The 288,358-nt window shown below is 40.7% G+C and overlaps 1 protein-coding gene across 1 annotated transcript; it reads left to right on the forward strand.

Annotated features, from left to right (window-relative positions):
- Window positions 1–15,763: 15,763 nt before the first annotated feature.
- LOC149238907 (uncharacterized) lies at window positions 15,764–228,117 on the forward strand. The gene is made up of 9 exons (XM_089373226.1): window positions 15,764–15,983; window positions 27,610–27,753; window positions 112,349–112,437; window positions 112,591–112,729; window positions 226,744–226,818; window positions 226,910–227,031; window positions 227,119–227,194; window positions 227,356–227,415; window positions 227,555–228,117. The coding sequence occupies exons 1-9, from the start codon at window positions 15,927–15,929 to the stop codon at window positions 227,681–227,683; spliced, it is 891 nt and encodes a 296-aa protein (XP_089229352.1). The 5' UTR covers window positions 15,764–15,926; the 3' UTR covers window positions 227,684–228,117.
- The last annotated feature ends 60,241 nt before the right edge of the window (window positions 228,118–288,358 follow it).

Consider the following 288,358-nt stretch of genomic DNA (forward strand, 5'->3'; position numbering starts at 1 on the left):
ATTTTGCACAAAAGCAACTCGCGCTAATCCCTTAAATAGCGCGAGATACAGCCTCACAGTCGCGCCAGGCCTGTGAACTTTTCAAGTTTGCTTGTTTGGAAGCCTTCTGAGCTTGGATTTCTGTCTTGTCACATCTTTTTCAACTACTGGAGTGTGTCAGAGCTTTGTTTGACTGGTTCTTGACCTTCATCCTTCGGGTGTTTGCCTCTTTCCATCGATTTCATATCCCAGCCCTAGAGCATCTAGTGGCTTTGTACATCGAGCCTTCCGTGGGAGTTTTTGTTTCTTTGATTGTCCATTCGACTTCTTGGCTACTTTTTGCACTTGTCTAGTGGTTGTCAAAACTTTTTATGTGTGCTTCGAGCAATCTTCCTCTTTTTCGTTTGGATTTCGCTTGGCTTCGTTTGGGCTTAGATCACATAGCTCATTGAGGTTTTTGTGATTTTTCTTGGTTTGAAAGATTGTCTTGGTGTTTCAGGGACTTGATTGTGTTTTCATTTAGTGAAATTTATTTCTTTTACTCTTTGTTATTATCTCTCAAGATTTGTTTAGTGCATTTTGCCATCGAAAAGAAAACAAACAATCTCTTTTGCATTGCATTAGTTAATGGAAATTACAGTTCTTCATATGTTATTAGCAATTAGTCATTTAAAAAAAAAAAATCGTTTATTGCCATTAGCTGCATTATAGTCATTGTTGATTGTTTGATGATCATTTTGTTTGATTGAAAGATCTCAACTCTTCCGTAGTTAGCATTCATCGAATGAAATGATATATTTTGGCATATAGCTTGCATTTAGGGAATTGTGAGAGATTACATACGGTAGGACCTGGAAACTAAAACCTAATCAAAGATCAACCGTAAAATGAACTGAATGAATCTAAAAACGCATTGGAACTAAACGCATACATCTAGAGGTCTAGGCTAGAGACGTGTTCCGACGTCGTTAAACCTAGTCACTGTTGTTTCACATTAAGGTTGGGTGATTCCTCCTTTTGTGACTCAATAGTGTTCTAGCACGGATTTGTGCTCCCACGTACCATCGAGTATATGGGGAGACCCCACTAGGTTATCATCCTTTATCCACAGGAAGCCGTGTCTGCCGCCTTACAAGCCGTAATGCACTGAACACAACATTTGGGAAGATTGACTGCCGTACGAAGAGTCCTTGGTTTTCATATGATTGCCAAGGTGTATATGCAGTTTTACGGCTTTGTTTGGTAAACCCTTTGCCTAGTTTCTCCAGAGTAGTCACTTTTGATCCTTTTCGGACTCCCTAAAAGAAAAGGCTCACCTGAGCATTTGTCACTTCGGGCTCACTAAACATTCGAAGGCGACTAGAGTCACCTTTTCGTCCTTTTCTCGACTCTTAAAACATGAAAAGGTCAAGTTCGGTTCCTTTGTCTTAAAATTTATTCGGCCACGATTCACATTTACCCGGTTAGATCTTGTTTGCATTAGCTTGAGTAGGCTTATTTTTCGATGGCAACTTTTCCGGGGTTCACCAACCCAGGGATCCCCTCTGACGGAAAACCTGGTCATTTCGCTCCTTTTGGGAATGTTGGTGCTCCTTACATGGCAATGTTGTCCCTCCCAGGGTTAACTATTGGGTTGCCTGTTTGGTTGTTCCCAACCTCTTTGGTCCCTGCCGTCTCAACTTCTGGTCAATCCGTCCCTCCACCTGAACAACATCATGTTGATTCTAAGGTGGACCTCTCCCCTTCTTCGCCTGCTTCTACGTCCTCATCTTCTACTTCGCCTGGTGAAAGTCTCGATTCGAGTAACCAGGTGGCTAAGAAGAAGAAGAAGAAGACGAAGAAGAAGAAGTCTCCTAAGGGAGAGGCTAAAAGTGCCGCTACTCCTCCGAGTCCACCTCAAGTCGAGCCACCTTCTGCTCCTTCGCGGAAGGTCAAGTTTCCTTGTAGATTATGCAAAGATGACCACCTTCTTCGCGATTGTCTTGGCATTCCCAGGGTCTTAGAAGTATGGTCTCGCGATCCGGCCCGCCCCTCATCGTCCTCTGAAGTTCACGGCGATGCTACCCTATCAGCTGGAAATGGTAAGGGAAAAGGGAAGATTCGAATCCCCTGTAGACTTTGTGAAGGCAATCATCTCCTTCACCTTTGTCCGCTCATGGATAAAGCCTCTGTTGTCTTGGAAAGTCTTACAGCTCCCTCACCCCAACTTCCCGTTGGTTATCAACGTCTCTCTGCAGCCGCAGATCGTCCCCCTGCTGACCAAGAGATTGATTCACATTCTTCTCTTGTCTAGGCCCCTCTTCCTGAACCTGGCTGTGCCCAGCCTGTTCCAGACCAACCATTGGTCGGAAAGAGTTTCGACTCGAGTTCACCACCCGTCGACCACTCTATTTCGGAAGAGCATCACTCCCATGTTCTTCTCGTCTCCTCAGATTCTCCTGAGTCCTGAAATGACTCTCCTATCCCAGCTGCTCCCGAGAGTCCTGCTTCGGTTCTTTTAGAGCAGGGGGGCAATCATACGATTCCCCCACCAAGTAGTTCAGTCGTTTCCTTTGACTGGAGTCGTTTGACTACCTCCCGCCTTCCATCCCATGTGCCTTTCTGGGTCATGATACACGCCTATAATAAGGCGATACCTGGCACTGTTTTGGATGAGGGTGCATCTGTTAGTCTTATGCCTGCCACTACTTGGCAATCTTTGGGTTCCCCACAGCTTGTGCCAGTCGCACCGAATCTGACGGCTTTTAACGGAGGAACTAGTCAACCATTAGGGATCCTTGTAAAGTTCCCTATTACTTTGGGAGGCAAAACCGTCTATATAGACGTATCGGTTACCCAAGGTGCTTTAGATTTCAGTCTTCTCCTTGGTCGTGACTATGTATATGCCATGGGGGCCCTGGTCTCTTCACTTTTCCGTGTGGTTTGCTTTCCACACGATGGAAGGATAGTGACTATAGATCAATTATCATTCATTCGTCCCCGGGTGCCTCCTGCGCAATCGTCATCCCCTCCTGGCTTTCCTCCACCAGTTGCATCTGCCCCACCACAGATCAACTACGTGGCCACTTAGCCCGTGCCTATATCCAGTGATGCCGCCGTCGTGCATAATGTCCTGTGGGCATTGGACCCTGACTTCCAAGATGTTGGCCTTCCATCAGGAGTGGCATTCTTGGAAGAACCAACTTCTTATTCATTATGATGAAGTTCGGGTGGAGCATAGTTCCTTTCCGGTGTCAAGCTCCTTCAAAAATGAAACTAGGTTTGGTCGGAGCATAGTTCGTTGTCCTATGTCAAGCTCCTTAAAAAATGAAACTGGGTCTGGCCGAGTATAGTTCTTGATCTTGTGTCAAGCTCATTAAAAAATGAAATAAGGGTTATGAGGATAGTTCTTTTCCTAGGTCAACCTCATTTAAAAATGAAACATCTCCTCCTTTCCAAATCGAGTCTTTGATTAAGATCTCGTAAAATACAAGTCGAGTCTTTCATAGATCTCGAGAGTGAACCTTCATTCCATCCACTTTGTTGAATGCAATGAAGCTTGGGGGGCATGTACCTCATTTTGCGTTATTATGCTGGGGGCATACGAACTTATAACAAGCATAGTTTTTCGTTTCAAGCTTGTGTAAACATGAAACCGAATCCAAGCAGAGTTCTCCATGGTTCAAGCTTGTGTAAAAATGAACCCATACCCATTTTACATCTCGTGATTGCCGTTATTTCACTAAATTCTGTTAAATGAGCCTTGGTTGTTTCATTCCATTGCTACCATCTCTTTGGCTGATCATATGCTTTCACTTGGTTGTTTATCCTTTCTTGAGGAACTGCAGCGATGAGTGGTTTTATTAGCCAGCCTCTTGACCATTATATGTTTTGAGCAATTCCATCATTTCCGAAACCAGTTGCTAACCTTTATACCACTCATTCCTCCAGGACGAGTCTCCTTTTAAGCTCTTTTCTGACTCGTAAAAAAATGAAAAGATTGTCGAGTATTTTTCCCTTTTTGACTCGTTAAAGAGAATAAAAATGGAGGTCTACTTTTAGCTCTTTTCCGACCGTTTAAAGACGAAAAGATTGCCGAGTTATCCCTCTTGACTCGTTAAACGTAAATAAGAGGCGGTCGTCTTTAAACTCTTTTCCGACCGTGTAAAAACGAAAAGATCGTCGGACCCTTGTCGTTTCAAGTTCGTTAACGGTCATGAAGCGACGTGGTTTCGATCGCTTTTTTACTTTTTCAGGTCGAAATCACTACTCATGAAAAGTACTCCTCGATCGTAATGGTCAGGCGGTTCTTTCGAGCATTGTTTTATACTTTTTCGCGCTCGAGGGACACAACTTTACGAAAAAGGACACCCTTGGAGTTTTCTTTTCTGATGTCTTTTCAAACTCTCTAAACATGAAAAGGCGTCGAGTTCTTCCTTTGTCGGACTCGTCAAAACCTGATGACATTGGATTCCGTCGAAATGACGCCTCACAAGCATATGCTATCCCCGTCAAGCTTGTTAATAAAAATAACTGGGGTACTCGCCATAAATGGTGGGGGAAAATGGAACCATAATTATTGTCGTGTCGGCAGTATGTCACTCTTGAACATGGCACTTTATTTGCATTCGTGTTTGGGTGGGGACATCTCATCTCGTTTTTCACTTGCCTCCGTGGGTTTGGGTGATCCTATTTGACCTCTCATCTGCTGATTGCCTCGTCACCATGACCTTTGATCCATTGCTGTCAAATATTGCCAAGTCCACTGTCGTGCCGCCAATATGTTCAAGAGAAGTTGACCTCTGTAGAATAACAACCTCCCTCTGATATCTCGCATAATTATGATTCACCACATCATTCTTCCTCTGTCTCGTGTCGATGATGTGGGAAACACTATGGCCCACCTTCGATCAAGGTCACTTCCTGTCGACTTCAGCTCATTATCCAGGAAGCTGATCTAGAGACTCCCTTCCGGTGCCTTGGAGCCTGCATGCCTCAATGGCAGGTTCTTCGTGTTCGACGTGAGGTTTTCATCAATGACCTCCGATCAAATGATTCTACGAGTGTTCGACGCCAGCTCACTGATTCACACGCCGTAGATTGTACCTATAATACCTTGAGGGCCATTGTCATTATTGGTGGTACCTCTCGCGTTTGCTAACAATTTTCATTATTGACTGGTAATCAAACGATGTTCATGAATGTTCGACTTCAACTCATATATTCACATGCTTGAACTTGTACTTTTGTTCGGGTCGAGATGGAGCGCAATACCCTGGATTTTGTCTGTTGGAATCCAGGCTGCATTTTGTGGATTATTGTTACATGACTCATTCACTGGATGGCTGCGACCATCTTGAGTCTATTCATCAATCCTCACCGGATGGTTGCGCCCATACCGTGGATCTAGATTATTATGTACTCTGTTATGGATGGTTGCACCCATACCACATATATCATGTACTTGAGCTATCAGTTGTATCTCTCTATGCAGATTCTCCGGCGGTAGCTGCATGTGTTCTTGTAAAGCATTTCACCCCTCTCTCTCTCTCGGGCCTCATGCTTTAGGGGGCATCTGTTACACAGTAATTTGTCACCATTGGTCACCGTCCCTGTTACCCCTTTCCCGCACTTTGGAGGACTCATTCCGGGACCTGTGAGAAGTGACATAACTTGAAAACACTTGCATTATGTTCCCCTAAGTATGGACTTCATATGTCTTGAAGACATCTCCTGCAGAATATCCTTAAAAAGTCCCTTTTTTCCATTAGTGCGGATCCCCAGTGTATCACCCGCGCCAATGGGGGAAATTCTCTAAAGAGGGCGTGCCCGTTGGCACTTTGTCTCAGAGTCTTACCCGCGCCAACCAAGTTTGAGAAAGCTTTTTAACAAACGCACGCCCGAAAGTTTTTTCCTTTCGACTCATGAGGCTTTTCAAGGATAATGCCAATCTCATGGATGTCGAGATTCATCGTATCTCTATCCATAATAGCTTTTCGAGCATAATGCTTATCCCATGGATGTCTGGATTCATTGTATCTCTTCCTCCTCCTCCATCTATAAAAGCTTGTTCTGGTGCATTTGACAAGCTAGTTTTTGAGCATAGGGAGAATTATACTGTCAGAAGTATGAGAGATTGCTGTAAGAGTCTTCTTTGCATTCATAATCAAAGAGAGAGAGGCTTGTTCCCAATCCCGGCAAGCTTTGCAAGACATATGTAGCTGATCATCCAGCCAAAGGAGGATTTGACGTCAGAACTTTGGTTGTATTCTCCTTTGTTGATTATCAATAATAGATGACTATCATTATGGTTCCATTCTTGTTGTTCATTATGATGATGTTTGAGTTATATCTTTTCTGACCGATATATAATTGCATCTATTGGATTTTATGCTTGTATTCGTGTCGTTCTTTGCATGTGCAGGTGTCCATTCACGGAGATCGTGAGGATCGTGACCGGCCGGAGCAAAGGAATGGGAGTGTCAACTCTTCTACAACACTAGCATTGGAATCCAAGTAGGCTCTTATAATCCACCTTTAATTGCAATTAGGAACTTGTGTGATAGCATTGTTTGATTGTTGCTAGACCCATTTTGGGCTAGTGGGATCGCCTCTGTCCGCAGAGGGGATTTACCTCTCCAACAGGGAGCCAACCCATGCAAATTCAAGTAGAGCGTGCCCAGCTCAGAAGTCAGCGCGGGAGGAACAGGAAGTTGCTTCCAACTCGTCCAGGCGTCGTCTTTCTAGGTTGACACATCCCACAGAGTGTTGATATTTTGCTCAAAAGTCCAATGCTTTAGTTGTGACATGCCTCTCAGCGCAGCCAGCAGAGGTCTGCCCAGGATACTGTCCATCCACAATTGAATTCGTTTGCCATTGCCTAGGATCCAGTATGCATAGTTGCTTATCAGTGGGCCTATTCTGTTAATGAATAAACTGAGAGGAGTTATGAGTTCGTTTTTTGGCTGTTCCAGGCATCTGAGCCTCGTGCCTCTAAAATATTTTCTCCACAGAGCTACCTGAACCCAACCTGGATTAGGTGCTATGATTTTCCATATTATTTTGGCTCCCATGGCTAGATTTTGAGCTCTGAGGTCTTTGAAATTTAATCCTCCCTCATAAATTGGTTTGGTGACTATTTCCCAATTGACTAGGGAAATCCTCTTCTCGTTTTGCTTGCCTCCTTTCCAGAAGAAATGTCTGATTAGCTCCTCCATCTTTTTGATGATTCCCACAGGTGCTAGGAGGACTGAGAATTTAAATAATGGAAAACTGCTCAGCACTGCTTTAATGAGCACTGATTTTCCGGTGATATTGAGCCAAGAAGCTCCCCAAGCTTGCATTTTGGATTTGAATTTGTCTAGCTGTGGGTGCCAGTCCTTGCTCAGGGCCCTCCTGTGGAAAATTGGCAGCCCAAGATACTTAAATGAAGACCAGGAGACAGAGGCTGCGAATCCTAGGCATCTGGCTATTGAATTTGCAGTTGAAACAGGGGTATTCCAACAGTAAATGTTACATTTGCCCTTGTTTAAAATGCTGCCTGAAACCTTACTGTAATCATCCAGAACTTCTTTAAATTTTATAGCTGAGTGAAGAGAAGCAGCCCCCAGCAGTATTGTATCATCCGCAAAGAGGGCATGACTGATATTTTTTGCCCCTCTTGCAATGCACAGGCCAGCGATTTCATGCTCTTGTTGCTTTTTATCTAAGTTGAAACTGAGGACAGAGGCCTGAAGGACGAATAGGAGGGGTGAGAGGGGACACCCCTGCCTCAGTCCTCTAGAGGCTTTGAAAAACTCTGTCGCCCTACCATTCACCAGGGGGGCTATCCAAGGTTCTGAAATGCATGCTCTGACCCAATTGATGAAGTTTTGTCTGAACCCCAGTTTATGAAGCACATCAAACAAAAATTTATGCCTAACACGATCAAATGCATTTGCAAGATCTAATTTAATAGCCATACCTTTTTCCTTTCGATGAAGGCTGGAGTGGATTGCCTCTTGAACCAACACGAAGTTGTCTACCAGCTGTCTGCCCTGAATGAATCCTCCTTGACTGTCGGGGATGATTTTGGGTAGAATTATTTTCAACCTGTTAGCTATCACTTTGGTTATGACTTTGTACCCAATATTGCATAAGGAAATTGGGCGGAATCTGTTGAAAGAGTTTGCTCCTTTCTCTTTGGGAATGAGGGCAAGAAAGGTTGAATTTGTACCTCCTCCAATCTTCTGGCAGTCTTGGGACTTTTGAATCATTTTGAGGAACTCCTTCTCAATGATCTGCCAACAAGTTTGTAGAAATCTGGCCGTGAAACCATCCGGTCTCGGGGCTTTGTCGGGATCCATTGCGAAAAGGGCCTCCTTGACTTCCTTGTGTGTGATTTTGCTCTCAAGTATCTGATTCATTTTGGTGGTGATGAGGTTAGGGACAACATCTAACAGGCTGTCATTATGCTCAACTAATAGATCCTCCCTGTACAGCTTCCCAAAGTGCTCCGAGGCTGCCTTTTTTATGCATGTAAAATCCTTCAAGACATTGTCTTCTTCTTTTATTTCCGTGATGGAGTTTCTCCCTTTCCTGGCTTGGGCTTGTTTATGGAAAAAGGAGGAGTTTCTATCGCCTGATTTAAGCCAGAGACTTCTGGACTTGAGCCTCCAATATTCCTCTTCTACCAGGCAGGCCTTGTGGAAGCTTTGTTGGAGCCTGGCCTCCTTTTCCAACTCTTCTTTTGTAATTTCCGCTGCTTCAAGATGGAGGTGCTGGTTCTCTAGCTCGATTTGGATTTTTTTCCTTTGCGCAACAGGGTTGGGCAGGGTCTTGGCCCAATTTTTTAGCATGGCTTTGACTCTTCTGAGTTTTTCCTCCCACACGAAGAAGGCAGATCCCTTGACTGGGTCTTTCCAACAATCTCTAACCCTGTCCATAAAATCTGCCTCTTTAATCCAAAGAGAACTGAACCTGAATGGAATAGGCCCCAGGTCTTTGGGGGTCAGCAGTTCCAAGCTAATAGGCTTGTGGTCTGATATGCTGTTGTGAAGGATGCATGATCTAGTCTCTAATCCAAGGAGCAGGAAGGAACTTTGCACCAGAAATCTGTCCAGTCTTGCGGCTATGTGTCCCGGACCAACCCTCTTGTTTGACCACGTGTACTTGCCAATAGTTGGCTTGATGTCTATCAGGTCCCAATCTTGCATGAGATCTTCCACTGCTTCCCTTGCCGGATCTCTGACAATACTGCCTCCTCTTTTTTCTGACGAGAGAAGAGTGAGGTTGAGGTCTCCGGCTATGATTATGTTCTCCAAATTTTCTAGATCTGCCAAATTTTTGATGGCATCCCAACATAATTTTTTTTCACCTGCATTGTTAGGAGCATATACATTGACCAGACTAATAACTTCTTTAGATTCTAAATGCTGTAATTTTAACAAAATCCAATGAGTGTTTAGGGACTCAGAGATTAGAGAGAACTTATTTGGATTCCAGAGCGACCCAAGCCCTCCCGATGCTCCACGGGCAGAGGTTGCATGCGCTCCGTCTTTCTTCCAGAATTTTCTGCTTGCTTGGAGGAAGGCTGAGTCCTCCAGTTTAGTCTCCTGGATGAGAAGGATATCCGGGGCTTCCAGTCTTATTAGACTATTCATTGCTTCTTCCTTAGCTTTGGAGCCCATTCCCCTACAGTTCCAGGAGACTATCTTCATCATTTATTTTTGCTATGGAGAGCTCCTTTGGAGCTCTGGGTTTGGATCCTCTTCGTCTTCAGGGTTTTTGCTAGGAGTTTCTCTAGCATTGGCTGGCTGCCCTGAAGCTTGTCTTTGTATGTTTCTTGATCCCTTTTTTCCTTTGTTGACATTCGACCTCTTGTGTTGAAAAGTGTGCAACAAGAAATGCTTGTTGAGAATGCAACAAGATGATGGAGCTTAGTAAAAAGAGTCGCCTTCACTAAGTGGGTCCGCAGGCAAATTATGGCGCAAGTTCTATTTTTGATCACAGTGTGGATGATCACAGTGTGGATGATCATAGTGTGGGTGATCACAGTATGAGTGATCACAGTGTGGGTGACCACAATGTGAGTGATCACAGTGTGAGTGATCAAAGTCTATTTTTAGACTGGCTGTCAAAAATAGAAAAGTCAAATATTATTGTCTCATAATAATATTTGGACTATAAACTTGATCTTATTCTCTTGGGGCACTTCAGGATGAGCTACGGATGTGGTACATGCAGATCCCGGAAGGAAATACATGGTTACCTATGGGATGACTAATATTTGCATGCAGGACTTCAGTTAGAACTCAAGTGAGTTGAGTTTAGTGGATTGGAGGTGCAGTTGATGGAGTTGTGTTCAGTTTAACCTTGTTAAACTAGTTGTATTTAGTCTAACTAATCAATAGACTAGAGATGAGTTGGGTGAATTAGTTATTAATTAATTCACAAGTTATTAACTCATAATGCAACTATAGAATACATCAGTTAACTCAGTTGCATGTCAGTGCATGTTCAGTTCAGCAGGGATAGGTGTTAGAGGATCAGATTGCTATCAGTTGTGACTATAGCCGTGCATGATGATTTGCACAATCAGAGGGATTGAGTATGCCCATGAATTGGCCAATATCAAGAATTGTAGCCTGTGCTCACGTCCAACACAGTGTGAGTGATTATTTGCAGGTCAAATACGAGTTTGGTAAGCCATTCTCATCAATTCTTGAGTAGGTATTGAGCTGTGGAGGCAGGCAAGCAGCAGGGGAGATTTGGAGATCAGATCTGAGCTGTATTGTGTGTAGCATGTGGAGATAGTACTGAGTACTTGTGAAGAGTATTGTACTATGTATTGTTACATGATTCAATCACTATAATATACAGATAGTTGGGGTTTTTAGCAAGATGCTTTCCCTGGGAAAATATTGTGTTAATGAGTTTGATTGATGCTTCTATGTGTGCCTGTGAATGTTTCTGCTTCTGTAATTGATGATCAACGTAGAGGAGATTATGTATTATACATGTTCCGCTTATAATTGTATGATCAGGATAATCTCTGTGAATATGTGTTAAATTTTTCAAAATGTCTACATGGTATCAAACCTAGATGATTTGTAGAAAAGGTTTCTACATGGTATCAGAGCTGCTTGATTTGTAGAAGAGATTTTTACAGGATATCAAGCGAGGATTGATCATCAAATCTACTATTCAGAAAGTGTTTACAATTTATTTCTTCAGGCAGAGTCTGTAATCGGGCCAGGTAGCCTTTGGATTCATCCTTCTTTTGGAAGGTGAGATATCCGGTGAATGCCCATATAGTTGATCTCTGTACAAGAAATACTTTGTTCTCATGAATTCTAGATCAGAAGCGGTTGAGTTTTGAGTTGGTGGAATTCGAATTTAATTCCAAAGCAAGAGATAAAACTCAGAAACATTTAGTGTGAGAATGGAGACAGTATGCCCCAGTATCTCACGAAGTTCACCTAATTCCGGGATGAGCTGGGAAGTGTGGGGGTGACTGTCGGATGAGGATGGTGAGTCTAGCACTCCTTGACCTTCCTAAGAGTTGGCATAACTACCAGGACTCGGTGAATGGAAGGGAGAAACTGCCAAATTGGGAATGACTATGGTCGGATTTGATGCAGGAGGAGATTAGACGGAGCACCAGAGACAGTTCTTCATCTATGCATGATGAGGAGAACTGTGCCTTAGCGAGTAAGGTGAAGAAGGGGAAGGAGAAGGTTTCTCTTTCTGAATCTTGTTCTTCCAGTGATGGGAAGAAGGTTGACAAATCGAAAAGTGCGATGCTTTCATTGTCATGATGGAGACTTGGTGGTTGAGAGGGAGCATACATTACCTCTCAACATGCAGAGCCAGAAGAAGTCTCAGACGATTATGGAGGAGCCACGATTGGTGCAGCAGCTTTAGGAGGTTGTGGAGGATCCACAACAGGGGAAGCTGAGAGGAGATCGAGTAGAGAGATCTACTCATCCAGAGACCTCTAGTAGGGGGAAACTTCGAGCCAAGTGGGCTGAGGGATTGCATGCAGCCATACCTCCAGGTAGGAGGTGGGGTGATGTGGATTGATCGTCCCAAGGAGGAGGGGCAGGATCCTTGAGGTACCCAACCTCTTGGATGAGACCTTGCTACAGGAGCCCCAGATGTGTAGTAGCAGGAACTGATTGATTGGGTAGAGACAGATGCGGATGGAGCGGCAGAGAGAGCGACAATGCAGGGAATCCCATGACATCGCATAGCTAGCAGGTTGCAGCAATGCGAGAGGCACAAGTGTTTTGCACAGCGCTAGGTGGCACAGAGAGGTGTGCAATGGTGCGAGATGCATGGAGATGTTGCAGTAGCGCAGATGTCAGAGAGGGAGCACTTGTCAGCAGCAGGTAGAGCTTCAGCATCAGAGGATGTTTCTAGCCCAACAGGGAGGTCAGTTGGGAGATGCAGTGCAGATGCAATGCTGGGAGATAGAACCAACAACAGCACGGATGCAGTCAGAGATCAAAGTGACAGAGGCTAGAGCAGTCAGATACTGAAGAGCACAGAGATGCAGAGTTTTCAGTCAACAAAGGCAATAGCAGTCAGAGACTTTGATGACAGAGCAAGTGGATCGGCCAGATGTGTTGCATGGAGAACATTCCAGAGTTACAGGATCGGGTTTGAGAGGATGCCTTTCTTGTTGAGAGGGAGTGTTGAAAAGTGTGCAACAAAAAATGCTTGTTGAGAATGCAACAAGATGATGGAGCTTAGTGAAAAGAGTCGCCTTCACTAAGTGGGTCCACAAGCAAATTATGGCGCAAGTTCTATTTTTGATCATAGTGTGGATGATCACAGTGTGGATGATCATAGTGTGGGTGATCACAGTATGAGTGATCACAGTGTGGGTGACCACAGTGTGAGTGATCACAGTGTGAGTGATCAAAGTATATTTTTAGACTGGCTGTCAAAAATAGAAAAGTCAAATATTATTGTCTCATAATAATATTTGGACTATAAACTTGATCTTATTCTCTTGGAGCACTTCAGGATGAGCTACGAATGTGGTACATGCAGATCCCAGAAGGAAATACATGGTTACCTATGGGATGACTAATATTTGCATGCAGGACTTCAGTTAGAACTCAAGTGAGTTGAGTTTAGTGGACTGGAGGTGCAGTTGATGGAGTTGTGTTCAGTTTAACCTTGTTAAATTAGTTGTATTTAGTCTAACTAATCAATAGACTAGAGATGAGTTGGGTGAATTAGTTATTAATTAATTCACAAGTTATTAACTCATAATGCAACTATAGAATACATCAGTTAACTCAGTTGCATGTTAGTGCATGTTCAGTTCAGCAGGGACAGGTGTTAGAGGATCAGATTGCTATCAGTTGTGACTATAGCTGTGCATGATGATTTGCACAATCAGAGGGATTGAGTATGCCCATGAATTGGCCAATATCAAGAATTGTAGCCTGTGCTCACGTCCAACACAGTGTGAGTGATTATTTGCAGGTCAAATACGAGTTTGGTAAGCCATTCTCATCAATTCTTGAGCAGGTATTGAGCTGTGGAGGCAAGCAAGCAGCAGGGGAGATTTGGAGATCAGATCTGAGCTGTATTGTGTGTAGCATGTGGAGATAGTACTGAGTACTTGTGAAGAGTATTGTACTATGTATTGTTACATGATTCAATCACTATAATATACATATAGTTGGGGTTTTTAGGGAGATGCTTTCCCCGGGAAAATACTGTGTTAATGAGTTTGATTGATGCTTCTATGTGTGCCTGTGAATGTTTCTGCTTCTGTTATTGATGATCAACGTAGAGGAGATTATGTATTATACATGTTCCGCTTATAATTGTATGATCGGGATAATCTCTGTGAATATGTGTTAAATTTTTCAAAATTTCTACATCTTGTAGATCTTTTGGGGGTAGACTGTGAATCCCTTATTTCCCCTTCTTCCTCCGATTCCTTAGACTCTTGGGTTTCCTCCTCTTCTTCTGACATCTTCCCTTTGGATCTCTCTGGTACGCTTATGGATTTAGGCGGTGAGACTTCTTTCGGAATTTCTGTCTCTTGTGTGTTCATGATTTCAGATCCAAGGATCTCAAATTTATTCCCTTGGCTTTCCATGGGTGGATGCTGTGCAGGGCCCGTTTGGGGGGCTCTGGCATTAACATTTGCATTCTTCCTGAATGAAGGTTTGGGTCTTTTGGCCTGGTTCCATCCTTCTTCCTTCCCTTTTTCCTCTACCCCTTTGGACGGGCAATCTCTGGCGAAATGTCCGTAGACTTGACACTTCCGACATTTGAATGGCAGCTGTTCATAGTCCAACTTCTGGACATGCGTCCAAGGACCTACCCTTATTTTGATGGCTTCTGGTAATCCAACCTCCAGATCTACCTCCACACAAATTCTGGCGCAGTCATACTGATCTTTGCTGTTAGCCTTGTCTATGAATTTCCCAAGAGTGTTTCCGATATGCTTCAGAGATTCCCAGTTCCAACAGTGAACCGGTAGATTGGGGAGCCTTACCCACACCGGGACCGCAGAAGGCACATCCACCGCCGGATCGAAATCTGGCGTCCATTTATTTAAATACAGCCCTTGAGGGCCCATGAAGTAGGGGCCATTTCTGAAAATCAGATCCTTGTCTTCTTTTTCTGAGAATTCGAATAAGAAGTATCCCCTTCTGAGGAAGTAAGATGTAACCTTGTTTTTGATCAGCGGAGCCCAGTTTCTAGCAACCCAGTTCTCTGTTGATTTCGGGGAGGGCCAGAGACCTGTAAACTGACCAACCAGAGCGCGATCCGCCAGAGATAAAGCTACTTGAATTGGACCTTCAGGAGGAAGAGCGATCTCGGGGATGTCTTCTAGCCTTTTCACGAACTTAGCGGCTTCCACAACTTTCTTCTTAGGCAGAGAGGCCAACAAGGATCTGAAGGCCTCAACAGCGGAATGCGGAGAAGGGGAGGAAGGCCCCTGGGGGGATCCGGCTCCTCCATGAAGAGCTGCAGGACAAACCCTAGCCGACCGCAACCAGTAGCTAGAGCCTTCAGCGGACAAACCCTAGCCGACCGCAGCCAGAGGCAAGAGCCCTCGGCGGACCCATCCGCAGGGATCAGAGAAATGCAGGAGTGGTCACGCGCGTAGTCTTCTAGATCCGCCAGGTGCGAATCTCGCAAGTTGCAGGGCCGAGCGAGCGCATTATGTTCAGGTTATTAGACACAACCTTATTAACATTATTAATATTAATAAAGTTTATTAATTAATACATAAATTTAAATCTAATAATTGGATAAATATTACATTAATCAACATTATTTTAATTCCTTATTATATATAATAAAAGAGAACATAAATAATTCTATAATATTTTTATACCATTAATTAATATTCTCATTTACTAAAAATACTTTCACAAACTTAATAAATTAACTTTTATGATAAAATTACCACCTTTCACACAGTTAATTAAATTCCTTATTTAATAAAAAATTGCCTTTCGTACAATTAACTAATCTCTTACCATCCAAACTATATGAAATCATCAATATTAATAATAATAATAAAAAAATTAAAATTTACCATTTTAATTTGAATCAGATCTAAAAACGCTTGTGTGATTGATTTCATAGAATTCTATTCAACAATCAGAACACTTGCGTGATTACATTCTATTCAATTCTTGCGGGTACAGCTCTTAATAAATTAATTAATGCTTAACTTGTCCAATCAATCATCTAATATTTTCTGATTCACTCAATCCTCTATTTTATTCTCTCTTTGCCATACACCATATGTACACCATTATTTTTTTGCTCAAAATAATTGTCGATATAAATAAATATAAATATGGGCGTTGCGAAGAATTTTGGTTCTTAGTTGTGTTTTTGAGATGCATTGACATTGTCTCTCCGCTTCCTTCAATTATCGGTTGCAGTTGCGTTGGCTGCAGAGCAGATTTACGTGAAATCCACCTAGCCACCCAATTCAAATGATTTTTAATTTTCTGAGTGTTTTCTGCTGCGAGCAATTCAATTTGATATACCCGGTTCGATTCGATCTCACTACCACTGTTAGGATTTTATGATTTTAGGGCTCGAATTTACAATACCCATTTCTAATTTTCTGGAACACGATCAGATAGATCAGATTATGCTGAATACATGACACATGACTGAATTTCTTGCTATCATTGGGATTTTGTTTGATACATGGCATTACATTTCTGCAAACTATTTTAGTTTCAATGCAATTCTGGATGTCACCATGTGAAGCATTAGGGTATTATTATTATTATTCATGTTCTTGTAATTGTTGTGCTCAATGCCAGAAATCGTCATGTCTTCTCAGTTCTGACATCTTATTACATCGTTGTTCCCAAATGTTAGCGGTAGATGTAGGTGTTTTGCGGCAATCCTCTGAATTTTCACTTTCTTATACACATACATACATATATTGCGACCACAGTCAAAATTCGCTATTTTCGTGCACTTATAATGACACGAGAAAATTTAGAATATGGGGGAAAATCCATGCGTAGACTGCCGTAGAAATATCGAATGGAGAGGAAGTAGATGTAGTTTAACATAGCTATTGATACGATAAGAAGGCAGCATTTGGCATTGTATTGTAAGCACAGCTTTGGATTTCCGTTCCATTTCGTTCCAACAATTAGAAGTGATGAAGAATCTGAGATGGGCTTCTACTCACAGCAGATCATCTAAGTCGACTTTTCATTTTGAAGCGAATCAAATCGAGCCATCCAGAGTGCAGATACACCTGCTGCCATTCAGATTGGAACCTGGATGATAAACTAAGATGTTAGATACTGGTTCAAAGACAGCATATGGGGAATTCGTGTAGCTTCAAAGATTTGTGTCAATAGCTTTGATTATGATATGCTCCTTTTGGCTTTCTCTGCAAATATTTTGATTTGATTTACAAAGTTGCAAAATCACAAAACCCTTGACGCTCTAGCAAGGTGACTGTGTCATATTGTGATGCTTGCATTGATATCTTCTCCGGGTCTCCCATGTAGAAATTAAAATTTGAGTTCGCTGTAGTTCTTTGTGTTCTCTATGGTCGTTGTTTGCTATGCTTGAAGGGACATACTGTGAGTTAGAACATGACTTACCGTGTAATTTGGTGACCATACATCTATTCTCTGATCTGAAGAATACAGGCTAACACGGATTCATGGATCATGGTTAAACTTAGGTTGTTTTCGAGATGAGGTGAGAGGTGATGCCTATGATGTCGAATTGAAAAAGACTTGCAGCACATAAAGAGCTCTGACACTCTTGTATGTTAGCACTTTGCAGTGTGCACAGTCTGGCGTGATGTTCTGGAGATTAAAGTTAAGCACAACCTTGTTCTTTGAGGTTTCAACCCCAAAACACCTATACCAAGGGGAACCAATCTGTGTGGATATTAATGTATGGGTGCAATTATTTTCCAAAGTCTTGCAAGCTATAGTGACCAACATGTACAAGCGTCCAGAACACATGATTACATATCGATATCATGCATTCGGTTAAACTATGAGAAAGGGCCTTTTTGAACTATTGAGGCAAAATAAAGAACTGTGAAAAGCAATATAAGATTCTACTCTAAAGTAGTATGGTGGTTCTAAAACTTGCCTCTTTCTTTGAAGGGTTGGACTCAAATTTGTTGTAATGGAATTTTAAGAAATGGCGCAGTTGATGGAGTTGACGGTGTGGAAGTAACTCACTATTTGGAGATGCGGGTAACCGCAGCTAAACAATATGGGTCTGTTTTGATGGATATCTATCACATGCAATCTCGCTTCTAATTGTTGACAAAGATGCCTACTGTAATGGCAAAACCTGGATTTGTTAGGCAATCATATTGAGCCCAAGGACAATCCATACTTGCATGTGCACTATGTGCACGTACATACATATTGAACAGCTTTGTCGAGGAGCTCCACCTCTCTGAATAGCCATTATCACCTCCTTTTGCTTTGTAGCCAACCTAGCCCTTCTGGTCATACTTGGAACAGTGCTGGTCCCACTCAAGACTCATATGGGCCTTTGTAGTATCTGCACCATGTAATCCTGGCTCTACCTTCTGGTCCTAGCTGAACGGTCCTTGTGCCTCCTTTGTCTCGACTGCATGGCAGCACACAATTTTACTGCTGTTGTGTGCTACAGAGTATGCTTGTTGGCAGGATTTTGTGGTCCCTGTGAATGTGGTCCTGATTGTCAACTATAAAAATAAAATCCTTTTTATTTATTTTCCCCGTAGAAGATTAATGCCAGTGCTGTGATTGCTGCAGCTGCATGATAGTATTTTGGCTGATTTCTTCCATCACCTTGGCTCCATGGTGCAGAGTCACCCATTTTATCCCAACACAGGCAACTTTGGTTCTTGGCAATATCAGAGTGGTACTTCTTCACACAAGCTTCTGCTTCCTGGCTACATCATTATTACAGTGGGCTCTGGGTTGTGACATTACAGGGTTTCTGTTCCATACTCTATGATTTTCCTTGTTAGATCTTAGAATTGAATGATTATTGTTATTTTTCACTGAGAAAACTTGTGTGTTGTTATGAAATTGCCTTGTAGCTAGGGATTTCATTTACAGCACTAGTTTGTTTTTCAGTTGTATGAACTTATTGACATGACATAATGGGTCCATTATTAATTTATTTTCTTTAGCCCCATGTTTCCACCCACGGAGAGATTAGTTTGTTGTAATTTGTTGGACACCTAATTCTCTATGGGTTGTAGAATGTGAACATCCATGAGAGTCCAAGAGACCTTGGGATGTGGAACCCAACAATCACACGAATGTACTATAAATGTATATCATTGTCAAATAATAGATGTACTCTCTTGCTTATCTTTCCTATTTTGTCTCTGCCATGTGTGTGCTTAACATGGTATCAGAGCTCAGGTCTCTACGTTTAGGCATTCTGCATACACCTATGTAACTCCTCTTTGTTCGGGCTCTTCTACTCATCAGATCTTCCATTCTGGCTAAGCCTGGCAGCTTTGACGCTGATGCTTCCACTGGTCTGATAGTTTATCCATTGACTTGAACGTTTTCTGCGCTCTCCCCGCCGGTTGCCATACCCGATATATATGGTATCGTAACTGCGATATATATGGTAACACTGCTCTGGTTTAAAGGCCTCTCATTTTGAACGCTGCTCCAATACGACTCCACGACCATACCACTCCATTGGCTATACGCTGGCTATACGTTGGCACCAACCCACTTGGCTTGGCCCTCCGCCTTCCCTTGGCATATGTGAATCTGCTCCAGTATAACGCTGTCCAAACAGAGCCCAAGTCATTCCCACTATCACCTCTATTGTTGTCGCATTGAGAAATGGCTCTTGAATTGTTTCATACATACGACGGAGCATGTTAAAGCCTTCAATATTTCTCATCATCTCTCGCATGAGTTCAGGATTCCTTGCTGCATCCAAAGTCTGTCTAAGAGTGCCAGGATCATTGAGTATGTGCGCAAGGTCTGGGTTCCTGTCAATAATTTCCGGCATCTGTGGATTACTCATAATCAAGTTTCGCATCAAATCGGGGTTGTTCATAAGGTTCTGAATGGCATGCATATTCATCATTTCACCACATAGTTGAGGTAAATATCTTCTCATGTTGCTTGAAATAGCCACGATGCTGCCCATAGCAACTCGTTCAAATATCCACTCGATGCATAGTACTTCTTTGCTACGTTGATACTCTCATCATATAGCCCATGATATTGGTCCGCGAATGCAAATAACTGCTTTGCATGCTGTAACAAGGTAGAGGAATACGTTGCATTCGATATTGTGAAGGCAATAGAGGTTGTTGCCATTGCAACTGCAGTTTCACCAGCGAGATCAAGCACACCGTCCCCTTTGTCGCTGCCATACCATGCTTTTCAAGGAAGGCATCTTTATACTCAGAACAAAGTGCTGACTATATACTTGATCGAGAAAGATGGGCCGAGAGGGGGTTCTTCAACTTGTCGGTCCTGCCAAGCCTGGCTGCTCCTAACAAAATCGCCATGGCAGCCCTCCTCCAGAGACAATCGACAGGTATCACAGTGGAAGTGTAGTGCATAGACGGTGTCTGCCACGATGCAGTGACTGTGGATCGGAGAATAAAGAGCCACTTCGCCCTTTCAAATTCTTTAACAATTGCAGCCCGTATGTCAAGAAGATCTGGCAGTTACTCTCCACTTGTTCTCTTGAAAAGCTCAATCTAACTGAGCCGAGAGAGTTACTGTCTTGTGGATCCGGAGAATAAAGAGCCACTTATGTAACAATTGCAGCGAATGATGGACGAAGTTGCCAAGGAATTTATCTCTCGCTAAACGGAAGGAGCAAATCCCTGAGAGTTTTCAGTGTTTGCTGGCTGAGATTCAAGCCAGAAGTTCGTGGAATTCTGTGGGACAGTTGAGTGTGAGATCCAGTGAAGTTTCTGAGGGGTTTACAAGCTGTTTGAACCTCTATACTTCTGCTACAGTTCAGTGAAATAGGGCCTGAGAACCTAGGTGACAGTCGACGCAGATTTTAGCTGTAGCAGCACATTTCGTAAGGCATTCTGGTAAGAAATTGAAGCGCGAATTTCAAGGAGAATTTTTGCTGTGTAGTCTGGCACATAAATTGAGGCATTCTGAGAGGGATTGTGCACAAAAAACAAGGCTGAGTGAGGGAAGAATTTCTGGGTTAAAGTCTGCTCTTCTGGCACAGAATTTATAGCACTGTTGGGTGGTTTTCATACATAGAAAACAAGTCAATATCAGTCAGTGTATATGAGTGTGTGGAGGCTCAAAATTCAATGCATTTATCATTTTGAACTATGAGGGCATCTCAATTACAAGCACAATGATCTATGTTATTTATTTGTCACGGATTAAGTTTCCTATATATAATCACTCACCTTCTAGCATATCATGTCAAGGATATCAAACTGAAATGCAATTGAGAGGGGGACCTATGCAGGTGAGAAGCTAGTATATGTGGGAAAGCTCATTGGACCTTTTGCCGATCAAAAATTCACCAATTTGTATGTCAAGAATCTGGAAGATGATTGCATGTGTGAATCTGGAATGAAAAGATGTTTTGCAAGTAGGCTCTACAACTGAAAAAAATTCATTAGTAGAAGATTAACTCTTCTTTTGCACAGTGTGAGTAGTTTGAGAAGTGCGTGCATTAAAGCAGCGAGTCATTTGCTGCATCTGCTACGGTGACTTGGCGATATTGGCATCCTGCTACTCATCTAATAGTTGCAACTATTTATCATTTTATAGGCCAATTTGTAGTTGAAGATAACATCACTTCTCTGATTATATTGGTTTGAAATGGATCGAATAGATGATGTATTGAAACTACTGAATAATTTAATACATTCCACTGTTGATGAGATGGTTAAGATCAACAAAACCTCTCTTTCCAATATTAAAATTTGTCTCCAAAATGCACATGAGAATATTGAGTTTTTGCAGCTTGAATCTCAACTACAACAGGAAGAATTACAGTAGTGGAGTCATCATTTTGAACCTATTCAGAAGATTGAAACAGACTCCCATAAGCAGCAAGACAATAATGTTACAGTTGATTCAGATCTAGTGCCCAATAAAGCAGCAGAGTTACATGCAGATGCAGAAGTTCAATCTACACTTTCCAAGCCCCATCATTAGACCTTGGGAAGAACTTGTTCATAACAAGCACATAACAGGCTTTGGATATGACAAGGTGTCCTTTCATATTCCAGACTACTCCAAGCCAATCCAATTTCAGAGTGCTGGATTCCTTCATGACAGTTCACCTCTAGCTGTTCCAGATTCTGCTCCTCTTCCACAACAACAGATTGTGAAATGCCAACATTGTGACCGAGTTGGCCATCTGAAAGATCATTGTTTTGATCTTCATCCATGTAAGCATTGTCATAAAACCAGTCATTCTTCAAACAGATGCTTTAGAAACAAACCTCCTGCAAGAACAAAGATTCATCTTGGATGGATCGCTTCTTGGCAGTGGGCATCAAGAACCAAGAAGATATTCTAGTCATATGTCAGAACTTGTTCTAGAGTATTGAACAGTCTTGTAGTTGAGTTTTCTCCATCATCTCACCTTGTATCTGACAGGGGGGTAAATGATGGTCATCTACAAGCTTCAAAGCCACATCAAGCGAGCCTGAGCCACAACCTGCCATACCAGATTCAGAGTTGTAGCTAGAGACAAAGATGCCCTTGAGCATGCCTTTAGTCGGTGCTACCTCTTCAAAGAATTGGGGACACTTCCTCTAGCAGAAGACTTCAGCTTCTTGCCAGTTTTGGAAGAGTTCCAGGAATTGCATTAAGCATTCTAGAGTTGTTGGTCATCCTTAAACCATCACAGGTTGAGGTTCTCCCTTTTATGCGGGGTGAGACCTCCCTTTCATGGTTGAAGGTTTCCCTCTTCAAAACATCAGGAGCACTTCCTCTAGCAGAAGACGTGAGTTTCATGCTAGACTTGGAAGATTTCTGGGAATTGCACTAAGCGTTCCAGTGTTGGTCGTCATCCTAAAACCACCGCCCTTTATACCAACATTTCAGAGAGCACATTCAGCGTAGTGCTGCCATGTTTTTTGCACATTTTGTATTACAACTCTCTTCTTGGACTCATACATACCCCTTCGGATTAAGGGGGGAATGTTGGACACCTAATCCTTTATGGGTTGGTGTAGAATGTGAACAACCATGAGAGTCCAAGAGACCTTGGGATGTGGAATCCAACTGTCACAGAATGTACTATAAATGTATATCATTGTCAAATAATAGATGTACTCTCGTGCTTATCTTTTCTATTTTGTCTCTGCCATGTGTGTGCTTAACATAATTGAGCTTCTCCATTTTCTTGATTGCAGTAGACTTTAGGTTTAACCATGTGTTGAACACTTGGCAGCCCCTCTTGCTCTACAATCATTACTTATTAAGCTCATTTTTTTCATCAAGCGGATAAAACCCTCGAGATCGCAATTGCAGCAGATGTCAGAAAAATTGCCTTGGTGGGAGAATTGATGCATAGTTCTTCAAATGGAGTATAAGGCAAGGGAAACTTCAGAGATTGATGGTAGAGAAATTTTAGTAATAAATTATAGAAACATGTCATATTAGATGCGTTGAAAATATGATGTTATGAATCTAGTTATATTTGGTATATTGTTTGCAACAGATTAGATCTAGAGACCTGGGCATAGTCTTGTAGTTACAATCATACATAGTGTTACACCTTTGTTTGCATGAGGCCTACATCAGTGAATTGTTTCATTACTCTTGTGATTTCCATCACAAAGGTAGGTTATAGGATGATCTTTCGATGACCTACGAGTTGTGATTGCAGTTGATGGGATTATTGGTGATGTAATCATGGATGACTTGATGATGATGCTTTGTGTTGATGTTCGAGTAGCTTGGGAGGTACTCCAAGCCCTAGGGTTTTGGGTTTGGAGGGCAAAGTCCCACAAGAGTCACTTGTGGTCTTAGAACCCAAGGTTGGGGTTTTGCACCCATCGTGATTTGGGCCAAAACCATGAGCACATTTCGACATGTGATGGATGAGGATGATAGTTCTCGTCAAAGATGAATCCGACGTAATGAAAATCATCTAATTTCGAGGTGTAGAAATGGAGTTCTGAATTTTTGAAGTTAATGTATGTGGTTGTGGATTAATTAGGAAGAAAAGGGCAGGTCAGCTTGTGTCCAAATTAGACTTGTGGATACCACATGTAGCCCTCATGTTTGTGTATAAATATGAGGTGTGTGAGGATAATTTATACACATCCAAAAGTGCAACACATCACAAGTGATAGCTCGTTGAGGAGGAAAGGAGATCCTTGTCGTAGCCGCAACAAAACTAGGTGACCTGCGTAGGGAAGAAAGGTTGTTTTAGGCCCTCTTTGGTGACCGAGTTGCTGTGCTAGAAGGCTGAGGCACATGGATAGACATTCTACACTGTTTGAGGGTTGTTTGAGGTGGGTAGACCCTAAACAAGGCTGCTGCAGGCTAGTAAGGCCTTGTTGTAGCATGCCGCAAGAGATTGAAGGTTGGCTGAGGTATGGTTGAGGGCTAGGACAACCCAGATTTTGAGCAGTCCTCCTCAGCCCCTCAAGGAAGGGCAACCACATTAATTAAGTGCAATTATGGGCAGAGTTCAAGGTTGGAAATGGACTGTATTTTGTGCCCTAACCATGCCTAGATTGCTGTGTTGGAGCAAACCTCAAACAGTAAGCTCAAGGTATATATTTTAGTGCATTCTTGTAGGTGTTGGATCAATCTTGGATCGTTTCAAGAGCCAGCCTATGGGAGCCAAGTTGATGGCTTGATTTGGTGATCGAGAGCCTTTATAGGAGCATATCCTACAAAGAAGTGTTGGGTGCCATTGGTCTGGTGGAGGGCAGCGTGTTGGCTACCCAAAGTAGCCCTAGACAAGCAATCTTGAAGTGACGAAGACTGCTGAAGGTTGGGTGAAGTTTGATGCCTAATGTGTAGCACTTTGATGGACAAAAGTGACTACTAGATTGGCGGATTGGAGCTCATGGATTGGCCAACATAGAAGAGTAGTTTGGATTAGCCATGTACATGCAACAGAAGTGACGTGCAGCAGTGTTAGGTGGCAACCCTCTTGGAGTCTCTATGTGTTGTCCTTTGAAGGACTAAGGGGCAGCAAGAGAGCAGTATGAAAGTGAAGGACTGACAGGACAAGATACGACATAGAAGCTGCAACAAAGATTGTCATTGTATCTTGTATTCCGTAGTTTGTTGTATTATTTAGATTGGTTTAATATAATAAAGATTGGGTTGTACATTATTGTAAAATATTTGTTAAAAATTGTGTATACCTGTGCATATGTGATTTACAACTTTATATTTTCCATTGTGCAAAGTAGTTCTTATTGAGATTCTTGGTTTGGTAGCGTCAGAGATTCTAAGATTCTATCCTAGACCCAAGATCATGAAAATCAACATGGTATCAAAGCGTGTCTGAGCTACTTTGGAAGTCAGTGAATCAGAGTTGTGCACAACGAAGTACAACTTAAGAGGGAGTTGGTTACATTGTAGGTGACAATGTCGAAGTTGTAGGTTGTTATCCATTATGAGGACAGGTTGGAGGGGTTGTCCAACTATAGTCCATGGAAGGAAAGGATCAAGTGGGTATTGCAGGTCAATAGGATCTGGGAGTTCGCCGAGAAAGCCATCAAGAAGCCAACTGACCCAAAGGAGCTGGAAGTGCACGAAGATTTGGATACAAGGGCGAGATTGATCATTCTTGATGATGTGAAGGATCCCCTAATACCTCATTTGTCTTGGAAGAACACCGCACATGAGATGTGGATGGCTCTTCAAAATTTGTTCCAAAATAAGAACGAGAACCAGATATTGGCATTGGAGGATAAGTTGAAGTCCACCAAGATCATACAAGGTGAAGGAGTGACTTCGTATCTGACAAGATTGTCTCAGGTCAAAGATGAGCTTGCTGTCATCGGTGTGACTATTTTAGATTCAAATATGGTGAGGATTGGTTTGAAAGGGTTCACCGAGGAATGGAAGCCCTTCATCAAAGGGATTGTTGCCAGAGAGAAGTTGCCATACTGGAATAGGCTGTGGGACGAATTCATTCAGGAAGAGTTGCGAGACGAGGATCTTCATCCGAAGAAGAGGGCTTCAGAGGATGACATGGCACTTGTAGCACGAATGAAGGGTAAGCAGAAGGACTTGAGTAAATTCAAGTGTTTCAACTGTGGTGAGATGGGTCATTTTTCGTCGAGATGTCCAATGAAGAAGGGAGATGACGAGAAGAAGAAAGGAAAGCAGGTCATCGGTGTTGCCACTTTTGCTGAGATAGATGCTCTCACCAGGAGGTTGGAGGAGGAGGAATTTGCTATGATCTCTCATTTCTTGCAAGGTATTATCGATGAGGATGGATGGTACGTGGACAGTGGTGCGACAAAACATATGACAGGGTCACAAGAGGTTTTTGAGACTCTAGCTGAATGGGAGTTGAAGTTGCACATGGTGTTGGGCGACAAGAGTCAAAAGGAGATCCAAGGATCGGGAGTTGTGCCATTCAGGATGGAGACAGGACGAGTGATGCGAGTCCAAGATATACTGTTTGTACCAGGGCTCAGATATAGCGTGATATCTGTCTCAATGATCGAGAAGAAGGGGTCTGAGGTCTTGTTCCAGGATGGGAAGGCAAGATTTAGGCCTAGAGGCTCTAGCTCTGATGGGATTGTGCTTGGAGTTAGAGAGCATGGTCTATACGCGTTGATGGGTAAGCCTATGGATCATGGGAAGAAGAAGGAGTAGGTGCAGGTTCCAGAGAAGCAGGTATAGGTTCTCGAGAAGAAGGTTTAGGTTCGAGAGGCTCAGAGAGAGTCGAGTTCTAGCGGGAGATTGCAGATTCAGAGGGAGACTTTGCAGCCCAAGAAGAGCATGTGGTCAGTAGGGAGCAAGGGTGCTCCTATATGTGCCAAGAAGGAATCATGGAGAGAGTGGAAGACATTACAGAAGAAGAAGAAGTATGATGCTTCCAGTGATAGTGACACTTCCGGGAGAGGCGTAGTTCATGTTTCAGGGATTGCTGCAGTGGTGAGCGCAAAAAATATACAGGTCACTTTGAACCAGAGTTGTATTGATAAATGGCTTAAACCAACAAACCTGTTTACCTCGTACTTTGCAATTAGATAAAATTGGACTCAGCATCCAACTTAATGCACTCTAAATTCAACCAAGAATATTGAAACACCGCTTCATGTAATCAACAAAGTGATTTTTTTCTTAATGGACCTTGGCAGCCCTTTGAGGCATCTTTCATAATCAGATAGGGCACATGATTAGCAAAGTAATGAATTTTATCAAGCAAAGTATTAGAGGATGGAATGCTCTGTGAATTTTTGACTAGCAATAGCTCTCCATACTATATAGCTTTTAACCAATTTTTAAGGCATCCCTTAGTCCTAAGCTGTTCCACATTGTTTTTCTGCCTATACCACTGTTGCCTTTACACATCATTGCCACAAACTCATTGTAATCAGTGATCCCATCCTGTATAAGAACAAGCAATATCATATAAAACCCTATCTGAATATCCAGCACAAATGACTATTAATTGAACAGAATATTGGAACCAGCTGGTTAGGGCTGGTTTGTACTTGTTAGGTACCAAACCAGCCAATTTAGTACCTAACTGGTACAAAGTGGCCCTCTAGTCCAGTTTGATGCCCAGGTATGTTCGACTGGCCTATTTTTAAAACTATGGTATAATTACAATTGCACTGAAAGTGTGCCATCAGTTTCTTGTCTGCTACCTTAAGTCTTGTCATTCTTTTAAGTTTTGATCATTTGGCGATCCTCCAGCATTGAAACATGGTGGTCACATTTCAAACCATTTTCAAAATTATCTATGTCAGTGGTATTTGTGAATTTTAAAGATGGTCACCACAGTGGTATATAATTTTTTGTAAAATGACAAAAGATGGCTAAATGAATTTCACTGTTCTGTGATGCTAATTCTCATGTTGTGGACTTTGATGTTTTAGGAAGAGCTCATACACTACTCTTTCAGATGTCTGAGGAGTTGTACTTACTACTGCTGTTGGTATGGCTATTGTTACCTTGTAAAATGATTTCTAAATACAAATGTGTTTTTAACGTGTAGATCACTATGTTGAATACTGCAACCAATTTGGTGGAGTCAGAGGCTTATGAAGACCAATCAGATTCACTTTTAAGAAAGTATGCAATGGAACAGCCAATTCTGTGGTTCACATCTGTGATTGCTGGCATCGCTTTGTGTAAGATTGTATGTTTTTTGTGCCAATTATATGCACATTGTTCTTCTTTAAGTTAATTTCTCCTCTTCATACCTGTAATGGATGCTATTCTAACTCTTGTACCCATCTATTACATATTTGATTTTCCATCTTTTCTGAATTTTCTAAGCATGATTAATTCTTGTGATTTTCTTAGTTTGTATGCTGTGTCTCTTTTTGGAGGCCATCTGATTCCAATACATGACTGTAAAGTACATTGATGAAGATCGAGCCTTAACTTTTAGAGATGATGAAAGATGGATATCTACTTAATCAGGCAAATGGGGGCTCCATCCTTCCAGAACGTTCTACATAAAGAACAGTTAATGGCATAATTAAATGTAGGCAATAGTATAGTGGGAACGAAGCAGAGTTTTAGTGGTTCTTGGAATTTTAGTTATTGGGGTTGTCGTTCATTTTAAAAGCCTACAGAACCATTCCATTCTCTTGCACACGGATCACTACCATCCTTAATATCGGCTGTACATTATTTTGAATAGTTATATCCAACATGACATCCTTATGTTCAGTTACCTCCACACTGGAACCTTTCTTTGGTAGTGGAATTGTTATCCATTTTGGATGAGTGCCTGCATCATTGGTCCCATTTTCATGAGGTTTGTTTATTACGGGGACACTATATCCCATATTCATATAAATATGCACTACCATCTACAAATGGCGGACTAGTAAGCTAACTTTGAACATGATTGATATTTTTTTGCAATGTAAATTGATTGAAACATTTCTTTATCAGGTTCTTCTTTAAGTGATATTGGAACCATGTACAAGTATTTGCTTTTTTTTTTTTTCTTTTTTCTTTTTAAATAGTACTTTTATATTATACAGAAAACCAAACAGGTACAAAGGATAGTGGAAACAACTACCTTATTTGTTGAAAAATGCATTTTGCCTTGGTCAAATTGAGAAAATTCAAGTTTCCACATCAACATGCGACTTGGATGCAGTTAACTTGTGTGACATGGCTCTTGTTACTCAGTTAGCTCAGTAAATTTTAGTTATAGGGCTTGGAGTTCAGTTAAGCATATGTGATTGCTAATTTGTAATAATCAAGGTTAGTTATTTCAAGTTGTTTTCAGTTAAACTAGTTTTAGCTATTGGAGGAACTAGTGGAAGGTCAATTGCGCTGTGGAACAACAGTTTAACTTAGTGATCATCCAGTTAACTAATCAATCAGCCCAAAATAGCTAGCGCATGCAGAGAATTTGAGTTCCTTAGTTGTGGTGGAGATTCCAAGGTAGTGTGACATCAGTTGTAGACTAGTCTTGAGTGTACAAGTGTTGCATGCAGTGAGATGATCAACCTTGTGAATTGCACAAGCATTTTGGAGGAAATTCCTAATTAATAGGGGCCTAATTTCCTCAGGATTTGCGCAAGGAAATAGGGGCTCAAGTAGAGACAGAAATTGACTAAGTCTGGGTTAGAGCTTCCCAATGAGCAGAGAGATAGGTTATTCACTTGCAGGTTGAGCTCAAATTGAGCTAGCAATTGTAATGCATCTCTATTCATCAAATTAATGCAAGTAGACATAAGGGGGTTTTTAGGAGTTGGTTTCCCTTGAAAAACACTGTGTGCATGTGTGTTATTTCTTATTGCATGTCTGAGATTATTGTTCTAAATTGTGAATAGAATTTTGCAGAGCAGTAGGTAGGACTGTGTCTTGTGATTTAGATTAAAATTTCATGAGTAGTTGCAATTCTACACCATAATTTCTACATGGTATCAAAACAAGATTCACATTAGAACAAGAATTTCAAAGTTGTTTCTCAGGAGGTTCGAATTTGCAGTTCAGTATAGCAGGATGTCTTCAGAGTCAGGAAGATGACCTTTAACGGGTGAATGGCAGTTTGTACCGGTTGGGTACAAACTGATGCAAATATGTAAAACTGATACAAATCTGATTTGGGGTATTTTCTAGTACCTAACCGGTACAAATCGCCTACGAATTGGTGACTGAATGGCAATGAGATCAGAATTATGAGCTATTTGTCAAACAAAGATCTTGCATCCTTAACTGACAAATATCACTAGTTTGGGCAGCTAATTCAATCACATTTTGTCTTTTGGAAGGGTTCGAGAGTACCTATTTGACCATAAAAATTATACTTCATTAAAATTTTCAAATTGTATACAAAATTCAGGTATGAAAGTGATTGAGGACAAGCAATTTTCAATCCCTTGCAAAGATGCATGCTAGTGTGTAGCTCCCTGTGAAACTGATGCAAATCTGATTTGGAGTTTTTCCAGCAGTGTCTTACAAACATGCATCTCTAAAAGATGTGTAACTATTTCTGTTTTCCCACAATGGGGGGACCTGTCATTGCTTTGACTGGACTTTGCCAAATCTTGCTTTTGAGGGCAATCATTTATACACAACCAACCACATGAATGCTTTGAGTTTACAGGATATTTTGTGTGACCATGCATTATTGAGTCTAGTGACCTGGAAAAACTCGCTCTCTGGAGCCCCATCTTTTGATCAAATGGGTGCTACTTGACTCCTCCCATGCATCGGCATGTATAACTTCCTGTAGTGATAGTAAAAAATGAGTCTACCATATCGCCACACCCAATCCCTTCAAATAGCGTCTTGGATAAAACGTACCCATTTCATGTTGTCTAAGTCCTTCACAACAAAAAGTGATTGCGACTTGCTAATTATGATTATGTCTGAGGTCAGCAAAGCCTATGGAGCTATATCTCTCCAATCTGTTCATTTTCTTCTTTCTGTATTTCAAATATTTCACCAAACATGAAACCCCTTCTTGTTTAACCATTGGGCTTGGAACTGTCACCTGTGGAATGTTAAAAATGCATAGGCCTTGCACCCTCCAAATCCATAAAGGGTAGAAGTGGAGATCCCAAAAGCCCCGCTCCCTTGTAAAATCCAATGATAGTCTGCCACCTGTTTCCATGCTTCCCAAATTTGGTTTTGAAGAGACATGAGAGGAAACTGGATTGCTACCATAGTTAAACTGTTAAAATTGGCAACTAGGGCCAAGCTCCATATGGGTCATCTTTTTTTCCACTGGAAAAATCAGTAATTTTCATTATATTAAGAAAATTACATATAGTAGATGCCATGGCATATGCTGTAGTGTTCATACAAAATCCACCACGCAGGGTGATGTATCAGAGTTTTTACAAAATGATTTAGAAGCAATGCTGAGTCTGTCTGTGTAGTCTGTTCGAGATCACGAGGGATCTATTTGCATACATTATATAATATCCATATCTATATACAGTTTTCATCAAAAACAAAATTGCAATATTACTGTCGGCTACCGGGACTGTTGTCCCGCTGATCTCTCTGGTCTATGTATGGCCTATGATAAAACCTGTGCTCATCCGTCCCCTGCTGCTCCACAATTAGCCATTCGCCTTTGGGAAGTATCGTGGCCTCTTTGGATAATTTGTTAGCGTCGCTGTTATGTTCTCTGTAAATGTGTAGACAAGAGAAATGATTAAATGCAGCCTTGAGAGTATGTGCATCATATAATATATTGCTGAGAGTGTGTGTATGACAAATAGTGACATTATTGATCCAATTAACAACCGTCATTGAGTCCCCAATTATATTTATATTGGTGCACTGATGTGTCAATGAGAAATGTAATAGATTTCGAATGGCCAAGAGCTCTGCGAAATTGTTTGATCCTCTGCCAAATCCCATTTTTACAAGGTATCTGTGGTGTTCATTGATATGTAGAACAAATCCACCTCCACCTCCTGTTTGATTCGCAACCCCATCGAAGAAGGCCCACGGGGTCGATTTATCAATAGAGGGTTGAGCCTGTATCGTCCTGGTTCGAGGGGGAGGAGGGTCAGGTAAATCATGGTACACGGCAACGATGGTTGCTTTTGTACGGGGCCAACACACAGCCTGATCCTCAAAGATAACTCGGTTCCGTGCTAACCAGATGTGCCAGGTTGCCACGAGGGGGAGGTTTAGGAGCTTGGAACCCGGGTGGCAGTGATTCCAGGCAGTCCATGCACCCAAAATGTCATCACCATTCCAGTTCCCCGAAATGCCAAGTTGTGTGCAGATGTTGTTCCATAGAGTGTGAACTGCCGGGCAATGGAGGAATATGTGAGCCGAAGTCTCTGATGCCGCTTTGCAGAATGTACACCAGGAAGGTCCATAGATGGATCTGCGAGTAAGGTGTTCGGCCGTGGGAATGGTATCTTTGAGAACACACCAGAAAAATAATCTGGTGCGTGGAGGAGCATTCAGCTTCCAAATGTCGCGCCACCACGATGGCGATGGCTCCGGTTTTTTGTGAGAGATAAGTGTGCTGTACCCAAACTTAGGTGCATAGATACCATTGCCCGCCTTACACCAAATAAGTTCGTTAGATCCTTGTTTGATGCGGATATGGGAATCGGTCAATGCAAGAATGTATTCACTCCATTCCTGATGCCACTGCGGAGGAAGGTCAAGTTGCTGAGCCGATTTCCAAGCTTGAGTGAAAATGTCTGTGCGCAGCTGATTAGCAATATGAGCAAAATTCAGAATGTCTCGATCATGTAGGAATGAAATGAGATCTCGGTTGAGGATGTGTCTGCCCCCACTATTAATCCAAGGGTCTAGGCCGATCCTGCCCAACGATCCATCGTTAATTCTCCATACTAGATTATCCCGGATGAGGGGAAGGGAGTGTATCAGGGCCTTCCATATTGATGAGCATCCCTTCGCTGTCCAAGATGGTAGTTTAGCCCAATCCAGAATGTGCTGAGGCCAAATGTATTTGTGGTAGGATACTTGTGCCCATAGATTTTGGCTGGTTAATAGTGTCCATCCCATCTTAGCAGCAAGAGCCAATGCGAAATCAGGTAGGTCTTTGAGACCCCAGCCACCCCATTTTTTGGGCAGGGTGATTTTCTTCCAGCTAATCCATGCAAATATTCTTTTGTCCTGGTTGCCATTCCAAAGGTATCGATTGCACAGCTGCTTCAAACGGCCCAGAATGTTCCTCGGTATCCACGCAAGTGCCATCCAGAAGACCGGGGTGGCCTCTAGGACAGACTTAATGAGTACCAATCTGCCAGCCCTGGATAGGAATCTGAAGCTCTAGCCTGAGAGTCTTTTTTCCAATTTAGCGACCAACCACACCCAATCAGCAATTCTTTGACAAGTAGGCTTGAGTCTGAATCCCAAATATTTGAGTCCTCTATCCAGAGGGAGAGCAATATATGGAAAAACCTGAAGGGCTAGCTGGGATTCCTGTACCGTAGTACGAGAGCAAGTGATAGAGGATTTAGTTTGGTTTGGAAGCATACCTGTAGCAGCAGAAAAAAGAAGAAGGATCTTTGAAAAAGACCGAGAGTCTCGAATACTGCCATCAAGAAGGATAAGAACATCGTCCACGAAGAGCAGATGTGTGAGAAAACATAAATCGGATATGCGAAGGCCCCGGATATCACCAGCTCTCTTAGCAGAGTCTATGAGATGACTAAGGCCTTCCATGACCAGAAGGAAGAGCAGGGGAGAGAGGGGGCAGCCTTGTCTCAGTCCCCTTTCAGAATGAAAAAAGGGAGAGGCCGAACCATTTATGAGTATGCTGAATGTTGGGGATGATATGCAGGCCATGATCCAAGATATGTAGGGGTGAGGAAAACCCAAGTGGATTAGGATCATTTTGATATAGAGCCAGCTGACCTGATCGAATGCTTTTGAGAGGTCGATTTTGAGGAGGATGGCCTTAAGGTGCTTAGACCAAATAGAGTGTATAGCTTCTTGGGCCAGGCCTATGGCCTCATGAATCTGTCTAGATTCAAGGAAAGCAAATTGTTGTGGGGCAATGGACCTGGAGAGGATTGGTCTAAGACGATTAGCAATAGTCTTAGAGATGATTTTATAGAGGCAATTGCACAAAGAAATAGGCCTGTAGTCATCAAAGGATTCAGGGGTATCAGAATTTGGGATGAGAGCAATGAAGGTTGAATTGATGGCATGGTAGATGGATCCTGTAGCTCTGCTCTCCTCGACCACCCCCAGCAGGTCCTGCCCCAGGACCTCATAGAAGGCTAGATAAAATTCAATGGTCCATCCATCCGGGCCAGGGCTCTTGTCTTTTTTGAACCACTTCAGTACTCCTTCCAGCTCCTCTGCCGTAACCGGATCATTTAAAGCCTCCACATCCTCTTCCTCAACAAATCTCGGGAAGTGATTTGCCACATTGATGATATCAGGTAGATTAACATCACGGGGGCACTTGTATAGTTCCCTGAAGTGAGAGGTGCCCAGATGAGCGAGCTTGTTAAAAGTGTCTGCTATTTCGCCATCAGGTGTGGGGAGCTTCCAGATAGTATTAGATACTTTCCTGCTCTTAGCAAAGCTATGAAAGAACTTCGTGTTATCATCCCCCGCCTGTATCCATAATGCCCTACTCCTCAATCTTATGGATTCCTCTCTTTCTTTGAGGATTTTTGCTTTTTGATTCTCCAATTCAATCAGCCTGCATTTATCAGCTGCTGTAATGAACCCCAACCCCCTTTCGTCAGTGAGAGAGCATAATTCAGCTTCGATATGAGTAAGTTGAGCAATGTCTCGAGCTTGTTTCTCCTTTGCCCATACAATAGATAAATGTTTAATTTCCGAGAGGTTCCTGCAGAAACCTTTAGCGAGTGATTCTGATCCATTGATAGGGTGAGAGGACCAGTAATCAGATATCATCTTGACATAGGATGGGTCCTTCAGCCAGGTATGATTAAATTTGAAAGGTGCTTTGGGCTTCTTGAAGGGGCCCTGAATCTCCAGGTATATTGGAGAGTGATCTGACCAGCCCCCCGAGCCAACCCATTGTTTGTAATGTTGCAGTCTCTGAAGAAGAGTCTCCTTCATAAGAAATTTGTCAAGTCTGCGGGCTAGTGCAACGTCCCCCACCCGTCTGTTCCTCCATGTGGGAAGAATTTTCTGCATGGGAATATCCATAAAATTTGATTGCTCAAGCAAATTGGTCATGAAGTCTGTAATGGAGTCAATTTGAGCCGCCGATCCCCATGACTCCTTGAACCCTAGAGAGAAATTTAGGTCTCCTCCGATAACAACCCGGTCTTCACCCATAATGGTAAGTTGAAGAAGCTTCTGCCAGAACGATTCTCTCTGGGTGCAGGGGGCATAAACATTGACAATGCGAAGGTTCATGCCAAGGTCAGCTGAGAAAATGTCGAGCCCTAGAAATCCCGATCCCCCCCAAGTCGAGTCCACCTTAATAGAACGAGGGTTGATACCAATGGCCAGACCACCCGATCGGCCGACGGCATCAATGGCTGAGTAGGTCCAGCCAGGAGTCAAGGCTTGCATGGCTCTAGTAATCTGATCTGCGGAACAGAGGGTTTCTTGAAGCATAATGATATCGATAGGTTCAGATTCTATGAGCCGCTTCATGGCTAGTTTCTTGGAGGAACTAGCCAATCCTCTGCAATTGAAGGATAGGCACTTCATGGAGGAACACCTCTCGGGGTGTGTCCTGCTCTAAGGACCCCGTCAATTGTGGATTGCCGACCTGATACTACCTCTGCCCCAGCTTGTTTAATAGCCTTTGAAAGATGAGATTTCCTACCCCTGGTGGTCAAGGTCCCACCCTCTGGTACCGCTATTCCCAGGCCCGAATGACAGATGGGAGGCTCTTTGGCTTGAGACCTGGATCGGAGGAAATATGTATGGGGAGGGGAGGGTTCCGAGGTAGCAGGGGAGGGGCAAGCCAAAGGGGAGGAAGTGGTAATAATGGGTTCTGTGGTGCATATGAGGGGGGAGGATGATAATGCACAGTGAACCATGGAGGTCTGTAAGGTGGAACCACAATCATTCATCACATCAATAGAAGAAAATATGGGGGATGAAAGAGTTCCCGAGACCATACCAGCTTCTGCTGCCGAGCGAGCCCTGGTCCTTGGCGGAGAGGGATGCCGTAATCCCGGATCGACCGCAGGTGAAGTAGTTGCAGAGGGCAGTCCCGAAGAGGTAGGTCGAGAGGTAATAGGAGATGCCGCTCTGGTTGGAGCCGGAGTAACCTTCGGTGATTCTTCAACTTTCTTGATGAGTGGACAATCCTTTATGAGGTGCTTGACTTTGTGGCAACGCCTGCAACGGAAGGGGACTCCTTCATAGTCAAGGATCTGCACCCTGATACACCTTCCCCACTGAAGTGTGATCTGTTCTTCGAGTCCTTCACGGGTGTCTAAGTGAACCAATATACGCGCTAGGGTTTGGTTCCCAGATTCAACAAAAGTGCGATCGTAATCCAGATATGTCCCCAGGGCATTCCCGATCCTGATGAATACTTCTTCCGCCCAAAACTGCAGTGGGAGGCCAGGCAGGCGCACCCAAATCGGTCCGGCTCCGATCTGTTCTCGTTCTGGATCAAAGAGAGGGGTCCATCTCTTGAGGAGGACCGGGGCCATTTCGATATGCCAGAATCTGGCCAAAACCAGATTAGTGTGACTTTCCTTAGAGAAATGTAGGGAAAACCATCCTCTGGGGAGAACATGGACCTCAGGAAGGTCAAATAGCACACCGCCCCAGATTTCCTTCACCCATTGCTTAAGCCGTTTCGCCGAGTATGCCCTGCCCCGGACATGCCCTACCAGAACAGTGCTGGCCATGTCCAAGAGATCGCTGAGAGACTTAGATTCGTCGAACCTGATGGTGATGTCTTTTGCCGTAGCCTTTATGCACTTGGTCTTCTTTTTGCAGGTGCGAGGAGCCGACGGATGGTCGACCAAGGGGTTGGTTATACCATCCAGAGATGAGGGTTTAGCGGGCTTGATTTTGACAGCAGGAGTTTCGAAACAGCCGGAAGGACGGGCTCCCGAAGATGATGGATTGGATGCAGGGGGTACCGGCGGGGGAGGGGAGGGCGCCGAAAGGAGCGGATGGGCGAGCGGATCAAAAGAGGGCGAAGGGGGAGTGTGGGTCGCCAGAAAATGAAGAGAGCTCGGCGAGAGCGGGGGCACCTCAAATTGCGGAGAATCGATAGGGTTCCCGCCTGTAGTGGACTGTGGAGGACAATGAGCAGGCAGCGAGACGGAGGGTGGATACTGCGGCAGATCTGGTGCGGTCGATGATGAGGAAGGTGCGAACTGTGAGCGAGCAGCGAAACTGGGAATCCCAAATATAACCTTGTCCAGCGTAGGCTCCTCCGAGTAGTCCACCGCCTCTAGCTCCATATTGTCTGCCATAACTGTCTCCTGAACAGCGACCGAAAGCGACGGGTGGAGAATCCAATGGTGGAGCAGATGCGTAATTTCTCTGAGCAGTGACCGCGACGGTGATGCTGAGTGGTAGCTGTAAAAACCCTAGCCGCGTCGATGCTGCAGGCGATCACGGTGAAACCCTTTAGCTGAGGCCTTCACGTGTGCGCGCCATCCTCCATATGGGTCATCTTATTTATGGCAACTAATATTTTTCTTGTATTCCTCTCTCTGAGAGGTGTAGGTTTGATCTAAAGATATCCATTCCGACATGTATTTATGGAGATGTGAATTTATTTGTGTTATTTGACAATTTGTCAAGGTCGGCCAGCGAGCAAATAACCCCAGCTCAAACTCAACGTTGCATTATAAATAGAGGTGACCTCTAGTCATTTGTCACGCACATCTCTTGTGATCTCTCTCCACTCGTTTGGGTTTTGGTGGAAAGAGAGGTCTAGAGGGAGAGCCGTAGCCGCAGTCCTAAAGGAAGATGCCTTAACTGCTGTTCTAAACGAGATCAAGACACAATCATGAAGAAGCCCTAAATGCAGCAAGACAAGGTGCCCTAGCTGCAGTGAGGGAAGAGTTCTAGATGCAGAATGAAGGAGACCTAGCCACAGTCAAGTGATGCCCTAATCCGCTGTTAAAAGATGCCCTAAAACACAGCTAAAGGAGACCCTCATTCTTAGCTAAAAGGAAACCCTAAGCCATAGTAAAAGGCAGCCCTAGCTGCAGTCAAAAGGAAGCTTATATGCAGTCCACGAAGGCCCTAAATGAAGGCCCTAATCCGCAACAAAGGAAGGCTTCTATCCGTGCTAGAGTAAGGGCAGATCCGTAGCAATTGAGGAGCCTAATACACAGCCTAGAAGAGACTCTATTCTGTAGCAAGGAGACCCTTATATGCATCTCAGAAAGGAGACCTAGCCGTTGTAATAATAAAGCCCTAGCCACAGTCAATGAAGCCCTAGCCGCAGCAAGAGGAGCCCTCATCATAGTGTGTAGAAGTCTAGATGGACAACGTTGAAATCTTTGTATGTTGTTGGTGACAACCGGGCAAATAATTGAATTAAAGCACTGTTAGCAAGGCTGGAAGTTACAGTCATAAGGAGATGCATTGTGATGGAGAAGTCTGTCTTCAAGATAACATAGGGTAGAATTGGTTATGCGTTTGGGTGTTGCCAAGAGTAGACAACTAGGGTGAGATCTTTTGGAAGGAAACACTGCCATTTGAGTGTCATTTGGGCAGGGTGAAAGCTACAACTAGCTGCTTTGCTAGGTTGCCAGCCATAGCAAGCAGCTAAGGCTGTTCCAAGCAACATTGAGGTGTATATTGCTTGCAGGAGGCAACGTGGATAAAGGGAAGTCTCTCCTGGGTGGACGGTGGACCACAACCCTAGAAGACTTAGTTCGCTGATTAAGGGCTGCATATTGTAATCAGAATTGCAGGAGCAACAAGCAATTAGATGAATGTTGTAGCAGTGTTATGTGGAGGGCTACTAGATTGATGATCTACTCAAAGGATTTGCTTCAACACTCTTAGTGATTGGATTCAGGGCTGCATCTTTGTACAGTCATCATTAGCAGAATGATGGACTTTCTATTGCTGTCATAAATATTAGTTTTGTATATTTGTACTATCTCTCTCTCTAAACTATTGAAGAATATAAGAAGAATTGATCAGGCGTTTCCCCACATTAGGGTTTGTCCCTAGCTGGTGCCACATCTTGTGTCCTCTTGTCTTGGCTTGTCTTGTACTGTTTATGTTTATGTTCTATCTGTATTTTACTATCATGTTGATGTGATTGCTAATCTGGAAATTGATATTGGGCTTATAAGAAATTTGAAGTAAATAGCTCTTAAGCATGGAACATACCAAAAATTTAACATGGTATCACAGCTGAGGTGAAGACAAAACCCAAGCAAGAGTGAAAGAGCAATTGCCGAAGACAGTTGGACAAGGTCAAAGGCTCAATGTGTTCCTCATCCTGCTTCCTGGCTGAAGACAAGCTCCGTGAAAAGTCTAACTATCATAGATGGAAGATGTCTCTTGATCTAACATTGGAAGAACAAGAAGCGCTGGATTATGTGAAGGCTAAAATGATAAAATCCTTGAGCCTCCATCAAATGCACCAGCTGCTACAAAGAACAAGTACACTAAGGGTGAAGTCAAAGCGAAGAAGATTATCAGAGATTCCATTAACAAGCGTTTGGTGGCCTACATCTCTGATCTAAACACCTCCAAGGAGATCTACGACAGATTGGTAAGCATGTTCAAGGTTAGTGATGCAAATCAAATTTTGTTCCTCAAAAATAAGTTGAAGGATATTAAGAAGGGCAAGGACGAGGATATTCAATCCTACTTCTTAAGGATCACCGAGATCAAGAATGATATTCTATCAATTGGAGAAATCATATTTGACAGGGAAATTACTATCACTACCCTTGGAGGACTCCCACCTGAGTGGTATATATATTTTGAACCACTATTCTCAATAATGATCGAATTTCGGGATTTGAAGAATTGTGTCAAGATGCATTCGGGAAGAAACAAGAATGGTGGAGCAAGAAATGCCTTCTAATAGAGGCAACCCCATTGCTTTCTCCATTCATGCCAAAAGGAGAAATAATGCAGGACATCAAGGAAATGGTCGAACCTCCAAGAAAGCAAGGAAATCCAGGGATGAAGAATCAAATGTTGTTTCTGATAAGCAAAAGGAGTATTATCTTATTTCGGCCCTCTCCATTACCTCTCCTCCAAACTCTTTGGGAAATTGGCTTATTGATAGTGGTGCTTCAAGGCACTTCATTGGATATAAGGAAGCTCTCTAATCTGATAAACAAACTTGGAGATTATTCTTGGAGACAATGCCACCTATCCCATAAAGGGTGTAGGAAATGTTACTCTTCAATTGAGTCAGGGTAACACGATTCATTTACAAGAAGTTTTTTATGTACCTGATCTTAAGAAGAACCTGATGTCCATTTCAACAATGGAAGACAAAGGTTACAAGGTGGTATTCATCGATGGAAAGGTACATGTTTGGAAAACGAATTTTAAAGATGCTTTTACTCTCGGGTTCAGGGTTGGCTCTTTGTATCAAGTTGTAGGAAGTCCATTGGGGACCATGTCTTGTGATACATCTCTTCAATCTGAACTAAGGCACCAGAGGTTTGCCCATCTTCATTGTAAGGCCTTACCTGATGTGAGACAGATGGTGATAGGGATGCTTGAGTTCAAAGAAGAGCATGAAGGTATATGTTCGGGATGTACCGAGGGAAAGCTTACAAGGGGACCATTCCCCTCTAGTAATATGAAGACCACAGATGTAGAACAACCCGAGGGGCTTGAGGTTCATGATCAGGAATCTCATATATGCAAGTTGAAGAAATCTCTCTATGGTTCGAAGCAAGCACCCTGGGCTTGGTGTGAGAGGATTGACAACTATATGATGAAGCTGAGATTCACTAGGAGTGAAGCCGATCCAAACCTTTGCCTTAAGGTTGTGGATGATAGAACTCTCACACTGATGCTTCATATGGATGACCTCTTTTTGACAGATGCAGACCCTCTCATTTACAAACATAAGAGGGAGTTGGATTTCAAATTTGGAATGGTGGATTGCAAGCCTGTGACTACCCTGATGGAACTTAACTTTAAGAAGTTATGCGGTAGTGCTGTCGGACCTGATTTGGGAAATGCCTCTGAGTTTCGTCAACTCATAGTAGCATTGATGTTCTTGGTGAACTCCCGTCCGGATATATGTTTTGCAGTTAGCATGTTGAGCCAACATATGGCTGAGCCTCATCACTCACATTAGATTGGTGCCAAGAATCTTCTGAGATATCTTCGGGGAACAATCACTTATGGACTGAGACACACTGTCGAAGATGTGAGGCTGCATTGTTATTCTGATGCTGATTAGGCAGGCAATGTGATGGATTGCAAGAGCAGTTCTAGGTGTTGTTTCTCTTTGGGTTCTACTTCGATATCCTAGATGAACAGGAAGAAAAAGACGGATGCTTTGAGCACCGCTGAGGCTGGATACATAGCTGCGAGTATGGCCTCTTGTGAAGCTGTTTGGTTGTGGAAGCTCTTCAGTGAGCTATTTGGACATGTGCTGGATACCACCACGATCCTTTGCGACAACTAGAGTGGGATCCAATTATCAGAGAATCCCGTGTTTTATGATCGCTCCAAGCACATAGACATCAGGTACCACTTTATCCGGGATATGGTACTGCGAGGAGCAATAAGGCTCCATCAGATTGGGAGTGGTGTGCAGGGCGCCGATATTCTGACGAAGCCCCCGGGAAAGGTCAAATTCTTGAATTTCCAAGAACGATTAGGAGTTGTGGAGAGACCCTCTCCTGAGGGTCCTGTATGATATGGATATTGAGCTCTGGGAGCTCCGGGGGGCATGGGGTCCTTCTTGGAGCGATGAGCAACCATAGGGTGAGTGGTTCATCCTTTCCCTAGTGGTTTTCTATGTAGACAGGATGAGTGGTTCATCCTTCTCCTGCTAAGACACAATCATAGGGTGAGTGGTTGAACCTTACCCTAGTGATTTGTTGTGTACAGGGTGAGTGGTTCAACCTTCCCCTAGGATACTCCATGGCGACATGTAGGCAGGATGAGTGGTTCATCCTTCTCCTTCTGAGACATCCTACCCATGCAGTCTGGGATACTCTCTTTATTTGGAACTGATTTCGGATCAGTAAAAGTGGTATGAGACACTCTCTATTTGGGATTGACTTCGGGTCAGTAGAGAATGGTATGATACATTCTCGATCACTTCTTCTTCATAGTTCAGTAGAGCAAAGCAGAGTAGTGCAGGGCACTCCACTGATGGCAGAGATAGTACAAACTGGCAGATGGATTAGTAGATGGAGTTCTCCCTAGTTGAGAGGGAGGGTTAAAATTGGAAACTAGGGCCAAACTCCATGTGGGTCATCGTATTTATGGCAACTGATATTTTTCTTGGATTCCTCTCTCCGAGAGGTGTAGGATTGATCTAAAGATCATCCAATTCTGACATGTATTTATGGAGATGTGAATTTATTTGTGTTATTTGACAATTTGTCAAGGTCGACCAGCAAGCAGATAACCCCAGCTCAACCTCAACGTTGCATTATAAATAGAGGTGACCTCTAGTCATTTGTCACACACATCTCTTGCGATCTCTCTCCACTTGTTTGGGTTTTGGTGGAAAGAGAGGTCTAGAGGGAGAGCCCTAGCTGCAGTCCTAAAGGAAGATGCCCTAACTGCTGTTTTAAACGAGATCAAGGCACAGCCATGAAGAAGCCCTATACGCAACAAGACAAGGTGCCCTAGCCGTAGTGAGGGAAGAGTTCTAGACACAGATTGAAGGAGATCTAGCCACAGTCAAGTGATGCCCTAATCCGCTGTTAAAAGATGCCCTAAAATGCAACGAAAGGAGACCCCCATTCTCAGCTAAAAGGAAACCCTAAGCCGCAGTAAAAGGTAGCCCTAGCTGCAGTCAATAGGAGGCTTATTCGCAGTCCATGAAGGCCCTAATCCGCAGCAAAGGAAGGCTGCTATCCGTGCTAGAGTAAGGCCAGATTCGCAACAATTGAGGAGCCCTAATACGCAGCCTAGAAGAGGCCAGATTCGCAACAATTGAGGAGCCCTAATACACAGCCTAGAAGCGACACTATTCCGCAACAAGGACACCCTTATATGCACAGCTCAGAAAGGAGACCTAGTCGCTGTCATAATAAAGCCGTAGCCATAGTCAATGAAGCCCTAGTCGCAACAAGGCAAGAAGAGACCTAGCCGCAGCAAGAGGAGCCCTCATCATAACGTGTAGAAGTCTAGATGGACAACGTTGAAATCTTTGTATGCTATTGGTAACAACAATGCAAATAAGGCAACTTTAAGGCTTGAATTAAAGCGTTGTTAGCAAGGCTGGAAGTTACAGTCATAAGGAGATGCATTGCGATGAAGAAGTCTGTCCTCAAGACAGCGTAGGGCAAAATTGGTTATGTGTTTGGGTGTTGCCAAGAGTAGACAACTAGGCCGAGATCTTTTGGAAGGAAAAGTTGCCATTTGAGTGTCATTTGGGTAGGGTGAAAGCTACAACTAGCTGCTTTGCTAGGTTGCAAGCCATAACAAGCAACTAAGGCTGTTCCGAGGCAACATGGAGGTGTACATTGCTTGTAGGAGGCAACGTGGGTAAAGGAAAGTCTCTCCTAGGTTGACCACAACCCTAGAGGCTAGAAGACTTAGTTTGCTGATTAAGGGCTGCATATTGTACCCTAATCAAAATTGCAGGAGCAACAAGCAATCAGAGGAATGTTGTAGAAGTTTTATGTGGAGGGCTACTAGATTGATGATCTACTCAAAGGATTTGCTTCAACACTCTTAGTGATTGGATTCAGGGCTGCATCTTTGTACAATTATCATTAGCAGAATGATGGACTTTCTATCGCTGTCATAAATACCAATTTTGTATATTTGTACTATCTGTATCTCTCTGAACTATTGAAGAATATAAGAAGAATTGATCAAGGGTTTCCCCACATTGGGGATTGTCCCTGGCTGGTGCCACATCTTGTGTCCTCTTGTCTTGGCTTGTCTTCTACTGTTTATGTTTATGTTCTATCCGCGTTTTACTATCATGCTGATGTGATTGGTAATCTGGAAATTGATATTGGGCTTATAAGAAATTTGAAGTAAATAGCTCTTAAGCATAGAACATAACAAAAATTTAACTCACAATATTACCACACAATAGAATATTATAGAGCTGTGGCTCTTTGTCTCGAATTAAATTCAGTTGAACTGCTTGAGGATACTCCATTAAATAGGTCCAAACAACTCATGGAAAATCCTCTAGAAAGATCTTTAGAATTCTAATTATGGTATGCTAATTTACACAAGCATGACTAATTGTTCCTAATTTTAGACTCTACTAGAATACTAGAAACTATATGAAGAATGGGAGTAATTAATACATGTCAACGCACCCCCTTAATTACGACAACTACTTCCTGTTGGTCTATATCTCATTTAGAGTTACAACACTTAAATTTAGTGAAACAACTTGTTTTACTTTTGCATGCTAGTGTAGGTTGTTCTCAACTTTATGTTGTACAAGCTTTTTTTTCCTTTTGCTCCAAACTTTATATTCAATGTACTTTTTCTTCTTTAGCGTTAACTTTACTCTGTTCTTCTTCAATATTTCCTCATTTTTTGTGTTGTCTTCATCTAGTTTTTCCTCTGCATCTGCTTGTACCTCACCTATTGCTAATTGAATTATTTTGTCAACTTCTATAAGATAAAATCCAACTTCTTCATTTTCTTTCATCTCCTCTTCTACTACTGCAATAGATTCAACAACTCTGATCGTTGCCTTCATTTTTTCTATTCCTTCTATTGCTATTGCTATGGTACCTTTTCCATACCTACTTTCATCTCATTCATAATTCAGCTTTGGGAGCCACTCTTCAAGAAATGCTAATTTAGCTTCATAATCAAATTCATTATTCATTACTAGGTTCTTCTCATCTACTGCTGCAAAGGCAATTTCAATTTCATCATCTTCAACTTCAGTTTCATCTTGTTAATAATAGGTATGTTCTATGCTTAGAGCAATTTATTTCAATTTTCACAGTTGACTCAATATCTTTTCCAAATTAGCAATCACATCAACATTAAAGTAAAATGCAGATAGAACATAAACATAAATCACAGAAGACAAGCCAAGACAAGAGGACACAAGATGTGGCGCTAGCCAGGGACAAACCCCAATGTGGGGAAACCCTTGATCAATTCTTCTTATGTGTTCTTCAATAGTTCAGCAGAAAGAGAGAGAGATAGTACGTTTACAACAAAAGTCAACACTTTGACTTATCTAGATAAGAGCATAGATCATCTCTAAGAAGATGATACATGAGATCAGTTGAAGACATGTTGCTTCAACTGATTCTCCAAGGTGACTCCTTCACCTATAGTTGTGCTGCATTTCGTCATCATGCTACACCTCACTGTGCTGCACCATGCTGCACCCATCGTCACTATGATGCATCTCATCATGCTTCATTAATCATGACTGTACCCATCACTGTACTGCATTATGTGCCATTGCTGCACCACGTTGCCATACTGACCTATGTGCTGGCTGCATGTTGCTTGCTTATTGTCCTTAGCATGCTTGTTGTCCTTTGCATGCTTGCTGTTGTATGCTAGATGTCCTTTGCATGCTCACTGTAACATTGCATGCTTGGTGTATTTGCTGCTAAGTACCATACAATTGTCCCAATGTTAGTTAGTTGTCCCTTGCATGCTGCTCTCCTTCGCAGACAGATGCTTAGGCTGTTTTGGCAATTTCGGCTATTCCCAACAGTTCTAGCAGTTCCGACAATTTCGGCTATTCCCGGTAGTTCTGACAGTTCTTGACAGTTCCGACTTTCCCCAGCAGTTCCAGCTTCTGCCCTCTGCGTCAACTTTCCCCGCTATTCCGACAATTCCAGTTGTTCCCAACAGTTTTGGCTATTCCCGACAGTTGCGGAGGTTCCGACAGTTCCAACAATTCCAGCTATTCTCGGCAATTACGACAGTTCCTAGCAGTTCCTACAGTTCCGACAATTCCAGCTATTCCCAGTAGTTCCCACAGTTCCGGTTTTTCTCGGCAGTTCCTGACAGTTTTAACAGTGTCAGCTTTTCCCGGCAATTCCGACAATTCCTGACAATTTCGACAGTTCTGGCTTTTCTTGGCAGTTCCGAGAGTTCCAACAATTCCGATAGTTCCGACATTCCCTGGCAGTTACGGCAGTTCCCGACAGTTCTGGCAGTTCCTGCTATTCTCGGCAGTTCCTATAGTTCCGACAGTTCCGGCTTTTCCCGACAGTTTTGGTTTTGCCCTCTGGATTAGGGCAGCGTTATCCCTTAGGATCTCTCCTCCTGCTAAAACCCAAAGACAAGTAGAGAGGAAGAGATCCCAAGTGTGTTGAAATGACTTGAAGGCCACCTCTATTTATACTAAAACGTTGAGCATAAGTGGGGTTTATTTGGTTGCTGGCCGACCTTGACGAATTGTCCCATAACACAAATAAATTCATATCTCCATGAATACTTATCAGAGTCAGATGATCTTTAGATCCATCCTACACCTCTCGATGAGAGGGATCCAAGAAAAATATCAGCTTCCATTAATAAGATGACCCACTTGGAGTTTGGCCCTAGTTTCCAATTTTAACACTCCCTCTCAACTAGGGAGAACTCCATCTGCTGATCCATATGTCTGACTGTACTATCTCTGCCATCAGTACCCTGCACTACTCGGCTCCGCTGAGCTCTGCTGAACCATGAAGAAGAAGAATTGATCGAGAATGTCTCATACCATTCTCTATTGACACGAAGTCAGTTTCATCTGAAGAGAGTGTCACATCACTCTTACTGGCCCGAAGTCAGTTTTATTGATCCCAGATCAATATCACAAGATAGTGTGTCAAACCACTTATACTGATCCCAGATCAGTTTCATTGATCCTAGATCAATGGAGGTCATCCTAGCATAGGGAGTACAGTAGATACATCGATGCGTCCATCGATAGTACTACTATGGTCCCTAACCCCATTTCCCTGCTCATTGATCAGATGAGAGGTACTTCCCATGAGTCCCAGACTGCATGGGTAGGATGCCTCGACAGGAGAACAAATCATCCTGTCCGCAGGAGAACGAATCATCTTTCCCCAAAGTCGCCACGGGACAACTAATCATCCCAGCCCACAAGAGAACTATTCATCCTGTTTTACAGTTGCCATGGGAGAACTAATCATCCCGACCCACAGGAGAACTAATCATCCTGTTCCACAGTTGCCACGGGAGAACTAATCATCCCGACCCACAGGAGAACTAATCATCTTGTTCCAGAGTTGCCATGGGAGAACTAATCATCTTGTTCCACAGTTGCCATGGGAGAACTAATCATCCCGGCCCACAAGAGAACTAATCATCCTGTTCCACAGTTGCCACGAGAGAACTAATCATTCCGACCCACAGGAGAACTAATCATCCTGTTCCACAGTTGCCACGGGAGAACTAATCATGCAGTTTTATATTTCCGGCAGTGTATCTCAATCCATGAGAGATTGTGCCCTGAAGATATCTCAGAAGATTCTTGGCACCAATCCATGAGGCTCAACCAAATATGAGCTCACCATGCTAACTGCAAAACATATGTCCAGACGAAAGTTCACCAAAAACATCAACGCGACTGAGTTTATGAAACTCAGAGGCATTTCCCAAATCTGGTCCAACATCACTACCATATAACTTCTGAAAGTTAAGATCCTCGAGGTAGTCACATGTTTGCATTTTATCATTCCACATCTGGAATCCAACTCCCTCTTACTTCTGCAAATGAGAGGGTTTGCACCTGTCAGAAATAGGTCGTCCTCGTAAGGCGCTGGTATGAGAGGTCTATCATCCACAACCTTCAAAAAATGGTTTGTATCGACTTCACTCTTAGTGAATCTCAACTTCATCTGACAACTATCAATCCTCTCATAGTATGCCCGGGGAGTTTTGCTTCAGGCCATAGAGGGCTTTCTTCCACCTGCATACGTGAGATTCCTGATCATCAATCTCAAACCCCTTGGGTTGTTCCAAACCTGTGGACCTGCTACATGAGGGGACTGTTAGCTCTGCTACGCAGCACTGACTTTCTAATGCCAGAAAGAAGTCTGGTCTGTTTGGTTGTGTCCAAAAAGGGGCTTACATTGGTCACTTTTCCTTTTCTTCCCTCACCCCTCTCACCTTTAACCTTCCTCATTTCCTAAACGAACCTTCTAAATTCGACAAAATTCCCTTTGGCCTCAGCCCTAAGCGCAAAGCTAAACTAACCAATAAAACCTTATCCATATGCTTTGTGCACTTGTAACCCATTGCACCACATCCCCGCCGTTGATCAGCCTTCGCCAATTAAACGGCTCGCATCGCACCCGATAAAGGCGACCTGCTCGACCACTCTCCATTGTCAGATCATCTCCACCAGATCTGACGGCCTTCACACATATCACGAGGACAACTAGATCAAGCGATAGCGCGCGATGAGGGCGGTTTTTCTCTCTCATCAGCTGCTACGTGTCATTTATTAAGTGGAATCGCGTGGCCCCGGGCAATTACCACTTAGCGCCTGAAAGCTGTGTGATGAAAACTGTTATCGCCCAAGTAAACCACCCCCACCCGTTACCACCCGCGCAACTCCATTGCCCGATGACTGTCCAATCTGTCTGCTACAAATCCAATGGCCTTGACGCACCCCGCTCCTACCTCGGTCGATAGCCTTCGCCGAGCCATCTCTGCCATTCATCTTCCCGATTTGAGGATTATCTCTCTCTCTTATCCCAACTGTCCACCTACCCATGCGCCCTACGTCCCACAACCATTCTGTTGCTCGAAGAAGGAGATGACTAGCTCTGTCGGACTGGTTACAGTAAGATCCCCAACAACCACATTAAACAGAAAATATGGCCAAAGGGAGAAAAGGACATAGCACGGCTCTGTAACAGAATTTATCAGTCATGGACTTCACTGCTACGAGCATTCCAACCGCCTAAAGGACAGCACAACAGTTGTGCAGATCAGATTTACACAGTAAAGCAAGCAACCTCGTTCAAAGACTCCATCAGGCAACTAAATGCAGTTGGTGGTCAATTAAGACCCCTCCATACCTAAACGGCCAGGTGCCATTGTAATGTAAACTTATAAATATCCAGAAGAAAGATATAATCAGGGTTGGCATTTGATGTAAGGTTCAACTTCTGGAGACTGTATACACTGTCACTTGCAGCGTCTCATCTTCATTTTCAGCAAATACAAGCTTCTTTTGCTGTTAACTGCTCGCTGTCCATTTTCCTCTGTTCTAAGCTTGTACTTGATATGCTGTGTTTTTGATCTCTTGATGTTTAGCACTAGATAACTGTCATCTTATCTGTGTGTTAGAATATTGAATGCATCGTTGAATAGGTTGCTCAAGTTTCTTTCTATCTAATGTAGGAGAGCTGTCATCTTGTCTTTGCATTAATAAACTAGATTTGCAGGTTTCTGTACTAGTTGTAGCCGACCATCACATGGTCTTGTGTATCTGATGGTGTGGTTAGTATTCTCCATATTCACCTAATACCTAAAGTCTGAGCATTGGTGTTCTAAAGAAGTCACTGTCTGATTTCAATAAAAGATTCAATCGTATGTATAGGAAGATACCAGCTGAAGTGAAGCCTACCTCCACCTCTGCCAAAGTCACCTATGCTAATGCCTTTGACTTTGATTTCTGCTTGCTATTAAGAGAGAGGAGATGTGCTTCTCTAGCTGAAATGCAAGATGCAGCCTTGGAGGTGGAATCCAATATCATGGTTGCAGAGAAACTCAAAGGACATGTTGATAGAAGGAGGCAGAGAGGTGAGTCTTCCTCTTCTTCTTCATCTTTAGATCCCAAAATGGACAGAATGTCTAAAATGATAGAGTCATTGGCTGCTGAAATCTCCAAGCTGAAGGTTGAGCAGAGTTCTGGGAAAGCAAGGCTTCCTAATACATTTGCTCCTAGAAATCCAAATCCATATAGAAGAGCAAATGAACAATTGCAGATCATTCAGAGGGGCAAAGAGGCCAATGAAGAACAAAGGGTTAAGACTCCTTTCCAGAACGTAGTCATGGAGGAGGAGCAATTTGATGAAGAGGATGAGATTCACTGCATGGAAGACAAGGGCAATGCTGCTTTTTTGACATTAGCTTCCTACGAAGAGTCATTACTCAGGGACCAGACCAGTCAAGAGCGGGACAGAGTAGCTGTTCTGCAGACTGAAGACCAACAAAGATATAACTTGAGATCAAGGGCGAGTAATGTCAAAGAGAGTCCTGCCCAAAGAGTTGCAGTCCCCTCAAAGTAGCAGATCAACAAGCAGAAACGACCAGCAGCTGATCCCGTCATCCTCAAAACACCGGCTCAAGAGGTAAGAGGCCCTGACAAGTCCCCTTCCCCTTTCAGTTTTGAATCCGAAGTCCAGAGATTAAAAATATCTGTGCCTTTGACCGAACTTGTAAAGAGTGAGGTCTTTAAGAAGCCCATCCTTGATGCCCTTGAGCTGAAAGCCACATGAGCCTCCAATGACTATGTGAATTTACAAGATGACAAACCTGCAGTTGTGCTTAGCCCAATGACTGAGCCTGCTGTTGACAATTCCCCATCATTTTATGTCTTCCTGGCCATTCATGACAAGATCCTTCACAACTGTCTGTTGGATATAGGAGTCAGTCATAATCTAATGCCCAAAGCTGTTATGTACAAGCTAGGCCTTGATATTACCAGACCTTATCATGACTTGTTCTCCTTCGATTCGAGGAAGGTGAAATGTTTGGGGCTAATCAAAGACTTAGCCATCACCCTAACTCAGCTACCCATGAAAAGCATGATGATGGATATTGTGGTAGCAGATGTCCCCCCTAAGTTTGGTATGCTACTTTCCAGAGGTTGGATTAAGAGGTTGGGTGGGACATTGCAAAATGACTTGTCTTATGCCACCATCCCAGTTTTTGGAGGAGAAAGCAGAAGACTATACATGGAAGCCCAACTGGCCTATATCATTAGTGATGAGAAGAATTCCACTAATCATCTCATTTACGCTGTGGACATTGATTTTGGAGCATGTATCCTCCAAATTGAAGAATCCCAGAGGGCCTCGATGCAACTCAAGAAATCAGTATGCCAGGTCATGGAAGAGGAAGAGACACAGGCTTGGGATATGTTCTTCGATGGAGCCTGTTCAAAGGAAACTGCAGGAGCAGGAGTGGTGCTGGTGTCTCCAAAACAAGAAAGCACACATCTGTCTTTTAAGCTGACTTTTCAGGTCACCAACAATATAGCAGAGTATGAGGCTCTGATATTGGGCTTAAACGCTGCCAAAGACATGGGAATCAGAAACATAAAGGTGTTTGGAGATGCCGATCTCATCATTCAACGAGTGAACAAAACGTTCCAAGCAAGGCACCCAAGGCTGAAAGCGTATAGAGATGAGGTATGGAGACTCAAAGACTCTTTTGATAGCTTTTGTATCTCATATATTCCTAGAGTAAAAAATCAGCTTGCTGATTCCCTTGCTGTGTCTGCTAGCATGTTCATCCCTCCCATGCCCCCTAGATTGGCTTATGAAGTCTAGGTAAAATATAGACCATCCTTGCCTAATAATGTCCAGCACTGGAAAGTCTTTGAGGATGATGATGAAGTAAATAGGTTTCTGCAAGTCATTGATGAATTCTTTGAAATGCAAATTGATCAAGAGAATGAAACCTTGGAGGAATGTCCCCAGCCCCAGCTAAGGAACAGAATTGGCCAAGACAGCATTGTATAGTTGCCTAGCAATCATATACCTAAAGGGCTAGTGCCTCTAGAGAAGCTGTTTGACCATAATGATGTGCCTCATAAGATTGCCCAAAAAGAAAATTAGTCTGCAGTCCATAGGCATAACATAGGGAGTCTAGATCATCCAAAGTATATAAATCTGTCCACCCATTTGTCTGCTGCCCAAAGTTCTGAGTACTGCACCTTAATGAAGCAATTTGCTGATGTCTTTGCCTGGGAATACAGTGACCTTAAAACTTATGACAAAAATATCATCCAGCATAAGATCCCATTGGAGAAAGACACCATTCCTTTCAAACAGAAGCTAAGACCCATAAATCCTTTGCTCCTCCCCCTGATTGAAAAAGAAATCAAGAAGTTGTTGGCTGCCAAAATCATAGTTCCCCTGAGATATTCGAAGTGGGTAGCCAATTTGGTAGTGGTGAGGAAGAAAAATAGAGAAATCAGGCTGTGTGTTGATTTCAGGAACCTGAACAAATGTTCCAAAAAGGACAACTATCCCTTGCCAAAGATGGAACATTTGCTACAAAAAGTCTCAGGAGCTAAAGTTATGTCTTCCCTGGATGGATTTTCAGGGTATAACCAAGTTGCTGTACATCCAAATGACCAAGAAAAGACCGCTTTCACCACTCCTTGGGGCACTATTATGTACTCCAAGATGCCCTTTGGGCTGATGAATGTTGTGGCTACCTTTCAGAGAGCCATGGATATAATGTTTATAAGAGAGAAGGATAAGTTTGTCCTTGTCTACCTGGATAATATAATAGTATACTCCAGCAGCCATCAAGATCATTTGCAGCATTTGAAGAAAGTGTTTCTGAAGTGCAGAAGGTTTGGGATATCAGTGAATCCTAAGAAGTCACAATTTGCTTTAGAAGAGGGCAAGCTTCTAGGACACATCGTTTCTGTTGCAGGTGTCAAGATTGACCCAGAGAGAGTGAAAGAAATACAGACCTAGTGTGTTTCAAGATAAAAAAAGGACATGCAATCCTTTTCGGGCAAAACAAATTTTGTAAGGAGGTTTATTCTTGGTTTTGCAAAATTGGTAAAACACATCACCTCTATGCTAAAAAAGGGATCAGAGATCAAATGGATTGATGCAGCAAGAAGATCTTTTGAAGCTATCAAAAGAGCCATTATGGAAGCTCCCACTTTGATCAGCCTAGACTATAGCAAGGAGTTCCATATCTTCTCCTTTGCTTCTTGTGACACCCTTGCAACAATCTTATTGCAGAAAGATGATGAGGATTTAGAGCATCCAGTGGCATTTTTCAGCAAAACCTTAAGGGATGCTGAACTAAGGTATGATATTATCGAAAAGCAAGCTTATGCTGTTATCAAATCTTTAAAAGCTTTTCGAATCTACATTCTGCACTCCAAGGTAATTGCCTATGTGCCCTCTGCGTCAGTAAAGGATGTCTTAATGCAGCCAGATGTTGATGGAAGAAGGGCAAAATGGATTACAAAGCTTATTGAATGGTATGATAAAATAGCTCACTTTTTGTTGAAACTAGAGGTTCCTCTTGGTCTTAGCTCGAGCCAAGCTAGGATCGTTAAACTAAAAGCAGGCAAGTATTGTATTCATGAAAGCTTGCTTTATTGGAGGGACTCATCAGGAATCCTCTTAAGATGTCTAGACAAAGAACAACTTGTGGAGGTCATGCATCAATTTCGTTCCAGCATCTGTGGAGGAAAACCACAGCCTACAAGATCCTCAGAGCTGGGTATTATTGGCCCACTCTATTTTCTGATGTTTTTTCATTTGTAAAGTCTTGTGACAGGTGCTAGAGGTTTGAAGGAAAACAGCAGTTGAAATCCTTACCCTTGAAGCCAATACATGCCAGCGACCCTTTCCAGCAGTGGGGCTTGGACTTCATAGGGGAAATTAATCCACATTCTAGTGGCCAGCACAGATGGATCTTAGTAGCCACTGATTACTTCACTAAATGGATTGAAGCCATCCCTACTAAGAAAGCTGATCACCATGTTGTCATGAAGTTCTTGACAGAAAACATTTTCACCAAGTTTGGCTGTCCACACAAATTGGTTACAGACAATGCAACAGCCTTCAAGGCAAAAGAATTGGTGAACATGTGTGACTCAATGGGCATTAAACTAGTGCATTCCACCTCATATTACCCTCAAGGCAATGGTCTAGCAGAATCATCCAATAAGAGCCTGATAAGGATAATCAAAAAGTTGCTGGAAGACAACAAAAGGAACTGGGATTCCAAACTAAAGTTTGCATTGTGGGCTGACAGGGTGACCACCAAGAAATCCATAGGGAATTCTCCGTTCAAGCTGGTATATGGCACTGAGGCTGTATTCGCCATCCAGTTGACCCTCCTTGTGGCTAAGTTCTTGCAGGAAGAGCAGAATGGGGAAAATGGCTTGGCAAAGAGGATTAGTGACTTGGCTGAAGTGCATCAAATCAGAGATCAATTGATTGAGAAGTCTGCAGCACATCAAAAGAGAATCAAGGAAGCCTTTGACAGAAAGGAAAAGATAGACAATCTTCAAATTGGAGACTTAGTTCTTAAATGGGATGCATTGAAAGAAAAGAAAGGCAATCATGGAAAATTCGATGCTCTGTGGACAGGACCTTTTGTCATTGCTCAGGTCCAGGGGAACAACACTTTCATGCTGCAAAGTATGGAAGGAGAAACAGTTTTTGATGGCCCAGTTAATGGGCGGTTTTTGAAGGTTTATGTTGTTTAAGGCCTTTAGGCCCCAACATTGTAAATATGTTCTTTTACAGTTTTTAGTGTAGGCTCAGTTAGACTCCATGCCCAATGGAATACTGGGAGGTCTTGCTGATCTTGTTTCTATATGAAAGGCAGTGGTCTACGCTTCTTGAAACCTCACAGGGAGGATTTCATCCCCAGAAGGAGCCAGTGTTAGCTCTGCTACGCAGCGCTGACTTTCTAATGCCAGAAAGAAGTCTGGTCTGTTTGGTTGTGTTCAAAAAGGGGCTTACATTGGTCACTTTTCCCTTTCTTCCCTCACCCCTCACCTTTAACCTTCCTCATTTCCTAAATGAACCTTCTAAATCTGACAAAATTCCCTTTGGCCTCAGCCCTAAGTGCAAAGCTAAACTAACCAATAAAACTTATCCATGTGCCTTGCGCGCTCGTAACCCATCACGCTGCATCCCCGCCGTTGATCAGCCCCCGCCAATTAAACGGCTCGCATCACACTCGATAAAGGCAACCCACTCGACCACTCTCCACTGTCAGATCATCTCCACCAGATCTGACGGCCTTCGCACATATCGCGAGGACAACTAGATCGAGCGATAGTGCGTGATGAGGGCGGTTTTTCTCTCTCATCCGCTGCTACGTGTCGTTCATTAAGTGGAATCGCGCGACCCCGGGCAATTACCACTTAGCGCCTGAAAGTTGTGCGATGAAAACCATTACCGCCCAAGTAAACCACCCCCACCCGTTAGCGCCCGCGCAACTCCATCGCCCGATGACCGTCTAATCTGTCTGCTGCAGATCCAACGGCCCTGACGCACCCCGCTCCCACCTCTGCCGACAACCTTCGCTGAGCCATCTCTGCCATTCATCTTCCCGATCTGATGGTTATCTCTCTCGCTCATCCCAACTATCCACCTACCCATGCACCTTACGTCGCACGACCATTCTGTTTCCCGAAGAAGGAGATGACCAGCTTTGCCGGACTGGTTACAGTAATATTCCCAACAACCACATTAAACAGAAAATATGGCCAAAGGGAGAAAAGGACATAGCACGGCTTTGTAACAGAATTTATCAGTCATGGATTTCACTGCTGCGAGCATTCCAACCGCCTAAAGGACAACACAACAGTTGTGCAGATCAGATTTACACAGTAAAGCAAGCAACCTCGTTCAAAGACTCCATCAGGCAACTAAATGCAGTTGGTGGTCAATTAAGGCCCCTCCATACCTAAATGGCCAGGTGCCATTGTAATGTAAACTTATAAATATCCAGAAGAAAGATATAATCAGGGCTGGCATTTGATGTAAGGTTCAACTTCTAGAGACTGTAGACACTTTATCACTTGCAGCGTCTCATCTTCATTTTCATCAAATACAAGATTCTTTTGCTGTTAACTGCTCACTGTCCATTTTTCTCTGTTCTAAGCTTGTACTTGATATGCTATGTTCTTGATCTCTTGATGTTTAGCACTAGATAACTGTCATCTTATCTCTGTGTTAGAATATTGAATGCATCGCTGAATAGGTTGCTCAGGTTTCTTTCTATCTAATGCAGGAGAGCTGTCAACCTATCTTTGCATTAATAGACTAGATTTGCAAATTTCTGTACTAGTTGCAGCCGACCATCACATGGTCTTGTGTATCTACTGGTGTGGTTAATATTCTCCATATTCACCTAATATCTAAACTGTGAGCATTGGTGGTCTAAAGCCTTGTAGTCTGAGGGTGTTCATGCATGTCTGGAGTTAAACAGAGTAGAAGTGGTTATCTGGCTTTAACCAAACCATCATTCATTCCATTAAACCTTGCAACAATAGTTGAATTTATATGTTACCAGGCATCTTTGAGCTACAACCTAGGAGAGTTTCTTGGAATCCTAATAGTCCCCTTGTAAGATTTTCCTTCGGTACATCTCAGACATGTACTTTCATGCTCTTTTTGAATTCAGGCATCCTTGTCACTATTTGACTCATAGACCTCTGATGCTATGTGTCAATGGACATGGTCCCCAGTGGACTTCCTGCAACTTGATACAACCCTGAACTCAAAAACATCTTTGAAAATTCTATTTTCAAACACGTACCTTTCCATCGATGAGTGCCACCTCGTAACCTTTGAATTCCATTTTTGAGATGGACACCAGGTTCTTCTTGCGATTAGGTACATAAAAGAGATTCTTGTAAATGAATAGAGTTACCCTCATTCAATTGAGGGGTAACATTCCCTACACCCTTTCCGGGATAGGTGGCATTGACTCCATGTATAATCCCACAGATGTTTCTGTCTCTACCAAATTCGAGAGAGCACCCTTCTATCTGATGAGGTGCCTTGAAGCACTATGATCAATAAGCCAGATTCCCAAAGAATCTGAAGGAGAGGGCCAATACAAGATAACGGTTCTTTATCTTATCAGAAACAACATTTGATTCTTCATACCTAGGGTTCCTTGCTTTCTCTGAAGAGTCGGTCATTTCCTTGATGACATGCATTACATGTCATTCCTTTGATCATTGAAGATGTCCCTGGAATCATTATTATCATCATCAAGTGATGTGTCGATACCTCAGGCACTCCTTCGCATAATGGCCAAACTTATTACAACCAAGGCATATGCCTTTCCTTCCACCCTTAGATCCGAGCTTCCCATTGAAGTGATCTTTAGGTAGGCCATCAGAAACTTCTGCTCCGCCATTCTGATAATATTCTCTGCTTCGACTTCACCCTTGGTGAATTTGAAGAGGGATGAGGAATCCATTGATCCTTTTTTCCTTTCCCAACTGTCTTCAGTGATTGCTCTTTCACTCTTGCTTGGGCATTGTCTTCACCTCAGCTTTGATACCATGTTAATTTTAGGTATGTTCTATTAGAGCAATTTATTTCAATTTTCACAGTTAGCTCAATATCTTTTCTAGATTAGCAACCACATCAGCGTTAAAGTAAACTGTAGATAGAACATAAACATAAATCGCAGAAGACAAGCCAAGACAAGAGGACACAAGATGTGGTGCTAGCCAGGGACAAACTCCAATGTGGGGAAACCCTTGATCAATTCTTCTTATATGTTCTTCAATAGTTCAGTAGAGAGAGAAAGAGATAGTACGTTTACAACAGAAGTCAACACTTTGACTTATCTAGATAAGAGCATAGATCATCTCTAAGAAGATGATACATGAGATCGGTTGAAGACATGCTGCTTCAACTGATTCTCCAAGGTGACTCCTTCACCTATCGTTGTGCTGCATTTCGTCATCATGCTGCACCTCATCGTGTTGCACCATGCTGCACCCATCATTCTTATGATGCATCTCATCATGCTTCATTAATCGTGACTGTACCCATCACTATACTGCATTATGTGCCATTGCTGCACCATGTTGCCATACTGACCTATGTGCTGGCTGCATGTTGCTTGCTTGTTGTCCTTTGCATGCTTGCTGTTGTATGCTAGCTGTCCCTCGCATGCTAGCTGTAACATTGCATGCTTGGTGTATTTGCTGCTAAGTACCATACAACTGTCCCAATGTTAGTTAGTTGTCCCTTGCATGCTGCTCTCCTTCGGAGACAGATGCTTAGGCTGTCCGGCAATTTCGGCAATTTCGGCTGTTCCCAGTAGTTCCGACAATCACGACAGTTCCGGCAGTTCCGGCAGTTCCGACAGTTCCCGCAGTTCCGACAGTTCCGACTTTTCCCGACAGTTCTAGCTTTTGCCCTCTACGTCAACTTTCCTAGCTGTTCCGACAATTCCGGCTATTCCCGGCAGTTCCAACAGTTCCGACAATTCCAACTATTCCTGGCAGTGCTTATAGTATTTTTCAGTTACAATACCACGAGTCAATTCCATGGGTGAATGAATACCATGGGTGGATGTCACAATACCATGGGTCAATTCCATGGTTGAATGAATACCATGGGTGGATGTCACAATACCATGGGTGAATGAATACCATGGGTGGAGGTCACTTACAATACCATGGATGGATAAATACCATGGGTGGATGCCACTTACAATACCATGGGTAAATTCCATGGGTGGATGAATAACATGGGTGGATGAATACCATGGGTTGATGCCATTTTCCATTCGGATCAGAAAGAAAGAAAAAGAGGAAGTCTCAATGTATAAGGATGCAGTGACAAAATCTTTTACACCAAAACTTAGAAGAAGTCATGAAAGACTGTAGAAGTTGAATGATGAAAATGTGGAGCGCAGTTTGAGGTTGCTTGAATAAAAATATACAGGTACTGTAAGCTGTTATGGCATAAGTAAATCTGTTTTATCAAAAAGAACCAACAACTTCTTTACACATTTTCAAAAGAAGAAGAACATATAATGGTTAACAATGAAAGAAAGAACATATCATACTCAGTAGACAGTTGGAATCATCCAAAAAAATTCTTATTACTTCTCCAAGGAAATCTTGTACGTTACACAACCAAAATTCTCTCTTTGAGGCCAAAATTCGTAACCCCAAAACTGGTCCCTTCATGTCTTTTTAAAGAAATTTTACATCGAAGATAGTTACAAAAGTTGTTAACTATCAAAACTAATTCAAAACTGTCTCTAGCTTATTCGGTCCTTATGAGGACTATAAAAAATAAACTCAAAAACTAAACTATTTTAACTTTAAAATTACAAAATGTCATATTTCCTCAAAATTGAAAATAAGTGCATTGTTATCACTCAATAACTTGAGACACCTGTGTAGGCTTGTTTGATGAAGCTCCAGGTTCTGCAACTCGAACTTTTGGTGGGGACATCAATTTTGGCATTTCTTCCACACTGCTAAGTCAGGGGTTGAAGATTGTACTAGTTTGTTGTTAGGCCATTCTTAGATTTGTTATGCTTCTGTAGGGTTGGCTTCTCAAAAAACAAGCTTTTAATTAACCACGACAATTGAAAATCCCTTTGTAAATAGTTCAAAATTGTTGTTTCTTTTAGAATTGCAGTTCTTTCATAAGAAACATTAATTTTACTTATGGCCTCTACGAGCAAGGTTTCATATGTTTCCCAAGGGAGGAGATTTCCCTGTTGGTCCCAACATGAAGGTAACCTTGCTCGGACTCTTTTCAAAGTTGGAATTGAAAGTCAACATTGATTCCTTGACTTCTCCTAGTCTGCTCTCCGCATTCCTCCTGTATATGTTTTTCTATACCATTTTACTTATTTACGAGACAATGGATGTTTTGTCTACAATATCCATTACCCTTAGCTCCAAGAAGACTTGGCATTTAAAAAATTAATCATTCTTTTTGCTAGTTGTGCACTCTGCTGTGACTGAGATTTGTTAGTGAGGATAATAGATTCAAGATCTCTGACCATTGCTTTCTCCTTAGCCATGACTATCATATGATCCCAAACTACTTTGACTTGTTGAATGATGTCATTCTAGATGATCTCTCTTGCCTGAATAAGAGACATATTGCCCTTTAATTTCTCTTTCAATTCCTTTACTTCATCACAAGTTGATTGGTAGTTCTTGTGATGCTGGTTTGCATTTTCTCTGGCCATGTTCAATTGTCTCTCTTTATGCTTTAACTCCTCATTAATATCATCTAGGTTCTTTTGTATCTTCTTCAACTCATCCTTTGAAATTTTCAACTCTGTCATAGCTCTGGTAAGTTTCTTAGTGGGATCCTCAGAGTCTGTCTGCACTGCAATTGTGCAAACATGTTTATCTATCTTTTGTTGCAACTTTGCATTGATCTCTTTGAGAGATGCTATCTCCTTATTCCTTCCCCCAATTCACGAGTTAAAACCTTTTTTTTTTTTTTTTTTTTCTAGTTTGAGCAAACTCTGCAGCTAGACCCTGTTCTGTAGCAGACAACTTTAATTTTCTTCTTTATTTTTGAATCTTAGATTCTGCACTCTGAACTAATGCTTGAACAACTGCCTTATCCTCTAGGTTCACCCCAAGCTTAATGATCAATTTCTTAAATTCTTCATTTTGAATATGAAGGGCTTGAGAGTCAGCGCTTTCCAACTTTAGTTGATAAATTACCTTTCCCAATAAGGCCTTTGTTTTGCTTGCTGCCAATGATGTTTTATCGAGATCACTGTAAATTAATTCTCCATTCTGTCTGTGTAGGTTTATCTTATTAGGCAAAGGAATATCTTTTGTATTCATAGACGAGATGACTGTCTTGAAATCAACTCCAGAAGAGATTGATTGGGAAATAGGATGTGTGAAGGAGAATTTCAACTGATTTCTTTCCAAATCCATTGCTGAAAGGAGTTTGGTTTGATAACCAGGGATGGATTTGTTGATATAATGATGATCTGAGGTTGTCATTTATGTCAACCAAGCAGCACCAGGGGCTACCCTGATCTTGCAAGGGAATTTTGACTTGACTACTTACTCTATTCTGAGTCAAGGATCTTCTAGATGGATTCAAGATGTTTCTGTTGATATATGGCACGCCAAGGAATTCTTCACGGTTTGAGAGATATTCATGTTTTAAGTTAGTAACCCCAGTTAGTGGGCTAAAACCCTATGGGGTTGTGGCATGGCACTCATAATTGGTTTTGGTGATTGAATAGTCAATTATTAATAATTTTATAAGCTCCTAAAATCCCTCCAACATTCTCTATAGAAGCCCCTCTCAACTTTATAAAAAGAAATTTCATATATCCTCCAAATGTAGTGATCGTGGCATTTTCGCTATAACTTCATTTTTGCGAAGTCTTAGATTCTGAAATGAAAACCCATTTGATTCGTAATCCTGATGAACGTCGTGACCGAATTTCAGATCTTGGTTTGCTATATTTTCGGAGATATGGTATGTGGAAATTAGGGTTTTTGCAGGCTCTTGAATTTCATCTCAAAGAAGTGACCTTGGGAAAATCATCATAACTCTCTCTCTGAGAAGAGGATTGGAATTTTGTAAAAAGTGGCAGATAATGCATGGACTGTAGTTTTATGTTTATCAATTTTAGAGCTGAAGGAGGAAACAGTGACACATGGCACACCGTACAAGTTCGCTCTACTGAACTAGTCCATAATTAGGTCATTGTGAGAGATTGGGCATAACTTTGCCTTGAAGAGTCCAAATCGGGTCAGACCTGTGGCATTGGAAAGAAGACTCAGAGGGATACTACAAGACCAAAGATCACATATTGGGGATTTGAAATCACAGAGATACATCAGATTAAATATTGTGCTCCTAGAAGGCGAGAAAAACTAGATCAAGTGATGTCAAGGTGTGCAAAGGACCAAACTTTCTAGGGCAGCAAAGAGCAAGGTGTAGCAAAATGATGCAGCAGAGGTAAGCTACAGGTAAGTATCTTCTGTATATGCATGTTCATCTCTTAATTGCATTAGGTTTGTTGTATTCTACTTTGTTTTTTTGTTTAGCACTGACATATGCTCTGCAGGATGAGGTAAGTTTTACTATTATCATGTCATGGGTGTTTCCTTGAAGACTTTTTGCAGGTATTAGATATTCATCAAGAGAAGACTCAATGCATAATCTAATGTTCTGAAGAGTGAGAAAGGATAGCATGACAAGAGAATCAATCAAGGTGCAGAACAATAGCAAAAAGTTCACCATATGAAGTCTTCAAGTGGGAAGCACTGCATACAATAATTGTAAAAGTATCATTGTACAGAGTCATTGGAAAAGCATCTTTGTAAAAGTTGTACAATTGTTTGTCTACCAAGAGTTGAAGAGGCTATGTCGAGAGGTCTAGGATCATCATTAGGTGGTTGTGTCATAGTTGGGGTTATGGTCTAGTGTGTCTCTTCTTCTACATCATTCTATATCATTGTAAAGTGGACCATTTTCCCTGGTACGGGAGTCCATTCTTCTTTTATTCTTCTATAGGGTGGTAGGGTGGTGCTAGGCTACTGCATGAAGTCACCAATAGGTTCGAGCCTGTGAAGACTTTAGGGTGGTAGGTTGGTGCTAGGGTGAGTTGTAGTTCATTGGGTGTTGGGGCATCCGTTCAGTTGAATACTGAAGAATCTCGGGCGTTGGAGCATCCATCCAGTGGGAGCTGGAGAAAAATGCTTTTCTAGAATTCTAGGAAGTTGTTGCTTTCATTTTAGTTGGGGCTGAAGATTAAGTAATTTATTAGAAAAGCATTTGGTGGGTTTTGACCCGGAGGGGGTTATTACTGCATAAACGTTAATAATAATTGAAGATTAACTAATGCTCTGAAAAGTTTTAAAAGTGCTAATTGTAAGAAATACTGATTCACCCCTACCTCCTAGTATTTTCCAACAGGATTGAGCCACGAACTGTGTAATCATATTTGCTTTGATTTTCTTGTTCTTTTCTTTAACTTGCTCATAAGAATGCTTCAATGTACCCAAGGAACCATGTTCTTCTTCTTCAGGAATAGGAGATGAGTGTGAACATTTTATTCCTATCTGCAATTGTAATATCCCTAAGGAAAGTTTACAGTAATAAACAAAGCATGCATAGTAAAAATACATAGAAAAATTGCACAGAAATCGGACCACGAGATAGAGCCAAAAACTGTGCTGTGCTAAGCCATTTTATTATGAAAGCATGGGGTTACAATCTGATGTTTGGAAAGTGTGCACCTAGGCTTGCCCAAGGCAAGCTAGCAAAGCCCAAGTGAAGAAGACAAGTCCCCCAAAGCTGTTGGCTGATCTCTCTCTGGCTTTGCGTTCAGTTGCTTAGAAAATGAGTTGTTGGCTGTAAACAATAACTGTTAGGGCCTCCAGTGCTCATAAAATTATGGGAAATTAACCTTGGGTTCTCCACCAATAACCCACAAAAACCTGCGAAGGAATTGGCCAAATGTTGATCTTGGAATTTCGGCCCAATTTCCCCTAGCTCCTGCTGCTGCTGAGTGTGCCCAAAATCGCTGAAGTCTTCAATAATTCTCCTTCCCGGACTCCCCCACAAATATTAGCCCCAAACTCCCTTCTCTCCTCAAGTCATACATGTGATACGAACAAGGATAGCGCAGTCGCTACCTTGTTGTTGCTGGAACTCATTCACACTCCTCCTATGCTGCTCCCGGATCGATCTGAAAAAGGATGAGACTCCCTCCTTGGGCTAGCCCTCGAAGTCCACTGAAGCAAGGGGTGAGATTTCCGCCTGGAAACCTCTTGTGCTCAACAACACTTGCAAACTTGGCTTCAACTAAAGTGTGCTAGTCTAAGAGAACATAGATGATAAAGAATGCCAAAAGTGATTGCTGTGAAAAATCGATTACCCGATTCCTACTGTTGCAACTGATGTTAATTCTTCTAATTGTTAATTCTATTAACCCATTTACTTGCTGTGTGCTACGAAAAATATCGAATTAAATACACTGCAACATACAAAAATAAAATCTGCGGAAACTAAATACAACACAAGAGAGAAATGAGCATCGCCCACATCTACACAATTAGTTTTGGACAAAAGTCCCCCAAAAACCCCAATGTGGGAAAACCGGTGCAGAAGCTGAGTGTTTTATTATTAAACAATAGTAATTTTGAATACAATCTCTGGATGCCTTGCTGGCTATCCAATACAAAGAATATCACTGACAGAAGAATAGTGAGAAGTACCTCACAATATCACAGGCAATCCCGATTGATCTAGCCATAGAATTGCATGCCCCTTGCTGCCTCTGTATTGCCTCTGCACAGTCACTGCGTCAGCCCAGTGCCACAGTGTCTAGGGAGAACGACACTCCCTCTGCTGATCGATTTGCCTCCCAGGAACTTCGATTTCCACCTCCTAGTCTCACACCTCAGCTTCCGGCTTCAGAAATCGATTCCTCCAACAAAAATTCAGACCTTCTCAAGGCTCTGCGCTACCTTTGCGTCAGCCTACGTTGGCCAACTTAGCCTACGCTGGCCAGCTTAGCGTTTGTGCTGCCTCTCTTGGATCTCTCTCTGCCTCCTCTGCTAAGTATTTCCGGATTAGGAGAAATCTCCCACCGAAACTACCCCTGCCCCTTATTGCAAAAGATCACTTAGAGTTCTCTTCCTGGCAACTGCGGTGCTTCCGAAATTCGATCTTCTGATCTCCACTTGATGTGTTTTCCAAATACCCATCAAGCCTCTTCTTATAATCCTTCTGTTGAGAACCATCGACCTAGATTAGATCCTAATCAATGGCTCAGATCATTTTGGCTCGATCCTCGTCTTCTTCTAGAAGTTTCACCTACAGTTAGATTAATACCCTTTAATTATTTTAATTTCCGAAGTTTAGACTTAGGCACCCATTAAAAATAATTAATTATTTTAATAAAACTGTCTCCGAGTGGAATTTCCCAAAACGATATCTGGGTATTGTGGAATGCATGTGTCCAAGCCTCCCTGCAAAACTTGAGACTTAGAGCACATCTGATGCTACCAAAGATCAACAATTGCCTCCTCTTTTGTCAAAGTGCCTCCCAATTGCCTATGTGGGCCCAACTATCGACTTTCCCCCACCAATTTCCCTCCAACGAGTGTGTACTCCCTATGGGGCTGTATTTCTCCATGAGTGGCCCCCACTTACCACCAACAATTTGATTTTCTCCCCTTCTCCTAATGTTTGGGTCTCTTCTTAACACCAAAATTCAAGTGGGAACCGCAAACCCACTTTTCCTAAGTGCAAGTACGAACTAAGACAAAATTGAGAAAAATTAATATTTCCCTTAGCAATATTGCTAAGTGGGAATATCACAGTCCTCCCCGCCAAAACGTTGATGTCCTCAAGCATCTGCAATGAAGGTTACTGAAGTATCTGCTCTCCCTCCAAGTGGCATTCTCATCTGGCAGGTTCCTCCATCTGATAAAAATTCTTTGATAATACTGTTCCGTAAGTGCCTCTCATGGGTGTCCAGAATAGTCTTCGACTCTAGAACCAAGTGCCCCTCATCATCCATGGGTGGTAGCTCTGTAGCTGCAGTCACACGCTGACCCACTGCCTTTTCCAAGCAAGACACATGAAAAATGTTATGAACTCAACTCTCCAGGGGTATCTCTAGCTTGTATGCTACCTCCCCAACCCTCTTGGTGACTCTGTAGGGCCCATAGAAGCAAGGCTTGAGCTTCTTGGCCCCCTTCTATTTGAGTGTCGACTACCTGTACGGCTGAAGTCTCAAGAAGACCAAATTCCCAACCTCAAACTACCTCTCCACTCGACCTCTATTTGCATAGAGCTTCTGCTGGTTCTGCGTAGTCCGTAGGTTATCTTTGAGAGCTCGCAGGATATCTTGGCTCTCCTGAATCCAATCCTTGGCCCTAGGGGCCCTGCTCTCTCCAAACATCACATCAGCGAACAATAATGCATCGTAATCGTACAAAGCTCTAAATGGGTACATATCTATGGACATGTGGTATGTTGTGTTGTAGCAGTACGCGCCCAAATGCAACCATCGTATCCATGCACGTTGATGGCCCGTCACATAGTTGCGTAGGTAACCCTCCAACAATTTGTTGACTATCTCCATCAGCATCAGTTTGGGGGTGATAATTGGTACTCAGAGTGAGCTTTGTGCCCACTAGTCGAAAAAACCCTGCCAAAATCCCCCCATGAACCTGTTGTCCCAATAATTGACAATGGTCTTTGGGAGACCATGAAGTCGAAATGCCTCCTTCAAAAACAATTCGACTACCTGTGAGGCTGAAGACTGGGCTGAAATGGCGAAAAAGTGGGCAAACTTCATCAATCGGTCCATCACCACGTATATGTAGTCATTGCCTTGAAACGTGGGCAACTCGGTAATAAAATCCATCGACACACTCTCCCATGTCCCCTCAGGGATAGGAAGAGGTTGTATCAACCCAACAGGGTGTGTCTGCTCACCCTTGTTCCTTTGGCATGTGTCACACTCCCGGACATGCCTCAAAACATCATCCTTAAGGCCCCTCCATGCAAAATGCTCCTTGATGGCCTTGTATGTCTTAGTAAACCCCTGATGCCTTGCTAATGGTGAGTCATGGGCAATCTGCGTAATCTTCTCCATCAACTTGGAGCTGGGTACTAAATAAATCCGGTCCCGGAAGTAAATCACATCGTTCATCACCTTGTACTGGTCATCCGCCACTGCACCATCAAGGACCTCACATGCAAATCTGTCTTTGGAATACTCCACCAATAATTGCGCCCTCCAGTCTAGTGCAATGCTCATAAGTGAAATGGTAGTTGGCCTCTTGGACAATGCATCAGCTACCACGTTATGCTTTCCTTTGACATACTCAATGTCAAAGTCGTATGCCTGGAGCTTGCTCACCCACTTCTATTGCCTCTCCTGCCGCTGTTTCTGCTCCAAGAAGAATCTGAGACTGTTGTGATCTGTCTTGACTTGGAACCTATTTCCCACCAAGTACTGCTTGAACTTGGCTAGCGCATGCATGATGGCGAGCATCTCTTTGTCATAAATGGAATACAACCTCTCGTAGGGCAATAACTTCCTACTCTCAAAAGTTATAGGGTGTCCCCCCTGCATCAAAACTGCTCCTACACCCTCCCTTGATGCATTGCACTCAAGTACAAAGGGTTGTGTGAAATCTGGGAGTGCCAACATCGGGTAGCTGCTCATGACCTGCTTGAGGCGCTCAAAATCCTCCTGCACTCCATCTGTCCACTCAAATGCCCCTTTATTTGTCAAATTAGTGAGGGGAGCTGCCAACTGAGAAAAGCCCTTGACGAACTCCCTGTAGTAGGTGTAGATACCCACAAACCTCTCAACTCTGTCACATCCCGGGGCTTTGGCCAGTCCCGAATGGCCCTGATCTTCCCCTCATGGACTCTCACACGTCCTCTCCAATAATGTGCCTTAGATAGAGCATCTTTGTCAAACTAAACTCACACTTGGACAACTTAGTGTAGAACTGCTGCTCCTCCAAAACACGCAATACTATCTCTAAATGCTGCAAGTGTTCCTCCCAGGTCTGACTGTAGCTCAAAATATCATCGAAGAACACCAACACGAACTTTCGCAATTGCCCATGAAACAAGTGGTTCATGCAGGATTGGAAGGTGGCAGGTGCATTGGTTAGTCGAAAAAGCATAACCAAGAACTTGAAGTGCCCATGGCACCTGAAAGCTGTCTTAGGGACGTCTTGGTCCCTCATCCTGATTTGGTGGTACCTTGAATGCAAGTCTATCTTGGAGAAGAACGTCGTCCATCGGTTCATTTATGCGTGGGATAGGGTAACGATTCTTTAGGGTCTTCTTGTTGAGGGCTCGATAGTCGATGCACATACCTAAGGTGCCATCCTTCTTCTTGACCATGACAACCGATGAAGCAAAAGGGTTCGAGCTAGGCCTAATGTGCCCCAGTGGCAACAAATCGTGAATGGCCCTATCAATCTCATCCCTTTATGCCTTGGGATGTTTGTATGGGGTAGTAATCACGACTTGTACCCTCAGCTCCAACTCAATAGTATGCTCAAAGCCCCAATCAGGTGGTTGTCCGAGCGGTATGTCTCTAAACACCGTCGGGTACCTGTCCAAAATAGCCTGTATGTTTGGGTGTGGTGGCTTGGGCTGACTCCCAACCTCAAAAATCCTCAATTCCACAGCCCACTCAATGTCACCATGCCTCAAATTAGCCTCCATCCTGTGGGCCGAAACAGTCTATGGAGGGTAAGAGTGCATACCCCGCAACAAAACCAATTTGCCATCCGGCTCTGTGAATTGCATCTCCAACTTCCTCCAGTTGATAGTGACTCGACCAAGCGAATAGAGCCACTAGGCACCCATCAAGACATTGGTGTCCAACACATCCACCACAAAAAAGTGGTCTGTCACTGAATATTTCCCCATGGTTACTGTCAAGGCGGGAACATAGCACGTGCACTGCATGGTTCTATCTCTCGACACAAGGACCGAAAATCCCTCACACTCCTTGGTTGTGATGCTCCTCCTCTAAACCATTTGTGCATCAATGAAATTGTGGGTAGCCCCACTGTCTAACAAAAACTGAGACACACTGCCCTTGCATGGTGCCCCTGATCCTCAAGGTCAAAAACTTGGGTACCCCACGTAGAGATGCAAAGACCTCTCCTGTTGGTACGAAGGGAGCTCTCCTTGGTGGTGGCCCCCTCCCCACATGTGCTACACTGTCATCTCCACCCACCTCTAGCTCTACATCATCCTCCAGGTCACTGTCAGAAAAGACCTCAATGTAATGGGCCTTGCCTGCTGTGCATCTATATGGCCTGGTGCCCATGGTTCCTGACATGTGAAACACAACTTCCTCCTCTAGAGGTCTCTCCAGATCTCCTCATTCAACTGTCCTAGCCCTTGGTTGCCTCTTGGTGGTGAAGCCCTAGTGTCTCTTCCCCTCTGCTGGAAATCTTGTCTAGGTGGTAACGGTGCTCTAGCCCTGGGTAGAGCATGCTGCAGATCTCATCCCCTCCCCATTACGTCCTACAAGGTAGTGGGCTTGTTGGACCTCACTAATCCCTTAAATGGCTCTGCTAGCCCCTCTACAAACATGAAGACCCTCCTGGCCTCTGATAGATCAGGCACCATCACTGACAACCTCAAAAACTCTGAGATGTAGGCCTCAACGCTTCCCATCTGTTTGAGCCTTGTCATCTATCTAAAATGCTCCTCCGGGTCTCTCCTCTCGAAACGCTCCAACACCTTCATAGTGAAATCCTCGCAGGTTGCCACTTTGGCATGCCCCATCATGGTTAGCCCATGGAACCACTAGTCATGGGCTTCCCCTTCTAAATGCAAGGTGGCAATTTTAATTGCCTCTCCTTTTGTCATTTGATTGACCTGGAAGTAGACATCCAACTTCTCAACCCATGTTTTCGCTGAGCTCTTGGACGAACCATCGGAAGTTGGGAGGAACATTCTCCCATGGTGAACTATAAATCGGTACCATGAGTGTAGCTTCCTCCACCTTGTCCTTTTCCCCTGTTATTACCTTTCAGCTGACAAAAGTCCCTGAAGGTAATGGCCTCTCTAAAGTCAGACCCATAGGACTGATACTCCACAAAATAGTCCCCCATGGGCATCTCCTCTTGCCCTTGCAGCCCTCCAGCACCGGATGCTATAAATGTGGGAATAATGGACTTGGGTGGTGTGCTAGGAATGAGGGGTACGTTGGGGCCATGACCCCCTTGGTGATGCGAAGTACCAGAGCCCTTACCAATTTGGAATTCCCCTTGAATCCCTTTGCCCCTGTTGTTACTGCAATTTTGTTGTCTCAACTCAATACCTTTAGACAAATGTTGCACGACCTTGAGAAGATGTTGGGCAAAATCCTCCTCTTTCCTCCTACTGTCTCCCTCGTTATCCCCCATGTTTGGCCTTTCTACCCGCGGTTCAACTATCACTGGATCTGGGGTAATTTGTAGCTGCCTCTGTCTGCTCCTGTACCTCTGCCTCCGGTAAGTTACATTTTGTTGGTCTTTTGGTGTCATACGCTGATGCTGCTCCCACAAGCTGAGCCAAGACTATGAGCTCTGATAACACTGTAATATCCCTAGGGAAAATTTACAGTAATAAACAAAGCATGCATAGTAAACATACACAAAAAAATTGCACACAAATCAGACCACGGTATAGAGCCAAAAACTGTGATGTGCTGAGCCATTTTATTATGAAAGCATGGGGTTACAATCTGATGTTTGAAAGTGTTTTCCTGGGCCTGCCCAAGGCAAGCTAGCAAAGCCCAAGTGAAGAAGACAAGTCCCTCAAAGGTGTTGGCTGATCTCTCTCTGGCTCTGCACTGGATTGCCCAGAAAATGAGTCGCTGGTTGTAAACAATATCTACTAGGGCCTCCTCCGGTGCTCAGAAAATTTCGCGAAATTAACCTCGGGCTCTCCACCCATAACCCAGAAAAACCCATGAAGGAATTGGCCAAATGTTGACCTTGGAATTTCAGCTCAATTTCCCCTAGCTCCTCCTCTTGTTGGGTATTTCGATCCACATGTAAATTCTGCTACTGAGTGTCCCCAAAATGGCTGAAATCTTTAGCAATTCTCTTTCACGGACTCCCCCACAAATCTCTGCCTCAAACTCCCTTCTCTCCTCAAGTCCCACGTGTGTTACGAACAAGGACAACACAGTCCCTATGTTGTTGCTGCTGGAACTCCTCCACACTCCTACTACACTGCTCTCGGATCGATCTGAAAAGGATGAGACTCCCTCCTTGGGCTAGCACTCGAAGTCCACCAAAGCAAGGGGTGAGATTTCCGCCTGGAAACCTCTTGTGCTCAACAACACTTGCAGACTTGGCTTTAGCTCAAGCGTGCTAGTCTAAGAGAAAACTCAAATGATCAAGAATGCCCAAAAGTGATTGCCTCCTCCTCTTTTGTCAAAGTGCCTCCCAATTGCCCATGTGGGCCTAGCCATCGACTTTCCCCCACCAATTTCCCTCCAATGAGTGTGTACTTCCTATGGGGCTGTATTTCTCCATGAGTGGGCCCCACTTACCACCAACAATTCGATTTTCTCCCCTTCGCCTAATGTGGGACCCCCAAACCCACTTTTCATTAGTGTAAGTACGAATGAAGACAAAATTGAGCAAAATTAATATTTCTCTTAGCAAAATTGCTATGTGGGAATATCACAACATTTGGAATCCAACTTCGCTGGAAGGCCTCTCCATGAGATTTTCAAGTTCTGTTCCTTCTCTTTGTGTTCTTGGCTTTTTGCTACTGTGAAAGCTTTCCCCTTCAAGATCAATGACATATGTTGCCCCTCTTTTCAATCCCTTTTTAGTGGGGAGAGGAGTTTCAACTTCCATGCTTCTCTGTGTTTCAACCAAGCCACCATTTGCCAACTTCTTCAGTTTAGGCCTTGATTCATGTACATAAGGAGCATAAGAATTCTCTACTCTCCTCCTTGAGATGACCTGATGTGGATCATAGGACCATCTTTCTCCTTGTTGGAAATTCATTGCTTGTAATAAATTTTCAACCTCCTTAGCTGCTTGTCTATTATTAACCATGAATGGTCCAACAGTCTTGGGCAATTTGAATAAATATCTTTTTTCGGTTGGAACAAACTATATTTCATTTACATTTAGGCTTTTCCTGATGAACTCCAATGCAAATATCCTCATAGGCAGAAAGGAAGGAAGCCTATAAGGAAGAACCTTTGCTCCATACAATCTGATCTCTATATAATCTCCAAATAAGAACCGATCTCCAACCTTTAGATCTCTACTTAATTGCAAAAGAGACTGAGCCTTCGGCAAAATCCTTGGTGGGACAGAGTTATTGATGATTTTATACACAATTGACATGAAGAAGGCAATATAATAGGAGAACCCTTCATTGTTTGGTTGGCTTCTGACCTAACCAATCCAATTAACAACTGTTTGCTTCTTTTTATTGACATCCATAATATTCAGACCTGTTATCGCTCAAAATGTATAGGCACTGCGACAACGACTCAGGTCGGGGGCTATCACCTCAATCCCCAACTTCTCTGTTGAAGCTGTCTCCCAACAACAAGCTATGGGGGGTAGACCCAAAGGATGTGAAATGACGAAGGACAACTTGGGAACCAACTAGTTTGGGAGACAGTTGAGTGGCCTAGCACTTGTTTAGATTTAGCAAGATATTGAGGATTCGATTGGATTTATATACTTTGAAACCAGTGCCTTATGGAGTCAACACTCTTGCTTTGTGAATTTAGGACCAAGTACTGGATGGACAACTGCTGCTTTAATGCATAATCCTATATGAAATGCAATTCCTAAGACTTATGTGAAATGCAGAGATCTTGGTTAATTTTAATTAAATGCCTAATCTAAGTTTGACTTTCCCTTAACTATTTTGAAGCTGGGCTCCAAGGTAAGTTGTGGGAAGGAGGCCAATAGGAAGCAAGCAATGGTTTTATTAACGATACCTTCTATTAGGCTCTTATCACCCGATGCTGCTTGCGTTGCAGAGACTATGGCTCTGACGACTGCAAGGTCACCGTGTTAACTACCGAAGAGTTGCCTGGGCCCCTCAAGCTAGATGAGAAAGGTTCTCCTAGAAATCTATCAACCAAGCTTATGCTTGGAGGTAAGTTTTAATATGCACGACTAGCTTAGGATGCAAATGCAAGGTGAAATTAGGGGACAATTATTAAAGGAAGATTGTTAATGCTTTAGAGTACTTAGATGATGGTTTATCTTGAGTTATATCGCCAAGTACTTATTTAAGAATTTCGATAGACAATCTCGATCATAAGAATAAATGCCAACTTTGAAAGTGCCAACAAGATACAATAGATGACCGAAATGAAACTTACTTAACTTGATAATCGCAAGATGCACAATTTGCCCAAACACCACAATAGAGTACTTATCCAATCTCAATGTAAAATGCCAATGACAATTACTTGAAACTCCAAAACTAATTATCCAAGAGATGCCCAATATGCAATTAGATCTCAATCAATCAATTATTTAAGATCACAAAATACTCATTGATGTGCAATTAGAGTAAGTTACCTTCAATGCTACTTAGTTTAGAGAGGAACTAGATCCTAGCACAATTACCTTTCACAAAATCAATGGAACAAGAATATCTTTGAGACAATTAGAACGCTAGTTACCAATAATTCCTTAGATTTATCTATTTGACCAAATATGTGAAATAATTGTACTTTAAGAAGTGAGATTATGTGTGCACAAATTTAAATCATGGAACTCAAAAGATAATAAACATTAGGCTTCTCAAATAACTTTACCAATAACAGTAATTCCCAAGAAATATCTCACCAACCTTATTGATGATGCAATCAGTTCCTCTTCACAAATGACCTAAAAGTATCTAAATTTCAGAGATTATATTTAGGACAACAGTAAGCTTCAGTGATTATAAGAGCAACAAATAGATTTGTGACAACAACGAATGCTTACTGCAAACAGTTATATCAGTGCTCTAAAAATCTTATGACAGTCACCAAAATCTACGATAAAATTAATTAAGTAAATGCCCAGGTGTGTTTAAGAATTCTTCAGTGTAAGATGAGTTTAATGCCACTGCTATGCAAATTTTATTTGACTGAAGTAATAAGGTAAGGGTTAGAAGATGTGCACCAGGAAGCCCTAGGGCTTGAAGACACTTGCCAGATCAATAAACCAAATCACCCACCTCAAATCTGAATGCCAAATTTCTTGACTTAACTCAGTAAATGTTTCAAATTTATATCACAGTGACTAGAGGAAGGCAATATTCGTGAGGGCTTAAGACATCGTTATGGTATAGAGTGAAGGTTGAGGCTTTGAAGGGCCTAGTGGCTACGCCAAGGGAGGAGAGAAAGCCCTTTGGTAAATACTGGCTTGCATTAGGGTTTAAAAGCTACTACAGGCAACAAAAAAGGGTAATGAGGGCAGCGACAAGGTTAGGAGAGAGTCGAGAGGGAGAAAGGAGCTGTGGAAGAGGATTTTCAAGGCTGGGGAAACCTGAAAACAAATGCCGCAGGAAAAAAAGGGTTCGGATAAGGAAGGAGAGGAGGGTTTGGCGGAGAAATAGGAGGTTGCAGAGGAGATATAAGGTCATGGCAACAGGAGTAGAGGCTTTTGAGGCGACGGTAAGGCCGAAAAGGGAAGCTGTGAGGGATAGGAGGATGCCACAGGCAAAATGGGGGAGATTAGGCCATAACAATGAAGGCCGAGAGGAACAAAAGGAAGCAAAGGGCAGCGGTAGAGGGTTTAAGGAAGAGCGAAGAGATTAGAAAGGCCTTAAAGGCTTGAATTTTTGCCCAATGTGAGCTTCAAATCTTCATTTAACCATTTTTCACTGAATAATGCTTTATTATAGCCCCGCAAACAAACTTGAGATTAGATCTTGCCTTCCAGGGCCTAGATCTATCTCAAACCCCAACACTTTCTCTTGAATAGGCTTAGATCTCCATCTGCACAAGTGAAAAATAAAATACCCAAAACCCAATATATACAAAATTTGAAAATAAATCCCAAAAACCCCAAAAGTTAGAAAATCAAAATTTGTTTTACCAAAATTATTTCAGATCTATACAATTAGAATACATATCTATTGGATCTGAAGAGTATGAGTCTAACTTTGCTCTCAGATTAGTAGAAATAAGCTCTTCCCAGTCAGATCTATCTAATGAGCACAATATATAAAAGATAAATGAGTTTAAATGAGGCACTAGCCAAGAAACCGTGCAAGAAAATATTTGTTAGATAAGTCTTGGGATTCAATCAGGAAGGCTTTTCAGTTCTTATGCCTTGGGAGTTGGCTGGTCCAACCGAGGACTTCCCCTCACGCCCAAGTTTTTGAATATAAAATATCTCTGCACACTCAAAATCAAGTTGTCAGATCGATAGAGACATAAAATGACAATATAATCCTCAAGAATTAGAGATACTTGTTAATTCAATTGAATTAAAATGCTACCTTAGATCCAATAATCTATGCAAGATACCTGCGCAATAAGTTATTCCATGAAGGGTAATGATCGACAACTTTTAAAATATTATTCAACAGAACATTAGGAGCAGTGTTACCATAAGAAGTAGGAGGGAAACACCACCATCAATGAAAACCCCAAAGACACTTGCGTTATTATTATTCCAAAAAAATTACAAGAAAGCTTCGAAAGCTAGTACACGATTCACAGATCGGATGATTTGAGAAACAAATCACTGCTAATTTATAGATAAATTCTCCAAACTGCTAGTTGGCTTGATCCCCGTCAAAGTAATTTCGACCGTTTATAAAGATTTGATTATTTTTTAATTACCATCGTTGAAAATCTTTATTTTTTGAGGAATTTTCGAATTTATTTTTTAATTTATTTTTAATTAGCTCAAAATTAATAATTTTGAGCTAATTTCCTCAAAACATTGACATTGACTTAACCACCAAGGGCCAACGGTCCAAAATTTCTTGAAATTTTCAATATTCCCTTGGTGGGGGACCTCCAAAAATTAATTTCTCTAAGACCTGTTGACCACTAGAGTGGCACCTAATGATTATATGCAGACTCCACGCCCAAGGATGATTCAGAAGACAATTGTATCATCATATATCATCAGTCAACATAGTTTTTTTAACTCTACTTCTATCTTCTCATAATCTTTCATGTACCCAGATTCCACACCCTGTGGGGAATTGTAATAAGTGATACTAGTAATGATGAGATTTTGAGTCTGTAACAGGTCTAGGATGTTTGGACTCGAGCAACAAATGAGTACACCTTAGATTGTTTTTTATCTGGTTAATTATCCCTTTTTTTTCAGAGGCGGATAATTTTCTGGGGTTTTCACTCACTTTTGACCCCAAAGCCGGGGTGATGGTTTGAAGGTTGAACCCCTAACACATCTTAGTGTCTAAAGTCGATATATATTACCATACTAGATCACACAAAAAAATTCGTGGAATTTGGTTGGCTCTAGGTAGTCATTTTTATAATTTTTTGGATTTCCTGTAGGTCAAAAATTATAAATAAAATTGTATTTAAGTTGTAATAAGTGTAGTCTAAAGAAATTGTATGGGGTATGAGTAATCAAAATTATACCTCTCATCCTCAACTTACTATTATGACACACTTTGAAGGGTTAATAATGTGTTTTGGACCCTCAAAACCCACATTTCCTAAGTTTAGTGGAAATTGTGGCATTGAATTACGCTAGAATTAAATAAAATAGAGAGAAATAAATTGTTCCATGTGACAGAATGACGTGGAAATGACTTGGAAATTATCCTAAGTCAAAGAGTTGAATCAACGAACATGTGGAAGATGACTGAGCACACTGCATCATAAATACTCCGTTATTTCATAAAATCGAATTTCCTAGAGATAAAACATCAGTTGCACATGTGGAAAATCGAATTTATTAGAGGAGATCATGCACTGAAAGAATATTCTATGGTATATTTGGACTGAATATTAGGTGGGGCCTCATCTCACAGTCATCTTAGGTTCTTCTACTTTTAGCACTCCACTCTTGAGGATTACAAGTTTCACTTGGCCAGACTACGAGTTGCACATGGAGGAATCACGCAGTTCATGGAGGAATCACACAAAGCTATCTGGGGATCATCTACATATGTGGCATCACTTAGTTCGAGTTTGCATTTGTTGACTGGAGTTATCACGGTACTTGGATTCACTCATGGATGAGTTTACTATGCCATATATGGAATTTGATTTCCCTTGATGTGCACATATGGAATTCGATTTTGCTCTGATGTCTCTATCTTCTCCACATTGAACTTGACTTATCTTTCCTTGGGATTTGCTCCAAGTTCAGTTCTCACATGCATTTTTCCTTGGGATTTGCTCCCAACTCTCTATATAATGAGGCTATATGCTCTCATATTGTATCATGTAATAAGCTATTGGGCTTGAGGAAACTTTGCCATTTTGTACTTGCATACTTTCTTAATACAATCAAAACTTTGGGGCTATTTGGCTGGTGTTCTCTTGGCGTTATGAGGTGATGTCCTTTCATGCTACTGCTATTGTGTTTAATTTCTTTTGCATATTGAATTAATATTAGTTTATACTTGCCATCTTGCTTGGATTGATGTGTGCAAGCTATCTTGCACATATCATTGATTTAGAGTAGTATTCTAAGGATAAGCTTGCCAATTTAGTTTAGGAGGAATGCTTGGTTTATCTTATTCATTATATTGTTCTAATCTTGTGCAAATTAATACGTGTTCAAGTGTGTAGGAAAGATCTTTTGTATTGTGTGCAAGAATCATCTGGAAGTGGGAGAAATCTCAATTAGATCAACCCACTCCTAGAGTCACAACGATCCAAGACTCAACCATTTTTTTGCTTCAAGTTTCCCATCCAACAAAGAGCAAAAGAGAATTTTCCTACTCTATAGCCACTTGAACATCTATTTAAAATTCGAAATATTTCGTTGATTCTAGTTCTTTCAAAGTTATATCTCTTGTTCAAGAGTCATTTCTAAAGCTAGGCAAGTATGGGGGTTCACTCCCATTACTTGACCCGGTTCTTTGTAAATTAAATTCTAAGTTTAGTTTTGGTTTCTTTTTCCTAATTTTACATTGACAATTGTTTTTTGTTTGTTTGTGTTTTGCAACCCATAGGCTTGAGCATTGGGTAGCAAGAAGCTTGAGGAGAAGCTTTGGAAAACTACTCACTTGTGTGTATGCAGGACCCCTTTACGCTATCGAAACACTGATTTCTAGGGAGGCCATAAGCACTTGGGGGAGAGTTGCAAATTCATTGAGGCTGTGGGCCTTTTGAGCCTTGTGAATCTCTTTTGGAGAGATTTTCCCATCTTCAAGTTTTTTGTTGTTATATTTTTGGGGAGAGAGTCTAGCTTTGTTAGAGTCCCATCTTTGTAAAGATCTCTTTCGTATTGTGGGCTGCCCTATTAGAGACATTTTTACCCACTTTAAGCACTAATAAAAGATAAGAAAAAATTGTTGGAGGGAGCTTGGGATTTTTCTCATGGCATCCCCCTTCCTCATTTAGAGGAGATATCACGTGGGTGGCATAATCTTGCTTCTAGTTTTTCTTAGCTTTCTAATTTTTAATTTCATATTGTGCATGCTCAAAATCAACACATTTCACTCCACATGCAAATTTTTACTATTTTCGTATTTAAATTCTCACATGCATACACTTCCAAATTGTAAACTTGGGAAAATCTCATTTTATGTGTAAAAACTTCATACTTTGGCAAGTTTTAATTGTTTCATAATTTCTTCAAGTATATGCTTCACCACTTGATCAATTTATGTTATATGTCATGAAAACTATTGGAGCACTATCATTTATTTGAAACAATTGTAGCTTAAAGAAATCTATTCCATTTTACTTCCTTATTTTCCATTCAATGGTGCAAACACATATGAGCTTATTTACATTCTAGCATCTCAAGTTTTGCAAACTATTTCTCTTTTGCATGAAGCATTAATTTAATTTGAGGAATTAACACAATTTGCACTTCATCTAGGCATTTTAGCATAGGAAGACCCCAAGTCTGACTAAAACTTACCTCCAACTTAAGTTGGTTGAATAAACTTTTAGGGGCCATCTACTTCTATTGACTCTTCATTGCGAGATCCAAATATTTGGGCGAGGATGAGGTCTGAAGACTAGAGTTCAATTGTAACTTTGCCTTGGCATTAATCAAATAAAATGAACCAAGAACAACATTCCATCACATTTGCTTTGGTTTAAAGTCTCACATGCAAATCTTATTTCAAGAGGCACTTTGGATGCAGGCATTGTAATCTCTTTAAATTTTGCAACAAGTTTAATTTTCTTGTACTTGGAAATTGACTCATCTTTTGGTTTAATTGCATATTGTCATGAATGGTTGATTTCACTTTCAAGTGTTATTATTTTGGGTTGCAAATTTAATTGCATGTTGTCATCTTGGTCTAACATTTGAGTTCTTTTTGTATCCTTTTGAGCAAGATAGTTTTCATGCTTTGATTTGTGGACTTATTCATCCTGAAAGCATTTATAATATCTTGTGCTAACAATTTATTGCTTCACTTTTCAGGTTTATTTTGGCTTTTCATTTGAAAGCATTTCAATTCATTTTAAGCAGAATACAATTTCATTTCTTAAAGAGCAAATACTTGGAAGGCACTGGTTGTTTATTTATTTCATGCTTATCTTATGATGGTTTTTGCTCATAGCAGTTTTTGCTTATAAATCTTAAAGAGATAATCTATTTAATTCTAACAATTCTCCTAGAAACTCACATTCTTTTTAACTTAACTTTTCATTAAGGACCATCCCCCTTAGCTAACCTAGGAGATAGCTCAAACGGAGAGAGTCGAGATTAATTTGACAACCCCTTCTCTGAGTTCCCTGCCACCAACCACACCTTGTGGGGTTGAAGGCTTTTCTCACTAACTTGTAGGTAGGTATAGGCGGCAGGGTCAACGAGACCCACCATTTTTTTTCTTTGGAGAATTTATTTTCCCTAAGATTTTAATTTTTACTCTAATTAATTAAATTTCTGGCCTAGGATTTTAATTTATTTTGCCAAATAATTAATTAATTGACACAAGAGTGGATTAATAATTTTTTCCAACCCTCTAATATTTTAGCGATGGTGCTAAAATATTATTTACATAAAATAATTACATTTCAACCCTCAAAGGGGGGAAATCCATTTGTTATAGACCCCTAATATTTTACCCAATCCTGTGACTCAAGATGATCTAGTAGATCAAGTGATTTGTAATAAAATAATTTATCCAATTAGCTAAAATTATTCCCAAATCACTTTTACAGGAGACTCGATTAGAACACTAAGACTCACCTAAGCTCTTGACAACAAAATCCACCCTAGCTTTAAGGTGAAGCTGGAGAGAAAACTCTGTTGATCATTTGTGTTTAGAAACACAAATGAATTAGTGAGATGAAAAACCTCATGAGAGATTTTTCGGCGTACATCACAAGATATTTCATTTGTCGACGCATTTCGAACCAACTAGTCCTGACGATGAACCACATTAGTTGGTTCGAAACGCGTCGACAAATGAAATATTTTGTGATGTACGCCGGAAAATCTCTCATAAAGTTAATATGGATCACAGAAGCCTCAATTCAACAAATGAAAAACCTCGTAGGATGGAAATCGTCACCAAAATAATAGGCTTACCTAGGTTGTTACATACATTTATTATCTAATTAAGATCATTTACATTACAAACTGCATAATGGGATTACAACTCTGATAGACTGATGACTGATGATGACGAGTCCTGGATGACTTGAATGCCCAAACATGATGGAATCCCTTTGCAAAAAAGTGCACTGGTATAGGGTAGTTGACATGGAGCGGTCAACAAGACCCAGGTCCATAAATTGTTCAACTTGCACATATAGGAAAAGATATACTAATAACAAAGGAAATCTAAGCGAGTGATGGAGATAGGGTTTGGATCTTTGCAGGAAAATGCCAGAGATCAGGTTAATGAGCAACATGGGGATCGGTACGCATGGAGTTAGGAGTCAGAAGGCGGTGGACAACTGGCTTGTACCTGTCACGAGGGCTAGGTGCATTGGGAATGAGGCCGGTTAAAAATATAGGTTTAGGGTGGATGAAAGATGGAAAAGAGTTTTTACTGTTCAGTTTAATCGTATTATCTATTGCATTTAGATGCACGTGCCTGCAGAAGGAACTAACAACTATCACCAACAATGGAGGTTACAAACAACAGACTGGGAGGGAAACAATGGTCAACCAATAGGATTATGTCGATTTGGACCTTGAGCTTAGAGACATCTTGTCGGTGTGGGGTTTGGATGTCACTGAGCAGAACATTGAGAAGTTTATTCATCTAGGTGGGCTTCCAGCTGGGAAGTGGAGAGGCTCGAGGGAGGGCTGGAGTCAGGGAAGCGTCTTAGGGTTTTTGGAGGAAAACCTATGCATTTCCAAAGAAGAGGCATGGGGAATTGATAGGGAACCAGAGGGGAGGCAGGAACAAGCGCACTCTTCAGCAGTTTGTGCAGCGGAGGTGGCGGGTGGAAAACATGTAAGTGCTTTAAACCCTAGTTTTTCTAAATCCCATGGTCTATTTTTGAGCGGGCTGGAAGATATCGTTATCAACTGCGGGTATAAGGGTAAGGAGGGTTTGAAATCGTTCCTAGTAGAGGATCTGGGGCACTCGGAAGTGATAAAGGGGAAAAGGTTGGACAGTGAGACTGCATGCAGGAGGCTGCTGATTCAGAGGGCCGAAGAGGCCATAAGTTAGAATGGAACCCTATCCCAGAGGGTTTAGCAGAAGAAGGCCCGACCGAGGTGTTAGGGAGTTTACTAGAGGGTTCTGAGGAGGGGCAGGCGGACTGCAGTGAGCAGTTCAGAGGGGACTTTCCTTCTTTTTCTCTCGGTGGGGCGGGAAGTTTTTAACTAGACTTCCTTACGACAGGAGGTGGGGGAGATCTCTCTCCCTGTGGGAGAGGCAGGACAACCAGCGGAAGGCGAAGCCTTAATCCATCGAAGTAGCTAGGCAGAGAGGCAGTTAGAGTCGCTCTCTGCAAAAGGCATCAATGCGAAGGAGACCAGAACAGAGGCAGGGGAAGGGGGGAGGAACGAGATTACAGGGGAGAAGAGGAAGAAAGGTAAGCTGATAAAGAAAAAGGAGGTAAGTCCAAACCTGGTGCTTGGAGTCGATATTCAGATAGACGAAGCAATGGAAGCGGTAGGTTACTTTGGTCAGGAGAGCCAAAGGAAAAAAGTATTCAGCAAATTACATCATAGAGTGGGCTTCTAAGGTATGGAAGGAGGCACCAGACCAACAGTTTGAGGTGTCCACTCTAGCTAGGGGCTAGTTCATGATAAAATTTAGCAAAGGCGAAACCCTTGAATGGGTTCTGAATCGAAATTGGTGTTTTGGCAGAGCCCCCATTTTGTTTAAAAGATGGAATCCCTTGTTTGATGCTCAAAGAGAGAAGGTGGTGGAGATTCTGGTTTGGGTTCGTCTTCGGGTACTATCTCATCTTTCTGTACGAAGACGATGTTCAGAGATATCATGAACACACTGGGACAATTCCTGGAAGCAGACATGTCCTTCCTGCAAACAATGGATAAGGGTTTAGCACGAATCCTGGTAATTTTGAACCTGAGGGAAGGTTTGGCAGAGGAAATTCACCTTAAATACAAAGAGTTAGCGTTCACTCAGATGATAGATTATGAACAACTTCCTTTCCGTTGTCATTGATGCCACAAGTATGGACATCTCGCTAGAGAGTGTCCATTGGGCTTTAGAAGGAGGAGAAGGCACAAAGGAGAACCAAGAATGGCAGATCAGACTCATAGAGAAGAGAAGTAAAAGGTCCAAGCAGAGGAGCTAGGGGATAGGAAGGATGGGGATCAAGTGTAGCTGGAAACGGAAGGTATGCATGATATGCAGATGGAGGATGCGGTAGAACAGGAGTAGGAGCAGCCTAGGGATCTGGTTCGGGTAAACACAATGGAGAGTGGAGAAGTTGTTTCTGCACCTCAGATGGAGGGTAATGTTCTTTAACCTATCCATTCTATTCATAAATACTTGTTGTCTCTGCTTAATACGATCCCGAGGCCTGGTCCTTCCAGGCCTCCTTTTATGGAAAATCTGCATGTTGAATCTATGATTGATGTCCTAGACAGTATCATTACATCTATCCTTGAGATTCACCTGAACCAACCCTTAGCCTCGAGCCTTGTGAACCCTTGCTCTATAGGAAAACCTATAGAGAAGTCACATTATAACCTTCGTCCTCGAGAGAAGAAGGGCTGACGCAGAGGGTCGTAGAGGCTAACACAGAGGATGCAGAGGGCTTCAGAGGCAACGTTGGGATATTCTGTGGGGCAGACTGGGAGCTAATCACCAGATCCTGAGCCGAGAGAGGGTGACGCAGTTCCAGAGTAGTGCTTGGAGCAGCTTTTGCTGTCCAGCACAAGGAACTGTCAGAGTCACTGTGGGGTTGATCATCGGTTGTTGATTTGCCGAAATATCTGTGTCTAGAGAGAGGTACTACTGCCATGGATATTCTCTGAAGGGTGAGCGATTTCCGTCACCCTAGTTAATAATAAAACCCTCATATCTGCTGCACCGGTTTTCCCACACTGGGTTTTTCCAGGGACAATTGTACAAATATCACTGTGTCCCTTGTGTTATTGTTTCTGTTTACTTCAGTGTATAAGCTGTATATCTGTGAAGGCTGCATTTGTGTTTACTTCGATATTTATGCGATCAAATAATTTGTTAATGTAAAGAACAAGTAGGAGATAGTAAACCAAAAATTGCAGTTGGGGTTTTTGATGTGTTAGATTCAGGAATTTTCACAATGCTCTGCTTCAACACTACTCAACGCAACAAACTCTTGCTTTCTACTTATCCATGAGATCATAGCAGATCCCAAACTAAAATATCCACCAGTAGTGCTTCTTCCACCAATCTCACTACCACCAGAATCAAAATCTGTAAAACCTGTCAACTTGACTTCCTTGCTGTCGTACTTTAGGCAGTGATGTATCATACCACATAGATATCTTAATATATGGTTGGAAACTATCCAATGATCATGACGAGGCTCCAACTGAAATTGACTAAGAATGTTCACAACAAAACATATATTCGGTCTAGTATTTACTAGATACATCAGAGAACCCACCAACTTACGATAGGTGGTAGGATCTATGAGACTTGAGTCAGAGCTTCTCAACTTCTTGAGATTGGTGATCATGGGAGTAGTCATGGGCTTGGAATCCATCATACCAAATTTCTGCAACAACTTGATTATATACTTTCCTTGCTCTAGATATATCTCCCCAGGTTTCTGCCATACTTCTAGACCTAGGTAATAAAAGCATCAGTCTGAGATCCTTCATCTCAAACTCGGCTGCGAACATCTTCTTGCGTTCTTGTATCCTTCGCTCTACACTTGTAATAAATAGATCATCCACATATAGTAAAATAATGGTTGGCTCATTATTCACAACTTAGATATAGAGATTTGGATCAACAGTACTTTTGATGAACCTGATTCTTAGAGAGTATGCATCCATTCTTGCATACCATGCCCTTGGAGCTTGCTTCAAACCATATAGGGCCTTCTTTAGTCTACAAACATAATTGTCTTTGCCATTTATTTCAAAGCCTTCAGGTTCAATGTATACTTTTTCATCAATGGTTCCATTCAGAAATGTTGTTTTTACATACATTTGATGGATATTCCATCCTGCTGTAGCAACCAACGAAACCAATGATCTTATAGTAGTATATCTTGCAGTAGGTGCAAAATTTGCTTCATAATCTATGCCTAACTTTTGAGAGAAACCCCTTGCAATGAATCTAGCTTTGTACTTGTCTATGCGCCCATCAACAACGTGCTTAATCTTGTAGACCCATTTAGAAGTAACAACCGATTTGTCACTTGGTATAGGAACGATTTCCCAAACGCCATTCTTCATGATGGATTGATATTCTTCCTGCATAGCCTTATTTCATACTTCTTGATGAGCAACTTCTTCAATTGTAGTTGGTTCAACTCCTATTAGTTTTGTCATGTATGTAGCATATCCATAATATATTTTTGGTCTTTCGCTTGATTTAAAAGTTCCTTTCGTAGCTCCATGTCCTTCGACATCTTCAAGAGTAGCTTTTAACCAATTTGGTCTCTTCCTTGTGTTAGGTATGATCACAGGTTTAATAGGCTCACTTGGTCCTTTTTCTTCTTCTTCTTGATTTGTAGTAGGATTGTCGTGGTGCCTCTTCTTCTTCGAATAGTGGTATGTCTTCGTCAACAAAATCAATAGGAATATCTTTGGATCTTTTGTAGGCATGATTTTCATCAAATATAATGTCCTTGCTTGCTTAAATATGTCTTCCTTGATGTAGATTCGATATGCCTTTGAAGAAAGAATGTAGCCAACGAAAATCCTTTTAATGCTTGTAGAATCTAGCTTCTTTCGTTTGTGTTTTGGAACGTAGATATAGGTTGGACATCCAAAGATTCAGAGATGGTCCACACATGGCTTCCTTCTTGTGAATGCTTCTTCAGGGTCATATTATCGAGGATTCTATGAGGACTTCTATTTTGTATATATACTACTGTCATTACTGCTTCTCCCCATAGAAATTTTGGTATATCTTGATAAAAAATCATTGTTCATATACATTCTTCAAGTGTTCTATTTTTCCTTTCTGTAACTTCATTCTGTTCGGGACTGTAGGGAACAATAAGCTCCCTCTTAATTCCTTGCTTCTTTGCAATATGCAATTATTTCTTTTTAAGTGTATTTCCCACTATTCTCGGATCTCGAAGTCTTTATTCTTCTTTCGGTTAAGAACTTAAGGTCTCTACTTCAGATCAAAATTCCTTGAACTTTTCAAATACTTCGTCCTTTGATTTGAGTAGATAGAGCCATGTCTTTCTAGAGTGATCATCAATGAAGGTTACATAATAAAGATGGCCTCCAAGTGATTTGTCATACATAGGCCCACACACATCTGAATGAATGAGGTCCAATATATCTTTAGACCTTGTTTCACTGCATCTAAAGGGCTTCCTTTTATTCTTTTCTAAGGCACATCCCTTGTATATTCCTTCACGATCTTCTTTGATACTGGGAATGCCATTTACCAATTGTTTGAGAGAGGCAATAACCTTATATTGTAAATGTTCATATCTTCTATGCCATAGTTCAATGGGATTGATTTCCATGTGAAATAAGGCTTGAGATGGTGTTATGACTCTATATAGACTTCCTTCACGTACTCCAATAATCCTAGCTTTATCGATGCTTGAATATTTTCCCCAAGCCAGAACTTTTCTATCTATAAAAACAATTCTATCACCTTTATCTTCTAAGCAAGAAATTGAAAGTAAATTATTTTTCAAACTTGGAACATAGAGTATATTGTTGAGATGTAGCTTTGCTCCATTGTCCAACTTCAAAGAAGTTGATCTGAAGCCTTTAACAACATAACTTTTGTTGTCTCCCAATTCCACTTCATGAGAAGATTGTTCCTTTGATAGACCGTGAAATTGTTTGTTATCTCCTGTCATGTACCTTGATTCTCCACTATCTATAATCCATGCATTATCATCATTGAGTGAACCTGTAAGTGCAGCCAAGAACCCTTTGCTTTTGACCTTATTGAATAAGTTGTAGATGATTCTTTTGATCCAACTTCCTGCAATATTGAATCCCATTTTCAAGTATCTTATCATAGAGGGAGTAACTTTTCCTTTCAAGCCAACAAAGTGATCTCCAATCTTTCTTGACCTTAGCTCTGATACCATAATGAGAAATCAATGCAAGTAGAATTAGGGATTGATTTCTCTTTCTTGATAATCACTTGTGAATTATGTTGGCTTCTTTTACTTCTTTATTATATTATCTTTCATCAAGCAATTACTGCATTATGTGTGTATGAAGATCATAAGAACAAGAGACACAAGATGTAGGCAACTCAGCTAGAGCAAAACCCCTATCTAGGGAAAACCCAATCAAACTTCTTCCTTCAGGAGTTAAGACGAGATAATCCAAGACTCTTCAACTTAGACATAGACTTCCTCCTACCACCAAGTCAACCCTTCCTTCCAACAACTCCGATCTAGATCTTCAACCCTGCAACAACAAAACTTTGACCCAATAAATCTAGAATTTCGACCTTCCCAGCAGCAAAACTTCGATCCAACAGATCTAGAACTTCAACCTTCCCAGCAACAGAACTTCGACCTAGCAAATGCAGAACTTTGATCTTCCCAGCACCAAAACTTCGACCCAACAATATCCCAGTAACTTCGCATAAAAGAGAGAGAGAGATAGCCCATAAACTTTGACTTCTTCTTCTTCTGCAATCCTTCCTTCTTCTCCTTGAACTTCACACTTTTCTGCACTTCCTTCTTGTGTATCAAACTTGTTGAGTTGGTGAGCAAATAGATCAAACTGCACTTGTATATATAGCCTCTTCTGTGGGTCGAATTGTCCTCTTGTAGGCTGACTTCGTCAAGCAAGGGCTGACTTGGTGTGGAGGTGTTAAATTGGCAACTAGGGCCAAACTCCATGTGGGTCGGCTTATTTATGGCAGCTGATATTTTTATTGGATCCCTCTCGTCGAGAGGTGTAGGATTGATCCAAAGATCATCCGATTCCGATAAGTATTTATGGAGATATGAATTTATTTTGTTTATGTAATTATTATCAAGCCGACCAGCTCTTATGTAGGCTCTAGAAGCCCAAACGTCGTGTCTATTCATCATCTACACGTTAGTATAAATAGAAGAGGATTTGAAGTCATTTGGCAGCTCACTCTCTCATGATCTCTCTTCATCCTGTTTTGGGTTTTGATGGAGAAGAGATCTAAAAGGAGTGCCCTAATATCTACGTTGCCCTAACGAAGATGAAATGCTGGACATCTAGACGCAGTCACAGAGGATCCTTATACAATGTATAAAGGTGATCGTAATAAGCCCTAGCTGCAGTGATAAAAGGAGGCACAACCGCAGTTGAAATGGAGCCATCCTATACGCAGTCCTGTTTTCGCAAAGGATAAAACGCAAAGGTCTAGCCGCAGGTGAAGAGGAGACTCAAACACAAGTCCTAGCTGCCTTGAAGAGATATCTAGCCACAGTCAAGAAGGCCCTTATCCACAGCAAGAGAAGGAGCCTTAAGACAAGGAGAAGGGTCTCTGTTTTAGGGCCGCAGGTTAGGACAACTTCAGCGAAGAAGAGAAGGACGTTAGGGTCATTCTCATGACTGTTTTGAAGTGCAAATGAACCAACATTAAGGCCACATTACAGGAGTCTACTTCTGGGCTGTTTGTAAGGGCATTTGTGGCAAGGTTTATCTCTGTCTTGAGCAGCGGATTGCACAGAAAACATTGCGGATGGACTGAGTCTTTTTAGTGAGCTGTTGGGTGAGTACAGGGGCTGGTTCTAGCCTTATATTCCAGCGTTTGACAACAGTTTGGAAGGGAGACAATACCGCAGTCTATTATGCCTGATCAAGAGGCTGTGTTGAATCTGATGGGTGTGAATAGGGTGCTGTAGCAGACGGAGTTTGTGCCCCAACCAGTGTAGTGATGAGGCTGTTCATGAGGACAGTTTAAGGTGACCTACCTAATAAGCAGTGACAGCTAGAGCAGCAGCATGATGATTAAGAGCAGCAAGTTATGTACAGCGTACAACTCAGCAGTAAAGCAGCATGGTGCAGCTCAGGAACATGGTATGATGTTGCAATATGATGAGGTGCAGCACATGGACAAGATACAACAGAATGATAGGTGAAGGAGTCACCTTGAGAATCAGTTGAAGCAGAATGTCTTCAACTGATCTCATCGCTATACGAAATGATCTATGCTAGATCTAGATAAGTCAAAGTGTTGACTTCTGTTGTAATTGTACTCTCTCTCTCTCTCTCTCTCTCTCTCTCTCTCTCTTCTCTGCTGAACTATTGAAGGATAAAAGAAGATTTGATCAAAGGGTTTCCCCACACATTGTGGGGTTTGTCCCTGGCTCGCGCCACATCTTGTGTCCTCTTGTCTTGGCTTGTCTTCTGCGTTTTATATTTATGTTCTATCTGCAGTTTATCGTAATGCTGATGTGATTGCTAACTGTGAAAATTTAAATAAATTGCTCTAGCATAGAACATACCAAAACTTAACAGGAGGTGACAAATTACATACTTGACTCAATAATAATTTTTATTACATGATTCAAAATCCCAAGAAGGGTCTCATTAAATGGACAATGACTATAATGACTCAATATAAAACCTAGAAGTTCTCAATGGGGACTTTGACCTATGAGATGATGACCCAAGCATGAAACCCATGCTTTAATAAGTCATTGTAATAATAATAAATTATCCTTTTTCATTTTGTGACTCAAATATAAATATTAAGACTGAACCTAGTTACATTCTTCAACAGTTTTCGTACCTGATTGTACCCAGATCCTTATCTGATTTGGTGAACGATGTTTTCGACGATATTACTAGTTGTTTCTGGTAACTTAGCTTTCAAACAGATTAGTAAGGGCCTTCCACATCTGGAATGCCCTGCAAATTTGCAACAATATTGGCGTGAAAATTTGGAACAATATGGTCTCTGACTTCTTCTAGGATCATCCTCATAGCTTTGGCAGTGTCCTTCCATTAAGCCTGCTATTGAGCATCTTATGCAGGAGGTTAAGGAATATCAGTCTTGATGTATTCCAAAACCCCATTATCATCTAACACAACCTCTATTTTGTCCTTCCATGCAAAAAAGTTCAAAATCCCTTCTAGGGTATGCTCTGTCCTCAAACCATAGATTGACATGATTCCTGCACTTGTAGAATTCCTACACTAACTGATCTTCTCTCCAACGCACTTTGAATATGATCAACGAACTTGGTCTCTATGTTGTTTTCAACTCTGATACCATATAGAAAATCCAAGAAACCTTGCAACTGATAATGAGAGCAAACTGATCACAAAAGACACAAGATTCCTCTAATAAAAATCCACGGAAAGAAAACAATGAATAGAAACACAAACACACATAGAACCCAAAATATATTTGTGGAACCCAACTGGGAAAAACCCTTGCTTGCTTGTATTAAATGAACTGATCAATCTTATCTATTACATAGAAATTGTTTCAAGCTTGAAGCTCCTTGCAATACTGATCCTCTCTACCTAAGACTTGCCCAACACTTGAGCAAATAATACCTGCTAGGAGCTCCTATTTTCTAGCGCAGATCTGCCTCTTAAAAATTAGGAATTTCTCCTATTTCCTTGCGCAAATGCCAAGAGAAATTGCTCTGCTCAATTCTCAAGTCTGTACACAAAACCTATTGTACAATAATGATTACAATAGAGCGTTCATTCAATCTCAATAGGCAATTTGAATTGCGTGACCTACTTGTTGATAAATGTAGGGCATTAGAATTCAGTGATTTCTCTATGATGATAACTACTTGTGAACGCTTTTTACTGCTTTATATTAGGATCTTTCTTTTCTTAGATTGTTATAGTGTACTTCTTCATCAAACAATTACCAAAACATGAATAATAAAGAGACAAGAGACACAAAATGTAGGTGATCAGCCAGGGCCAAAATCTCTCCAATCTTCAGAGGAAAACCCATATGAATTCTTCTTCTTATAGAGACTTCAATTGATGAATAGCAAGACCATATCCAAGACCCTTGGCCTATTACCCTCTCCAAGACCAAGTCACAAGTCATCCTTGTTTAACTTCTTCTTCCTTGAGTCATTGATAGTCAAACTTCTTCCTCCTCCCACTACTTAGGCTAACCTTCAGATTTTGGTCCTTGGCTAAGATCAACACCTTTCGACCCTTCTTTAGAAATCCTAGGTTCGGTACTAGAGAGATTTTGTTCCTCAACTTCCTTCGCTTGAGATGGAGACTATTCTTCCTCAACTCGACTCGAGCATCCACTTGAGTTTTTCCTAAATCCGCCTTCTTCAAGATGTCTGTAATATCTCGACCCTTTTTGTAGTAGACAACACTATATTCTCGAATGTGTGGAGGTGATAGCCTCGAAAACAAATCAAAAATAAACTCGGTGATGACCCTTCTTTCTTTGCTTGGTAATAGGACTCTACTTGAGATCTTTTGCACTTCCTTTTCTCACTTGCTTGCTTGTCCGAAATTGTTCTTCTCTGATGAAGGCCGAGCTACCATATATATAGTGTTTTGTCCATCAAATAAGCTGACTTGTGCCAATGGTAAGCTGACTTGTCATCCTAGAAGCATCCTTTTTTGCTTTTGAAGGCTAACATGAGGGAGGGCTTGTGACGAGGTCTTGGAGGGTTTGTGACACAATAAAATTTGCTTCTTACAATGTGTAATGTGCCCAAATGGGTCTTCAAACTTTGACATTGACTCTATGGACTTTATGACATGATGACCAACCCTAAACGCTCACAATGGGAGCCTGAACTATAAAATAAAAATCCTTGATCATGAAACCCATGATTGAAGCATTACAAAAATAATTTTATTTTCTACTTTTTATCAATTACATAAAATCATGATTACACATGTTGTTATGAAGACCGAACCTAGTTACACCTTTCAACACTCCCTCTTAACTAGGAAGGTATTCTTAATCCATACAAAGTATTTGGACACGTTGATCTAGATTGTCAATGATGTGAATATGGCAATATTTTTGGATACGAAATTATGATATGAAGCCAAGGAGCAAAGCCATTAGGGAAGCCATTGGAAAGACATTAGAAGCCATTGGAAGTCAAGAACAGGAGCAATCAAAGAAGAGCTATCGGAAGCCATCATGAAGCCAAAGCGTAAGAGGAAGAGGTCATTGGAAGCCACGAGAAGTAAAGAGGAACACATCGACGAAGGTGCATAAATAGTGTTAATGGAGGAGTTCATCGGAAGCCATCATGAAGCCAAAGTGTAAGAGGAAGAGGTCATTGGAAGCCATGAGAACCAAAGAGGAACACATCGGCGGAGGTGCATAAACAGTGTTAACGGAGGAGTTAACATGAAATATCGGAGGAGGTAACATATCGGAGGAGTATTGCAGAGTATCAGAGGAGTTAACATCGGAGGAGCCATATCGGAAGTATCGCATGTAATATATGCCCAAGAAGAACTCATAGGAAGAAAGCAACGGAGGAGCATAAACAGAGTCATCAGAGGTCACAGGAAGATAAGCCACAGGAGAAACAATGATATCGGAGGAGCATTACAATACGCCCTAATTAATATCACATCGCAAGTTATGAAGGCTTGTCACATTGAATCCCCCGACTGCGATATAAGGTGCGGACCCGATCGCTCCATTATAAACCGCCCTATTGTAATATCGCATCCGCGTGTATCGGAACCTTCACATCGCAAGTCTTAAAGGAATGTCACACTAAAACTACGATTGCGATAATACATGCAGACACAGACAGGTTATAGTAACAACCCTTAATATGACATCGCATCTGCCACATCGCAAGCCTCTTTAAAGCCTTGCAACATTGAAATCCACCGATTGCGATATGTACTGCGGACCTGATCATTTTATGGTAACAACTCTAAAGAAATATCACATCTGTCGTATATCGCAAGTCTTGAAGAGATGTAACGATGGAAAACCGCCGATTGCGATAAGGTTGTGGACTCGATGGGTTTATTAACGAATGCTTAAGATTGTATCGCATTCGCTCCGTCGGTAGTAGTGGAATCACTATGTTATGTGCAAACCTCCGAAAATTGAGATTGCGATTAAGGTGATGATGTGGTTGGTGGGACCACCCATTATATGGTTTTAACTATGTTGATATGGGAGGAAAAAACACAATTGTAAAACCTCTGATTTTTATGAAAGTTGCGATTGCGGGATTAAAGGAATGACGTGGCACGTGGGATCTCCAATATCGGTATAACCTCTCGTGATGCAATTTCTGTGAATATTTAAGTCTGTGGATGAAAGGGCCTCTCTGATATAAGTTTAATATGTGACATCATAAGTTGGCCTTTCTTTGAAATGAATGTGTCTTTTGAGTATTGGTGATCTCGAAGAGACAGAGGGAGCCGAAGATCGAGAAGTCGAAGGTCGAGAAGCCAAAATGTTGAGCGAGGGCAGAGGAAGCCGAAGATCAAGTGAGCGAAAAAGGAAGCCAAGGGTCAGGCGTATCAGGCATCTATAACAAAGAACAAGGAAAGTTCACAAACAGTGAACTGGAAGAAATAGAGAAAGCCATAGGTCTAGCAGGAAAGAAGGAAGCCGAAGGTCCAACAGGACAAAAGAAAAAATGTCGAAGGTCCAACAGGATAGAAGGAAGCCGAAGGATGAGCAAGTCTGTTGATCGGGTTAACCTTTGAAAGGCTCAAACCATTGATGAATTAATCAAGTACATAACACAACCTGAAGAACAATTCTGTGAAGGGAAAAATAAAGTTTCATTTGACATCGTTTGAAGGGAGCAGTAGCCAACACTAGCATTGAAGCGTATGTGAATTTGTTTCTGGGAAGTAAGAGATCGCGGTAGCAAGAACAGTGAGAAGCAGCCACGCCTGAAACAGTTAGCACAACAGTAAAGAACAGGGGGTTGAAAACAAAGAATTGCCTTTGTGCAAATATTGAGAGCTTAGCGCAACTTATCAAAGATATCTTGTTGAAAAGCATCAACAGTTCTTGGAAACATTGTTAGAGATCATGATGGCTATTTGAAATCATCATGAGGTAACTTTGCAGACTCTGTGTGGGCAATATGAAGAGTTGTGAAGACTCCTTCATATGAAGATGGGTTGTCATTGATGTAGCAGTGAAGCTGTAGATCGACAGAACACAGTGAAGAAGATTTTGAGAGCAGTGTAATACAATCAAAACATGCCTTGACAGGATAGGGTCAGAGCCTTTGGGGTTGGTGCCTCAGAATTGGAAGGATTGGTGTCCTTGGAGTTGGTGCTTCTAAATCCAAGGTTGGTGCCTTGACAAGACAAGGTTGGTGCCCTGGAGGTTGGAGCCTCACAAAAAGTCCAAGTTGGTGCTTGGCAACTAGTTGGAGCCCTATATACATTGTACTTGATTTATTGTAAAGATTATATTAATAAAAGCATTTATTCTTGTTGTTCATTTTGTGTTCTAAATATAAATGATTTAACTGGTAAAAATAACAATTGAAAAGTAATACTGATTCACCCCCACTCTCAGTATTTCCAACAATTGGTATCAGAGCCATTACCTACACTCAAAGCCTAACAGCTTGAAGATTGATCTTTAGAACACAAATGGCGAAGCCAAGGAAGAAAGTCTCCAATCCTCCTAAAGATGTGTCTCCCTCTACCATTGAAATAGAAGACAATCAATTTGAGGAGGCTCCATGGTTCAATGTAAACTTTAATATATGGGAAGCAAGAATGATGAATTTCTTAAAGACTCGAGGCATTGAAGTATGGGAATCAATAATTACTGAAAACATGATGAATAGAGAATCCAAGGAGTACAATGAAAAAGCAATGAAGGCAATCTTGAAGGGGCTACCAGATTCTATAAAGAAAGATTTTGGAAAATGTTCGTCAGCAAAGGGTATATGGGACAAACTTCATATCCTTCACTCGAAAGGAGCATTGACCATGACCACCAGTCAAGAAGATGATGGAAACCAAGAAGGAAATCCAGAACCCATCATAGAAGCTGAAAATGAAAATCACGACATCAAGGCTAAAGAAGACAGAAGATGAAGAGAATGAAAAAGATTTTGTAGAAGGTCTCCTCGCTAAACTTATGGCTGCCATAGAAGAAATTATAAATTTGAAAAAGGAAAACAAGGAACTTAATAAGAAAGCACTAGCTGGTGACCAAGACCAAACAAGGAAGAAAATTGACCTTGTCAAGCTTCAAGTACAAGAAAGGGATGAAGAGCTAACCAAAGCTTAAGAATTTCATCAAATCAAAAGAAAGCATCATGAAGTAGTGATATCCATGACAAATCAATTGGATAAAGCAAAGAAACCGGAAGATAACTTGTCAAGTCAACTTGAACAAAGGCACAAAAGCTTGAACAAACTTGAAGAAGAGATTGGTCAATACAAGGTAGAGGTGTCCTCTCTCAAATCTCAACTACAAGAAGCAAGAAAGTTAGCACAAGGAGCTGAGAAGACAATGGAAGCATTGGCAATCATAGAAGGACAGGTTGATGAAGCGAAAAAGGAGAGAAACACCATGATATGTCAACTAAAAGCAAAGGATGGAGAAATCTTCAAATTAAAATCTAACATCAACCTTCTCAAGGATGAAACATGTAAAGCTACAAGGATCAAGGAAGAAATGGAGAGCGGTCTAGCAAAGGAAAATTAGGAAATCTTCAAAATGAAGTCAAATATCATCTCCCTTAAATTAGAAGCAAATGAAGCTATACGTATTAAGGAAGAGATTGAGAAACAACTTGCTAAGAAGAATAATGATTGCGAAAGATTGGAAGAAGAGATTGTCTCCCTCAGGAAAAAGGTTGAAGGGATGGAAACAACCTTGAAGAGCTCTCAAGCCTTGGATGACATGCTCAGCCATAAAAAATGTCCATTTGATAAATCAGGTCTCGGGTATGCAAGTGAATCCTCAAGCAAGAATGATAATGCTTCAAACAACAAGGATATGATGAAGTCTGATAGATATGTTGATGCTCCCAGTTCCAGCAAAGGCAAGGAGAAGAGTCAAGGCAACAATGGAAGAAATCCCGCTCCAAGAAGACTTGCAGAAGATGTCAAGAATACAAAAGGCGATGAATATTATCAAGGAATCCCAAGGCAGAAAGGCTTCAAAAGTACATCAAGGAAATCTCCATCTCTCAGGTACCAAATTTTATTTCTTGGTTATTGTTATTTTTGTACAAACTTTGGACACATAGCAAAAGATTGTAGGGTTTATAATGATCCCCGTCAATCTCCGAGAAGCAATTTCACAAGAAGTCATGAATTCTTATTCATGAACAACATAGAATGCTTCAAGTGTCATAACATTGGTCACATGGCACGAAATTGTAACTTGATTTGGGCACCTTCTCAAGCTAGAACCATGCAAAAGAAGAAAGTTACACAAGTGTGGAGAAGGAAGCAAATACAATCCGAAAATCTCCTGAACTCTCCAGCCAACAACACATGTTGTTGAGTTGATGAAGATATCCTTGATATTCCGAGTATTTGATGATGGGATTCTGTCAAAAGGAGACCGTGCGTACAGTTAAAGGGAGCTTGTTATTCTTGATCATTATTGCAGAATTTATCAGTGGAAGGGTCCTTATGAAATCTTTGATGAGCTATATTAGCAAGCATTCTTTGATATAGATCATTTCTCGGGAGAACTCCATTGAAGAACATGATCTCTTAACTATTCTTTTTACTGTTGTTGAATATGTCTTCCACTTGATCACCAAGTAGAAATTGGAGCAGCAGAGAAGGTCATCTAATACTAGAGAAATAGGGCAAATAAGTATGTTGCTGTTATTACAGAAGTTTATATCTCGACTCAGGGATTTAATGTGAGAATAGGTAAATTATGGACAATAATAGAGGCAACCTTCAAACAAACAAACACATCTAGAAAAGGAGCTTGAAGCAAAAGCAGTTGGTAGCATCTAACAAAACTGAAGCATTGCAAAAAGATGCCAATCAGTAAAAAGAATTTAAAAGACAGTGACAGATTGGATATGAAAATCTGCTAGTGGAGATAACTTGCAAAGACTTTTACAAGAACACAAGGAAAAGATGGCTCATCAAATGGACTATAGAAAGGAGAATGTTGTGTAGCCGAATATAGCTCAGTAACATAGGGAGAAGCACAGAGTTACAAAGGAACTCGGATCTGAATAGAAATAGCAAGAAGGACAATTTCAGTGGCATTTTCTTTTGATTCGAACTATGAAGGCCTCTTAATTCTAACTGTGGAGACAACATAATATGGATTGAATAATAGAAACTTGGACTTGAACATTTGGTGTGTGGCTATTTGCAATTTTTTTGGAAGCTTTGAAGTGGAGCATCTTTAAGCATTGTCGACGCCATGATAAAGTAGTTTTTTTTTGAGACATGAAGAAGGGATAATGTGCTAGTTGATGATAAGGCATCAATCCTTCTATCTTGAGTAAAAAGAAGAGCACTATGACAGGGGGAGTAACATACCCATGAAGATCTACTATTCATAAAGAACAAAAGCAATTTGATAGGGGGAGTCCCTGAGCACTCCTTTGCCATTGATGTTTAAGGGGGAGAGAAGAAGAATATTGCCATCAATGACAAAGAGGGAGATTTTTGATCTAGATTGTTATTGATGTCAATATGGAAATATTCTTGGATACTAAATGATGATATGAAGCCAAGGAGGAAAGCCATTAGGGAAGCCATTGGAAAGACATTAGAAGCCATTGGAAGTCAACAACAGGAGCAGTCAAAAAGGAGCTATCGAAAGCCATCATGAAGCCAAAGCGTAAGAGGAAGAGGTCATTGGAAGCAACGAGAAGCAAAGAGGAACACATCGATGGAGGTGCATAAACAATGTTAACGGAGGAGTTCATCGGAAGCCATCATGAAGCCAAAGCGTAGAGGAAGAGGTCATTGGAAGCCACAAGAAGCAAAGAGGAACACATCGACGGAGGTGCATAAACAGTGTTAACGGAGGAGTTAACATGAAATATCGGAGGAGTAGTGCAGAGTATCAGAGGAGTTAACATCAGAGGAGCCATATTGGAAGTATTGCATGTAATATATGCCCAAGAAGAACCGATAGGAAGAAAACAACAGAGGAGCATAAACAGAGTCATTGGAGGTCACAGGAAGATAAGCCACAGGAGAAACAATGATATCGGAGGAGAATTACAATACGCCCTAATTAATATCGCATCGCAAGTTATGAAGGCTTTTCACATTGAACCCCCCCGACTACGATATAAGGTGCGGACTCGATCGCTCCATTATAAACCGCCCTATTGTAATATTGCATCCATGTGTATCGAAACCTTCACATCGCAAGTCTTAAAGGAATGTCACACTAAAACTGTGATTGCGATAATACACGTGGACCCGAACAGGTTATAGTAACAACCCTTAATATGACATCACATCTGCCACATCACAAGCCTCTTTAAAGCCTTGCCACATTGAAATCCGCCGATTGCGATATGTATTGCGGACCCGATCATTTTACGGCAACAACTCTAAAGAAATATCGCATCCGTCACATATCGTAAGCCTTGAAGAGATGTAACAATGGAAAATCGCCGATTGCGTTAAGGTTGTGGACCCGACGGGTTTATTAACAACTGCTTAAGATCGTATCGCATCTGCTTCGTTAGCAGTAGTGGAATCATTATGTTATGTGTAAACCTCTGAAAATTGCGATTGCGATTAAGGTGATGATGTGGCTAGTGGGACCACGCATCATATGGTTTTAACTATGTTGATATGTGAATATCAATGACGTTGATATGGGAGGACAGAACACAATTGTAAAACCTCCGAGTTTCATGAAAGTTGCGGTTGCAGGATTAAAGGAATGACGTGGCACGTGGGATCTCCAATATGGGTATAACCTCTCTTGTGATGTGATTTTCGTGAATAATTAAGTCTGTGGATGAAAGGGCCTCTCTGATATAAGTTTAATATGCGACATCATAAGTCGGCCTCTCTTCGAAATGAACGTGTATTTTGAGTATTGGTGAACTCGAAGAGACAAAGGGAGGCGAAGATCGAGAAGTCGGAGGTTGAGAAGCCAAAAGGTTGAGCGAGCGCAGAGGAAGCCGAAGATCAAGCAAGTGAAAAAGGAAGCCAAAGGTCAGGAGTATCAGGCATCTATAATAGAGAACAAGGAAAGTTTACAACCGGTGAACTGGAAGAAACATAGAAAGCCGTAGGTCCAGCAGGAAAGAAGGAAGCCGAAGGTCCAACAGGACAAAAGGAAGCTGAAGGATGAACAACTCTATTGATCGTGTTAACCTTTGAAAGACTTAGAGCAGTGATGAATTAATCAAGTACATAACGCAACCTGAAGAACAATTCTGTGAAGGGAAAAATAAAGTTTCATTTGACACCGTTTGAAGGGAGCAGTAGCCAGCACCAGCATTGAAGCGTATGTGAATTTGTTTCTGTGAAGTAAGAGATCGCGGTAGCAAGAACAGTGAGAAGCAGCCACACCTGAAACAGTTAGCACAACAATAAAGAACAGAGGGTTGAAAACAGAGAATCGCCTTTGTGCAGATATTGAGAGCTTAGCGCAACTTATCAAAGATATCTTGTTGAAAAGCATCAACAGATCTTGGAAACATTGTTGGAGATAATGATCGCTATTTGAAATCATCATTAGGTAACTTTGTAGACTATGTGTGGGCAATATGAAGAGTTGTGAAGACTCCTTCATATGAATACAGGTTGTCATTGATGTAGCAGTGAAGCTGTAGATTGACAGAACACAGTGAAGAAGATTTTGAGAGCAATGTAATACAATCAAAACATGCCTTGACAAGATAGGGTCAGAGCCCTTGGGGTTGGTTCCTCAATTGGAAAGATTGGTGTCCTCTGAGTTGGTGCTCCTAAATCCAAGGTTGGTGCCTTGACAAGACAGGGTTGGTGCCCTGGAGGTTGGAGCCTCACAAAAAGTCCAAGTTGGTGCTTGGCAATTGGTTGGAGCCCTATATACATGGTACTTGATTTATTGTAAAAATTATATTAATATAAGTATTTATTCCTGTTGTTCATTTTGTGTTCTAAATATAAATGATTTAAGTGGTAAAAATAACAATTGAAAAGGAAAACTGATTCACCCCCCTTCTCAGTATTTCCAACAATTGGTATCAGAGCCAGTACCTTCACTCAAAGCCTAACAACTTGAAGTTTGATCTTTAGAACACAAATGGCAAAGGCAAGGAAGAAAGTCTCCAATCCTCCTAAAGATGTGTCTCCCTCTACCATTGAAATAGAAGACAATCAATTTGAGGAGGCTCCATGGTTCAATGGAAACTTTAGTATATGGGAAGCAAGAATGAGGAATTTCTTAAAGACTCAAGGCATTGAAGTATGGGAATCAGTAATTATTGAAAACATGATGAATAGAGAATCCAAGGAGTACAATGCAAAAGCAATGAAGGCAATCTTGAATGGGCTACCAGATTCTATAAAGAACAATTTAGGAAAATGTTCGTCAACAAAGGGTATATGGGACAAACTTCATGACCTTCACTCAAAAGGATCATTGACCATGACCACCAGTCAAGAAGATGATGTAAACCAAGAAGGAAATCCAGATCCATCATAGAAGCTGAAAATGAGAATAATGACATCAAGGCTAAAGAAAACCTAGAAGATGAAGAGAATGAAAAAGATTTTGTAGAAGATCTCCTCGCTAAACTTATGGCTGCCATGGAGGAAGTTATCAATTTGAAAAAGGAAAACAAGGAACTTAATAAGAAAGCACTAGCTGGTGACCAAGACCAAGCAAGGAAGAAAATTGACCTTGTCAAGCTTCAAGTACAAGAAAGGGATGAAGAGCTAACCAAAGCTTAAGAAGGAATTTCATCAAAGCAAAAGAAAGCATCATGAACAAGTGATATCCATGACAAATCAATTGGATAAAGCAAAGAAACCGAAAGATAACTTGTCAAGTCAACTTGAACAAAGGCACAAGAGTTTGAACAAACTTGAAGAAGAGATTGGTCAATACAAGGTAGAGGTCTCCTCTCTCCAATCTTAACTACAAGAAGCAAGAAAGTTAGCACAAGGAGCTGAGAAGACAATGGAAGCATTGACAATCATAGAAGGACAGGTTGATGAAGCAAAAAAGGAGAGAAACACCATGATATGTCAACTAAAAGCAAAGGATGGAGAAATCTTCAAATTAAAATCTAACGTCAACCTTCTCAAGGATGAAACATGTAAAGCTACAAGGATCAAGGAAGAAATGGAGAGTAGTCTAGCAAAGGAAAATGAAGAAATCTTCAAAATGAAGTCAGATATCATCTCCCTTAAATTAGAAGCAAATGAAGCAATACGTATTAAGGAAGAGATTGAGAAACAACTTGCTAAGAAGAATAATGATTGTGAAAGATTGGAAGAAGAGATTGTCTCCCTCAGGAAAAAGGTTGAAGGGATGGACAAAACCTCGAAGAGCTCTCAAGCCTTGGATGACATGCTCAGCCATCAAAGATGTCCGTTTGATAAATCAGGTCTCGGATATGCAGGTGAATCCTCAAGCAAGAATGATAATGCTTCAAACAACAAGGATATGAGGAAGTCTGATAGAAATGTTGATGCTCCCAGTTCCAACAAAGGCAAGGAGAAGAGTCAAGGCAACAATGCAAGAAATCCCGCTCCAAGAAGACTTGCAGATGATGTCAAGAATACAAAAGGCGATGGATATTATCAAGGAATCCCAAGGCAGAAAGGCTTCAGAAGGACATGAAGGAAATCTCCATCTCCCAGGTACCAAAGTTTATTTCTTGGTTATTGTTATTTTTGTACAAACTTTGGACACATGGAAAAAGATTGTAGGGCTTATAATGATCCCGGTCAATCTCCGAGAAGCAATTTCGCAAGAAGAAGTGATGAATTCTTATTCATGAACAACATAGAATGCTTCAAGTGTCATAACATTGGTCATATGGCATGAAATTGTAACTTGATATGGGCATTTTCTCAAGCTAGAACCATGCAAAAGAAGAAAGTTACACAAGTATGGAGAAGGAAGCAAATACAATTCGAAAACTTCCTGAACTCTCCAGCGAACAACACATGTTGTTGACTTGATGAAGATATCCTTGATATTTCGAGTATTTGATGATGGGATTCTATCAAAAGGAGACCGTGTGTATAGTTAAGGGGAGCTTGTTATTCTTGATCATTATTGCAGAAGCTATCCGTGGAAGGGTCCTTATGAAATCCTTGATGAGCTATATTAACAATCATTCTTTGATAAAGATCATTTCTCAGGGGTACTCCATTGAAGAACATGATCTCTTAACTATTCTTTGGATTGTTGTTGAACATGTCTTCCACTTGATCACTCGGTAGAAATTGGAGTAGCAGAGAAGGTCATCTAATACTAGATATATAGGGCAAATAACTATGTTGCTGTTATTACAGAAGTTTATGTCTCGACTCAGGGATTTAATGTGAGAACAGGGAAATTATGGACAGTAATAGAGGCAACCTTCAAACAAACAAACACATCTGGAAAAGGAGCTTGAAGCAAGAGCAGTTGGTAGCATCTAACAAAACTGAAGCATTGCAAAAAGATGCCAATCAGTAAAAAGAATTTAAAAGACAGTCACAAATTGGATATGAAAATCTGCTAGTGGAGATAACTTGTAGAGACTTTTACAAGAACACAAGGAAAAGATGGCTCATCAAAAGGACTATAGAAAGAAGAATGTTGTGCAACCGAATATTGCTCAGTAACTTAAGGAGAAGCACAGAGATACAAAGGAACTCGAATCTGAAGAGAGATAGCAAGAAGGACAATTTCAGCGGCATTTTCTTTTGATGCAGACTATGAAGGCCTCTTAATTCTGACTGGGAGACAACAAAATATGGATTGAAGCATAAAAACTTGGACTTGAACATTTGGTGTGTGGCTATTTGCAATCTGTTTGGAAGCATTGAAGTGGAGCATCTTTAAGCATTGTTGAGGCCATGATAAAGTAGTTTTTTTTTGAGACATGAAGAAGGGATACTGTGCTAGTTGATGATAAGGCATCAATCCTTCTATCTTGAGTAAAAAGAAGAGCACTATGACAAGCGGAGTAACATACCCATGAAGATCTACTATCCATCAAGAACATAAGCAGTTTGATATGGGTAGCAGTTCGACAGGGGGGAGTCTCGGAGCACTCCTTTGCCATTGATGTCAAAGGGGGAGAGAAGAAGAATATTGCCATCAATGACAAAGGGGGAGATTGTTGATCTAGATTGTCATTGATGTCAAATGGCAATATTTTTGGATACTAAATGATGATATGACGCGAAGGAGCAAAGCCATGAGGGAAGCCATTGGAAAGACATTAGAAGCCATTGGAAGTCAAGAATAGGAGCAGTCAAATAAGAGCTATCGGAAGCCATCATGAAGCCAAAGCGCAAGAGGAAGAGGTCATTGGAAGCCACGAGAAGGAAAGAGGAACACATCAACGGAGGTGCATAAATAGTGTTAACGAAGGAGTTCATCGGAATCAGTTTATCGGAATCCATCATGAAGCCAAAGTGTAAGAGGAAGAGGTCATTTGAAGCCACGAGAAGTAAAGAGGAACACATCGATGGAGGTGCATAAACAGTGTTAACGGAGGAGTTAACATGAAATATCAGAGGAGGTAACATATCGGAGGAGTATTGCAAAGTATCAGAGGTGTTAACATAGGAGGAGCCATATTGGAAGTATCGCATGTAATATATGTCCAAGAAGAACCGATAGGAAGAAAATAGTGGAGGAGCATAAACAAAGTCATTGGATGTCATAGGAAGATAAGCCACAGGAGAAACAACGATATCGGAGGAGCATTACAATACGCCTTAATTAATAGCGCATCGCAAGTTATGAAGGCTTGTCACATTGAATCCCTCCCGACTGCGATATAAGGTGCGGACTTGATCGCTCCATTATAAACTGCCCTATTGTAATATCGCATCTGCGTGTATCAGAACCTTCACATCGCAAGTCTTAAAGGAATGTCACACTAAAACTGCAATTGCGATAATACATGCGGACTCGAATTGATTATAGTAACAACCCTTAATATGACATCACATCCGCCACGTCGCAAGCCTCTTTAAAGGCTTGCCACATTGAAATCCGCTGATTGTGATATGTACTGCGGACCCGATCATTTTATGGTAACAACTCTAAAGAAATATCGCATCCGTCGCATATCACAAGTCTTGAAGAGATGTAACGATGGAAAACCGCTGATTGCGATAAGGTTGTGGACTCGACGGGTTTATTAACAACTGCTTAAGATCGTATCGCATCCGCTCCGTCGGCAGTAGTGGAATCACTATGTTATGTGCAAACCTCCGAAAATTGCGATTGCGATTAAGGTGATGATGTGGCTGGTGGGACCACCCATTATATGGTTTTAACTATGTTGATATGTGAATATCGATGATGTTGATATCGGAGGACAGAGCACACTTGTAAAACCTCAGATTTTCATGAAAGTTGCGATTGCGGGATTAAAGGAATGACGTGGCACGTGGGATCTCCAATATGGGTATAACCTCTCTTGTGATGCGATTTCCGTGAATAATTAAGTTTGTGGATGAAAGGGCCTCTCTGATATAATTTTAATATGTGACATCATAAGTCGGCCTCTCTTCCAAATGAACGTGTCTTTTGAGTATTGGTGAACTCGAAGAGACAGAGGAAGCTGAAGATCGAGAAGTCGAAGGTCGAGAAGCCAAAAGGTCGAGCGAGCGCAGAGGAAGCCGAAGATCAAGCGAGCGAAAAAGGAAGCCAAAGGTCAGGCGTATCAGGCATCTATAACAGAGAACAAGGAAAGTTCACAACCAGTGAACTGGAAGAAACAGAGAAAGCTGTAGGTCCAGTAGGACAGAAGGAAGCCGAAGGTCCAGCAGGACAGAAGGAAAAAAGCCGAAGGTCCAACAGGACGGAAGGAAGCCGAAGGTCTAGCAGGACAGAAGGAAGCCGAAGGATGAGAAACTCTGTTGATCAGGGTAACCTTTGAAAGACATAGACCAGTGATGAATTAATCAAGTACATAACGCACCCTGAAAAACAATTTTGCGAGGGGAAAATAAAGTTTCATCTGACATCGTTTGAAGGGAGCAGTAGCCAGCACCAGCATTGAAGCGTATGTGAATTTGTTTTTGGGAAGTAAGAGATCGCGATAGCAAGAACAATGAGAAGCAGGCATGCCTGAAATAGTTACCACAACAGTAAAGAACAGAGAATTACCTTTGTGCAGATATTGAGAGCTTAGCACAACTTATCAAGGATATCTTGTTGAAAAGCATCAGCAGATCTTGGAAACATTGTTGGAGATCATGATGGCTATTTGAAATCATCATGAGGTAACTTTGCAGACTCTGTGTGGACAATACGAAGAGTTGTGAAGACTCCTTCATATGAAGAGGGGTTGTCATTGATGTAGCATTGAAGTTGTAGATTGACAGAACACAGTGAAGAGGATTTTGAAAGCAGTGTAATACAATCAAAACATGCCTTGACAAGATAGGGTCGGAGCCCTTGGGGTTGGTTCTTGAGAATTGGAAGGATTGGTGTCCTTGGAGTTGGTGCTCCTAAATCCAAGGTTGGTGCCTTGACAAGACAGGGTTGGTGCCCTGGAGGTTGGAGCCTCACAAAAAGTCCAAGTTGGTGCTTGGCAACTGGTTGGAGCCCTATATACACTATACTTGATTTTTTGTAAAGGTTATATTAATAAAAGAATTTATTCCTGTTGTTCATTTTGTGTTCTAAATATAAATGATTTAACTGGTAAAAATAACAATTGAAAAGGAATTCTGATTCACCCCCCTCTCAGTATTTCCAACAGGACATTTTCAATCTAAAGAATTCTCATAAGAAGATTCAAATTGGTAACCCATGTATATAGCATCATATAATCTAACATTATCACATAGCAAGGCCTTGACTAACTGCTCTATATCTCCACAAGATCAGAGCTCAATGTTGGAGAAACCAATGATGTATAGACACCGTCATCATTGTCTCTCTCGGAACACGTCCTACTCAGGTTCTTAAAGTTTGTTCCACCAGTTATCTGGGATTCCTAGTCCTTAAAGAATATTGATCCTCTACAACGACTCTTATCTTGGATGACCTAACTCATCTTGAAAGAGTATCAAATGCCAGATGTTTACCTAATCCTCCATTTTGTCTTCCCAAGTGAAGACAAGAATGATGTATCTATCTCTCCCTCTCAACTTAGGGAGGACATACTCATTCCACTGAAGGAATGTACCCATTCCTATAAAAGGAATGTACCCAATCTCCCCCTTAATTAGGGACTTGACCAACATCCCTCTTGACCAGGGACTTGCTTCCAATAGCGGTTCAGGTGGGGATCACGAGATAACCAGCTGCTTGTAGAACTCCTTCCTTTGATGTCATGAATTTCTTCTTTGTCATAGAGTCTACATATTTTTGGACTTCCTCATTGGGCACAAACCATCCATCACTTTTATTCACGAGTCAGTCATGTGATCATTTCTATCATCGAAAAGTGATCCATTAGTCCATATCTAGTCTTTGTTCATGCCATGCTGCCTTTCTTCATGCGATATTTCCTCAAGGATCTTTCATCCTGCTACATGGGCATCAATTGTGGAAGACATTTACAGTTGTTTCCTTGGCAGCCTTGCATAAGCCCATCCAGATATCATTCAAAAATAAGGAATGAACATTAAATCAAAATTACCTTTGTGATGGTCTTTCATCATGACCTCTTTCTGTTTGCATCAACATCCGACATACACATTGACACATCGCCAAAAGATATACATTCTCAAGGGTATCCTTTTTTTTCCAGACTGCTTCATATCTTTCATGTAGATATCATAGTCAAATCTCTTAGTCCTCGAATGTTGATTGCCTTCTCCATAGTTGCATATTTCACGGTCTCTTGCTTTTTTTCTTCACACATTTCCTTCTAGGAACTTCCGATCATAGTTCCTCGAATTATTGTCAACCACCTCATATTTCATATGAGGACATATTATGTTGATTTCATCTAGTCAATGTGTGACCCATGCCTTCCTGCATCTTTTCAATGGAGGAGATTCTTTTCTTTTGATCATGCTCTTGAGATAGAGCATTTATCCATGTTACCTGCAACCATATGACATGACTCTACAATATCGAATACAAGCATACATACCTCATTTTCCTTTAGGTCATCTAGACTTCCTTTAGCAGCTTCCTTGATTGAAAGAACTTCAATCCCTTGATCTGCTTCACCTCTTTTGTCATCATACCATCATTCCATGAATTCCACAAGTTGGAATTCTTGATGAAACACTTGCTTCCCTTTAATTGGTGAACCTTTCGACGAAGATTCCAATAGAGAATCTTAAGTATCCTCATCCAGAAAATGCTTCCTTTTGACTGATATATGTTGAGCTTTGAACTAGATGACTTTTTCCTTTTCCTATAAGTACCACTTATGCTTCTAATGAGGTTACCAAGAGCTATAACTGTCCATCGGTGACTGACATAGACTTTTATTTCTGCTCTCCTTCATGCTTCTCTCTGATCACAAGCTCTTGCTTTCAGTGCTTCTATGATGCCATGATGCATCCTATCATGCTCCTTAGTGGCTCGTGATTGCCATATCTTACAATAGAAGAACTTAAAAACAAAATCTTGAAAAGGACTAGGTGAAGAAGACTTTCTCAATCATAGTAGAGATCTCTTACTTCCTCTTTCTTGGATTTCTTCTTTTCAACTTCTTCCACTTCTTCGGTGATATGGGCTTCTTCTCTTCTTCTTTTGTTATTGTGCTTCTTGAGCTTTGGACAATCTCTTTTGTAATGCCCATATTCTTGACATCCATAGGATTGAATCTTAGCCATGCTCTTTTTCTTTTACTGAGGACCAAATTTCCTAAAATTTCCTTTTCTCTTTGCCATAACAACATATGCTTGATTTTGCTCATTTGATCCTGCACCAATTTTTCCCTTCATCCTAGTTTCTTCAATCTTGACTAGTGTCCATAGATCCTGGAATGGAGTAGCTTCTTTCTTCCCATAAATGCTTGAAGTAATGTTGCCCCACTCTTCTGGTAGTGCATTTAGTACTATGGTGGTCATCTCCTTGTCAGAGATTATTTCTCCCAGATCTTGAAGTTGATTCCTTATTTCAAATATCCTCGTAAAGTATGAGGCTATTCCTTCTTCTTAGCTTGTAGAGTTCTTGCCTTAATGAGATAACTTCTCCTATAGTGCTTACGGAAAACAACTCTACTAGTTTGTCATATATTTCTTTTGAAGTTTTGAGTTTAGATACATATGGGATGAGGGGATCCTTGATGGGTTCTATGAGAATCCTTTGAGCTCATACTTCCCCTTTCGTAAACTTTGCAAGTGCTTGAGCATCTTCTTTCGACGGCTTGGTGATTGAGCCTTTGACATGTTTCGTGACCTCATTTTCAATGAGATTCAGATCTGTCCTCTTCTTCCATGCAAGATAGTTTGAAGCCCCAACCAATTTGTTGCTTTCCTTGCTAAAAGACACATTGACAGATTTAGATGTAGACATAAATATACTTCCACTTGTTGTCTCCTTGAATTTGATGATGATATAGATAATAAAGAACTTCTTCTTGATGAAGATAGTTCTCTTCAAGAATGATCCTTGACTCCACAAAGACGGAGATCACTTTAGATCCTTTGATGCCTTGTGATCAATGATGACTTCGTGATGATGTCTTGATGCTTCTTGGATGATCTTCTTCAATGGTAAGGACCTTGCTTCAACGAAAGGGAGATTGCCTTAGAACTTTTTGAAGATGATGACAACGTCCTTGATCTTGCTTCTCTAGGATGAATAGTCTTCAAGAAACCTTGATTCGTAGGTTCCTTAAGCTTGAGTAGGGTCTTTGTGGTCTTTTGAGGATCCCTAGACTTCTTCTGGTGTTGACTTCGATCTAGGGTTTTGACATTTCTTTGTAGATCTTGACTTCCCTTTGATATCCTTCGAGATTTGATCCTCGAGTGCTTGTGCGTCCCTTGATGAGATGCCCTTTCCTTGATTTTTCACCTTAGCTCTGATACCATGTTGAGAAATCTAGGGCATTAGGATTAGGTGATTTCTCTATGATGATAATTGCTTGTGAATGCTTTTTACTGCTTTAGATTAGGATATTTCTTTTCTTAGACTATTATAGTGTACTTCTTCACCAAACAATTACGAAAACATGAACTATAAAGAGACAAGAGACACAGAATCTAGGCGATTAACCACGACGAAAACCTCTCTATTCTTGAGAGAAAAACCCAAACGAATTCTTCTTCTTATAGAGACTTCAATTAACGAACACCAAGACCATATCCAAGACTGTTGACCTATTACCTTCTCCAAGACCAAGTCACAAGGCTTCATTGTTTAAGTTCTTCTTCCTTGAGTCAATGATAGTCAAACTTCCCACTACTTCGGCTAACCTTCAGATTTTGGTCATTAGCTCAGATCAACACCTTTCGGCCCTTCTTTAGAAACCCTAGTTTCGATACTAAAGAGATTTTTTTTCCTCAACTTCCTTCGCTTGAAATGGAGACTATTCTTCCTCAACTCGGCTTGAGTAGGCACTTGATTCTTTCCTAAATCCGCCTTCTTCAAGATGATTGTAATATCTCGACCCTTTTTGCAGCAGACACCGCTATATTCTCGCACGTGTGGAGGTGATAGCCCAGAAAACAAATAAAAAATAAACTCAGTGATGACCCTTCTTTCTTTGCTTGGTAATAGGACTCTACTTGAGATCTTTCACACTTCCTTTTCTCACTTGCTTGCTTGTTCGAAATTGTTCTTCTCTAATGAAGGCCGAGCTGCCATATATATAGTGTTTGTCCATCAAATAAGCCGACTTGTGCCAATGGTAAGCCGGCTTGTCATCCTAGAAGCATCCTTTTCTTTTTTGGAAGGCCGGCATGAAGGAGGGTTTGAGATGACGTCTTGGAGGGTTTGTGACACAATCAAATTTTCTTTTTACAATGTGTAATATGCCCAAATGGGTCTTCAAACTTTGACATTGACTCCATGGACTTTATGACATGATGACCAACCATAAAGGCTCACAATGAGAGCCTTAACTATAAAATAAAATTCCTTGATCATGAAACCCATGATTCAAGCATTAAAAAAATAATTTTATTTTCTCCTTTTCATCAATTACATAAAATCATGATTACACATATCATTATGAAGACTGAAACTAGTTACACTTTTCAACACTACTAGGGCTAAATTTAGTGACTGCTGCAGTTAATAGAGAGTAAGTTGAGTTAACAGTGTCAAACTCTTCAACCTTGAGTTGAAAGATAATGATCCCTTGGCTCTAGCCTCTGAAATTAGAGCCATCATGCATATAGATGCTAATTAAGTGAAGATGGACATTCCTCTCACAGCCTTTGTCAAGGCTCTCTACCCTAGATAATCTCATTACCTTGAATCCCTGCAAGCTAGTGAGCAACTTAAGTCCATTACTTTTGACACTCTCCTGGAGAAGATTGCAGAATGGGAGAAGGCTTTTGGGAAGAGGAAGACAACTTAGTCCCCTGAAGAAGCAGTGTGTCTTGCTTAGTGTTGGAAAATCAATGTGTTTATAGATTAAAATTAATTCTCCTTACTTGATAATTACTTGTGATATTTGTTGGCCTTTTATTATTTAGTTTTACTTCTTCATCAAGCAATTACCAAAACATGAAGATCACATAGACACAAAGACACAAAGAACACAAATTATAGGCTCCACGCCAGGGCAGAACCCCAAAATTGGGGAAAACCCAAACAATGCTCTTCTTATACAATCAGATCAAAACGAGACCTCCAAGACCCAAAGACTAAACCTCCTCCAAGCACAAAGTCAGCCCTCCAAAAGTCTTTCTTCAGTCAAGTGAAAGTTCACCAAGTCAAAGATGGTCAACCTCCACAAATTCTGTTCCAACTCAGAATCTCGTCTCTCTTCCTCAGGTATGCGATTCGGCCTGCAATCTTTGGCCCTGCAACTTACACAGAAACCCTAGATCCCTTCATAAGTTCATACATGTGGGTAAAACAGTCCAAGAACTCGAATTTTCTTTTTCTTCATTAGGTTTCTCCTTCTTCTTGTGTTTCACTCTTCCTTTTGTCTTCTTAATTGCAGAAACTGAACTTGTTTTGTTGTGTCTTCAAAGGAGGACAAAGTCTTCCTTATATATAGTCATCCAAGAGAGTGAAAAGGTGCCTCAACAGAGCCGACTTATCATGGCGGGGCCAACTTGGTGTTGGAGGACAAAAAGACTTTACATGACTCAAAAATTAATATTTTTCTTTTGTTACAAAGAGTCCAACTGGAACTTTAATATATGACAAATACTCTTCTTGACTCAACATTCTCTAGAAGCATGAAGGACATATGCTTAACCTAGACTTGAGCATGAAACCCATGCGTGAACAAATAAAATTCTTTTTCTTCTTTTACATAAAATACAAATTGATACAAGTACAAGGATATATATGAAGACTGAACCTGGTTACTTTTCCAACATTCAGTGAGGGAAGAATCAGTCACATGATTCTCCTAAAAGAAGTAGGAGCATAAGAGGATTTCAAAGAAAGATTTTCTTGCATGTTTGGCCCTGTTTGCAGCTGCCTCTTCTTTCTTTCTGTCCTTTGCATAAATTAAATCATTGGCGAGTTTCATAACCTTCGGGCTAGAAGACATACAAAGCCCAACATGATGCCCCGGGGATCATAGCCAAATGGTATTTCAACTTGCTAATCCCTCCCATGATTTGCTGCCCATACAATTTGCAATTCAGTTTTTGCTGGTTTGTCACATCTTCAAGTTCCCCATATTGCCAAAATGGATCCAGGGCCTTCAGCATATTTGCAGTGGAAATGGACAGCATCAAAATTCAATCTTAGGGCACCAAAGACACAAAAAAAGGCATTAAACCCCTACTAGAAAAAAAGAACAGAATATTCAGTTAAGAAAGCCAACCTTTAGAAATTTAGATTAGACTATTTGCAATGAAAAATTGCTATAAGAGGGTGTATAAAAAACTAAAATCAAGCTTGCTGTCCCATTATAAAAGGAACTCTTACACTGTGTTATGAGCATGGAAATCATGGCAAAATCACAAAAAAAGGAAAATATAGGGAAATGAAGAGGCAAGCAAGCAAGCCTAAATCTATGAAAAAAATCCATTGACATGGTTGGATTTAAGACAATGTTGCAAACATTGACATCGGGAAAAATCAAGAAGGGTCCAGAAAACCAAAAAATTCTAAAAATCGCAAAAATATCTGTAAAAATGTTCAAACATCAGCTATAGGCCAAAAAATCACAAAATTGGGATGTTTGCAACACTGATTTAAGAACATACCTGTGAATCGAACATGACAACACCATTTCACTGCTTTGGAAAATAAACCTGAACCTTTGCTCCATTAAAAAATATTTGTTGGTGATGATGAGGGTTGTTTGGTCCTCGATCCTTCCTTGAAGATGATCACAAGATGATGACAAGCTCTCCTCCTTCCTTCTCCAAAAGCAAACAAACAAAAATGACCAAAAAACACCATCAAATTGTGTTCAAACCCTGTGGGTTGGTTGGCTAGGCAATTTTTTCCACTGTGGTGCAAGATTTCAGGAAATAACGTGATGTTTTACAAAAAATCATGATTTTTGCTTGGTAATTTTTCAATGCAGGGGAAATGTCGCGATTTTCTGTAACATCAGTGAAAAATCACCAATGTTATAAACACTGGTATTGCCTACCCTCCACATGCATCCTTATCTCCATATGAAGCAATCTCCGCATACAATAAGCTTTCTAAGGAATTGTCGACAGTGTTTTAACTTTTGACAAAGGGTTGTGGCTGTTAAGTCTGCAAGTTCAAGCATTTTACCTGAAAAATAAAGGCAATTAAAAGCAAACCATTTCTTTAGTAATGATTCATTTTATATCGTAACAACACAATTTATAACTTTATTCTTTGGGGCTTCAATTTGAATCATGTGCTACAGTAGTCTGTGTTTTTTAAAGCAAATCAACAGAAAATCTGGCAACTTTTGAGAGATATATGAACTTTTTCCCTCTTCTTGGATTGAGAAAATCTAGTTTATGTTGAATTTTCCTAATTTTACATAAAGCCATTCCTGCATTTGAAAAAATCTAGATATGATCCACATAATTTTACATAGAGCCACTCCTGCGTTTCTGTATATGATCCACATCATAGCAAAGATCCACATTTGTGTCTATGTGCTTGCCTTTGTGTTTTCAACAATTTGTTATAGTTGTGAGCCAGTTGCCTCTGAGCATTCATTAAACATTTCCACCCAAAAGCATTAAGTTCAGAGTAGGATTTGATATTGTCAAATTCCAACCTGAAATTTGTGTCTGATGTCCCATTTGAAGGGGGGTTGTACTTTTTCCCATTGCAACATTGTTCAAGAGTTCAAAAGTGTTTCCTTGTTACTTTGGTTATTTCAATCATACCTGAGACTAGCAGAAGCTAACCGTAACTACCAAGCTTGTGGCAATTAATCTCGACTTAAATGTTGAAGTCCTTTTTCTTTTTGATATGACCTTTAGTTATTTAATCTACCAAACAAACAGATGAAGTGAAATCCCTTGCCCCCAGATCTGGTGCGTAAATCATGATGTGATTCCATCAAAGTGGTTTCCTATCAATTGTAGCAGTATTCGTTGTCAAATTTTGAATCTTATATTGTGATTTCAATTTCATTGGCCTCTGCGATTTTAATTGTTGCAGTGTTACGATACAACCAAGGTGATCACTCCGCTATACTTCAAAGGCTACTGCAAGCTTGCAAAATTCGAGCAAATTGAATGGAACAACAGGTATGCTGCAATCAGTCCTGTATCTATGAGATGTCTAACAACTATTATCTGTTAATGCAGTTTGAATTGTTTATCCATGCTGCTGAAGACTTACATTTTTTGTATACTTTGCATAAACCTGTCAAAACTGATAATATGTTTGGATTTATGCAGGAGTTTCTCTACTGCACATGCAATTCTTGTTTCAGTTGTTTCTATATACCTCTTGTTCTTTTCTGATATTTTCCATGACAATGCTCAAGATGGACCTGTTACTCTCAGAAATTCGCAGTTCTCAACCTTTATTTTGGGGGTAACCATTCATTCTCCCTGTTATATACGTAATATTTGGATGGAAGCTATATATATATATATATATATATATATCTCCCTGTTATATACTTGATATTTGGATGGAAGCTATATATATATATATATATATATTTTTTTTTTTTTTTAATTTTTATTTCTATATATATATATATATATATATATTTTTTTTTTTTTAATTTAATTTAATTTTTATTATCATTATAATTATCTTTTGTCCAGAAGAAAAAAGTCAGATTTTCTATTAATTTAATAAAATATTACATGCATATATGGTTGCGGCAGCATCCTTCATCTGGATTTATCAGGGTGTCAATATCCAAACCAGGATAAGTAAAAATGATCCGTGAAGTACTCGTTGAGATTAATGATCATTATCAACTATTGACTGCAGGAACAAAGTGCTTCAATATTACCTGCCCTTATGCTAGCAGCACTTACCACAGCAATTAGAAAGAAAGAAAACCCTTACCATGAGGATATAGGGTGAATACAACAATTTCAGGTCCGAAATGTTGAAGAACCTCAAATGGCTTTTAGGAAAAGGGAAAATCGGACACTTTTCATGTTTCTGTGAGATTAGAAGGATCATGAGCTTCTAATCCCACTGTCCTTCGACCACCACTCTCCCTTTACTAGCAGCAGTTACCGCAGCAAGTTAGAAAGAAAGACAAAAATCCTTATCATTAAGGTAAAGGGTGAATGCAACAGAATTTCCAGTCCAGAAAGTTCAAGAGCCTCAAATAGCCTTTACTGCAAAGGCAACACACACTTTTTATGTTGGTGTGAGATTAGAGGGACCATTGGATTCTAGTCCCACTCTCCTTCAATCCCCATGCTGAAAATTAGCCCAAATCCAACCGAGTAGCCTCCCTTGCTTTAGCATCTGCTGCCTGTTATTTTCTCTAAACATGTGTGCAAACCTGATGTCCTGAAAACCCATTTTAATTCTTGGCCATCTGCAGTGGTGCCCAATACATATCAGAAGAGAGTCACTGAAGATTACCCAATTGTCAGTTCTAACTGCCCTTGCAGTCATTGTAACTAGAACTTTAGCCCATAGCTTGGCCAGTTCGTTTGAACATATGGTAAGTTCTTTGTTGAACATAGTTATCCTACCCCTCATAATCAACAATTTGCTATATCCAGCTCTCTCAGGGTTTTCTTGTGAAGGACTAAAATTAACCCACAGGTTGGTCAGATTGTTTGAACCTATGGTGAGTCATTTTCTGAACACGATCCTCCTACCCCCATAATTGGCACACCCCCTAGCTCCAACTCTGCTAGTGTTTCCCTGCAAAAGCATCATAAGAAAAATATGCATTTTTTATGCCATTCAGACTGTTGGGGGGGAATGAATTTTTCTATTCCTTCTGTCAGTTATGGCCTTGTCCATATTGAGCAGAGATGCATTTAACTTTATATACAGGCATTAGACTCTCAACATTCCCCTTCTGATACATTGGATTACCAAAATGCTGGTCAAAGCTCCTGAAAGTCATGTTGCCAAGTGGCATATTTCTAGATTATATACTTTATTTACCCTCAAATTGTTGAAATATGTAACTAGGTTTGGTCTTCATAATGACATGTAATCATGATTTTATGTATTTAATGAAAAGAGGAAAATAAATTTATTATTATGAGTCTTGAGGCATGGGTTTCATGCTCAAGAGAATTTATTTTATAGGTCAAGCACCCATTGAGTGCTTCTAGGTTTGTCATAAAGTCATTGAGTCATTGTCATGTATTAAAGACCCATTTTGGCATGTTACATATTGTAAAAGAAAATTTATTGAGTCAAAAGACCCTCCAAGACCTCGTCATGGCACAAAGATCAAGTCAGCCTACATGAAGAGACAAGTTGGCCTAAAGGAGAAATTTGACCCATTGAGAAGCCTATATAAAGAAGACTTCAACCTCATTTGGAACACACACTTCACTCACACAAGTTCGATCACAAGGAAGAGAAGAAGTGCGAAAAAGAAGAGGACAAAGGAAGAAGAAGAAGTCGAATTTTGGGATTGTTTTTGGGCTATTTCTCTCCACACATGCGAAGGAATTAGGGTTCATGCTATTGCAGTAAAGCCGAGTTGCAGAAGTGAATTTAGGTCATCAAGAAGAGCTATTTTGGAAGCCGAATTCTCTAGGAGAGAGAATCTATCCAAGCGAAGAAGAGAGGAGCAAAAATACATCATTATTTCTCTCACGTGCAAGGGTTAGGGTTTTTGCAGAAGAAGTTGCTGGGTAGGTTGAAGTTGCAGAAAGACGCTGTTGGGTAGGTCGAAGTTGCAGAAAGAGCTGTTGGGTAGGTCGAAGTTGTAGAAAGAGTTGCTGGGTAGGTGAAGTTGCAGAAGACGCTGTTGGGAAGGTCAAAGTTGCAGAAGACGCTGTTGGGTAGGTCGAAGTTGCAGAAGAAGCTACTGGGCAGGTCGAAGTTGCTGAAGAAACTGCCGAAAGTCAGATTTGCAGAAGTTACTAGAAGCAAGGTTTGACTTGGTCTTGGAGGGTCTTGGTCAAAGGGTCAACGGTCTTGGAGTTTGTCAATTGAAGGTCAATAAGAAGAGAAGAATTTTGGTGGGTTTCCTCTCAGTTGGAGAGGTTTTTGCCCTGGCTAATCACATACATCTTGTGTCCTATTGTCTCATTGATTTTAATGATTTGGTAGCTTTTTGATGATAGAGAACACTAATAATAATAAAGGAAAGAAGAAGTTAACCAAGAAAAGTAAAAATGCATCACAAGAAGTTATTAAAGTAAGAGAAATCACCTACACTTGCTGTCCCCAGATTTCTCAACATGGAGCCGGAGCTATGCTGACAAGTGAAGTAAGGGAAAATCAACAAGGGACATTCAAGGACATCAAAGGAATCAATTTTCAGGAAGATCCTCTCATCTTCAAGGCATTTGGAGGACAAGGATCACTTCATCATCTTGAAGGAAGCCAAAAACCTTGGTTCATTCAAAGAAGGCATCTACACTTGGAACATTATGGGGATCCTCGCTCAATCATCACCTCAAAGGAGACCTCAAAGACCCTACCTTTACTGAAGGAAAGGATACAAATTGAAGCATCTTAAAGTCTACTCATCCAAGGAAAACAAGATCAAAGGCATTTCCATCATCATCAAGGATTCAAAGTGATCTTTTGAAGAAAGACATCTTCATCAAGAAGAAGTCCTCTATTACCAATATCATCATCAAAATCAAGAAGGCAACATGTTGAAGAGGAGTATCTTCACAAGTAAGTATATTTATGTCTACATCTAAATCTATTAAAATGTCTTTTTGCAAGGAAAGCAACAAGTTGGTTGGGGCTTCCAACTTTCTTTCATGGAAGAAAAGGACAAAGTTGAATCTAATAGAAAATGAAGTTCTGGAACATGTGAAGGACTCAATCACTAAACCTCCAAAGGAAGAAGCTCAAGCTCATGAAAAGTTCATGAAAGGAGGAAGTAAGGGCTCAAAGGATTCTCATAGAATCTATCAAGGACCCACTCATTCCATATGTATCACAACTTCAAACATCAAAAGAAATATATGACAAACTTGTAGAATTGTTCTACGTAAGCACTGCAGGAGAAGTGATATCGTTAAGACAGGAACTCTACAAGATAAAGATATCAAAAGAAGATGGAATAGCCTCATAGATTATGAGGGTGTCTGAAATAAGGGACCAACTACAAGAGTTGGGAGAGATAATGTCTAACAAAGAAATGACTACTATAATGCTCAATGCATTACCGAAAGAATAGGGTAACTTTACATCAAGCATCTATGGGAAGAAGGGAGCTACTCCATTCAATGATCTATGGTCACTATGCATTATTGAAGAAACCAGGTTGAAAGCAAAAAGTGATGTAGGATCAAAAGTGAAAACTCAAGTATATGTTGCCATGGCGAAGAGGAAAGGAAAGTTTGGGAAATTTGGTCCTCAGAAAAGGAAGAAGAATATGGTGAAGGTTCAATGCTATGGATGTCAAGAATATGGGCACTACAAGAGGGATTGTCCCAAACTCAAAAAGGACAATAACAAAAGAGGAAGAGAAGAAGCCCATGTCACCGAAGAAGTAGAAGATGCCGAAAAGAAGAAATCCAAGAAGGAAGAAGTAAAAGATCTCTACTATGATTGAGATAAGTCTTCTCCACCTAGTTCTTTTCAATTCTTGTAAAATATGGCTATTATGGTAGGAATCATTAGAAGCATGATAAGATGCATCATTTTAGGAGATGGCATCATAGGAGCATTCAACTGAAGCAAGAGCTCAAGACATCATCATAAGAAGCTTGAAAGATAGCTGAAGTAGGATTTTATTGAAGTAAGTAGCTCTTGGTAACCTCATTAGAAGCATAAGTAGCACTTATGGGTAGAAGTAAGTCATCTAGTATAGAACTCATCATACATCATTGGGAAGGAGCATCTGCAAGATGAGGATAATCAGGATCCTCTACTGGAATTTTCATTAGAAGGTTCATCTCTTGAAAGATGTCTCGCTAAGAATTCCACTTGGGATGGGATTCATTGTTTAGAAGAATGATGGTATGATGACAAAGGAATGCAACACATCAAAGATGATTGAAGCACTCTCAATCAAGGACATGAAGCTGTTGAAGAAAGTCTAGATGACCAAAGAAGAAAAGAGGTATGTATGCATATGTTCAATGAGTTAAGTCCTGCAATTATATAGTTGCATATAGTAAGGATGCATGCTCTACCTCATGAGCATGATCAAGGGAAAATGATCTCTTTCATTAAAATGATGCATAAAGGCATGGGTCACATATTAACTAGATGAAATCAACATAATATGTCCTCATATGGAATATGAGGTGGTTGACAAAAATGAAGGAACTATGATTAGGAGTTCCTGGGAAGTAATATATGAATAAAGAGAAAAAGGAGATTGTGAAAAATGCATCTATGGAGAACGTAATCTACATCCTATGACTAGAAGAATTGACTATGATATCTCCATGGGAAAGATATGACGACCTTGGAAAAGTTTGAAAAGAAAGAAGACCCTTGACAAATGAATATCTTGGAATGCAGGATGTTGATATTGCAACAAGCAGATGTCATGATGAAAGGCCATCACAAAAGGTAATTTTTGATTTGATGTTCCTTTTTGGTTTTTGAACAATGTCTGGATGGGCTAATACAAGGCTACCAAAAGAAAGGTGTGGATGTCATCTAGAACTGGTACTCATGTGGTAGGATGAAATATTCTGAAGGATACATGATATGGAAAAGGTAGCTATATGAGGAAAAGCCAAATATGGTCTAATGGATCACTTTCTGATAAAAGGAAGAAAGACATGACTACTCTGATTTGAGAAGGAAAGTGATGGATGGCCAATGCCCTATGAAGAAGTCCCAAAGATGAAGGCTCCATAATGTTAAAAATAAAATTCATGACATCGAATGGAGGAGTACTACAAGCAGCTGAAGGTCCCATGATCTCCACCAATGAAGAAAGAGCTGCTGCTGGAAATAGGTCCCTAATTAAGAGGGAGCCTGAAAGCAAGTTTCTAATTAAGAAGAAACTTGGAATCAAGTCCTTGGCTAAGAGGGAGCTTGGACAAGTCCTTGGATAAGAAGGAGCTTGGGTACATTCCTTTATTGGAATGGTATATCCTCCCTAGTTGAGAGGGAGGGATAGACATACCATTCTTGTCATCACTTGGGAAGAAAAGAATGGGGGATTGGGTAAGCATCTGGCATTTGATACTCTTTGAGGATGTGGTAGGGCATCCAAGGTAAGAGTAGTCGTAGAGGACCAATATTCTTTGAGGACTGGGAATCCAAGATAAGAATAGTCTTGGAAGGACATACCCTATGAACACTCGGGTGGGGTATGCTCCTGGAGAGACAATGATGAAGGTGTCTATAAATCATTGGTCTCGCCAGCATTGTGCTCTGATCTTGTGGAGAGATAGAGTTGTAAGTCAAAGCCTTGCAATGTGACAATGCTGGATGATATGATGCTATACAGATGGGTTACCAATCCAACTCTTCTTATGAAAATTCTTCAGATAGAGAATGTCCAAGTACCTTGTTTGGATTATGAATACCTCCCTAGTTAATAGGGAGTCTTGAAATATGTAACTAGGTTCGGTCTTCATAATGACATATGTAATCATGATTTTATGTATTTAATGAAAAGAGAAAAATAAATTTATTATTGTGAGTCTTGAGGCATGGGTTTCATGCTCAAGAGAATTTATTTTATAGGTCAAGCACCCATTGAGTGATTCTAGGTTTGTCATAAAGTCATTGAGTCATTGTCATGTATTAAAGAATCTTTTGGGCATGTTACATATAGTAAAAGAAAATTTATTGAGTCAAAAGACCCTCCAAGACCTCGTCATGGTACAAAGATCAAGTCGGCCTACATGAAGAGACAAGTCGGCCTAAAGGAGAAATTTGACACATTGAGAAGCCTATATAAATGAGACTTCGAACTCATTTGGAACACACACTTCACTCACACAAGTTCGATCATAAGGAAGAGAAGAAGTACGACAAGAAAGAGGACAAAGGAAGAAGAAGAAGTCGAATTTTGGGTTGTTTTTGGGCTATTTCTCTCCACACATGTGAAGGAATTAGGGTCATGCTACTGTAGTAAAGGCAAGTTGCTGAAGTGAAGTTAGGTCATCAAGAAGAGCTATTCTGGAAGCTGAATTCTCTAGGAGAGAAAATCTAACCAAGCGAAGAAGAGAGGAGTAGGAATACACCATTATTTCTCTCACATGCGAGGGTTAAGGTTTTTGCAGAAGAAGCTGCTGGGAAGGTCGAAGTTGAAAAAAGAAGCTGTTGGGCAGGTCGAAGTTGCAAAAAGAGCTTCTGGGCAAGTCAAAGTTGCAAAAGAAACTGCTGGGCAGGTCGAAGTTGCTGAAGAAGCTGTTGGAAGTCATATTCGCAGAAGTTGCTAGAAGCAAAGTTTGACTTGGTCTTGGAGGGTCTTGGTCAAAGGGTTAAAGGTCTTGGAATTTGTCAATTGAAGGTCTATAAAAAGAGAAGAATTTTGGTGGGTTTTCCTCTCAGTTGGAGAGGTTTTGGCCCTGGCTGATCGCCTACATCTTGTGTCCTATTGTCTCATTGTTCTTTATGATTTGGTAGTTGTTTGATGATAGAAAACACTAATAATAATAAAGGAAAGAAGAATTTAATCAAGAAAAGTAAAAATGCATCACAAGCAATTATCAAAGTAAGAGAAATCAATTGATTGGTGTTGTTCCATTTATCGCCCTGATGCCTAGAAGTGTCCCATTGAGCTTCTCTGTTGTAAGCTTTCGGCTTAGGGAGTCTTCCATCAGAATATACAGGAAGGGGGACAGTTGGCAGCCTTGCCTAATGCCCCTCGAAGCTTTGAAGTAGTTTTTCGGCCTGCCATTTACTAAAGGGGCTATCCAAGGTTCTTCTATACATGCTTTAATCAATTTTATAAAATCAGAACTGAAACCAAATGCAGTAAGAACTTGGAGGAGGAAAGAGTGCCTTACTCGGTCAAAGGTGTTCGCCATGTCCAACTTAATGAGCATACCTTTCTCTTGGCATTGGTGGCTGGAATGGATGATTTCCTGCACCAGAATCACGTTGTCCAGGATATGCCTGCCTTTGACAAACCCACCTTGGTTGGGAGAGATGAGTTTTTCCAGCAGAGACTTTATTCTATTTGCATGTAACTTGGTGAGAATTTTGTAGGATGCATTACATAGTGAGATTGGCCTGAAGCGATCGAACGCCACTAGGTTCGCTTCTTTTGGGATTAGCGCTAGGAAAGTGGAGTTTGTTCTTCCTCCCACTTTGGCTTTTTGGAGGACGCCTTTGATCATTCGATACAATTTTGCCTTGATGAAGTCCCAACAGATTCTATAAAAGTGAATGGAGAACCCATTGGGTGCTGAAGCTTTGTCTGGTTCCATCTTCCATATGACATTGCTGATTTCGTCTTCAGTAAAGGCTTCAGGAGTCTTGAGTTATCCTCCTCGTTAACCAGTCTTGGGATGTGATTGAGGAAGTCTTTTGATTCCCATCATCATCTGCACCTTCTTCTTTGTACAACTGCTGGAAATGAGAGGCTATAGCCTCTTTTATCAGAGTTGTGCCTTGGATAACAGCCCCATCCGGTGAGGTGATTTCAGCAATGTGGTTTCTAGAAAGTCGGGTTCGAATTTGCTTGTGAAAGAAGGTTGAATTTTTGTCTGCAGACACAAGCCAGAGATTACGTGATTTGAGCCTCAAGGATTCTTCCTCCTCTCTGAATGATCAGAGAGTGCTGAGTTGAAGTTCTTGCTCGATCTGAATTTCTGAGCAGGTAATGTCTTGTAGCTCCATGCCCCTTTGCAAATCGAGCAGTTGCTTTATACTTTGTTTTCTATGACTAGTGAGGGAGTCCGTGGGCTTTTTTATCCATTCTTTCAAGGCTGTTTTTGTGGCCTTTAGCTTTTGTTCCCTAACATAGCTGGGCGATCCAAGAACATGGGTGGACCAGGCCTTCTTGACTGTATCGATGAACCCTTCCCTATCTTCCAAGAGAGGGCTGAACCGGAAGGGTATTGGCCCCAAATTTTCCTCTTCTTCCAGCAGAAGAAGAATGGGTTTATGATCTGAAGTTAGCTTTGGCAGAATTTTTGTGGAAATGATCTTCTTTTTAGAGAGGAAGGTGCTCTGAAGTAAGAATTTGTCCAATCGGGCTAAAATGTGCTCCGCCCCAGCTCTGTTGTTTGTCCATGTGTAAAGCCCTATTTTTGGCTTAAAGTCTAGTAAGTCCCATTGTTGAATCAGGTCTTCCACGAAGAGAAGTGGTCCCTGCTGCTGATTCCTCCTCTTTTTTTCCTTTGGGTCAAGGATTAGATTGAAGTCTCCTGCTAGAATTATATTCTTGAGGGAGTAAGCTTCAAGGAAATTGGACAGGGTTTGCTAGCAGTCTTTCTTTTCTGCATAGAGGACAGGTACTTAAAGATTAAAGAGAGCGGTAATCTTACTAGCAAGGTGCCGGAGCTCAGTGTAAATCCAATACTGCGTTTGAAAGGAGCTCTCAAGATGAAACTTGTCTTCCTCCCAGAGAGTGGTAAGCCCACTGCATGTACCCCTTGCACTTATTTCTTTTCTGGCTTTGGTTTTCCATTTTACTTTGCTGAGGTCCAAACGGCCCCCCCTACTATTTTAGTCTATTGGAGCATGAGGATCTCGGGAAATTCTGATTTCATTAGGTTCTTGACTTCTTCAGCTTTTGAGGGATCCCCAGTTCTCTGCGATTCCAAGAGACTAATCACATTATTTACTAGTAGAGCGTTGTGGGGGGGGGGGCAGTACCTCCCTTGGGAGGCCTGGTTCTAGTATTTCTGCCGATGGACATCTCAATCGTGGGTTGGCTGCCTTGCATTTTTTGACTCTCTGCGTCTTCTTCTCTGGCCTCTATATGAGATTTCCTCCTCACTCTTTTCAAAGGCCTCTCGGTTGTCTCATCTTCCAAGGATCCAGAAATCTCTGGAGTCTTCCTCCTTGTCATATTTGCATAGGTTGGGGAACAAGAGACAACTCTTGGAGTTCTGGTTTGGAGAGGGCCCGTTTCCTCCTACCTTTTGTCTTCTTCCATGGTGGTGGCCTGCTGTTCAACCTCTTTATCTGCCGGATCTGGGAGTTTTTTTGGTGCACTGAGGATTTCAAAGGGATTGGTGGGTATGTCTGCTCTTGGAGGGACTAAACTCCCCGTTGCTTGCACAATGGGAGGAGCACCACTCCCCGTGAACACTCCTTTCCCTTTGTTTTGTTGTTTTGTTTAGTTGTTGCTGATTTCGGGCCCTGAGTCCATTGATCTCCTTTCGCGTTCTCGGGCTCCTCCTCTGATTTATTTTTACAATGCTTGGCAAAGTTCCCATAGACATGGCAATGCCGACATTTAAATGGGAGTTTCTCATAATCTAGAACTTGGATGTGAGATCAATCAACCACCATAAGTTTTATAGCTTCACGGAGGCCTTCCTCTAGGTAAACTTTTACATATAATCTCGGGCAGGAGTATTGGTCCCTCCTCTCTGCTCGATCGGTGTATTTGCCAAGTTTATGACCTATGGTTTCTAAGGATTTGGGGTTCCAGTACTGCAGAGATAAATGAGGCAAGCGCACCTAGACGGGGACAACCAAGGGCACATTTTGAGTCGGGTCGAAGTTAGGAGTCCATTGCTTCAGGTACAAACCCTGAGGCCCCATGAAATACAGGGCATTTTTGAATATGAGGTTCCTGTCTTCTATCGATTCAAACACGAATATAAAGAAGCCTTTACCGACGAAGTGGCTTTTGATTCCTTCCTCGACAAGAGATCGCTAGTTCCTTTGCATCCACGCATCTATAGCTTTAGGCGAGGGCCATAGCCCAGTGAACTGCCCAATAAGCCCTCGTTCTGCTAGGTTCAAAGGTGCTTTGCAAGGTTCTTCAGTCGACAAAGCAACTGTGGGAAAGGTTTCCATTCTTTCGACAAACTTCTGCTGGTTTTCGTTTGCAAGCCGTTTATTGCATGCCGCTACCAGTTCCCATAACGCATGTTGAAATTTGGTATCGGAGGACAGGTGGTTCCCTTAGGCTTTGATCTTTGGCCTAGGGAAAAGTGTCCAAAAGAATTTAATTTTTCTCCTAAAGTAACTTTATAATTTTATAAAGTTAAATCTAATTTAAAAGTGACTTTAAGTGATAAAGTTACTAAGTCTAATTTTAAAGTAACTTTTATAAAGTAAATGAAAAATTAGAAAGGAAAAGTGACTTTGGAAATAAATGACTAAGGGTCTTTATTAAAGTGGGGTGAATTAAAAAATAGAAAGTGAGATTTAAATGAGCATTTAATCTCAACCATTGATCTAAATCTATTTCAGCCATTGGATTTAGAGATCACCCAAAAGTCACTTGGAGTTATATTAAAGGAGGAAAAGGTCATTCATTCTTTCATGAGCAGATTGGGAGAAGGAGAGCAAGAGAGCAAGAGAGATTTCTGAGTAGGGAGGAGAAGGAGACAGCAGCTTGGCACACATTCCAAGGCAGCAGTTGAGCAGATTTGTACAACTGATTCAGCACATAGTGAAAGGCAGATTTTTGCACAAAAATCGAGGAGCAGTTTGCTGATTTTTCTGCACACAAAACGGAGGCCGTACAACATTTATTGCTGTCCTGTTTGCTATAATTTCCAGATTGCTGTGAGGCACGGGAAAGGAGATAAGTTGTAAATTTGCTTGCTGATTTTTTGTTGAATAATTCTCACTGTAAAAAGACAATTTTCAGAAATAAAGAAGAGCTCTCAAACTGGTTTTCCCCAAGAATTGTAGGGGGTTTTTCCAGGGTCACATTGACCAAAAATCTCAGTGTTTAAATGTGTTTTAATGGCTGTTTATTACTGCTGATTTTTAATTCTGCAATTTCCAGCATTCTGAAAAATTTCCAGAATTTGTGTTTTCAGCAATATTTATTTTTTTCAGTCTGTTAAATGTATGGTTATGGGAATGGGCATTTAACTACATGGGAGAAATAAGGAGAAACTGAAAACCGGGGTGGGAAAACAGAAATTTCTACACGGTATCAGAGGTTGAGTGCTGAAGGGCAGTTTGGGACAGCAAAAGGAAAAATTACAGTTGCTGATTTTTCACTCAGAAAATTCCAGCAAGCTGATTTTTTTCATAAACATCAGTTTTATCTTTACTACAGCAGTGCTATTTTTCAGTTTTAGGACAGCAGGATGTCATTGGGATTGAGGGTGGAGGATAGACTGGATGGGCATATAAATTACAGCGTTTGGAAGGAGAGAATGCAGAGTATATTTGAGGAGGCAGAAGTCTGGGATATCATGGTGCATACCGCACAGAACCCTGTTGTTGTGCCCACTGATGTTACTCAGTTGGCTGAGTATAAAAAGAAGAACAATAAGGGTAAGAGGCTGATTCTAGACGGAATCAAAGACCATTGCATTCCTCATGTGAGAAGAAAGAGCAATGCCCATGAGATGTGGACAGCATTGTCCAATCTCTACCAGAGTACCAATGAGAACTGGAAGATGGTCCTGAAGGAGAAGCTGAAGAACATTAAGATGGGGAATGATAGTGCAGCTGGATATCTCACAAAGATTACCAATGTGAGAGATGAGTTGACAGCGATTGGAGAGGCCATTCCATCCACTGAGTTGGTGCGTATTGCAGTGAATGGCCTCCCCCCTTCATGGTTGAACTTTGCTGATGGGGTTTGTGCACGTGAGACCCTTCCCACATGGGAGAGGTTTTGGGATGATTGTATTCAGACAGAGATCAGGAAAGGACAGCTTGGGGCAGCCAAGCCAGTTGAGCAGGATGAGGACGTAGCACTGGTGGCAGGAGGCAAGAAAGGCAAAGGGAAGAAGCAGGCTTCCACAAGCAGTGGTGGGGGCAAAGGCAAAGGTAAAGGTAAACAGGGTAACACACAGAAGGACTATTCCAAGGTGAAGTGTTGGAATTGTCAAAAGATGGGACACTATGCAGTTGTGTGTCCGGAGAAGAAGAAGAAGAAGGGGAAGAACCAGGACGTGGCAGTTTCAGTTGAGATTGAGGACTTTGTAGGTCGTTTTGACCGGGAGTTTGCGTTCACTACGTGTGAGTCCTCTAGTGCAGGATCCCCTGCCACACAGGTTCAGAGGGAGCATGCTTTTCCCTCGATTAGCGGAGCATCTACAGGTATCTGGGATGTGGACAGTGGGGCTTCACGTCACATGACAGGATTCCGGGAGTACTTCTCAGAGCTTTCAGAGAGTGGCACTGATATTGAGGTAGTACTCGGTGATGACAGAGTTGTTAGAGCAGTCGGGGTGGGGACAGTGACATTTCAGAGGGAGTCCAAACCTCCCTTGAAGGTGTCAGAGGTTCTTTATGTGCCAGGGATGAGGAAGAACCTCATATCCGTCTCAGCTTTGGAGGACAGAGGATATGAGGTACTGTTAAGGGGAGGACAGGTGTTGATGTATCCCAGGGACGCTCTTGCTGATTCAGCTAGAGTGATAGGTGTACGCCATGCAAAGGTGTACAAGTTTGCATTCCAGCCCTTTTTGGCATTGAGCAGTAGTACCGACAGCAGAGCTAGCAGTTCTGAGCTGTGTGAGATTTGGCACCGTAGGATGGGACACATGTATCATGGAGCCTTGAGGACATTGCGGGAGATCACTATAGGTGTGCCAGATTTCAGTGCTGATCACTTTGATACTTGCAGAGGTTGTGTGATGGGCAAGTTTGCCAAATCCCCTTTTCCCAGCAGTGACAACAGAGCGACGGGGATACTTGATTTGATTCATTCCGATGTGAGCGGTCGGATGTCTCATGTTTCCTTGAGTGGATATGAGTACTATGTTTTATTCATTGATGATCACTCCAGGAGGACCTGGATTTATTTTTTGAAGACCAAGAGTGAGGTCTTCAAGCGGTTTCAGGAGTTCAGAGCTCTTGTGGAGACTCAGATAGGTCAAAAGATCAAGTCCTTGAGGTCGGACAATGGAGGAGAGTACACCCTTGGAGAGTTTGTTGACTATTGTGCGGAGGCAGGCATTAGGAGGGAGTTCACTGTTCCTTACAACCCCCAGCAGAACGGGGTTGCGGAGAGGAAGAACAGATCCATCATAGAGGCTGCCAAAGCCATGATACATGATCAGGGGTTGCCATTGTTCTTGTGGGCAGAGGTCTGCAACACAGCTGTTTACTTGCAGAACAGGAGTTCGCATCGTGCCTTGGGGCACATGACTCCGGAGGAGGCTTTCTCTGGGAAGAAGCCTGATATTGGTCATCTTCATATCTTTGGATGCATTACATACTCCTATATACCCAAGGAGAAGAGGACCAAACTAGAGACCACCGCAGAGAAGGGTATCTTTGTGGGATACAGTGAGACCTCAAAGGCCTTTCGGATTTACATTCGTGCACAGAGGAGAGTTGTCGTCAGACGGGATGTGAAGTTCGAGGAGGACAGGGCCTTTAGGTGGTCACGAGAGTTAGAGTATCTGGATCAGCCAGACCCTCAGCAGCAGTTGAGTCAGTCGCAAGGATCCAGTGGGCAGGGATCAGGAGGATCCGGAGGTACATCTATGAGGATGTCAGGTCCATCAGTGAGCAGTGGCTCGCCGAGCCAGAGGGGTGGTGCTCCGGGCAGCATGCAGAGCAGTTCACAGAGCAGTTCACTAGGGAGTCCACTGATGGACAGTTCACACGGTACCTCAGCTTCTACAGGTTCAGGTGCAGGCAGAAGGACAACAGACAGATAGTCAGGAGTTCAGGCTACTTACTGATGGTGATGAGGAGGAGGAGTTTCATTCTCCTATGGGAGAAGCATGCTCAGGGAAGAGGAAGCCCAAGTGGCTTCAGGACACCTTGAGAGATGCCACATCTGTTGCTGAGCCGAAGAGGTCGGTCAGAGAGAGTAGACCACCTGAGAGGTTTTGTAGCTATATGGCGATGGTTACCAGCATCCTTGACTCTGAGCCTTCTAGCTATGAGGAGGCAGTTAGCCAGCAGGTCTGGAGAGAGGCCATGCAGGAGGACTATTCTTCTATCATGAAGAATGATGTTTGGGAGGTGGCGCCGAGGCATGAGGGCAAATCCGTGGTTACTTCCAGATGGCTTTACAAGGTAAAGCATGCTGCAGATGGCAGCATTGAGAAATTCAAAGCGAGGTTTGTGGCTAGAGGGTTCTCCCAGGTAGAGGGAGTTGATTATGAGGAGACCTTCGCTCCCGTGGCTCGATATACTTCGTTCCGCTCCATTATATCTATAGCAGCAGAGATGGGTTGGAAGATCCACCAGATGGATGTGAAGACCGCATTTCTCAATGGCTTCATACAGGAGGAGGTGTATATTGAGCAGCCACAGGGCTTTGAGGTGCATGGGAAGGAGTCCCATGTGTGCAGATTGAAGAAGGCCCTTTATAGCCTGAAGCAAGCTCCTAGAGCTTGGTACTCCAGGATAGATGCATACTTGCAGGGGATGGGTTTCACAAAGAGTGAGGCAGATCCGAACCTTTACTTTATTGTGATTGGTGAGGAGCCTCTCATTCTGATGCTGTATGTGGATGACTTGATCATTACAGGTGCAGAGAGACTCATAGAGCACTGCAAGAGAGATCTTGCGACGGAGTTTGAGATGAAGGACATCGGCTTGATGCATTACTTTTTGGGCTTGGAGGTGTGGCAGGAGGAGGGGCATTTCTTCCTGGGGCACGGGAAGTATATTGTGGACATCCTTAGCAGATTCCACATGGAGGATTGTAGACCCATGTCGACACCGATGATCACCAACTGGAAGAAGCTTCATGCTTCGGATTCCGAGTTGGTGGATCCCACATTGTACAGGCAGCTGATTGGTTCCTTGATGTATTTGGTCAACACTAGACCAGATATCTGTTTTGCAGTCAACACGATGAGTCAGTTTATGTGTGAGCCTAGGAAGGTTCACTGGGTGGCTGCAAAACACATTTTGCGGTACTTGCAGGGGACAGTGGATTATGGTCTGGACTACAGGCAGGGAGATGGAGTGAGATTGGCAGGATACACTGATTCTGATTGGGCAGGTTGTGCTTCTGATAGGAAGAGCACTTCAGGGTGTTGTTTTGGGTTGGGTTCAGCAGTAGTGTCATGGTTCAGCCGGAAGCAGCAGTCAGTAGCACTGAGTTCAGCGGAAGGAGAGTATATGGCAGCCAGTCTAGCTAGTTCTGAGGCCATCTGGCTTCGCAAGATGTTGTTTGGCTTATTTGGTCAGCCGTTGAGACCTTCAGTGATTTACTGTGATAATTAGAGTTGCATTAAACTCACGGAGAATCCAGTATTTCATGACAGGTCAAAGCATATCGGGATCAGATATCATTTCATCAGAGACTATGTTCAGAAGGGAGCTGTGAAGCTTGAGTATATTTCCACTGATGAGCAGGTTGTAGATATCCTTACCAAAGCCTTACCACGGGGCAAGCATGTCTACTTCAGAGACAAGATGGGTGTGGTGAGGAACACCTTCCTCGGTAAGAGGGAGTGTTGAAATTTGGTACCGGAGGACAGGTGGTTCCCTAAGGCTTTGATCTTTGGCCTAGGGAAAAGTGTCCAAAAGAATTTAATTTTTCTCCTAAAGTAACTTTATAATTTTATAAAGTTAAATCTAATTTAAAAGTGACTTTAAGTGATAAAGTTACTAAGTCAAATTTTAAAGTAACTTTTATAAAGTAAATGAAAAATTAGAAAGGAAAAGTGACTTTGGAAATAAATGACTAAGTGGGTCTTTATTAAAGTGGGATGAATTAAAAAATAGAAAGTGAGATTTAAATGAGCATTTAATCTCAACCATTGATCTAAATCTATTTCAGCCATTGGATTTAGAGATCACCCAAAAGTCACTTGGATCACCCAAAAGTCACTTGGAGTTATATTAAAGGAGGAAAAGGTCATTCATTCTTTCATGAGCAGATTGGAGAAGGAGAGCAAGAGAGCAAGAGAGATTTCTGAGCAGGGAGGAGAAGGAGACAGCAGCTTGGCACACATTCCAAGGCAGCAGTTGAGCAGATTTGTACAGTTGATTCAGCACATAGTGAAAGGCAGATTTTTGCACAAAAATCGAGGAGCAGTTTGCTGATTTTTCTGCACACAAAACGGAGGCCGTACAGCATTTATTGCTGTCCTGTTTGCTGTAATTTCCAGATTGTTGTGAGGCACGGGAAATGAGATAAGTTGTAAATTTGCTTGCTGATTTTTTGCTGAATAATTCACTGTAAAAAGGCAATTTTCAGAAATAAAAAAGAGCTCTCAAACTGGTTTTCCCCAAGAGTTGTAGGGGGTTTTTCCAGGGTCACATTGACCAAAAATCTCAGTGTTTAAATGTGTTTTAATGGCTATTTATTACTGCTGATTTTTAATTCTGCAATTTCCAGTATTCTGAAAAATTTCCAGAATTTGTGTTTTCAGCAATATTTATTTTTTTCAGTCTGTTAAATGTATGGTTATGGGAATGGGCATTTAACTACATGGGAGAAATAAGGAAAAACTGAAAACCGGGGTGGGAAAACAAAAATTTCTACAGCCCAAAGAGGTTGCACAGAGCCTCAGTAGGCTAACGTAGAGGGTTTCAAGGTGACGCAGAGGGTTTCAGGCTGACGCAGAGGGTTTCAAGGTGACGCAGAGGGTTTCAAGCTGACGCAGAGGGTATCAAGTTGTAGCAGAGGTCAGTAGGGCCTACATTGGGTTTAGGAAAGTGCTAGAAGTTTGTCTATCTGTGGGTAAGCTAATTTGGCACCCTGTTGTACAAGAAAATTGTTGAATAATAAAATCCTCCCTTGCTGCAACGGTTTTCACACATTGGGTTTTTCTAGGGACATTAGTCCAAATAACTGTGTCAATGTGTGCATATTTTTGTTTCTGTATTACGATGTGATATCTGCAGCAATATTTATTTTAATATTTGTTGAAGTAATTTCATGAATAACTTACGATGAAATAAGTAGGAAAAGTAAATCAATTGTTGTAGTGATAGAATTTTCACAGAGAGCACTGCGCGCGAGAGGATCCAACACTGAGAGACTGCACGCAACACCATCGCCATGGCCCCAGGATGGGGTCGCCAGATGGATCCTCCCCTCCCACCTGAGCTAGCTGCGTTGTAAAAATTTCTGTTTTCCCACCCCGGTTTTCAGTTTCACCTTATTTCTCCCATGTAGTTAAATGCCCATTCCCATAACCATACATTTAACAGACTGAAAAAAATAAATATGGCTGAAAACACAAATTCTGGAAATTTTTCAGAATGCTGCAAATTGCAGAAATAAAAATCAGCAATTAAAAACATCCATTAAAACACATTAAAACACTTATATATTTTGGTCAACTTGACCCTGGAAAAACCCCCTACAACTCTTGGGGAAAACAGTTTGAGAGCTCTTCTTTATTTCTGAAAATTGCCTTTTTACAGTGAGAATTATTCAGCAAAAAATCAGCAAGCAAATTTACAACTTATCTCCTTTCCCGTGCCTCACAGCAATCTGGAAATTACAGCAAACAGGACAGCAATAAATGTTGTACGACCTCCGTTTTGTGTGCAGAAAAATCAGCAAACTGCTCCTCGATTTTTGTGCAAAAATCTGCCTTTCACTATGTGCTGAATCAGCTATACAAATCTGCTCAACTGCTGCCTTGGAATGTGTGCCAAGCTGCTGTCTCCTTCTCCTCCCTGCTCAGAAATCTCTCTTGCTCTCTTGCTCTCCTTCTCCCAATCTGCTCATGAAAGAGTGAATGACCTTTTCCTCATTTTCCTCCTTTAATATAACTCCAAGTGACTTTTGGGTGATCCAAGTGACTTTTGGGTGATCTCTAAATCCAATGGCTGAAATAGATTTAGATCAATGGTTGAGATTAAATGCTCATTTAAATCTCACTTTCTATTTTTTAATTCACCCCACTTTAATAAAGACCCACTTAGTCATTTATTTCCAAAGTCACTTTTCCTTTCTAATTTTTCATTGACTTTATAAAAGTCCCTTTAAAATTAGACTTAATAACTTCATCACTTAAAGTCACTTTTAAATTAGATTTAACTTTATAAAATTATAAAGTCACTTTAGGAGAAAAATTAAATTCTTTTGGACACTTTTCCCTAGGCCAAAGATCAAAGCCTAAGGGAACCACCTGTCCTCCGGTACCAAATTTCAACACTCCCTCTTACCGAGGAAGGTGTTCCTCACCACACCCATCTTGTCTCTGAAGTAGACATGCTTGCCCCGTGGTAAGGCTTTGGTAAGGATATCTGCAACCTGCTCATCAGTGGAAATATACTCAAGCTTCACAGCTCCCTTCTGAACATAGTCTCTGATGAAATGATATCTGATCCCGATATGCTTTGACCTGTATGAAATACTGGATTCTCCGTGAGTTTAATGCAACTCTGATTATCACAGTAAATCACTGAAGGTCTCAACGGCTGACCAAATAAGCCAAACAACATCTTGCGAAGCCAGATAGCCTCACAACTAGCTAGACTGACTGCCATATACTCTGCTTCCGCTGAACTCAGTGCTACTGACTGTTGCTTCCGGCTGAACCATGACACTACTGCTGAACCCAACCCAAAACAACACCCTGAAGTGCTCTTCCTATCAGAAGCACAACCTGCCCAATTAGAATCAGTGTATCCTGCCAATCTCATTCCATCTCCCTGCCTGTAGTCCAGACCATAATCCACTGTCCCCTGCAAGTACCGCAAAATGTGTTTTGCAGCCACCCAGTGAACCTTCCTAGGCTCACACATAAACTGACTCATCGTGTTGACTGCAAAACAGATATCTGGTCTAGTGTTGACCAAATACATCAAGGAACCAATCAGCTGCCTGTACAATGTGGGATCCACCAACTCGGAATCCGAAGCATGAAGCTTCTTCCAGTTGGTGATCATTGGTGTCGACATGGGTCTACAATCCTCCATGTGGAATCTGCTAAGGATGTCCACAATATACTTCCCCTGCCCCAGGAAGAAATGCCCCTCTTCCTGCCACACCTCCAAACCCAAAAAGTAATGCATCAAGCCGATGTCCTTCATCTCAAACTCCGCCGCAAGATCTCTCTTGCAGTGCTCTATGAGTCTCTCTGCACCTGTAATGATCAAGTCATCCACATACAGCACCAGAATGAGAGGCTCCTCACCAATCACAATAAAGTAAAGGTTCAGATCTGCCTCACTCTTTGTGAAACCCATCCCCTGCAAGTATGCATCTATCCTGGAGTACCAAGCTCTGGGAGCTTGCTTCAGGCCATAAAGGGCCTTCTTCAATCTGCACACATGGGACTCCTTCCCATGCACCTCAAAGCCCTGTGGCTGTTCAATGTACACCTCCTCCTGTATGAAGCCATTGAGAAATGCGGTCTTCACATCCATCTGGTGGATCTTCCAACCCATCTCTGCTGCTATCGATATAATGGAGCGGATCGAAGTATATCGAGCCACGGGAGCGAAGGTCTCCTCATAATCAACTCCCTCTACCTGGGAGAACCCTCTAGCCACAAACCTCGCTTTGAATTTCTCAATGCTGCCATCTGCAGCATGCTTTACCTTGTAAAGCCATCTGGAAGTAACCACGGATTTGCCCTCAGGCCTCGGCACCACCTCCCAAACATCATTCTTCATGATAGAAGAATAGTCCTCCTGCATGGCCTCTCTCCAGACCTGCTGGCTAGCTGCCTCCTCATAGCTAGAAGGCTCAGAGTCAAGGATGCTGGTAACCATCGCCATATAACTACAAAACCTCTCAGGTGGTCTACTCTCTCTGACCGGCCTCTTCGGCTTAGCAACAGATGTGGCATCTCTCAAGGTGTCCTGAAGCCACTTGGGCTTCCTCTTCCCTGAGCATGCTTCTCCCGTAGGAGAGTGAAACTCCTCCTCCTCATCACCATCAGTAGCTTGAACTCCTGACTGTCTGTCTGCTGTCCTCCTGCCTGCACCTGAACCTGTAGAAGCTGAGGTACCGTGTGAACTGTCCATCAGTGGACTCCCTAGTGAACTGCTCTGCATGCTGCCCGGAGCACCACCCCTCTGGCTCGGCGAGCCACTGCTCACTGATGGACCTGACATCCTCATAGATGTACCTCCGGATCCTCCTGATCCCTGCCCACTGGATCCTTGCGACTGACTCAACTGCTGCTGAGGGTCTGGCTGATCCAGATACTCTAACTCCCGTGACCTCCTAAAGGCCCTGTCCTCCTCGAAATTCACATCCCGTCTGACGACAACTCTCCTCTGTGCAGGAATGTAAATCCGAAAGGCCTTTGAGGTCTCACTGTAGCCCACAAAGATACCCTTCTCTGCGGTGGGCTTTAGTTTGGTCCTCTTCTCCTTGGGTATATAGGAGTATGTAATGCATCCAAAGATATGAAGATGACCAATATCAGGCTTCTTCCCAGAGAAAGCCTCCTCCGGAGTCATGTGCCCCAAGGCACGATGCGGACTCCTGTTCTGCAAGTAAACAGCTGTGTTGCAGGCCTCTGCCCACAAGAACAATGGCAACCCCTGATCATGTATCATGGCTTTGGCAGCCTCTATGATGGATCTGTTCTTCCTCTCCGCAACCCCGTTCTGCTGGGGGTTGTAAGGAACAGTGAACTCCCTCCTAATGCCTGCCTCCGCACAATAGTCAACAAACTCTCCAAGGGTGTACTCTCCTCCATTGTCCGACCTCAAGGACTTGATCTTTTGACCTATCTGAGTCTCCACAAGAGCTCTGAACTCCTGAAACCGCTTGAAGACCTCACTCTTGGTCTTCAAAAAATAAATCCAGGTCCTCCTGGAGTGATCATCAATGAATAAAACATAGTACTCATATCCACTCAAGGAAACATGAGACATCCGACCGCTCACATCGGAATGAATCAAATCAAGTATCCCCGTCGCTCTGTTGTCACTGCTGGGGAAAGGGGATTTGGCAAACTTGCCCATCACACAACCTCTGCAAGTATCAAAGTGATCAGCACTGAAATCTGGCACACCTGTAGTGATCTCCCGCAATGTCCTCAAGGCTCCATGATACATGTGTCCCATCCTACGGTGCCAAATCTCACACAGCTCAGAACTGCTAGCTCTGCTGTCGGTACTACTGCTCAATGCCAAAAGGGGCTGGAATGCAAACTTGTACACCTTTGCATGGCGTACACCTATCACTCTAGCTGAATCAGCTAGAGCGTCCCTGGGATACATCAACACCTGTCCTCCCCTGAACAGTACCTCATATCCTCTGTCCTCCAAAGCTGAGACGGATATGAGGTTCTTCCTCATCCCTGGCACATAAAGAACCTCTGACACCTTCAAGGGAGGTTTGGACTCCCTCTGAAATGTCACTGTCCCCACCCCGACTGCTCTAACAACTCTGTCATCACCGAGTACTACCTCAATATCAGTGCCACTCTCTGAAAGCTCTGAGAAGTACTCCCGGACCCCTGTCATGTGACGTGAAGCCCCACTGTCCACATACCAGATACCTGTAGATGCTCCGCTAATCGAGGGAAAAGCATGCTCCCTCTGAACCTGTGTGGTAGGGGATCCTGCACTAGAGGACTCACACGTAGTGAACGCAAACTCCCGGTCAAAACGACCTGCAAAGTCCTCAATCTCAGCTGAAACTGCCACGTCCTGGTTCTTCCCCTTCTTCTTCTTCTTCTCCGGACACACAACTGCATAGTGTCCCATCTTTTGACAATTCCAACACTTCACCTTGGAATAGTCCTTCTGTGTGTTACCCTGTTTACCTTTACCTTTGCCTTTGCCCCCACCACTGCTTGTGGAGGCCTGCTTCTTCCCTTTGCCTTTCTTGCCTCCTGCCACCAGTGCTACGTCCTCATCCTGCTCAACTGGCTTGGCTGCCCCAAGCTGTCATTTCCTGATCTCTGTCTGAATACAATCATCCCAAAACCTCTCCCATGTGTGAAGGGTCTCACGTGCACAAACCCCATCAGCAAAGTTCAACCATGAAGGGGGGAGGCCATTCACTGCAATACGCACCAACTCAGTGGATGGAATGGCCTCTCCAATCGCTGCCAACTCATCTCTCACATTGGTAATCTTTGTGAGATATCCAGCTGCACTATCATTCCCCATCTTAATGTTCTTCAGCTTCTCCGTCAGGACCATCTTCCGGTTCTCATTGGTACTCTGGTAGAGATTGGACAATGCTGTCCACATCTCATGGGCATTGCTCTTTCTTCTCACATGAGGAATGCAATGGTCTTTGATTCCGTCTAGAATCAGCCTCTTACCCTTATTGTTCTTCTTTTTATACTCAGCCAACTGAGTAACATCAGTGGGCACAACAACAGGGTTCTGTGCGGTATGCACCATGATATCCCAGACTTCTGCCTCCTCAAATATACTCTGCATTCTCTCCTTCCAAACACTGTAATTTATATGTCCATCCAGCCTATCCTCCACCCTCAATCCCAATGACATCCTGCTGTCCTAAAACTGAAAAATAGCACTGCTGTAGTAAAGATAAAATTGATGTTTATGAAAAAAATCAGCTTGCTGGAATTTTCTGAGTGAAAAATCAGCAACTGTAATTTTTCTTTTTGCTGTCCCAAACTGCCCTTCAGCACTCAACCTCTGATACCGTGTAGAAATTTCTGTTTTCCCACCCCGGTTTTCAGTTTCTCCTTATTTCTCCCATGTAGTTAAATGCCCATTCCCATAACCATACATTTAACAAACTGAAAAAAATAAATATTGCTGAAAACACAAATTCTAGAAATTTTTCAGAATGCTCGAAATTGCAGAATTAAAAATCAGCAGTAATAAATAGCCATTAAAACACATTTAAACACTGAGATTTTTGGTCAATGTGACCCTGGAAAAACCCCCTACAATTCTTGGGGAAAACCAGTTTGAGAGCTCTTCTTTATTTCTGAAAATTGTCTTTTTACAGTGAGAATTATTCAACAAAAAATCAGCAAGCAAATTTACAACTTATCTCCTTTCCCGTGCCTCACAGAAATCTGGAAATTATAGCAAACAGGACAGCAATAAATGCTGTACGGCCTCCGTTTTGTGTGCAGAAAAATCAGCAAACTGCTCCTCGATTTTTGTGCAAAAATCTGCCTTTCACTATGTGCTGAATCAGCTGTACAAATCTGCTCAACTGCTGCCTTGGAATGTGTGCCAAGCTGCTGTCTCCTTCTCCTCCCCACTCAGAAATCTCTCTTGCTCTCTTGCTCTCCTTCTCCCAATCTGCTCATGAAAGAATGAATGACCTTTTCCTCCTTTAATATAACTCCAAGTGACTTTTGGGTTATCCAAGTGACTTTTGGGTGATCTCTAAATCCAATGGCTGAAATAGATTTAGATCAATGGTTGAGATTAAATGCTCATTTAAATCTCACTTTCTATTTTTTAATTCACCCCACTTTAATAAAGACCCACTTAGTCATTTATTTCCAAAGTCACTTTTCCTTTCTAATTTTTCATTTACTTTATAAAAGTTACTTTAAAATTAGACTTAGTAACTTTATCACTTAAAGTCACTTTTAAATTAGATTTAACTTTATAAAATTATAAAGTTACTTTAGGAGAAAAATTAAATTCTTTTGGACACTTTTCCCTAGGCCAAAGATCAAAGCCTTAGGGAACCACCTGTCCTCCGGTACCAAATTTCAACATGGGCTTCTACGTCACTCATGCAGCCTCTGCCTGGATGATGCAGTCCCTTCTGGCTCTGTGCAGTCTCTGCTGCCTCTGCGTGGCTTCCTCTGGTTCGTGATCTCCGATCTCTCTGTTTCGTACTTGCTGCCTCCTGACTACTCTCCAGACCACTGGTTCAATTTCTCAGCAAACCCCGCTCCAGAAATTGAACTAACTGGTCTCCCTCAGTATATTCTCCAAGTGCCGCTCAAGCCTCCTCTTATACTTTTTTATGTTGACATTTCAACGGCCGAGATTAAGTCCCTAATCAACGGTTAAGATTAGATTTGGCTCGATCCATGTCTTTTGTACCATTCTAACACAAATTCATATTAATACACATTAATATTTTATTTTCCCTAAGTTTAGACTTTAGGGACTCCATTAAAAATATTAATTATTTTAATATCTCCTGATTTGTTTAGAATCTGCCCAAACCCTTTCTTGGTATTGGAGATCTCATGTGCCCCAACCTGTCCACCAAATTTCGTGGTTAGAGCACATTTGATGCTACCCCAAATCAACACTCCCTCTTAGCGAGGACTGTGCTCTAGCAATACTTCTCATTGAGTATTACTCCGATCATCTGGCATTGGAACTTGTGTTGATGCTAGGCCTCCTTGCCCAAAACCCTCTGCACTGCTGCATCGTGTACTGCTGCCCATGGTTCTGCCACTGCCACTGTTGCATCTGTACGACAGCTCCCTCTGCATCCATGCTATTGCTGGTCCTTTCTCCTAGCACTGCATCAGCACTGCACCTTCCTCTCCATTTGTGCTATGTTAGTTCTTTCTGCAAACATTGCATCTGCATTGCAACTCCCTCTGCATTTGTGTTGCTAACACACTACTTCTGAAAGGGGTTCTTTACCATCCCCATCTTTTCCCTAAAGTGTCAAATTTTCACTTTCCAAGGGCCTTGGTGAGGATATCTGCCACTTGTTCCCCTGTAGGAGTGTAGCTCAACTGTACAACTCCACGGTGGACACAATCTTTGACAAAATGACACCGGATATCAATATGCTTTGACCTATCATGAAATGCTGAATTCTCAGAGAGTTTGATGCAATTATGATTATCACACATGATCCGGTCGCCTCCATATTTCTTCTGAATAAGTTTACTAGAAATTTTCTTAGCCATATAGCCTCACACGAAGTTGTGCATGCTGCCATATATTCTGCCTCAGACGAGCTCAGAGCCACAGACTTCTGTGTCCTACTGCACCAGGAGGTTATTCCTGATCCAATGTTGAAACAGTACCTAGAGGTACTTTTCCATTCCACTGAACTTCCTGCCCAATCTGCATCAGTAAATCCACTCAACCTGATATCCTTCTCCTTGTTGTAGAAGAGTCCATAATCAATTGTTCCCTGTACATACCTGAGAACGTGCTTGACTACTGCCAAGTGAGCCCTCTTTGGTTCCACCATGAACTGACTGAGTGTGTCGACAACATAGCAAATATTTGGCTTGGTATTGACTAGATACATCAGGGACCCTATGAGCTGTTGGTATAGGGTGGGATTGACATCCTTGTCTTCTGATGCATCAATCTTCTTTCAGTTGGTGATCATTGGTGTATTCATAGGTCTACAGTCTCCCATCCCAAACCTTTTCAGAATTTATGTAGCATACCTTCCTTGCCCAAGGAACATTTCTCCTTTCTGCTGCCAAACTTCCAACCCTAGAAAATAGTGCATTCGTCCCAGATCCTTCATATCGAACTCTGTGGCTAGATTCTTCTTGCAGTCTTCAATGAGTCTGGATGATCCTGTCAGGAAGAGATCATTGACATACAATACTAAGATAAGTGGATTGCTCTCTACGACCAGATAGTAGAGATTCAGATCCGCGTCACTCTTGACAAAATCCATCTTCTGCAAGTAGCCATCTATTCGACCATACCACGCTCTTGGTGCCTGCTTCAGCCCGTACAAGGCTTTCTTCAGTCTACATACATGAGACTTTTTCTCATGAGTTTCAAAGCCCTCTAGTTGTTCAATGTATACTTATTCTTCTATTACCCCATTCAGAAATGCTGTCTTGACATCCATTTGATGGATCTCCCATCCCATCTCGGCTGCAAGAGATATCACGGTCCTAATAGATGTATACCTGACTACCCGGGCGAAGGTTTCCTCATAGTCAATCCCTTCCTTTTGAGCATACCCGTAGCCACAAACCTGGAATTGTATTTTTCAATACCGTCGTCTGCAACATATTTGATCTTGTAGATCCATCTTGAACCTACCATAGATCTGTCTTGAGGCCTTGACACCACCTCCCAGACATCATTTAACATAATGGAGTTATACTCCTCCACCATCACATCTAGCCAGACTTATCGCTGAGCTGCCTCTTTGAAGTTCGCAGGCTCTCCATCCCGAGCTATTAACGCTTGATACATGTCTGGTTGTTTTCGCTCCCTTTTACTATTCCTTGGCTCTCTGATGAAGTTCTCTGCATCATGCAGAATCTGACGAAGTTCCCTGTTGCTTCTTCCTCTGCCAACAGGTGCTTCTGTTTGCTCCTCTTCCTCATCCTGAGAATCTTCCTGATCTGAGGAAGGATTCTTCACTTTTGTTGGTTGAAGAGGCATGACCAACGGATCCTCTTTCGACTGCTCCTTGGAAGACATTTCGCGAGATCTTCTGAAAGCTCTGTCCTCCATGAACTTTACATCTCGTCGTACTACTACCTTCCTGCTCCCTGGAAGATAGATCCTGTATGCCTTAGCGTTCTCGCTATATCCTGCCAGATACCCCTTTTTTGTAGTATGATCCAGCTTCTTCCTCTTTTCTTCGGGTATGCGACAATATGCCAAACTCCCAAATATTTGGAAATGACTGACTTTAGGTGTCTTCCCATTGAAGACTTTCTCTGGAGTAATCTTGCCCAATGCCCAATGAGGAGTCCTGTTATGAACATAGAAAATTTTGTTACATCCTTCTGCCCACTGGAATTTTGGCATATCCTGATCATACAGCATGGCCCTAGCTGCTTCTACAATAGTCCAATTTTTCCTTTCTACCACCCCATTCTGCTTCGGATTATAGGGAGCTGTCCACTCTCTTATGATGCCCTCCATAGCACAATAATCAGTGAAGTCGTTATCAACATATTCTCCACCATTATCTGAGCGCAAGACTTTGATTTTCTTACTTGTCAGATTCTCCACTAGAGCTTTGAAGTTTTGAACTCCTTGAATCGACATAAAACCTCATCCTTGGTTTTTAAAAAATAGATCCAAGTTTTTCTCGAGTGGTCACCAATGAAGGTAAGGAAATACTTGTCACCGCTGAGAGCTGTGATGGACATAGGTTTGCAGATATCTGAGTGTATCAATCCTAGTACACTATTGGCCCTGTGGTTGCTCCTAGGAAATGCCGCCTTGACATACTTTCCTAGAGCGCATCCCTTGCATTCATCATCTCGTTCCTTACTCAGATTCGGAACTCTTGTTACAGTGCTCTTGAGAATTCTCAGAGCTCCATGGTACAAGTGACCCATCCTTCTATGCCATAGTGATCCATGACTGCCTATTAGTGCCATTGGAGATTCTAGTTGTAATCTGTACAACCGATTACTTTTTATCCCAATCTGCACTTTCTTTTTCCAGCTTGGGTGTTTGACGCATACCTTTTCCTTGATGAAGTAGATGTCATAGCCCTTGCCTGGTAGTTGTGACACAGAAAGTAAGTTCATCACCAATCCTGGCACATGCAACACATTTGTGGCACGGAACCGCTCTCCCGATTCTTTCTGGAAAACTATGGTACCCTTTCCTACTGGAGTACACTTTGCCTTGTTCCCCATGGTGATCTGAAAGGTCATCTTCTCTTCTTGATATTTTGAGAAATACTCCCTGATTCTCATCATAAGCCACGAGGCTCCACTATCTATATACCATATTTCTGATGATGCAGCACTAGTCATGCACGCCATTTCTTCTTTCAACTTGGAAGCCAACATAGATAAATCGAAATCTCTCTTGTGCAATCTTCTGAAAATATGCATGAGTCCCCTGAGGTGGATGCCTCTGCATTGTGGTCTCAACCCATAATTGATTTTCCCTTTCTATCTCTGATTACTTGCTATGATACCATGTGAAAATTCTATCATTGCAGCAACTGATTTTCTTTTCCTACTTATTTCATCTTAAGTTATTCATGAAATTACTTCAACAAATATTAAAATAAATACTGCTGCAGAGATCACATCGTAATACTGAAACAAATATATGCACACATTGACACCATGATTTTGGACTAATGTCCCCGGAAAAACCCAATGTGGGAAAACCTGTGCAGCAAGGGAGGATTTTTTTATTCAACATTTTTCTTGTACAAAAGGGTGCTAAACTAGCTTACCCACAGATAGACAAACTTCCAGCACTTTCCTAAACCCAGCGTAGGACCTACTGACCTCTGCTACAGCCTGAAACCCTCTACGTCAGCCTGAAACCCTTTGCGTCACCCTAAAACCCTCTGCGTCAGCCTACCGAGGCTTTGTGCAACCTCTCTGGGCTTCTGTGTCACTCCTGTAGCCTCTGCGTGGATGACGCAGGCCCTTTTGGCTCTGCGCAGTCTCTGCTGCCTTTGCGTGGATGACGCAGGCCCTTTTGGCTCTGCACAGTCTCTATTGCCTTTGCGTGGCTTCCTTTCGTTCTGCATCTGCCTCTTTTGCGCTAATCTCCCGTCTCTCTGTTATGTACTTGCTGCCTCCTGACTGCTTTCCAGACCACTGGTTCAATTTCTCAGCAAACTCCACTCCAGAAATTGAACTGACTGGTCTCCCTCTGTGTATTCTCCAAGTGCCCCTCAAGCCTCCTCTTATACTTTTTCTGTTGACATTTCAATGCCAGAGATTAAGTCCCTATGTTAGGATATTCCGACACATAGGATATAGTTAAGTTCAACTTGGTCTAGTGTAGAGTTAGGTAAAGTGTGTTTCTTTACCGTTGTACATTTTGTAACTTACAATCCGACGGTCACGATATGTAGTGATCCGACGGTTCATTCTCTCCTCGGTATTACCGGCACTTGATCCATGGCTTGACACCCGATTGGTCCATGAATTCTATTTAAAGCGCATGGAGGGTCATTTGTAGGGTAATTCGTGCATGAGGGAAGCTTATGTAAATTTTCATTCTTTGATTAATAAATTGCCTGAAGTAGTCGTGTTGGCTCAGGCCGTGGACTGTTTCCCTCTTTGAGGGTTTTAACCACGTCAAAAATACTGGTGTATTGATCTGTGATCTGGTTGTGAGCGGTGCCCTTTTGGTGTTCTTTCTGAGGAACTTACCCTGTAAATTCCTACATGGTATCAGAACTATTTGAGGGCCGCGTCCGTTGGTGATCCAAATCTGAAGCCGGTAGAACTGCATCCGACTGCCGTTTCCTAGATCTGCTGTTTCTGACTGCTTTCGGGCCGAGAGGACTGCTCTGTTGTGTTCGGAGCATCTGTTCCAGTGAGGAACCCCTTTCGTTTCACGCGAAAAGGTTTCCGGTAGCCCTAGCTGCGTCATTTTAAAGATCTGGAGGTATACAGTGTTTATTTGCAGTTTACTGTTATTTTCTCTCTGCTTATTTCGGTTTCGGTTTATTTAGCTTTTTTTTAACCAGATCTATACCTTTCATTTCTGCGTATGCTCTTTGCCCTGCGACTCTGTGCGATCTGGGCAAATTAGAAACAGAAAGGAAGGATTTTTCTCATGCGTATGCTCTTTTCCCTGCACCTTAGTGTGATCTCGGAAAATCAGAAACATTGAGAAAAATATTTAGTTTTTTGGGTAAAGCTAACTTCGAGCCGCAAGGTTCGTTTTTCTTTGAATGTCCGTGTTGGGTTTTGTGTTTTTTGTTTTGTAGGGAAAAAGAGCTTTCTCAAAGCAAGCACGCAACCCAAAGCCTCCCCCCCTCTCTCTCTCTCTCTCAAATTTTTTGTATAGATCAATTGGTTCAAAGCTATTTTAAGAGAGTAGAGGTCTTGGGTTCAAGTCTCCATTTTGTGGGGGCGGACTTTTTCATTTCCGCACATTCCCGCACTTTGTCGGCAACTTCAACGACTTTTTTTCAAAAAGCCATAACTTCTTCATCCGGAAGCCTTTTTCAGAGCCGTTTTTTTTAAACCAGCCTAATTTTTCGAGATCTATCCATTGGAACACTTACTTTCAGCATCTTCAGCTTCAGTTTCTGTTGAAATGGAAAGTCAATACCAAGTTACCCTTGACAGCACCAACTACTTCCAATGGTTGTCCTACATGGAGGATTTACTTAGAAGTAAAGGTCTCTACCGAATAGCCACAGGCCAAGAAAAGAAACCGAAAGATGAAGACAAGGCTGCTAAATGGGAAAATAGACAAGATCAAGCACGTGGTTTGATAGGGATGTCTATTTCTCCAGATCTTAGATTCCATATTGCAGAACTTGAAACTCCTCATGAAGCAATGGAACAAATCAGTAAAGTTTTTGGGATTAAAAATGAAATTAGAGCCCATCAACTTGAAAATGAGTTGCTTACATTGGACCCTAATAATTTTTCTTGCATTGAAGATTTCTTGTCTAAATTCAAGACCCTTAGATATCTTTTGGAAGAAGATAGTAACCTTATTTATTCCATCCTTACTAAGTTGGGACCAGCCTACTCTGTATTTGTTTCCACCTTCCATTCTACAAGAGAAGCCTTCATTTCTCAAGGAAAAGACTACAAGCCCCCTTCCTTTGACTCTTTTTGTGATTCTTTAATAAGAGAACAAGAAAAACTCTTACACCTTGGTCTTCTTAATCTTGGAAACTCTTCCAAGAAAGTGTTAGCCGCCCAGCAGCAACCAAATTCAAAGAATCCTAAAAAGTCATATCCTAAAAAGAATGGTCCTAAACCAAACAAGGGCCCTAAGCAATTTCAGCCCCAAAATGAAAAATCATTTCAACAAAATGATAAGACAAATAAAAACAAAGGGAAGAAGACTGATAGACATTGCAATTTTTGTAATCGAGATGGGCACTTAGAATCAAAATGCTTTAAGAAGATGAAAGCGTTGGAAGCAGCAATGAAGAAGCATAACATCCATTTGGGGCAATCTTCAACTTCAACTTCGTCTTCAGGAATGGCACTTTCTGCATGTGGTTGTCAAGCATCTCGCTCTGGCTATGCATTAAATGTATCTTCTTCTTCTCATTCTCATGAGTGGCTCATTGATTCTGAAGCTTCTTATCACATGGCCAAAAACAAAGCCATGTTTTCTTCTTTAAATGATTGTAACACCAAAAATATATATGTTGGTGATGATAGATCTCTTAATGTTGTAGGGATTGGAACTGTTCATCTAGACAATGGTCAGTTTAATGATGTATTATGTGTTCCAACCTTATCCTGCAACCTTCTATCTGTATATCAGATAACTCATTCAGGTGAAGGTAAAATCGTTGAATTTTCACCTCATGATGTTGTAATCAAGGACTTAAAAGATCCTAAACAGATTTTGGCTACTGGCATTGCTGATGATTCTGCAAGGCTGTATAAGTTTCACAACTTTGGGTCATCAAATCTTCCCTCAGTATTTGTTGCTCATAACGATGAAGTGAGCAAACTTTGGCATGAGCGATTTGGTCACTTAAACTATCGCTCCCTTCAGCATCTATGTAAAGAAAATATGGTGACAGGTCTTCCTATGGTATCTTGTAGAGATGGTGTTTGTTCCGGATGGGTACTCGGAAAACATCATCGGGACAGTTTTGAAAAACGTGCCTCTTGGCACGCCTCAGCCCCTTTACAGCTTGTGCATAGTGATTTATGTGGTCCACTTCTAGTTGTGTCATTCTCTGGTTGCAAGTATTTCTTAACTTTCATTGAGGATTTCTCCAGACGCACTTGGGTATACTTCTTAAAACTCAAGAGTGAAGTATTAAACACTTTTTTGGCCTTCAAGGCCTTTGTTGAAAAACAATCTGGACATCAAATTCTTAAGTTAAGATCTGATAATGGCGGAGAATATGTTAAAAACACATTCATCAACTATTGCACTGAGAATGGAATTCAAATGCAACATACTGTTGCATATACTCCACAACAAATTGGTGTAGCTGAAAGGAAGAATCGCACCTTAAAGGAAATGGCTAATTGTATGCTACAATCTGAAGGACTTGGTCTTAGTTTTTGGGCAAAAGCAATTAACTGTGCAAATTACATAATAAATCACACTCCTACTAAGGCTTTAAAGAATATCACTCCAGAAGAAGCATGGAGCTCAATCAAACCAGATGTAAGTCACTTTCGTGTTTTTGGAAGTGAAGCGTGGGCCCATATTCCAGATGAAAAGCATAAAGCTTTAGAACCTAAGAGTGAAAAATGTACTTTTATTGGATATTCTGAAGATGTCAAAGGCTATAGACTTATTCCATTTAAGTCCAAAAATGTTATCATTAGAAGAGATGTAAAATTTGATGAAAATATATCGGCCTGCGAGCCTAGTCCGGCGGATGTGCCACCTCTCCCTATCTCTTCTACCTTCGAAAACATTTCTTCTTCAGATGATGAAAGTGAGGATGACAATCCTCCCCCACCATCTCAGGATCCTCCTTCAGCTCTTGAGCTTCCAAAATGGGTTCGTGCTACTCGAGATGCAGCAGGTGATCTTGTCGGTGATCCTACAGATCAACGACGCACACGTTCTCAGTTCGAGAGAGCCTCTTCTTTACTGGCTCAAGCTCCAGTAAATTATGATCCTGACACCTTTGCAGAAGCTTCAGGCCATCCAGATTGGGAAGCAACTATGAATGAAGAATATCATTCATTATTGGCAAATGATACATGGGATCTTGTTCCTTTACCAAAGGGACGAAAACTTGTAAGATGAAAATGGGTTTACAGAACCAGGTATGGACCAGATGGGAAAAGTTGATAAACATAAAGCTCGTCTTGTTGCTAAGGGCTTTTCACAGGTTGAAGGCATTGACTACACTGAAACCTTCTCCCCTGTTGCCAAAATGAACTCTATCCGCCTTGTTCTTTCCCTTGCTGCCTCTTTCAAATGGGAAGTCCATCAGATGGATGTTAAATCTGCCTTCTTGCATGGGGACTTGCATGAAGAAATCTATATGGAACAACCCATTGGCTTCATACAAACAGACTCCAGCCTTGTTTGTCGACTTAAGAAATCCCTTTATGGTCTCAAGCAAGCTCCTCGGGCTTGGTATGCCAAAATGGATAGCTTTCTTTTAGAATCTGGCTTTTCTAGTTGTCATTCTGACAATACTGTCTACACCAAGAAATTGGGCAACTCTCTTATCATCCTTGTTCTTTATGTTGATGATCTTATCCTTACTGGTAGTGATCCCAACCTTATAAACCATGTGAAGTCTAGCCTCAAAAGGAAATTTGAAATGACAGACTTAGGACACTTACACTATTTTCTCAGTCTTCAAGTCTTGCAATCCAAGGAGGGTATTTCCCTTTCCCAGTCCAAGTATGCTTGTGATATTCTACGTCATTTTCACATGGAAGATTGTAAGCCAGCCCCTTCTCCCTTTCAGTCTGGAGTCAAACTCTCAGTCACTTGTACTTCTCCTGAAGTTGATGCTACCTTATACCGTCAACTTGTAGGAAAACTTTTGTATCTAACCCATACTCGTCCTGACCTTTCCTTTGCTGTTGGCCTTGTTGCTCGGTTCATGCAAAACCCCTGTGAAAGTCATTGGAAAGCAGCTAAAAGAATACTTCGTTATGTTCGAGGTACAGTTCAGTTTGGCATTCATTACAGTGCCAAAGCATCTCCTCTATTGGTTGGTTTCACTGATTCCGATTGGGCTGGTGACCCTGATGATCGGAAGTCTACTGCTGGTTATGTGTTCACTCTTGGTTCAGGACCTATTACATGGGCTTGCAAGAAACACGGTGCCATTTCTCTTTCATCAGCAGAAGTAGAGTATCGTGGTGTTGTAGAAGCTAGTAAGGAAGCCTTGTGGCTTCGTCAGATCCTGTCAGAGTTTGGCTTTGAGCAGCAGCATCCGACTACACTTTGGTGTGATAATCAAAGTGCCATTCAGCTATGCAAAGATCCAGTCCAACATCAGCGCAGCAAACACATTGAACTGCACATCCACTTCATCAGAAAGCTCATTCACGACCATGTTCTTGAAGTGCAATATTGTTCAACAAATGATCAAGTTGCAGACATCTTCACAAAGGCTCTCACAGAGGCGAAGTTCACTAAACTTCGATTTATGGTTGGAGTTCAGGAAGTTGTCACTAAGGGGGGATAGGCTCTAGTGCCTCCTTCCTTCCCCTTTTGTGTCATATTTGTAAATCCTTCAATCCTATCCCAAGTTGTTCTTAAGGGGGGATGTTAGGATATTCTGACACATAGGATATAGTTAAGTTCAACTTGGTCTAGTGTAGAGTTAGGTATAGAGTTAGGTAAAGTGTGTTTCTTTACCGTTGTACATTTTGTAACTTACAATCCGACGGTCACGATATGTAGTGATCCGACGGTTCATTCTCTCCTCGGTATTACCGACACTTGATCCGTGGCTTGACACCCGATTGGTCCATGAATTCTATTTAAAGCGCATGGAGGGTCATTTGTAGGGTAATCCGTGCATGAGAGAAGCTTATGTAAATTTTCATTCTTTGATTAATAAATTGCCTGAAGTGGCCGCGTTGGCTCAGGCCGTGGACTGTTTCCCTCTTTGAGGGTTTTAACCACGTCAAAAATACTGGTGTATTGATCTGTGATCTGGTTGTGAGCGGTGCCCTTTTGGTGTTCTTTCTGAGGAACTTACCCTGTAAATTCCTACACCCTAATCAACAGCTAAGATTAGATCTGGCTTGATCCATGTCTTTTGGACCATTCTAGTACAGATTCATATTAAAACACATTAATATTTTATTTTCCCTAAGTTTAGACTTAGGGACTCCATTAAAAATATTAATTATTTTAATATCTCCTGATTTGTTTAGAATCTGCCAAAACCCTTTCTGGGTATTGGGGATCTCATGTGCCCCAACATTTCCACCAAATTTCGTGGCTAGAGCACATCCGATGTGTTATGAAACCAGCTCAAGAAAAGATAGAAAAGATATATCAACGCCTTAGAATTCAGCCTCTTCGAGGGGGCAACCTCCTTTACATTACATAAATGAACAATTCTTGGATGATTCAAATGACAAAACCTCCTTTCTATATATAGGAGTCTAAGGAGTCACAATATAATCCAACCGACCTAACAATAATAATATAAAGCCACAAAAATAACAATAGAGGGATTCTATGGGCACATTAATAACAATATGGGGGCAATGGGGGCACAACAATATAAATAAGGGGTATAACTACAATAGTAATGGGGTAATCACTAGTATTATAGGGACCCAACATGCTCATCTCCTTCAAAAAAGTGTTGTCCTCAACGCTGGAGTAGTTCTGGATATTTCTGCATAAAATTCTCATCCTCCCATGTGGAATCTTCAGCGGATAAGTTCTTCCACTTGATAAGATACTCTGAAATTGATCGATTTCGTAGCTGTCAAGTTCTTGTTTCTATCACTGCTTCCGGTTCCAATATAATTTTTCCTTCCTCGTCAAGTTCTGGCAATATTGTTTGAACTGGGAGCTTGTCGCCTATAACCTTCTTTAAGCATGAAACATGGAAAACTGGGTGCAATCGAGAAGCTGCAGGAAGCTCCAATTTGTATGCCATAGTACCAATCTTTTGCAACACCTTGTACGGACCATAATACTTTGGTGATAATTTATTATCCTTCTTAGCTTGCTTGAGGGACATTTGCTTATATGGTTGTAGCCGTAGGAATACCCAATCACCTACATCAAAACTTCTTTCACTGCGATGTTGATCTGCCTGTTGTTTCATTCTATTCTGTGCCAACACGAGGTTATCCTTTAAGAGTTGGAGGACTTGTTGTTGATGTTCGATGTGATGTTCCACTGCCTGAACCTTAGAATTTTCTCTTAAATATGATGTGATGGATGGTGGTTGATACCCATAAAGTGCCATAAATGGGGTCATTTTTGTTGCTGTATGAAAGGAAGTGTTATACCACCATTCAGCCAGAGGCAACCATTTGACTCATTGTGTCTGTTTATCAGATACAAAGCAACGAAGATATCCTTCCAAACATTTGTTTACTATCTCAGTTTGCCCATCAGATTGAGGATGATAAGATGAGCTATGAGATAACTGAGTACCAAGACGAGAAAATAATTCTGTCCAAAAATTTCCAGTGAAAATGGGATCTATGTCACTTACAATGATCTTTGGGTTTCCATGTAGCTTTTGAATTGTTTCCATAAATGCAGTAGAAACTGTACTGGCTCTAAATGGATGTGATAATGCACAAAAGTGTGCATACTTGGTAAGTCTATCAACTACCACCATGATGACACTCTTTCCCTCAGACTTGGGTAAATCTGTGATAAAATCCATTGATACCTCCTCCCAACGTTGGCTTGGAATGGATAAAGGTTGTAATAGACCCGGTGTCTTAATTGTTTCAACTTTATTTTGTTGGGAAACCAAACATTCTGCCACAAACTTTTGAATATCTGATTTAAGGCCATCCCAAAAAAATTCCTTCTTAACCCTGTGGTAAGTTTTTAAAAATTCTGAGTGCCCTCCTAAGGGAGAAGTGTGCAATTCCATAAGAATCTTTTGTTTTAGCTGGGAATTCTTACAGAGGTATAAGCGATCTTTGTACCATAACGAATCATTTTTCCAGCTAAATGTATCAGACGTACTGGAATCTTGTTGTAGCTTTCGAATAAGTGCCCACACTTCTTCGTCATTCTTCCATTCCTCCCTTGCTTCATTTATCCAATCTGGTTGGATGATAGAAATAGCGCACAACAATGCTTCCACATCCTCATCCTTTCTTGAGAGTGCATCTGCCAGCACATTTTGCTTCCCTTTTTTGTAGATGATTTCAAAGTCATAACCCAACATCTTTGTTACCCACTTTTGTTGCTCTTCAGAGGATAATCTTTGTTCTAAAAAGTATATAAGGCTATCATGATCCGTTTTTGCTTTGAAGTGTCTTCCCATTAGGTAAGGTCGCCATTTCTTAAGTGCATGGAGTATTGCCAACATTTCCTTCTCGTAAATAGCTTTTCTTAGAAACTTTCCCTTGATTGGAAAACTTTCAAAAGCAATGGGTCTTTCATCTTGCATTAGAACAACACCAATTCCATTTCTTGAAGCATCACATTCCACAATAAAGGTTTTTGTGAAGTCCGATGTAGCTAAGACCGGTGCTTGGCACATTGCCTCTTTAAGATGTTCAAAGGCCTTTGTTGCTTCCGGAGTCCATGAAAATGCATCTTTCTTCAATAATGTCGTTAGAGGTGCTGCTATTCTCCCATAATTCTTAACAAACTTGCGATAATACCCTGTCAACCCAAGAAATCCACGCAAATGCTTTATGGATGTGGGGATTTTCCTTTCCTTAATGGCTTTAATTTTGCTAGGGTCTACCTTAACTCCTTCATGAGATACAATATGACCCAAATATTCCACCTCTTGTACTCCAAAAAAACATTTGGATCTTTTGGCATATAATTGTTTCTCCTCCAATAGTTGTAGCACCCTGTCAACATGTTCAACATGATCCTTCCAAGACTTGCTGTAGATAAGTATATCATCAAAAAATACTAACACAAATTTTCTAACGAATGGTTTGAAAATTGAATTCATCAAACCTTGAAATGTTGAAGGTGCATTGGTAAGGCCAAAAGGCATGACCAAAAATTCATAATGACCCTCATGAGTTCTAAATGCCGTTTTTGGAATGTCTTCAATCTTCATTCTGATTTGATGATATTCTGAACGAAGATCCAACTTGGTGAAGTAAATTGATCCATGCAATTCATCCAGTAATTCATCAATGACAGGAATGGGGAACTTATCTTTAATAGTGAGCTTGTTGAGCTCCCTATAATCCGGACACATGCGCCATGATCCATCTTTCTTGTGCACCAATACTACTGGAGCAGAGAAAGAACTTTGAGGAGCAGAGAAAGAACTTTGACTCGGTTGAATTATACCAGCCTCTAGCATTTCTGCAACCATACGTTCAATTTCACTTTTTTGGACATAGGGATATTTGTACGGCCTGATGTTTGGAGGAACACTTCCTGGAATCAGATGAATAGCATGATCATGATCACGGATAGGTGGGAGACCTTTGGGAGTCTCAAATACCTTGGAATGATTGTCCATGACTTTTTGGAGATCTGGAGAAATAGATGATTCTAATGTGGAAACATCTAGCGAACATAATTGTGCAATTACACCCCTTTGCTCCTTTTTTAGAAGCTTTGTCATACCATTAGAGCTGATTATCTTTCCTGGTTTCCCTGCAATACCCCTCAATTCAACTTCCTTTCCTTCCGTAGAAAATTTGATGAAAAGTTCTTGAAAATTAAAAGCTATTGTACCCAAGGATTGTAGCCATTGGACTCCTAGTACAACATCAACACCTCCCATTGGAATGGAAAGCATTGGGCTAGTCAATACATATTCTCCCATGGATAGCTTGATATTATGGCACTTTCCAGAGCAATTTATTGTTCCTCCATTTGCAATCATCACTTGACACTCTGGTGCTGTATATAGGAAGCAATTCAATTCTTTTGCTACCCTACAATGAATAAAATTGTGGGTGCTTCCTGAATCAATCAACACTATTACCTTTTTCTTCTTGATTAGTCCTTCTATCTTGATGGTTTGAGGAGTGGTAATTCCCGCCAATGCATTACAAGATATGGTCGGATTTATTTGTTCTTCATCTAGGCTTTGTTCCTGGAGCATATCCTGTTCTTTTGACCTTTCTTGCTCCTTTTCTTCTTCCTCTTCACAATCTATGTAGAATAGTTTCTTCTCAGCAAACTTATGACCTTTAGTGTATTTACTATCACAACTATAACAAAACCCTTTTGCTCTTTTTTCTTCCAATTGTTGTGTTGTCAACCTTATAGGTTGTGGAAGACTAGGGGCAACTGCACTTCCGTCTTTATAGTTGTGAGTGGTATGCTTCCTGGTTGCCATAATTTTGCTTTCCATTTTTCTTGCTAACCTGAATGCCTTCTCTAATGAATCAGGTTCCCAAAGTCGAATATCATGTTGGATATTATCCTTTAAAGACCCTATGAACACATCAATCCTATGCTCCTCTGGAACATCTTTTACCCTTATGTTCAATTTTTGGAACTCCTCAATGTGCTCTATTATTGAACCCTTTTGTTTGAGACTTATCAATTGGCTAAAAAAAGTGTTGCTTTTTGTATCCTCATAATGTGCTATCAATTCTTCCGTAAAAATTGCCCAAGTGATAAATTGTTTACGAGAGCAAAGCCATTGATACCGTACAAACTGATTTGGTTCCAAATATAAAGTTGCCATACGTACCTTTTGTGTGTTTTGCACATTATTGAGATCGAAGAACTGCTCCATCTGTAATATCCATGTGGCGGGATCCTTGCCATTAAACTTCCTCATATCGATTTTTGGAATATGGTGGGTTTTCGATCCAACATTAGAGTCTATGGAATCATGATTAACATTTCTTTTGTTCACATCATGAGTTTCCTTTACAACCTTTTCACCATTAGTAAGTATTTCTTGTAGAAAATTTGTCAATTCTATCTTCAAATCTGCCATGTCTGTCTTCAAATTTGTCCTCAAATCTGCCTTCAGATCATCCATCTTAGCTTCCATGCCCTTTATCTTAGATTCCACGCCATTTATCTTAGCATCTGTTAGCTTTTGTGAGTGTGACATTTGTTGCACTTGTTCTTGTAATTTTGATATATCATGTAGCATTTCTTCCTCTTCTTCATGAGTCATGTTAGAGCTTTCAGGTTCCTTACTACGTGTTTGCATTTTCTTTCCTCGGGGCATCAGTTACCGATAACAATGCTTTACTATGCCCTTTGAATTCCTTCAAACCAAGCTTATGCAAAAAAAAAAAAAAAACTACACACCTTTTTTTTTCTTTGTAGAAGCCTGATATTGAATCTGATGTATCTCTGTAATTTCGAATCATCCAGTTCTGAAATTGTGACCTGTAGTAGCCTTCTATGTCCTCTTTCCAATGCCACTAGTCTGATCCAAATTGGATTCTCCAAGAAAGAGTTATGCACAATCTCCCGCAGTGACCTGATTATAGACTAGTTCAGTAGAGCGAATTTGTATGAAGTGCCACGTGTCACTATTTCAACCTTTGACTCTGAAAAATATATAAAAGAAAACTACAGTCCGTCCTCTTTCTGTACCTTCTTACGAAATTTCAATCCGATGCTCAGAAAGAAAGTTATGATGATTTTCCCCAGGTCACCTGTTTTGAGTGTAATTCAGGAGTCTGCAAAAACACCAACTTCCTCAGATCATATCTCTAAAAGTATCGCGCGAAAAGCTCTGAAATTCGGACCCAAGGTTCAACGTGTTTTCTTCTCAAATGGGTTTTTTTTGCGACTTCTGAAACGTCACAGAAAAAAAGTTATAGCGAAAATGCCACGATGACCTGTTTGGAGCAGCGAAACCCTAGAATCCAAAGCTCTGATACCAAATGTTATGAAACCAGCTCAAGAAAAGATAGAAAAGATAGATCAACGCCTTAGAATTCAGCCTTTTCGATGGGGCAACTTCCTTTACATTACATAAATGAACAATTCTTGGATGATTCAAATGACAAAACCTCCTTTCTATATATAGGAGTCTAAGGAGTCACAATATAATCCAGCCGACCTAACAATAATAATATAAAGCCACAAAAATAACAATAGAGGGATTCTATGGGCACATTAATAACAATATGGGGGCAATGGGGGCACAACAATATAAATAAGGGGTATAACTACAATAGTAATGGGGTAATCACTAGTATTATAGGGACCCAACACGATGCTACCCCAAATAAACACTCCCTCTTAGCGAGGATTATGCTCTAGCAATACTCTTCACTGAGTATTACTCTGATCATCCGGCATCGGAACCTGTTGATGCTAGGCCTCCTTGCCCAACGTCCTCTGCACTGCTGCATCTTGTACTGCTGCCCATGGCTTTGCCACTGCCACTGCCACTGCGGTATCTATACGACAGCTCCCTCTGCATCCGTGTTGCTACTGGTCCTTTCTTCCAGCACTGCATCCGCACTGCACCTTCCTCTGCATCTGTGCTGTTGTTGGTCTTTTCTCCCAACATTGCATCTGCATTGCAACTCCCTCTGCATCTGTGCTGCTAACACACTACTTCTGAAAGGGGTTCTTTACCATCCCCATCTTTTCTCTAAAGAAATCAAATTTTGACTTTCCAAGTGCCTTGGTGAGGATGTCTGCCACTTGTTTCCCTATAGGAGTGTAACTCAACTGTACAACTCCACGTTTGGACATAAACTCTGACAAAGTGACACCGGATATCAATATGCTTTGACCTATCATGAAATACTAGATTCTCAGAGAGTTTTATGCAACTTTGATTATCACACATGATCTTGGTCGCCTCCATATTTCTTCTGAATAAGTTTACCAACAGTTTTCTAAGCCATATGGCCTCACACGAAGCTGTGCTTGCTGCCATATATTCTGCCTCAGACGAGCTCAGAGCCACGAACTTCTGTTTCTTACTGCACCAAGAGGTTATTCCTGATCCAATGTTGAAACAGTACCCAAAGGTACTTCTCCGATCCACTAAATTTCCTGCCCAATTTGCATCAGTAAATCCACTCAACCTGATATCCTTCCCCTTGTTGTATAAGAGCCCATAATCAACTGTTCCCTGTAAGAGAACATGCTTGGCTGGTGCCCAGTGAGCTCTCTTTGGTTACATCATGAACTGACTTAGGTTGTTGACAGCGTAGCAAATATCTGGCCTGGTATTGACTAGATACATCAGGGACCCTATGAGCTATTGGTATAGGGTGGGATCGACATCCTTGTCTTTTGATGCATCAATCTTCTTCTAATTGGTGATCATTGGCGTAGCCATAGGTCTACAGTCTCCCATCCCGAACCTTTTCAGAATTTCTGTAGCATACCTTCCTTGCCCAAGGAAGATTTCTCCTTTCTCCTGCCAAACTTCCAACCCTAGAAAATAGTGCATTCGTCCCAAATACTTCATATCGAACTCTGTGGCTAGTTTCTTCTTGCAGTCTTCAATGAGTCTGGGTGATCCTGTCAGGAAGAGATCATTGACATATAATACTAAGAGAAGTGGATCTCTCTCTACGACCAGAGAGTAGAGATTCGGATCCGCGTCACTCCTGACAAACCCCATCTTCTGCAAGTAGCCATCTATTCGACCATACCACGCTCTTGGTGCCTGATTCAACCCGTACAAGGCTTTCTTCAGTGTGCATACATGAGACTTCTTTTCATGAGTTTCAAAGGCCTCTGGTTGTTCAATGTATACTTCTTCTTCTATTACCCCATTCAGAAATGCTGTCTTGACATCCATCTGATGCATCTCCCATCTCATCTGGGCTGCAAGAGATATCACGGTCCTAATAGATTTATACCTGACTGCCGGGGCAAAGGTTTCCTCATAGTCAATCCCTTCCTTTTGAGCATACCCCTTAGCTACAAACCTGGCGTTGTATTTTTCAATACTGTTGTCCGCAACATATTTGATCTTGTAGATCCTTCTTGAACCTACCACATATTTGTCTTGAGGCCTTGACACCACCTCCCAGACATCGTTTACCATAATGGAGTTATACTCCACCATCGCATCTAGCCAGACCTGATGCGAAGCTGCCTTTTTGAAGCTTGCAGGCTCTCCATCCTGAGCTACTAATGCCTGATACCTATCTAGTTGTTTTCGCTCCCTTTTGCTGTTCCTTGGCTCTCCGATGAAGTTCTTTGCATCACGCAGAATCTGACGAAGTTCCCTATTGGTTCTTCCTCTGCCAACAGGTGCTTCTATTTGCTCGTCTTCCTCATCCTGAGAATCTTCCTGATATGAGGAATGATTCTTCACTTCTGTTGGTTGAAGAGGCATGACTAATGGATCCTCTTTCGGCTGCTCCTTGGAAGACATTTTGCGAGATCTTCTGAAAGCTCTGTCCTCCATGAACTTCACATCTCGTCGTACTACTACCTTCCTGCTCCCTAGAAAATAGATCCTGTATGCCTTAGCGTTCTCACTATATCCTGCTAGATACCCCTTTTCTGCAGTCTAATCGAGCTTCTTCCTCTTTTCTTCGGGTATGCGACAATATGCCTAACTCCCAAATATCCTGAAATGACTGACTTCAGGTGTCTTCCCAATGAAGACTTTCTTTGGAGTAATCTTGCCCAATGCCCGATGAGGAGTCCTGTTCTGAACGTAGACAACTGTGTTGCATGCTTCTGCCCATAGGAATTTTGGCATATCCTGATCGTACATCATGCCCCTAATTGCTTCTACAATAGTCCTGTTTTTCCTTTCTGCCACCCCATTCTGCTCCGGATTATAGGGAGCTGTCCACTCTCTTCTGATGCCCTCCTTAGCGCAATAATTTTCTTTTTGGTAGGTAAACACCCACGGAGGATTTAAACCAGTGACCTATCACAAGGAGTGCCTTAACAGTGCATCCATTCACTGTCAATCCAAAGCCACGTGGGCTTCCTTAGTGCAATAATCAATGAAGTCCTTGTCGACATATTCTCCACCATTATCTAAGTGCAAGACTTTGATTTTCTTAACTGTTAGATTCTCCACTAGAGCTTTGAACTCCTTGAATCGACAGAAAACCTCATCCTTGGTTTTCAAAAAATAGATCCAAGTTTTCCTCGAGTGGTCATCAATGAAGGTAAGGAAATACTCGGCACCGCTGAGAACGTTGATGGACATAGGTTCGCAGATATCTGAGTGTATCAATCGTAGTACACTCTTGGCCCTGTGGTTGCTCCTAGGAAATGCCGCCTTGGCATACTTTCTTAGAGCACATCCCCTGCATACACCATCTCGTTCTGTACTCAGATACGGAACATCTGTTACAGTGCTCCTGAGAATTCTCAGAGCTCCATGGTGCAAGTGACACATCCTTCTATGCCTTAGTTCGTTCAAGTCTTTGTCCCCATGACTGCCTATTAGTGCCATTGGAGATTCTAGTTGTAATCTGTACAACTAATTACTTTTGATCTTGATCTGCACTTTATTTTTCCAGCGCGGGTGTTTGACGTATACCTTTTCCTTGATGAAGTAGATGTCATAGCCCTTGCCTTGTAGTTGTGACACGGAACTGCTCTCTCGATTCTATCTGAAAAACTATGGTACCCTTTCCTACTGGAGTACACTTTTCCTTGTTCCCCATGGTGATCTGAAAGTTCATCTTCTCTTCTCGATATTCTGAGAAACACTCCCTGACTCCTGTCATATGCCACGAGGCTCCACTATCATATACCATATTTCTGATGATGCAGCACTAGTCATGCACGCCACTGCTTCTTCCAACCTAGAAGCCAACATAGAGAAATCAAAATCTTTCTCTCTTGTGCAATTTTCTGAAAATCTGCGTGAGTCCCCCTAGGTGGATGCCTCTGCGTCGTGGTCTCAACCCATAACTGATTTTCCCTTTCTGTCTCTGATTACTTGCTCTAATACCATGTGAAAATCCTATCACTACAGCAACTGATTTACTTTTCCTACTTATTTCATCATAAGTTATTCATGAAATTACTTCAACAAATATTAAAATAGATACTGCTGTAGATATCACATCGTAATACAAATAAAAAATATGCACACATTGACACAATTATTTTGGATAATGTCCCTGGAAAAACCCAATGTGGGAAAACCGGTGCAACAAGGGAGAATTTTATTAGTCAGCAATTTTTTTGTACAACAGGATGCCAAATTGGCTTACCCACAGATAGAGAAACTTCCAACACTTTCCTAAACCCAGCGTAGGCCCTACTGATCTCTGCTACGACCTGATACCGTCTGCGTCAGCCTGAAACCCTCTGTGTCACATTGAAACCCTCTGCATCAGCCTACTGAGGCTCTGCGCAACCTCTTTGGGCTTCTGCGTCACTCCTACAACCTCTGCGTGGATGATGCAGGCCCTTCTGGCTCTACGCAGTCTCTGCTGCCTTTGCGTGGCTTCCTCTGGTTCTGCATTTGCCTCTTCTACGCTGATCTCTCGTCTCTCTGTTTCGTACTTGTTGCCTCCTGAATGCTCTCCAGACCACTGGTTCAATTTCTCATCAAACCCCGCTCCAGAAATTGAATTGACTGGTCTCCCTCAGTATATTCTCCAAGTGCCCCTCAAGCCTCCTTTTATACTTTTTTTGTTGACATTTCAATGGCTGAGATTAAGTCCCTAATCAACGGCTAAGATTAGATTTGGCTTGATCCATGTCTTTTGGACCATTCTAACTCAGATTCATATTTATACACATTAATATTTATTTTCCCTAAGTTTAGACTTAGGGACTCCATTAAAAATGTTAATTATTTTAATATTTCCCGATCTGTTTAGAATCTGCCCAAACCCTTTCTAGGTATTGGAGATCTCAGTGCCCCAACCTCTCCACCAAATTTCGTGGCTAGAGCACATCCGATGCTACCCCAAATCAAGACTCTCCCATCGTTTTTTCGATAAGGGAAACACATAATTCAGTCACAACCCAAACAACTAAATGAATATATCTCCTGGCTCAACTTTTTAACATCTAGAGGTTCAGGTGAATAAGAGGGGCATAGATTTATGTGGGGCTCCTCAAGGCTTGAAGTTGATCTTTGGAAGGGAAACGTTGGCTCTGCAAGGCCCAAGGTTCCTTTCACATTGATATCCTCCTCATTGTGTTGGAAAGGTGACAACCAATGTATCTGTGTGAAACCATCTGAAACATACTCTCAAGATCAACTAAGATTAACATCACTAGTGACAAAAACCATTAAAGTATCATTGTGGACCATATTCAGGGCTAGGGGCATAGAAATACTTCATACAAACCTTGCCTTCAAATATCTTTCTATTTGATGATTTGTAAGCACGTTGCCACACTTATGTTAAGGATCATTATTCAATTAGCCTTGTTAAGTGCTTCCAACCCTTAAGGGAAGGGGCATTTCGCAAGTAGGTCCATCAATCCACAGATGCATATGATTAGATTGCATTTAAACAACTTAGATTACACAGGTCGAATATCTTAGATTTTTATATCAACGAATCTGATATCATCATCAGGTTTCTTGCCTCATGCTTCGGTCTTGATTAAGACTTGACTTAATAAAACAACTTCAAATTCGTCACAACAGGCCTATATCGTGCTACACTTTAGTCCTCCATAATTTTGTCTTGAAAAGAACTTGATTTTCTTCCTTCCACACAACTCAGATTCCATAGTGGTGTAAGGCAACTTGTATCTAAACTTCGCATTTCATGAGGGAGCCTAGACTTGTCACAAATCTTGCATATTTGGTGTCATAGAAATTGTGATAGATATAAACATTCTTAGTGTGATGTGCTTCAAAACCTTTGCATGGTTCTCAGGTCCGCAAGATTTCATAGTGACTAGATGCCATAGTAGTTCACGTACAACAGGAAATGAGATGCTACAAGAGTTTGCAAATGTCACTGAGGTAGAAGATCGGATGCCACAGGAAGTTTGGGTCTTTATAGTTCCTTGAATTGGTGTAGACTTCAGAATCTTTTGAAGCTTGGATACATGCACAAAAGTTGGATCACCCACAGAGAGAGCTACTAATCTCGGATATCCTTAGCCTCATAATTTCAAAGCAACTAGCCTTAAATCAATCACAGAGGAAGGTGCCATAGACAATCTCATGAATGTCACCATCCTTCCTTTGCTTGAGATATCTTTGCAAGAATAAGTATTAAGAGGTATAGACCTTTTGGTATTCAAAGTAGTTCGCTTCAAATTTTTACCTTCAACCATTGTTCCGTTTCTCGCAAAGAACATTAGATAACACAAGATAATCTGCTCGGATATCTTTAGCTTAAACACAAGGTTCGAATGCCTTATCTCATAAATAATTTAGAGAATGAGTGTTTTTAGGTAGAGAAATGATGCCTCAGGTCTTGCATAGGAGTGTCACCAAGTTCATAAATGTAGAACCATAGAACTCATGTGAAATGTCATAAACAATTTGCACAATTTCATAGAATTCATTCACAGAGGGGTTGCATGAACAAAGAATAGGCTCGCATGAATAGAAGGATAGAGTCACACATACCTTAGATAGTATGCGGTCTTTTATCACAACTATTCAATCACTGGATCAAAACTTTGATTACAAGAGTTACTACAGGCTCAACCTCTTTCTAGACTTCTGCGGCTATCTCAAATCAAGCCTCCACAGGGAGTACAATACAGAATTTGGATCTCTGACCTTCGACCTTCCAAGCTTGAACCAAGGAAATGCCTTAAAGCTGCCTTAATGACCTTTGCCAAAAAGGGGTGCCTTCATGATTGCTCTTCAATGCCCCCCCAGCTCTGATCCCATGTTGAATTTACTAGGACAATGCTATAATACCATTTTCTTATACATTTAATAGTTTCAAATGATCATCATTAACATTAGATTTCATGTAACATTTACTTCATCAAGCAGTATAAGAAAATGAGTTCATTAAGCATGAAAGAGCAATAGTACATCATAGTAGAAATAAAAGACAAGAGACACCAGAAATTAGACCTCAGGCCAGGGAAAAACCCCACAAGGGGGAAAGCCCAAAAAGTTTTCCTTATGCAAGAGAGAGAGTGCATAGTTCATCAATAGATCAAAATCTCAGATACAACATCAAGAGAATAACCAAGAAATCTGAAACCCTCTTGAAATGGCAGCCCACCTTTCTCCTTTTGATTCGCTGGGTTAGAGATAGACAAGACCAATTTGATGTGTCCAAATGATGGAGGAAGCCTCTCCTTTATATAGACTTCCAAAGGGGTCGAATGGGTGCCTCTTTGGGACCCAACGGACCTAATAAAAAAGGGGGCCAACTTGAATATTATTGGAGGCAACAATTTAACTTGAAAATTTATATTTTCCACATGATGAAAACACTGACCATGGCTACCATAATTTCCAACACTCCCTCTTAACCAGGGAGGTACTTTTATTTTCTCTCGTCATAAGGAAAGCATCACAATTCAATTTCAACAAAATTTTCAAAAAATCTCTTTTGAAAGGACATGAATAACGTTCCTTATAATTTTTCTTTTTACATAACCATGAAGAACATGTGTTATATTTATTTTTATAAATACATCAAGGGTTAAAATATTAATTATGATGACCGACCATAGCTATAAAATTCAACCCTCCCTCTTAGCGAGGGAGGAATTCATAATGAATATCTAGATGTTCTCATGCTGACAAATACCTCTGAGAAAAGGTTATAATAATTCATCATCAACATCATCTCAACATCATTCAATTACCATAATCTAGTCAACAACTGCAACACATGGTAAATCAGTAGTATCAACCAATTACCATAATCTGGTCATCAATTGTGACACATGGTAAATCAACAATATCATCCAATTACCATAATCTGGTTATCAACTGTGACTCATGGTAAATGATTAGCATCAACTAGTCACCATGATTCTGGTCGATGCCTATGACCCATGGTAATCCAAGTTCTCCATCATTCTGGTCAATCTCTTTGACTCGTGGTGAAACCTTAGGGACACACTCGATCTTTGAGTAAATTGGTCCCAAATCCAAAGTCCACACTCTACCGAAGTAATTTCGGGCATGATGCTAAATGAACTCACTCAATCTATCTAAAGAGTAATCTGAGCCTAATGCTAGATGACACCCACTCAGTTGAGTGATCCCGGGCCTCTAGGACCATTCTTCCTAATTCTAATCAACATACTTGACACAAGAAGAATGTCTGTCCTTTGCTGGACCATTCTTTCTAATCTAGTCAATATACTTGACAGAGGAAGAATGACTGTCCATGATGTTATCAATAGTATGGACTATTTTTTGCTAATCCTGGTCAACCTGAGCTAAGGAGAATGACTCTCCTTGATGTTGCAATTTCATCACTCCCTCTTGCTGAGAGAGACATGCTCAATCAATCTAAGCTTGTCCTCGAAGTAGACAAACTTAATCCTGCGATGAAGATTGCCAATCTGCTTCACTGTAGAACAATACTAGAGCCACACTACTTTATGTACCATGTCTCGGTACTAAATCTCACTGTGCTTTGACCTATCATCATGGTTGTCATTTGCACTTGATCGAACAATCCTGCAAGTAGCCTTTGAAGCCATACTATGTCTCAACTTGCCAATCCATTTGCAATATACTTGACATTGGCATTATTGAGTGTGATAGATGGCTACTTCTTGCTCATCCAAGAAATCATATCGGAGCCCGAACTGAAACAATATTCTAAAGAATTCTTTCTGTCTTTTGCACTCTCTGAATCTATGAATCCTTACAGTTGTACTTCACTGTTTGAGGAATATCTCAAACCATAACTAACTCTGCCATAACCAATTGTACCATGCTGGTACTCCAACACATGTTGAGCAACATGCCTTGGATCAACCATAAACTGATCTGCTTCCTTCACGGATCCATCACCACAGCTGCTTGCCTGTCACACTGATTGGGTGCTCCCTCTCACACTGAACCATATCCTTTTGTGGTAATTCTCGCTGCTCCCTTAGCCTGATAGACCATCATCTCAAACTCAGAGGTCAACTCCCTCTAAAGCTAAAACAACTACTCCCTCTTACACATGAGTCCTTTTGCTTCCATAAAAAATAAATCATGTAATAGCCAAGGCTCATCAGATACCCATCAATCCAAGAATACCAAGCCCAACATGTTTGGTTGTGATTGTACAGATCCTTCTTCAATCATGAGACTTCTTCTCATGTACCTCAAAGCCTTGAGGTAGCTCTATGTACACTTCTTCTTCTATTACTTCACAGAGAAAAATGATCTCTGCATCCACCTAGTGAAATTTTCAAAGCAATGACATTAGTTCTAACAGAAGTGTACCTGACAACTGGAGCAAACATTTTGTCATGATCCTCTCCCTATTTCTGGGTGAAACTTTTATTCTCAACTCTCGCTTTGTACTTGTCTATGCTACCATTTGCTACATGCTAGATCTCGTAGATCCATTTGGAAGTCACCATAGACTTCTCTTCCGCACAATCAAGGTATACATCAAACTTAATGATCTGCTTGCTCCCTTTGAACTCAAATCTCATCTTAGTATAATATCTCTTAATCCACATCATTGACTTTGGCAAAGTCCTCTTGTCGCATGCTTTGCTTCGTTCTTCCACTACATCCATCCATCTTCTACCATAGTCTAGGCAACCTTTGCTATGTACCTACAATCCTCACTACGAGGCCATGAAAGAACAATTACAACCAAGCAAAGGATATAATGACAAGAGAATAACTAACAGTAAAATAACAATAATAATCAAGGAAGAGAGATATAAGATACTTACCTTTTGAGGATAGTAGGACATGTTAGCTCCCACTTGATCTTAGCCTTCTTGCATCTATCTTATAACTTTATCAATCTCGTCCTCATCATCAGCATGATGCCATATCTTCCTTGCATGGGCAAGGGTTGCTTCATTTTAGTGGAAACATTAGTCTAGGTCTAGCTCTAAGGTTTTATCTCCAAACCTCAGGGTTTCATTGTCCTTCAAGATTTATCTAAGGTTTACAAATTCTAGTTGTTTACTTTATACCCTTTACAAGTCCAACAAATTTTGTTATGTACAAATTCTCTTTCCATATCCAAATGTCAATAGTCATAAAGTTCCAATACTTCAACAAACAATCAAGAATATTTGAGTCAAGATTAGGAATCTTCTTATGAGATGTCTTCATCAAGAGAAATATGACATACCCATAACAATCTTGGTTACTGCTTCAACAATTCTAGTAACCATATATTTTTGGCTAAATATTGGTTTCGACCCTTTCAATTCAAGTAACATGGTCCTTCATCATAGGAATGCTTATAGATCTGCAAGAGATCTTTGGTCTTCAAACTTGAAGAGGAACTCAACCTCTTCTTCACTGTAATATTGTCATATCCAAGGTGTGTTTTCTTCAAATGATAGAGATCCTCTCCATAGATTCTAGGACAACATATGACATCAACAATGTCCTGCTTCCAAATACATAGTGCAACATCTTCAAGGAAAGCACATGTTTGTTATAATTTAAATTTCTAGCTCATGTATATAGATCATCTGTATGGTGATGCTTTCATGTTACAAATTTGTAGTATGTCTCATCAATGAACTTGTTGGGTGAATTCTTTCAAAATTTATCATAACTGTCCTCAAAAGGATTCTTCACGGATTTCCTTTTATGAGGCAATAGATAAGGAGTAGATCACAAACCTATTTAATTTCTATGAAATCAACATAGATACAAGTCTCTGTTGAAAAATGTGTAACTAGGTTTGGTCTTCATAAATATGAAATGTACTTTTGATTCTTGTAAATTGCAAGATGAAATAAAAATTATTATTATTATTGTTTTTGGAGCATGGTTTTGTAATGTCCCTTCCTAATTTATTTTGTCACATGTTTAATTTCCCACAATTATGGATAATTTTTGTTGACCTTGGAACCCATCCAATTTTGACTTAAGGACTTAGGAGAGAAAGAAGGCAAAATTATTGTGTAAGTGGAATGTGGGTGCCACCCACATAGGGAAAACGCACTTGGCTATGTGTGGAATTCGAATAGCCTTGGTGGGGAAATCAAATGGCAAAGAGGAGGGGCCCACATGTGAAGAAAGACCCACGAAATTATAAATAGGAGGAACTCATCTACTCAAGGGGTCTTTTGTTTATTGAATTCACTTGGTTGCTTGAGCTGCTTAGCCGGGTCACTTGCTATTTAGCACCGAGCTTTCGAAGCAGAGAACTCAACCTTTGTTTAGGGGACTCAAAGTACCACCATAGGAAGGACAAATTGTAACACCTTAGAGGAGAGTTGGAGGGATTTCAGAGCTCATCTTTCAACCTTTGGCTCAGCTAGTGCGTGTTTCTGGAGGGTGCAAGAAGGGAGCATGCAGGGTTGTTTTGGGGATCTTCCAAGCAACATTTTCTGGGAGAATTTTGGCATTGGAGCTGCAGTGGAGGATCAACATTTTGGAGGAGTTTTGGAGCAAGAGATTGTTGCTAGTGGGCAACACGATTTGCAGCTACTTGGGCCTGCGCAGAGGGCTCTCACTGGGCACACGTGGGAGCTTGAGGGATGAGTTGAAGAGCTGGAGATTGCTGAGAGAAATAAGGGAAACCTTGGAGGAGAGCATCTCAGCCTTTGGGGGTGATTTGTGGGGCTTTTCTAGCGAGCTACAGGCAGGTCGTATTTTCAAGCAGTTGGAGGAGGACGTGGTATTTGGGGGCCGAATTTCGGGGGTCAAAACCGTGCCAAACCCTTTCTGAGTTTTGGTTAAGGAGCTTGAGGTTAATTTTGTAGAATTTTCTGAGCACCGAAGGTGGGTTTTCCGGTAGGCAGTGCAAATTTCTGGACAACGTAGAGCATCATTGGAGCAGTTGTTGTTTATCATTTGGGCTTGTTGTTTGATCACCTTGGCTTTGTCACGCTTGCCATTGAGGCAAGCACAGGGGCACTCCTTCCACACTATTGTACTTGCTCCAATTGATTAATAAATTGGCTTCGCTGGTTCTTACTTCTTTAGTTTGTATGGGTGTTTGTTGATTGTTTCAAATTTATGGTGTTGAATTTGTTTTTGCTTCGCATATCACTTTTTTTCCTAGTGTGGAACATTATAGTGGTATCAGAGCCCAGATCTTGGCTCAACCGTGGGAGATTTTCCTATGAGTGAGGAGGATAGGTAGAATATCGCCTACAGGAGAAAGAGATACTAGAGCCGAGAGAGGGAATTAGAGATTACAACAAACATTGAGGAGCGTCGGAAGGTAGTGGTAGTAGAGGATATGGTGGAACCTAGGAGTAAGGAGGATATGGCCTTTGACAGCGTTTTGAAGGCCCTCAATGATTTAGCGAAGGGGCAGAAGGAGATGCTGGATGAGGTCAAACAACAGAACTAGGACCGGAGCATCCATCAAGATTTTCTATCTGGGGAGACTTTTGGGGCCTCCCAACAGTATGACCACCCATCACTGGCTACTCACCCACCAGCCGTAGGTGGGCCAACTAGGACTACGCTACCATCTTTCTTTCCATCAACACCTACTGAGTAGGGTGGATCAAATGACTAGATGCCCATGGGGGAGTATTATAGGGAATGATAATCCATGGGGGAGGATTTCAAGGTAGCCCTATCTTTCAAAGACTACTGCGAGCTCAAGCAGAATGAAAAGGTCATAAATTATGGAGGTCAGGGCACATAGCACTCTGAGTTGCATCATACTATTGGGAGGATGTACTTTCGTACATATGATGGCACTACCAAGTGCACAACTTAGGGTTGGGTGGAGAAGATGGACACTTATTTCTAGCTCAACAGGATGATGGAGGTGGAAGCCATTAAAATGGCTACGCTACACTTGGAGGGGGAGGCACACGACTAGTGGTTTCATGGCTTGTCTACTCTGGGGCATGCCAACGTGACTTCCTATGAGGATTTCACTAGGAGAGTGGTGGAGCGTTTTGATCAGAGGGATCCGGAGGCTCACTTCAGGGAGCTGACCCAACTCAGACAGATGGGTCATCCAGAGCAGTACATATCGGAGTTTCTGAGAGTCTCAATCATGGTGCTAGATTTATCAGATGCTAGGAGGGTGTACACATTTATAGAGGGGTTGCTCGAGCCACTGCGTGGACTGGTGAAGTCATGCAGGCCCTCTACAATACAAGAGGTTGTGACATGTGCTAGAACCCTGCAGGGGGTCCTCCCCAAGACCCGGGCACCTATTCCTACATGCACTCCCTACCATCAGAGGGGAAGTGATGCTAGACCACCACCATAGAGAGCAGCCTAGGGACATGGGCAACTAGATGAGGACTAGGAGGGACCTCAGGAGGAAATTGTGCTTTACTTGTCGGGAGCTTTGGGCACCAAGCCATCGGTGCACAGCTAGCAAAGCCCATTATATTGATGTAATTTTGGATAGTGATCAGGAGGACGATGTAAAGCTGGAGTATGGTGGGGGAGACAGTGACGGTTCGATAGAGAGGCAACCACCACCACCACCACCACATGGGGGAGCATCTTTTGCACCATCCGAAGGAGTCCTTGCTTCCTTATGCGGGTCCCCAAATTTCCGACTATGAGGATCAGAGGCACAGTGCAGGGGCAGTGTGCCTTAGTCCTAGTAGACAGTGGGGCTACCCACAACTTCATTGATGCTCAGATGGTTCAGAGGAGGGGCATCACGACGACAGAGTTTTAGTGGTTTTTCGTTTTGGTGTCAGGGGACAGAACAATGCAGTGCACTCGGTATGTTCCCGCCTTGACAATGAGCATGGTGAACTACTCGATGACAGACCATTTCTTCGTAGTGGATGTACTAGACACCAATGTAGTGATGGGTGTCCAGTGGCTATACTCCCTTGGCTGAGTCACCACCGATTGGAGGAAGCTAGAGATGGAGTTCACCAGGCCAGATGGCAAGTTGGTGGTCCTTAGGGGCATGCATTCGTATCCTCCGCAGACAGTTTCAGCACATCGGATGGAGGCAAATTTGAGGCATGGAGACATAGCGTGGGCTGTAGAGCTGAGGATTTCAGAGGCTGGGGGACATGCCCAATCACCACACCCGGACATACAAGCACTATTAGACAGATACTTAGTGGTATTTGGGGATATTCCACTAGGGCAGCGACCAGACAGGGGATTTGAGCATGCCATTGAGTTGGAGTCGGGTGTGCAGGCGGTGATTACCACCCCTTATAAGCACCCCAAGGCCTATAAAGACGAGATTGAGTGGGCCATCAAGAAGTTCTTGGCATTGGGCCACATTAGGTCGAGTTCTAGTCCCTTTGCTGCTTCCGTGGTGCTGGTGAAGAAGAAGGACGGAACCTTGCGCATGTGGATCGATTACAAAGCGCTCAACAAGAAGACGTTGAAGTACTGGTACCTCATTCCAAGCATCGATGAGTTGATGGATGAGCTTAGAGGAGCCAAGTACTTTATGATAAATCCGTGTTTGGGGTACCATTAGATCAGGATGAGGGACCACGACATCCCTAAGACGACCTTTCGATGTCATTATGGGCATTTCGAGTTTTTGGTCATGCCCTTTGGGTTGACCAACTCACTTGCCAGCTCTTCTAGTCATGTATGAAACATGTGTACCGGAGGCAGTTGAGAAGATTTGTATTGGTGTCTTTTGACGACATTTTGATCTATAGTAGGACTTGGGAGGAGCACCTACAACACCTGGAGGTGGTGTTGCGTATTTTGGAGGAACAACAGTTTGATGCTAAACTGTCCAAGTGTGAGTTTGCACTGACCGAGATGCTCTACTTGGGGCACATCATTGGCACAAATGGGGTGAAGGTGCACAAGGAGAAGATACGAACTATTCGAGATTGGCCAGTGCCTAGAGATGTGACAAGGCTAAGGGGGTTCTTGGGCATCTGCACCTATTACCGAAAGTTTGTTAAGGGATTTTCGTAGTTGGCAGCACCCCTCACGGACTTGACCAAGAAGGGGGCTTTTGCATGGACAGATGGAGCCCAGTCAACTTTTGATTGCCTCAAGGAGGTGATGAGTAGTTGTCCAGTGTTGGCACTCTCGAATTTCACTCAGCCATTCACTGTGGAGTGTGATGCATCAGGAGAGGGGATCGGGGCAATATTATCCTAGGATGGACATCCCATTGCTTTCAAGAGCTGGAAGCTCCTACCCCATGAGAAGTCATATTCTATATACGACAAAGAGATGTTGGCCATCATGCATGCATTGGCCAAATTTCGACAGTACTTAGTGGGTAACTAATTCCGGGTAAAGACAGATCACAATAGTCTTCAGAACTTCGTGGGGCAGCAGGACCTCAATGATAGACAACAAAGATGGGTCAACAAGGTGCATGCCTATGATTTTGATATCGAGTATGTGCGGGGGAAGCACAATGTAGTGGCCGATGCATTATCCAGGAGACCCGCAGGCCTCTCACTCATGAGCATTTGCCATGATTGGAAGGCCCAGTTGTTGGTAGAGTATTCTAAAGATCGGCGAGCATGCAAGATCTTGGAGGGGACACACGCAGATGAGCACTACAGGGTGATGGCCGAGGTCATATACTACAAGGGGCACATATTTTTGGTACCAAGCTTGTAGTTGAGGGAGAGAGTACTCCATGCAACACATGATTCTCCATTATCAGGGTACCAGGGGTTCAGGAAGACGTACATGGTAGCCATAGAGTGTTTCACCTGGAAGGGCCTTAAGGGGGGCGTGTTGAGGTACGTGCAAGAGTGTGAGGTGTGCTAGAGGAATAAAGGGGAGTTGACGCTTCTAGTAGGATTGTTGCAGTCCCTTCCCATTCCTGAGGGGAAATGGGAGAGTATCTCCATGGATTTCATCACGGGGCTTCCCATAGTGCAGGGCAAGGATTGTATCTATGTGGTGGTTGATCGGTTGACCAAATATGCCCATTTCTTCGCCATTCCAACCCGGTACTCAGCCTCATAGGTGGCCGAGTTGTTCTTTAGGGAGGTTTTCCATTTGCATTAAATCCCTAAGAACATAGTGAGCGACAAAGATAACAGGTTTATGGGGGGATTCTAGCAAGAGCTCTTCAGATTAGTGGGTACTGAGCTCACCTCGAGCATGAGCTACCACCCTTAGGCAAATGGCCAAACTGAGCGGGTTAATAAGCGGTTGGAGGGGTATCTCAGGAACTACGTGACCGGGCATCAAAGGGCATGGATTCGATGGCTGCACTTGGGCGAATATTGCTACAACACCACCCATCACATGTCCATTGGTATGCCACCTTTCTGTGCTTTATATGGTTATGATGCATTATCTTTCACTGACATTGTTTTTAGAGACAGTCGGGCCCCAAAGGCCAATGATTAGTTCCTGGAGAGCTAAGACATTCTCAGAGTTCTCAAGGACATCAACAAAAAATGTATGCTGATAGGCATTGGACCGAGAGGCATTTTGAGGAGTGAGACTTGGTGTATCTATGGCTACAGCATATAGACAGTCTACCTTGAAGCAGAAGGGTGCCAAGAAGCTGCAACCGTGTTTCTATGGGCCGTATAGAGTGGTTAGAAGAGTTGGAGAGGTGGCCTACGAGCTGGAGCTTCCCCAGGGGAGCAAGATTCACAACATCTTCCATGTTTCATGCCTCAAGAAGGTGTTGGGACAACAGGTGACGGTAGCTGTAGAGTTACCCTCGCTTGATGATGAGGGGCATCTGGTTTTGGAACCGGAGGCCATTTTGGAGACTCGGGAGAGGAAGCTAAGAAGCAACACTATCAGGGAGTTTGGAGGAACTTGCCAAATGAGGATGCCACTTGGGAGGGTGAGCACATTTTGGAGCACCCAACGCTAAAGGTGCTTGAGGACAAGCAACATTTGGGAGGGGAGAACTGTAATGTCCCTTACTAAGTGATTTTGTCACAGGTTTAATTTCCCAGAATTTTGGATATTTTTGGTGGCCTTGAAACCCATCCAATTTTGACTTAAGGACTTAGGAGAGAAAGAAGGCTGAATTATTTTGATAGTGGAATGTGGGGGGCACCCACATAGGAAAAACACACTTGGCTAAGTGTGGAATTCGAATAGCCTTGGAGGGGAAATCAAAAGGCAAGGAGGAGGGGCCCACATGGGGAGGAAGGCCCACGAAATTATAAATAGGAAGAGCTCATCTACTCAAGGGGTCTTTTGTCTATTGAACTCACTTTGTTGCTTGAGCTGCTTAGCTAGGTCACTTGTTGTTTAACACCAAGTTTTCCAAGCGGAGAACTCAACCTTTCTTTGGGGGACTTCGAGTGCCACCCTAGGAAGGACAAATCACATGACCTTGGAGGAGAGCTGGAGGGATTTCAGAGCTCATCTTTCAACCTTTGGCTCAACTAGTGTGTGTTTCTGGAGGGTGCAGGAAGGGAGCACGTAGGGGTTGTTTCGGGGATCTTCCGGGCAGCATTTGCCGGGAGAATTTTTGCATTGGAGCTTCAGTGGAGGAGCAACATTTTGGAGGAGTTTTGGAGCAGGGGTTTGCTGCTAGTGGGCCACACGATTTGCAGCTATCGGGGCTTGCGCAGAGGGCTCTCACTGTGCACATGTGGGAGCTTGAGGGATGAGTTGAAGAGCTGGAGATTGCCGAGAGAAATAAGGGAAACCTTGGAGGAGAGCATCTCAACCGTTGGAGGTGGTTTGTGGGGCTTTTCCAGTGAACTACAGGTAGGCCATATTTTCCAGTAGTTGGAGGAGGATGTGGTATTTGGGGGCTGATTTCGGGGGTCAAAACCAGGCCAAACCCTTTCTCAGTTTTGGTTGGTTTTGGCTGAGGAGCTTGAGGTTAATTTTGTAGAATTTTCTGAGCACCGAAGGTGGGGTTCCCAACAGTTCCTTTCCAGTAGACAATGCAAATTTCTAGGCAGTGCAGAGCATCATTGAAGCAAATGTTGTTTAGCATTTGGGCTTGTTGTTTGATCGCCCGGGCTTTGTCATGCTTGCCATTGAGGCAAGCCCAAGTGCACTCCTTCCACACTATTGTACTTGCTCCAATTGGTTAATAAAATGGCTTAGCTGGTTTTTTATTCTTGAGTTTATATAGGTGTTTGCTGATTGTTTCAAATTTTTGGTGTTGAATTTGCTTTTGCTTTGCATATCACTGTTCTTCCTAGTTTGGAACATTACAGGGTTTCATGCCCAAGGTTTTTTATTTTATAAGTTTGGCACCCATTGAGTGCTTGTAGGGTTTGTCCTAGGTCAAGAAGTCAAAAGAATCATTGTCATAAGTTGAAGACCCCTTTGGGCACATTGTAACTTGTAAAGAAAATTATTTTTGTCCTTAAAAGTGTCAAAATACCCTCCAAGATCAAGTTGGCCTGGCAGCTGGCAAGTCGGCCTAATTTGAGGAGCCACGTCCACCTTTGAGAAGCCTATATAAAGGAGGAAACTCAACCTCCTTGGAGCACATACATCTCTCACTCATTCAAGTGAAAGAATAAAAGGAAGAAGGCAATGAAGAAGGAAAAAGACAAAGAAGACTTGGTTTTGGGCTAATTCTCTCTCACACGTGTGAAAGAAGGCTAGGGTTTTTGCAACAAATCTGGGGTTTTCCTCTACAAGTCCGATCTTGAAGAGGAGAAGGCAAGAAGGTCAAGTGAAGGTCACAGGAAGCCATCCTCAAGTTCCAAAAGCCAAAGAAAGCCAAGCAAAGGTCTAAGGAAGACCTGGGAAGCTAAAAGAAGCTCACACGTGTGGCATTGACAACTGCAGGAGGGCCGAAAGTTTCAGATCTGTAGTGGAGGTCGAAATTCTGGAGCTGGAGGTCAAAGTTGTGCTATTGGAAGAGATTTGATTGGATTTGACTTGGACAAGGAAAGCACATCATTTAGAAAGGTTGGGCTTGGTCTTGGTCTAAAGGTATTGGAATTTGTTAATTGAAGAATCTATAAGGAAGAGAAGAGATTTGTGGGTTTTCCTCTCAAGTGGAGAGGTTTTGACTCTAGCTACAAAGATTATATTCTGTGTTCTTGTTCTTGTTTTTGGTAGCTGTTTGATGATACACAAACATAATACTAATAAGTGAAGCGAATAATTACGATAAGTAAAACGACATCACAAGCAGTTATCAAAGAAAGAGAAATCACTCTAATCATTGCCCTTTAGATTTCTCAAAAGTCTCTTCTACCAAGCATATTGACAAGGATATTTGATAATCATTTCCTCTTGTTGAGATTTTCAAGAATCTTATCAAAGTAAATCCTTAAAACGAAATCACTGTAGGTGATGATACATACCTTTTGCTCCAAGTAATAAATCACAGATTTATGGCTTCACTGGCCTTTTTTAGATCTGTATTTCCATGTTTTAACTCATTACAAGGTCATGCTTGCTTTGTTGCCAGAACAAGTCTCCAACACTTCAATCTTGCCATTTATGCTAAAGGATTTATTCTTTCTTCTTAGGCAATATTTTTTGTATTGTATATTAGTTCTAGAAGCCATGTCAGATCTTCAAGAGGAGCTCACGTAAAGGATGACTTTGCTGGCTTATCCTCAGACAAAGATGTTTTTCAAAATTTCTTAGGGTTTCTTCCTCCAAGGTGACATAAGCTTGACTCCTCAAGGAATTTAGGGACTCGACTTCTTTAATCATTGTAACCATTGTCCTCCTTCAATATGGTATGATCCAAAGACTTTAGAATAAAAGTAAAAACCTTTTGCTCTAGCTATATGAGGCTTCTCTTTCACTATGATTGATATACTGAGCCTTTTCGACCTTCAAATTGGGAGAGAGACCATCTTGAATTATACTAAACCTATGTCCTAGTCCTAATGATCTTTCCTCTCTATGAAATAGGTTTTGAGGCCTTATTGGTTCATTGAGACAAATTTTGAGGCCTTCTAAATTCCCTTAGTCACTTGTGGTCATTTCGGCTTCCTGCAACCATACTTAGCTTCTGAGGTACTTCAGACTGAGGCCTAGAATTTCAGATATATATCTGAGGCCTTTCGGCCTTCCATAATAGGCCAAATCTGAGGTTTGTTAGGTCTCTTTTCATGGCTCGGTCTACCTCCTTTTGCACGGAACAAAGCTCACACTTTTAGCCAAGATTTCGGTGGTCCATTTTCCTTATTTCGGCTCCAGTCTGAGATTCTTAGACCTTTCTGAGGTCTCTCAGATTCTTGAGGTTTCTCGGCGTGTGTAACAAGTCTTGAGGCTTGACATTGAGGCTCGGTCTAAGACTTAGGATTTAGGGCTTCAACCCTCTTCAAAATTTCTCCTAGACTAGCAGAACTTTGGTCTCTTTTGGTCAAACAAATTGTTGACTTTTCTAGTAGATCTAGGGTCACAATTCAAGAACAATGCTCCTCTTATACCATTGCTTTGATACCATGTTGATTTTTTGTAGTTCTTCCATTTGATAATTACTTCTAATGATATTCACTTTAGATTTTTTGAGATTAACATTTATGATTAAGATTTTACACAAAATATCTTCAACAATAGACATTAGGATCATGAAGAGACAACCAAATCAAGAACACTAGCATTTACCCTAGGAAAACCCACATGTGGGAAAAATCCAACAACCTTTTCCTTAGAGAAATTCTTCAGTTCAATAAGAGACACACTTAGATCATCTAGTCAACCACAAGGTCAACAAAGAAAGCTTGGTCAAACCTGGTCCAATTGCCTCCTAGTCAAGTCATAAATCTGCCCACAGAATTCAGTCTGGAAAATTCTGCTAGGGAAAAATTTCAGCTTCATACTATGCCTAAAAACTCGTTCCTATTGCCCTTTCACAATGTTCAGAGGTTTTGCTCTTCCACAGAGATTTAGATATGCTACTATCAAATATTTGATCACACACTTAAGCTTCAGATATTTCCTCAAATTCGTCCTATCATTTGCCTGAAATTCGTCCTTTCCTTTCTTTCTTAGATGATCGAATTCTACTTCAAAGATAATCCGAATTTCTTGCTTTCGAAGGAGGTCGAATGCCTCATATATATAGTAGACTGGTTTGCCGAATGGGTGCCTTTATGACTGGGCCGATTTGACTAGGAGGAGGTCCGACTTGGCTTCTTGGAGCCAAAAATTCAAATATTAAAAATTAAAAATTTCTCTTTTGAAAGGACATGAAGAACATGCCCTATAATTTTCTTTTGACATAAGCATGAAGAACACACTTTATATTTATCATTACAAGTACATCAAGGGGTAAAATATTAATTATGAATACCGACTATAGCTACAAAATTCAATACTACTCAAACTTGGTGACTAGTTAATGCATATATTTACTACGTCATATGACATTATATCAACTTATGTATATATATATATATATATTTGTCCTTTATGGATTTCTATTTATATATATTTGTCCTTTATGGATTTATATTTATTGTCATTCTTATGTTGGATATTTCTTCAACAAATGAACTCTTTTCCTGCTTACGTGGATATTCAAAATTATAACTTAGATTCTCAATTCTATAATGTATCCTTAGGAGGAGTAGATGTAGTCTTAGGAGGCTAGTGGTTACAAATGTTAGGTACATACTCTACTAACCACCAAAAACACTTCATTAAATTCAAAAGACAAGGAGAAAGATACAAGTTGTATCTCATAAAATGTAGAAGTTAATTTGGAATGGAGCCTCAACTTATATAATATAATGCCACAAAATGGCGCTACTAGCTCCATAAATAGTTGACTCTGAACAACCAAAGATATAACAGTTAGCTCAAAAACAAAAAAAGGTATTCCGAGATCTACTTATGACACTCCCATTAGAATGGAAGGATGAATGTATTATTGAAGTGAAATGAGTTTCAAGCCCTATTAGTGTTAAGGCATATAGGTAACCATGCCATCGTAAAATAGAAATTGTTGAAATTTGGTATCGGAGGACAGGTGGTTCCCTTAGACTTTGATCTTTGGCCTAGGGAAAAGTGTACAAAAGAATTTAATTTTTCTCCTAAAGTAACTTTATAATTTTTATAAAGTTAAATCTAATTTAAAAGTGACTTTAAGTGATAAAGTTACTAAGTCTAATTTTAAAGTGACTTTTATAAAGTCAACGAAAAATTAGAAAGGAAAAGTGACTTTGGAAATAAATGTATAAGTGGGTCTTTATTAAAGTGGGGTGAATTAAAAAATAAAAAGTGAGATTTAAATGAGCATTTAATCTCAGCCTTAGATCTCAATCTATTTCAGCCATTGGATTTAGGGATCACCCAAAAGTCACTTTGATCACCCAAAAGTCACTTGGGGTTAGATTAAAGGAGTAAAAGGAGGAAAAGGTCATTCATTCTTTCATGAGCAGATTGGGAGAAGGAGAGCAAAAGAGCAAGAGATATTTCTGAGCAGGGAGGAGAAGGAGACAGCAGCTTCGCACACATTCCAAGGCAGCAGTTGAGCAGATTTGTACAGCTGGTTCAACACACAGTGAAAGGCAGATTTTGGCACGATTTTCGAGGAGTGGTTTGCACAAAAATCGAGGAGCAGTTTGCTGATTTTTTTGCACGCAAAACAAGGGCCGTACAATGCATTTATTGCAGGCTGTACAATGCATTTATTGCAGTTCGTACAATGCATTTAATGCTGGCCATACAACAACATTTAATGCTGAAAGTGGGCACGAAAATCGAGGCCGTACAACATTTATTGCTGTCTTGTTTGCTATAATTTCCAGTTTGCTGTGAGGCATGGGAAAAGAGATAAGTTGTAAATTTGCTTGCTGATTATTTCGCTGAATATTTCTCACTGTGAAAAAGGCATTTTCAGAAATAAAGAAGAGCTCTCGAACTGGTTTTTCCCAAGAGTTGTAGGGGGTTTTTCCAGGGTCACATTGACCAAAAATCTCAGTGTTTAAATGTGTTTTAATGACTGTTTATTACTGCTGATTTTTATTTCTGCAATTTCCAGTGTTTTGTAAAATTTCCAAAATTTGTGTTTTCAACAAATTTATTTTTTCCAGCTTGTTAAATGTATGGTTATGGGAAAGGGCATTTAACTATATGGGAGAAATAAGGAGAAACTGAAAACCGGGGTGGGAAAACAGAAATTTCTACAGAAATTGATTAAAACTTATTGGGATGTGTTGAAATTTGGGCAACTATGGGATGAATTTCCCATGAGAAACCCTACTGCCCCAAAGGAAAGCCCATCCTGCCCCAAGAAGAATGTAAATTGAATAAAAAAAATATTATTAATTGATGAAAATAATTATTAAAGGGTCAACAAAGAATTTGGTAAATATATTAAAAGCAAAATTAAATTTGAATTTAAGATTTCCCTCCATAAGTTGGCCTTAAATTCAAGTCAGCCTACCCCCGGATGGACATGTCCTTTCGCTCATAGGAACAAGTATAATTGGGCACCTTGGCATATCAAATGCACATCACTCTCGCATATCTTTACTTTGAGGTTCACTTAAAAGCTCGTATCTATACTAAAGTAATTCACACTCATGTAGCTCACATTCTTTATCAATGACTTGCTTCATCTTATGTGTGACTCATATCAACTCTCTATGGTACGTTGAGGTTCGCTCTAATTTTCTTGAGGCTTGTTCTCAAGTTCTGTGGCTTTCATTGAAATCCTGTGGCTCGCTCTTAGGTGTTATGGCGTGCAGATCTTCACTATGGCTCATATACCCTTTTTCTATTGATGCATTTCAGTGGCTCGCATATCACCTATGGTTCGTGGAAACAATGGTTCTATGGCTCACATAACTACCATAACTTTGCTATGTATGACAAGTTTGGAGAGCTAAGGAAGCTCTTCAATTGATCCATGCTAAAGTTTGTAGGCTTATGAAGACAACATCACTCTCCAATGATCGATATTTTCTATTGTTTGTAGATGACCTTTTCAGGGAGTTGTGGTTGTATTTTTTGAGGTTCAGATCAAATGTGTTAATGAGTTCAAGAAGTTCAAGGGTTGGTGGAAAACCAATTTGAGAAAAGCGTTAAAGTTCCCATGTCAAGTAATGGAGGATAATTTTCAGTAAGGATTTTCTTGATTTGTATAATAAAGAAAACATTTAGATACAACACACCACACCCTACACACCACAAAAAAATGGTGGGGTGAAGAGGAGAAATCATATCATTCTGGATATGGAAAATTTATTCCTTACAAGTATTGGGTGAAAGCATTAAACAAATCAATATATCTTCTTAGCTAGCCTCCAACAAAAGCAATACACAAGTAGACTTCAAAAGAGGCATCATCTAGATGAAAACCTCAAATAAGTCATCTCAAATTCTTTGGCTCAATGGCATATGCATGGGTTTTCATTCCATTTAAAGGGCAACAACCTCTAGACCACCTTGTTAGGGTTGCAATTTTGCTGCTTGGATGGGTTCTCTTGCTGATATCTATTAATTCACACGTGATCTTCCAGTTCCTCGATCACTTATTAGATTATCCATCCTGACATAATACATGGGTTCTTTCAAATGGCACTACTATCGTATATCAAGTCCTGTGCCTTACACCACAAATGTTATTTGCACTTGCAGCTGGTACTTCATGCATAATATTTTCAATTGATGTGTTATGATTGCATGTGTGGGTTTCTTATCTAGAAGCGGTGTGGTGGTTTCTCACCTTGTCATGAAAGTAATAATTTTTGGTTATGATCTAATACCACATCTTAATTGTAACAATTTTATTATTTTTTCTTGTGTACAATGGGGGGCATAATTGTCCTTAGATAAGTGTTATCTCAACTTAGGTGTACTAATAATAATCTGTGAGTAGCGTACTCCATATCCTAACCATATTTAACATTTTCCATCCTTTCCCTTTCACTACCATCCCATTCATAAAAAAATATTATCCTCGTTTATGTCTAGCTTATTAATTGTCATCCAACAAAGTCATCAAAACAAATATGAAGGAGCATTTTGTGGTGCAACTCTCTTTCTCTCCCTTTGACTAGTCCACTCATGTGTACGAGTTGGCTGAGGTGGTTATGCCATGATGTATTATTTTATTGGCTCATAATGGTTTTAGAGCATGGTATTGAGAGTTCCCCTTTTTTTAGCTTATGGTTTTGCTTAAGCACATTGTATTGACACATGGTATTGTTTTAGCATATTGGCTTCTACTCATGATTTTGTGAGTTGCCTTATCTCTATAACGAGAGCCCCTCTCATTTTTTCTATATCACACTCTTTATGTCTTTTGTTTCACTTTCCCTTTTTATAATATTGAGTTGATGACCAAGTCTCGATAACCCTAATCTCTCAATGAGATTGATTGTTGAGATTAAAACCCAATTGATCCTAGAGATTACTTCTAATTAGTAATATAAATATTTTACATTTAGTAGACATTAGTCAACTCATTAATAAAAGACTCTTCAAATTAATAATTAACTTTAATTAAAGTGAATTACAAAATAGCAAGGACCTTTTTAGACGACTTTTGCATGTTCGACACTAGACCTACGCGGAAGTTCTTGTTTGATGCTACAAACATCAACACTCTTAGCAAGGAAGGAACTTCTTGAAGATCCACTTGGGATTGGCTTTCCCTTTGGTCTTGGCACATTGTCGCACACATCATCCTCCACCATGGCATTCCTCTAAACCTGTTAGTCTGCTACTTCTTTAATGATGCTACATATTATTGTAATATAGTTTAGAGACTTCTTTGGAGGTCTTCTCTCCTTGATTTCCCTCCTAGGACGCTCCACGTGCTCTTGGGTATCTCTTAATATTTGCATGAACCATCGAGGTCTCTTGAAAGAACTAGGAGTTGATCTCTCCTCCTCATTTGAAGTTGATTTCCTGAATTGGAAGTTGTTGATCTAGACTCAACCTTCAGAGCTCTCTGCTCCTTGTGCTCTTTCATTGGTAGGGCCTCCTTTGACTTCTTGGATGCAAGGGTTTCCTCGAACTTCGCATCTTGGCTGAACACAGTCCTTCGTTGTGCTAGAATGAAAATCTTGTAAGCCTTTGAAGTGTTGATGTATTCCACAAACATGCCCTTTTTGTTGGAGGGCTCCATGTTGGTCTTCATTTCTATAGTACATATATGTATATTGGACAATCAAGGATACATAAATGGCTCACCTTTGGCTTTACCCCATTGAATGCTTCCTTTGGTGTCTTGACCACCAAGATTTTGTGAGTACTCCTATTTTAGATGTAGACTGTTATATTGCATGCCTTTGCCCAAAGGAATGTGGGAAAATCTTGATCATGGAACATGGCCTTAGTGTTGATGATTATAGCTTGGATTAGTGCTTTTCCATAGGCTAGGTGTCATGCGTGCAAAACTAATCCAAAGCCTCTCTAGACACTTGCTTAATCTATTGAGTGACTTTTATGGTTCTTGCCTAAGTCTAACATAGGGAAAATTCATTGATTAATTAATTAATTAATGACTATTGGGCTAAGCTTTTCTAAAGAAAAGTGAATTATTCACTTTAGTGAATTAGATCTAATTTCTATTGTTTATCTCAAGTGGGTTAGGATTTAATCCTAGCCATCCATCACTTAGGAGGTTAGGGTTAGGGATCTAGCTCAATGAGAAATTGTAAAAGAAATCATAAGGAGATGATGTAGACACATCAAATCATTGAAATAGTGGTTTTCTCAAGTGAAGAGCGAGGGACTGAAGGCTAAGGAGAAGGAAACATTGCAACAAGAAATTCTAGAGAGAGGAAACTTGTGGAGGTCAAGATCTTGGAAGTTGAATTTGTAGGATAGCCAAGATCCAACTTGGAGGCTTGCATATAGGGCCATATGATTCACAACCTAGCTGAGGATGAGAAGATCATGCAATGCATAGGAGGTCATATGAGGATAGAAGAGAGGAGTGCAAATTGGAGATTAGCAAAACTGAATTTCCAAGTGCTGAGATTTTCCAAGGAACCAAGATTTCTAGGTTTCATTTGCTGTATGCATTCTGTAATTATCCGTGGGTCGTTTCCCCAGTAAGGGAGCTCTTACTTATTCTAAGTAATAGAAGTGAAGGATAAATTGGAGGGCTTAAAATTTCTGCTATATGATTGATTTTCTACTTGTGCTTCTACTGCATATTTATTGTTAAAATACAAGTATATTTTTATTCAGCAATTTAGAAAATAATTTACTGGGCTAAGATAAATATTTGGGTGTAAAATATTGTTTGGAATATAAATCAGATCTGATATTCTGGAGATTAACACTTTAGTAGCCCCTATGATTGACCTGCTCTTTCTCTCCGCAATCCCATTTTGCTATGGGTTGTAAGATACTATCAACTCCCTTGTAATTCTTTCCTCGTTGCAGATATCCTTGAAGTCATTAGAGGTATATTCAACCATTGTTTGATGTCAGGGCATTGATCTTCTTTCTTGTCTAGTTCTCCACAAGAGTCTTAAAACTCCTGAAATTAATTGAAGACCTCATACTAGTCTTCATGAAGTAGATCCATGAATTCATAGAGAAATTAACAAAAGACACGTAATGCATGCCTCCTTGTACTGATGCTACTAACGTTGTGATTGGCCCATATACATCTGAATGTATTAGACCCAAAATCTCCTTGGATTTGGATTTGCTAGATTAGAAAACAACCTTGCCATGCTTGCCAAGTGTGCACCCTTTGCACACCTTGTGTTACTCAATATTGAAATTTGGAAGACCAGCGACAATTTCACATAGAATCAACAATGCCTTGTAATGTAGGTGCCCCATCCTCTTGTGCCACAACTCATATAGGTTTCCATTGTTATGAACCAAGGCTCGAACATGATTGCCATGTATCCTGTATAAATGTCCCTCTCTAGCCCCAATAACCTAAGTCGTGGCAGAGCTAGATCCTTCTATTCTAATAAGTGCTTTCCCTTCTTGGAACTCCATGGAAAAAATACTTGTCTTCCATGGTCGGGCCCTAGAATATACAACACATCCTTCACTTCCAACGAGCTATCTGACCTAAGTTGAGATGAAATTGTCCCAACTCCTTTTATTGCATAATTGGCATGATTTCGAAGCTCCACGTGTGCTCCCATGTCCTACTCCATTAGACTAGTAAACAAATATTGTGTTGATATTATATGATGAGATGCACCACTTCATAAGCCACTTAGGAAATATTACACTTTTTTACAATTTTGAAGTAATAATTTTTGATATCTTGATTTAGGAGGAGAAAATCGATTTTTTAGTAGAGGGTGGGGATCACCAAGGGAGTGAGGTACAACAATTATAAATAGAGCTTGGAAGCCTCCATTTGGTATCTTTGATCATTTGACAATTTAACATTAGTTCTCTTGAGCTGCTCAACCAAGACAACCATGCTGCTCAGCACAAGGAATTTCCAAGTGGGAATTCCACCCTCATTTCGGAGAACTTCGAGTGACTCCCTAGTGAGGCAATTTGGGGAGCTCAACTTAGAGTTTCCATTGGGCATAATTGCATGTTATTTCCGCTGGTACATGTTCCTTCCAGGGCATAGAGGTGGCTCAAATTGATTGCGTGGAAATCAATTATGAAGGATTAAAAAAATGTAGGATTTACAGGTATTTTTCCTTATTTTAACCGGTGATTTTGTGGTGATTAGCAGGTTTGAGTTTGAGGGGATTCATGGGGTTGAAATTTTGCATTTTTGGAAGTGCGCAGGGGTCTTGAGGCCGTCTTGTGTAGGGGCTGGAGGAATAGAGGTTGAGGAGAGATAAGGGTCGGAGATTGGAGGTATTCCTTAGGGGACAATTTAGCTCGAGTTGGGAGAGATTTCTAGTGGTGGATTTTGGTGTAAGTCAGCAGTATCAATATTGTGGGGTGTTTTATGGTCAAATTGGGCAATTTGCACTTGTTGCGTGTCACCAGAGGTTGGTGGATTCAAACCAAACACTTTCTTGTTGATTTGGGGTAGCATCGGATGTGCTCTAGGCACGAAAATTGGTGGAGACGCTAAAGCACATGAGATCTCCAATACCCAGAAATGGGTTGGGCAAATTCTAAATAGTTTGCGAGATATTAAAATAACTAATATTTTTAATGGAGTCCCTAAGTCTAAACTTAGGGAAAATAAAATATTAATGTGAATTAATATAAAACTGTGTTAGAAGGGTCCAAAAGTCATGGATCAAGCCAGAGTTAATCTTAGCCATTGATTAGGGACTTAATCTCGATCGTTGAATTGTCAACAAGAAAAATATAAGAGGAGGCGTGAGGGTCACTTGGAGAACACACTGAGTTGATCAAGAATTCGATTTTCTGGGGCAGGGCTTGCTGAGGAAATCGAAGGAGTGATCAGAGTTGCAGCTGATGGGCAGTGAATACAGAAGGAAAGAGGCAGAGAGGGTACCGGGAGCATTAGCGTAGAAGCCAAGAGAGGGTTGACGCAAAGCCAGCTAGAGGCCACGCAAAGGCAGCCAGGAGCTGCGCAGAGGCTGAGGTGGGCCAGCGTGGGAGACGCAGAGGCTGACACAGAGCTCAGAGAGGCTAACGCTGGGCCAAAGAGGTTGACACAGACCCTAGAGGCTGACGCTGGGAGATTTCGTGGGGCAGATTGGGGCTGATACCTGTCTACGATTGAGAGGTACTACTGCCAAGGGTTGAAACTGCTTAATAATAAAACCCTCAGATAGCTGCACCGATTTTCCTACATTGGGTTTTTCCGGGGACATTGGTCCAAAAACAACAGTGTCACTTGTGTGCTTGTTTTTTCCTTTAGTTGATGATCTGTAATGTGTTGAGCATGTACTTGTATGTATCTTCAGTATTTACATGGTAAATAACTTGTTAATTAAACAGAACAAGTAGGCAGAAGTAAATCAGAAAGTACATGAAGGATTTCTAATAGTTGGACTTAGAAATTCCAACATGGTATCAGAGCATGATTGCAGATCACAGGGGAACTGAGGGCATCAGCCGACCAAAGCAACAACAATAGAAACAATTGTCCCGAGTGACAGAAGCTGTTCCTAGCGGAGAAGCAGCAAGGAAGGGGTGATGCAGTGCCTGCATCATCAAGTTTGAGCCGGGAGGAGGATCAACGCAGTGGCAGAAGGGAGCAGACCTGACCTACGCAGTGCCCGGTCATCTTTCTCAGTCAGGAAGGATTGACGCCCGTGGCCAGGAGGTGCGGATTTTGCTAGTGCTGGGATTGCGCAGAGCCTAGAAGCTCTAACCTTCAGTTTGCTGAGGCATAGGAGGCTGTGGGTAAGTTGCGGAGTGAAGCTGGTGGGGTACTGTGGTCAGAACAATACCTAATAGGGCAAGACCAAGGAGGAGGGAGTTGTTGCCGAGGATTTCTAGCCAAAAAATCCGGATCAGTGGTGCAGCTGCAGTAACGATCAATGTGGGGGCATCTGGACATTGGCAGAGGGGTTTCCAGCAGGGAAATCGAGGCTCAGAGGGAGTCACACTGAGAACTTCCAGAAGGGAAGTAGAGGAGCAACGAAATGGCAGTGAACGGGGTAAGAGACCAGGACAGACTGGATGGAGCCTCAAACTTCGTAGTCTGGAAGGCCAGAATCTTGTCCGTTCTAGACAGGAATCGTCTCAAGCACTTCGCCTTGAAGACGAAAGCGATCTCAGTTGACCCAGTTGAGAACGACAAGTACGAGGAGGCAATGGCGAAGGCCAAGAGCATCATCCTTGACGGGGTCAAGGACCATGTAGTACCAAATATTGGTGAAAAGGAAACGACAAATGCGATGTGGGAGGCCCTGGCGAAATTGTATCAACATACTTCCGTGCAAAGGAAGTTGCTACTAGAAAATTAGTTGCGGTCATACCAGATGTAGAAGGGAGAATAGATCAACACCTTCCTCGGTCGATTGAAGGAGATCCGGGATCAGTTGACTTCCATAAGGGTCACGCCGGATCAAGAATTGATGGTGAGGACAGCCCCGAATGAGGTCTCAGAATACTGAGAAGTGTTTGTCCAGAGCATACTGGGTAGGTCGACCCTTCCAGATTGGGAGGAACTGTGGTTGGCGCTTCACCAAGAAAAGATCAGAAGGCTGACCAAGGTGAGAAGTAACGGCAAGGGGGTCAGAATCAAAAAGGAGGAAGAGGAGGATGTTGCCCTAGCATCTGAGGGAAAGCAGGAGAAACGAAAGAAGAAGGACCTTTCCAAGATCAAATGTTTCCACTATGGGGAACTAGGTCACTCTATGAGCCAGTGTCTGAGGAAGAAGAGCAAGGAAGAGGCTTCCGAGACCAAGGCTGTGCCAGCAAGGGCGAAGAAGGAAGTGGAGATAGATGATGACTGTGCCATGAGTGCTCACACGCCACTTGAGAGGAAGTGGGGAGACATTGAGCTGTAGTCAGATGGACTACAGGCGATGAGGGGCAAGATCCTCGAGGTACCCATCCTCTTGGATTATACCTTGCTACGGGGGCCCCGAAGAGGAGTGGCAGTACTGGCGAATGTTAGTAGAGACAAATGCAGATGGAGCAACAAAGGGAGCTACAGTGCAGGAGTCCTAGGACAACGTGAGGCAGCATTGCGAGGTGCATGCAGTTGTTGCAGCAACAGGGAGGTCAAAGAGGGATCACTTGTCAGCGACAAAAGGAGTTTCAGCATCGTGGGTGTCTTTAGCCCGAGTCCCAACAGATGTGTCAGAGTTGGGAGATCAATTACTTACTTCTCAGTAACTGAGTTGCAGGGCAACAATTAGCAGTGGCAGTGCTATGGGCAACACGATGCAACATGATGAGAAGGGTTGCCGTATGGATGCAGCGGTGGCAGTGGCAGGGCCATGGGTAGTAGTACATGATGCAGCAGTATAGAGGATGTTGGGCAACAAACCTAGCATCAGCACTAGGACCGATGCCAGATGATCAAGGTAATACTTAGTGAAGAGTATTACTAGAGCATAATCCTCGCTAAGAGGGAGTGTTGATTTTGGGTAGCATCGGATGTGCTCTAGCCACGACAATTGGTGGAGAGGCTAAAGCACATGAGATCTCCAATACCCAGAAATGGATTGGGCAGATTCTAAACAGTTTAGGAGATATTAAAATAATTAATATTTTTAGTGGAGTCCCTAAGTCTAAACTTAGGGAAAATAAAATATCAATGTGAATTAATATAAAACTATGTTAGAAGGGTCCAAAAGTCACGAATCAAGCTAGAGTTAATCTTAGCCATTGATTAGGGACTTAATCTCGGCTGTTGAATTGTCAATGAGAAAAGTATAAGAGAAGGCTTGAGGGTCACTTGGAGAACACACCGAGTTGATCAAGAATTCGATTTTCTGGGGCAGGCTTTGCTGAGGAAATCAAAGGAGTGATCAGAGTTGCAGCTGAAGGGCAGTGAATATAGAAGCAGAGAGGCAGAGAGGGTTTCCGGAGCATCAACACAAAAGCCAAGAGAGGGTTGACACAGAGCTAGCTAGAGGCCATGCAGAGGTAGCCAGGAGCTGCGCAGAGGCTGAGGTGGGTCAGCATGAGAGACGCAGAGGCTGACGCAGAGCCCAAAGAAGTTGACACTGGGCCAGAGAGGCTGACGTAGACCCTAGAGGCTGACACTAGGAGATTTCATGGGGCAGATTGGGGCTGATATCTGTCTTCGACTGATAGGTACTATTGCCGAGGGCATTCTTTGTTGGGTGAGCCATTTCTGGCACCCAGATTGTATTATGAAACTACTTAATAATAAAACCCTCAAATAGCTGCACCAGTTTACCTGCATTGGGTTTTTCCGGGGACAGTGGTCCAAAAATAACGTTGTCACTTGTGTGCTTGTTTTTTCCTTCAGTTGATGATTTGTAATGTGTTGAGCATATACTTGTATTTATTTTCAGTATTTACATGGTAAATAACTTGTTAATTAAACAAAACAAGTAGGCAGAAGTAAATCAGAAAGTACATGAAGGATTTCTAACAGTTAGACTTAGAAATTCCAACATTTCTGGGTTTTTGTGGGTTTATTAAGAGGAGTCTCTGACCAATTTTATAGAATTTTCTGGGCGATATTCAGGCTTGAAATCCTCATTCATAGATCAGGGTGAATTGCTAATTAGATGGGGAATTTGCATCATTTTGTGGATTCGATTATGGCTTGGAGATAAGCCAAATGTTTTCTGGGTATTTTTAGTTTGAGGAGAGGAGCTCACGGCTGTAATTTCAGAGCATTCCGGGCATTATTTGGAGCAGAATATCAAACTCCATTTGGTAGTCCGTAGGAGATTTTACGGCGAGAGCATATTATCAGTTTGGAGCCATTTCAGCAGTTGGGTCAGCAAGATTTCACTTGGGATTTGCATAGCTTGCTTGGCAAACCTAGGTTCTGTTATTCTCTCATTTTGTGCTCAAATTTGCCCATATTAATAAAATGGCTCATATATTCTGCTCATATGTATTGGTGTTCTAAATTGGGTGCCTGATTTTATATTTTGCTTGTTGTTCCTAGTTCATAGCTCTATATTTACTATTTTTCCAATTAGGAATATTACAGTGGTATCATAGCCATGATCTTGGTCAGCTGTGGGGTAGCCAACTAGATCATGGAAGATTTGGGCATGCATGCACAGTGACGGGCGAAACCATAGACAACCCATGGCTCAAGGGAGATTTAGCATGCAAGAATTCCAGGGTGGAATCCTTTGGAACAATGAGAGATTGGCCCAATTGCTGAAGGTGCCTTACCAAATCCATCCTCATTCTTACAACAGAGACACTAGAGGTGCGCATGCCATGGGGGTGCGACCACCTACACAATGTGGGGAAATTCGACAGAATGAGGGCACTAGATCTCCTCAAAGGGAGCAAGAAAAACAGGGACAATTAGAGGGTGAGACCATGAGGCGCTTTTGCTAGTGGATACTTGCATTTAGATATCAGAAGACTGAGGAGGAGGTTGAGCATGAGGCCGAAGGCACACAAGGTTGTGAGGAGCACGTAGATATACCCAACGTGACGCAAGAGTCACCCTTTTTGGAGATTCCTTTGATAGCTTCGACTGACACCTTGGGCGAGAGAGTAGAGCATACACCTATAGGGCCATCCATTGACGAGGCGTTAGGAGACACAAAGGTGCCCACCATTGAGGAAGTGCCATCTGTTGTTGAGGTGTCAGGGTTTGTTTCCGAGTTTTCAGGTGATAGCAGTGCACAATAGGTTGATGAGGTTCCATGAGACATATCCACCATTGATGAGGAGCCGATAGTTACAGAGGCATCCATATCTGTGACAGAGTTTCCAAACGGTAGCTACCTATTGTTGATTGTTGAGGATGTTATGCATGGTGAGCTATCTATGGAGGGGTAGTTAGTGGCTCATGTTGAGCCCATGGTGGAGGAGAATGAGCAACCATCCTTGGAGTCGACTATTGATGAGGAGCAGTCAGGTGCATCGACAGCCAACATAGTTGTCATACTTTTAGACGACAATCCCCTTACAGACATACATCAATGGGGCTTGCAGCCTTATTGAGCCACCTTCGTGTGTTGGTGAGAGAGAGGCCGTGTTACCTAGGCAGATTACATGGATTGGCCAGACTAGTGAGGTGAGGTGAAATGAGTTGCGCAGGGTGAAACATTCACAGGATGGAGGACTTGTTCCATGTATGGTTGTTCGTGCATTCGATACCTCTCTTGGGGTTGGATGGCAAGAGATATTGAGCTGGTATCTGGTGGAGCTGGCTAGGAGGTTAGATGGATCCATGGCCCTAGATCAACAAAGGGTATGGATTATCAGAGGGGCTCGAGGGCCACACTGTTGTTGGGATCCGGGTGGGATTTACATCACATCATGGAGTTGGTAGGTGATGGTAGTTGTTGCATGATGGACTCGGTGGTTGGGTGCACACACCTTTTCATATCCCCTTCAAAGTTCCTAACAACACTAGTGACAGGATGGATTGATAGGGGAGCGGGTAGAGTTCATGAATTGTCATGGCATGTTGGGTGAACATGAGATTTTAGGATGATTAACCTACTCTGGTAGGAGTTGGTAGGAAGAGGTGGCATCGGCAAGGCACCGGATAGGGTATTGTATGGAGACCATGCTCTCTCAATGGTATATTGAACACAACTACTGAGGATAGGATTAGTAGTGTCATTCACATTAGCATGTGAGGAGTTAGGCCGCTTAGGTCTATCTGCGCAGATGAGGAGATATAGCTCACATTGTGGAGGGCTTACTAGAAAAGTGGTGGATGCGTTGGCACATGCGGGATGGCATATGATACAGGATGGTACGACAGTAGGCAGTGGTACCCAGGGGTGCACAAAGATATGCCGCAGAGTCCAGTGTTATGCAGAGGGATGCAACCTGATGCATATAGACCCAATTTTAAACCCTAGCATCCAGTCTTATATAGGGGTTTGCAATGATGAGCAGTGGCATGCAGAGGAGCATGGAGATGCATGGTTGTTTGGTTTGTGTTGAGCGACTCACATCACATTGAGTGCACACGGGGAGTGCTAGGTATAGTGACACAGGCAAGAAAAGGGACGATACAGGATGGTACACTAGTAGCACGGGCTATCTAGTGATGTATAGGGATAGCTTGCAGGATACAATGGCATGTCGAGGAGTACATGGATACTTGGTGGTATGCAGGGGCATATGGTGATGCACAACAGGGTTTTGGAGTGTTTCCTCCAAGGACACTTATGGACGGGGACACTAGGCACACCTTTACGTGTAGTTTACCTAGGATCGATTGGGACGTAGATGAGCGACATTTGGCAGTATCTTTGGGGACTCACACACCTATCCCTCATGATTTGGCTATTGTCCTTTGACACTTTGGGCATGAGCTGCAAGGTGCGGGGAGCTCACTTGAGATATTGGGATGCAACTCAAATACACCAGGGGAGAGACTTCTCTGCGGTGGCATTGGGTCAGGGCACGAGCTGAATAGTACAAGTTTGGGGAGTGCATGGTTTGCTGAGGAGGTAGCATATGTTCCACCCTTGAGTTCACACTTAAGGGGATGCCTAACACATTTTGGGTGAGGCACCCTGAGGTGTCACAGGATAATATACAACAAGTGGTTGACCTTTTCTTCAAGTGGATGTTTAGTCTCCGAGCAGTATCAGGGTGCGCTTCCAAAAGACAGGATAGTAGATCCCATGGTGTGGTATTGTAATATTCCTATCAGGACATATTAAGTGATAACAACATACAAAGCATAAACATGTATCCATAAAACTAACACACCAGCATAATGACAAATTGCACCAAAAATTGTACCAAGAGCTGAGCCAATTTATTAGTTGAGAAAACAAGTTACATATAAATGAAGAAGAGGAACCTGGGTTTGCTACAACAAGCTAGTCAAGTCCCAGGTGAAAGTGGAGCTACCCTAGTGTTGGAAACTGCTCTTCCCAAGTCTTTGCACTGACCCATTAAATTCTGCTACTGCTGGCTACAATGGAATTGGTGTTTCGGGTCTCTAAACTGCCCAGGAAATTAACTGGAGCCTCCTCACAAGGAACCCAGAATAACCTAGAAAAATCTCACGGACCCAAGTGGTGGAAATGGTCCCAGAGTGAACTGCACCCATCTACAATAATTTTTGTTGTTGACTGCTGACTCGAACACTAATTTCTGATAGAAACACTGCCTAGAAAATTCTACGAAATTAACTCTAGACTCCTCTCACCAAACCCACAAAAGCCTTGAAAGGGTTTGGGCTGAATCCACCGACTGTCGGTGACCCAAACAATTGCAAATTACCAAATTTGGCCAAAAAACGCCCCACAGATTGATATTATGGAATCATGCCAAAATTTACCACTAGCTAAATTCTCCCTTAAGGTCTACCTCCAATCTCTGGCCTTTATCTCTCCACAATTCTTCTCCCTTCTTCGCTTGCGTAGGCTAAGCTAGAAACCCCTATGCACTTCCAAATGAAGTGAATTTCGTCCCATAGATTTGTTGCTCTCTATCGCTGCAAAATCACCACAAATTTCCCAGCTCCAACTAGGAAAATTATCCTGCAAATAACCCACACTCCAACTCGTTGTACGCTGGACCACAATGAATAACTTGAATTGCCTCTACGCCTGAAAAATATGCAGAGCTAGAATTACTATTGTCAATGTTAACGCATGTTATGTTCTATGCTTAGTGCAGTTTACTCGATTTCTTCTTATTAGCCACTGTTTAGCAATCATATGAAGTAAAATGCTAATAGAACATTAATAGATCGACATAAATCAAGCCAAGACAAGAGACACAAGATGTGGCGGCTAGCCAGGGACAAACCCCTATGCAGGGAAACCCTTTGATCAATTCTTCTTTAATCTTCAATAGTTCAGCAGAGAGAAATAATACAAATTTAGAAATCTGTAATTTTATGACAGCAGCAGCAAGCCCTAAATCAACAAAGTCAAACTTAGTCAAACAACATCGGATTGATCTCTAGTCAACCTTGAAGAACTTGGTCTTCAACAACAAACTTCGGCAGCCTAAAACAACCCTTGGTCAATGGTCAAAACAACAGTCAAGGATCAACAGTCTGTGGTCAACCCTAACTAGTCAATGTTGGTCAATGCAACACCCAAAAAGCCTACGCAGGTCAGCGCCTGGTCAACGCTTCACAAAACAACACAACACTTGGTCAATGCAGCCCTAGAAAAGTCAACGCTGCCCAGAAAGTCAACACTGCCCTAAAATCAGTCAATGCTATCCTAAACAGAAAATGTGTCCTTGCACATGTGAGAGAAGATGCTCCTTTTGCTGGCCCAATGAGATGAGGAGAGTAAAGATGAGTTGAGATGAGATGAGTGAATAATGACTCAACCTCACTTGTACTTATATGATGTGTTGGGCATGTGCCACACATTTAGCTGCTAGTTGACCTTGAAAATTTGTTAAGTAAATACAAATAAATTCTTATCTCCATAAATACTTGTTGGAATCGGATGATCGTTAGATCAATCCTACACCTCTCAATGAGAGGAATCAAGGAAAAATATCAGCTGCCATAAATAAGATGACCCACATGGAGTTTGGCCCTAGTTGCCAATTTTAACACTCCCTCTCAACTAGGGAGAACTCCATTTGCTACTCGGTCTGATCATTGATACTATCTCTGCCATCAAATGCACTGCTATGCTCTGCTGAACTATGAAGAAGAAGAAGTGATCGAGGATGTATCATACCACCCTCCACTGTTAAATTTATGTATGTTCTATGCTAGAGCAATTTATTTGAATTTTCACAGTTAGCTCAATATCTTTTCCATATTAGCAATCACATCAGCATTAAAGTAAACTGCAGATAGAACATAAATATAAATTGCAAAAGACAAGCCAAGACAAGAGGACGCAAGATGTGGCGCTAGCCAGGGAGTCAGGGACAAACCCCAATGTGGGGAAACCCTTGATCAATTCTTCTTATATGATTTTCAATAGTTCAACAGAGAGAGATACTACATATACATTAGAAGTCAACATATAGACATATCTAAATAAGAGCAAAGATAGACATATCTACTTAAGAGCAAAGATCTTCTCTACGAAGATAGCATATGAGGTAGCTGATCTAAGCTGAGTAGAAGGCATACTGCTTCCACTGATCCAAGGTGACTCCATCACCATGCTGCTCCTCACTGTGCTGCACCTCATTGTGCTGCACTCAATCATCATGCTGGACCTCATTACCATGCTGCAAACATCATACTGCTGCATCATCAAGCTGTACCTTATCATCATACTGCACCCACCAGTGTTGCCTCATACTGAACCTCACTCTGCCCATCATTCTGCATCTCATTGTAGCATTTATTTATCAATGCTGCACTACACTTCATCATGATGCCCATCATTATCTATTTGCTGCATTAACAGCAGATAGGGCAGCTTTCATTATGTCAAGACAGTCTTATCTAACGGTCATCAAATCCTTGACTGTGGTGTCATGGCCCGTGGCCTGACACAGTCTTCCTGTAGCTTCTAGGCAGCACAAATATGATCCTTGATCCTCCAATTATACCTCAACGGTTTTGATCCTAAACTCCCCTAATTCTGCCCTCCTAAATAGCCTCATTGTCTTCCTGAAATAGCTTCAGAGCAACCTTATTTCTCCACGTTGAATACTCCTAGCTGTTGCTGTCACGCTGTTCCTTTAGGACAGATTCAGGTCTAATGTATGGATTTGTCACCCTCAAACAGTAGCTGTACCATCCAGCAAACCCTCCTTGTCTCGGCCTCCTCCAATCAGTCACACTGTCCTTTAAACAGACCCCTGAAATAGCCCTCAAATGTCCACACTATCCAGTGCTTTCCTTGCTGTAGCTAGGGCTTCCTTTTGGACAGCGAATTAGGGTCCTTAGACTGTGGATGGATGACTTTGGATTAGGTCTCTCTAGACTGCAAATAGGGCTTTCTTTAGGCAACAGATTAGGGCAGGTTTGGGCAGCGTATAGGAGCCTCTTTAGGCTGCGTATATAAGCTCCTCTAAACGTGGATAGATCTCCCTTCAATGATCTGTCTTTTGCTGCGTCTAGGAGCCTCTTTTGACTGCGGTTAGGGCATTCGTTTTTGCTGCATCCAAGGGCTGTCTCAAACCCTTTCAAAACAGGTTATAGGATTAGGGCATGGCTGCGTTTAGCTAGGGCATGATAACACTTGCGGCTAGGGCATGATAGGACTGCATTAGGGTCAGCTGTTAGGCCTCCTTCACCGTGCTAGATCTCCTTCTTGGACTGCGGCTAGACCACCTTCTGCGGCTAGGGCATCATCCTCTAGGACTGCGTTTTTCCCTTAGAGATTCTTCTTTCCACTAAAACCCAAAACAAGTGGAGAAGAAGAAATCTCAAGAGATTTGTGTGTTCAAATGACTTGCAAGGCACTTGTATTTATACCAAAACGTGGAGCACAAGTGGGGGCAATTTAGTTGCTGGCCAATCTTGACAAATTGTACCATAACACAAATAAATTCATTTCTCTATGAATACTTATTGGAATCGGATGATCTTTAGATCAATCCTACACCTCTCACTGAGAGGGATCCAAGAAAAATATCAGCTGCCATTAATAAGATGACTCACATGGAGTTTGGCCCTAGTTGCCAATTTTAACTCCCTCTCAACTAGGGAGAACTCCATCAGCTGATCCATATGTCTGACTGTACTATCTCTGCCATCAGTGCCCTACACTGCTCTGCTCTGCTGAACCATGAAGAAGAAGAATTGATCGAGAATGTCTCACACCATTCCCTACCAACTTGAAGTCAGGTTCATTTGAAGAGAGTGTGTCATATCACTCTTACTGACCCGAAGTCAGTTTTATTGATCCCATATCAATATCACAATAGAGGGTCTCACACCACTCATACTGATCCTAGATCAGTTTCATTGATCCTAGATCAATGGAGGTCATCCTAGCATAAGGAGTGCAGTAGATACAACGATGTGTCCATCCATAGTACTACTATGGTCCCTAACCCCATTTCTCTGCTTATTGATTAGATGAGAGGTACTTCCCATGAGTCCCAGACTGCATGGGTAGGATGCCTCAACAGGAGATCTAATCATCCTGTTCACAGGGGAACGAATCATCCTGTCCATTGGTCGCCACAGGAGAACTAATCATCCTGGCCCACAGTCACCACATGAGAACTAATCATGTCGGCTTACATGAAAACTAATCATCTTGTTCCATAGTTTCCATAGGAGAACTAATCATCCCGACCCACAAGAGAACTAATTATCCTGTTCCATAGTTGCCACGAGGTATCACAGGGAAAGGTTGAACCTGTCACCCTATACATAGCGCACCACCAAGGGAGGGTGAGTTTCCCTGTGGTCGTATGTCCCTCCAGTAAGTACCCCAAGCCCCCCGGAGCTCCCAGGGCTTAGTGCATGCAACATGTAGGACCCTTTTACGAAGGTCTCTCAACCACTGCAACTCGTTCGGGAAAATCACAAATTTGACCTTTCCCCGGGGCTTTTACAAAGTGTCTGTGACCTGTACATCAGTCTCAATGCGATGGAGCCTCCTCAGTCATCGACTTACCATATCCTAGATAAGGTAGTATCTGATGTCTATCTGCTAGAGCAATCATCGAATATGGGATTCCTCAATAATCGAATCCCCCCTGGTTGTCACAAAGGATCACAGTGGTATTCATCATGTGTAAGCTCACTGATGAGCTTCCACAACAAGGAAGCTTCACATGAGATCATACTCGTAGCTATGTATCCGGTCTCGGTGGTGTTTATAGCAATCAACTTTTGTTTCCTGCTCATCCATGATATTGAAGCAGAATCCAAAGAGAACCAACACTGAGAAGTGCTCTAACGATCCTCCACACTGCCTACCTAGTCAGCATTTGAATAATCATGCAGCTTCATATTTCCGGCAGTGTATCTCAATCCATGAGAGATTGTGCCCTGAAGATATCTCAGAAGATTCTTGGCACCAATCTAGTGAGGCTCAACCAAATATGAGCTCACCATGCTAACTGCAAAGCATATATACGGAGGAAAGTTCACCAAGAACATCAATGCATATGAGTTTATGAAACTTGAGGCATTTCCAAAATCTGGTCTGGCATCACCACCATATAACTTCTGAAAGTTAAGATCTTTGAGGTAGTCACGGGCTTGCAGTTTACCATTCCATATATGGAATCCAACTCCCTCTTACTTCTGCAAGTGAGAGGGTCTGCACCTGTATGAAATAGGTCGTTTCTCAGAAGGTGTCGGCATGAGAGGTCTATCATCCACAACCTTCAAACAATGGTTTGGATCGACTTCACTTTTATTGAATCTCAGCTTCATCAGACATCTATCAATCCTCTCATATTAGGCCCGGGGTGTTTTACTTCAAGCCAGAGAGGGCTTTCTTGCACCTGTATACATGAGATTCCCAATCATGAATCTCAAACCCCTCGGGTTGTTCCAAACCTGTGGACTTGCTACATGAGAGGAATGGTCCCCTTGTAAGATTTTCCTTCGGTACATCTCAAACATGTACCTTCATGCTCTTCTTGAATTCAGGCATCCGAGTCACCATCTGACTCACATCGGTTAGGGCCTCATAATGTAGATCTCAGGTGTTATAGATGAGATATGTCATGATCCACAATGGACCATCCTGCAACTTGACACAAATTGCCAACCCCGAACCCATCAGTAAAAGCATCTTTGAAAATTTCATTTTCAAACACGTACCTTTCCATCGATGAATGCCACCTTGTAACCTTTGACTTCCATTGCCGAAATGTACACCAGTTTCTTCTTGTGATCAAGTACATAAAAGAGATTCTATAAATGAATCGAGTTACCCTCATTCAGTTGAGGGGTAACATTCCCTACACCCTTTCCGGGATAGGTGGCATCGGCTCCAAGTATAATCCCGCAATTGTTTCCATCTGTACCAAATTAGAGAGAGCACCCTTCTATCTAATGAATTGCCTTGAAACACTATAATCGATAAGCCAGATTCCCAAAGAATCTAAAGGAGAGGGCCAATACAAGATAGCGCTTCTTTATCTTATCAGAAACAACATTTGATTCTTCATACTTGGGGTTCCTTGCTTTCTCTGAAGAGTCGGTCGTTTCCTTGATGACCTGCATTACTTGTCATTCCTCTAACCATTGAAGATGTCCCTGGAATGATTGTTATCATCATCAAGTGACGTGTCCCTGCCATTCGGACACTCCTTCACATAATGGCCAAACTAGTTATCTGCCTTTCCTTCCACCCTGAGATCCGGTCTTCCCAATGAAGTGATCTTTAGGTAGGCCATATTTCGCTGTGCCATTCTGATAATATTCTCTGCTTCGATTTCACCCTCGGTGAATTTGAAGAGGGATGAGGAACCCATTGATCCTTTTGTCCTTTCCCAACTGTCTTCAGTGATTGCTCTTTCACTCTTGCTTTGGGCATTGTCTACATCTCAACTCCGATACCATGTTAAATTTCGGTATGTTCTATGCTAGAGCAATTTATTTCAATTTTCACAGTTAGCTCAATATCTTTTCCAAATTAGCAATCACATTAGCATTAAAGTAAACTGCAGATAGAACATAAATATAAATCGCAAAAGACAAACCAAGACAAGAGGACACAAGATGTGGCGCTAGCCAGGGACCAACCCCATTGTGGGGAAACCCTTGATCAATTCTTCTTATATGATCTTCAATAGTTTAGCAGAGAGAAAGATAGTACATATACATCAGAAGTCAACATATTGACTTATCTAAATAAGAGCAGAGATCTTCTCTACAAAGATAGTATATGAGGTAGCTGATCTGAGCTGAGTAGAAGGCATACTGCTTCCACTGATCCAAGGTGACTCCATCACCATGCTGCTCCTCACTGTGCTGCACTCAATCATCATGCTAGACCTCATTACCATGCTGCACACATCATACTGCTGCATCATCAAGCTGTACCTTATCATCATACTGCACCCACCAGTGCTGCCTCATACTGAACCTCACTGTGCCCATCACGCTGCATCTCATTGTAGCATTTATTTATCAATGCTGTACTACACTTCATCATGATGCCCACCATTATCTATTTGCTGCATTAACAACAGATAGGGCAGCCTTCATTATGTCAAGACAGTCCTATCTAACGGTTGTCAAATCCATGATTGTGGTGTCATGGCCTACGACCTGACACATTCTTCCTGTAGCTTCTAGGCAGCACAAATATGATCCTTGATCCTCCAATGATACCTCAACGGATCTGATCCTAAGCTCCCCTAATTATGCCCTCCTAAATAACCTCACTGTGTTCCTGAAATAGCTTCAGAGCAACCTTATTTCACCACGTTGAATACTCCTTCTAGCTATTGCTGTCATGTTGTTCCTTTAGGGCAGATTCAGGCCTAATGTATGGACTTGTCACCCTCAAACAATAGCTGTACCTTCTAGTAAACCCCCCTTGTCTCGGCCCCCTTCAGAGTAGCCTTATTTCTGCACGTTGAATACTCCTTCTAGCTATTGTTGTCATGCTGTTCCTTTAGGGAAGATTCAGGCCTAATGTATGGACTTGTCACCCTCAAACAATAGCTGTACCTTCTAGTAAACCCCCCTTGTCTTGGCCTCCTCCAATCAGTCATACTGTCCTCTAAACAGAGCCCTGAAATAGCCCTCAAATGTCCACGTTGTCCAGTCCTTTCCTGGCTACAGCTAGGGCTTCCTTTTGGATAGGGAGATAGGGTCTTTAGACTGTGGATGCATTACCTTGGATTAGGTCTCTCTAGACTGCGAATAGGGCTTTCTTTAGGCAACAGATTAGGGCAGGTTTGGGTAGCGTATAGGAGCCTCTTTAGGCTGCGTATATAAGCTCCTCTAAACGTGGATAGATCTCTCTTCAATGATCTGTCTTTTGCTGCGGCTAGGAGCCTCTTTTGAGTGCGGTTAGGGCATTCGTTTTTGCTGCGTCAAAGGGTTGTCTCACCCCTTTCAAAACAACGAATAGGATTAAGGCATGGCTGCGTTCAGCTAGGGCATGATAACACCTGCGTCTAGGGCATGATAGGACTGCATTAGGGTTAGCTATTGGGCCTCCTTTACCATGCTAGATATCCTTCTTGGATTGCGGCTAGGGCATCATCCTCTAGGATTGCGTTTTTCCCTTAGAGATTCTTCTTTCCACTAAAACCCGAAACAAGTGGAGAAGAAGAAATCTCAAGAGAGTTGTGTGTTTAGATGACTTGCAAGGCACTTGTGTTTATACCAAAACATGGAGCACAAGTGGGGGCAGTTTAGTTGCTGGCCGACCTTGACGAATTGTCCCATAACACAAATAAATTCATATCTCCATGAATACTTATCAGAATTGGATGATTTTTAGATCAATCCTACAATTCTCGATGAGAGGGATCCAAGAAAAATATCATCTGCCGTTAATAAGATGACCCACATGGAGTTTGGCCCTAGTTGCCAATTTTAACATCCACTGACCTAAAGTTAGTCGTAGAGTGTGTCATGCCACTCTCATTGATCATAAATCAGTATCATTGATCCCAGATCAATGGAGGTCATCCTAGCATAGGGAGTACGGTAGATACAATGATGCGTCCATCGATAGTAATACTAATGGGCCTTAACCTTATTTTCCTACTCATTGATCAGATGAGAGGTACTTCCCATGAGTCCTGGACTGCATGGGTAGGATGCCTCGACAGGAGAACTAATCATCCTGTCCCAAAGTCACCACGGGGTATCACGGGGGAAGGTTGAACCTTTCACCTTGTACATAGTGCACCACTAGGGGAGGGTGAGTCACCCTGTGGTCGCATGTCGCTCCAAGAAGTACCCCAAGCCCCCCGAAACTCCTAGAGCTCAATGTATGCATTATACACGACCGTCATAAGAGGATCTCTCAACGACACCAAGTCGTTCTCGGAAAGTCAAGAATTTGACCTTTCACAGGGGCTTCGTCAAAATTTTGGCGACCTGCTCATTTGTACTGATATGTTGGAGCCTTATTGCTCTCCGCTACACCATATCCCAGATATAGTGGTACTTGATACCAATATGCTTGGAGCGATGATGAAATACGAGATTCTCTGATAAATGAATCCCGCTCTAGTTGTCACACAGGATCACGGTAGTATCTAATGTAACTCCAAATAGCTCACTGAAGAGCTTCCGCAACCAGACTGCCTCACGAGAGGCCATACTCGCAACAATGTACTCTGCCTAGCGGTGCTCAAAGCCACTGACTTCTGCTTCCTGCTCGTCCAGGATATCGAGGCAAATCCCAAAGAGAAACAACACACGTAAGTGCTCCTTCGGTCCACCACACTGCCTACCCAATCAACATCGGTATATCCATGTAACCTCACATCTCCGACAGTGTATCTCAACGCATGAGTGATTGTACCACGAAGATATCTCAACAGATTCTTGGCACCAATCCAATATGTGTGGTGAGGCTCAACCATATGTTGACTCAACGTGTTGACTGCAAAACATATATTCGGAAGGGAGTTCACCAAGAACATTGATGCTCTGATGAGTTGACGATACTCGGTAGCATTTTGTAAAACAGGTCCGGCAGCACTACCACTTAACTTCTTGAAGTCAAGCTCCATCGGGGTAGTCACGGGCTTGCAGTCCACCATACTGAATCACTTCAATATCTTCACAACATATTTTCCTTGAGATATGAAAATCTCCCGTGCCTTCTGCCAGACTTCCAGTGCTAGGAAATAGTGCATCAGTCCTAGGTCCTTCATCTCAAACTCAGAAGCCAACTCCCTCTTACATTTGTGAATGAGAGGGTCTGCACCTGTTAGAAAGAGGTCGTCAACGTACAACACCAGTATGAAAGGTTTGTCATCTTCAACCTTAAAGTAAAGGTTAGGGCCGACTTCACTCATAGTGAATCCCAACTTCGTCAAGTAGCTATCGATCCTCTCATACCAAGCTCAGGGTGCTTGCTTCAACCCATAGAGGGCTTTCTTCAACCTGCACACATGAGATTCCCGATCATGAATCTCAAATCCTTCTGGTTGTTCCACATAGACTTCCTGTTTGATCGAACCATGCAAGAATGCGGTCTTGACATCCATCTGATGTAGGTTCCATACTTGCGAAGCAACAAGGGCTATGATCGAGCGGATGGTGGTATATCAGGGAACATGTGCAAATATATCGACATAGTCTATACCTTTCTTCTGAGAGAAGCCACGAGTGACAAAATGAGCCTTATACTTTTCAGCACTTCCATCAGCTCCATGCTTTATCTTGTAAAGCCATTTCGAAGTGACAACTGCTTTGTCTTGGGGTCTGGGGACCACATCCCAGACATCGTTCTTTATGATGGACTCATATTCCTCAGTCATAGCATCCTTCCATACTTGATGCTTGACAGCTTCTGCCAACGACGAAGGATCATTTTGAATGATTGTGCTCATGATGGTCAAGTATCCTTAATGCTTGGTCAACTTCTTACTTTCACGGAAAATCCCTCTGGGTGCAATGTGTCATTCGGCATCATCAAGTGTCCACCTGAGCCAAGAAGGCCTCTTCCTAGAAGAGGAAGGCTCTTGTGGAGGGGGATCAATAGGATCCATAGATTCTTCCACATCGGGCATTGTCTCATCTTCCTTTTCCTTCGGTTTCATGGTGTCAGCTTCTTTAGATTCCCTTAGAGTAGGAAGATTGTCAACTTTGCTAAGAGCCACATCTTTGTCAAACGTGACATCATGGCTAATCTCGACTTCCCTTTGACCATTGACATAGATTTTATAGCCCTTAGTATTTTCGCTATAGCCCACGAAGATTCCTTTCTTTCCAGATGCACCCAATTTTTTCCTTTTCTCTTTTGGCACATGAAAATATATAGGACTTCCAAAAATTCTAAAATGAGATACATTAGGTTTCTTACCAGTGAACATTTCTTCGGGAGTCTTGGAACCCAATGCTTGATGAGGGCACCGATTTTGCACATATATGGCAGTATTCGCAGCTTCGGCCCATAGAAACTTTGGAAGCCTTTGATCATGGAGCATAGCACAGATAGCTTCCACAATTGTACAATTCTTCCTTTCTGCCACACCATTTTGCTTAGGAGTATATGGTGTTGTAGTCTTCCTCCTAATTCCAACCTCTGTGCAAAAGTCAAGGAACTCATTGTATTCATACTTAGTCCCATTATCAGTCCTTAAGATCTTGATCTTCTTTTCGGTTTGATTCTCGATCAAGGCTTTGAAGTGACGAAACCAGGAGAACACTTCATCCTTATTTTTCAAGAAGTATATCCAAGTCTTGCGAGAATAATCATCTGTAAAAGTAAGGTAATATAAATATCCTCCCAAAGAGTTCACAGGCATCATACTAGATATGTCTGAGTGAACCAACTGCAATATATCAGAGGTCTTTCTATGGCTTGAGGGGAATGGTCCCCTTTTGAGCTTTCCTTCGGCACATCCCGGACATACACCTTCTTGCTCTACTTTGAACTCGGGCATCCCTGTCACCATTTGTCTCACATCGGGTAGAGCTTTATAATGAAGGTGAGCAAACCTCTGATGCCATAGTTTGGACTGAAGAGATGTGTCACAAGACATGATACGCAGCAGACTTCCTCCGACCTGATATAATGAATCAAATTGAAACCCAAGAGTGAAAGCATCTTTAAAATTCCTTTTCCATAGACGTACCTTGCCATCGATGAAGGCCACCTTGTAGCCTTTGTCTTCCATTGCCAAAATGGACACTGGGTTCCTTTTGAGATTAGGTACATATAGGACTTCTTGCAAATGAATTGTATTACCTTGATTCAATTGAAGAGTGACATTCCCTACGCCTTTCACGGGATATTTTGAGTTGTCCCAAGAACAATTTCCTTGTTGGTCTTCTTCTCTATCAGATTAGAGAGAGCTTCTTTGTAACCAGTGAAGTGCCTTGAGGCACCACTATCAATAAGCCAATTTCCCAGCGAGTTCGGGGGAGCAGTAGTAGAGAGGGCCGCTGGTAGATAATATTCATCTTGCTTATTGATAACAACATTAGATTCATACCTGGAGTTTCTTGCCTTCTTGGAGGGTTGACCACTTCCTTGATTTCCAACATTTCTCTTTCCTTTGCCATTGAACCTGCCATTCCTTTGATTGCCTCGGGAGTGATTTTGATGATCGTCATGATGTGAGTCCTTTTTATTAGGGCACTCCCTTGCATAGTGGCCCATTTTGATGCAATTGTAACATCTCCCTTTTCATCCACCCTTTGGTTCGACCTTTCCTTTAAATTTAGCCCCAGAATTGTTTCTCCTTTCAACATGAGAGGAAAATGTAGCGGGATTGCCTCTAAGTGCAGGCATTTCCTGCTCTTCCATCCTTGTTTCTTCTTGAATGCATCTTGCCATCAATTCCTCAAATCCAAGAATTACATTATTGTTGATAAGAGTGGTTCTGAATATATACCATTCAGATGGGAGCTCTCTGAGAGTTGTGATGGCCAGTTCCCTGTCAGGAATGACTTCCCCAATTGATAGGAGATCATTCTTGATCTCAGTGATCCTTAATAAGTATGCTTGCATACTTTCATTTTTTCCCTTCTTAATTTCCTTCAGCATATTCTTAAGGAACAAAACTTGATTTGCATCATTAACTTTAAATAAACTTACTAGTTGATCGTGGAGGTGGTCAGCTCGGAAACATAGGCCACTAAGCGCTTGTCGATAGAGTCCTAGATGATATTCTTTGCTTTGACTTCTCCCTGGTCCACTTGTTCCTAGCAGCAACAGATGCATTTGATGGAGGCTCGACGATTCTACCTCTCACATGGTCCAACACTTCCTGCTCTTCTAATGTGAGATCGAGAGACATCTTCCATCCGTGATAGTCAGACTTCTCACGAAGCTTGTCTTCAGCAGGGAAGTGTGATGAGGACTCCATGAAGTCTTTGAGATTGCTTCAACAGCCTTCGGCTCTTGCTCTTGATTTTTGCTTGGGCTTTGTCTTCACCTCACCTCTAATACCATGTTAATTTATGGTATGTTCTATGCTTAGTGTAGTTTACTTCGATTTCTTTTTATTAGCCACTGTTTAGCAATCATATAAAATAAAATGTTGATAGAACATTAATAGATTGACAGAAAACAAGCCAAGACAAGAGACACAAGATGTGGTGGCTAGCCGGGGACAAACCCCAATGCAGGGAAAACCTTTGATCAACTCTTCTTTAATCTTCAATAGTTTAGTAGAGAGAAATAATACAAATTCAGAAATATGTAATTTTATGACAGCAGCAGCAAACCCTAAATCAACAAAGTCAAACTTAGTCAAACAACACCGGATTGATCTCTAGTCAACCTTGAAGAACTCAGTCTTCAACAGCAAACTTCGGTAGCACAAAACAACCCTTGGTCCACGGTCAAAACAACAGTCAAAGATCAGCAGTCTGCGGTCAGCCCTAACCAGTAAACGTTGGTCAACGCAACACCCAAACAACATGCGCAAGCCAGCCCTTGGTCAATGCTTCACAAAACAGCCTAGCACTTGGTCAATGCAGCCCTAGAAAAGTCAATGTTGCCCAGAAAGTCAACATTGCCCTAAAATCAGTCAATGCTGCCCTAAACAGAAAATGCGTCCTTCTTCTTGCACGTGTGAGAGAAGCTGCTCCTTTGCTGGCCCAATGAGATGAGGAGAGAGAAGATGAGTTGAGATGAGATGAGTGAATAATGACTCAACCTCACTTGTACTTATATGATGTGCTGGGCATGTGTGCCACACATTTAGCTGCTGGCCGACCTTGACAATTTGTCAAGTAAATACAAATAAATTCATATCTCCATAAATACTTGTCGGAATCGGATGATCGTTAGATCAATCCTACACCTCTCGACGAGAGGAATCAAGGAAAAATATCAGTTGCCATAAATAAGATGACCCACATGGAGTTTGGCCCTAGTTGCCAATTTTAACATCAATGAAGCTCTATGAAAGCCCAACAATGTACTCTCCCAATTCTCAACTAGGGAGGTACTCAAAGTCCTCCGAAGATGGGGTGGAACCCGCCTGGAATTCCTGTGCTAAACAACACTCTACCCTTGTGCTAAACAACTCCAAGAGAAGATAGTGTTAAGTGTAATAGTCAGAAGAAGATCCACAAAATGAGTCCCTCTTATATTTTCTCTCCATCCTTCTAGACTCCTTTTAATATCTTTTTATTGGTGGGGGCCATTTTATACTTAGTTACTTTTTCTACCATTATAATAAAATAATAATTTGCTACCAATTTGCAATAAAATAATACTTGCCACCTTTCTCCAAAATACTAGTTGCCCCTTTTAGTTAATATTTACTAACATTGGGCAATGTTAGCTCTGCTATATTCTTCAACATTTGATGGATAAAAACAGGTTGGGCAGTGCTGGTTATGCTTTCAAAGAGCCCGCAACAGTCCTTTTCCTCCTCCATTTTTCTACACTCCCATAACCCCCTTATCCCTGTTTTACTCCAAATTTCTTTATAAACCCATATTCCCCAAGCCCCCGGGTGCTGAGTCTAAACATCATATAACTGATAACCCCGACCGAGCACCTTTCACAAGCCTTTTTCATGCCATATCAGTCATAAACGTGTGCTTTTAATCCCCGCCGTCGATCGCATCCATCGTCAGATCCAACGGCGATCGCATGTCCCGCGCCCATAAGCTGTACACGCGTTAGCCAGCAGGGGAAGCGGTTTTTTGCCTGTCCCATCGGCCACGCATCGACTGGTGAATGGGATCGCGCAGGTCTATACAAATACCGCCATTCTCTTGTAAGTGGTGCGGGGAATACCGCCTGCCACCAAAACCGCCGTCCCCGCGTGTTATCTCCCGCGCTATTTGTTCGCTCGATAGCCGTCGGATCTGCCCGACCACGATCCGACGGCCCACATTTATCCGTCCACGTACCTCCCGATATCCCCTGTAAGTCGATCTCCGTCGTCCATCTGCAAGATCCGACGGATGTTGTTTACTCCCGATCCCGTTCATTTGTTCGCCATGTAGTCTTCGCGTCCGTAACCATTTTGTACACTCAAAGGATGAAATCATCGGCTACCCTGTACTCGGCACAGTCACTCTTCAACCACCGCATTCAAGGAAGAATGGCCGAGAAGAAAAGGAAAACCTCGAGTAGTTAAAGGCATTTATCAGTTATGGAGCTTCTTTCTGTACAACACTCCCCCTGTTCAGGAAGGACAACTGAGCACCAGAGAATGTCAGATTCACTCATGAAAGCAGCAGATTGTATTAGAGACCCGTATTAGATAGTTAATGTGGTTGGTGGTCCATTATGATCCCTCCACGCGTAGCATAACAGAGATTTTTGTAAACAAATTCCATATATACCCAAAAAGACGATGTAATGAGGGTTGATTGTTGTAGTTTTGATGTAAGGTTCAACTTCTGGAGACTGTAACTACTGTGATACTTGCAGCGTCTGGTTTTCATTTTCAGCTAATACAAGCTTCTTTTGCTGTTAATTGCTCACTTTCCATTTCTGCTATGTTCTAGGTTGTGCCTGTTATACATTTTTCATGTGCTCTTGATGTTTAGCATAAGAGGGGTTGTCATCCCACCTTTGTGTTAGAATCTAGTATGTATCATTGAATATGCTATGTAGGTTTCTGTTTGCTTGGTGCCAGAGAGCTGTCCTCCTGTCTGTGCATTAGGGAATAGATTTGTAGACATCTTTACTGGTTGCAGCCGGCTATCACAGGGTCCTGTGCATCTGCTGGTGTGGTCAATATTCTCCATGTTCACCTAATCCTCAAACTGTGAGTAATTGGTGGTCTAAAGCCTTGTAGTCTGGGGGTGTTCACCCATGTCTGGGGTTAAGCATAGTAGAAGTGGTTATCTGGCTTGAATATGCATCATTGCTTCCATTCATCCATCCATTTCCAACAATTTTTGTTGAATTTGTAATGTTCCCGAGCATCTCTGAGATACAACCTAGGAGAGTTTTTTGGGGTGATAACATTAATTGGTGCCGCTGCCGGGGAGAGGAGATTGAAGCTCAACTTCCCTGGGAGAACGACACAGTTCCAGATTTTAATGATAGACAAGGTCTGGACACATTTCTGGTTGTAATCATCTATTTGGCGACTCCACTGGAGGAAGACCAACTTTTGGTGACTCCACAGTATAGTCCTAGCTCAGTTCGTGAGACATACTCAAAGAAATCCTCAGAAGTCACTAGCTGAACCGGTGCTTGACCCTGAGAAGATCATTAAGCCGAAGAAAACATCTCAGAAAGGGGCATCAGGATCAGGTAAGCCGAAGAAATTTCATGCATCTCTGAAAGATAAGGTTATAGCTGAGAATATACAGTTTGAATATTTAGAGCCCAGCTCTGTTAGTAAGGAAATTCCTTCAGAGATTAATATAGCGCCTTGTTCAGTTAGTTCCCCTTTGAATCTCAGTCCAAAGAAAGCTTCCCATACAGTCCATAACATCCCTTTGTCTCTGTCATCCATTTCATTGTTTCACACCGCTCAAGCTGCCAGTATTCTTCCACATACACCATTCATGGCAGGACAGCAAGCGCCTACGAAGATAGAAAGAATTGTAGCGGCCAGATATGGACCTTTGGTCTTGCCTGTTCCTTTGAATCTTATGCCAACAGGAGAATATCAGAAATATATGCCCAAGTTTACTGGTACAGAGGGAGTAACAGCAGAAGAACATCTTGAAGCTTTTTATAGTTATGCTGATAACTTAGATATAAGTGAAAATGATGTATGGATGAGAGTTTTTGTCTAGAGCCTTGATGGAGAGGCCAGGAAGTGGTTCAGAGAACTAGCCTCTAGATCTATTGTTGATATTGAAGCCTTAGATGATGCATTTTTGAAGCACTGGGGAGATAAAAAATATTTGCTATATTACCATACTGAGTTTGGTAACTTGAAGAGGGAAAATGGGGAATCATTGCCTGATTTTAATAAAAGATTCAATTGTATGTATAGTAAGATACCCGCTAAGGTAAAGCCTACCCCGACCTCTGCCAAACTCACTTATGCCAATGCTTTTGACTCTGATTTCTGCCTATTGTTGAGAGAAAGAAGATGTGCTACTTTGGCAGACATGCAGGATGCAGCCCTAGAAGTAGAGTCTAATATCATGGTTGCAGAAAAGCTCAAAAGTCAAGTTGACAGAAGGAGGCAGAGAGGTTAGGCTTCTACCTCGTCTGCTTCATCTTTAGAACCCAAATTAGACAAAATTACTAAGATAATAGTCATTGGCTGCTGAAATATCTAAGCTGAAGGTTGAGCAGAATTCAGGAAAGACAAAGCAGCAGAACACATTTGCTCCAAGAAATCCCAATCCATTCAGAAGAGCAAATGAACAGTTGCAAATTATTCAGAGGGGTAAAGAAACAAATGATGAACAAAAAGTTAAAGCTCCTTTCCAGAATGTAGTCATGGAGGAGGAACAATTTGAAGATGATGATGAAATTCACTGCATGGAAGATAAAGGCAGTGCTGCATTTTTGACATTGGCTGCGTATGAAGAATCACTGCTGCAGGATCAAATAAGTCAAGAGTGGGACAGAGAGGCTGTTTTGCAGACTGATGAACAACAAAGATATAACCTGAGGTCGAATGCAAAAAATGTCAAGGAGAATCCTGCCCAAAAAGCTGTTGTCCAAACAGAGTCACAAAATACCAGACAGAGAAGACCAGCAGCTGATCTTGTCATCCTCAAGCTCCAATTCAAGAGGTAAGAGGTTCTGACAAGTTACCTTCCTCTTTCAGCGTAGAGTCAGAAGTCTAGAAGTTAAAAATATCTGTGCCTCTCGTAGAGTTGATAAAGAGTGAAGTGTTTAGGAAGCCTATCCTTGAAGCTCTTGAGCTAGAAACCATACAAACCTCCACTGACTCTGTCAATTTGCAAGATGATAAGCCTGCTGTTGTGCTTAGCCCTATGGTTGAACCTACTGATAATAATTCTCCATCTTTTTATGTCTTCTTGACCATTTATGACAAAATCCTCCACAATTGCCTGCTAGACACAGGGGCTAGCCACAATTTGATGCCTAAAGCTGTCATGGAAGAGTTAGGCCTTGATATCACCAGACCATATCATGATTTATTCTCTTTTGATTCAAGGAAGGTGAAATGCCTAGGATTAATCAAAGATCTGGCCATTACCATAACTCAGCTGCCCATGAAGAGTATGATGATGGATATTGTGGTAGCAGATGTCCCTCCTAAGTTTGGCATGCTGTTGTCTAGAGGATGGATTAAGAGACTAGGTGGGACATTACAGAATGATCTATCCTATGCCACAGTCCTAGTTTTTGGAGGGGAAAGCAGGAGATTGTACAAAGAAGCACAACTGGCATACATAATCAGTGATGAGAAAATCCTACTAATCATCACATTTATGTTGTGGACACCGATTTTGGAGCATGTATTCTCCAAATAGAAAAATCTCAGAAGGCCTCAATGCAGATCAGGAAACCATTAGTTCAGGCCAAAGAAGAGCAAGGAAGTCAGGTTTGGGAGATGTTCTTTGATGGAGCATGTTTCAGGGAGACTGCAGGAGCAGGGGTGGTGCTGATATATCCAGAACAAAAAAGCACACAACTGTCTTTTAAGCTGGCTTTTCAAGTCACAAACAATATAGTAGAGTATGAGGCTTTGCTGTTGGGCCTTAATGCAGCAAAAAACAGAGGAATCAGGAACATAAAGGTGTTCGGAGATGCTGATCTGATCATTCAGCAAGTAACTAAAACATTTCAGGCAAAGCACCCAAGGCTGAACGCATACAGAGATGAGGTATGGAGACTCAAAGATTCCTTTGAAAATTTCTGTATTTCATATATTCCTAGAGCCCAAAATCATCATGCTGATTCCCTTGCTGTGTCTGGTAGTCCGTTTATCCCTCCCATGCCTCCCAAACTAGTTTATGAAGTGCAAATGAAATACAGACCTTTCTTGCCTGATAATGTCCAGCATTGGAAAGTTTTTGATGGTGATGATGAAATAAATAGGTTTCGTCAAGTCATTGATGAGTTTTCTGAAATGCAAATTGACCAAGAGAATGAAGCCTTGGAAGAAAGCCCCAAATCCCAGCTTAGAAACAAAATTGGTAAAGATAGCATCATCTAGCTTCCCAGCAATCATATTCCTAAGGGTTTAATTCCTTTAGAAAGATGTTTGACCAGAATGATGTACCTTACAAGGCTGCCCATAAAGAAGATCACTCTGCAGTCTGTAAGCATGATATAGGGAGTCCAAGTCAGCCTAGATACATAAATCTGTCCACTCATCTTTCTGCTGACCAAAGTTCTGAATACTGCAATTTAATGAAGCAATTTGCTGATGTGTTTGCCTGGGAATACAGTGACCTGAAAGCCTATGATAACAAGATTATTCAGCATAAAATCCCTCTAGAGAAAGATACCATACCTTTCAAGCAGAAGCTGAGACCAATAAATCCTATGCTCCTCCCTATGATTGAAAAAGAAATTAAAAAGTTATTGACTGCCAAGATCATAGTCCTTCTCAGGTATTCAAAATGGGTAGCCAATTTGGTGGTAGTGAGGAAGAAAAGTGGAGAAATCAGACTGTGTGTTGATTTTAGAAACTTAAACAAATGCTCAAATAAAGACAACTATCCTCTACCCAAGATGGAGCATTTGCTGCAAAAAGTCCCAGGAGCCAAAGTGATGTCTTTCCTGGATGGATTTTTAGGCTTTAATCAGATTGTTGTGCATCTAGATGACCAAGAAAACACTGCATTCACCACTCCTTGGGGCACTTTTATGTATGCCAAGATGCCTTTTGGATTGATGAATGCTGGAGCCACCTTTCAGAGAGCTATGGATATAGCATTTGTGGGAGAGAATGATAAATTTGTCCTCATCTACCTAGATGATATAACAGTATACTCCAGCAGCCATCAGGACCATTTGCAACATTTAAAAAAAGTGTTCCTGAAATGCAGAAGGTTTGGGATTTCAGTCAATCCTAAAAACTCACAATTCGTTTTAGAAGAAGGCAAGCTGTTGGGACATGTTGTTTCTGGTGCAGGTGTCCGAATTGACCCAGAAAGAGTAAAATCAATACAGACCCTGTCTGTTCCGAGATCAAAGAAGGATATCCAATCCTTTCTGGGCAAAATTAATTTTGTAAGGAGATTTATACCAAATTTTGCAGAACTGGTGAAGCATATTACCTCCATGTTGAAGAAGGGGTCAGAGGTTAGATGGACTGATGCAGCAAGAAAATCATTTGAGTCTGTTAAAAAGGCCATTATGGAAGCTCCCACTCTAGGCAGCCCGGATTACAGCAAGGAATTCCATATATTTTCATTTGCCTCTGAAGACACCATTGCAACGGTTTTATTGCAAGCAGATGAAGAAGGTTCAGAGCATCCAATAGCATTTTTCAGCAAAAACTGAAGGGGCTGAACTGAGGTATGATATTGTTGAAAAACAAGCATATGCTCTTATCAAATCTTTGAAAGCTTTTAGAGTTTACATTCTGCATTCCAAGATAATTGCATATGTACCCTCTGCTGCAATAAAAGATGTCTTGACACAACCTGATGCTGATGGAAGAAGGGCTAAATGGATTGCAAAGATGATTGAATATAATATAGAACTGAAGCCCACCAAGTTGGTCAGAGGTCAGGGTCTTGCCAGGTTGCTAGCTGAAGAAAATTGCAGATCATTGGATTTTGATTTCCTGTGCACAATGGCAGAAATTGGTCAAACAGAAGAAGAGGAAGCAACTGAACTAGAAAGAAAGCAGACGGTGATAGAAAATCTAGCTTCTTGTGATTGGTATTATGAAATAATTAATTTCTTGCTGAAGCTAGAAATCCCTTCAGGCCTTACTCAAAGTCAAGCTAGAACTATAAAGCTTAGGGTAGCAAAGTATTGCATTAATGAAAATCTGCTCTACTGGAGGGATCCATCTAGAGTGCTTTTTAGGTGTCTGGACAAAGAACAGTCAATAGAAGTCATGTAGCAGTTTCATTCCAGCATGTGTGGAGGACACCATTATTGGAAGACCACTTGCCCATAAGATCCTTAGAGCTGGGTACTATTGACCCACCTTATTTTATGATGTATTTTCATTTGTCAAATCTTGTGACAGGTGCCAAAGATTTGAAGGCAGACAATAGTGGAAGTCCCTGCCCTTAAAACCAATACATGCAAAAGGACCTTTTTAGCAGTGGGGCTTGGATTTCATTGGAGAGATCAATCCACATTCTAGTGGCCAACATAGATGGATATTAGTTGCCACTGATTATTTCACTAAGTGGATTGAAGCAATCCCTACCAGGAAGGCTGATCATAATGTGGTCATCAAGTTTTTAACAGAAAATATCTTTACCAGGTTTGGTTGTCCACACAAATTAGTCACAGATAATGCAGTAGCCTTCAGGGCAAAAGAATTGGTGGATATGTGTGATTCAATGGGTATTAAACTGGTTCATTCCACCTCGTATTATCCTGAAGGAAATGGTCTAGCAGAATCCTCTAACAAAAGTCTGATAAGGATAATCAAAAAGTTGTTGGAGGATAACAAAAAGAATTGGGATTCTAAGCTCAAGTATGCACTGTGCGCTGACAGAGTGACCATTAAAAGATCCACAGGGTATTCTCCTTTTAAGCTGGTATATGGCACTGAGGCTGTATTCCCAATTCAATTAACTCTCTCTGTGGTGAAGTTCCTGCAACCAGAACAGAATGAGGAAGAAGACATGGCACGAAGGATCACTGATTTGGCAGAGGTACATAAAATCACAAAACAGATGGTTGAAAGGGCTACAACACATCAGAAAAATATCAAGGAAGCTTTTGACAAAAGGACAAAATCAAACAATTTTCAAGTTGGAGACTTGGTTCTGAAGTGGGATGCATTGAAGGAAAAGAAGGGCAATCATGGGAAGTTTGATGCTTTTTGGACAGGGCCTTTTATCATTTCTTAGATTCAAGGGAAAAACACCTTCATACTGAAAAGTATGGGAGGAGAAGCAGTTTTTGATAGCCCAGTTAATGGGCGTTTTCTCCAAATGTATGTGATTTAAGGTTTTTGGCCTTAAAGTTGTAAATATTTTGTTTTATCAGTTTAGTGTAAGCAAAGTAGACTCCATGCCCAATGGAACACTAGGAATTTTGTTAATTTGTTTTCAAAATGAAGGCATTGATCTACAGGTTCTTGAGACCTCACAGGGAGGATCTCATCCCCAGAAGGAGCCAGTGTTAGCTCTGCTATATTCTTCAACATTTGATGGATAAAAACATGTTGGGCAGTGCTGGTTATGCTTTCAAAGAGCCCGTAACAGTTCTTTTCCTCCTCCTTCATTTTTCTACACTCCCATAACCCCCCTTATCCCTGTTTTACTCCAAATTTCTTTATAAACCCATATTCCCCAAGCCCCCGGGTGCTGAGTCTAAACATCATATAACCCTGATAACCCGACCGAGCACCTTTCGCAAGCCTTTTTCACGTCATATCAGTCATAAACGTGTGCTTTTAATCCCCGCCGTCGATCTCATCCACCGTCAGATCCAATGGCGATCGCATGTCCGGCACCCATAAGCTGTACACTCGTTAGCCAGCGGGGGAAGCGGTTTTCTGCCTGTTCCATCGACCACGCATTGACTGGTGAATGGGATCGCGCAGGTCTGTACAAATACCGCCATTCTCCCGTAAGCGATGCGGGGAATACCGCCCGCCACCAAAACCGTCGTCCTCGCGTGTTATCTCCCGCGCTATTTGTTCGCTCGATAGCCGTCGGATCTGCCCGACGACCCACGTTTATCCGTCCACGTACCTCCCGATATCCCCTGTAAGTCGATCTCCACCATCTATTTGCAAGATCCGACGACTGTTGTTTACTCCCGATCCCGTTCATTTGTTCGCCATGTAGTCTTCGCGTCCGTAACCATTCTGTACACCCAAAAGGATGAAATCATCGACTACCCTGTACCCGGCACAGTCACTCTTCAACCACCACATTCAAGGAAGAATGGCCGAGAAGAAAAGGAAAGCCTCGAGCAGTTAAACGCATTTATCAGTTATGGAGCTTCTTTCTGTACAACACTCCACCTGTTCAGGAAGGACAACCGAGCACCAGAGAATGTTAGATTCACTCATGAAAGCAACAGATTGTATCAGAGACCCGTATTAGATAGTTAATGTGGTTGGTGGTCCATTATGACCCCTCCACGCGTAGCATAACAGATATTTTTGTAAACAAACTCCATATATACCCAAAAAGACGATGTAATGAGGGTTGATGGTTGTAGTTTTGATGTAAGGTTCAACTTTTGGAGACTGTAACTACTGTGATACCTACAGTGTCTGGTCTTCATTTTCAGCTAATACAAGCTTCTTTTGTTGTTAATTGCTCACTTTCCATTTTTGCTATGTTTTAGGTTGTGCCTGTTATACATTTTTCATGTGCTCTTGATGTTTAGCATAAGAGGGGCTGTCATCCCACCTCTGTGTTAGAAACTAGTATGTATCATTGAATATGCTATGTAGGTTTCTGTTTGCTTGGTGCCAGAGAGCTGTCATCCTGTCTGTGCATTAGGAAATAGATTTGCAGACCTCTTTACTGGTTGCAGCCAGCCATCATAAGGTCTGTGCATCTGCTGGTGTGGTCAGTATTCTCCATGTTCACCTAATCCTCAAACTGTGAGTAATTGGTGGTCTAAAGCCTTGTAGTCTGGGGGTGTTCACCCATGTCTGGGGTTAAGCATAGTAGAAGTGGTTATCTGGCTTGAATATGCATCATTGCTTCCATTCATCCATCCATTTCCAACAATTTCTGTTGAATTTGTAATGTTCCCAAGCATCTCTGAGATACAACCTAGGAGAGTTTATTGGGGTGATAAAAGGCAAAATTCCCATGCTCACAAAATTGGGGATATTACAATCCTTCTTGCCAAAAATTGCTTGTCCTCAAGCAATGCTCGAATAAGCACTCTCTCCAACAACTGACCCAAATGGCTACTGAAAACGATATGGGGGTCCCAAATGTGCATCTCCAACACTATCCTGTCATGAAGGAGTCCCTCGATACCAGGGTCCCAAGCCATCCATATCATCATGTAGCACCCATTGCTCCACTCACTATCCAACGTGGTACAGGCACCCGAAGCCCTCTGCATACTATTAGTAAGTAGAGCATCATGATAATATAAAGTCCTGATCAACTCGTCGTGCAACTGCTCTATTGAGTCATCCATCTCATGCACTCCAAGGGTGGACTCTCGAAGATACAATCCAACTGCGATGGAGATGAATCTTTGCCTGCATGTGCTTCCCTTGATCTCCTCCTGCTGATCATCCCTCCATGCTTGCAAAATCCCCCACGCCAACAACAAATAACTAAAATCCAATGGAAGATCGAAATGATCTCCCCCTATCGAAAGCAGCTCATCCCTAAGGGTAGCTGAACTGTCAAGTACTGTGACAACAAGTTCTCTTCCCCATTGTAGGAAGAAACTGTCTTGCTGACCCTGTGACACTCTGATCATGACTGACTGCCCAACATGCTCGTACCAGAGCTTCCTGTCCTGTAACTCTTGGCAATAATATATGTAATGATCAAGGTTATGCCCAACTTGCCCAAGCGACTCAACAATGCTAGAGCCTATTACTCCCTGGATGGCCCCAATCCTGAGCAACAACTTGCCTCGCCATATGATGAAGACCTCGGTGATCCCCCATGTGTCAACTTGAGAATGAACCAGATCACCTGCTATCTTGACCATACTCACTAAGAAATGGAGTGTCCCACCAATCAACTGGATCCTTAGATCCCATAGCCATACTGGAGGTCCACAACTCTCAATCCTCACTGCATGTTGCAGTGACATGCAACTCGCTGTTGGGACTCCTTCATGCCTCGTCATTGACCATTGTATGTATCCAATAGATGGGTACTAAGCATCAAGAATCTATCCTTCGTATGACAAACTGCTCTGCTCCTGCCAGACCACACAACGAAATCGGCTATCCCAACTCCTGATAATGTACCTGGATATTGCCTGGAGCCTAGGCATCCTCCTGCCAATGAGGACTACCATCCCCTGTACCTCGTGTTCACATAACACCTTGGGCTGTCCTGCCAATAGTGCACCCTACAGCTCAGTCACTGTCACCTCGTTAAGCCTGCACCTATCAGCTCGTGCCCTGACCAACTGCCACCACCAAGAAGTCTCTCCTTGGATACTTTGTGCCCTAACTTGTTGTCTTGAGCGAGCTTCTCATGTTTTGCGGCTTGTGATGAAGGTATGAAGCGACAACATCCAACTCCTCTGTGCCTACAAATAATGTAGAAGTGAGGGAGTTGTGCGAGTCCCCATGGATCTGATCAAATGATGCTCATTTGCATCCTCATCGATCATGGAAGAACTATACCCAATGGCATGCTTGTCGTCTCTATCAGGTGGTCTCCTTGGTGGTAAGTCTGCTTTTCATGTCTTGCACTGCGTTTCTATCGCTTTTTGTGTTTCGCTTTGTGTGAGTGTTGTCTGATTGATTTCAATGAGCGCTTGCTGTCATTTTAATGTATGTTATCTTGTAGAAGCATTGTTTCAGTTTTCATTTGCATCTCACTCACCACTACATACGGCCAAGCATACCTGTGCTCCCCTGCGTAAGAACATGTATCTTTGTGCCCCTTAGCACACAACTGCACCCAGTTGCACACCTTTGTGCACTGCTGGACTCCACTACCAACCGCCATATCATCTTGAATCATGTAGCATCCCTCTTGTGACAAAGTAGCTGCCACTCCATGCGAAACCTCGAGGTGGTGTGGATCGCTCCTTCTATTCCACTGTGCAAGCTTGCACAACATGACACTCCTCCATGCACCTTTGTGCTCCTCTGTAGAACACTGAACTCTATGGCACGACTCTGTGCACCACTGAACACCTACACCAATTGCCGCACCACCTTGCATCCTCGACCATCCCACATGCGTCAATGCATCCACTACTCTACTAGTGAATCCACCATGATGTGGGTTACACCTCCTCATCTGCCCCGATAGACCTAAGCAGCCTAGCTCCTCACATGCTATTGTGCCTAGCTTCAGTAGCTCCTGCGTCCAAAATGCCAATAAGAGAGCACTGTCTCCATACAATGCCTTGTCTGATAGCCTATTGATGCCACCTCCTCCGACTAGTCCCTGCCAGAGTATGTTGAACATCCTACAGCCCCCTATATGCCCAACATCCCTGGACAACCCGCGGAATCTGCCTGCCCCCCCTGTCAATCCAACCCAACGCTAGTGTTGATGGGGAGTTGAAAGTGTGTGGGTGCTCAGTCACTGGATCCTTCACACTGTTATTACCATCACTAACCAGGCCCATGTTGTGAAGGGGAATCCCACTTGGATCCCAACAATAATTTGGCCCTCGTACTCCTTTAGTAATCCATGACCTCTGATGAAATGCATCCATGGATGCACCCAATCGCCGAAATTGCTCCATCTCTGACCAACTCATTACCTCTCGCCATCCAATCCCAAAGGAGGGATCAAATGTACAATCTCCTGTGTACGGGACAAGCCCTCTATGTTGACGTTGTTCCATACTCAACTCAAGCAGTTGGCCCCTGCTGACCCGGTCATCCCCTATGATCTATCTCGTCATCTCCGCCTCTCTCAATCCAATGTATACAGGTGAGATAATAACGTTGTGGACCCCATCAGCGTGCCTTTGAAGCGAACTGTGCTGAAATCCCACGTGCTCTCCACACTGCCCCTCATCAATGTCTAGCCCCAAGGATGGCTGTGCATCCTCCTCCATCACGACCTCAACTTGAGCCTCCAACTGCTCCTCCACCAAAAACCCATCATATAAAACATCCTCACCTGTCAACTGTAGGTGACTGTCATTCGACAACTATGTCATAGATTTGGATGTCTCTGTACCTATGGATTCCTCATCAATTGTGGGGATGTCTCTTGTCACCTCATCACCTTCTAGTGCGCTGCTATCACCTGAAAACTCAGTCACAACACTGGGTACCTCATCAACTGTCGGCATCTCATCAACGGGTGTATGCTCAACTGTCTCCTTGCCAACCATGGCCCCTTCAACTACTTTTTCATCTTCTGCCTTGATCCTCCTCATCATCCCTGCATAATTCCACTAAATTCCCATTGATTTGTGCATGTCTCTTAGTTCACCGAATTCCCAAAAGGAGAGGGAAGCCTGAACGTCATGTTCCAATGATTGGTATGCCCTCCAATTCGCTGCCAATAACTCCACATTAGTTGTAAGCATGTCTTGCCATCTTGTGCATTATCCAAAATTTTGGGAATAGTTGATTTGTTGTATAATTGAGAAGGGTCCTGATTCCCAATTGTGGTATGAATCAATTGATCCCCCACATCAATCATCATTTGTTGCATTGTAATCACCTCACTGAAGGTTACTACCATGTTGTTTGATTTTAACCTTTCTTTGCATCCCATGATTTCTTAGCTTTTCTTTCTAGTCTTCTTATCACTTGGCTTGAGGCCCACAACTTGGCCAAGATCATGCTCTAATACCACTGTAATATTCCTAATAGGAAATATTAAGTGAACAACATACAAATCATAAACATGTAACCATAAAACTAACACACCAACATAATGACAAATTGCACCAGAAATTGTACCAAGACCTTGTCCATTTTATTAACTGAGAAAACGAGGTACATATAAATGAAGAAGAGGAACTTGGGCTTGCTACAACAAACTAGTCAAGTCCCAGGTGAAAATGGAGCTGCCCTAGTGTTGGAAACTGCTCTCCCCAAGTCTCTGCACTGACCTAGTAAATTATGGTATTGCTTGTGGGAATGGAATTGGTGTTTCGGGTCTCTAAACTGCTCAGAAAATTCCAGGAAATTAACTGGAGCCTCCTCACAATGAACTCAGAATGACCCAGAAAAATCTCATGGACCCATGTGGTGGAAATGGTCCCAGAGTGAATTGCACCCTTGTACGATAATTTCTATTGCTGACTAGAACACTGATTTTTTCTAGAAATACTGCCTAGAAAATTCTACGAAATTAATCCCAGACATCTCTCACCAAACCCACAAAAACCCACAAAGGGTTTGGGCTGAATCCACCGCCCCCAGTGACCCCCAACAAGTTCAAATTACCAAATCTGGCCATAAAACGCTCCACAGATTGATATTATGGAATATGCCAAAATCTGCCACTTGCTAAATTCTCCCTTAAGGTCTACCTCCAATCTCTGGTCCTTCTCTACACAATTCTTCTCCCTTTTTCCCTTGCGCAGGCTAAGCCATAAACCCCTGCACACTTCAAATGAAGAGAATTTCGTCCCACAGATGTGTTTCTCTCTATCCCTGCAAAATCACCACAAATCTCTTGGCTCCAACTAGGAAAACTCTTTTGCAACTAACTCAGACTCTAATTCGTTGTATGCTGGACCACAGTGAATAACTCGAATTGCCTCTACGCCCGGAAAATACGCAGAGCTAGAATTACTGTTGTCAATGCAGCTCTATGAAAGACCAACAATGGACTCTCCGAATTCCCAACTAGGGAGGCACTCAAAGTCCTCCGAAGATGGGGTGGAATCCTGCCTTGAATTCATGTGCTAAACAACACTCTACCCTTGTGCTAAACAACTCTGAGAGAAGATAGTGTTAAGTGTAATAGTCAAAAGATGATCCACAAAATGAATCCCTCCTTTTATATTTTCTCTCCATCCTTCTAGACTCCTTTTAATATTATTTTATTGTTGGGGGCCATTTTCCACTTAGTTACTTTTTCCACCATTATAATAAAATAATAATTTGCCGCCAATTTGCAATAAAATAATACTTGTCACCATTCTCCAAAAAACTAGTTGCCGCTTTAATTAATATTTACCAAATTTGGGAAAAATTCCCATGCTCACAAAATTGGGGATATTACAGGTATGGCGGGTGCAGGGCAACGTTGTATGCGCTAGATTGATTCATGATGTATGGAGTATATATCTCGATTGCATGCAAGGAGCAGATATGTGGGGCAGATGGATTCCAGTGGTCATTAGAACTATGCGCATCAGATTTGGTTTTGGGATCCAAGGATTCAGTTGGCTGACAGGACACTCCATTTTGTGAGGTACGAGACCATAGCAGAGGGTGATCTAGCTCACTTTGGGGTTGACACATGGGGATCGCTAAGCCCTCCATTGTATGGCGAGGCATGTTTTTTCTGTTGCAGCTCAGGATTAGGATTAGCTGTGGATGGGTAGATATTGACATCATAGAGATACCTTGGCAGTATGAGCTTGGCCTTCATTGATATTTCGCCATCAAGTTCCAGGGGAGGAGGATATAATGCAGTGATGATAATATCAGCGATATATTGCCGAATATCGAAAATATTGCGATATTTTCGAGATATCGCCGATATCTCGGCAAAATATCGCAAGATGACGTAAAATATCGCCGGGCGTGTTTTTCTGCGGCTAGAAAAAAGGGAAAATTGTTTTTTCTTCATTTTTGTTTTTGAGTGTTGGAGAAGGAAGGGGAAGAGTTTCGTGGTGGTTGTCAAGGAGGGTTTGAGGATCAAACAACGATCATCACCACCAAGATTTTTTTGTGGATCAAATATTGAAGAATAGTGAGACAAACTTCATTTCTTCCATTAATAGGTATGTTCTTAAAAACCCCTATGTTAATGGTTTTTTCATAGATTTAGGGTTATGCTTGCTTGCCTCTTTGCCTACCAACATTTTGTTTCTTTGTTTTTTTCCATTTGCTATGATTTTCATGCTCATGAGTGAATGCAAGGGTTTTCTCCATATTTGGACAGCAAGCTTCATCTTTTTTTTCAACTCTCTTATTGCCATGTTTCATTCACATTGCAAAATGCAAATAATGTAGTATTTTTTTTAAATGAGGTGGTTGTTACTTATTATTTTTTGTGTTGGGGGGTTTAATGCCAATTTTTTGTTTTTTTTGTGCCCTAGGTTTGAATTAGTTCACTACAAATGTCAAATATGCCAAAAGCCTTAGACCCATTTTGGGAGTATGGGGAGGCTGTTGGTGGGGCAAAGCGGGCATATATATCATGCAAATTGTGTGGGACCAAGATGTCAGGAGGGGTTACACGATTGAAATACCATCTGGCTAGACTCTCTGCACATGATGTAGATGTAATGCCTTGTATGGTTTCTAGTGCAGAGGTTATACAAAAAGCTCTTGAAGCAATTGCTGAACAAGATAGAAAGAAAGCTGCTAGGGAGAGGCCAATGGTCTCAGATAGATAGTTGCTAGTTTTATTTGTTTTGCAACTTTTGCTACATATAAGTTTATAACTCATGATGATGAAATACTTTTAAAGTTTTATATATGTGATGTTATTTTGTTTGAGTCCTTGATTGGACAATTATCAGGGATCAACGGGATATGTGATGTTATTTTGTTTGAGTCCTTCATTGGACAATTATCAGGGATCAACAGGATATGTGATGTTATTTTGTTTGAGTCCTTCATTGGGCAATTATCAGGGATCAATAGGATTTGGTATCACCTTTGATGTTTGATGTATCATTTCTATTTGACATCATATATATCAGTGCTTTCTTCATATTTATGTGCCAATGTGTTTAGTTCATGTTGTTATTGTTTTATATGTTTAGAAATCTAAAAAAAATGAATATATTATGCATTTTTTATGCTTGCTGATATTTGCCGATATTTTTGCTAATATTGCCAATAAGATGTTTTCTGGACCCTCGCCAATATTTTGTCAATATCGATATTTTCAACACTGATATAATGTGCACACGATGGGTAGCCTGTTAGAGTCAAAGTGGCACAACAATAGCATGGTGTTGCATTTATGACACGAGCATGGGACTCGGGCATCGCATTACTAGACAAATCAATAAGCTTTAGGGATGATGTGGCTACTATAGGGGGAGATCATTCAAATCTTCCATTGGGATTTTGTGACTTGCTGATGACATGGGGGACTCCATCAGCATGGTAGGTTGGTAACCAGGAGGATGATAGGGGAAGCTCATGCGAGAGAGACTTCCTCCCCATAGGGGTTGGGTTGTATCTTCAGGAGTTTACTCTTGGAGTGCATGAGGTGGACTACTCGATAGGGCAACTTCATGGGGAGTTGGATAGAGTTTTGCATTATCATGATGCTCTACTTATTGATAGTACGTAGAGGGTTTTTGATACCTATACTTGGTTGGATAGTGAGTGGAGCAAGGGGTGCTCCACATTGTTCAGGGTGGCTTGGGATCCTGGTATCGAGGGATACCTTGTGATAGAATAGTGCATGGGACAGTGATGACTCAATGGCATAATTGGGACCCCAATATTATTTGCAGTGCCATGTTTGGGCCATCAGATAGTGGGAACGCTTGTTCAGGCATTGCTTGAGGACAAACAATTTCGGAAGGAAGGACGGTAATATGCCCAATTTTCATTAGCCACTTAGGAAATATTACACTTTTCGACAATTTTGAAATTAGCAATAATTTTTGGTATTTTGATTTAGGAGGAGAAAGTCTATTTTTTAGTGGAAGGTAGAGATCACCAAGGGAGAGAGGGACAACAATTATAAATAGAGTTTGGAGACCTCCATTTGGTATCTTTGATCATTTGACAATTTAATATTAGTTCTCTTGAGCTGCTCAACCAAGACAACTGTGCTACTCAACACAAGGAATTTCCGAACGGGAATTCCACCCTCATTTCGAAGAACTTCGAGTGTCTCCTAATGAGGCAATTTGGGGAGCTCAACTTAAAGTTTCCATTGGGCATAATTGCAGGTTACTTCAACTGGTACATGTTCCTTCCAGGGCATAGAGGTGGCTCAAATTGTTTGTGGGGAAATCAATTATGGAGGAGCAAAACACTGGAGGATTTATAGGTATTTTCCCTTATTTTAGCTGGAGATTTTTGTGGTGATTAGCAGGATTGAGTTTGAGGGAATTCTTGGGGTTGAAATTTGCATTTCTAGAACTGCGTAGGGGTCTCCGGCAGTCTTACACAGGGGCTGAAGGAATAGAGGTTGAGGAGAGATAAGGGCCGAAGATTGGAGGTATTCCTTAGGGGAGAATTTAGCCGAAGTTGGGAGAGATTTCTAGTGGTGGATTTTCGCTTAATTCAGTAGTATCAATATTGTGGGGCGTTTTCTGGCCAAATTGGGTAATTTGCACTTGTTGGGTGTCACTGGGGGTCAGTGGATTCAGCCCAAACACTTTCTAGGTTTATTGAGAGGGGTCTCTAGCAAATTTTATAGAATTTTCCGTGCGATATTCAAGCTTGAAATCCTCATTCTTAGAGCAGGGCGAATTGCTAATTAGCTGGGAAATTTGCATCATTTTGTGGGTTTGATTATGGCTTAGAGATAGGCCAAACCTTTTCTGAGTATTTTTGGGTTTGAGGAGAGGAGCTTGCGGCTGCAATTTCAGAGCATTCCGGGCATTATTTTGAGCAGAACATCCAATTCCATTTGGCAGTCCGTAGGAGATTTTCTGGGCAGAGCGTATTATCAGTTTGGAGCCATTTCAGTAGTTGGGTCAGCGAGATTTCACTTGGGGTTTGCATAGCTTGCTTGGCAAGCCCAGGTTCCATTGTTCTCTCATTTTGTACTCAGATTTCCCCATATTAATAAAATGGCTCATATATTCTGCTCATATTTACTGGTGTTCTAATTTGGGTGCTTGATTTTATATTTTGCTTGTTGTTCCTAGTTCATAGCTCTATATTTACTGTTATTTTCCAATTAGGAATATTACACCACGTACCATGCACTCTTGAAAACTCTGTTGGTAGAAGTGCAAGAAACAAATTAGAAATCCTACTTAAATTTGCAACATACTTGCTCATCTAAGTTTTTGCTTAGGCTACTACCTATTGCCGCTGCGGCTTCCCTTTGCCCTTCTTCCTCTTTGGAGTCCCAATGTTGCACGAAGAGCACCCCCCCCCCTCCCAACGGTTCCAAGCCCCGAAGCGCGTCCCGTACGGAAGCGCCTAGGAAGCTTGGCTGGAAGCGCGCTTCTGAATTTTTTGCCGCTTCCTGGAAATTCGGAAGTGTGGGATGGAAGTGCCGAAGCGCGCTTCGTACGACACTTCGGAGGAGGAAGCGTATGCTTCCAGAAAAGTGTTTAGAAAATTGTTTTTTTTACAATTTTTTTTATTTTTTATTTTTTATTTTATTTTAGGTGAGTTTGCTTGTTGTGGGTGGGTCCACCTTGGGTTAGGGTGACGAATGAAAGCAAAAAAAATATAAATATAGCAGATGCTCCCTCATGGTAATGTTAAATTTTTAAAGTAAAAGTGACATTCTCCTTTATTTTTCATTTTCATCCTTTTACTTAAATTTTTAACATTACCATGAAATGACTTAGGATGTTTGAGAGTGGTTCCAGCCTCATTGGACTTCATATGGAGAAAATAGAATTTCATATCCTATAAAAAATTCAGCAGACTTAACAGTTTTCAGGAATTCAGGATCAATGGGATTGTGGCATTTCATTAGATTATATCAAGTATGAAGGTATACGATTAGCATTTAATTAAGAGCACCAAGCCCTATATGTACCCTAGTGTTGGTGGTGTTAATTGTTGAACTCCTTTGTCACGCGGCGCGCCCTTAGCAAAAAATTACCTTTCAATCAAGTCAAAATCATCGATCAAGCATGTTAAGCTTTTTCTACCATATTTTAAGTCTTGAATTAGGTAGTTTGATCAAAATTGGGCAATGTTGACAGATATCCCTAGACAATCGAGGTAGAGCCAAAGGCTAGACAAGAGGAGAAGAATCTAGATTCTAGATGGTTGATGCTCGAATAATTAATCATTAATGTACAATGGATGTTATATCTATCTTGATTTCAAAAATATGCATGTTTTCATGTCTTCTACAATTAATTTGGTATTTCGGATGTTTGTTTTGAGTATAAATGCATATATATATATATATATATATATATATATATATATATAGCAGACACTTCCGCAGACGCTTTGCTTCCTAGATTTTTGGAAAATGACGCTTCCGCGTCCCCGCTTCCAAAAAACGCTTCCGCTTCGTGCAACATTGCTTTGGACACTATGATGCATAGTGACCATGCTTGTGACATATGAAACACTTTATTTTACTCAAGTCTTTCTTGTTCCTTGGTTGTGAGGTTGACTCCTCACTCTTTCCTTTACTAGAACACTTTCCTTTGCCCTTCCATGTCTTATTGAAAAGGGCTAAGTTCTCGTCACTGTCTTTCCTGCTAGCTTTAGACTCCTCATGAGTCTCTTCCTAGACATAGTTGTCTTAAAGCCTCTCAAAAGTGGGAAGGTTCTCCCATGCACAAATACCGTTGACAAATGTTTCCCAATGATTGAGAATCCAATCAATGTCGTATTTGCCAATTATGCATCAGTCACCTACCCAACCACTGCAAGCTGATCACAGATCTGAGTGATCTTCATGAGATAACTGATAATTGAATCTGATTTGGACATCTGTGTAGATCTAAGCTTATTCCTTAATACCATCTTGTTTATGTTCTTGCTCTAGTAGAGACTTATTGGGGTGTCGAACATCTCCTTGGCCATTTCTTCTTGGACAAGTGAGGAATCAGAAGATCCTTCACTACATCCAAGATGACCTGCATATCTCTGATCTCCTTCTCATGAGTTGCCAAAGAGCATCTTCTTCAAAAGCAAAGTAATTCTTGCTTTCTAGGGCAGCATGTTTGAAGCTGTGATTAGTTGTTGCCATTTTCCATATTCAAACAAAACTTCCTTGCAAATTTGCTTAGTTCATGTACTCAGTAAAAGATAACTATTGAGCCCCAGATCCACTAGATCTACCTATTGTATATCTAGATATGGACTAGATCTGTCTTCTGGTCATTTAGATCTACAAAATCTACTTGATCTATACCCAGATCTGCACTACATATGTCTATTGGTCACTGAGATCTGGAAGATCTGCTTGTTGTATACCCAGATTTGCACTAGATTTTTTTGTTGGTCACTATGATCTACAAGATCTAGTTTTTGTATACCTAGATCTACACTAGATCTATTTGATGGTCGCTCAGATCTGCAATATCTGTTTGTTGTATACCTATATATGCACTAGATTTGTCTGTTGGAAACTCAGATCCACTATTGTAACTTTTATATCTGCTGCAGCGACCTTCAGATTTGCTACAGTAGCCTTCAAATCTGCAGCTGTAACTACTTAGAAATCGACTATCTCAGAGGTCAGGGTCTAATGCCTTGTTAAAATCTCTATTCCAACAACCTAGGTAAATAAATATCTTATGATTTCCTTATTGAAAAATTAATTTAGATTGAGTTCTTCAGGTCATAGAATAAAATGCACTTGCTAGAAATTTAATTGGCAATAAAAAAATCAGCGGAATGTATAAGAAGTCAATCTCCAAAATACGCGCGGAAATTTGTGCCCTTCAAATATCATTTTTTTATTAAAATTACTCCAACCTTACAAGGGCGCTGAAACTGGAAAAAATAGCCTACTAAGAAAGAAGAAAAAATTATAGCAAAACCTAGTTGTTTTGGTGCACTATACAACTTATGGCCCTTCCAAAACCTGTTGTAAAAACCCTCCTGCTACTACAGAAATCTGATCTAGAAGTTTGTATGGCCACCCTTATTCTTTGATGGGTTGTACGGCCTCCTGAAATTGCCTTTGCACCTGTTGTGTATGTCCCTTTCAATTTTTGCTAGTTGGGTTAATCTCCTTTTACTGCTCTCATTGTTTTCTCTTTTCTCCTTTGGACTTGCATACTAAGCGAAAATCCTTTATTACTCTCTCACTTGTGTTTTTCTAACACAGTGTATCACACTCTTTGTGTCTTTTCCTTTCATTTTCTCTTTCTTTTATGCCATGAGTTGATGATCAAGTCTCCATAACCCCGTTTTCTCAATGAGATTAAATCCCAATCAACAGTAGAGATTGCATTTAAAATTTTAAATCACTAATGTAGATACTCTACATTTTATTAGGCATTAATCAACTCACTAATAAAAGACTCTTCACTTTAATAATTAATTTTAATTAAAGTGAATTAAAAAATATAAAGGTCCTCTTTGGACGACTTCCACACGACCAGCACTAGAGTTATGCAGAATTTCCTATCCGATGCTACAAACATTAATAGTAAATACCCACTCCACGAATTTAACCCACACCAGGGTTTAATACTGATGGAAAAAAGTTTACATTTAACTTCCTCAATAATGTGAGAAATAATAAATATTTGATAGATATAAAAAGATGAATGAGTAATATGCATAATTTAAAATGAAGGGTCCTGTATAAATACTCCTAAGCAGTTGCCTTTTCCTTAAAATTCATCTCATTTAATTGACATGTGATTTATATAATATTCCTTTCATTATTATTTATTTCGTATTTCTATGTTTATTTATTTATTATTCCTTAATCCTTAGCTAGACCTTATAGCACCCTAAAAATGATTAACAATGTTTGACTTATTCCAGGATTCTTGTCTCTTCAAATCTTCTAGAAATAATCCACACGGATGAAATATAAATGCAAAGAATTATAAAGGATCTAACTAAGTGTCAAAGGCAAGGGCAGGGTTTGACATTGCATAGTGTAGCTTTTAAAATATTATTATAATATTTCAATCAAAAGAAAACATATTTTCCTTGGGGAATAACACAAATCAAACAGGGCAGATAAGTTATTATTTAAGCTGGTCGTACGATTTTTTACTTTTCATTCACATTGACATTTAATTTTATGCAGTTGTAAATTTCTTCTGAATGACGCTGATTCATTTTTTTGACCTTTTTCTTTTTGTCTGGATAGGTGTCACTGGGTTATTTTCTGTCTGACCTGGGAATGATACTTTGGCTTTATCCGGCCTTGGGTGGTAAAGAATATGTGAGTATAGCTATCTTAGGAATCCTGCTCCAACTAGAGAATTTTGAATGTTGATTCTCGTGATTGACTTCCATATTATTTTGTTTTTCAGGTTTTACATCATTTGTTATCCCTTAGTGCAATTGCCCTCTCCTTATTCAGTGGGCATGCACAAATCTATATTTATATGGTTCTTTTGTCAGAAAGCACCACACCGGAAATAAATCTGAGATGGTAATTCTTAAACAATTTTGTTCTATACGGTAATTTCAAGATTACCTAAGCTAAAATTCAATTATGAATTGTAAATATGCATTGCAGGTATCTGGACACTGCAGGGCTGAGGAAGTCAAAGATTTATGTTATGAATGGAGTTGCATTGTTCCTCGTGTGGCTGGTGATTATTTATCCTGCTGTGTTTGCTTGAAATGTGTTCAATTTGACTTTTCCTTGGATTTTCAGTTTTTGATAATGGTAGGAAATGTTTGGAGGGAGTGCCTTTGATTGGCTGTCTCCAGTATTTGATACATCTCTACAATGGTTATGACATGGGTGCAGGTTGCAAGAATTATATTGTTCATTTACTTTTTCATCCACATTTACATCCACTACGATGAGGTACTCCACAACCAGTTTAATTTGGCCATAATAATAATTTGTAGTCCAGATTCAATGCACTGCAGAGATAGATATGTTATGTATGTTTCATGTATTCTTCATTCCCTTGATATTTTTCTAATCCAAAAAATTGTAACAGGTGAAACTGATCACTCCAGCTGGATTCTACAGCCTTTTTATAACACCTCCATTGTTATTTTTAATGAATATATATTGGTTTGGGAGAATCATGAAAGGATTGAGGAAGACACTGTCAAAAAGGGCTTAATTTTTGGGCAAGTTAGTTCTGTTAATATAGAGTCATAGACATTCTCTCAATTAGCTATCTCAACAGTTTCCATTTTGTGTTGAGGGTAGATTTCTAGTAAATTATCCCAGTTAATCATAATTGGAATCCATTCTTTGATACAAGTTACAACTGTATGTATATATGCCTGGCCCTGACTGGGGTTATTGTTAATTATTTACTTCTGGGGCTATGTTTTGTGGGTGGTAGCAGAGATCCAAGCTCAATGTTGGTTCTGACTAGTAGAATTCTTTGAGAGTCAGACAAGAATGTCACTCTGAGCTGTCATCTTCATCCCAATCTCTTGTATTCAAGGCAAATGCTGGCTGAAAACTAAGCTAAACAGAATCTTTGACAAGCTACGGAAGCTTAGGTAAACATCATTTTCTCTGATAAAAAGAGCATTTTATTTGAAATCTTAGAATGATGTTGTGGTTCATGTTATCGCCAATTAAGGCTAAAATGTGTCATTTGTCAATAACATTAGGGGAAATTTGAGGTCTAAAATTAGCCTCGTAAGGAAAATAATAAAAATAAATATGAATTTTCAAATGAAATGAAAGAAAACATTTTTGTTTTGTTTGTAAATCATATTTTACACTTTTCTCCATATAGCTTTAATCAAAAGCATGCAGAGTAGGTACACTTGGATGCAGAATTAGATTCTGCATCTAACGAGGACCTAGCTTGCATGTTTTTGATAAATTCACAGTGAGTTAAATTGGAAATACATGAAAAAAATATCTCACTGCGGGTCTATTAAATATATAGAGAGTGGGTACTCATTAGATGCAGAATTTAATTATACATGCAAGAAGTGCCTACACGTGAAATTTGAGTACACATACAAGGAGATAAATTGAAAATACAATTAAAAAAAATACTTTTCATCCTTTCTATCCAGAAATATTTACCCTTATGGTTGATATCATCATCTTGAATCCTATTGGTTCTTTTAAAACTGATTTTGATATTACATTTTGTTTTGAGACCCAATTTTAGCCTCAAAATCCCCTCCAACAAAACAAAACAAATAGGGATATAAGTGTCTTTATTGGAGACGATGTATCAATTATATTTGTTTGGTAACTAAATTATGAACTTATTAAATGTTGTGGCTGCTTTCTGACTGAATTTTATGGATGGAAATGATCATTTGTGAAAAACCATTATAAATTTTGTTGGTCCATTTACACTCTAGAATCTGGCTTGCATTAGTTCAAGAATGTTGGAGTGCTACTTGTCCCTCTTCCTGAAAAGAACAGCTACATTCATATGTACTTTCTTGTCACTTTTAGTGAAGGAAACCGCTACATTCATCTATACATTCATATGTACTTTCTTGTCACTTTTATTGAAGGAAACCGCTACATTCATCTATACATTTGCCAAGTTTTAATCTGTATTATATTTTTTGTAATTTGAGCTCAAACTAAACCAAAATACCTCACCATAACATGGCCTCTAATGTTTTGTTTATTCATATGGTCTCTAATGTTTTGTTTATTCAAAAAGGCATCTGGGTGATTCTGCTCTCCAAATACAATTGGATTAATGACGCTTAGTCTTATTTGTTCCAGAACGTTATCACTATAACTTCAAATCTGCACATCATGACATGCTTTATTTGAATTAAAGTGGCTCTTCTGCTTATTGTTGTTATTTGAATATCGTGATTTAAGTGTTAACCAAGTATACGTTGTTTTATGAATAATTAAAAGTTGAAACAATGGATGTGACTCATGGAAGGGACCTCACATCTGCAATGGACTCTACTTCAAGTTCCACACCATAGATGTCCTTGACATTCATGTGGCTAAATCTTGATATTGAGAGTGGTTTGGTGATGAACAACAAAAATGACCAGTCATCATTGAGAATATTGATGGAGTTATTAATTGATAAAGGTTTAAGATGCAATATATGCAATGCAATGAAGAGAATGCCCAATGTGCTTATTGTTTCTCGAATATGCTCTACCAAATGTAGTGCTTTATAGAATGGAAATGTAATTTAACTCATTGAAGATACCTCAAGTTTGTAATGGTCGTTTCCGCAAGTTCCACATCATAGATCTTATTGGCATTCATCTTGGTAAATCTTGACACCCATAGTGTTTTGGTGCCGAACAACAAAAATGGCTAGTCATTATTGAGAAAATTGCAGTTATCAATTGAGAGGATTTAAAATGACACATATGTGATGTAGATGAAGAGAATACCCAACATGCTTATTGTTTCTCAAATATGCTCTACCTTATTTACTAGTTTATGAACTGGAAATGTACATTTGGGCCCCATAGGAACCCAAGGGAGATATTTGAAATAATATAATTAGGTAATTAGCAAATGTAAAATCCCTAGTTGTGGGGGAGGAGAGGTAACCATGCATTTTGATAGCATGTTGAATTTAGCTCACACTAATATGTACCATATTTCTTTTATTCTCTTAGAGATCTAGAACTGTGTTTGATGGTGATTCATTGTTTGTGGTATCATGTATAAATAGTGTTTGCTATCTTCACATATGTTGTAGATCAATGTTTGGTGTTAATCACTTATTTAGCATACAGGTGGGTATTTCATGTCTTGGATGTGTACTTTGAGACTTAATTGGTAAGCATTGTTGTTTGTAACTGTCTAGATATAGAATGAATGTTTTCGATACCATTACTTTTATTCTTATATTATACAAGCAAACATCTTCATCTTAAGTGATAACTATCTAATGAACAAAAATACTTTCATCTTAAGTGATAAATATCTAATGACCGAAAATAAATCATTTGTTAATTTATCTTGTTTTGAAGTGAGTTCTTTACATGGTATAACTCGTAAAGATCATATTGACGACATCTTTTGTATTTTGCATAATATAATAAACTAAATGTTGTATTTACCTTTTTTCATTAATGAAAATAAATAGATGCACTTTGTAACAAAAACCAAAAGATTGGCATTATAAGTAGAGGCATTAGCCTAAATGAAATGAATGCAAAATTGCCCAGATCTTCCATCTATTAAATAGAAGAACACATGATTCAAACACAGTTGTATACCTAATCACATGATATGCCTATATCTTCCATCTATTAGATATTGAAATTGACAATTACTGTAAATAGTAGAGGACATTATTGAAGTACATTGTTTTGGACCTAATCACATAACACACCTAGATCTTCCAAGTATTATAGATATGAACTAACAATCCCCTCAAATAGAAGACATGCATGATTTAAATATATAGTTTGCACATCATGTCTAGATTTTTCATCTATTAGAGATAGAAATCAACAATCTCTATAAGAAGAGGTCATTATTCAAATTTAGAGGTTTGGATCTAATCACATAAGGTGCCTTAGGGAAAGGACTTTGCCAACCCCATCACATAAAATGGAAACTAGAAATGAGCTTGCTTGATTAGTACAACCTTGTCTTGAGAATTTAACCATGTTTGATTGTTTTTCCCTAGAATTTTCATGATACTTGAAAGTATTGGAATGTTGACATCAAATATCTAGCATGTTGAAGCTCCTAATATAACCAAATGTTCCTTGCCTCCATTTTCTTCGTGAAAACATGATGGCATTTGAAGAGTTGGAGCCTTTGCATCAAATCAATAGCATGTCAAATTTCCATATGTAAGCTAGTGTTCCTTTTCTCCATTGAACCTTCCAACCATGTAATAGTGATTTCAAAATCTCCCAAGGATTTTATTCCATTTGTTTGTGCCAATGCAATCTTAATCTTACATGTTTTTTGCTTATTTTGCTAGCCCAACCTCATTGATAATCTAATGTGAATTTGAAAAATGTATGCTAGGGTTGTTCTTTGTTGCTCCATCCATGTTATGAAACTAGCTCACAAAAAGATGGAAAAGATAGATCAACGCCTTAGAATTCAACGTCTTCGAAGGGGCAACCTACTCTACATTACACAAATGAACAATTCTTGGATGATACAAATGACTAACCTTCTTTTATATATAAGAGTCTAAAGGGTCACAATATAATCAAACCAACATAACAATAATAACATAAAGACACAACAATAACAATAGTGGGTTTCTATGGGGCACATTAATAACAATATGGGGACAATAGGGGCACAATAATAACAATAAGGGCTATAATAGTAATGGGGGAATCACTAGTATTATAGGGACCTAACATGCCCCTCTCCTTTCGAAAAACGTTATCCTCAACGCTTGAGTAGTTCTGGATGCTTCTGTATAAAATTCTCATCCTCCCATGTGGAACCTTCACCGGCTAAGTTCTTCCACTTGATGAGATACACTAAAATTGACCGATTTCGTAGTTATCGAGTTCTTGTTTCTGTGATTGCTTTCGGTTCTAATATGATTTTTCCTTCCTCGTCAAGTTCTAGCAATATTGTTTGAACTGAGAGCTTGTCACCTATAACCCCTTGCGAACCCCAAATCCGACGAATCCGACACGATTCGGTCCGGATTCGTGTCCAAATCACAGGACACGACGTGTCCGAGGGCGTGTCGCGATTTTCAAAAGCGTGTCGCAATTTTAGGACACGTGTCCGGTTTCCAGGACTCGCTAAGCTCAGCGCGGGAATGAAAAGGGCGTGTTTTCTCATTAAAATTGTCATTTGGCAAGTGATTTGCGCTGTTGGAGCAAGGAGTAAAGCATTTTGGCAGCTTCATGATCAAGTCTAGGCCCTAGTATTGATATGCTATCCATGGTAATGTTAAATTCTTAAAGTAAAAGTGACATTTTCCTTAATCTTCATTTTCATCCTTTTATTTAAATTTTTAACATTACCATGAAATGACTCACGATGTTTGAGAGTGGTTCCGGCCTCATTGGATTTCATATGGAGAAAGTAGAATTTTAGATTTCATTCAAAATCCAGCAGACTTATCAGTTTTTTCAGGATTTTAGGATTGGGGGATTGAAATGTTTCCATTGAATTTTGTCATGTATTAGGGTATGGAACTCGTATTTAATCAAGAACATCAAACCAAGAGCTTCTGAATATGTTGCTCCCGCTCCCTGCTTTCGCTCCCGCTCCCAAGTAACACTGTTCCTAATGATATGGGTCTGGACACCACTATTGAGTTGGTATTGGCCAACATGGATCTCAATGATCCAGTGCTAGAGCCTGTTAGATTTGATGACTTAGAGGGGTCAACCTCCATACCAGCAGATGCAGAGGCGACTCTGGATACAGCGGGGTAGGAGGATGTAGAGGAGAGCAGTGGGGACCATGATGTTGGGGACAGTGATGCTGATTCTGATGTTGATTGATGCCTTGAGGCTTGTATACCTGTAGTTGTTTTATATTTTCTATTTCTATTTTCCATTGGCATTGCACAAACACTACCTATGTAACACATTTTGATTTGATGACTTAATGAGAAAACTACAGTTGTCAGTGTGTTTATCTTACTATCTTGTAGTTGTAAGTTGTCTTTCAGTTATGAATTATGAATCATGATTTAAATTTTTAATAGATTTATCATTTATGTGACTAGTACCACTGACATTTATTTGAATTTTGTATGTACTATGCATGCTAATAGCTATAGATGAAGATCTATGTTTGAAATCAATAAATTTGTATCATTAATTAAAATTTGTGTAAGAAATATGATAATATCTAATTTTTAATATATATGGATCACAGAAGCCTGAACTCTATTATTTTTAATATATATGTATATTTTTTAAATATATATATATATATATATATATACGTGTCCTGTTCCGGGGGGTCAGCGTGTCCGAATCCGACACCACGAATCTCGAATCTTACGTGTCCCAAATCCCCGTGTCAGGTGACTTAGGATATAAGCGATCTTTGTACCATAATGAATCATTTTTCCAACTAAATGTATCAGATGTACTGGGATCTTGTTGTAACTTTTGAATGAGTGCCCACACTTGTTCGTCATTCTTCCATTCATCCCTTGCTTCGTTTATCCAATCTTGTTGGATAATAGAAATGGCGCACAACAATGCTTCCACATCCTCATCCTTTCTTGAGAGTGCATCTGCCACAACATTTTGTAACCCTTTTTGGTAGAGGATTTCAAAGTCATAACCCAACATCTTTGTGACCCATTTTTGTTACTCTTCAGAGGATAATCTTTGTTCTGAAAGGTATTTAAGACTATCATGATCTGTTTTTACCTTGAAGTGTCTTCCCATTAGGTAGGGTCACCATTTCTTAAGTGCATGTAGTATTGCCAACGTTTCCTTCTCATAAAGAGCTTTGTGTAAATAATTTCCTTTGATTGGACGACTTTCGAAAGCAATGGGTCTTTCATCTTGCATTTAAACAACACCAATTCCATTTCTTGAAGCATCACATTCCACAATAAAGGTTTTTGTGAAGTCTGGTGTAACTAAGACCGATGCTTGACACATTGCCTCTTTAAGATGTTCGAAGGCCTTTGTTGCTTCTGGAGTCCATGAAAATGCATCTTTCTTCCATAATGTTGTTAGAGGTGCTGCTATTCTCCCATAATTTTTAACAAACTTGCGATAATACCCCGTCAGCCTGAGAAATCCTCGCAGATGCTTTATGGATGTGGGATTTTCCATTCCTTAATGGCTTTAATTTTTCTATGGTCTACTTTAACACCTTCATGAGATACAATATGACCCAAAGATTCCACCTCTTGCACTCCAAATAAACATTTGGAGCTTTTTGCATATAATCGTTTCTCCTCCAATAGTTTGAGCACCTTGTCAACATGTTGAACATGACAATTCCAAGACTTGATGTAGATTAGTATATCATCAAAAAACACTAACACAAATTTTCTAAGGAAGGGTTTGAAAATGGAATTCATCAAACCTTGAAATGTAGAAGGTGCATTGATAACGTCAAAAGGCATGACAAAAGATTCATAATGACCCTCATGAGTTCTAAATGTTGTTTTCAGAATGTCTTCATTCTTCATTCTGATTTGATGATATCTTGAGCAAAGATCCAACTTGGTGAAGTAAATTGATTCATGCAATTCATCAATAACGGGAATGGGAAATTTATCTTTAATAGCGAGCTTGTTGAGCTCCCTATAATCCAGAGACATGCACCATGATCCATCTTTCTTGTGCACCAATACTACTGGAGCAGACAAAGAACTTTGACTATGTTGAATTATACCAGCCTTTAGCATTTCTGCAACCATATGTTCAATTTCACTCTTTTGGGCATAGGGATATCTATACGGCCTGATGTTTGGAGGAACACTTTCTAGAATAAAATGAATAGCATGATCATGGTCACGAATAGGTGGGAGGCCTTGGGGAGTTTGAAACACCTTGGAATGATTGTCTAAGACTTTTTGGAGATCTGGAGAAATAGATGATTTCGATGTGGGAACCTCTAGCGAACATAATTGTGCAATCACGCCTCGTTATTTTATTATTTAGAAGTTTTGTCATACCGTTAGAGCTAATTATCTTTTTCGGTTTCCCTGTAATACCCCTTAATTCAACTTCCTTTCCTTCCACACAAAATTTCATGAAAAGTTTTTGAAAATTAAAATCTATTATACCCAATGATTGTAGCCATTGGACTCCTAGTACAACATCAGCACTACCCACTGGATGGAAAGCATTGGGATATTCAATACATATTCTCCCATGGATAGCTTGATATTATGGCACTTTCAAGAGAAATTTATGGTTCCTCCACTTGCAATCATCACTTGACACTCTGGTGTTGGATATAGGAAGCAATTCAATTTCTTGGCTATCTTACAATGAATAAAAATATGGGTACTTCCCAAATTAATCAAGACTATTACCTTTTTCTTCTTAATATGTCCTTTTATCTTGATAGTTTGAGGAGTGGTAAGTCCAGTGAATGCATTACAAGATATGGTCGGATTCATTTATTCTTTATCCAGGGTTTGTTCATGGAGTATATCCTCTTCTTTTAACATTTTTTGTTCCTTTTCTTCCTCCTCTTCACATTCTATGTAGAATAATTTCTTCTCAGCACATTTATGACCTTTCATGTATTTTCTATTACAACTGTAACAAAGTCTTTTACTCTTTTTTTCTTCCAATTGTTGTGGTGTCAACCTTGTAGGTTGTGGATGGCTAATGGCAACAACACTTCCATCTTTATAGTTGTGAGTGGTAGGCTTTCTGGTTGCCATAATTTTGCTTTCCATTTTTCTTGCTAACCTGAATGCCTTCTCCAATGAATGAGGTTCCCAAAGGTGAACCTCATGTTGCATATTATCCTTTAAAGTCCCTATTAACACGTCAATCCTATGCTCCTCAGGAATATCTTTTACCCTTATGTTCAATTTTTTGAATTCCTCAATGTGCTCCGTCATTGAACCCTTTTGTTTGAGTTTTATCAATTGGCTAAAAAAGGTGTTTCTTTTTGTATCCTCATAATGTGCTATCATTTCTTCCGTAAAAATTGCCCTAGTGACAATTTGTTTACGAGAGCAAAGCCATCGATACCATACAAACTGATTTGGTTCCAAATATAAAGTTTCAATATGTACCTTTTGTGTGTTTTGCACATTATGGATATTGAAAAATTGCTCCATTTGTAATATCCATGTTTCGGGATCTTTGCCATCAAACTTCCTCATATCAATTTTTGGAACATGGTGGGTCTTCAATCCAACATTAGAGTCTATGAAATCATGATTAACATTTCTTTTGTTCTTATCATGAGTTTCCTTTACTACTCCTTCACCATTACTAACCATTTCTTGTAGCAACTTATTCAAATTTATCTTCAATTATTCCATCTTAGCATCCATTCCATTCATCTTAGCTTTCACGCCATCCATCTTGGCTTCAATTACCTTTTGTGAGAGTGAAATTTGTTATACTTGGTCTTGTAATTTTGATATATCATGTTGCATTTATTCTTATTTTTCATGAGTCATGCTAGAGCTTCCAGGTTGCTTACTAAGTGTTTCCATTTTCTTTATTCGGGGCATCAATTAATGCTAATAATTCTTCACTATTCCCTTTGAATTTCTTCAAACTAATTTTTCAAACCAATCTTATGCAAAATTAAAAAACAAAGTACACAACTTTTTTTCACTTTGTATGAGTTCGATATTGAATCTGTTGTATCTCTGTAACTGCAGATCTTGAATATCTGAATTCGTGTCCTGCAGTAGCCCTTTGAGTCCACTTTCTAACTCCGCAAGTCTGATTAGAATTGGATTCTCCAAGGAAGAGTTATGCCAAATCTCCCACAATGACCTAATTATAGACTAGTTCAGTAGAGCGAACTTGTACGAAGTGCCACGTGTCACTGTTTCGACCTTACTATATGAAACTGATATACATAAAACTAAAGGCTGTTTTCTTTCTGCAACTTCTTACGAAATTTCAATCTGATGCTCGGAACAAAATTTATGACGATTTTCCCCATGTCACCTGTTTGGAATGTAATTCGGGAGTCTGCAAAAACACTAACTTCTTCAGATCATATCTTCAAAAATATAGCGAGAAAAGCTCTGAAATCGAGGCCCGAATTAGCTTCTGAAACATCATAGAAAAAAAGTTATAGTGAAAATGCCATGATAACCTGTTTGGAGCAGCGAAACCCTAGAATCCAAAGCTCTAATACCAAATGTTATGAAACCAACACACAAAAAGATAGAAAATACAGATCAACGCCTTAGAATTCAGCCTCTTCGAGGGGGAAACCTCCTTTACATTACACAAATGAACAATTCTTAGATGATACAAATGACTAAACCTCCCTTCTATATATAGGAGTCAAAGGGGTCACAATATAATCAAGCCGACATAACAGTGATAACATAAGGGAACAACAATAACAATAGTTGGTTTCTATGGGGCAACACTAATAACAATATGGGGTCAATAGGGGCACAATAATAACAATAAGGGCTATAATAGTAATGGGGGAATCACTAGTATTATAGGGACCTGACAATCCATGTAACCATATGGCATAAATTTGTCCATCATTGCCTTATCTATTTCTCTACACTCCCTTGGTTTGATGCTTTGCCCATAATTTGTTTGCTTCATATATTTTACAGAAAATCAACACTAGGTAAAGATCTTGTCTTGAAATCGGGAGGCATTCCTACCCAACCATATGGTTCATGAAACAAAATTGTCAATGAATGGAAATATTTCCTCACTTCATTATTATCTAACCAATTCCTCATCAACATCCTCCTCTCCCCAAATTTCCACCAACAACTCTATTTATTGTTGAACATATTTCCTTTACAAATGAAATGATAAAAACATGTAAGAAACAATGTTCACTTGTTCCCTACATAAACTGTAGTATTGGGGGCCCCCCAAGGATCTCAAAAAATTGTCCCAAGGGAGAACATGATTGAGTATAATAAGTTATAACAATATTCTATCATTTAAACGAGATTTAAATTTGCAAAGGTAGATCTACTTCCATTCTCTTGCCCTCCCCGCTTTAAGTTAGGGATACTTTTGCCACAAGAAGATTTTGTTGATACCTCTCAATTCGTTAGCTTCCCACACTTAAGGATCTTGTTACTCATGTATTCTAAAGGAGTCCATTATAAAAAAAACCTACATTGGTTCTATTTTTCCCATCCATTCACCAAGCCTAGTTGTTATGCATTCTTCCAACCAATTGACCACCAATTGTTGTTACTTATCGTACCATCAAGTGTTGTGACAACATTTGTGTATTCTTTTCCCTCATCTATGAACTTTTCCCCAATTTGTATTGTCAGCGATTCCTAACTAATCAAGCAAGGTGATCCTTGATGATAGGATAAGTACCCACCATTGCACTTCAACTGATCTCTCATGTGTATTTTTTGGGAGATTTAATTCATTCTACTATTTGTTACGTGTTAATATATTTTCTTCTTGTTATTGTTTGCCAAAGGACTTCTTCAAAGAGCATCCTTTACATGACTTTTCAAACAAGGCTCTTGAGAAGAGGTTGAGATCCTTAAGGTCCTAACCTCCTTTTATTGATTTAAGTTGCTTTTTCCATTTAACTATGGAAAAGGAGTCCTTATTCTTCCTTCTTGTTTAAAGATAATTTACGGTTGCTTGATCTTATTCTTATGTATCAAGTGATTAGACCTCATGAGCTTTTTTAGTTGGGAGATCTAATTCATTCTCTTATGCTTTAGGGGTCAATATATTTTCTTGTTGTTGTTCTCCAATGGGCTTCTATAAGCATTTTCCACATTCCTTTGGTAGTGAAGGCTCTTGAGAAGACGTTGAGATTCTTAAGGCGCCACTCACCCAATTTTACTGGTTCAGATAGTTTTTTCCTGTTTAGTAAGGGTATAGAGTTCTCATTTTTCTTTCTTGCTCAAAGATACTTAATGCACAATTTCTTGATCTTATTCAATATGCTTTTGTGATTGATTGCTTATGTCACCCAATAATCATAATGGCTTTAACTGCATTTTTCAATAATGTTAGTTTACTTATGAATTATATTTATTTATTACACCTAGAATTATCTTTTTCTTCTACCTTTCCAAACAACCACATCAGTATTTTGATGTGTAGTAGCTTTCCTTTAGTATGTAACTAAGTGGTATCATGATTTCTTCAGAACTTTAATTTAGACGAAGAAAACCTTTTATTTTCTTTACCCATGGTTCTTTTTTATGATAATGTACCTCCAATCGATATCTCATAAAATAAGCATAGGCATAGAAACAATAATAGCGATATGAAAACATGATAGAAATTAAAATTAAAATTGAATGTAATAATAAAATAATTATAATATTGAAAGACATACCTTTTAAGGACCTTTCAAGTTGTATTTATATGGGTTGTATAATTGTGTGTATATATATATATATATATATATATATATATATATATATATATATAGTCAAAATTCGTAAATGCTTTTGCTCTCTTGGTACTAGAGTCTTACAAGATTGTATGCCTGTCAATTACCATATGAATAACAATGCCACCATCGTACAACAATGTAGTCATATGTCAGCCATTGCAATAATGCAATCATCTATAATATTCATATCAATTCTATTTGCCCAACAATTTCCTTTGACATCATATTTTGTACGCTTGTAGGTCATCCACAAACTTCTATATATTTTTTGTACAATGATTTCAATTGATTTGTAAATTGGGGTAGGCATACCATATGCAATTGTGGCCCAATTTTTTTTAAAGGAGTCACCAAAGAACAAAATAGATCCCAATGATGAAATAACTAAAAAATTACACATCCTTAAGGAAGACACAAAATTTCTAAAAGCTCATTTGAACAACATTGAAGAGGGCATGGAAAAGCAATGGGAGGAATTAAAGGAAATGATCACAAAGGAACAAAACATAAAAATATCTTGGAAAGATTAGATAAGACACTATATAATATATTTATATAAAGAGGATGAAATAAAATTTCTATTGAGGGATTAAATAGTGAAAATACTATTAGGTTCAATAAAATAATTGAAATATTGGACAATATTGCACTTAATGCTTTACCAACCTTACGTAAATAAGTACAAGGGTTATCTCTCCTAGGTGTTATAAATAACCTAGGAATTCAAGATAAGGATAACTAAAAAACTAAAAAGGACTTATCAAAGCATGATGGGAAAGACTATAGAGGAGTTATCATCTAGGTCAACAAAATGGAGGGTATCTTTTGATCAAATCCTTCACTTGGTGAAATAAAAAAAATAATATTAATTTCCAATAATTTAGTTGTGGTTTTCTAGGAATGTGGCACACTCTTTCCATTAACAAAATTCATTTCTACATTAGTAAAAATATTTTATGATGAGGAAAAATATGTTTGCACCAAATTTTCTCATTTAAAACTAAAAGGTAATATAAATGATTATACACACGAATGAATAGTTCTAGCAAGTAGGTAGACTAGTCTCTTAGATAAACTATTACTAAAAATGTAAATTGGTAGGTTGTTATATCTATAGTGAAATAAAACTATGAAGGCCCAAAACTATTAAATATGTCAAACAAGTAGAAAAATTAATTGAACAAGAAAATAAAATTAAGTATACATTCCCCCACATGAGGAGTGATGAGAAAAATCCACACCATGATACATATAAAAAATTGGTAAACAAGTGTAAATATTGTAGGTACAAGTTGTCTCAAGGGTACAAATGTAGCAATCCAAAATCATACTAATCTGTCATTGAAAGAGAATTAGACACTTCTGTTAGTAGGTTCATTGAAGAAGAAAAAAGGAAGGAAAATGGTTGTCATAGACATGGTAAGAATTGGATTCTAGGTCATACATGTGCATCCAATCACTCACATCATTGCAAAATTATAGATGGGAAGTAAATGTTTCCATTGAACAAGATGTATTATAATATTACATAGATGAAAACCCATCATAGGTGTTATTAGCAATAATCACGTGCACTAGGAAAACTTGTAAGGAAGATGAATCAAAGGTCCTTAATGAGGTCATAGTCCAAAAGGCGTAAGCTCAACCACCTACAATATGATATAGTCAACATCATCCAAGGAACTATGGTACTATTCGTAGTAGTCAAGATATCACTTGCAACAATTATAGGAAGAGTGGGAGGTTCAAAGGTGGTGGGCGACCAAAGTATTCATTTTTAATGAGCTTGGAGCAATTGGTAGAACTTGTATAGGCTCTAATGCCACCTTCCTTCTCGTATTGTGTCATATTTGTACATCCTTCAATCCTATCCCAAGTCGTTCTTAAGGGGGGATGTTAGGATATTCCGACAAATAGGAAATAGTTAAGTATAACTTGGTCTAGTGTAGTGTAAGGTAAAGTGTGTTTCTTTACTATGTACAATTGTAACTTACGATCCAACAGTCATGATATGTTCCAGACATGAAGTGATCTGACGGTTCATTCTCTCCTCAGTATTACTGACACTTGATCCATGGCTTAACACCCAGTTGGTCCATGATCTCTATATAAAGAGCATGGAGGGTCATTTATAGGGTGATCGTTAATGAGAAGCTTATGTAAATTTTCATTCTTTTATTAATAAATTTCCTGAAATGGTTGCGTTGGATTAGGCCGTGGACCATTTCCCTCTTTGGGGGTTTTAACCACGTCAAGAATACTGGTGTATTGATCTGTGATCTGTTTGTGAGCGGTGTCCTTTGGTGTTCTATCTAAGGAACTTACCCTGTAAATTCCTACATGGTATCGAAAGCATGTTGGGCCCATAACCTCGCCCCTTAAGAACAACTTGGGATAGGATTGAAAGATGTAAAAATATGACACAATAGGAGAAGGACGGAGGCATTAGAACCTATCCCCCCTTAATGAAAACTTCCTGAGCTCCAACCATAAATCGAAGTTTATTAAAGTTCGCCTCTGTGAGAGCCTTTGTAAAGATGTCTGTAACTTGATCATCAGTGGAACAATATTGCACTTCAAGAACATGGTCATGAATGAGCTTTCCGATGAAGTGCATGTGTAGTTAAATGTGTTTTCTGTGCTGATGTTGGGCTGGATCTTTGCATAGTTGAATGACACTTTGATTATCACACCAAAGTGTAGTTGGATGCTGCTGCTGAAAACCAAATTCTGATAGGATCTGACAAAGCCACAAGGCTTCCTTACTAGCTTCTACAGCGCCACGATACCCTGCTTCTGCTGAAGAAAGAGAAATGCCACTTTGTTTCTTGCAAGCCCGTGTAATAGGTCCAGAATCAAGAGTGAAGACATAACGTGCAATAGACTTTTGATCATCAGGGTCACATGCCCAATCAAAATCAGTGAAACCAACCAATAGAGGAGATGCTTCTACATTGTAATGAATCCCAAACTGAACTATACCTCGAACATAACGAAGTATTCTTAGTTGCTTTCCAATGACTTTCATGTGGGTTTTTCATAAACCGAGCAATAAGGCCAACAACAAAGGAACGATCAAGACGAGTATGGGTCAGATACAAAAGTTTTCCTACAAGATGACGATATAAGGTAGCATCAAATTCAGGGGAAGTATAAGTGACTGAAAGTTTGGCTCCAGACTGAAAGGGAGAAGGGGCTGGATTACAGTCTTCCATGTGAAAGTGGCGTAGAATATCACATGCATACTTGGACTGGGAAAGGGAAATACCTTCCTTGGATTGCAAGACTTGAAGACCAAGAAAATAATGCAAGTTTCCTAAGTCTGTCATTTCAAACTTCTTTTTAAGGCTGGACTTCACATCGTTTATGAGGTTGGGATCACTACTAGTAAGGATAAGATCATCAACATAAATAACAAGAATGATAAGAGACTTACCCACTTTTTTGGTGTAGACAGTATTATCAGAATGACACCTAGAAAAGCCAGTATCTAAAAGAAAGCTATCCATTTTGGCATACTAAGCCCCAGGGGGCTTGCTTGAGACCATAAAGGGATTTCTTAAGCTGACATACAAGGCTGAAGTTTGTTCGTATAAATCCAGTAAGCTGTTCCATGTAGATTTATTCATGCAAGTCCCCATGCAAGAAGGCAAATTTAACATCCATCTGATGGACTTCCCATTTGAAAGAGTTAGCAAGGGAAAGAACAAGGAAGATAGAGTTCATTTTGGCAACAGGGGAGAAGGTTTCAGTATAATCAATTCCTTCAACTTGTGAAAAACTCTTAGTAGCAAGATGAGCTTTATGTTTATCAACTTTTGCATCTGGTCCATACTTGGTTATGTAAACCCATTTGCATCTAACAAGTTTTTGTCCCTTTGGAAGAGGAACAAGATCCCATGTATCATTGGCCAATAATGAACAATATTCTTCATTCATAACTGCGTCCCAATTTGGGTGGCCTGGAGCTTCTACAAAGGTGTCAAGATCACAATTCACTGAAGCTTGAGCCAGTAAAGAAGAGGCTCTATCGAACTGCGAACGTATATGTCACTGATATGTAGGATCACCTGCTGCATCCCAAGTAGCATGAACCCTTTTTGGAAGCTGAGGAGCTGAAGGAGGATCCTGAGAAGGTGGGGGAGGATTGTCATCCTTGCTGTCATCATCTGAAGAAGAAATATTTTCAGAAGTAGAAGGGATAGAGAGAGGTGGCACATCTGCTGAACTAGGCTCGTAGGTCAATATATTTTCAGTAAACTTTACATCTCTTCTAATGATGACATTTTTGGACTTAAGTGGAATAAGTCTATATCCTTTGACATCTTCAGAATATCCAACAAAAATACATTTTTCACTCTTAGGTTCTAAAGCTTTATGTTTCTCATGTGGAATATGGGCCCATGCTTCACTTCCAAAAACATGAAAGTGACTTACAACTAGTTTAATTGAGCCCCATGCTTCTTCTGGAGTGATATTCTTTAAAACCTTAGTAGGAGTGCAATTTACTATGTAATATGCACAGTTAATTGCTTCTACCCAAAAATTAAGACTAAGTTCTTTAGATTTAAGCATACAATTAGCCATTTCTTTAAGGTGCGATTCTTCCTTTCAGCTACACCATTTTGTTGTGGAGTATACGGAATAGTATGTTGCATTTGAATTCCATTCCAGTGCAAAAGTTGATGAATTTGTTGCTAACATATTCTCTGCCATTATCATATCTTAGCTTAAGAATTTGATGTCCAAATTTTTTTCAACAAAGGCCTTAAAGGCCAAGAACATGTTAAATACTTCACTCTTGAGTTTTAAGAAGTATACCCAAGTGCGTATGGAGGAATCATCAATGAAAGCTAAGAAATACTTGTAGCCAGAGAATGAAACAACTGGAAATGGACCACATAAATCACTATGCACAAGCTATAAAGGGGTTGAGGCGTGCCAAGAGGCATGTTTTTCAAAACTATCCTGATGATGTTTTCCTAGTACACATCTAGAACAAACACCATCTCTGCAAGATACCATAGGAAGACCTGTCACCATATTTTCATTACATAGATTTTGAAGGGAGCGATAGTTTAAGTGACCAAATCGCTCGTGCCAAAGTTTGCTCACTTCATCATTATGAGAAACAAATGCCAAGGGAAGAGTTGATGACCCAAAGTTGTCAAACTTATACAAGCTTGTATAATCATCAGCAATTCCAGTAGCTAAAATCTGTTTATGATCTCTTAGGTCCTTAATTACAACATCGTGAGGTGAAAATTCAACGATTTTTCCTTCACCTAAATGAGTTATCTGATATACAGATAGAAGGTTGGAACACATAATACATCATTAAATTGGCCATTGTCTAGATGAATAGTTCTAGTCCCTACAACACTAAGAGATCTATCATCACCAACATATATATTTTTGGTGTTACAATCATTTAAAGAAGAAAACATGGTTTTGTTTTTGGCCATGTGATAAGAAGTTCTAGAATCAATGAGCCACTCATGAGAATGAGAAGAAGAAGACACATTTAGTGCATAACCAAACCGAGATGCTTGAAAATCACATGCAAAAAGTGCTATTCCTAAAGATGAAGTTGAAGTTGAAGAGTGCTCCAAATGGATGTTATGCTTCTTCATTGCTGCTTCCAAGGCTTCCATCTTCTTAAAGCATTTGGATTCTAATTGGCCATCTCGATTACAAAAGTGGCAATGTCTATTAGTCTTATTCCCTTTGTTTTTATTTGCTTGATCATTTTGTTGAAATGATTTTACATTTTGAGACTAAAATTGCTTAGGACCCTTGTTTGGTTTAGGACCATTCTTTTTAGGATACTGCTTCATAGGATTCTTTGAATTTGGTTGCTGCTGGGTGGCTAAGGCTTTATTAGAAGAGTTTCCAAGATTAAGAAGACTTAGATGTAGGAGTTTTTCTTGGTATCTTATTAAAGAATCACAAAATGCATCAAAAGAGGGGGACTTGTAGTCTTGTCCTTGAGAAATATATGCTTCTCTAGTAGAATGGAAGGTGGAAACAAACACAGAGTAGGCTGGTCCCAACTTAGTAAGAATGGATTAGATAAGGCTACCATCTTCTTTCTTAACCTTAACACCTTCCAAGAGAAGTCTGAGGGTCTTGAACTTGGACAAAAAATCTTCAATGGAAGAAAAATTATTTGGGTCCAACGTAAGCAACTCAATTTCGAGTTGATGGGCTCTAATTTCATTTTTAGTTCCAAAAACTTTTGTGGGTTGTTTCATTGCTTCATTAGGGGTATCAAGTTCTGTGATATGGAATCTAAGGTCTGGAGAAATAGACATCCCTATGCCTATTTTCCCATTTGGCTGCCTTATCTTCATCTTTAGGTTTAGTTTCTTGGCCTGAGGCTATTTTGTAAAGACCTTTACTTCTAAGTAAATCCACAATGTAGGACCACCATTGGAAGTAGTTGGTGCTGTCAAGAATAACTTGCCATGGAATTTCCATTTTAACATAAACTAAAGCTATAGATGCTGAAACTAAGTGTTCCAATGGAAAGTTCTCAAAAAATTAGGCTAATTAAAAAAAACGGCTCTGAAAATGGCTTTCGGATGAAGAAATTATGAATTTTTGAAGAAAATTTGTTGAAGATGCTGACGAAGTGCATGAATATGCTGAAGTGAATGATAATGTTATATTAAAAAAAAATCCCCCCTCCCCGTTTTCCAAACTTAATCTGATTAACTCACTTAAAAAAGGATTTTATGTGACCCACTTTTATAAATAAGTGAAAGTCAATTTTACAATGGTACTTTATGAGCTACTCACTAAATTATAACTTAAATAAAAGATAAAGAGACTTTAGAATTATAAGTGACTCACTTTTTATAACGGGTGAGAACACTTTTACATAAAGTAACTTTAAAACATAAGTTACATGTGCTTTTTGAAAAAGTAACTCAACAAAAAGAAAGACTTGAACCCAAGACCTTTATTCTCATAAAGCAACTTTGGACCAAGTGAGCTAGTTTAAAAAGTTAGTAATGTTTAGAAAAGAGGAAGGGTTTTTTTTTTTCATTGAAGTTTTGGGATGCATGCTTACTTGAAAAATCTATTTTTGCCTACAAAACAAAAAACCACACAACCCAACACGGACATGCAAAAAAAACCAAACCTTACGGCTTGAAGTTAGCTTTCATCGGAAACTAAATATTTTCCTCAATGTTACTGATTTTCCGAGATCACACTAAGGTGGGCATAAAAGAGAATATGCATGAGAAAAATCCTTTCTTTATGTTTTTGATTTGCCTAGATCGCACAGAGTCACAGGGTGAAAATCATACACAGAAATGAAAAGTATAGATCCAGTAATAAAAATCAGAGAGCTAAATAAACCAAAATAAATAGAGAAGAATAACTAGAATTGCAAAAAAAAATTGTGTACCTTCAGATCTTAAAAATGACATATCTAGGGCTACCAGAAACCTTTTCGCATGAAACAAAAGCGGTTCCTCACTGGAATAGATGCTCCTAACATAATAGAGCAGTCCTCTCAGCCCAAATCTAGCTAGAAATAGTAGATCTAGGAAACGACAATCGGATGCAGTTGTGCTGGCTTCAGATTTGGATCACCAACGGATGTGGCCCTCAAATAGCTCTGATACCATGTAGGAATTTACAGGGTAAGTTCTAAGATAGAACACTAGCACCGCTCACAAACATATCATAGATCAATACACCAGTTTTCTTGACGTGGTTAAAACCCTCAAAGAGGGAAACAATCCACGACCTGAGCCAACACGACCACTTCAGGCAATTTATTAATAAAAGAATGAAAATTTACATAAGCTTCTCTCATGAACAATCACCCTACAAATGACCCTCCATTCTCTTTAAATAGAGATCATGGACCAATCGGGTGTTAAGCCACGGATCAAGTGTCGATAATACCGAGGAGAGAATGAACCGTCGGATCACTTCATATCTAGAACATATCGTGACAGTCAGATTGTAAGTTACAAATGTACATAGTAAAGAAACACACTTTACCTAAATCTACACTAGACCAAGTTATACTTAACTATTTGCTATGTATCAGAATATCCTAACAGCTTGACCTTAGTAAGGAAATCCTAGAGGCACAATGCAAGCAAAAATGGAGTTCCTTGGTACTGTCCATTCCATATTGTATGTAAATTCTAGGGGGGAAATGGTTCTAGATGAATATTTCTACTTGGCCCTTATGAGGAAACGAAGGACTAAAATTTAAAGGAAGCATAAATAGTAAAAATATCACAACCCTAGTAGATTCTTGGAAGTTCACAATTTTGTGTATATCAATATGGAAAAAAAACAATTTTTTTTTAATATACCATGTGAAGGACCTCATGATCAACAAATCAAAAGATTGGGATTATGCCAAAAGGCGTCTATATAGATAGAAAACTTAGAACTACGAATTGGGTATTATGTTCTACAATTAAACGAGGTGGACATTGTTGAAAAATGTAGCAACAAAGGCGCAATTTGACTTAGCCTTGGTCAAATTGGGAAAATTCAAAATTTCCACATTAGCAGACAACTTGGAGGTAGTTAACTAAGGTGAAATGGCTCTTGTCACTCAGTTTTCTCAGTAAATTTGATATAGAGGGCTTGAAGTTCAATTATGCATGTGTAATTGCTAATTTGTAGCAATCAAGTTCAATTATTTCCAGTTGTATTCAGTTAAACTAGTTCTAACTGTTGATAAAACTAGTTGGAGGTTAGTTTTGTAGTGGGACAATAGTCTAACTTAGAGATCATCTAGTTCACTGATCAATCAATTGAAAATAGCTCGTGCATGCAAAGAATTCGAGTTGCCAGCTGTGGTGGAGATTGCAAGGTAGTGTAACATCAGTTGTAGACTAGTCTTCAGTGTACATGTGTTTCATGCAATCAAAGATCAATCCTTAGGAATTGCGCAATCAATTTGGAGGAAATTCCTAAAAAATAAGGGCCAATTTCCTTAGGATTTGTGCAAGGAAATAGGAGCTTAGGTGGATGCAAAAATTGACTAAGTCTGGGCCAGAGCTTCTAATTAAGTAGAGAAAACAATTATTCACTTGTAGGTTGTGCTCAAAGTGAGCAAGAAATTGTAATACATTCTCTATTCATCTCATTAATCCAAGCATGATTGGGGATTTTACCAGTTGGTTTCCCATAGATAAATATGTGTACTTGTGTATGTGATTGATGCATGTTTTTGAATGTTGTTCTAAATTGTAAATTAATTTCCGCAGAGCAATAGAGTAGAAATGTGTCTCTTGATTTAAATATTTTTTTATGAGAAGTTGTAATTCTATCACCATATTTCTACATGGTATCAAAGCATGATTCACATTAGAATAGGAATTTCGAAGTTGTTCCTCAAGAGGTTCAAATTTTCTGCTTCAATGTGGCATAATCTCTTCAGAGTTGGGAGAATGGCCTTCAATGGACTGAGATTAGAGTATGCCTTGGAAGGTAGCTCAAATTTCATTGCTTAGAAGGATCACATGGAGGTAGTGCTTGATGAAAATGGATTTTTGGAATATGTCAAGACAAAAATTCCAAAACCAGGATCAATTGATGCCCAAAACCTAGCCCAATGGAAGAAAGATGTAGCCAAGGTGAGGAGAATAATCTTGGAGGGAGTGAGAGACCACATTGTCTCAAATATCCATGGGAAAGAAACTCCTTTCGAAAAGTGGAAGACACTAACTGAGCTATTCGAGAATAGAAATGACCATAGAAAACTAGCACTCAAAGACAAACTTTGAAACATTAAGATGCAGAAGAATGATACTATTATGCGGTATCTCACTCAATTTACACAAGTTCGAGATGAGTTTAGAGGGCTTGGTGTGAATGTTGCAAAATATGACTTGGTGAGCCTAGCTCTTCTAGGCCTTCCCAAAAGCTGACATAATTACCAATACTCGGTGAATAGGAGGGAGATATTACCGAATTGGGAATACTTATGGTTTGATTCGGTAGAAGAAATCAGGCGAAGTATCAAAGATGGTGTTTCATCAAAGGGAGAGGATGAAGAAAATTTTGCATTGGTTGGAGGGAAAGAAGGGAAAAGGGAAGAAATCTCAAACCAAACCAAAATCCAGGTAAGGGGGAAAGAAGAAAGACTTGTCCAAAATAAAATGCTTCAATTGCCATGAATTTGGCCACTATGCTAAAAAGTGTCCACACAAAAAGTCTAGCAAGAAGAACTCATGAGGAGTAGCAGGTGAAGCATTGGATTCATAGTTTGAGCTAGAATTCACACTGATCGCATGCATGACTAAAAATGTGACGGGAAGTGTGTGGTACTTGGACTCAAGTGCCTCATTTCATACGATAGGGTGTAGAGAGTTTTTCAGTGACCTGGAGGAGAAAGATCTCCGTATGCATATTGAGCTTGGGGACGACGAAAGGTAGAATGATACGGGTTTGGTAAAATAACCTTTAAGAGGGATTTAGGATCTCCTCTTCGGCTCAAAGATGTCATGTTTGTACCATGCCTGAAGAAGAACCTCATGTTTGTAGTAGTTTTGGAAGACTATGACTATGATGTGATCTTCAGTAAAGGGAAAGCCTTTTTGAGACACATAGCTACTGGGCAGGTGAAGCAGATTGAGGTTCTTGTGAAGAACCTATATAAACTTGATGTGGATGATTGTGTTGCATTAAGTAGTAGCACATAGAAAGTGCAGAGTCGCAATGTCGATGAACTCTTGCACAAGAGATTGGGAATTTACATCATGGTGCCTTAAAAATTAAGCAGCAAATAACCACTGTCCTCCCTAAAGGATCACTTGAGAAACAAGATGTTTGTAAGGGTTGTGCCTTGGGCAAGTATGTAAAATCCATATTCCATGATCGAGACAACAAAGCACATGCAGTCTTGGAGAGAGTCCACTCTGATGTTTGTGGACCCTTCTTGACAGCCTTCACTGCCATACATAAATACTTTGTTATTTTTATTGATGATTTCTCAAGGAAGTGTTGGATCTTCTTCATGTGGAAGAAGGATGAGACATTCTCAAAATTTGTAGAATTCAAGGAACTAGTTGAGAAAGAGACTGACAAGAAGGTGAAGGCTCTCAAGAATGACAATGGAGGTGAGTATGTTTCGAATTACTTCAAGGAATTTTGTGCCAAAGAAGGAATTCAAAGAGAACTGACAACTCCCCATATATCACAACAAAATGGGGTAGCTGAGAGGAAGAACCGAAGCATTATGGTAACTGCGATATCTATGCTACATGACCATGGCCTTCCACTACATTTGTGGGTAGAGGCATTTAACACAACAATCTAATTGCAGAACTAAAGTCATCATCGGATCCTTGGCATGATTACAGTGGAGGAGGCTTTCTTGGGGAGAAATTTTGATGTGTCTAATTTCATAATTTTCGGAGCCTTTATTTATTGCCATGTCTCCAAAGATTTGAGGAAGAAACTTGAGCCGAAAACAGAGTTGGGAGTTTTTGTGGGTTACACTGAAACTCCACACAATTACTGAGTGTACTTACCTTCAATCATAATGAAAGTTGTGTGAAGGGATGTAAAGTTTGATAGGAGAAAGCACTGAGATGCTCTTTTGTGAGGGAGTTGCAAATCCCACAAGAAGAGGAGATTTTAGCTCCAAAGGAGGAGCCTTAGGAAGTTGTAGAGCAAGCACAAATGGAGGAGAAAAGAGGAGGCAGAGTGGAGACATCCACTCAAGCAAAACCATCCAAAGAAGGTAGAAAAAGAACCAAGGAAGCTGAACTACTGGTGCAGGATGAGAGGGAGAATGTGGGAGCTCCTTGAAATTTTTGTAGGCAAAGGAGGCCACCTGAGAGTTACACTGGCTACATGGCTCTAATGACTGAGCTTGTAGAGACTGAGCGATCCTATTTTGAGGAAGAAGTTGAGCAACCTATTTGTGTTGATGCAATGGTGGAAGAATATGAATACATCATGAAGAAAAATGTTTGGGAAGTGGTCCTGAGGCCAACATATAAATCAATTATGGGTTCGAGATGGATCTTCAAGGTTAAGCATGTAACAGACAGAAGCATAGAGAACTATAAGGCTAGATTTGTGGCCAAAGGATTCTCTCAAGTTGAGGGAATTGATTATGAGGAAACCTTTTCTCCTGTAGCAAGGTATTCATCTAGTAGATCAATTCATGCATTGGCTGCGTAGATGGGGTGGAAGATCCACTAGATGGTTGTAAAAATAACATTTCTCAATGGTGTTATTGAGGAGAAGTGTACATCGAGACATTAAAAGGTTTTGAGACATTTTATCAGGAGTCTCATGTGTGTAGACTCAAGCGAGCATTTTACGGTCTCAAACAAGCACCCCGAGCTTGGTACACTCATATTGATAGCTATCTCACTGGATTGGGCTTCACGAAAAGTGAAGCGGATTCGAACTTCTATTATATTTTGGTAGAAGGTAAATTATTTATCATTATTTTATATGCTGATGATTTAATGACAGGTGATGAGCCGCTGATCCGCTCTTGCAAGGAGGACCTTGCAAGGGAATTTGAGATGAAAGACATGGGTATCATGCATTACTTCCTCGGGATGGAATTATGGCATGGTGATGAGGAATTGTTTGTGTCTCAAGGAAAGTATGCCATCGAGATACCACAAATATTTCACATGGAGAGTTGTAAGCCCATGTAGACACCTCTAGTGACCAACTGGAGGAAGGAGAATGCCACTTCAGGTGAAGATGTTGATGCTACCATTTACAAGCAGTTAGTGGGTTCACTAATGTATCTTGTGGACACGTGACTAGACATGTGCTATGTAGTAAACTTACTGAGTCAAGTTATGGTTAGGATGACCAAATTATATTTCAAGGCAGCAAATCATGTTTAACAGTGCCTTACAAGCACTACCCAATATGGTTTATGGTACAAACGGACAAAGGGAGTGAAGCTACATGGCTTCACAGATGAAGATTGGGTAGGAAGTCCATCTGAATGAAAGAGTACATTAGGTGGAATTTTCAGTGTTGGGTCTGCAACAATTTCCTGGTACAATAGGAAGCAGAGGTCTCTGGCGCTCAACTCGGCAAAATCTAAATACATGACGGCAAGTCAAGTAACATGTTAGGCGATATGGATGAGAAAGATACATGTGGAAATCTTTGGTCAAGATATGGATCCAAATGTGATCTATTGTGATAATCAGAGTTGCATTAAGATCTCTGAAAATCTGGTGTTTAACAATCAATCCAAGCATATCAATATCCGATATCATCATTTACGAGACTGTGTGCAGAGGAGGATAATGTTGCTACAATACATTCCATCAGAGGAACAAGATGCAGACATATTGACAAAGGCTTTGTCAAGATGGAAGTTCAAATTCCATGGGTGCATGATAGGGGTGGTTGATAATCCCTTTCTTGTTAAGAGGGAGTGTTGAAAACATGTAGCAAGAATGACTCAATTTGACTTAGCCTTGGGCAAATTGAGAAAATTTGAAATTTCCACATCAACACAAAATTTAGAGGAAGTTAAATGAGGTTACATGGGTTTTGTCACTCAGTTAACTCAGTAAATTCAAGTTAGAGGGCTTGGAGTTAAGTTATGCATGTGTGATTGCTAATTTGTAGCAATCTAGTTCAATTATTTTTAATTGTATTCAGTTAAACTAGTTCTTTTTGTTGATAGAAATAGACTTTGGAGGTCAGTTATGCAGCGGGACAACAGTCTAACTCAGAGATCATCTAGTTAACTAATCAATCAACCAAAAATAGCTCATGCATGCAAGGAATTCAAACTTCTAAACTGTAATGGATATTGAAAGGAAATGTAACATCAATTGTAGACTAGTCTTGAGTGTACAGGCGTTTCATGCAATTAGAGATCAATCCTTGGGAATTGTGCAATCAATTTGGAGGAAATTCATAAAACATAGTGGCCAATTTCCTCAGGATTTGCGCAAGGAAATAAGAGCTCAAGTGGAGGAAGAAATTGACTAAGTATGGGCGAGAGCTTCTAATTGAGTAGAGAGAACAATTATTAGCTTGCAGGTTGTGTTCAAAGCGAGCAAGCAATTGTAATACATTCTCTATTCATCTAATTAATGCAAGCATTCTTAAGGGGTTTTTACCAGTTGGTTTCTGCTAGATAAAACTATGTACTTGTGTATGTGATTGATGCATGTTTTCGAATGTTGTTTTAAATTGTGAATTAATTTCCACAAAGTAGTAGAGTAGAATTGTGTCTCTTGATTTAAATTAAATTTCTTGAGCAGTTGCAATTCTATCACCATATTTCTACAAACATGGTGTTAGGAGTAGAACCATTGATACAATTGGGAGCCTATGCCTCAAACATCTAAAAACATTTTATGGATGTCAAATGACTATAACTATAAAATATATAGAAATCCTAAATCATAAAATAAAAACAACAATAACTACAGAAATATAAGAATCCAAAGTAAACTTATCTACACATCAAGGTAATATAAGTGAATGGCATAAAGTTTCAGTATTCAAAAAACAATCTATAGTTAAGATAAATTTATATAACAAAAGACAAAAGCATTACTCTGGTTATAAGAAAAAGCAATTTTAAAAAGGTAGGTAATCCTATATACATAAAATAAACATATAAATACTATAATAATAATATAAAATGTAACCATGATAAAAATTAATAATAAATATAATAATATGAAATCAATATAATATTACAAGGCATATCTTTTCAATGCAAGTGTAACCATGATAAAAATTAATAATAAATATAATAATATGAAATCAATATAATATTACAAGGCATATCTTTTCAATGCAAGTCCCTCTTCATGGTTGTATTTATATATATGCCCCCTTTTAAAACATCATTCATTTATCTCTTATTTAAATATACATTTATATATTTTTCATCAATCCATTTAAAAGTAAAAATCCATAAATTCCTCCCTTACAATATTCTTTCTATTATACACAACGAATTCATTTTTAATTCCTTTTTCAAATAACCACCTCTACTATTTTAATGCCTTGTCTTTTGCATTCAATGAGTAACCTAGTCACGCATTCATTAACCCATTATGGTTATTTTGTTTTATGAGATGTTCGGATGGAGTTTCGGAAGGTGATTTGTGAGGGGAAAAGATTAACAACAATAAGAAATTTTTTTGGCTCATAACTTTACATGTCAATTCGTTGTTCATACAAATTTGAGAGGTGTTGTGAATCATATGTGCAAATATACACCTACATCTATATATAGATAAATACCATATTCATCCAAGCACCACTTAAGGTTACTTACTCGAAGGAAACGTTAAGAGTTACTCTACAGTACAAAGATGAAATTCAAAAATTCAATTACAAAGAAAGTTGTAAACTACTTAAAATAGATGACTGAAAAATATAATTCAAAGGACCAATTAAATTAGTGACCAACTCTTGTTTATCCTATTAATGAAAGCTAGGGTGCCAATTTATAAGAAGTGGATACAAGATTGGAAATTGGGGTAGTCAATATAGGTTGTTGGATCCAAAACCAAGTAGTAATTATGCTATAAAAGCATAAATATAGTTACATAAGTAAATCTAAGGAAAGACAAAGAAAAACCTATGGTAAACTATTCGATTGCATAAATAGAAATGAAGCATGAGAAATCAAACTAATCATATCTAAGGTGAAACTAAAGCAAGTCATAGTTCTACACATTCTTTTTGATGATGACAAAAGACTACCATAGTAACTTAAGGCAATGCTATAAGTGATACTGTAGGAAACAAAATAATCTTATAGGAACTATAATGCCACTATAGGAAACTGAACATATTTGCAAAAATTTCTATAGGAAGTCTATAATTCAAGACCAAACATATGATGTAAGTGGAATATATCTAATGAGAATAATGATGATGTAAACACAACATAAGATACTACTACAAAACTAGTGTTGTGACTATGAGATAAACATACATAATAACTAAATTATGCCTAAATTAGTCTATAAACAAAATAAACAAGAAGTGTTGAGAGTGAAGTAAAGAAAAGTATAAAAGTTCCCTTTTGCAACCTTGTGTCCCCTACCCAAATCTCCTTCAAGTAACCTAAAATAACAATTAATCAAAAAATATATTGAAAATGCAACTCTTTCCTTAGCACGTCGTCTCAAAACATAAATACATGTTAAATAAATGCGAGATCTATAAATTTTCAATACAATGATGTACAAATAACTATAAATATTGGCTACTAACCTAGGGATAGCCCTTGATCCTTCTTTATTTTAAGATCTTGCATCAATCTATCAGTCTACATTTTATTGAAAACAAATATTGTCCCTTTTTAAAAACTTTAGTAATGAGGCTAAGTGCAAAGTCTAAAGAGGTGGATTCCAAATAGTAACAATCCATTTAAATTTAAGGCATTACATCTTGATAAAATAATTTCTATAACATCCCTAGTCACCCATCGGGGAATATCACTAGATCAACAACCTTATTTTTATTAAAATTTCCGTTGAATTAGGTTATTGAAACATTTATCATGCCTATATAATTCATTCTAGTATGCAATGCTTCTCACGTATGAGAACATAAATGTACAATTGACACTGTTTAGATTATTGTTCATGTGCAACATGTGAAAATACATGAATATTAAATAAAGGAAAACTCAACCATAAAAATAAACAATTATCTTTTAAAGGAATCATTGATTGGTTGCAAACCTCAAACATTCCACCCATCCATAGACCATGCTACTCATAATATCCCAATATAAGTTACCCCCAAGCTGGGGTCATGACTCCACAAGTGCCAGACTGTTATAATTTAACTATGGTACATATCTAGTACTGATCATAAACAAGGCGAAGCACCATACCCAAACAACCTCCAACCAACACTCTCATGTAGTCCATTAGGCTATGCCACTACCCTTCGAGAGTTCCCAACTTAGGCCACCACGGGATATTTCAGAGCCCCAAAGCTTCTAGGAGTTCCAACTTCCCTTAGGGGTATCCAACTACCTCTATGTTCTTACACCAACAAAATCTATTCCATTTCCCAAATCTGCCCAGGATTTTACTAGGAATCAAATCATGTCACAGGGTCATAACTTCTTCCCCTCTAGGGGTAATAGTTACCTCCCCTCTCTCAGAATGATGTAATGGAACCATGACATAATGCTAAAAACTCACTTTTATGTGCATGTCTCCTTTTTGACAAATGTTACTCAATAAAATCACCTTTTGGACTTAATAAAAAAATACATGCACCTTTAACTTGGGCTTATTTTAATGAAAGCATAGCCCCCTAGAATTAAGCTCTTCATCATACATCCTTATCCCATGTAGTACACATAATCCCCTAATATCATATTAGGGTTGTGGACATAACTAGACCTAACGTTAAAGGTTTATTATGAAGATGAGGTTATGATTTTTCTTTCTTTCATATGTCACTTGAAATCACATTTTTGATATTGTCAACATTTTTTTCTCATTGAGAGCTTTCCAATGATATAAATTTCATCTCATTCTAAGCTCCGGACACATAGTTATGCTCATTTGAATATCTACCCCTTAATGGCCACATTAACAGTCATACAAGCCATGTGGTTAACACATGGAAACCATGGCAACCATGGCAACCATGGCAACCATGGCAATGTGTCAATCCCACAATGGTCCATATTTGATGATATTCCATCATACTAGAAGCCTCACCATATTGAAATTTCTATAATATATGAATTCCAAGTCTCCAATATTCCAGTATCTTGGTATACTAGTATCCCAATATGTTGATATGTCCATATTCATAAAACTTTGATATGTTGATATAACAATATCCCAAAATGGAATATCGAAATATTGACAATTCTTTATAATTTTAATTCCTTACAGAGTCTTTATATATCGATAGGCTAGTAAGACAACTCAACATGCCGCCTCATGTCTTTGACACTCAATCATCATCTAAAATGTAGTGGATGCTGACGTGTCCTTTGAAATGTTGACGTGTATACTAGAATAACAAGATATCAAATATTTTTTAAACTACAACCATCATGAAATATTGATATATCGATATGATGATATGATAGCTTAACATGCCGCATTATTCTTTGACACCCAATCACCATTTGACATGTGGTGGATGCTAACATGTCCTCTCACACATGACACCTATTTTTGTACCTTTTGTGTTCTTAAAATGTCATATTTGAATGGAACATAGCCTACATTTAGAATTTCCACATTATCTATAACATCAACATGCCATCATTCTTCAGGAATTCTAGTACTCGAGTTCCTAGATGCTTGATTAACAAAGTTTTTGTCGTCAAGTGAATTTCGTTGACCAGAGCCATGCCATTCTAAGGTTTTCCCAAAAGGAATTTATTTATTCTTCTGATGGCTTGGTATTCCAACAAACCCCCCATTCTACCTGGCCCTTGGTCATGGCTTTCGTTAGGCCATGTGGCTAGGGAATAAGGTCGAAACTCCCCAAACCCCAAATTTCTTCCCATTTACTTCTGAAAATTTAAATCTCATCAATTGCTTCCAGACCAAAAAAATCCAATGTCTTTAACCAAACAAACTTCAATATTCCCCATCTCCATCGTATATGTAGTAGAGAGGGGCCAAAAGAAGGCTTATCTTTGGACACAAAAGGAGACTTAAGTTCATAACAACATACAAGTCTCCCTTCACCATTTAAACTCATAAACTACTACTATCATAATCACTCCTTCAACTAAAATTGACATCATAGTTCATGCATTTTTTACACATCGGGACCACATATATTAAATGATAAGGTTTCCCTTATATAGAACAACATATTCATAAAATGACTGCTAATCAACATTTATGTAAGCTATTCTAGTTACTCAACTCACTATTTGTACATATATCATAAACCAATCAATACAAATAACTTTAGGCTAATGATCACGTTAAGACACAATAATATAACATATCAATAAGCATGACACCTTAAGAAGTAATTGCATTTCAATAACAACAATATATATTTCCCTTAGCTAGACCGATTAAACTTAATTGAAACTAAAGAAGGTGTTAGTGTTAGTGCTTTCACACTGCCATCAGTGATCAAATTTCTCTTTTGCATTTCATATTAGGTATCCCATTCTGATGAGATGCACTCCATTAGGTCATGGATCAACTGGTGGTAGGGTTTCATTTCATTTATCCCTCATGCTATATACCTGCTGACCTATTTCGCATATTTTTTAGTCATTCATAGTCATTCTAGTTCACTTCATTTATAAAAAATCAGTCTTAGGGTTTAGTTTCACTAGGTCTTAGGGTTTTTCGCCATGGTCATTTAAAAGAGTAATAAAATGTCAGCAGACACATGAGGGGGCTAAAAAAAAATAAAAAAAATCATAATTTCCTTCTTTATAAGCTAAATAAAGCTCTTTAACCTCAAAACTTGTTTTGAGGTAAATTAGAGAATTTGTATTTTATTATTTTATTTTCATGTAATTCAATGTAATTTTATGGTTTCTATATGTAATAAATATTCCTAAGCTGCTCCTGGTCACCTGGTGACATTGCCAACTCCTGCCACTGCAAAAAAGTCAAAGAAATTAGCATCAAGTCCACCTATCCAAAGCCAAAAGGTCAAATATTAGTGAAACCGAGCATTTCAAGAAAGCACATAAAACATTTTAAAGTGGATGTTGAGAAAAGAAAAATCAAAAGGGTTATAAAGCTATAAAAGGCCATCTATGTTTATGTCACCTCATTGTTGAAGTGGAATTGCATTGTGTTGACATTATGACGCAGGTTTGGCACTATGACACAAGTATTATCCTTGATGGCAACTCACTCAGATGGTAGATCACTATGCAGGCTCTCAGAATGAAAGAAAAAGAGGTATACGCAGGTTCCATTTGACGAAGTCGCGTATACACGCGGGATTTCCGACCAAAATTCGCGTATGCATATGCACGCAATTTCATGGATGAAAAAGTGCGTACGTGTGGGAAAACTTATTTTTGGTCCATGGTATTTAATCCTTGGTATTTGGACCTATGGTTTTGGACCATGGTATCTCGTCTAAAGTGTTGAACCCAGGTATTTGGTCCAAGGTATTGATTCTTTATGGTTTTGAACCATGATATTGTGTAAGGCCTAAGACTATAAAAGGGGAAGGAGATCATTAGACAAAGGTATTGACTCAAGCATTGAATATCTTATGAAGAGCTAGATCTGGAATACTGGTCATTGGGTTATGGTGCATAGCTGGATCTGAATCAAGGAGGAACCTGAGAGCAAGAAGAAGGATAAGTACTATTGATGGGTCAAGATCTTAAGGCTTGAATAGTAGTATCTTTTTGTGATTTTGATATGTGATTTTTGGCGCATGACTTGATCTATAAATCTGATAATCTAGGTATAACTGATGTCTGAATAAGTGAAAAGGATAAATTATCTTTTATAGATTTGTACGCAGATTCAGTGAAGCAAAGGCGCGTATACACGCTGGCTCTATAATTCAAAATCGCGTATATGCATGTTGGCCTTAATTCATCAGCGTATGCATGTAGGTTGTACACATTGAAGTAGCGTATGTCTCTTGAAATATGTTTTATCTACTTCTATTTATTGCTGCAGTGTTCTGGGTTCAGAATTGGTGTCTGGTTACTGTTACTATTTTCTGGGTACAACATTAAGAGAAGTGACTATTTGATTCAGTTTTGTTTGGTGCAAAGGAGATTGGTTGATGCAGATATACTTGATGTTTGATTTATGTTATTCATGGATCCAATCTGAAAATTTATGAAACGTGGTCCCTGAAAGAAAAGAGAAGGTTGTAGCCTTCTGTAGGTCAGCACCTACTTACTAGTACCTCAGCTAGTACAAGAGCTAAGGGGGTTGTAGCTCTCTTCCATGAGAAGCTGGAGAAAGAGAGAAGGTTGTATCCTTCTGCAGGTAGCAGCGTGCGTACTGGTATAAGACTGCACCGATACAAAATCATTGTAAAAGGAAGTTTCTAATTAAAAGAAGATAGAGACGAATTGCAGCAGGTGGTTTTAACCCACATTGGGTTTCCACCTTATATCTTGTGTTCTTATGTGTGACTGCATGTTCTGTTTTACTGTTTATATGGTTTGATGTACATATTAATGACAGAAGAATAATTTAAATTACAAGTCTGTTGGTTATACGCTGGTTTCTTTAACTGTAGTGGCGTACATACGCGGTTTTCACTGACTGAAGTAGTGTATACAAATCTGTTTGTGAAATGAAAAATATTTGACCTGATAATATTGATTCATCCCCCCTCTCAGTATTATTTCCAACACATTGGAGAGCCCAAAAGGTGATTTTTAGTTGTTATTGGGCAAAGGGAAGCAAGTTGGGGTATTTTTCAAGAAAATCGCAGGCGCTGCGCACCTATCAAAAAGCGTTTCACATTGGATGAGCACTACACACCTATTAGCAAGCGTTGTGCATTGGATGAGCGCTACGCACCTGGGAGCTTCTGCGCGTGTTAAATAACACTGGCGCTGTGCATTGGATTGGCGCTGCGCACCTGTTGGAGGGTGTTGTGCACCTGTTGAACGCACCCAGAACCACTGGTAAATCACCTAAATTATCTCAAATCGCCTCAAAATACTTCAAATTTCCAATTTCACCTCCTTTACAGGTAAGTGCACTCTTCCTCCTTGCTGCAAAGTGTTTTTCTTGTTGGTCTTCATCCATAAAAATCAAACCCTCGTTTTCACTGTTCATTATAGTTGTTTGGTCTTTCATTCATTTATGCTACTACTGCCCAATTCCCATACACTAAAACCTTAATCCCATTTAAACCCTACCACTCATAACACTCCCAAACCCTATTTACATACATAATCCCTGAAACCCTATATCTTATATACAAAACCTACTCACTCCCCTTATTCCCTAAATCTCCAAACCCTTCACTCCCTTAATCCCCATTCATATCCCCATTTCTCCTCACTCATTTTCTTTCTTTTGAGTATCTTCATACTCATCACTCACCCACACTACTCCTTCATTTCTCACCAACATTTACAGTCATTAAAATCAATGGAGAACGATTATGAAACTGGGGAAGAGACCCTCAGTGACAATTCTAGGGAGATAAATTTGCAGCAGAAGAGACCTCACAAAGGGGGAAAGATAACTAGGGAGGAGCCCATTAGTCTGAGAGAGTTACTTGCTTGTCCACTTGCCATCTCATGTTTCAAATATCAGCCTTGTTATGGTTTCTGTGAAATGGTGGAGAGGGTCAAATTCCATCATGAATTAACAAGGCTCTTTGTGACACACCTGGACAATAATTAAATACAACTTGCTGGAGTTACCTTCACTCTTTCACCTGCTATCATTTCAGAGGCTACAGGCATTCCAAATGTAGGTGAAAAATGGAACAAAGGACAATACATTGACAGGGAGTTTTATGAGCCTTACATCAAGGCTACATGTCTTGGAAAACTGAAAAGAGTGTTTCCCTTCAAATTCCTGGAGGACAGGTTTGCTCCACTCATGAAAATCATCATTAAATATTTTACTTGTGAAGGTAGGTTTTCAAGGTTGTATGCCTACCACATTAGATTATTGATGCATTTTACTAGAGTGAGAATGATGGATATTCCTTACTTCATGTTCTGGAATATTGAAAAGATGGCACACTATGTTAAGAAAAAGCCATATCCCAACAACTGAATAGAATCTACCACTTCTCTATGATCAAGATCATTGTTTTACATTAGTTGAATCTACTGAATATACCATGGTAAACCTTCATTTCTCATGAGGTGTTCAAAGGCCCTCAAATATTTTCATTAGTGCATCAGGATGAAGGTGAACTTTCAGGACATGAACAAGTCAAAGAAGCTGAAAATTTTGGAGTGCCAGTATTTGTCACTTATGAGAGAGGCACTAGGGGACTTTTTGTAGGTGATAGGTGAGTATTATCTCCATAAGGAGTGGAAGGGGTCTCAGCTTCATCTATAGGCCATAGGTAAATGCTATCTCCACAAGGAGTGGAAGGGGCTTTCCCTTCTTCTTCAGCAAAACAGGTACATGTTGGGCAGCACAACAAAGACAAAGGTAAAGCCAAAAAGAAAATGCAAGAGGAGGATCCTAATGATGAGCAAGAGAGGGACTTTGACTTAGTTTTTCATGAGGAAGCACAGGGAATTGATGTCATTGATGTTGAGATTCAAAGCACACATATAACTAAGGACATCATCAAGAAACAAGAGGCTGACATTCAAGCCTTGTCAATCAATTTGGAAAGGGAAAAGTGGATCATTAATTATCTTGAGCAAGAAAACAAGCAACTAACTGATAAGAAAGTTATTATGGAGTTGCAAATGATTAGAGAAGAGAAGCAAAAGGCAAAGAAGCAAAAGGTCAAGATGACCTCCATTGAGCAAGAAATTGAAAATGACCGAGAAACTTGGTTAGAGAGGGTGAAAATCCACCTTGATAAGTTGCTAGAGAAGGCCAATAAAGAGAAGAAAATGCTTCGCCACATGGCCTATCACTATATGACCCAGAACAAGATATGCAATATGAGGATAAGGAAACTTAAGGCAAGACTGAGGAAAGATTTAAGAAGCAAAAAGGAGCGAAACAAATTAGAAATCCTAGATGATTCATCATTAGCTCATCAAAGCAGTGCTTGAGGGCGCCTTGTGCCAATTTTGATAAAATTTTGTAATTTTCAAATTTTGAATTTTGAAACATAGGAAATCCCAATAGGTGCGTGCTACGCTTTTGATGGGGGCACTTTTTGGAGAAGGGGCTTACATATTCAGATTCAACATGATGAGAGCATAAATCCCTGAAAGTTTCAACAAATTTGGGGAAGATCTTGGTCACCTAAAGTTCAAAAAACCATCAAAAAATGACCTCTCTGCCACTTTTTTGACACACAGGAAGCAGTCTTGGGAGATTCCATTTTTTAGGAGGCAGATGACCTCCAAATTTAGAAATTCAAGTTGTTCCAGAAACTAAACAGGTAGACCTTTCCAACAAGCCATCTTGGGCTCAATTTCATTAAGGGTAATGCCCCAAAAATTGGCTTAGAAAAAGCGCTATGCATAGGATCAGAGGCGCTGCGCATAGGATGGATTTTGCCAGTTTTGCCCAAAAATCAAAATTTCGCCTAGTTTTTCTATAGTTTTAATTTTTCTCCCCTTTTGGATGAATCTATCAATGTAAATGATGCTATGGTGTGTAAATCTAATTGAAAAATGACTCTTGAGGGTAGATTCATCATTTTGAGGTGGTTTAAGGTTGAATGAATCAATTTCCATGGTTTTAGAGGCAAACTGTTCCACTGCCTATATTCCTGTTCTTAGTTTAGTTATGGTTGAAACCACCCCTATTCTCATGGATTCGATCCCTGATGGCCAGCACAGGTGGTTTTTTGCCTATATTATGTACTTTCTTAGTCATTTGTAAAGGTTGGACTCCTGTGGATGCTTTGAGCTTCATTGTATATCACTTCTGCAATTTGGCAAGGAAATAAACCAGGGTTTTGCAACTATTTTTGTGGGATTCTTGTGGTAATGTGTCTTGGAATTGTTTCTTCCTTTGTTATTTATTTTCTCTTATGTGTTATATGTACCAAATTCTATTTCTTTCTTAACTAAATGAATCAAGATAGATAGGTGGAATCCATTTATATCAGTGCTCTACCTTGGGAACACATTTAGTTTTTAATGTTTTCTGCTGTTTGAAGAGGATTCATGACCTTTGCATGCCCTCATCAGCCCCTCACCAATCTTAGACTTACCATCACACTCAAATCCAAGTTCCAAAACACCTACCTACCTCACCCCAAAGAACACCCTGCAATTCTGATTTGATTTCCCAGACCCAAGCTGCCTGCTCCAGTTGATCCAGCAACCAAACCATCAAAATAAACCCAACGACCCTAGAGCTACTATACCTAGCCTAAAATCCATATTCAATTTAGTCATTTCAAATGAGATGGACAAGGAGAGAGATCTCTCTCGACTTGGTAGGGCTAGCTACCAGGTTAAGCATGGTTTGTGGTTATCCTAGGATTGCCTCCCTTCAGCCTGAGGTCGATCTAGGCTCTAACATAGTGGCGACCATACTGGGGAAGAGAGATAAATCACCCCAGTACAATTGAGAAATTCTGAACCATTAGATGATAAGTTTAGAATTCAATAGGCTGAAAATTGGAAAGTTGTAAAGGAAATTTAGGGAAGCGCTTGAGATTGAAAAAGACAGAACAATCTCAATAGAAAGGATGGCTAGAAGATCAGTAGTTGCTGGGTCCCAACCCTCTCCTCCTAGTCATTGTCTTCTTGTCTTCCCCTCCTTTTGTTTAGTTTTTTCTTGTTGTTTTTAAATTTCCCCTGGTTTACTATTTCTTGTGGCCTTTGTTCTTTATGATTGATTTTGGTGCTGATTTTTATGTTAATAAAGAAAATAGTCTGGAAATTAATCTATGATAATTTTAACCCTTAAATTAACCATTATTTTAAAAAATTTTAAATATTAAAATATTCTTTCTTCCCTTAAATTACTTTAATATTTATATATTAACTTTTGTAACTATTAAATTAGAAATTAATTTATTTTAAATATGTTTATAAGTGTTTAAAACAGTCCCTTTTCAATAAAAATATAACTAAATATTCCTATTTATAACTTTTATAACTAACGACTCTAATTTTTAGATTTAATAACTTGGATCACTTACCATTAATTTAAATTATTTTATAATTTATTTATTTTAATATATATTTATAATATCATTATTATAATTTAAATTACACTATGATCATACCCTTAAATTACTCTATATTTATTTAACTTTTATAAATAATTTTTATTTTAAAATTAATCTAGTTTATAATTGATTTATTTTAATATTTATTTATAAATAAGGGTATGAAACAACCCTTTGACTTATATTTTAATAAGAATATAACTAGCTATTTATATATTTAATTACTTTTATAACTAATACTCTAATTTTTCGATATAATAACTTTATTAACTAACTATTAAATTAAATTAATTTATGTTGTAATTTTATTTTTAATACATATTTATAATTGTAAGTATATAAAAAGGGTCCATTTTATAACTAACTGGGGTAACTTCTCTAATTAATAATGGTTATTATCCTGTCCTAACTAACTGGTCAAATCTAGCCGTTGTCAATATAGCCGTTACCTAAATATAGCCATTGGAGGTTCTGCTCTATCTATTTAACATGCTATGCCTGATCTGTTCATTCAACTTGTCCTGACGATGAACCACACTGGTTGGTTCGAAACGCATCGACAAATGAAATATCATGTGATTTATGCTGAAAAATCTCTCATAATCTTGAGAATTTTCGAGCACACTGGCTTCAAGAAGACACACCAGGTCCAACCCCGATCCCGATCCTCCTCTCGTATTTGAAAATCCTAATCTCATTCCCAGGATTCTCAGACAAGAGAGTTTATCAAGTCCTAGACTTTTTTTCCGATCTCATTCATGCCCTCTGGAGTGGATGTTCCTTGAAGATCTTCCGTTTGACGAATACTTTGGTCTATCTTTGTTTAGAACCACATTGGACAGTGAATTAATCGACATAGTTTTAGACCCTAAATTCATCAAGGAAAATTGAAGTTGAAAAGGCCAAATTGATAAGTAATTGTAAGCTTCAAAACTCTCCTCAGTCATCTATCACCACTGATCGAATTCCTGAACTCTCTGATTCGGCTTCAACATCTTTTTCCTCATCATCATTTCCTCATATTTCAGAGAATCATCCGACACCTCCATTCATACCTTCAATTATGCAACAGCTGGTCGTTACTCCTCAAACACCCGTCACTTCCACGACATCAACTCCTCCAATTGTCACAAATCTCTCAGTTACTTCACCATCAATTTCAAATCTGCCATGAGCCATGGCTGCCAGATATGCACCTCTCGTTCTGCCTCAAAATTTGAATGCTATGCGTGCTGATTACCAAAGTAAGATACCATTGTTCGATGCCACTTAAGGTATCACAACGCAGCAACATGTTGATAGGATGAATGACTTCTCTAATCTCCATGAGGTAGATGAAGAGAATGTGAATATGCGATTGTTTGTGCAAAGTTTTGGAGGTGAGGTTCGAAAGTGGTTTAGAGCATTACCAGTGGGTCCATCAATACTTTCCCAGTTCTACATAGACAATTTATGGACCGATGGGAGGTAAAGAAAAATCCACTCCAAATTCTTTCTGAGCATGAAAATATAAAAAGACATGTAGGTGAAAGTGTCCAAGATTACTATGTAAGGTTCAATACAGTTTATAATGCTATTCCAGCTGACATCAAGCCACCAATGGGGTTAGCATTGATAAAATTTCCCAATGGCTTCGATGCTGATATGGCCTTCAATTGAGAGAAAGAGATCCTACCACACTTGAGGACATGCAGAAGAATGCAGTAAGTGTAAAGGAAAATCTACTGGCCAAGAGAGCAAGGATGAAACTGAAAAGAAGGTGACTATAAAGGAAGAAGCCTCTTCTTCTGATGTTAAGGCAGATCATATACTCTGGAAAATTGAGAAGATGTTTGATCGGTTGACAATTGCAGATAAGCCTGAGAACACAATCAGAAATCCAAACTTCAGAGGACAGCAGCAACCTCAGTTCCAGATTAAACAAAGGGAGCAGAAGGCACAAGATTAGTCATCACAGCAGCAAGTCAAAACACCTTTGTAGCAAAATTATGTGCACGGGATGGAAAGTGAAGATGATGATGATCCCGTTGTAGAAGCTAATCATTTCTTTACTGCTGATGGTTAGCCCATTTTTCTCATGGAAGAGGAATAATATTAAGAGGTTTTGAATGTTCAAACAAAATAAGATTTCATACTAGAAAATGAAAGGGTTTTAGAGGATGAATCAGATGATTATGAAGGGGATATATGAATGCATTGACAACACAGCAGAAGCAGTATTCATTGAGAAGCAGAGATGTACTAGTTAGCCCGGTTCAAAAGAGAAAAGAGGCGCAACCCAAGAATGACTCCTCAAGCATTCAGAAGAAAGGGAAGGAGCCTGCTAACCCAACTTCTAGCCAAGGATTGTTTGCAAATGAGAAGACAAATCAGCAAAGTGCAACAAAGGAAAAGGCGAAAAGAAGGACCCTTCAGTCAAAGAGGTAGATAAAGTTTCAGCTTTTAGTTTAGAAAATGAGATTGCTAAATTAAAGGTTTTGATTCCTTTGACTGAATTGATGAAGAACAATAGTTATAAAAACCAAGTGTCAAAAATTTTGAACATAGATCCTTTATCTAATATGGTCAACGTAGAAGATGATCGCCAGGAGCTCATCTTTGGCCTTGCTTTAGAAGGTTAGTCTGAGGATAGTGAAGTGCCTCCATTCCATATAAGCCTTTGATTGCATGAGTATGTCCTTCATAATGCCATGTTTGATCTGGAGCCTCGCATATTTGATGCCAAAAGCCATTATTGGGTAGCGCAAGCCCCGCAGAACGAGTATGGGGTGTGAAGCCTGGAATTTTGGGTAATATTAGGGTAGAAGACTTCGCGGAAAGCGCAGAGTGTGAACTATAGTAGTTTGAGTCAAAGGGTAGTCCTCCCATTAATAATGTAAAGGAATAGTAATAGAGTCGGCCCGCGAAGGGATCACGGGCCAAGGGAAAGTATAAATAGAGCATGGCTCTATGAGGGAAAAGTAGTTCTTTTAGAAGAATGTAATGGGTTCTTAAAGGAAATAGCCTGAAAGCGTCTGTAAGTCCAAGTCAAAGGAGTAGGATAGGAGGTAGAGGCTCTGCAGCTGTGTGTGCAGAGGCCTGGAAAGTCCGCAACTATGTGCGCGGACCCTTGTAGCTGAGTGCGCAGGGTGGATCTGGATGTATTGTTGAATATTGATAGTAAAGATAAGTTTCTTTTGAATTCTTTGTTAATTGTGATTTTGCTCTTTTGTGATAAATGAACTGTTATAATCTCTGCATTTGCTACGATTGAATACATGTGAACTGGATTAATCTTGATGCGCAAAGTAATCAGGAGTAATAAATGTTTGCTTAAAGACCCCTTTAACTAGATCAAAATAGTAATAAGAGATTCAATCTGTAACAAGCGTGATAAGGGTATTTTGGTCTATGTGGATCTAGCACAGCGCGAAGTTGCAGAACAATGTACGAGACCCAAACCACACCCAAGACATCCCCAGGGTGCGGAAACCTGGTTCTAGCACCCTCCCCTACTACCTTGGGTGAGTCCTCAGTTCGCGCTTCGCGGGCTGTTGCCGAAAGGGCAGGTAGCTGCGGGATTTGTTTGGCTAAATAATTCTTCTGAACCTGGGTCAAGCCCAAATAAGCCAACAAATGGTTCTGTTGCCAGGACCAGGATCTACCTAAAGGGTGTCTGGTGTGAAAGGCGGGGACGCTAGAGAAAAGAGTGATGAAAGATCAGGATGATAGCAATGGCGAGTGCCATCCAGTTATTAGTATTCAAAGGAGCAGGAAGTGAAGATCCAGAAAAATTTTGGTTTGTATTGAATTCAATATGGGATGCACAGAAGATCACGGATGATAATATCAAGAAATTTGTCTTAGTCAGCACACTGCAGGACCGAGCGCTAACATGGTATATGAAGTATTCAACCATCAACCCAACAGCGGGGATAGAAGACATACACACTGAATTAAAAAAGGAGTTCAGCGGGCCAAAATCGGAATCGCAGTCGGTCATGGGATTCAAAGAGATCGCAATGATGCCTGGTGAGACCCTGTGGGATCTGGATCAGAGGTTGAAAAGCACTATTCACAAAGCTAACATGACCTTGATGGATGCATAGCCCCGCGCTTGGTTTATCGCATCACTAACTCCATATCTGAAATCGGCTTTGTCACAACAGAAGATCTCAATCCAAGCAGAAGCGCTGGAGGCAGTAATGCGGCTGCATGAAACCTTGGTATAGGACCCAGTGTTGGGAGTTCAGCAGATCCAAGCACAGGTCCAAAATTTGTGTTTGGAAATACAAAAGTTAAAACAAGACCAGGTGCTAGAAGTTCAGGAAGAAGTGTGGTGCATCAAGTGCAGGGGCCAGGGACATGATAAAGATCATTGTTTAGTGGCAGTTTATCTTGTGGTCACGGGGGGACCAACACCAATGTGACCAAAGGCACAAGTAGGGCTGAGCGTCATCGCCCCGCTCTGGTGCGCAATCTATCAAGTAGGAGGAAAACACAACACGGATAATTGCCACCTGTTGCCGAAACATAATCAGTCCCCCCAGCAGCTCTTTTTCAAATTTTGTAGATCGATGGGTCACGAGGAAAGGTATTGCCGGATGTTGGTAGATCAGGCATCTTCCTATCGAATGTAGACTAAGGGGCGAGGACAAAACCCAAGTACAATGTTTGCGCGCGGTGGATTCAAAGGATGAGGTCAAGGACGAGGCAGAATGGGACCAGGTGTTAGGGCCTAAATCTGCCTTAGGCTGAAGGAAGGAAAAATTCAGGGTAACAACAAACCACACTCAGTCTGGAAGCTAGCCCTACCAGAATAGGAGAGGGCTCTCTCCGGGTCACGCTCAAGAAAATAAACAATAGGGTCTGAGATGACGCAAAAATGGATACTGATTTTAGGCTAGGTAAACAAATATGATGGAGGTATTTTGAAGAATGACTGAGTTTTCTGGGATGTGTGGGGCCAAGGAACAACATGAGCAGAGAATTTAACTCAAAGACGCAGATTATTTCGTGAGGCAAGATAGGCGGAAAGTATAGCAATTAAATTTGAAATAATATGAAGTGGAGAGATTGTTTAAGAGTGTGAAAAGGGCATAAATACATGAATCCTTTTCAACAGAAGAAAACATAGAACGTGAAAACTATCCCAAGGTAGAGCAGTACACTGAATTCTACCTTTTTTACTTAGAAAGATTTCACTGGACATGAATATGAATGAAAATACGAAACATAACGAAATACATATGAAACATAAAGAAGATACATTTGTTAATGCCACAGGAATCTCATGAACCAGAGCTGCAATCTTTCATTAATTCTCTGTCAAAATGTACAGTGAGTGACTGGGTTTATCTCCCACAGTTTCCTAGAAATTCCAACCCTTTACAAAATGACTTTCAATATAATAAATAAGCTTTGCCATGAGAAAGTCGATCCACCCAGGAGATGAAGAGCCAACCATCAGCAGTTACATTCAATTTTCTATGAGGACCAATTAGAAAAAGCAAATACGAGCGCAAATTTTTTGGGTGGCTGTTCGCCTTCATTTGGCCACTTGGATAGAGGCCAAAAATGATTTTTAAACTTTGCCTTTGATGCCGAGAAAAATGTATTGTAAATGAGCGGGCCCACTTGGAGAAAATTGTGAATCGAAATTTCGCGAAGCGGGAGTGATTTTGGCCTTTGCGTCTCAGTGCGCCACGCCAAAAACTGTATGCGTCGCGCTACTTTGGAGCTGGTTTTGAGGCACCTTTTGAAGTCCAAATTGAGCCCAAGTGTTCTTGTTGGAATGCCCTACCTTTCTACTCTCCAACCCAAGTGGAATTTCTGAATTTGGTGCCCATTTTCCCCTCCAAAACTGCAATCTTCCAAGACTGCTTCCTGTGTGTCAAAATAGGGGCAGAGAGGTCATTGTTAGGGTGTTTTTGACCTCCCGAGGACTCAAAACTGGCCCAAAATTCTTGGCCATGCACCAAAAGTCATGATTTTCCATGAAAAATCCAAAAATGGAGAAAAACCCTGTTTTTTGCACAAAAATTTCCAAAAACACCAAAAATGCCCCAAATTTCTTGAAATTTGGGTTGGAGCTTCCTTTTCAAGTGTTATGTTGGGATAAAGATTCCTCGGCCAATATTTGAAGTCGATCGAGCTCCCTTTGCCTCTTTTGCTTCTTGATTGCCTTCCTCAATTTCGCCTTCAAAATCCTGATTCGGGCCTTGCACACTTTGTTTCGCGCCATGTAGTGGAAAGCCATGTGTCTCAGCAATGCATGGTCCTTGTCAGCCTTTTCTAGCAGCCTCTCTAAGTGCATGTTAACTCTCTCAAGATTGGCCTCCCGATCCTCATTAATCTCTTGCTCCAATGACGTGAGCTCATCTCTTCTCCTTTGCGCGGCTTGGCGATTCTCGCGAATGTTTTGTAGCTCCATGATCGCTTGCTGATCCTCAAGCTGTTTGTTCCTTTGCTCCAGATATTTCATGTTCCATTTGGCTCTTTCCAAATCAAGGGACAAGGCTTGAATCTCTGCTTGCTGCTCCTGGATGATCTCCTTAAGCTGTGCACCTTGCGGATCTGTATCTGTATCATCATCATGAAGGAGAACAAATTCGGTCTCTCGTTCACCTGATGGCTCACCTAAAGGCCCCTCATCCTGCATTGGCTCCTTGCCTTTGTCATGTTCCTGTGATGCTGATGGAGGAAGCGAGGCCCCTTCCACCCGAGGTGGAGATAACACTTGCTTTGCCGCTGCAAAAAAATGTCTGGTGCCCTTCTGATATGTGATGAAAACCGGCACACTAGCAATCTCATGGCGCTCATACCGATGAGAAGCTTCACCCTCATGCTTAACCTCCGATACTCTCTGTGAAGCTATGAGGAAATCACGCGAGATGAAATCATCCCAAGTGATGCCCTGCAATCCAAGCTGATGAACCACCAAAATCTTAATAAGAGCAAAATGATAGACACTGTTAAGTTGCTGCTAAGGTGTTTTGTGCTGTATAAAGGTGGTCATCCTCTCTATGTTCCAGCAAATGAAATACAGAATGTTCATCATCCGTACCCTAGTGAAATGCATGAGCAACCTGATGTGATAAGCATACAGACGAGAGAATCACCCCTCACAGCTGTAATATTTCATAATCAATCTCATTAGTGGAGCATATTCATCTTTCAGATACCGGAATGGGAACACTCTCTTGAGATGCCTTAAGAAACTGGTTTTGATGTATGGCTCATAATGCTGCCAGTCAATCTTCTGTTTCGTGTGCCATGGTTCACCAACATTTGGTATATCGGTTGCTAATGAGACAGATTCTGGTGTCAGTGTGAAGGTGACACTAGCCAAGATAGCTTGATCTCCGTGAAAGTGCAGCACAAAAAGACGAGCCAACTCATGATGAAATTGGACACTAGCCACCTTTTGACAAAACTCATAACATGACTGATGCTGAAAACATGACATAGCAAGAGGAAAGGCCTGCAATTCTGTAAGGGTGGTTGGTTCCTCTCTAACATGTCTGCCACTTTTATGAGGCCTCCGGGGTGCCTGTTCTTCCAAGGGAGAGTCACTTTGGGCTTCCACCTCATAGTCCGATGAATGCTCAGATTCCATGACTACTATACAAAATACCCTGAAGACAAGATGAATACTGTGTATGAACTGTGCTTGAACTGCTCTTTTTGATGTGTTGAAATCTGGAAAATTCAAGGGATTGAAGGCGATTGGTTGCAAATTTTGAGCAAAATCGGGCTTCTGTGTATATGCGCCACGCCAAGAACCCAGTGTGCCACGCCCTCTGTGTGTGTCACGCCCGTTTGAATTAGCACTGGGCGGAAATCCCCAGTGTGCCGCTCGCTCTATGTGCGCCGCGCTCCTCCAGCTGTGCGCCACGCTCCAACTCTTAACACAGTCACGGCCTTTTCGAACTGCAGTTTGCTCTTCAACCTCCAAATTTGATTTTGCTATAAGATTTATGAATGTAATTTGACACAAATGATTTATATAACCTGGAGAATATGTTGCAAGAGTTGGATTTGATTTTTTCTTCCTCCAAAACCCATTTTGTAATGTTTTCACTTTGACACTTTTTCACAATTAATACAACTCTGCTTTTCACACTTCCTTTTGATTTCTTTGACTAAAATGATGAAATTTTTTGGCGATTTTTTGCAGGGGTAGCCGACATGGAATTTGGCTAAGGAGACTAGGGCTGTGCTTGGAGAAATCCACTGAGAAACTTTTGAAATTTTTTACAAATGACAAACTGTTGACTTTTCTTCAAAACAGAGTTTTGAAGAACAGTCGTATTCTATCAACATGACGATGAAAATCTTTGAATCACAACTTTATAAGAGCCTCCCTCTGGCCTTGCTGGCTTTATTGGACATTGTTTGAAGACCTAATGACTAATCCCTAGACTTAATGTCCGAAATGACTCTTGTCCATTAAAAGATCAAACCTTGACTATCATGGACTTTAATAAACATTGATGAAAAGACCTAAGCCAACAGGTACAAGACATGAGGGGAATGAATGATAAGGCCCTTCCGTAAGGCTTTGGCATGCCCCTAGTGGAATGCAACTGAGTGAATGGAGCGAGACACCTAACAATGAAATGCAGAAAGAGTTTTGATCTCTGACGGAGGACTGACAAGACCGACTCTAACACCAGGTAGGGGTCGAGGACAACTAATTTGTTACAATTGTGGAGGACCAAGAAATTATGTGCGAGAGTGCACAAATCCAACTTGAATATCATGTCCCTACTATAAGCAATTTGACCATGAACTACTAGATTGCCCTATGCTGCTAGCAAATATTCACGAAAAAAGGACAATGCCTCCTACGATGACATAGAATTATGCAGATGATAAGGGCCAAACCATGCGATGAGGAACCTAAAGTAAATATGGTACTAAGGAGCGGTGCAACCTTAGAAGGGGATCAACCTGAGTCGTATAAAGGTCCCTCGATGTTGACAACTTTCATAGAAACCTGCATGAAGTTACTTCGCGATAATAGGGCAGTGAAAGGATTGCAAGAGGTAATTAACAAATATGCAGGAGGGGAAGAACCTCGCATAGTCTGACGAATGGGGAGCCATACATCATGGACCAGACAAGAAATGCGATTAACAACGCAAATTGGTGACTATGAGACGGATCAGGTCATTCTGGACCTTGGTTTGGATGCAAACATCTTGCCTAAGAAGATGTGGGAGCGTATTAGTAAGCCCCCACTCCAATGGTCCCCGATCCAATTATGAATGGCGAATCAGCAGAAGATCTTGCCCATGGGTAGGCTACAATGAATCACCGTAGACCTGGATGGTGCAAGCACTAGAATGGACTTTGAAGTTATTGATATAGTAGACGAAAAAATTCTATAGCCCGCATTGTTGGGGATAGATTGGGCCATCGACATGAATGGAATTATTAACCTCAAGCAGAGGAAGATGATATTTGAGAAAAAGTCGCGCTGTGTAGTTGTTCCGCTAGATCCAACCGAGGGACCCCTCTACATGGAACCTGTGCGCGATGACGAGCAGGATGAAGCATTGGATTGCATCTACCAAATTGCTGCACAAAGGCCAATAAAGGGTAAGGTAATGGAGGAAAGAAGAATTTCACAAGGTTACGCGGAACCATACACCATTGGTTCGGAGGAAGAAGACGAGAAATGGCGGAATAGAATAAATGGGGCAACTACTTTAAACTGCAATATGCTGACAAAATCTGTGTACTACGTTAAAGCTCAGGACCATGAGCTGCCGGTGTATGACGGGTTCACATTAGTAAATGAATTCCTGGAAAAGTTTGAGAGCGCAGTACCAGAGTACCAGCGGTTTGATGCGCTCAAATGAGCATTGTGCGCGACATCGGCATGATGGTGGGGTACCCATGAAGGAACCTTCGCAGATTGGTGAAGCTGTAATTACATGGTGTCGATACGATTTGGGGAATCAACACTCCTACTACGGAGAAATATGATGGATGAGAGAATCCACACATACACCTGAGCAAATGGACCGAAGTCTATGGAAAGGAGGCTGTGATGCCTATGGAATATATCATGCCCAGTCTGTGGATTGTAGCAACTATATGAATGGCAGATCGTGGGCCATTGGAGGAAAGGATCGAACAACTTGAGGAACTAGACGAAGAAAAATTTCTGGCGGGATTTCATCAGCACGTACAAAAATAGCGTGAGAAAGCATGGCATGATTGCCATATCAAGGTGCGCATGTTCAAGAAGGATGATCTCGTATTGTTATATGACCATAAGTTTGAGAAATTCCCAGGTAAACTCCACATGCATTGGTTTGGACCTTATGTCGTTAAAGAAGTAACTAATGGGGGCACAGTTCAGTTGGCTAAGCTCCACGAAAACCCTTTCCCGGGAAGAGTGAATGGCAGTCGCCTGAAGCTCTATATGGGCAGGCCAACTGCCTAACTAACTGTTCCGAGGAGAGTCTCACTGTTTCGACCAGTTGAAGGAGAGTGAGGGACGATAAACCAGTCTAGGGGTCAGATGCATGAGTGTCAGGGGGTGCATACATTTGGCCAACAATCAGGGGTGTGGTTTGCAGACATAGCCACGTGGGTGCGCCGCTCCAAGGAATGATGACCATTACTACCACTGTTCATGACAAGATGGCTGCATTATGGAAAAAGGAGCGGGCGGCAGGAAATTAAGAGCAACAGTATGAGCCATATATGAAATGATCGGCCACAGATTTCATACGGGAAGGTTACACGAGCTGGAACGAGCGGAAATCCAGGCATTTGAAGTTCGCATGACTTATAAATCACCATGGGGAATCTGCTAGGCAACCTACGCTTTGAAAATACATATGGAACTGTTCATCATCTCTGTACCAGGCATGCACCCAAAGGTAGTAATATGGCCGAGGGAGGAGCAGGACTCTCTAAGGAGTCTGGTAGTGACAGCTGTGGGTATCCTGCAGGCTGCGGCATCACTAGCAGGGGATATACTGAAAAAAGGGAATGCGAAGTAGAATTGGTCCAGATGTTGTCTCCCCGCCTAGGGGCAGGATGGAGCACTACAACAGAACAACAGAAGGATGGACAGACGACAACCATGGGTGAAGATGTAGTCAATAAGTCACCCTTGATGGTTCTCAACATGGGATCTTGCAGACAGTAGCTAGGGTCTTGCAAAATCGCAACATAGGCTGCAACAGACGGTGCGAAGAGAAGATACCAAGGTCGGAAAAGGCTACGGTGGTACCAGGAGGTCCCATATATGGCTCCCCCGCTCGTGCTAAAATCCTCGGAGGGGGTGTTCTGTGTTAATCGAGTAGAGCAGAATGAGCATCATTGGTTGCGAGATGTGGTAGAAATACTGAAGCAAGAGACGGGTGAAGCATTGTAGGAGACAAAGTAGGAACAGTCAGATGACGAGCGCCACTCAACGGGAGGTGAACCGCGAAGCCAAGGCAGAGCGTCTAGCCATGCCAGCGAGTGACTCAGGACAAGTCACGATGATTGTGTTGGGGGACTGTTGGGTAGCGCAAGCTCCATGGAATAAGAATGGGGTGCGAGGCCCAAAATTTTGGGTAAAATTAGGGTACAAGACTCCGCGGAAAGCGCAGAGTGCGAACTATAGTAGGTTGAGTCAAAGGGTAGTTGCCCAAGAACAATATAAAGGAAAAGTAATAGAGTTGGCTCGTGGAGGGACCGCGGGCTAAGGGAAAGTATAAATAGAGCGTGGCTCTATGAGGGAAAAGTAGTTCTTTTAGAAGATGGAATGCAATGGGTTCTTAAAGGAAATAGCCTGAAAGCGTCTGTAAGTCTGAGTCAAGGGAGTAGGATAGGAGGTAGAGGCTCTACAACTATGTGCGCAGAGGTCTGGAAAGTCCGCAACTGTGTGCACGGACTCCTGCAGCTGAGTGCACAAGGTGGATCTGGATGTATTGTTGAAGATTGATAATAAAGATAAGTTTCTTCTGAATTCTGTGTTAATTGCGATTGTGCTCTTTTGTGATAAACAAACTGTTATAATCTCTACATTTGCTACGGTTGAATACATGTGAACTGGATTAATATTTATGTGCAAAGTAATCAAAAGTAATAAATGTTTGCTTAAAGACCCCTTTAACTAGATCATAATAGTAATAAGAGATTCAATTTGTAACAAGCGCGATAAGGGTATTCCGGTCTGCGTGGATCTAGCGCAGCGCGAAGTTGTAGAATAGTGCGCGAGCCCCAAACCACATCCAAGATATCCCCAGGGTGCAGAAACTTGGTTCCAGCACCCTCCCTTGCTACCTCGGGTGAGACCTCAGTCTGCACTTCTCGGGCTATTGCTGAAAGGGTCGGTAGCTGCTGGATTTGTTTGGCTAAATAATTCTTCTGAACTTGGGTCAAGCCCAAATAAGCCAACAACCATTATGGAAAAATTGGGCCTAGACATTACTTGTAAATATCATGACCTATATTCTTTTGATTCTGGTAGAGTCTAATGTATTGGTCTTATCAAAGACTTGGTGGTGTCTCTAGATCAAATCCCGGCCAAGAATGTTCTCATGGATGTGGTTGTTGCGGACATTCCACCACAGTTTGGTATGCTTTTGTCCAGATCGTGGGGTGCAAATCTTAAAGGAACTTTACAACTAGATTTCTCCTATGCTACCATTCCCGTGTTTGGTCAATTGAGAAAATTATATAGGGAAAAGAAAATGAAGTACATGATCACAAGCAAGGAGAAACCACTTAATCATCCGATTAATGCTATACATACAGATTTAGAATCATTTGTATTATATTTAGATAGTGGTTTGAATGATATAGATAGTTAGTTAATTGAAGTAGAAGATGTGCCAGATATTTCAGAGAATTTCAGAGTAGTCCTTGATCAAGAAAGACAAAAACTTGCAAGTACCTCCGAGCAGTCCGCATTCCGGTAGCAACAGAAAGGTAATGAGCAGTAGAAAATTGAAGAAATCAGTCAAGGTAAGAAAGAAGATGAAACATAATTTCAGCACTTAGAGGAAGAAGCAGGCCTATGGAGCATGGATTTTGACGGAGCTGTGGGTAAGGATGGTGCCGGTATTGGGATTTGGATCCACAGCCCTATTTTCCAGCCAAATAAAGTCCCTAGTAATGTTAGAATTTTCTCGTATAAATTGGCCTTTGATTGTTCTAACAATGAAGCCGAATATGAAGCGTTGATTGCAGGTTTGAAAATTCTCAAAAAGATGAAAGTAAAAAGGATATCAGTCTACAAGGATTTGGAGATTCAGAGATTAATGATTTCTTGCAAAATGAAGGCAACTACAAAGATGCTTCTATAGATCGTGATCGTGATGATGATGAACCGGAAATTGAAGTAAATCAGATGGAAATATTGTAGCTAAAGGACAATGTCATTCCTAAAGGTCTTATTCCTTTAGAAGAACTCTTCGATCAAGATGATGTGGCTAGGAAGCCAAGCTTGGTGCCAACAGATAAGGGTGTTGAGGATGTGAATCTTGGAATAGCCGAGAAGCCCAAGTTTGTGAAACTATCAAAGTCATTATCTCCCGAGGTAAAATCTAAATATGTCAAATTATTGTATGAATTTGCTACTCTGTTTGGTTGGGATTATTCAGATTTAAATGTATATAACAAAGACATAATTTAGCACACAATTCCCATCAAGCCAAATCAGAATCCATTCCATCAGAAGCTGAGAAGGATTAATATGAAGTTGTTGCCTTCAATTGAAAAAGAGGTAAATCAATTATACAAGGCTGGTATAATTGTTCCAATCAAATTTTCTGATTGGATTTCTAATCTTGTTCCTGTGAGGAAAAAGACCGGGGAGATCAGATTGTGCATTGATTTCAGAAATTTAAATAAAGTGTCATTGAAGGACAATTACCCGCTGCCGAAGATGGATCACATCCTCCAAAGAGTGGTTGGAGCATTGCGTATGTTGCTGCTTGATGGATATTCCAGATATAATCAGATTTTGGTGCATGAAGATGACCGTGACAAGACTGCATTCACCACCCCTTGGGGAACATTCCATTATGCTAAAATGCCGTTTGGTTTGAAAAATGTTGGAGCCACATTTCAGCGTGCAATGGACATCGCTTTTGCCAATGAAAAGGATGTATTTTTGGTTGTATATTTAGATGATTTGACAGTGTTTTCAAATTCAGATGATGAGCACCTTCACCATTTGCGGATTGTGTTTCAACGATGTAGGAAATTTGGAATATCGCTCAATCCGAAGAAAAGTCTCTTTGCTATGGATGAAGGGAAGCTTCTTGGCCATATTATCTCAAAGGAAGGCATTCACATTGATCCATCAAGAGTAGAAGCAATTCAGCAGATAGATTTTCCTAGGAACAAGAAGGAAATACAAGCATTCAATGGTAAGATGAATTTCTTATGAAGATTTGTACCTAATCTTGCTAAACATTTGAGAGAAATTACTAATATGTTAAAGAAGGATAGCATGGTGAAATGGATAGAGGAAGCAATAAAATCATTTAATTTGGTAAAGTATGCCTTATCTACAACTCCACTTTTGATTAGTCCAGATTATACACAAGATTTCATTTTATTATCATTCGCATCTGAGCATACCATGGCAGTGGTTTTAATGAAAAAGAGAGATCAAGTAGAAAAGACCATTGCATTCTTCAGCAGAACTATTAGGGATTCATCCTTGAAGTACAACATTATTGAGAAACAGGCTCTTGCTCTTGTCAAAGCCTTTAAAGATTTTTGAGTGTATATTTTGCACTCTCACATCCTAACATATGTTCCCAATGCAACAGTTAAATATGTGCTAGTACAAACTGATCCGGAAGGAAGATGGGGAAAATGGATTGCAACAATGTTAGAATACGATTTGGAGATCAAGCCTACAAAGCTGATCAAAGGACAAGGTCTGGTGAGATTGATGGCGAAATCAAATTTGCATGCGTTAGATATAAATATTATTGCTTCCATGTCTGAAGATGAAGAGGACAACTCTCTAATTCAAGTGTCTGAAATGTTCCTTCAGTCGCCGTGGTATTTAGATATTGTCTATGTACTTCAACACCTTTCTCTACCTCTGGAAATGTCAAAAAATAAAGGTAGAACTCTTAAACTAAAAGCTGCTAAATTCTGCATTTTGAATAATGCCCTTTATTGGAAGGATCCAGGTGGTGTTTTACTGAACTGTTTAATTGAAGATGAAGCCCAGCAGGTAATGAGTGACTTTCATAAGGGTGATTGTGGCGGTCACTTGTTTTGGAAGACAACAACAAACAAAATTTTGAGAGCGGGATATTACTGGCCCACCTTATTTTCAGATGTCTATAAAACAGTCATGAGTTGTCATGAGTGTTAGGTCTTTCAAGGGAAAAGAAAGTTGCTGCCTCTTCCTTTGAAACCGGTTGAAGTCAGTGCACCATTTCAGCAGTGGGGACTCGATTTTATCGGTGAGATTCATCCAACATCCTTGGCTCAGCACAAGTGGATCCTAACAACAACGGATTATTTTACCAAGTGGATTGAAGCAATCCTGACTAGATAGGCAACAGACACGATAATCATTCAATTTATGGAATAAAATATTTTATCTCGTTTTGGTTGTCCTAGTAAAATCATAACAGATAATGCAGCTGCGTTCAAATCCAAGAAGATGATTGATTTTTGCAGCAAGTATAAGGTTACCTTGGCTCACTCCACAGCATATTACCTACAAGGTAATGGTCTGGCCGAATCATCTAATAAGTCATTGGTAAACATCATAAAGAAGTTGTTGAAAACAAATAATAAAGGTTGACATAAGAAGTTAGTTAATGCTTTGTGGGCAGATGGAGTGAGCCAAAAGAAGTCTATAGGTATGTCTCTGTTTGAAATTGTATATGGCATTGATACAGTCTTTCCAAAATCTTTGGCAGTCTTGGTTGTGAAACTTTTACAGGAAGCTGGCAGTGAGGAAGATGATTTTCAGCGAAGAATCAATCAGATGATACATTTACAACAGACAAGGGAGGAAGTCTTCCAAAATAATTTCAGATTGCAAGAGAAGATCAAAAAGATCTATGATCGGAAAACTAAAGCAGATAAATTCCAGCTTGATGATGTGGTGTTACAGTGGGATGTGAGGAATGAAGATAAAGGCAAGCATGGAAAGTTTGAAAACTTGTGGAAGGGACCCTATAGGATTGCTGCATACAGAGGGAAAAATGCATTCCTGCTCAAAGAGATGGATGGACAATATTTTTCAAGAGGAGTAGTCAATGGTAGGCTCCTGAAGCGCTACTTCTTCTAGGGTAATTTCTGAAGTCATGAAGTAATCATTGTATATACCATTTTCTTTTCACTGCAAGTGTTCAAAAGATGCAATTCATTTCAGCTTGGGGCCTGAGGTGAAGGCTATAAAGTTGAGAGTTTTGTATCAGTTTGAGTCGTGAGTTAGTTTGAGTCCTGAGTCAGTTTGAGTCTTGAGTCAATTTTATAGCATCAGTTTCAGTTTTCGAAATGTATTGACTGTATTGCCCAATGGAAGAGGTACTAGTCTACTTTTTCTAGAGATCTATGGTTCTTGTCACCTCCAAGGAGCTACCATCCCCATTGGAGACAATGTTAGTGTCAGTGCTTTCACACTGCCATCGGTGATCAAATTTCTCTTTTGAATTTCATATTAGGTATCCCATTTTGATGAGCTGCACTGCATTAGGTCATGAATCAACTGATGGTAGGGTTTCATTTCATTTGTCCTTCATGCTATATACCTACTTACCTATTTCACATATCTTTTCAGTCATTCATAGTCATTCCAGTTCACTTCATTTATAAAAAATCAGTCTTAGGGTTTAGTTTCACTAGGTCTTAGGGTTTTTTGCCATGGTCATTTAAAATAGTAATAAATGTCAGCAGACACATGAGGGGGTTAACAAAGTTTAAAAAAATCATAATTTCCTTCTTTATAAGCTAAATAAAGCTCTTTAACCTCAAAACTTGTTTTGAGGTAAAACAGAGCATTTGTATTTTATTATTTTATTTTCATGTAATTCAATGTAATTTTATGGTTTCTATATGTAATAAATATTCCTAAGCTGCTCCTAGTCACCTGGTGACATTGCCAACTCCTGCCACTGCAAAAAGTCAAAGAAATTAGCATCAAGTCCACCTGTCCAAAGCCAAAAGGTCAAATATCAGTGAAACAAAGCATTTCAAGAAAGCACATAAAACATTATAAAGTGGGTTTTGAGAAAAGAAAAATCAAAAGGGTTATAAAGCTATAAAAGGCCATCTATGTTTATGTCACCTCATTGTTGAAGTGGAATTGCATTGGAGAGCCCAAAAGGTGATTTTTAGTTGTTATTGGGCAAAGGGAAGCAAGTCGGGGTATTTTTCAAGAAAATCGTAGGCGTTGCGCACCTATCAGCAAGCGCTGCACATTGGATGAGTACTACGCACCAGGGAGCTTCTGCCCATGTTAAATAACACTGGTGCCGTGCATTGGATCAGTGGTATGCACCTGTTGGAGGGCGCTGCGCACCTGTTGAATGCACCCAGAACCATTGCTAAATCACCTAAATTACCTCAAATCGCCTCAAAACACTTCAAATTTCCAGATTCACCTCCTTTACAAGTAAGTGCACTCTTCCTCCTTGCTGTAAAGTGTTTTTCTTGTTGGTCTTCATCCATAAAAATCAAACCCTCGTTTTCACTATTCATTATAGTTGTTCACTATGGTTGGTCTTTCATTCATTTATGCTACTACTACCCAATTCCCATACACTAAAACCTTAATCTCATTTAAACCCTACCACTCATAACACTCCCAAACCCTATTTACATACATAATCCTTGAAACCCTATATCTTATATACAAAACCTACTCACTCCCCTTATTCCCTAAATCTCCAAACCCTTCACTCCCTTAATCCCCATTCGTATCCCCATTTCTCCTCACTCATTTTCCTTCTTTTTGAAATATATTCATACTCATCACTCACCCACACTACTCCTTCATTTCTCACCAACATTTACAGTCATTAAAACCAATGGACAATGATTATGAAACTGGGGAAGAGACCCTCAGTGACAGTTCCAGGGAGATAAATTTGCAACAGAAGAGACCTCAAAAAGGGGGAAAGATAAACAGGGAGGAGCCCATTAGTCTAAGAGATTTACTTGCTTTTCTGCTTTCCATCTCATGTTTCAAACATCAGCCTTGTTATGGTTTCTGTGAAATGGTGGAGAGGGTCAAATTCCATCATGAATTAGCAAGGCTCTTTGTGACACACCTGGACAATAATGAGTTACAAATTGTTGGAGTTACCTTCACTCTTTCACCTGCTATCATTTCAGAGGCTAGAGGAATTCCAAATGTAGGTGAAAAATGGAACAAAGGACAATACATTGACAGGGAGTTTTATGAGCCTTACATCAAGGCTACATGTCTTGGCAAACTGAAAAGAGTGTTTCCCTTCAAATTTCTGGAGGACAAGTTTGCTCCACTCATGAAAATCATCATTAAATATTTTACTTGCGAAGGTAGGTTTTCAAGGTTGTATGCCTACCACATTAGATTATTGATGCATTTTACCAGAGTGAGAATGATGGATATTCCTTACTTCATGTTCCTGAATATTGAAAAGATGACACACTATGTTAAGAAAAAGAAATATCCCCAACAACTTAATAGCATCTACCACTTCTTTGTGAACAAGATCATTGTTTTACATTAGTTGAATCTACTGAATATACCATGGGAAACCTTCATTTCTCATGAGGTGTTCAAAGGCCCTCAAATATTTTCATTAGTGCATCAGGAGGAAGGTGAACTTTCAGGACATGAACAAGTCAAAGAAGCTGAAACTTTTGGAGTGCCAGTATTTTTCGCTTATGAGAGAGGAACCAGGGGAATTTTTGCAGCTGCTAGGTGAGTATTATCTCCACAAGGAGTGGAAGGGGTCTCACCTTCTGTTATGAAACCAACTCAAGAAAAGATAGAAAAGAAAGATCAACGCCTTAGAATTCAGCCTCTTCGAGGGGGCAACCTCCTTTACATTACATAAATGAACAATTCTTGGATGATACAAATGAAAAGACCTCCTTTCTATATATAGGAGTCTAAGGGGTTATAACATAATCAGAGCCGACATAACAATAATAATGTAAGGGCACAATAATAACAATAGTGGGCTTCTATGGGGCACAATAGTAACAATATGGGCACTACATGGGTACATCAATATAATAAGTGGGTTATAATAATAAAAATAAGGGGTTACACTAGTAGTATAGGGGCCTAACATGCCCCTCTCCTTCAAAAAGCGTTGTCCTCAACGCTTGAGTAGTTTTTGATGCTTCTGTATAAAATTCTTGTCCTCCCATGTGGAATATTCAGTGGGTAAGTTATTCCACTTGATGAGATACTTTGAAATTGATTGATTTCGTAGCTGTCAGGTTCTTGTTTCTGTGACTGCTCGAGGTTCCAATATGATTTTTCCTTCCTCTTTAATTTCTGGCAATATTGTTTGAATTGGGATTTTTTGCAACTTTTGAATAAGTGGCCATACTTCTTCGTCCTTCTTCCATTCATCCCTTGCTTCGTTTATCCAATCTGGTTGGATAATATAAATAGCACAAAACAATGCTTCCACATCCTCATCCTTGAAGAGTCTTCCCATTTGGTAAGGTCGCCATTTTTTAAGTGCCTGTTGTTTCGTTTGATTTTGCACCAAAGTTGCGTTATCCTTTAAAAGTTGGAGAACTTGTTGTTGATGCTCGATGTGATCTTTCACTGCTTGAACCTTTTTCTTCTTGATATGTCCATCTATCTATAGAGTTTGAGGAGTGGTAATTTCTTTCAATCCTTTACAAGATATGGTCGGATTTATTTCTTGATGCTCGATGTGATCTTTCACTTCTTGAACATTTTTCTTCTTTATATGTCCTTCTATCTTGATAGTTTGAGGAGCGGTAATTTCGAACAATGAATTACAAGATATGGTTGGATTCATTTCTTCTTTCTCAATGTGATCTTTCACTTCTTGCACCTTTTTCTTCTTGTTATGTCCTTCTATCTTAAGAGTTTGAGGAGTGGTAATTCTTGCCAATGTTGTACAAGATATGGTCTGATTCATTTCTTCTTTCTCTGGGGCGGGGTCCTGGCGTATATCTTCTTCTTTTGTTGTTTCTTGATCCTTTTCTTCCTCCTGTTAATATTCTATGTAAAATAATTTCTTCTCAACACACTTATGACCTTTAGTGCATTTGCTATTACAATTGTAACAAAGCCCTTTTTCTCTTTTTTCTTCCAATTGTTGTGGTGTAACCCTTGTAGGTTGTGGAAGGCTAGGAGAAACAACACTTCCATCTTTATAGTTGTGAGGGGTACACTTCCTGGTTTCCATAATTTTTCTTTCCACTATGTCACAAAGCCCTTTTACTCTTTCCAATTGTTGTGGTGTTGCTCTAAAGAAGGTGTTGCTCTTTGTATCCTCATAATGTGCTATCATTTCCTCCGTGAAAATTGACCACGTAACAAGTTTTTTACGCGAACAAAGCCCTTTGTACCATAAAAATTGATCTGGTTCTAAATATGAAGATGAAATACATACCTTTTGTAACAGTTGTACACCATGTATATCAAAATATTGCTCCATCTGAAGTATCCAATTTACCGGATCCTTGCCATCAAACTTCCTCATCTTGCTTTTTCTTGATTTTAGGAGCTCTACCTTGAAACGACTGTAACTCTGTACTTTCAGATCTTTAAGTTCTGCAATTGTGACCTATAGTAGCCCTCTATGTCCTCTTTCCAATGCCACTAGTTTGATCCAAATTGGATTCTCCAAGAAAGAGTTATGCACAATCATCCAAGATGACCTTATTATAGACTAGTTTAGTAGAGCAAACTTGTATGACGTTCCACGAGTCACTGTTTCAACATTTGGATCTAAAAAAATACATAAAAGAAACTACAGTCCGTCCTCTTTTTGTAACGTTTTACGAAATTTCAATCCGATCTTCAGAGAGAAAGTTATGACGATTTTCCCCAGGTCGCCTGTTTTTAATGTAATTCAGGAGTCTGCAAAAAGACCAACTTCCTCAGATCATATCTCCGAAAATATCGCACACAAAGCTCTGAAATGTGGACCCAAGGTTCAGCGCCAATTCTTCTCAAATGGGTTTTTCTTGCGACTTCTGAAATGTCACAGAAAAAAAGTTATAGCGAAAATTCCACGATGACCTGTTTGGAGCAGCGAAACCCTAGAATCCAAAGCTCTGATACCAAATGTTATGAAACCAACTCAAGAAAAGATAGAAAAGAAAGATCAACGCCTTAGAATTTAGCCTCTTCGAGGGGGCAACCTCCTTTACATTACATAAATGAACAATTCTTGGATGATACAAATGAAAAGACCTCCTTTCTATATATAGGAGTCTAAGGGGTTATAACATAATCAGAGCCGACATAACAATAATAATGTAAGGGCACAATAATAACAATAGTGGGCTTCTATGGGGCACAATAGTAACAATATGGGCACTACATGGGTACATCAATATAATAAGTGGGTTATACTAATAAAAATAAGGGGTTACACTAGTAGTATAGGGGCCTAACACCTTCATCTACAGGCCACATGCAAATGTTATCTCCACAAGGAGTGGAAAGGGCTTTTCCTTCTTCTTCAGCAAAACAGGTACATGTTGGGCAGCACAGCAAAGACAAAGGTAAAGCCAAAGAGAAAATGCAAGAGGAGGATCCTAATGATGAACAAGAGAGGAAATTTGACTTAGTTGTTCATGAGGAAGCATAGGGAATTGATGTCATTGATGTTGAGATTCAAAGCACACAGATAACTAAGGACATCATCAAGAAACAAGAGGCTGACATTCAAGCCTTGTCAATCAATTTGGAAAGAGAAAATTGGATCATTAACTACCTTGAGCAGGAAAACAAGCAACTAACTAACAAGCATGTTATTATGGAGCTGTAAATGATTAGAGAAGAGAAGCAAAAGGCAAAGAAGGCAAAGGTCAAGATGACCTCCATTGAGCAAGAAATTGAAAATGACTGAGAAACTTGGTTAGAGAGAGTGAACATCCACCTTAAGAAGTTGCTAGAGAAGGCCAATAAAGAGAAGAAAATTCTTCACCACATGGCCTATCACTATATGACCCAGAACAAGATATGCAATATGAGGATAAGGAAGCTTAAGGCAAGAATGAAGAAAGCTTTGAGAAGAAAAAAGGAGAAAAACAAATTAGAAATCCTAGTGGATGCATCATTATATCATCAAAGCAGTGCTTGAGGGTGCCCCTTGCCAATTTTGGGACAATTTTGATAAATTTTTGTAATTTTCAAATTTTGAATTTTGAAACACAGGAAATCCCAATAGGTGCACAACACCACCGACACTGTGCTTTTGATGGGGGCAGTTTTTGGAGAAGTGGCTTACATATTCAAATTTAGCATGATGATAAAATCAATCCCTGAAAGTTTCAGCAAATTTGGAGAAGATCTTGGTCACCTAAAGGTCAAAAAACCATAAAAAAATGACCTCTTTGCCACTATTTTGACACACAGGAAGTAGTATTGGGAGATTCCATTTTTGAGGGGAAAAATGACCTCCAAATTCAGAATTTCAAGTTGTTCTAGAAACTAGACAGGGAGATCTTTATAACAATCCATCTTGGGCTCAATTTGGTTAAGGGGAAGGCCCCGAAAACTGGCTTGGGAAAAGCATTTCACATAGGATCAGAGGTGCTGTACATAGGATGGATTTTTCCAGTTTTGCCCAAAAATCAAAATTTCGCCTAGTTTTTCTATAATTTGAATTTTTTTCTCCTTTTGGATGAATCTATGAATGTAAATGATGCTATGGTGTGTAAATGTAATTGAAAAATGACTCTTGGGGTTAGATTCATCATTTTGAGGTGGTTTGAGGTTGAATGGATCAGTTTCCATGGTTTTAGAGGCAAGCTGTTCCACTGCCTATATTCCTATTCTTAGTTTAGATATGGTTGAAACTGTAACACTCCTATAGTAATAGGTGTCATATTTCTTGATTGAATGGTTGAGCTCTGTAATATGTTCATCCTTTCCTTGCTGTAA

Source organism: Pinus tabuliformis, chromosome 8 (assembly GCF_031772625.1).
Source record: "Pinus tabuliformis cultivar Carrire ecotype Pingquan chromosome 8, CPIR1, whole genome shotgun sequence".
NCBI lineage: Eukaryota > Viridiplantae > Streptophyta > Pinopsida > Pinales > Pinaceae > Pinus > Pinus tabuliformis.

Excerpts from the sequence above, each read along its gene's own strand:
- LOC149238907 (XM_089373226.1), top strand. The coding sequence starts at position 15,927 with ATGATTTTTAATTTTCTGAGTGTTTTCTGCTGCGAGCAATTCAATTTG. Across the intron at positions 27,754-112,348 it reads GCATCGCTTTGTGTAAGATT|TGTTACGATACAACCAAGGT; the intron begins GTATGTTTTTTG and ends TAATTGTTGCAG. Across the intron at positions 227,195-227,355 it reads CATTGTTCCTCGTGTGGCTG|GTTGCAAGAATTATATTGTT; the intron begins GTGATTATTTAT and ends ACATGGGTGCAG.